Source organism: Sciurus carolinensis, chromosome 7, assembly GCF_902686445.1.
Source record: "Sciurus carolinensis chromosome 7, mSciCar1.2, whole genome shotgun sequence".
Classification (NCBI taxonomy): domain Eukaryota; kingdom Metazoa; phylum Chordata; class Mammalia; order Rodentia; family Sciuridae; genus Sciurus; species Sciurus carolinensis.
Window position 1 is genome coordinate 80,799,723 of NC_062219.1, and position 288,358 is coordinate 81,088,080.

The following is a 288,358-nucleotide window of genomic DNA, read 5'->3' on the forward strand; positions in this document are numbered from 1 at the left end:
CTCTGCCAGGCCAGTCTTCTGACTATCTATGGGAATTGACCACCTCTCCTCTCACATTTTCAATCTAAAATGTGTGATCTCTGTGCACAATCTGACACTTGAAATCACAGAGATGTGCCTGTCCCTCTGTTCATATGTGACTCCTGTGCCTTGGTGTAACCAATGTTCCATTTTCCCAAACTCTATCTGCAATAGCTTTCTTAGCAGCTGAATGACCACTTGAGCAATTTTGCTGAAGCAGAGAAAAAGTACTATTTCTAGTGGGGAGTGCTCCTGTTTGATTACAGTAAGAGCAGTACTAGACAGGGCAGTCTGAAAGCAGTCCCCATCAGAGCCCCAGGGGGACCTGTACTGCACAGTCTTCTAAAGGGAAACATGCCCACCCGCATTTTACCTTAACCTTCATCTGATAGGTTCTGGATTAAACACCTTTCTCTTGAATAGATGATAACAATAACAACAGCAATAATCACCTCTTTTCACCTGACAAGCATATTCTGATGAAGATGCCATCTTTTCCCAGTCCTCTGTATGCAGAGGCACAACCCTGTCCCAGCTGTGGATCAGGAGTGAACAACCTGACCTATACTGAGACAATTATTCCCATTCCTGGGAACTTGGAATTAGAATAAACAAATATTTGTTCAATATATGAAGCCAAATCAGAGAGGCTGCCATTTTAAAGCAGCCAAGTTCAAGGTGATGAGTGAATTGTGAAGCAGTCAGCAGAGAGACAAGATTGAAGCTGGCAACAACATAGAGGAGATACCAAAAGGCCCCAGGGAGAGGTGGAGAGGGAGGTGGAGAGAACAAATAAAGAGCTATATGATAAATTTCTAGTTCTTATAAGTACTAGCGTTCTTCCTAAAATTGGATTCCTTAGAATAAATTCTACTTTGTTTAAACTAACATTGGTAGATTTCTGGTACACACAATGAAGTGTACATGTACCAGTCCATTTCTCAGAACAAAAAATTTGGATAACTAAGTAGCAATCCATGAACCTAAAGTTCTTAGCTTTAGTCATAGCTGACATTGAATTCTAAGATTATATTTACCAACTTATTTCCTTCATTTAAATGATCATCACTATAACATAAGCACCATATATGGCACAGTTATTCATTGAGCTACTTGGTGCTTAGTGATACATAAGTCCTCTCTGCCTGGGGCTGGGGAATCAATGACATAAGCAAATAATGACAATGGTGTGTGAAAAGCCTATAACAGAGGCACAGGCTGATATTCAGGGGCTCCAGAGGCACTACCTTATTTAATTTTGACCAACTTCCAAGACACTCATGAGAATTAGTTCTTTACAAAAACAATCACACAAGACAGGTAAACATAAGTCTAATTTCGGTAATTTGCCCTTGAAGCCCAAGAGGATCTTTTGGCACATAATCGACATTTATTAAATGTGAGTCCCAATGTGTTGTTATCCCTTAGCATCTCCCATCCCCTTTTAACCATTACAAACTTAGGCACAAGAAAAGATTAGGCCATTTTTCAAGCTGTTGGAGAACACAGATTCATTTAGAGCTGACAATATGGCACTATCCTTTTTCACTCTGAGTTAAAATTTTCCTTCACAAGATTTCAAAAGAAATGTACAGTCTTCTAGTTAAACAAACCTCTCACAGAAAAACTCAGTAAGTCTCAATGATGAAGAAAACAAAGTGAACATGAGCACGTTAAAGAAAGGAGAGTAATTTCTGGGGAAGGAAGCCCCCCTTCCCGCCCTCCATGACAGGAAGGACCACAGGGGCAGGGCCGTCCATAAGAAGAGGCTGACTGGTTGCCTAAGGCCTCTGAGGCTTTCAGTTGGGCCCACAGCAGGGCTGAGGCGAGGGAAGAAAACTGGAGGATTTCCCTCTGCATGGGGACAAGCAGTCTCCCTAACCTAGGGGAAGCCAGAAGCTGCGCTTTTGGAGAAGTTGAGAGGGGCAGGCCTTGGGAACTTGAAACCAGGCTCAGAGCAAGAATGGAAAGGTGCCTTAGGCAGTTAACAAGGAATCCAATGTGACGTCCAGACCCCAGACCCAAACAGAACTGAATGAACTGGGTTACAACCCTTTACAGGCAGATTAGAGCATTTTTCTTGTGAAAAAGCCCAGAGGAAATCCTTTCACACATCAACAATTTGGGTGCCTTCTCAGTTATCAGCTTGCTGCCTAATCACCCAGAAATGAAAACCATGCCACATGCCACACACACCCCCACACATCACCCACACAGTTTTTTAAACTAGTCATTTATTGAAGTGATAATCACATAACATAAAATTTATCATCTTAAAGTGAATGCTTCATGGCATTAGTACATTCACAATGTCACCCAACCATCCGTATCTGTCTAGTTCTGAAACATTGCCATCACTCCAAAGCAAAACTCTGTTCTCATTAAGCACTTTTCCCTTATTCTCCATTCCTCCAGCCCCTGGAAAACACCAATCTTCATTCTGAGTTCATGGATTTATTTATTCTGGATTTTTCATAAGAATAGAAGCATATGCACATGACCTTTTTGAGTCTGACTGCTCTCAGCGTGTTTTGGAGACTTGTCCATGTTACAGCATGCATCCAAACTTCATTCATTTTTATGATTGAATAATATTTCACTGTATGGACGTATCACCATCTCAGTCACCTTTTAATGCCCTGGTCTTGAATAAAAATAATCAGCAATCACCATACATACCACAAAAGAGAGAAAGAAAACCAGAAAAATGGAAACTGGAGAAAACGATATAATCCAGAGAACACAATAACAACCCTCCAAAAACAAAAACAAAATTCTAATATTAAACACAAGTATATGTCTATAATTGTATCGGTTAGAAGATAAGGAAATATCCAAGAAGTCTGATAGGGCCAGAAGTTTGAGAAAACATAGAAGAGACTTGGACAAGTTTATTGAGTAGAAAATTAAACAATCCTATTCTGAGACAAAAATATTTCTTAGCCTAAAAATTTAAACTCAGATAAACTATGAATCAAGAGTTAGAGTAAGGATTTTTCTGACATGAAATGTCTCAGAGAACTTGTTTGCCATGAAGACTTTCTAAGGAATCTAGCAGAATGAGAGAAGGGAAAGCAAACAGCTCAGAAGACTCCAGAGCGGCGGCTGTGGCGGGCGGAGAGACAGCCTGTTCAGGTTTTGCAGGAAGAGTGGGACTGTCAGAGAATTTTGTGCAAAAACAGAATAGAGGCACTGCTGGAAATTTCCACCAGCAGAACACAGCTGTCCAAAGCCCAGACCTGCCCAGGAAAAGGTGACATGACCAAAAAGATCCACACTGTTCAGCAACTTCCAAACAGTAAGCTTGTAGTTAAGCAGGCATTGACCTGACAGCCTAGGATGGCCTGGATGGCTGCGGGCTATGTGCTGGTTATTTCCATTTGACACTCCAAATTCACCTCCTCCCTTCCTTGTTCTGCCTTTGCCCAGAAAGGCTGACTTCTAGGTACAGCAGTCTCTCTCGACTTCCACCTTGTAGTTGGGTTTGGCCAATGGGAAGCACTCCTATTCCTTCAGAAAGTTAAGAGAGAGAAATCAGGGTGTACACCCCTTTCCCCGGGCTGTTGCAACAGCTGTGCTCTTTCTCTGTGGCCAAATCTCCTGTCAGGAAGCCCCTCACCCCAGTCCAGGACCATGCTATTCTCGTTTCTTCAGGCTAGCAGAGGAAACGACTTCCCACAGTTGCTAGCTACTAGGTACCTCGCCCTTTTTTTCCTGAGTCCCTTATAACAGAAAGAGTCAAACTTTACATAGGCATTAGTTCTATAGAAGGTGAATTCTTTTTCTTTAATCTTCCTAACAAATTACTAGTTTGTGTGTGTGTGTGTGTGTGTGTGTGTGTGTGTGTGTGTTTTGAAAGAGTTTGAGAGGGAGAAAAAATTGTTGTACTTCATTTCAGATTCCTGAAGTAATCAGATGAACACAAAAAAGATTCTGTAGTACTTTTAGTGCTTTGGGGTAGTGTTTTAAAGAATAGGGACGTAATGCAATGCTTAATACTTGGTAGCAATTTGGTAAAGTACATAGTAAGTACTTTACTACTATGTGTAATATACATGCTAAGAGCTAAATTTTTTTATTGTGGTATAGCTCACAATCCTCATCCTAACACGGCTGTTAAATTCTCTAACCATTCCTTTGCAAGAGCCTAAGAAATAATAGTTGTAACCATAAGTAATAATAGTTGCAATCATGATATATATATGATTTTGGATCCTGATTTTTCCACTTAAAAGTATATAATGAGCATGTTCCATGCTGCTACATAATTTCCATAATCATTACTTGCAAATTCTACCTTGTATTTAATCCTATGGATGTCCCATAAATCACAAACCACTGCTGTTTCATTCTTTTCTAGGCACTTTTTCCAAAATGTACATTAAAATTTTCACTGAGCACAAAATAACATCAAATAAATCTGACAGACATGAGTTCTTTTCTTAGAAGAGCAAACCAAGTTGGGAAGCAACTGGCTCCAGGATGCATGGTGGGGTGAGGGGCAAGTTAGCCAACACCTATTTATACTGAAACACACAGCAGCCCCTTCTCAGGTTGGATAAACAACTGTATGACCAAATACGGATGAGAAGTTGGAGGAAAAGGATCACACTATTTTGGGCCCCATGGATTCCAATTGGAGGTGAGGGATTCTTCTGCTCCAGGGAAAACATAGAGATAAGCCACCACTCCACTAGCACAATGAAGAAGAGTATCAATGACAACCACACCTGCAAGCAGCTTTCAGGGGAGCTTCAGGCCAGTGTCAGCTGAAAATGACACCTGAAGCCCTGAGGTGCCCTCCAGAGTTGCTGGCAGCAGACATTTCTACAGGCAGCTAGAGCCATGGCCAGAAAGAACTGTGAACTCCTTGAGGTTATTCAAATGGACTGTGTTTGAAAGCAACCCTTAAGCAATTCCCCCAAATAATTGGAGAAACCCTTGTGTGGCTATCTAGTTTTGGGGACAGTTTTTTTTTTTTTTTTTTTTTTTAAATACTACTTGTTATACTAATAGGGTCTTAACTTCACCATAGATTAGGAAAGGTTAAGAAAGAATTGTACTTTATAATTTCTGTGCCTAGTGGAAGGTACACAGAGATTCACCAAACTGTTCTCTAACCTCTTTGAAATCTTCATTAAAAAGATGGAAAAAAGTCAGGCAGTGACACACTCCTGTAATCCCAGTGACTCAGGAGTTTCCTGTAGCAGGATCACAAGTTTAAGACCAGACTTTTTATGCACCTTAGTGAGATCCCATTGGGGAGGGGGGGACAAAAGGTGGGGAGTTAGAGCTAGGGACGTTGCTCAATGGTAAAGTGCCCTTGGGTTCAACCTCCAGGATTGAAAAAAAGGGAGTGGTGAAAACAAAGTAAACATATGCTTCAAGGGAAGGAGGGTAAATACTAGAATTTTACACAAAGTGTTTTCACAGAAAAATATACCATTAGATGACAATAGGCAAATTAAATACCTTTGAAAAAGGAAAACTTTCAAGGGCTGTTGTTCAGCTACATAGTAAAGTTTAACAGTGTTTCTAAGGTCTCATGACTGCAGTAAAAAACTTCATATGAAGGAGCTTCCAAAGAATAAGGTTTCTAAAAACCAGATGTTGTGGGACCGCTTATTTCCCTAAAAGGAGGTTTCCAGCATTCAACTTTCAGGCTAAAAATTGAAATTCACTTATTTTATCTCTAATTAACATGGTATCTGCTGCTAATTTATATGTCACAGATTAGAAAAAGTTAAACATAATACATAACTACTCCCAAAGGTGGAAGATTTCCCCCAAATGTACTTTATTAAAAACATGAACTTTTCCTTTTCAAATTTCATGTATTCTAAAGCACTGGAATGCTGAATTGGGATGCTTTTAGTTGCAAGCAACAGAAACACAGCTTGAACAAAGAAAATGGTGGTTTATTGGAAGGACCCTGTAGTGATTCCTTACAGAATGAAAGAAAGAGTGAAACACTAGAGGCTGTACCTGTTGGAAGTGAACCTGGCCTGTAGATGACTGACAGGGGCCTGGAACATGGCTGGAAGACCCCATCTTGCATTGCAACTCTCATTCATTGCAGTGTTTTCATTATTTTTCATATAATGATGGCCTTCTTCCATAGAGAAGGTGGAAGTTCCTCCAGATCTATGGGTTCAAAAGTCCTGAAGAGTCTGGGGTTGTAGCACAGTGCTAGAGCACTTGCCTAGCATGTGCAAGGCCCTGTGTTCAATGCCCAGTATCAATCAATCAAACAATATTCCTGAAGGACAGCTCTGATTGGCCCAGTTTGGCCATCTTCTGTCTCTTCAACTGTTGTGACCAATGAGCTGGTGCCTTACCACTGCCCAGTCTCCAGTCTCCAGACTGTCCACCAGAAGTCAGGGGAGATCACAGACAGGGCCAGTGGGAGGGATACTTTGCAACAGGCCAACTCTTTACTAGTGACTATAAGAATAGAAAAGATGAAGGAAATAACAAAAAAGTTACCCTCAATCTCATCACTCCTAAATTAACAGTTTTGAATGAACAGTGTAGTCTAGTTTGTCCGTATACATATACATTTTAAAATGCAGTGGTTGTCATAGACTGCTTAACCAATACATGGTTTTGAAATTCATCTGATTTCAAAGATCTATAGCACAGAAATAATATCCATCTCCTGGGGTCCATTGAAGTTTAGCTCTACGCAAAGGACTGTTTCTATTCCTGAAATTCTTTAAGAAATGAGGTACAGGTTAAATATCTCCAGCTGGAAAACCTGAAACCAGAATTGCTTCAGAATTGAACTTTCTCAGCACCAACATGACACCATGAGGGATTATTTCACACCTGATCTCACGTAATGGGTCACAGTCAAAACACAAGGTACACAGAGCACAATGTATTCAGCATTCCCAAGGGAAAGAGAGATTGTCCCAGACCCTTTCAGCTGTGAAACATCCTTCCTGTGTAAGTGCAGATTTCTCCATGAAAACACACCCTCAAGGTAATAAAATGCTTCATGAGCTGGCTGACACACCAATAGCAGGTTCCCCACAATGCCCCACATGGGTCAAAGTTTACATGCACTATCCTCTGTTTTTTGTGTTATTTTATGTTTTAGTTAGCTTTTTCACCACTGTGACCAAATGATCTAACAAGAACAATATAAAGGAGGGTAAATTTATTTGGGGCTTATGGTTTCAGAGGTCTCAGTCCATACGTGTCCCACTCCATTGCTCTGGGCCAGAGGTGAGGCAGAACATCATAGTGGAAGGGTGTGGCAGAGGAAGACAGAGAAGACATGGCCATCAGGAATCAGAGAGAGCTCAGCTCAGCAAGGACAATAGATACACCCCAAAGGCATGACCCCAGTGACCTATCTCCTCCAGCCATACCCTACCTGCCTATAGTTACTGCCCAGTTAATCCATTCAAGTGAATTTTTTTGCACTGTGTCATACATGAGCTTTTGGAGAACACCTCACCTCTAAAAACCATACATTTTGTTTGTTTTGTTTTCGTTTGTTCTCTGTTCTATGGGATAGAAATATTGATGAAAATGCCAAAGAGGGCTTCAATGCACTTATGGTTAACAATGATGAGAAAAAGAGGAAGATATATGTTTATCTACAGCACAGATATTCACACTGTTAGACAAAGTGAACAGTGGTGTTAGTGTGAAACAATGTATGGAAGAGTCTGGTCTGGGAGTGACCACTGTATCTGACCTGAAGAAACAGAAGAATGAACTGCTGAAATTCTAGGCTGAAAATGATGAACCAAAGTTCATGACAGTAGGAAAACACTCCATAAAGCTAAAGATAATCTTGATCATGTACTGAAAGAGTTATCTCTAGGTTTCATAATGCCACTCACTGAATGGTATGCTGATCATGAAACAAGCAAAGATCCATCATGATGAACTGAAAATTGAAAAGAACTGTGAATATTCAACAGGCTGGTTGCAGAAATTTAGGAAAAGACGTGCCATTAATTTTTAAAAAGTTTTGTGGCAATAATACATAGTTGATCACAAAGCAATAGAGAAATTCATTGACAAATTTGTCAAGGTCATAGTTGATGAAAATCTAATGCCAGAACAAATCTATAGTGCTGATGAAAATCTTTCTTCTGGCATTATTGCCCAGAAAGACAGACTAGAGCAGAGGAGACAGCCCATTCAGAAATGAAGGATACCACTGTAACTATGCTGGAACTTTCTAACGTTCCAAGGATTACATTAGGGCACAGCCTTGCAAAAGCTTGCATCCTCACTGTTTTAAAGAGTTGAAAGTTTTACCAGTCCATTATTATGGTAACAAAAAGCCATGGATCACCAGGAACATCTTTTCTGATTGGTTTCACAACCATTTTGTACCAGTAGCTTATGCTCACCGCAGGGAAGCTGCAGTACATGATTACCGCAAGATTTTGTTACTCCTTCACAATTTTTCTATTCAACCTCCAGCTGAAATTCTCATTGAAAGTAACATTTATGTCATTAATTTTCTCTTGAACGTGACTTCATTTGTTCAGCCTTGTGGCCAGGGTATTTTTGATCAATGAAGAGTAAATACAAAAGCACTTTATGGAACAGCATGCTAGCAGCAGGGAACAGAGACATGGGTGTGGAAGGTTTTGAAAAGGAGTTTAGCTAGAAGGATGCGATACATGCCAGTGTTTGCAACACAGTGACCCGAAGACACAATTGTGCATACCTGGACAACCAACCGCTGGTCTGCACCTGTGTTCAGTGATGTCGATGAATAAGGTAGTGACTTTGAAGGATTTCATGTTAAAATGAAAAAAACAAAACAAAACAAAAAACAAAAAGATGACTGACCTCATCTATATGTAAAATATATACCTTCAGAGTCAACCAGTAAGTAGAAAGTGGATATGGAAATTTTTTGTCAATAATGAAGCTCAAGTTGTTCATTCATTGATCAATGGTGAAACAGCCAAAATGGTTCTGCATCAAGGTGAGCATAATAACAGTGATGATGAAGGGGTGTTAACACTGCAGAGAAAGTGCGTGTGGAGAACATGGTGAGACTATGTGATGGGCTTATGGAAGGACTAGAGTAGTGGGCACTCCTAACAGAAAAAGAAATCACGTCAGTTTATAAGATCAAAGACTTCTAAGACAAAAACTGTTGCTAATGAGGCAGATGACCCTGAAGGAAACACTTAAAAAAGCCACCCCACACAATGCCTCCTCATCTCTAGAGGACCCACTTCCTGGCTTCTCAACTGTTTCTGATGTTTCTTCTCACAATAATAAAAAAATAAATAAATAAAAAAAATAAATAAAAGGAAAGAACACACACACACACACATATGCAAAAAAAAAAAAAAAAAAAAAATGAAGATATAGTGTGCCAAAAAAACCCTTTAAGCCAAACACAGCACTGCAAGAAGAGTCTGAAAGTTACCCTGTTTGCTGCTGCTGTCTAATGGCTCACACAGGGATTGTGTGACTCTGCTGTGCTGTTTGGTTACCCTGAACACATGATCTTTTCACTGCCTTAATGCTATGTCAGTAAAAAATATTACAGTAATATTAACAGTAAAAAAATATTACTGTTAAGCATTTTTGTGTGAATAAGTATAAGAAAACGACTGTTCCCTAGTAGCACATGAATTCAGAGTCCAGAAGGCAGGTGATGCCACACAACCACAGAGTCCTCATGGTGGCTGAGATAGTGGCATTTTAGCTTTCTCATGGGTCAGTGTCCACAAACTGCTTCATGCACAAAATTATTGAAAGTATTGTCTAAAATTGCCTTTGGGTTATGTGTAAAAGGTATATATGAAACATGAATTTTGTGTTTAAACTTGGGTGGCATCCATAAGATATCTTATATGCAAATATTCCAAAATTTAAAAGAAATCACAATTCAAAACATTTCTTAAGCATTTTTGATAAGAAATAATCTATACAACTCCATGAATCTGGTGGAATTAATAGGAGCTTGTATGGAATACCAAATGATCAAAATATCATTGCAAATATGCACACACTAACTGAAGGGTCCTAAAAGTGCTTCCCAGATATAAGGTAGGATTCAGGAGTAGGCCTGCATTTCCATTCCTTCTATTTATCCAGCTACACACTGAGAAACTTTGATAGTGCAAGCATTATCCTCAGCTCTGTGGAACTGGTAGTAAACAAAATAGAACCAAACCCTCTGGCCTTCTGGAAGCAACAGATCACAAAGGATGGGGTGGGGCATGAGAGAGATATGGATGAATGTTTCAAATGATCAAAAAACAATTTCTTAAGTAATTGTTCCAATTATAGCCACTGAATCTTAAGAGTGTTTGTAGTAAATAAAACACAAGTAGCCATGTAGCCCTCAAGAAGCAACTGAAGAACTTTTAGCAAATCAAGACAAAGTAATCGTTTTATTAAAATGGCGAAGTAGACCATACTAATAAAGATTTTTCTTTACCAACACCATGGGTAAACTTGCAATTTCCTCCCCCTCAAAGAAAGGACCTTTACTATAGAGCCAATAAGACAACAATGTTTATATATGCAGACACCATGTTACATAAAAACAGCTCCATTGTTAACAGAATACAAATATTATAAAGGAAAATGAAAGAAAACATTCATTTTATGAAAAAAATAACTTTCAAATTTTTATTTCTCTCTTTTGGAACTTTCTGCTTTTAGTTTTTGTTCTTCTTGTGCTTTTTTCCTCTTTTATTCTTGCTGTTTTAGATTTTTCAGTTTTCTTCTTTCAAAGATTTAAGGTTTATGAATTTACCTCTAAATAACATCTTGGTTGAAGCACATCAGTGAGCTCATGTTCTAAATATTTTGTATTTGCTTTTACATTTCCCTTTTGGGTCATAGTTACTAAGCCAGGTGCTTTTGTATTTACAAGTAGTTGTAACATTTATTTATTTGGGAGGTAGTCAGAAACATGATGGTTTTAAATACTCTTTTCTTTGGAAAGTTCACTGTAACTTTTCTGTGGCCCAAGATGTGCACAATAGTTTTAACTACTCGTGTTTATTTTGACAGTGTACATAGTCTGGTGGAGGAGGAAAAAAGTTTTTTTTTTTGTTTGTTTGTTTGTTTTTTCTTTTTGTATACAAATGGGATACATGCTGTTTCTCTATTTGTACATGGAGTCAAGGCATACCATTTGTGTAATCATAGGAAAAAAGTTTTAAATATGCATTTCTATGGACTCAACCCCATTATTCATGTGCTTAAAACAATCTATAGTCTTTCATTATGATCTTACTTCATCTATCAAATTGAAAGTTGGCTATAAAGTCATCCTCTACAACTGTTTTGTCTACATCTTCTGTATTTATAATTTTTGTTTACATGTTAATACTAAACACTTGGAACATAAAAGATTTAACTGTCAAACCTTCACTCTGATATTCCTTTTGTCAATGCTGAATGTGTTATTTCCTCCTTGTCTACTATTTTGTCTAATATGAATTCTGCTGCATTTGTTTTCTTCATTTTTTTGTATCAAGTTGCTAGGGTGTGGATTTATTTTTTTTATTAGAGCTTTATGATTATACATAATAGCTGGGTTCATCCTGACAAACTCATACGTGCAATGGAATTCCATTTCAGTTCATGATCCTCCCTCTTCCCTCTGTCGTCCTCCTCTTTCCTCTATGCTACTAGACATCCTTTCACTCATCTATTAATTTGTATTTGATTGGTTCTTTATGTAATCTATCCTTCACTCCCCCTTTCCTTTATTTTTCTCTAGCTTCTGCATGAGAGAAAACATTCAACCTTTGAGTTTCTGAGTTGGGTTAATTTTACTTAGCATGATGTCTCCATTTCCATACATGTATCAGCGAATACTGTAATTATTTCATTCTTTTTAATGACTGAGTAGAACTCCATTTACACACACACATATATATACATATATATATATCACAATTTCTTAACCCATTCATCAATATATAGGCATCTCAGTTGATTCTAAAATTTAGCTATTGTGAATTGTACTACTGTAAACATTGATGTGGCTATGTCACTGTAGTAGGTCGAGTTTAGATCTTTTGGGAAAATACCCAGAGTGTCATAGCTGGATCATATGGCTAGTATTTTTTTCATTTTCACATTTTGATCTTGATAGATCAACTTATTTGAAGACTATTAAACAGCTTTTAAGTGAATTGCTTCTTAATTCAAACTAAGTTCTTTCATATTAACTAGGAGGTTACTCTATAACATTTATCATCTTAATTGTTTTATTAGACCTTGCTTTATTCTGTTTTGTTGAGTTTTTTTGGATGGAAAGTTGTTTTGTTTTGGTTTGGGGGGGGTGTTTGTTTTCAGCTGTTTTGCTTTTGATTTTGTTTCAGGGACTATTTCTTAGCTAACTCAGTTAATGTTCCACCTAAGAATCCAACTCAGTGCCTGGTCTCTAACAGGTACCCACTAATTATGGAATTAATTGGTATTTTAAGTATTGAACTCTGTAGTGATGTGGAAAACATACACACTGCTTTTAATTCTATCAGCAGTTAACTTAATTTTTCAAAGCATTTAAACAACATTAAACTTTCAAAGTTAATAGTAGAATAGTTAGGTTATACTCCCGTTTGCTGAAAATGAAGAGTTTAGAACTTTTGAATTCTATTGGTATATGTACTACTCCAGTTATTTTGTCTACAAATGCCATGTTTATGATCACCATTTTGTTATTTTATAACATGAAATCTTTTACTTCACATACAAATTTATTAAGACAATTACATAGATATATGTCTCTTTGTTTAACTTGCTTCCATTCTCACTTCCAGTCCTTCCAGCTACAGTTTTCTCATTCTTGTTCTTATGTAATCTCTCATTTTTCTGGTAAATATCCTTAATAAGTATATTCAAGGATGAATCAGGACACTAGGTTCTCTAAAGCTTTGCCCATATATGAATATTTTCTATTGCTTTCCAAACCTGATGGTCCAGGTTTTGGATCAGGATCTCCAAACTTCACATTATCCCTAGAAATTCCAACATGACTCCTTTAAGGTCACACTCCTCACTCCTTATCTAAGAATTCCTACTAAGGAAGAGGAACCTCATCTGTGTGCCCAGTTGTTAGCATCTATCAGTTGTATACTTGGTATACTTGAACAAAGTAAAAATTTGAGAACCAGTCTTAGAATGTAACATCATTGACAAGACTGGGCGATCTAACTTTCATTACTGCATTGGGTAACCTGAATTTCTGCTTTGAAGTACCTGGCTGGGTCTGAGTCTGGGTCAGGGCCATCATTTGTGGCCAATGCTGAAAAGTACTGGGTTTGGCCCCGCCTCCAGAGAGGAGGGGGAGGAGTGGGGAGAGGAAGTTCTCTAAACAAACAGCAGTGCGGTTACTAGACAGTTGGGGGTAGGGATGCTGGGCAGCCAGAAACCATGTGTCTAGTGCACACAAGTTAAAGAGAAAGGGATTTTTTAAAAACTAAATGTGTACCTTCAGTGGGTTGTCTTCTAAAGATCCACACCAAGAGTTTCTAGATGATGGGATATAAATAATGGATTGAAATAAGTTTACTTTCTGGATCATATTCCTCATTTCTTTTTCTGATGTACATAAGGCTGTTTAGTTCACTTGGATAATGTCTATCAGTTTTATAGAACATGGATATTATAGTATATTTTTCCCAAAAGAATTGAATAATTTGAATCATAGGAAATAAAATTAACCTCTCTATCCACACTGTCACAGGGAGCAGATTTATTGTGTGGAGGCAGAGAACCATGGGAGAGTTTGGACTCAGCATTCAAGATCTTGAGTAACTTCTTGCCACTATTTTCTTATTTTCACAATATAGAACATTTGTTTTAGGTAGAAATATATATATATATATATATATATATATATATATATATATATATTTGACAATTATGTAGAAGTATGTGAATACCTTGAGTTGTAGACTGAATTTATTATTAACTATAAGTTGTGCAGCTGGGCACAGTTGTGCATACTTGTAATCCCAGCAGCTTGGGAGGCTGATGCAGGAGGATCGAGAGTTCAAAGTCAGTCTCAGCAACCCAGTGAGGCCCTCAGCAACCCAGTGAGACCCTACCTCTGAGTTAAAAATACAGAAAGGGATTGGGGATGTGGCTCAGTGGTTAAGTGCCCCTGGGTTCAATCCCAGGGATAGGAAACAAAACAAAACAACAACAACAACAACAACAAAATACTATAAGCTGTTTATTATGGATGGGAAGTGGGTAAACTGGTAGGGTTACAGGGTCAACTGGAGGTGGAAAGATGCTCTAGACTCTGGTACTTAAGTGTATAGATAATCCCGAGTTATCCTCATGTTCGCTATTTTTAAAAATAGAGTTAAATAAACTAAAATTTAAATAGCTAAGGGAAAATTCTTAAAGTAACCAATGTGTAGAAAAATTGTATTAAAAAGATTATGGCAATACAACATAATAAAGACATCCAACTGAAGTCATAAATAATGTCAACTAAAAAAAATAAGTTCAACTAAAGCCATTATGTTCAAATAGGACCCACCATAGCTCCAGGTGTGGTGATTTGCCGTGTATTTCCTGTTCTGCTAGACTGACTGGTGACTGCGGAGTCCTCTGCAGGAGGCTTTGAGCTCTTGGTGGAGAACAAAGTCCAAAGCCAAGGTCCTTACTGAGTTTTGGCATCTTAAACTCAGAATGTCCTGTACAGTGAGCCAATTGGATTCCCTAAATCTTTTCCGAACTTGCAACTGACAAACTACATCTTTTCTCTATACTGTTCAGATTTTCTATTTTAATTCAAGGTCAGGGCTTTATTTTTACCCCTAAGAAACAATCTGGATCATTATTTCAGCCCACTGCCATCCAGAGTTTATGATCAAGGGCCTTTACTTTGCCTCCAAGCTTCTGGCAACCTACATATATTACTTTCTATATCCTCCACCAATTGCTGGTGAAAAAAAACAGAATACAGTTTTTTACATTGCAGTTTAGAGGAGCATACACACTTGTAATCACAGGGAAATTCCCGTATTTTTTTAGGTTTATAAAGGAAAACATGACAACCCACTTCTCTTTTTAGGGTCAGTTCTGCTGGAGCCCTCAGAGGAAATGCTTCTGAGATGATGGGAGGGGTGGCAGGTCTGACAGCTAAGGACGGGGCCAGAGCTGAGGGGCTCTGCAGGGGGATCCTTGGGTTGTTCAGGCCTTCTAGAACTATGGTAAGGGGCAGAGGCGGCAGAGTGAGGAACAAGAGACCCTGGCAATGTCCCCAAGAAGAGGCTGCTCCTGTGGGAGCCCTTTGTTGCTGCTTATATTTTTCTTTTTCTTCTTTTTTTCTTACTAGAGCATTATACTTATACATAGTAATTAGATTCACTTTGACATAATCATGCATGCATGAAACTTAATTTCAATCCCCACCCTGCCTCCACTTTCCCTCCCCCTATTCTCCTTCCTTTACTCCACAGGTCTTTCTCTTGCTCATTTGTTTATTTTTGAATGGTACTTTTCCCTGTGGTATAGTCACATATGCATATAACATTATTTTGTTAAATTCATTCCATATTTCTTCCCCTTTCCCGTTCCTTCTCCTCCCTCGTCCTCATTTCCTCTACTCCACTGATCTTCCCTATACCTTAATGATATCCTATACCTCCCCACTGTGGCTCTGCCCCCGTCACCACCTTCTGTCCTTTATTTTTCTCTACTTTCATATATGAGACAAAATATTTAACCCTTGATTTTTCTGAGTCTGGCTTATTTCACCTAGCTTGATGTTCTCCATTTCCATCCATTTACCAGCAAATGCCATAATTTCATACTTCTTTATGGCTGAGTAAAACTTCATTGTGGTGTTTTTCTTTTCATCTATACAATAAAATAAGAAACATGGAAAAAATCTGCTTTGCAGCATCAAAGCAAAAAACAAACAAACAAAAACCAAAACACCCTACAACTACAGCTAAAGCCAGGTAATATTGTAGCAAATAGGATCAGGCTGGCTATCTCCCAGAGTGAGGGAGTGAGGTACAGGGATTATCCTCCCCCACCACAATCTGGAGAAGAGGTAGGTCCTTCCGTCAGTAACCTTGCTGAGGCAAGACAGAAAAATAGTCCAGAAGTCTTGCCAACATCCAAACATTTTAGCCATAAAGGATTAAACCACATACAATAAAGTTGAAACATCAGCATTTCTAGAGTAAATACTTGTTTTAATTCAGATTTAATTAACAAGTTAACAAACTGAAACAAAATTCCTTTTTTACTAAAGGAAGAAGAGGACAGTCACAACCTGAAGACAAACTGACTTTGATTTATTGAATACTGTGCCACACCTGATATTTACAGATGTAATTAAGCAGAATTTATTACTATTAGCATGTGGAACATTTTAAGAAGTTAATCAGAAATGCTCTAAATAGAAATCATTAATTCATTTCTGTTAATACAATAATTAATTTATAATTCTCCAATCAATTTCCATGATTGTTCATTTAATAAAAATTCTATTGTCATGAAGAGATAGGTCTAAGGAAATACAAAAATTCAGAAAAATATTTCTGTATGTAGTCATAATCTTCCCTTTTTTTCTGTAAAAGAAATCAGTAACAATTAAAAACATTCTCACTTATATGCACACATACTTTAATATTCTATTTAATTTCTAGTACAGAAAAGCTATTATTCTATCATAGTTTCAGGATAGGTTTAAACTCTTTGCTCATGTTTAAAAACAAATGTAGGGTGTAGCTTAATAGTGGAACACTTGCTTGGCATGCATGAAGCCCTGGGGTTTTATGCACATCAAAAAAAAAAAAAATTTAAAACCAGCATGTGGTTGCCACCACTACTACCTTGACTTGCCATGTGGATGGCCCAAGGAAGTGAATGACGGGGACAGTCAAAGTGAGGAAGCTCTCTCACCAGTCCTGAGTGTGGCTAACCAGCTGCTAGCCAGCTGCTTTCACAGGCAGCAGAGGACATCAGAAATACAGCACCTACACCTGCATTTCTGAGAGAATAATGGGGTGTGAGGTCTAACAGCCCCAATCTATACCCATAACAATATTCTGTAAAAAGAGATGAAAAAAAAATGTGGGGATTATAATAACTAACATAGTGGCACATGATAGTCATTATGTTCTGTATCTGTACCAATGTAAAGACATCTCTCTCTGATTTTAGGTGAACTAGCTTTATAATCCATAGACAGAATTCAAGAATTACAGCATTTCTAATCTTTAAAAAGTATGGGATGTGCTATTTTACAGAGTCCATTCTTCTGAAAAATCATGGATCTTCAAAATGTATTATTATTATTTTTTGGACAACTTACATATTAAAATGTAAAGTGTCTTATTCTACCTACTCATTCTGAAACATTTCAAAATCAGGGTGTCTGGGATAGCAACCTCTATATTAAAACCATGAAAAACTAATTTAATAATGCTTGATGTTATTTATTTCTGTTAGAATGATACTGCTGAAGGGGCTGATAAGCATGACTTCAAAAAATCATTATGAATAAATATCACCTACTATTCAAAATTTAAAAAGTATTCACTTGCCACAAAAGGATCTGGAAATAGTAGTGGTGCTAAGTTTCTCCCTGTCCCTCCCTTGGTTAAAACTTCCCTTACCCTCAATAAGGAGGTATTCTGCTTAACAAATCAATTTTTCAAATAATATAAGGGTGAATTTCAGAATGTTATAAATCATCAAATAAATAACTAGAGCCTAAGCTAATGGTGCTTGAGGGGGGTTCTTAAAAAATATTTTTCTTTAATTACAGGTGGACACAATACCTTTATTTTGTTTTCCTGTGGTGCTGAGGATGGAACCCAGGGCCTCAGGCATGCTAGGTGAGCACTCTACCACTGAGTCACAACCCTAGCCCGAGCGGGCATTTCTAAATAACAGAAATTACACCTACTCATGAATACTTTAAATAGTTTAAAAAGTATATAGAAATGAAGGTAAAGTATGAAACACAGATATGTGGCGTATTTGATTATTTAGTGTGTTAACACACTGAATAAAGCTTTGTAGAAATCACACATATATATATGCCTGACATATTAAATATGAACATACCAGTAAAGATTTATTTTATGAAATATACATTTTGTTCTGAAAGTGGCTGTTTATCAAAATGTAACACACTGATGACTACTGATCCTTGGGTAACAGTAGCATGTCAGGGGCTAATGTTAACTTTCTCAAAATGCAGGGTACCCACCTATGTAATCAATAGTTGATCATTTTTCGAAGGGCATCATAGCACTTCCATTTGTCTGGGATGTAAAATGGCTCAAAAATGTGAGGAAATGGTGTGTCGTACCCACATACTCTGGATATAGGAGCCTCTAGGTTCAAGAAACATTCTTCCTGCAGAGAAAAATTGAGATGGCCAACTTGAAAAATACATTTTTATTCACAAAAATAAAACATTTCAACTTAAAAATAACTCACTTAAAATACAATGACATCTAAGGACATTAAAAGTAATTAAGCATATTAGGTGAAAAAAAGCAGGTAACAAGTAGCATGTTGGCATGATCCCAACTTTACCTAAAATGTTTTCATATATGTACATGCATCTTATACCTTTATGCATATCTATTATCTAGCCAAACAAGGATCACGTGTTTCTTATGAATATAAATGTAAGGCATGACAAAAACAGCAAATGTTCACTGAAGTTAACTGCAGCTTGAAATTAGTGATGATGCATGATTTCTTGTTTACTATATTTTTTAATTTAAACAAAAAGCATTACTTTCATAATAAATTCCTGTAACTCCTCTATGCTCCAGCTAGACTACACTTCTATCAGATCCTTAACTGTATCCTTGTCTCTCTCATGGTCAGGACTTTGCAGATGCTGCTGGTCTCTGGCCACTCACTCCCCAAGCTCACTGTTCATTGCCTGACTGATGTGTGTCTGACTCTCAGGCATTAGCTTAAAGGTCCCCACCCTAAAGCCTGCCTCTCCGGCATCTCCCAGCCGTGCACCATAGATGAGGAAGGACTTCTGCTTGAGTTCTCACAGCACTGATCTTGGGCATGGTTCATTGCAGTGACCAAATTATCCCTCTCCAGACCATGAACTCCATGAAGCTAGAGATCTGGTTCAAACATGTGAAATCCTCATTCCAGTAGAAGAGTGTAGGAAATTATGTTTAGGGGCAAAAATATTATACAAGTAAAATATTCAAATTTGAAAATAAATTTTAAGAAATATAAACTAAAAAGAGAGAAACATGATTAAACTATTTTACAGAAAATAATGTTAATTTTGCTATTCATAGCAATTACCTAGAATAAAATTTTTGGTTTTTATTCATATATTTTATATACTGCCTTGCTTCACAAAGGATTTGAGGAGGCCTAAATTTTCTTACATGTTTTACCATTTTTAATTTTTCATTTCAGTAGATATTTTTACATGAAGAAATTCTGACATCTGAGGCTTAATTTCTAGCCACTGTGCAAAATTTTTCCTGTGACAAGTGTATCGAGGCAGAAAGGACAAGGTAACAGGACAAATTAGCTCCAGAGAGAAAAAAATGGGACATTTACAGACCTCCCTTCAGTTCTGTTAACCACTGTGACTTACAGTATCAAACACCAAATAACTGTTGTATTTCCTAGCAACAGGAAATCTCTACCAACAAGTTTAGAACGTAATGCAGATGGTTTTTAGAGTCACCTAAAAGATTCCACTACTAATAAGCTGGAATGAGATGACAGATTGGGTGAATTGTTTCTTGATTGTAACAAGTAACTTAAAAGGACTTTCAATTGTCAATTTGGGATTAACAGTTTTATTTCTTTAGCTGACACAGGCTGTTTTTTCCATCTTCCTTGAATACTGCACTGTCTGTAAACAAATTATCCATGGACACTGCAAAATACAGAAAAATCAAGGGCAAAATATTTCACAAAATGCCTTTGATTTTACACCTGTTATAAAATACTATTCTTTCAAACTAGTAACTTGGAAAGCTGGCCTACCACAAAATGACCTGTCAGTGTTTATTAAAATCACTCCTTTTAAGCATAATGACTTAACATCATCAAACTCAATTTTTTTCAAACAGCAATGCTCCTAACCCCTCAAGAATGTGAGCATCAGTCTTTCCAGGAAGACATCTATATGTCTGCACAGGCACAGAAAAACATCTGCTGCCAGGGAACATTTGAACTGTAAACAGCGGTTACCCTTTTGAGGTTGGGAGCAGCAAGGAGGTGAGAAAAGCCTCCACTTTGTACTTTGTATATACATTATTTAAGGCTTTATGAGACTATTAATTCTGTAATCAAATGACAGTGAGAGAGAAGAAAAGAGTAAAGTGAAGGATCTCTTTCATATGTGAATAAAAGTTCTATTTTATATTACATAAATGTGTGATTTTTACAGAAGAGGTTTCCTTGCTTTGGAAACAATTACTGCAAATTACATGGAATTAAATGATTATAAAGTACTACTATAAGCATATAAAATGTACTATAAAAATCATGGAAGATAATCCAAGGATGCATAACAAAAGACTATGAATGGAATATTCAGTTTTATAAGGATATATACTGACCAACTGAAACAATTTGAAATTCTAACCCTTTGTAAACCAAAATATATTAAGAGCCTTGAATTATTTTTTCCATGGACTTTCGTAAAAAATTCTTTTAAAGAAACTGCAAACAAGATGTTTGGGCCAATCAAGCAGCTGCACAGTTACTTCTGAATTTGTTCACATGCAAAGGATTTATGTGAGTGCATGTTAAATCTGTGCTATCATCAAAACGAGATGATGGGAGTGTGTGTGTGTGTGTGTGTACACTTTTTTTGTACAGAAGTTGTACAGAGAGAGGGAGGAGAGAGAGGGATGGAAAGAGAGAGAGAGAGAGAGAGAGAGACTTGAATCCCATTGGCAAGTCTGTAGATTTATGTGCAAAGTTAATCCTTCACAAAGTATCTCTATCTCTACATTATAACCACATGACACTGTAACCATAGCAGCCATTTGCCCTGAATTTTCAAGACAATCCAGATTAATCATATTGTCTGTTCCATTGGCTGCCTAAGTATACTCACATTAAAAAAATATATGTTTTTTGTTGTTTTTTTTTTTTTTGACTCAGAAACTATAAACTGCATAAAATCAGGAATACTGACCTAGCACACAGGCTGCTGGGAGGAGCACACAGACAGTCTAGAACATGGGTTGAGATGGGAGTGTCAGTGTTTGGTCCTTTTCCCCGGAGACCACGAATGTGGACTGGCCTGACCCATGTGGAACAATGACAGATGTGACGGCAAGGTTCCAAAGTGATCCCAGTGTAACAAGTAACCAGGAGCAACAGAAAAGAACTCAGACCAGCATCGAGAGAAACTTTCCTTCAGCTATTTCCAAAGTTTCAATCAGGATCCAGTGAGGTAGACTGAAAATGAACCCAAAACAACCAGGCCCTAACAACTGCATACATATTGTGGTGTGTGCTTTCACATAAATAATCGACTGCTTAAATTAAAACAGATAATCCTTTAAAACTCATGTGAAATTCTAGAAATAGTATTCAAATTTCCTCTTAAATATGCCTATCTACTTATAGGCATTTTTTTTGGAAAAAATGAGAATTTTTTCCAAAATACATGAATGATAAGAAGTGACCAGTACTTAATGGAGTGCCAGGCATGGTGCTAAACGGATTCTACTTTATCTCATTTATAGTTCATTTTAACTGAGATGGAAGCTCTTGTCCAAGATCAATTAGCCACATACTCAGCCTCCACACAGTTCATCTTCTTAGTTTTTATTCTACAAATTTCAAGGCACTACTTTTGCAAAGAGCAATAACAAGGGGAAAATTGAATTAGGAATTTAAAAAAAGGTAAAATTGAAGGCAGGCTTGGATTATCAAAGTTTTGCAACAGAGTCTTGAGAGGCACAATGGTTAACACAGCCTTAGAAGTGTGCTCCACGTGTGTAAGGGAAGTGGAGGCTGTGACCTGTAAAGAAACTGAAAGCACAAACTTGCACAATAACATGGAAAGCTATAAACAGATGGTCACGGGTACTAACGTGAGCTAGGAACCTCCTGGGCTATAATAAATAACTTAACTAAGCATAACTTAAATTGTTTGTATATTAGCCATCTGGCTTGCTAATTACTATATCCAGAAAAGGAAGCAAGCAATATGAAATAATTCTGAATCATCAAAATCATAGACACAGGCAAAATAAACTATCTCTGCCAATTTTCTGTAACAATACAAATTTTTCTTTTGTTGTTGGAAAACAAAACATTTTGTTGAAATCAGGGAAGACAGAGACTGTTAAATTTATTTGAGCAGATAAGAGGGGTTAAGTACAAATTACCAGTATTGGATCCATTATAGTTTAATACACATAAGGTATTATTGTAGTTTTTAAAGATTACATATACTGGATTTATGCCTACGTTTCAATTAACGTAACTGCCATGATCTGAATGTGTCCCCAAATGTTCACATGTTGAAAACTTGGTCCCCAAATTCACATGCTGATGGTATTTGGAGGTGGAGCTCATGGGAGGTAATTAGGACTAGATGAGGTCATGAGAATGAGCCCACATAATGGCAGTAATAGATTTTTAAGAAGAGAAAGAGAGATCCAAACTAGCATACTTGCTCAATCTCACTATGCAATGCCCTGTCATGTTATAATGCCAAAAACATGCTTTTTGCCATGCTGCTGGACTGCCCAGACTCCAGAACCAAGAGTCAAACAAATTTCCAATCTTTACTGCCCAATCTCATGCATTTTGTTACAACAACAAAAAAGAGACTAAGATATTAATATGTGTTACAGATTATGTGTATTTATGTAAAGGCATATATATTAGGACTTTCATGGCATCCCTCAAGATCTTTCAATATTTAACTTCATTTCCTCCTTGAAAATTTTAAATATCTCAACCATTAATTCTCCAGTCATAGTGTCACAGGAGTTACATCACTGAAGTCACTCTCAGGTATTCCACACGGTGGCTTCAGTCACTATCAGCAAATCTTTTTGTTGTTTTTATGGCAAGCTTACATAATACAATTGATAAAGCATGGAAACTTGGTATAACTATGACTGAACCCCTCTAAGCCACCATTTACAACTGCAAAAAGGAAGTGCTTTTAAAATCCTGATCATGCATTTCCTATTGTTTTATAACTATTTTTACCTTTTTATTGTAATTATTAATATATATTTATTTATTTAAATTTTGAGACAGGTCTTGCTACGTTGCTGAGTCTGACCTTGAACTTTCGATCCTTCTGCCTTTACCTTCCGAGTTGCTCAGATTCCAGGTGTGCACCACCAAGCCTGGCTGACTTACCAGTTTTTATAAATGAATAAGAATATGGGTTATTTGTCTTTCTGTGACTGGTTTGTTTCACTCAAATAATATTCTCTAGTTTCATCCATGTTGCTACAAATGACAAAATTTTATTATTTTTATAGCTGAGTAGTTTTCCCTTGTATAAATATACCACAGTCTCTTTATCCACTCATCCCATGAGGGGCATCAAGGTTGATTTCATATTTTGGCTATTGTAAATAGTGCTGCAATAAACATGGGTGTGTATTATCTTTTTGGTATAAATATTTCATCTCCTTTGGCAATATACCCATTAGTGGAATTGCTAGATTATATGGGAGTTCTATTTTCAGTCTTTTGAGGAAACATCATACTGTTTTCCATAATGGCTTTAATTAAGTTGTATTCTCACCAACAGCATATAAGAGTTCCCTGTCTCTGCATTCTTGCCAGCATTTGTTATTTGTTGTCTTTTTGAGGATAGCAATTCTAACTGGAGTGTAATACTATATCATTGTGGTGTTCTACCTGCATCTGTCTGATGATAGTGAATTTAGCATTTTTTCATGTATTCGTTGAACATTTGTATGTTTTCTTTCGAGAAGTGTCTGTAGTGTCATCTTGTCAATTTGCCGTTTTAGATTGTGTGGTGGAATATGAAAAGTACCTGGCTTCATGCTTGACAGGCCACAGTGCTCGATAATTGCTAGGTTGTTTGTCCCTCAAGATTTTCCAAGGTAAAGAATCCCCTGTTTCCTTGTTCACAAGGCATTTGAAATGATAAAAGAAATCACCATTGAAGGCAAGATTCAGAAACACAAAACTGTTAAACCTGAGATGTAGCACAATGCCAGCAATGCTACCACCTACTACCGAATACTTACTAAGCCCTAAAAAGTCTGGAAAAAAATACCAAGAATCCATAAGTACTGTATGAGAAGGTGGAGAACACCGAGTGGGATGCCCTAGCCAGGCTGTGTGCAGACCACAAGGCAAGGCAGGGTCCAGTGCTGCCCCCTGGTGGGGAGCTGGGAGCCTGGATACTAATCGCTAGTTCTGGAGTTGGAATAACAGATAAAACATGGTTAGCTAGGGAAGTCAAGAGCTCTGGAGATGGTTAATAAAATTCCTCCCCCCAAAAATATATTTTACACACGGTAACATGACATAAAAGTGACATTCAACCAGATTACAAAAAGTTATGAGTAAAAAAGTCCAATATGTGAAAGATGTAATCAAGGCACGGGCACACACTTTGAAAAACAGTCAAGAATCATTTGGTAGGTTATTAAAGAAATCATTTGCTTTTGGTTTGTTTTGTAGTTCAAGGCAATTCTAGCTCAGATTTCTTTCTAAGAACACCTTTGAAATAATTTTTGCTTAGTCTTGTAATGACAGAAAGTAGAATACAGTTCTTTGTGCAAGAATATATAACATCTAAGGTCTTTCCTATTTATGTTCTATTTTCTTATAGATGAAATAGGCTGATAAAACTCCTTTCCTGAAAAACTAGTAACTGATTTTTCTAAGCATTTAAAGTCAGAGAAGCGGGACAGTGTAATGAGAAATATCATAAATCAAAAGAAGCATATGTTGTCTGCAGGATTATCTGATAAATCAGGATCTTATAATTGTAAGGAGAAACACCCCTTCACAACTTAATTTCAAAGCAAAAACTCAGAAAAGTGATTTTTAAATTACTTTCTAAACAAAATGGTTCAGTTTATATCAGGTAATCATTATATCACTGTATCAATTTGAACTATAAGACTATATTTTACATCTGGGAAGGGAGTGCATTACGCTATAAATGTCATGAGCACTACATGATATAGATTATAGACTCATCATTTCTTCTCTAGGAGGAAATATTAAGAAGTATCTTTAAATGATTGTAAATGTGTTTTTTAAACCTAAGTATTAATATCATTTAGTTCCTGTTAATTACTAAATTAATAAAACAGCAGAGATTTCACTTCTAATTGTAATTAGTTGTCTAGTGGTCATAATTAGCAGTGCAAAAAGTTAAACTCTAAAAATACTATTTAGAATGAAATTTTTAGAGTTAAACTTTTATTTTTAGAGTTAAACTCTAAAAATACTACTATTCCAAAATGACATATATGTGACAGCTATAAAGTCCATGAACTTGGAAACTTACATTAGTTCTAGTTGTATAAGGTTAGACATCACCCAGCTTCCAAATATTATCACAGAATATTTGTTTTAAATCTGCCATGAAAACTTGCCCATAGTCAAAACATGAGTTTTAGCAGATGAAAAAAAAAAAAAAAAGATTCTGGTCTCTTGAATCACACTTTCTCAGCAAATGAGTCACAGAAACCTGGGAAGGCAGTGTGCCAGCAATTCCAAATTAATTTCATTACAGAATTAAATAAATACAGCTTTACTAATGTAAGATATTATTTTCATTTAAGTTAATACTTTAAACAGTATGTATTAAGGTATGCATTAAAATTTTAAAACAGAGTTTTATATATGTGTGTGTGTATAACTATGCACCAATTTTCCATATGCATGGATCTACGAAATTCATTCTTTTAAAAGCAGTTCTTAAACCCCTCAAACTAACAGGATGCTCCCCTAAATGTTAAAGGTGTGCTTGTTTTATTTTTCTAATACTGCACACGTAAGATGCATACAAGAAACACTTGTTGATATCAGGTCTCTCACTTTTAAAACAACAATTGAACCAATATAACTAAATAAGAGAGTAGATGGATAATATAATTTTATCCAGATTTGTATAAAACCTAAAATGCTATTGTCAAGCCAAACTATTTCAGCAAGGATTCTATGTGTTAAATCCACATCTTAACTAAATAGAAATCTGAGATCTCTATTACTTAACTTCACCAAAACATCATCAACATCTGCAGACTTTTTAAAAATTCCATTTCTTCTTCTTTTATGCAAATTACTGGTAATTTGGTTCAATTTTTTTCCCTAACATTTCTTTAAGCAAGTTAAAGAATAGAAGTGAATTCTACATTTGCATTTTTATCCAAATTTGGATTCTATATTTTTAAATGGAAGCTGATTTTCTGAAGTCAAAAAAAAAAATTATTTCTGATCTAAACAGGTCTCCCTGGATGTAGTCTAGCTACCTAAAACAAAGTTGGAGAATAAAATTAAAACATGCACAATGATGCTACATGGTTCAAACACAATAGTCATGTCAGAATATAAACATGTTAATATGAAACAATCTATGAATCTTGATATATTCCCTGTGAAATCAAGCAGTACAACTTTTAAAATCAAACTTTAATATTAAATCAATATTTCAAAATCTAGAGATTATTATACTGGCTATATAATAGAAACTGCTACTATTTCACAAAACTAGAATTTTATAAACTTTGCTATTTTAAAGCAAGTGAAATCAAGGAAGTAAAAATTTACTTCCGTCACTTATAATCTTATTTACAGTCACTTAAAAAAACTAACTCATTTCAATTTTCTTAAGATCTACAATAGCAACCACAAAGGTAAAAACTAGCACCTCATCTAAACCATTTTGTTTTGGTTTTTGAGGTAAAACCTTTAAGCATTTGCTACTGCTTTTGCACTTTTCCCCATACAGTCTTGAACTACGACCCTGGTCACCTACCATTTCCACCTGAAGGGCAGAATAAAAAACGATGGCTAAAAATTAATTTCTTCATTAATTCTTCCTGCAACATATTGTTTGCTGCAAACAGTCTCTAAAGATGTTCTGAGGCTTTAAAAGTTCAAAGTCAAAAGTGTAAATTCTTGTGAGATACACATTATGTGCAAGTTTTGACATTTAAAATGCACTGGGCTACGATGCTTTTGTTAAAATACTTTATATTCAAGAAAGGGGAAAAAAAGGCAATGTTCTCAAATTTCCAGACGCTGAAGCTTCTCAAATTTTATAGTTCAAATTCTTCCTATAGAAGAAAAGCATCGACAGCAACGACAGCAAGGACGTTTGAAAGTGGAATTTCCTTAGAATGTGGATGCATAATGATAAACATAAGCGACTTGCAGCACTGGGTCACCTCATGAACAAATCGCTCTCTGTAAGGTAGGATTTCTGGTGTACTTGGCACCAGGAAATTTAAAATACTCCTGAAAAGTGACTTTTGATGATCTTGCAAAGCATTCAATTTTTCTGCTTGTTTTTCCACAAAATTCTTCTTGTAGCAGTCTACCACCACCAAATGGTGTCGAGAAGGCAGAAATCAATCCTGCCTAACGCAAACTGACGATTCCTTTGTCTTGTGACAGAGAAAAACATATTGTTTTAGAATTTGGGGGACTGAAACTACACTAAAAAGATTTCTGCTAAAATTTGTCGCTGTCCCAATTTTGTTTTGAAGTTTCAAGACTAATTATAAACTGAAACTACTAGAAAAGAGTGATTGCTCTCTAAATGGTACCATCTTCTAAAAAATTTGAGAAGCTGGATTAAAAAAAAAAAGATGGCTAACATATTTGCTGTTTTGCAAATTATACTCTTAATAAAACATTAAGGTTTCTTCTTAATGTTTTTTTCCTTCTCTCTAAGCATGTTAAATTTCTACTTTGTCCTTTATGTTTAAAAGAATGTCAGAACAACTTGCTAAAATAAAAAAGGAAAGAACAATGTCCACTTTACTTCATCTGCATAATGCCAAAAGAGATATGCCAGTGTTTTTGCTGAAATTAAAGACTTTAAAAAAAATTAATCCTGGGAACCATAGCAACACAATCTTTAAAATTTGGTTTCACTGAATAAATAAATTAGACCAAGTTATTTTTCAGCAGTTTAATTCTGGTCATTAGATTACTGCAATTGCATTAATAGAGCATAGCAGAAATAAATGTTAAATGTTATCACTAATAATTAGGGAGATGTGGTCAAAAACTTGACCCCCACTGTTAATTGTTAATTGACTTTTACTAACATGGTAAATTTAACCTATTCATTAAAACAAGTCTAGAAATCATAATTATTGTTAGTATCTAATGAAAATAAATATGAGACCCAAAATATATTTTCCTTTCTACTGTATTTACATGTTTCTGCCTTTAGAATTGGTTGATATTTCTTACAAAGCAGTTTTTCAGGTTGAATGTCTGTGAATTTCCATACACATATTTTTCTATTTGAATTTGAACAATCAGGAGATTTTTCAGAATTGGGAAGAAAATATATATGCCTCAGTTTTTACTCTCATAATTGGATAAAAGGAATGCTGACAGGATGAACCCAATGCTGCACATATTCTCACAGTCTATATTGCTGGCTCAGTGCAAATTTCTAATAAATGTGTTAACCCATAGATACACTAACAAAGCATTGGTTAGTGATTAGGATCTGGTTCTGGACACCTTTATAGTTAAATGTGAAAATATAAAATTAGAAATTCCAAAAGGTACTGCTAATTAATAAATTGTAATGAGATAAGATTTGAGGTTATGAAAGGGTAATATTCATATAACTTTATTTAGATAAGCCAGAGCATTTACTCAATATTTTTTATCTACTTACTTGGGGCTGACCCATGTATTAAATCAGTTTTCCATGAAGAATTGGAGGCCAATACACCTAACAGGAATTTATATTTATCATACACCAAAGGTAATGATGTAAGTGAGTAAATGCGGACACATACAACCAATCCTGTTGTAATCAATACATCCTAGTGAATAACCAGAGAAACAACATGGAGAACTACAGAAAAAGAAATGCACACATATAAGTATTTTTTAAAAAGGAATACATGTATGCACACATGGAACAGAAGATCCAGACATTTAGTAACCGGACTTAACAGTAACCAAAGAGAGATTGTTATTTATGATAAAACTTATAACTATAGAGAGAGTCTCATCTGATCCTTTCAACAACTCTGTGTGGTAGTCTCAAGCAAGGAACTGAGACTGAGAGAGGTTAAGTGAGGTGACCAAGATCATCAAGTGTACATTTGTTGCTATTTGCTCCAGTGTTTCTGGTTAATCTTAGATGTACTGAAAAAGATGTGATTTGAGGGTGTTCAAAAAGTCCTGTTTGGATACAAGGTAAATTTTATATTTAGTGCTACTATTGCACCTGTAAAAGAGAAAATGATGGAATTATCAGTTTATTTATGTCAAGTTCAACCACAATTTTTTTTTAACTTTTTAAAGAAAGTTGCAGTTGAGTGCAACTCAACTTTTTGCAGTTGAGTTGCAGTTTGAGTTCAGCGGAGGAGGGTCCATTTGCTGGAGAACAGACAGATCTCTTTTAACTGAGTTACAGTAAGGTTGGTTTGGATTTACAGGTTGTGGAGGGGTTTTTAAGATACTTTCTGGGAAGATGAGCAAATAAGAAGGGTGTACATGAGGAGAACTTATTTCTAGTTAATTGCTAGCAGCTTGAATGCAGAGCATGAGCTGCCACTTGGGTTCTATTTGGAATTCTCAGGAAAAATTGGATATTCACAGCAGGCTGTAACTTTAAAGTTTTTCCTACAAGTTAAAAAAAACTTATAGAAGTACTTCATTAAGAAATTAAACTTGCTTCCTTTCATTTATTTCCTTATCTGTGATATAATCTAGGTGAATTTATATAACTAATTTGATTAAAATGTGGCATTGTGATAGACTGAAAAAGTATTTTAAATAAATGTAATTTTCAAGTTTTATCCTAGCCTTAACTTAAACTGGAATATGAAATTTAATCTTCCCCTCCTGGTATATATTTTATAGCTATTCTCCAAGATTAGCTCATTTAGTACAACTCTAATACTCTACAACAAAATTTCTAAAAGTATTTAAGTGTCTTTTGAGAATAAAATTAAATTCCCTTTTCACAATTAAAACAACAGACAACAGAATAAGCCACGGCAATTAAGTTAATCTTACATTTTAATGTAAAAATGAGTATAGTTCAGGGTCTCACTGTCTCAGACCACACTCACCAGCTTCAATTAGTGGTTACTGGCACAGACCCCATAGCTGTGGGCTCTCATTAGAGGTGGAAAGCTAGTTGCACACGGACAAGTGCCATCAAGAGGACATGGCCACACTCAGATAGATCAGTCCATGTGCATGGAATCGGGGATAAGCATTTCAGTCATCCCTGGGAAAGTATCACATTTAAAAGCTCATTTAAAAAAATTATATATAGATATATATCAGGGTTTGCAAAGCATTAGAATTTCACCATTTTCAATTCCCAGTCTCCCAAATTAGCATGCTTACATTTGACATAACAAATCACCAACCCACAAGGATTTTTCTTAGGTTTCCTCAAATGCTAATTATGTAGCAAATCTAATTAAGTTCATATGATTCACTTCAGCAGTAGGTACTTCAGTTACTTCAGAACTGCCAAAGGGATCCGAAGTGTCTATTCTCCCTCCAAAACAATCATGCTGCGCGCCAAACTGATAACCGTTAAACACAGCTGCAGAGCAAATGTGCGGCCTCGGTCCTGTAAATACACTGTTCACACATCAATCTGAGCTTCGAGCAATTTCAGATTCAGAACTACCGATTGCAGGTTTGCATTACTGTTATATGAGTATTACAGATGAGTATAAGTCATTTGTTTCACCCAGCATAGCTCGAGCAGATTTCTCTACATCATGAGAGTTCCCGCCACTTAAGAACACATTGAAACTATGAAAACCAAAAATATTGATAAATATATCAGACCGACATATTGAATCAGTTTGTTTTCAAACTCTACAGTTCACATGAATACGAGTAAGGGTTATTTTGTGTGGTCAAGAACATATTTATGGAATAACTAACATATATATGTTTAACTTCATTCCTGAAGAAAATTACATATACTGTCATTTATAAATACTTTTAATTATAGAATGTGAGAGTACAAACAAACCTATGACAAATCTGAGCTGCCGAAACTAAACTCCTTACTTCAGTAACTCATGATTTCCGTGGAAGAAAATCTTTTTCAGAGGGGCTCTCCAGACTGGGTGGGTTACCGGATGCTTAAGGCCATGACCACATTCCCTCCTGAGACTCAGGTTGCCATGGCAACTACCCTTCCCCTATCAATACGCAAGAGCTATAACACTAGTATTCTGCAAAACCTATTTCCTTTTCTGTATTGATAACAATATGACCTAGTTTCAGAACTGAAATATACCGCTTTTTGTGCAAAACAAAAAAAATCTTTGCCAACTGAATTATTGCTCTAGAATTCAGCTTTGTAAATAAATGCAAAATTAGTGAGCCAGTCATCGTATTCCAGTTTCAAAACAAGGCAGAATTTCTGACATTAGTCAGAGGATGTTGCAGTCAGATTGGGTGATGTGCATAGGTCCAGGCAAAAGAAAAATGGGTCTTTAGAGAGAAAGTGACTTATCAGAAACATAACTGGTAACAGGAAAACAACATATGCTTCCAAACAGCTTTTGGAGTTTCTTAAAAGAAGTATACATTTCAATAGTTATATTTCTTATCTGTGGTTGTTTTTAGATATAGAATTATTACTGTGCAGGTTAATAAGTAGATTGACATTTCCAAACTAATTCCAAAATAATTATTTTTTGTCTCCACTTGCTCAAGTATCAACAGCTAAAACTCTAAATGGTGTCTCACTTTGAGTATGCAAAACCAGCTTTGCAAATCACATGCTAATTTCAAAGCCCTTTGTTTTAGAGATACAATGCCTAACCTGGAATAGGCATGGCAAATAGGTTTTCTTTTTTGTTTCCTAAACATGTTGAATGAATGTACAAATTAAATAATTTCCACTTGTATTTATATTCTGTTTCACCTTGGAACATTAATGAGCAAAGCCACTAATGAGGCAGCCAAAAAAAAAGAAGAAGGAAAAATTTAGCGCTGCATGAAGTGGGGTAGAGAGATTTTTACTCCATAGCAATTGCTAAACACCCTCAGACTCCTCCACCAGATACCACACTGGTTGCCGCTATCATCCTGTCTCTTCCTGAGTTTAAAGGTTTCCCTAGTTTTCCAAAGTTTATTCAATATTTATCCCTATTTAAGCCCTGTTTGAGGATATATACATGATGATTTTCACTTTTTTTAACTGTCTTTACATAAGCCTCTCTCTTCTCAAATTCTCTTTTGTTTTCCTATTATGTTCACACAGTCTACCTTTCAAATTCAGCTCTACTCCCCTTTTCCAGGAAGCCTTTAGAAACTTGGTGCTGACTTTTTAAAAAATGTATTTGCTTTTTCAATCATTGTTAATCAAATATGAGTGTCCACTATATACCTATCCTCATAGAGTTTTATGTTGCAGTGGGGAAAACGTGTTTGAGGAGTGTTAGGAAGGGAGGAAGCAAGTAGGGGTGTGTGATAGAGAACCAGGAGCTCTGAGGTGTAATGTGCTCAGGGTAGGGCTTTCTATGGAGGTGTTGTTTGAGAAAGAGAAGGAAAAACCATCTCTGCTAAGAACACAGTAGGAGCATTATAGCCAGCTTGCACAACATGTGTGAAGGCACAGAGGCAGGAGGGAGCCTTGGGAGATCTGGGGACAGAAGGCCTGTGGGGGTGCAGCACAGGAAGAAGGGAGGACAGTGCTCCCCAAAGGAGGGATAGAGGTGAGTGAGTTGTGGGGAGAGAAGGGAGCAAGCACATGGCTGATAGCCAGCAGTCTAGCCTGGCAGGAAGACAGTGACAGGTGTTTTGATATTTCATGTATCTACACTTTAGACTATATCTGTGGTGCTCTTCAAGAGTCTCAGGGTTCACTTATAGGAAATCCAGAAATATCACTAGAGATGAATAATAAAGTTGCTGATAATTTGCGTGAGACACAATATAGTGATGAATGAGATTAGTAAGTCAAAGCACATAACGGAAATGAGCAGATCATATGTTTTTGTAATTTGAGGAACATTACTTCACTCATTAAAAAAAAGAGGATCAACCCTAAAATACCCAATTCTAAAAAGTTAAGAAAATGAAAACAGGGGATTTTAGAAGTGAAAGTACTTTACTATAGTTTGTGGCTAACTGGAATCCTTGCTTGGCTTATATTCAAATATGTTTTCTCTTCTAGAAATCTAATGTATTTATTTCTATAGCCAGTGCCTTAATGATAGTATCAATTTTCCATTCACTCATACTCCTGGTTTCCTCTCCTTGTTTCTTATCTTTCTCAGTGTTGTTGTTGTTGTTGTTTTTACCTTTTTTTTTTTTCTTGGTGATTATGTATTGTAAAGAAAAAGACTCAATATTAAGGAATCTAGTAACATGCACAAAGACCCTGTTTTACAAAGGTCATCTTAAGTCCCTCAGCAAGGAGGACTTTACTGTGGACAGAAACAGATTTTCACATGCCTTAGGGGCAGCAGAGTAAAGCCTTTCTCCCTCATTGACATCCTCTGTGTTCCCAGTCACCATGGCTGGTTACAATACAGCAAATTTTGAGCTGGGGACATCTCAATTTTACTAATAGCAACTGGAGGGGACTACGAGTTAGTATAAAAGTGAGGGGAAAATATAACTGAAGAGTTTTCTATGTGCCCAATTATACAGTTTAAAAGAATATGTTTGCTCTTCCTTAGCTCTTATGTTTATTCTGATTTATAAAATTTCTGACTGAAAATTCTAATTTTTGGTATCTTTTTTTTTTTATTTTATTTTTTTACATTTACATAGGGTAATGATGTTTATTTTATTTTTCCCCTCCCCCCACCCCTCCCACCCCTCTTTTCCCTCTACACAGTCCTTCTTTCCTTCATTCTTGCCGCTCTCCTTAGCCTAACTCTAAACCTAACCCTAAACCTAATGCTAGCCCCTCCCACCCCCCATTATATGTCCTCATCCGCTTATCAGCGAGATCATTCGTCCTTTAGTTTTTTGAGATTGGCTTATCTCACTTAGCATGATATTCTCCAATTTCGACCATTTGCCTACAAATGCCATAATTTTATCATTCTTCATTGCGGAGTAATATTCCATTGTATAAATATGCCACAGTTTCTTTATCCATTCATCAACTGAAGGGCATCTAGGTTGGTTCCACAATCTGGCTATGGTGAATTGAGCAGCAATGAACATTGATGTGGCTGTATCTCTGTAGTATGCTGATTTTAAGTCCTTTGGGTATAGGCCAAGGAGTGGGATAGCTGGGTCAAATGGTGTTTCCATTCCAAGCTTTCTGAGGAATCTCCACACTGCTTTCCAGAGTGGCTGCACTAATTTGCAACCCCACCAGCAATGTATGAATGTTCCTTTTTCACCACATCCTCGCCAACACCTATTGTTGCTTGTATTCTTGATAATCACCATTCTAATTGGGGTGAGATGAAATCTTAGGGTAGTTTTGATTTGCATTTCCCTTATTACTAGGGATGTTGAACATTTTTTCATATATCTGTTGATTACTTGTACATCTTCTTCTGTGAAGTGTCTGTTCATTTCCTTAGCCCATTTGTTGATTGGATTATTTGTTTTCTTGGTGTAGAGTTTTTTGAGTTCTTTATAGATTCTGGAAATTAGCGCTCTATCTGAGGTATGGTTGGCAAAGATATTCTCCCACTCTGTAGGCTCTCTCTTCACATTTCTGATAGTTTCCTTTGCTGAGAGAAAGCTTTTAAGTTTGAAACTATCCCTTGTTGATTCTTGCTTTTATTTCTTGTGCTATGGGAGTCCTGTTAAGGAAATCTGATCCTGAGCCAACAAGTTGAAGATTTGGACCTACTTTTTCTTCTATAAGATGCAGGGTCTCTGGTCTGATTCCGAGGTCCTTGATCCATTTTGAGTTGAGTTTTGTGTAGGGTGAGAGATAGGGGTTTAATTTCATTCTATTGCATATGGTTTTCCAGTTTTCCCAGCACCATTTGTTGAAGAGGCTATCTTTTCTCCACTGCATATTGTTGGAACCTTTGTCTAGTATGAGAAAATTGTATTTATTTGGGTTTGTGTCCATGTCCTCTATTCTGTACCATTGATCTACCTGTCTATTTTGGTACTAATACCATGCCGTTTTTGTTACTATTGCTTTGTAGTAGAGTTGAAGATCTGGTATTGCAATACCCCCTGCTTCGCTCTTGCTACTGAGGATTGCTTTAGCTATTCTAGGTTTTTTATTCTTCCAGATGAATTTCATAATTGCTTGCTCTATTTCTGCAAGGTACATCATTGGAATTTTAATTGGAATTGCATTGAATCTGTATAGCACTTTAGGTAGTATAGCCATTTTGACAATATTAATTCTGCCTATCCAGGAACATGGGAGATCTTTCCATCTTCTAAGGTTTTCTTGAATTTCTTTCTTAATTTTTGGTATCTTGATGTACATTCAATTCTTAGAAAATTTAATTATAATTATCTTTTTCTGTTGTGAAAAAATATATTCCCTTTGTGAAAAAGAATGAAAAAAATTTTTTTTTGACTTCTTTTGGGTTTAGGGCTAACACTCTACTAGGAAGTAGAAGACTTGAGTCCTTATCCTGCATCTGTTATCAACCAGGTAAGTGACAAGACAGTGCTGCTTCCCCTTGTCACTCATCATCCACCTGCCAGCACAAACTGACCAGCATAATGGTAAAGAAAACCCAACTGCAGTCACTGAAAGAGAAAGTCCTTCCTGGAGCCCTTTAAGAGGAATTTACCCCAGCATATGAGGTCCATTCCACAGCAGGCCTTGAGTAAGAAAGGGCATACCTGAAAAACTCCAGCTTTCACTCATTTTCTCATTTCTCAGACTGGGAGAAAGTAAAGACTTAGGATTTTTAGTCCTTCAATACCAACACCATAAGCAAAGATATTTTGTGCTTCAGTCCTGAATTCTTAATAAAGCTTAGACTCAGAAGCTTGTCAGATGCCCCTTTTAACACTAAAATGTCATTCAAAGGAAGGAAGGAAAGAGGGCTAAAATTTCATAGAAATGAGATCACAAAATACATAAAAGCTAGTCATATTTGTGAAAATAATCTTACCACCATAAGCAAGATGGGTGAGGAAAGACATCCTCACAGGGTAATGTCATTTCTTTTCAAGGAATTACAGAGAAAGTGGAGAAAACACCATTTCTTTGGTAAGAAAAACCCAGTAAGCTTGACAAAATCTTGCATACTGAAATTCAAGAGATTATTTCCAGGAGTTAAAAGGCAGGCTCCACTTCTCCATGGGAAGATCAGAATCCCTAGGAAATGGTACGATGAAACAGATTTAGTTAACACGCACACGACAGACTAAGAGCAAATATTTGCAAACCAAAAATCTGACAAAGGTCTTACATCACACAATATGTAAACAATCCTCAAAGCTCAACCATTAAAAGAAAAATTAGAAGATGGGGAAAAGACAGGAATAAACTTTTCATTAAAGAGAAGCTGTAGATGACAAATAACGTGGAAAGATTTCAATACCATGAGCTATTAGGGAAATGAAGATTAAAATCACAGTGAGACATTATTACATGGCTACTCGAACTGAGAAAGAGAGAGCATGACACCACCACACACTGGGGAGGGTGCAGAATTGGATCTTACGCTGGGGCTGGGAATATGAAATGATAGCACACTCCAACACATAGCTGAGCAGTTTCTTAAGAAACTAAACATGCACTTCCCATGTGACAGCATTCAAATTTGGGGGCATTTGTCCCAGAGAAATGAAAACTAGACAAAAATATGCACATGAATATTTACAATGTTTTCCATAATAACAAAAACTGAAAACAACCCAAAAGTCCTTCAGTGGTTAAAAAACCAGAGTGTACTCATATCATTAAAAACCAATCGGCATTAAAAAGAAATGCACTATTGAGACAACCTGGATGGAATTCAAGGGCTTTGTGCTTAGTGCAAAAAGTCAGTCTCAAAAAGTAACATAATGTATGAGTCCATTTATACAAATGTTCTTGAACTGACACAAGGGGAGATGAAGAAAAGATTAGTAGTTTATAGCAGACTGGGGATTGTGTGCATCGGGTGCAAACATAAAAGTGTAGTCTGAGAGGGTTCCTGGTGATGGAAGAGTTGTGTATCTTGCTTATGGTGGTAGCTATTCAATCTACCTATGGGATAAAATTGCACAGAAGTACACAAACGCATACACAAGTGCAGATTGAACAAATGGTGAAAACAACACCATCTGTCATCTAATTTAACACTACTGTACCAATATTGAATGTCAGTTTCCAGGTTTTGATATTCTACAGTTACATAAGATGCCACCACCTGGAGAAGTTGAGTGAAGAATACATAGGTATTATTTTTGCAACTTCCTGAATGCCTTAACATTATTTCAAAAAATTTAAAAGATTTTGTTTAAAACATTGGCAGAGGTTGAAAAGAATGTCTTGCTAAGCTGCACCCTTCCATAACAAGGGCAGTGTATGTGGTAGAAAGGTTGAGAATTGGAGTCAAGAAAGCCCCCAAGCTCTTGAGCAGTTTGTCAGCACACAGCTGGGTGGCTGGGCAAGTTACTTCATCTTTCAAGTTGCCATTTTTTCTGATTTGTGGAAATAGTAGGCTTATCTCACAAGCTTCTAAAAATGGGTGCGTTTATTTTAGTAAAACACAGTACATGTGTGGTATAAATAGTTGCTGAAAAAATGTCAGTGTCCCACCCTATACTACTACACAGCCTACACTACCATGAAACAGACAGACAAGCAGACAGACATACAAACAGGAGGTAAAATTAGGCATGAAATTGATCAGATTATGTGCATACACAAATATGACATAATGAATCCCACTATTATGTGTAATGTAATGCATGAATAAAAAACAGAAAATAAAAATATATTTAAGGTTCAAAGCACCAAATATAAGGGTTGTTCCACCCCCAGTGTCTACAGTGGGAATCCCAAAAGATGCAGGATTTCTTGCCCTAGTCAAGCAGTAACTTTAAGGCTCTGCTGCAATACCTCACAGCAGAAATACTTTCTTTAAAATAACCCCTTTTTATCTTTTTAAGGATAGTTTTGAATTTTCAGAAAAACTGTTGCAATAAAAAAGAGACTCCATAAACTCAACAAGTGGTTTCCACAATTATTGTCTTACATTATTGTGGTGCAATTGTCACAATTAATGAATCAATATTATTATTAACTGAAGTCCAGTCTTTATCCAGATCTCCCAGGTTTCCCCCAAATGTCCATTTTCCACTCCAGGATCCCATCCACAGTACATTCAGTTCTCTAGTTTTGTAGGTCCCCAAAGCTATGACAGTTTCTCAGACTGTCCTTGTTGATGACCTTGACAGTTTTGAGGAGTACCGGTCATGTATTCTGCAGAATGTCCCTCAACTGGGATTTGTCTGATGCTTCTTTCTCTCATGACTTGACTGGGGTTATGGGTTTTGGTTCAGGTATTTTTTAATCCCAAGCTCTGGTCCTAAACTGAACAGAAGTAATTGAAATCTGCCAATTCGAACTTCTAGAAACTAGACAGTGGTTTTCTGCCTCCTATCCTGTGGAGAAACTGCTCTGGGATATCAAGTATTTTTGAGAACATGATCACTCCATCAAATGCATCAACTCTAGCATGTTATTTCAACTGTACTGTGCATAACACAGCTCAAAATGGATAGCTATGAACTTCATCTTATACCATCTTTAGACCTCTGACTACTTTCTTTTATTTCAACTGCTAAAGCCATTTTGCAGGGGGGCTTTGACAGAGCTTTAAAATTCTTATCAGTATTCATTCCATTTTCTAGACAAAATCTACAGACTCTTAAAAATGATGCACCTAGGAATCACATCTTTTTATAAAATGGTAACCAGGAAAAGAATAATGTCTCACCTGCCTGAAATCCTCAGAAATGCAATGATAGAAGTCTCTGCATTCTAAATACTGCCACAATTGCAACTTGGTAAAGTAATGAGTTTTTGCAAAAAAAAAAAAGATAAGTAAGATGAGATACAGAGTTGTATACTACAGTGATTAAGTAAATAAATCCCATTTGGCATGGTACATGATAGTGTGATACATACTATATTCTACAATACCACAGAAAACTGATTTTCACCGAAACATTTACCTCTCAGAAAAATGCTAGCCCTATATAGCATTTTCTGTATGCTATTTTAAACTGTCCTCATAAAATGTACAGATATAAAATAGTTTAGTATATTAAATCACTTTGAATTCTATGTGTTCGCCAGTTCTGGCTGCCCATCCAGCACCCATTCCCAACTTCCTGTGTATTTTGGGGGAAGTTCAGACTTCCCCACCATTCGGGTGAGCCTCCACTGGGTGAGGGAGCGTACAATTTATGGTCTTAGCAGGGAGAATCTGGAACACTTCAGAATCGTTGGAGCCATGCGTGAAGGACGTCAGTCCAGTGATCAAGTATCTGGTACTCTTCCCTCTCTCTTTCAATTATGAAAGGAAGGGTGGCCACTGACAGTGGGAGGAGGTTGGCAGGACAGGGAAGACAGGATGTAGAGAGAAGAAAGGATGTAGAGAGGAGAGAAGAGAAGGAAAAGGGGGAGGGAAAGGTGTATTAATGTTACCTAGGAGCTTCTGCAAACTGTGGGTTCCTCTCCAATGCCTAAATTGTTGGTATACTGTTCAGAGGAGTGACTGAGACTCACTGCCACACATGCTCTCATGCATCTGCTAAAATGTTCTTACAGACATGAATATGCTACATTTCCTGCTATAGCTTCTGGTGTCACAAGGAGCTTCTCTCTTATACCCTGCAGGACCAAAACTTACCAAAATGATAGTCTTTATTTGCGGCCTCAGTTTCCTCCCCTCTCAAGTGTTCCTACAATTCTACCTAATTGCCCTACAACCGCCTCTCAAGAGTAGATCTCATACTTGGTTGCACTTATAATCACCCAAAGGGTTTTAAAAACTGATGCCTGGGTTCTGCCCACAGAAGCTCTGATTTAATTTTTCTGGGCTATGGTCAGGGCACAAGGTTTTTTAAAAACTCTAGGTGATTACTGTGTCCAACTATGGCAGAGAACCAGTGCACTGCTAACCAGGTGTCATAAATGGTCTTTCAATCAATGAAGTCAATGCCTTAGGCAGAAATGGTGGGGCAGGGAAAGTTACCATATAGGAGAAATATTTCTATTCTAGCAAGTCCATAATGTTGGGAAAAGAGCAGCAAAATCAGTATGAAGAAAATGAGCTCTAGGAATACTAAACTGTGTCTAATGTGTGAAATTTTTAAGGGAAAAGAAACTGAATGAGACAATATGTGTTAGGGAAATACTGACAAGAAAAGAGGAGAAATCGCTGTATAAATCCCTCTCTGCTGCAGAATAGTCTGAGTGGCTCTATTCACAAGAATATAAGGTCACTTATTAAACTTGAAAATTACTCTAAGGAATTTTAACATTTCAAAATGTATATTTTGGGAGAGATGGTATGTATGTATGTATAAGAAAATCTGAATTAACAGAATTTATCACTTTTCTGTGAAGTTTCAAAAACAAGTGATAATTCTAAAAGAAAAGTCAATTTGTATTGTGAGTTCATTAGCAACACAAGTCTTCAAAAAGCATACTAACATTAAACAAATTGACAAAATGGATTTCTGTAACCAAAGTAACACTAAGAATATTATTACAAATAGGTAACTCCTAGTGAGCACAAAAAAGGTGCCAGTATTAAACATGTGCCATTCATTAACTCATTAATCATCATATACCCATGGTGAAGGAAGAACCTCCATTATACCCATTTTAGAGATGGGGAAACTGAGGTTTAGAAAGGCAAGTGAATAGCCCAAACTATGCATTTTCATGAGGCAGAACAACATTTGAAATCAGCTCTGTCCAATTCTGGAGTCTAATTTCAGATTCATTGTACTTCATTTTTATAAATTGATCTATCAAAATTAGTTTAAACTTAAAAATACACTCTAGGCAACACTCTTTTTAAAAAAATCACTCAGCAAATTTTCAAAGAACATTTTGGGCAACCGCAGGACAGAAGAACAGAAGGCTAAAGCAAGTTTAACCTGAGGTATAAATGCAGAACCAGTCACTCTGGAGTTTCTCCATAAATGGTGATGATGTGGGAATTATGATTTCATGCTATTCTTGATACAAAAGATTTTTGGAACTTTGAAGTTTTTCCTTAGTGAATATATTTCCCCAACACTCTGCTTTTCACTTATACACAACCACAGTCACTAAGTCAACGTCTCCTCTAACTAAAGATTTATAAGTAGATGCCAATTTCTAAAGTCCTCTTGAGTTCAGAAAACACACATCACAGGCTGACTTCCATGGACTTGAAAATGTTACTTTTGTGGTAAACAAAGGAGAAACAATGGCACTCTTCTTTTTGCAAGTGCCTACTCTTTCGTGCTAAATATTTACATACATATACATATATGCTATACATACAGTGAAGATTCAAACAGGACATCTGTGCTCTCAATGAGTGCTCCTTGAAGACGAGTACCTCATTCTATTCATCATTATTCCCCTTCTGCTCGGCACATGAAGTAGACTCCAGGGAAATATGTGCTGAGCTTATTTGATGATATATATTAACCAAAATACTACAATACACATGTGAAGTGAGGAAAACACACTTGATTTGATTATGGTATTTTTCCTAATGGAATTTACAGTGAAATTGTTTACATTTTACAAAATATAATTGGGAGTAGAGAATAACAGGAAATCAGGAAAGGAGCATTTTTCTCTGAGCCAGGTACCCATCTCAACACACGCTCTAGGAAGCTCCCAACAAGAGCGAGAGCTGCATGCAAGGTGATGCTTTCTGCTTTAGATAAACTACATTGTTTAATTCAGGAATTCTTAAACTATCACCACTTTCATAATATAAATTTATCTAGGTGGCAGCAGAATTTATCCTGGGTGTACTCTCTTTCTTGGTATTCTTACTACATTTAGTATTACTAATTTGGCACATACTGGAAAGCCACAGAGGAGGGAAAATATTCTTATTTGGTGAGATATTTGAAGGTTTAATTAATCAAGTCTAAATTAAAATCTTTAAGAATATATTATATTTCTATTTACATTTCAAAAACTGATCATTGTTGCATATGTATAAATTTTGTTACAGAGTATTTGTTTATGTACATTATAAAACAAGAGCTGGAAGAAAACTATATAAGGATGTTTGCTACTATTTAAACTGTAAAAACATAAATAGCCTATCAAACAATGTAGAAAATTTTTTTCTTATTTATAATGATTTTATAAAGCTACATTCATGCTTTTTTTTTAAAAAAAAGTATATTCACTTTGCTACAACACATATTTCCTTTTGCTCATTTGAGACTAAAGTGAAAATGATCCTTTTTAGTACATTTTCAACTTAGCAGTATCACTTATGTAATGTTTCTTATTTCACTGAAGATTTATAAGCAGACATAACATGTGGTTGATGAATCAACCTTGAAAAAGAACTGATCTCAGATTTCAAGTATTAATATTTAAAAGAAGCTACTTGTAGTTACTTTTAATCAAGGTGAAAATTATTTTCTTTTAAATTATCATTCTCCAAACTATCTTAACAAATTATCAAACAATAAAAAAAATTTAAAGAACAATGTGAAATCTTAATAAAATCAATCACTAGAAATCATCTTGATAGGAAACTGACAGCTTCTACACCTGAACACACACACATCTGAAGTTGCATCCACTTGCCTTATGCAGTACAACCAGTGTGCTGAAGAGAAATACTGGTAATGCCATGTGTCCTTTTCCATGTAAAAAACTAGACAAACATAGCTTTTTCCATGAAGACTGAGTGAAAGCAGACTTATCTGGTTAGCAGGACATGTGACTGCTTCCTAATCTGAGAAGGTAACGGACCACTTTCCCTGAATCCCCCAGGGAGACCTGAGGGCTTACCTTTCATGTGCTTCCCTTACAATACACACACACTCACACACACACACACACACACACACGTACACATATAAATACATGTGCGTATATACATCATCCATCCTGTATATAGCAATGATTGTAGTGTATGTCAGTCTCCCAATTAGCCTGTGACCTTCTTGAGGTCAGGGGCCATATCTTTTTACCCAATTATCCTTACGTCTTGGTTTTAGGAGCTACAAACTGATCCTTACAGAGAAAAGCTGCAATGGGAAGGGAATAACAAGTAATGAGCTTGTGGATTATTACCTGAACATTCAACTGTTTGGCTTCCACTGCATCTCTACAGAGTATGCACCTGCACAGCTTGGTAAGGGAGTTGAAGAAAACTAGTTAAGGGAAAGCAGGAGAAACAGACAAAATCTAGGCTGTTAAATGAAAATAAGCAGTCAGTTAAGAAGCCTGATCTACAGGTGGATACACTGGGTTTTATGGTTTGAAAAGAACTATATCCTGACCCACTCACTGTGCTGAGGGGGAAGAGAGCTGGCTCTTCTCCTCCGAGACCTCAGACTAGTGGGACCTGCTAGGAAAAAAAAAAAAAAAAAAGGAAATGAGATGAAATAGGCAGAGTAGCTGCCCTGGGAATGTCCTTGTTGCTTTACATGATGAAAAGGATATTGGGGGAGTGAATAAGATTGAGGACCTTGAGATGGTAACAGCAGCCTGGGCTATGCAGGTGGGCTCAATCTGATCACAAATCCTTAAACTGGAAAAATTTTCCCCTGCTTTGGCAGGGGGCAGAAGGTGTGAGGGATAAAAGACCAGAGAGATGCAAAGCTGCTGGCTTTAAAGATGGAGGAAGAGCCAAGAACCAAGGAATGAGGGCAGTCTCTAGAAGCTAGAAGAGGCAAGGAACTGGATGATCTTCTACAGAATCGTCCAGAAAAAAGTATTTAAAAAAAGCATTTTGGCTTTAGCCCAATGAGAGGTGTACCAGACACCAGTCCTTCAAAACCATAGAACAATGAATTTGTATTGTTCTAAGTTACTACATGTGTGGCAATTTATTTCAGCCGCAATGAAAACTAACACAACGATCTTCAAATTCTAGGTTAAGACTGCCCCTTGAGGACGGAGGAGAGAAACTGCAGGGGTCCTGAGTGCCAGAAGCACAGAGAAAAAAAAACCACAGCTGATCCAGACTGCTCAACAAAGGGAGAGAAGAACTGGAATGAAAATTCTTAAAAAACTAAAGTGAGTCCAATGAGAATACCTAACGGACAAGTCGATCCAGTCAATCTTTTTCATCTTTTGAGATATGGCTGCTCTAATTCTAAACCCCACCTCAAGATTCTGTTCAGAGAAACCTGATTTGAACCAACTTAGAATGTCTAAAAACAATCAGAATAAAGCCATACTATCAAGTGCTCTTCAATGGTTTCTGCCCTCCCCTTCAATCCAAGGCAGGCAGCCTGTGCGTGGAGCAGGAGGCCATTCCCAAAGCCCTGTAACATAACCCATGGCAGGCTGCAAGGAAGCAGCAGCTAGCCACTGAGAGATTAAAATGAATGAAGTCAGTTCCCTCTCATTCCTTCCAGCACTTCTAAGGAAAGCAAGCAGAAATCACAAGACAAAAGACAATGGCATGAGGCACTTTTAAGGATTCAATGTGGGAGATAACTTCATAATTTCCTCAATTAAGTACAAAGTTAAAGTATGGATATCATGAACACATCAGCTCATATCATCCATCAAAGAGTCATCTGATACAACCATTATGGTTATTGGGAAGGAAAGTTCTGATAAAAAGGAATATATTTTTTTAATTCTCATAAAAAATTTTAAAAAGTTCATGTAAAAGAGGAAAAAAAAAAAGAGTGACACAAAATGAAGAAAAAGCCAGTTTGTATTTGAGTTTCACTGAATAATTTTTCACAAAATGAAACAAACAGAATTACCTTTTATATACAAACTAAACCATGATTTAAAGAAAATCTAAAATAATCAAAGGATGTAAGTATAACTTAAATTCTTAAGGTGATTGGACTGACAATTAAAAAATAACTCATTGAGATTTATAAATATTTTAACATCTGTTTCATGACTTAACTGTCAAACTAAATTAGGCTGAACTTGAGACTGTACTACCTACGTAAGTCTACCAGTTATTTTCAGTTTGGGAATCTTAAAATAATAGCATATGAATGAAACCTTACAAGCCAATCTCGTACAACCACTTGCCTGAGAGATATTCCTGGCAAATACTTTCACTTTTTAAAAGGTTCTAACTTAAGGGCTGGCAATGTAGCTCAGTGGAAGAGTGCTTGCCTAGCAATGTGCAAGGTCTTGGGTTCAACCCCCAGTACTGGGGTGAACAACTGTGATAATATTAATTCATAGATTAATTTTCTTTATAGACTGCTCTACAGATCAGTTTGTTCTCTACACAGGAAGAAAAAGAAAAGGAAATGGTACTTTATTCTGTGCCTACGATATGCTAGTTATTGTGGTATTTATGTAGATAACATTCTTTTCCAGTGAATGACTAAGAGCCTCATTCTATAGAAAAAATAAACAAGCTAAAATACAGGATACCAGCCAGGCGTGGTGGTGCACACCTATAATCTGAACAGCTTGAGAGGCCGAGGCAGGAGGATCACAAGTTCATGGCCAGTCTCAGAGACTCAGCAAGGCCCTGAGCAACTTAGTGGGACCCCTGTTTTAACATAAAAAATAAAGAGATGGGGATGTGGCTCAGTGGTTAAACACCCCTGGGTTTAATACACAGTACCAAAATTTAATTAATTAATTAAAAAATTAAAAATAAATAAAATACAGGACACCACTACTTATACTCCAAAACTACTAAAATTCTTTGTTACACAAGTAAATATTTCAAAGAGAAATATTTTAATAAAATCAAAAATGATACTAGAAAGTATGAGACAAAAGGGTAGACAAAGTGCATTTTGAGTACCCCCTGATATTCAAATTCACTGTCAATAATCTCTACTTTAAAAAATAGAAAAATGGTTTTTAATAAGAAATATTTTAAGCAAATAATGACAAGTACATAATATAGTATTTCATTTGGGTAAAATTATGAAAACTGTGTATATATATATGTGAAAAGCAAGCAAATTAGTGAACAATAAAATGTACCTATAGTTTTTTTCCCATTAAATCTAAATAGTACTGTTTAGCAGTCATATGTATAAGATTAAACAGTATAATGTAATGATCTGAGATGACATCAATCTGACATATATATTACAAAACATGTTTGAATGTACTTTATGTTAAAATGAAATGTTTAGTAACATCTTGCTCTTTCATCATTGAGGCTTAAAGTGGTAACTAAGCAAAGTGAACAACAGAAGAATGTTTAAGCAACTGTTATGATGAACACCTTTCAGCCATTAAGTAATATCTTTGAACAAAATTAGGATATGGAACAATATTCATGGCATATTAAGTTAAAAAAGCAGGAAACAAAACACACAATCACACAAAGCATAATCCCAAATACATAAAAATAAAAGGATACTAATAAGCACTTAAATAGAAAGAATAGCATTGCTGTATGAACATTTAGCATAGGTATTTCTGGTTGTACAATTTTGCTGATCTTAATCTGTCTAATAATTAATTTGCAGATTAGTTTTATTTCTCATTAGACTGTCAGTTCTTTGAAGTCTGTAACCACCCCTCTGTTTCACCTGTAGAATCCTTTGCAGTATTTGGAATTCAAATATTTTTGCTATATTAAAGCAAATGAAGTGCAAAATAGTTAATGATTTTTACCTTAGGAAAATTTTCTGTAGTTTTTAATAGTATTTCTACATTTGAAATTGTATTCACTGTGTCAAGTAATCCAAATACATCTCTATATAACTCCCTCTTAATGGGCTCTCTAAAGCTTCAGTAATTTTTTCTCTTTATATGGTTTATATCCTAATTAAAAAAAAAAAAAAAACTTTTCCATTGTGAAATTGTACCTCATATTCTATTGAAAAGAATGAGACAATGAGAACTAACAGTCAGTTTGTACACTTACATCACATTCTATCAAATATAAAATAGCTTAAAATAGTTTTCATATTTTCTAAAATATTTAAATTTTGTAATTCTATTAACTTTTCAGTGATGATCTTGATATTTTCCACAAGAAGATTTTTATAAACCATTAATGGACATAACTAAAGACATTTAAAATTTTTTTTAATAATAGCTTTATTTTGCTTAGTTTTGTATATGGTGCTTAGGATCGAACCCAGTGCCTCACACATGCTAAGCAAGCACTCCACCACTGAACTACAATCTCAGCCCCTAAAGACGTTTTTAAGTTTCAATTTACTGAAAATTTAAGAGAGACTCTTTAATGGGAATGTGTGTCAAAAAATATAATGGAAAATCATCAGTACTATAAAGCACAGGACATGAACAGAAGGGATGGAGGGGCTTAAAACTGGGTAAGTCCAATCTTAGAATATGAAGAAAAAGAAAATAATTCCTACATTCCTATTATTTGGCAATGTACTGGTCACTTTGCATACTCTGTCACACTGAAGTGCTTTAGGTTAGGTGGGATCATTTCCAGTTTACAGGTAAGGAACTTGAGTTGTAGGGACTGGGATGGTAGCTCAGTGAAAGCACACTTGCCTTGCACATGTGAGGCACTGGGTTCAATCCTCAGCACCACATAAAAATAAATAAGAAAGATACTTGTGTACATCTACACTAAAAAAGTACTTTTAAAAAAAACTGAGTTGTATACACAAAAATAACTCATGAAAACACAGCTATTAAGTAGTAGTTTCTAACCCTGGCATTCTGAGTAAAGAAAGCCATTTTCCCCAATGTCATTATATCTTGTGGGGAAGAAGAATTTGAAGTGAAGACTAGTTGAAGTAGTCTAGGAACAAATCTCAGACCAAGCTGCAGTTATGTAAATGACCCAGCTACAAGACTGGGATCTGATTCAGGGACCCTTTCCATGAGCTGGAGCTTGGCCTGATGAATACTCTGGAAATTGACCTTCACCTCACAGTAAACACTCGGGAAAGGGTTGAAGTTTACTGGCACCAATTACTTGTTAACAATTAGCAGTTAGCCTAAAGCCAGTGCCCAGGAGAATCAAGAGGGCATGAAGCCAACTCCCAGGAGGAAGTTAGGGTCAGGATGAAGGTGAAGGGGGCACTCAGAGCTGATGTCTAGCTCTGCAGCTAGAACTGCACATTTCAGCAGAATGTCTCATCACCTGGCTTATCTGCTTTCGGAAGTTTCTGTATCATCTGCCATTCATGAAACTAAACTCTTTACCTGTGTTTGATTGTCTTTCCATTAATACATATTCTGTTGCAAAGGTTATTAAATATCTTCTTCCTATAAATGGCTGACTTATCTGTTTATGTGCTTACTTATCTGCATTCATCAAGTCTGAAGAGAAAACACTAGATTCTTTATGAGTCTTCCGGGCTGATATTTTCAGTTTACTCAGACATCCTATCTTTATGTTTAGACTGTGTAGTTTACATATCCCATGGCACAGGTATCTCAGTCATAATGAGGTTCACTGACAAATGTCTCTCCCCTTCAACTGACTTTTTTGACCCTATAGTTCTTTAAATCTCAGTGTATACCAGATGTTCAGGCTTCACTGGTTAAAGAAATCTGCTATTCATTTTTTTAACACTTAAGGCACATATTGTTTGAACACCTACAATTTAACATGGAATTAAATACCTAAAGTTAAAAGGTAACACAAGAATGAAAGCAGTTTCAAAATAAACAGAATAATGGTGCAAAGAAATAAAAAACAATAATAGCTAATATTTACTGAGCACTGTATGCCAGGTATTCTACTAGCTTTACATGTGTTAATTCACTTAATCTTCACAATAACATCATACAAGAAGTAATATTACTTTTCTATTTTCTAAATGAGGGAACTGAAGCAAAGGAAGATTAAATAACTACCCAGGGTCATCCAGCTTTTGAATCCAGGTAGATCAGTTCTACAGTCATTGCTCTTAATGACTATCAGTCAAGGTGCCCTCTGCATTGGTGATTATTATATTCCTTTTCATTTAATCCCTGAAGGCAGTTTAATATGATAGGAGGAACAAAGGAGAAGGATAAGTCAAGTTGAACCAACTTGATTTGGGTGTCATGCCTCTACAAGTGACTGGCAGAACAGGAGGCATTCTGTCTTAGAGATGCATGATGCTTATATTATCTCCATTTGGCCTGCTCTTTCTGCTTCAATATGTAGCAGAAATTGTCCCTCATCCAATTCTTCCTCTTTGGATTACAGGTTTTTGGGTTTTTTAATTCATTTCTATAATATTTTAGAATCAACTTGTCGTACTTCAAGAAAAGACCTTGTATTTTAACTAGCTCTAGAGATCAATTAGATAACATTTTATTGTATGGAATCTTCCTATCTATGAACATAGTCTTTTTTTTTTTTTTTTTTTTTTTTGGGTGCTGGGGATCGAACCCAGGGCCTTGTGCTTACAAGGCAAGCATTCTACCGACTGAGCTATCTTCCCAGCCCTGAACATAGTCTTTTTAAAAGCCTCTTAAAATTGTTTTTAAGTGGTTTTCATTTGTCTTTTCATTTTTTCCATAAAAGTCTCAAATGATTGTTTAAAGATTATTCCTAGAGACTTTTCTACTATATTTACTATAGTTTCTGATGTTCTTAAAAATTATATTTTCAGTGTGTATTTAATGTTTAAAGCAATGCTGTTAAACTCTCCAATATTAATTAAGCTGTATATGGATGAAATAGGGTTTTCTCTGTAGAAAATCAATTTTTCTCTGTCAATAAATTACTGCTTATTTCTTTTTGCCTAAATGTTCAATTCTTTTTCTTATCTTACTGTGAAGGCTAAGACTTCTAGTACAACAATAAATATAATTACAGTGGGCTTCCAGTTATCTGATTTTAAAGCTAAGACTTCTAACATTTTACTATTAAATATAATTTTTATTGTATGTTTTTGGTAGACAATTTTATTGTGTAAAAAAGTTGCTAATTTGCTAAGAATTTGTTTCTGTATGTGTGTGTGTGTGTGTGTGTGTGTGTGTGTGTGTGAAAGAGAGAGAGAAAGAGATCTGCTTTAGCAATGCATCATTTCTTCCCTTAAATTTCTGAAAAAAGAGAGATGAGGTAGAGAAAATAAACCCAAGGAACTTGAATTAAAATTGTACACTGCATCACTTCATCACATCAAACTTTTAATTAACTTCCTCTCCATTCAATGTTTCACACTATAGAAATGTTTTTACCTTAAAGAGTCATTCAGAATCTTAGATGAAGAAAATTACTACTTGCTATGTTTTCTTAAACACCATAAGGGATTTGCAATATAAAACTTGTGTTTTCTGAAACCTCCTAAAATGTACTCATGTTAACATTTTCAGACAATAGTTGTCTTTAAAAGAAATGACATCTGTTTAACTTTAAAACCAAGATAAATTCAATCAGTGGTCACATTGTACTGCCAAAGTACAACCAAGCAACTTAATGACCAGCGCTACCACTACAAGGAATTTCAAAGTCATCTATCAAGCCCCCAGAATGATACTTAAATGGCCTACAAAATAATGATTTTTTAAGGGCGTGTGAGAAAAACAGTAAATGTCTAGAAGAAGCCGATAAGTAAGGAAAACATGATTTTAAAAGACACACAGAGAGAAAAAGATCTTTAATAGGCAGGATTGAGGAAGAACAGTAAAGGGAGAATATGTGAGTCTCAAAGGCATTCACAGATGGTGTAAAACTGCATCCAGTTTTTCTTAAGCTGTTAAGAGGCTATGTCCAATTTTCTCACTCTGACATTTGAGAAGTTCCTGCATTCTCTATCATCAATGGTTTAGACTGACAATAGGATGAGCTGATTTCTCCAAAATGCTGTTTTGCTGCATAATAATTGCCACTGCATTAATGTATATTCATGAGTATTCCGTGCATCCTAATCTTGCACCAAAGACGGTTTAATAATCAATAATTTTTAAGTAATACTGGCACAAAAAAATCTTCACATAATGGTCACAACTCATTTAGAAAAAAAAACAAAGGCACAAAATCTATGATGATTATGCAATGAGATCAACCCAGGCAAATAACCTAACCTAAGAACTATTATTTCTATACTTTGTTTCTGCTAAAATAAGTTTGATGAATTAAAAATTAAAAAGGCATAATAACAAGAAGGTTGGGACAGGAGGAAGTTAAAAATAAAGCTGACAGTAAAAGACACTTTAGGTAAGGAACTCTCCATCTTCTTCAAGACCGAGAGAGGACCATACTGTGAAACAATAACAGGGTCCTCTCTCAGGGGGTCAAGTCTCAGGTTCTGCCTGACACCCAGCAAAAATACCTATGTGTTCTCTAGGTCTGCAAATTAGCAGTCCCCAAATGCTTCAGTGCACCCTAATAAAGTCAAATACAATTTCCCTAACAGTTTCATGAATATTTCAACTCTATTCACAATTGGTTCAAATAAAATAATCACTAACTAGCACCACTAAAAACCAGGCACATAAGGAGTTCAGAGCAACCAGTTGGTGACAAGGAATGACTTGGCACAGAACAACTCGGCTCTCTTGATGCTGTTACTTTTAACTCACACAACAGAGTAACAAAAATCAAAAACATACATTCCTTCCCCAAGTGTCTATATTGTCACAATGACTTTTATCTGCCTAGAATATTTTTGTTCATATTTCTTTATAATAATAAAACAAATTTAAAGAGTTAGTATAGAATTAACTTGTCACCCCCACTGTTACATTTAATGTCAATTTTTAAATTATTTTCCAGTCCTCTAGCACATAGTAAAAGGAGAACCAAAAGGATATTAAAACATTGAAAAGATTTCTCAAGCTATGTTTCTATTTTTTCAGCCAAGGATCTAATCATCGTAATGTTGGAAAATATAAGTTGAAGAGCAAATTCAAAATCAAAACCTTCACACTCAGAACTCATAACACACGACCTCACAGTCTTCTTTGTTGTCTGTGAAGAACTGTATACCAAGAAGAGTTTGCTTGCCAAATTTCTGCTCTAATTAAAAAGTTTACTGATATTTAAATTTGGGGGTTATATACAAACTCTTAAAAATATGTAGTTTGAATTCTTTTAGTTATTGAAAAAGAACAATAATACAAAAATAGGGATATAAATAAGACCTACTTGGGTTTAAAAAAAAAAAAAAAACTGATGACAAACCAACCATTACATAATTTGATAATTCTATAACACTTGCAAAATTACCTTGCTGCTTAAACAAATTTAAAAAGGATTATTCAGTTAAAGATTAGGTAAAATATTTACTTTTCTATTAATAAAACACATCAGTCAAATATGAAAACAGAGTGAAAGCCATCGTGATCCTAAGACTTGTTCCAGAGTTCCAATCATAAACAGGCCTACAAATATTTAATAGAAATGTTTTTCAATTTTTACTAAACTTACAGATCGTTTTCTATCAGAGATAGATTTTATGGACATTCAAGTATATGGAATTACATGGCCAAGGTTCAAATCTGCTACCTATGAGCTGTGTGATTTTGGCAAAGTTGTTGGCACACTCTGTGCTCAACTGCTTCATGTATAAAGTGAAGATGACAGTGGTTCCTACTCTGAAGTATTATTTAAAGTTTTAAAATATTGAAATATATTAAATATTTAAATAAAATATTGAAATATTTTAAATTCAATAAAAGTATTGAAAATAAAATAATCCTAGTAAAGAGCTTAAAATGATGTCTGACGGAGTAAAAGTTAAATAAATACTAGCTACATGTCCTGCACTGAATTTTAACTTTTTATGTTCCCCATTTTCTTTAAATAAAATATTAACAAATCAATAACAGGTGATTAAAAAGAACTAAAGAAAAAAAGCTCTTTAAGAACACAATGTATCTCTTTCAAATTAATTCCCTAGTTTGGACTTCAAAGGCCCCATATTAGCTATAACTGAGTGCCTTGACCATTTAACCTTAGGATTTTTAAAACTTTGAAGTGCATAAGATGAAAAAAAAAAACAAAAAAAACCCTGAACATTCTTGAAACACTCTTTCTGGGGCAGGCTGTTCCTATATAATACTCTTAGAAATGCACCTAAGTGGACCTTTCAGGCTTTTAATAAAAAGCAATGACAAAATGAAGAGAAAGCTCTAAGGAACTAACATTTCTGCATGATAACAAAAAAATGTTCTATGGTTCTATCTTATGAACTGGTTCAATTTCCAAACAAAACCAAACACATTGGTGATGGACACTGGGTTGCCTTATTTGACAAGGGCATTTAAATAAAATCCAGCTACTATCATCGATTAATAAAAGTATATTTAATATGGACAAAATCGCAGAAAAAAAGAACTTACTTTCTCAAGGAAGTATATGTATATTTGAAAAGTTTCTAGTTTCACCAAATCTCTCTCTCTCTTACACACACACACACACACACACACACACACACACACACACACACAGGGCCAGGTAGGGCATGTGTTCATGCTTTTATTTTTACAAACTAAGCTTTAAAAAAGCAAAACTTTTATGGGGGTCTCTCCTCAAGAAAAGACTTTCTACGCACGTGTAGGCTGGTGTGGGCACACTAATGGGCACAGGACGAACATACAAAGGGATCAGGGGAGATCAGAGATCAGGGCAGAAGGTAAGGGCCACTGGGTTGGACATTCTCTAAGATGATGATTTTTCTTCTTTTTTTTCATTTTCAATTTCTTGTATTCTACGCTGATTTTTAGTTTCTTTTGTCTATCACCTATTTTCCCCATACTTATTCGGTCAGGGATTTAACCACTTTTGAAAGTAATTTCTTTCTCTATCTAATCTATTGGATTTATTATTACAGTGGCATTCCCTCAACACTGGTGGATATTTATATAAGATTATGTAAATCCACCTGAGACCATGTGATATAACAAAATTACCCTCTGAGTTCAGGTAATACCATGTGAAGACTTTTCTCTGTATGACTTTATTTTACTGTCTTCTTTTAATAAAATAATGTCCTATCTACATTTCTCCCTGTGCACACTGGAAATTCTGCTGCTGCTTCTTCTATTTTTAAGCATCATTATTTCATTTTAGCTCACACAGACATTTGTGAATCTCAAACACAAGCAATACTGCTGACCCACAGATCCATACTTTCCAATGAATGCTGCTTCTCTCCATATGTTCACATTGCAATGTTTATTTCACAGTACAGCTCATACTTCATTACATTATTTTGTTTTAGCAAAACCTCGTACTATTTTATCTTTTCCTTTCAACACTGTAACTAAACAAACCAATAAATACAAAACATAAATGTTAAAAACACATAAAGAACAATTAATTAGAGAACTGGTTATTGTTTCCAAGGTATGAACTGTCAAAAAGTTCAAGTTATTTTGGTATATGCTGACAAATAACAAAAGTACTTTAGTTTCATTAGAAAACACTTTTTATCACCCATTTGATAACTAGGACTTTGCTAAGAACGGCAGAATTTCAAATATCCAGTCCTCCAACATGTCTCACTTTTGATTACAGAACTAAATATTTTTCAAAATAAAAAGATGTGTAATAAGCTTTTGACATTCTCAAGATTTGTTCCAAAAATAATTTAGTATAATACTTTTAGTTATATAATTAATGCAAAATGTATTTCAAAATATGCAGATATTTTTCAACAAGAGTTTCACATTCATATTTCTGGAATGGACCACTGATGCACTGTTAATTCACTATCTAATAGAAATTCATAATTTTAAGCTGACTCAGGTTGCAAAATAATACCTACAAAATTGTATTCTAGCCAAATGTGGTGGTGCATGCCTGTAATCTTAGTGACTCAGGAGGGTGAGGCAGGAGGATTGTAAGTTCGAGGCCTGCCTCAGCAATTTAGCGAGGTTCTAACCAACTTAGTGAGACCCTGTCTCAAAGTAAAAAAATTTAAAAAGGACTGGGGATGTAGCTCAGTATTTAAACACACTTGTGTTCAATTCCTGGTACCAAAACAGCACAAAACAAAACAAAAACAGTATTATATTTTACTTTTTGCTATATTTACTTTTGCTTGAAAATTCTTTGCATTCTACAAACAAAAATTCTTTCTTGACATATTCTATTTGTTGGATACATGGGGAATGGCCATTAAAAAACAAAAAGGAGAACATTTCCTTTTCCTAACATATTATCAAAACCAGTTACACATAACTGACATTTTTTATAAAAAAAAAATTAAGAATTCTGCTTCCCAGAAGAAAAGAAGGTAAAATCTATTTTTCAGAATATCATTACTTCTCCTTTCTAAGAATGAACATTTAATTACTGAAATGCTGTTCATATCATTGCAGAGAGGGCTCTTTCATCTTACAGAAAAGCAAGAGTTCTGTTAACATTTACTTGTTTTCTATCTATTTTCAGCCTAACATAAATTGACTCACTGTAAAAATAGAGAAAATGGGTTTTGAGAATACTAAACTTGAAAAAAAAGTATGTTTTAGATTAAATACATAGAAAGGAGGAGACAGCATCATTACCAGGAAGCTTTGAGTAACACCCCATACAGGAGATCCAGTTTCTTTGAGTCCCTGAAATTCTTTTGTTGAAATCTAATCCCCAATGTGACAGTATGATGAGGTGAGGCCTTCTGGAGGTGATTATGTCAGGAAGGCAGAGCCCTCATGCATGGTGTTATGGTTTGGATACGAGGTATCCCCCAACAGCTCCCGCGGGACTATTCAGAGTTGAAATGATTAGATTGTGGGATCTGCGACCTCATCAGTCTAACATAGTTTGAATGGACTAATTGGGTGGTAACTGTGGGCAGGTGGGTCCTGGGTGGAGGAGGTAAGTCACTGGGGAAGGTGTCCTAGAAGGGTTCATCTTCCCTGCAGCCCCATCACCTCTTTCTCCACTTCCTGGCTGCCACGAATGGAGCAGCACTCCTCCACCACACCCTTCCACCATGATGTTCTCCCTCACCTTGAGCCCAGAGCAATGAATTCTGCCAACTGTGGACCAAATCTCTAGAACCATGAGCCAAAATAAATTTTTCCTTCTCTAAGTTGTGCTTGTCAGGTCCCAGCAACACAAAGCTGATTAGCACATATGGGATTAGTGCCCTCATAAATGAGAGCCCTGTGAACTTCCTGTTTCCACCATGTAAGGTTTTCAACAAGATGATTGTCTGTGAACCAGGAAGCTGACTCTGCTCAGACACCAAATCTGTCAGTGCCATGATCATGAACTTCCCAACCTTCTGAACTGTGATAAAAAAAAAAAAAAAAACAAAAACACACTTCCGTGTTTGCCATTTAAAAGCCGCCCCATTTTATGCCTCTGATAACAAATATCCCCCAAGTCTCATGTATACAGAGGTGGGGCTTTTAGGCAATAATTGGGTTGTAAGCGTTCTGACCTCATCGGTGGCTTTAATCTATTTGATGGATTAATGCATTGACAGCTGAATGAGTACTGGGAGGAAGGACCTAATTGGAGGAAGTAGGTCACAAGGACATGCCCTGGGTTTATCTTCTCCCCAGGTCCTTTTTCCTCACCCTCCCCCGCCATTCTGCCCACTCCTTCTAAATTGCCACGAACTAAGCAGCTTTCCTCTACCACTCATTTCCACCATGATGTTTCTGCCTTGGAGCCAGCCAACCATGAATTGATTCCTTTCAAACCATTGGCCAAAATAAATCATTCCTCCTCTAAATTGTTCTTCTCAGGTATTTTGGTCAGAGTGATCAAAAGCTGACTAACAAGTCCATCTATTTTATTTTGTGGCAGCTGACTGCACAGACATTACACTTCATTTGCTGGAATTAGTTATTTTGCTGTTTTCATGATACATTAAAAAAGAGTCAAGGCAGCATATGGGCTTGGTGACACAGTGGTGAAGTCTCTGGTTCTTTTACTATGCTGGCTACTTTACTATCTAGCCTTGGGCACAGTAACAATGGGCCCACCCACCAGCCTCAATTTCCCAGTCTATAAAAATGAGCATAATAGATAATTTACTAAGAGAGTGATGATTAAAGAGCATGAGTAAATTTCCCAGTGGAACAACAAGCAAACCACAGGTGTTTGAGCGCTACCTCGCCTCCCCTACCCTTCTGGGCCCTGCTCCTTGCCTGGTAGAGCACTCAGGTAAAGGAACCTCCAGTACTAAAAATTCATAGTGCTACCCTCTATCATTTTAATCCTGATACTGGTGTTTTTTGTTTTCTCTTTCCTTTCCTTGATCATTCTTGCTAGGGGATTATCAATTTTCTTCAGTTTTGTTAATTTCTACTGTCTCCATTTTATTGATGCCTGCTTTTATCATTATTATTTCCTTTCTTATAACAGATATGCTTTGCTCTTCTCTCCTTACCTTAAAACAGAGCTATTTTAAGCTTTTTCCTTTTAACTAATATGAGTATTTTATAGTTATGCATGTTTCTCTAAGTATTGCTTTAGCTGCTTTCTACATAATTTATGTTGTGTTTTCATGACCACTCAATTTATAATATTTAATAACTAATTTTGCATTTTCTTCCATGAACTATCATTGTTTAAAAGTATGTGTTTAACTTTCAAATATGTGAATATTTCCTAGCTTATTTTTATTAATATTAATGTAATTTCATTTTAGTGAGACAGCATACTATGTAAGATTTCTAACATTCATATTTTATCAAAACATATTACTGGCATCACATATGACTGAGCATTTTGTGTGCACCTGAAAAGAGTGCATGTTCTGCAGTTTTGTATAGTAGACCTGAAATACCATCTGGTGCCACTTTCTTTTAGAAAAAAGAATTCCCTTCAATTTTTTTTTTTTTTTTTTTTTTGTAGTGCAGATCTGATAGCAGGGTATATTCTCTCCCTCTCTCTCCTGCTGCTGTTTATGTGAAAATACCTTACTCTTTTTTACATTTTTTGTTTCTGGGTTGCTACTTTTCCAGTCTTTTACAAGAAGTCATTCTATTGCCTCTGACCTCCACTGTTCTGAAGAGAAGGAAGCCACTATTTGTAGTGCTGCTGTCTACATAAAGTACATACCAGAGTCTAGCTGCTGTCTTTGACTACAGATCTGCCTCTGTCTTTGTCTTTCCTACCTCTACTCCCCTGTCACATCAATTACAACATGACACTGGCAACAATATCAGTATAGTGTAATCAGAAACCTCTTTCTTCAGCATTTATTTAAATTTGAAAGAGTTTATAGCCAGTGTAGAATCATTAAAAAGAAAAAGCTAATTGTACATTGACTTTTTTGTTTTTTTTTTTTTTTTAGTTAAATGAATGCTAAGGGTTAAAATTATAGGAAAATTTAAATAAAATATCACTGAATGCAGCATTTATCTATTAAGTTAAAAATGAAATAATTTTTCATAGCTTATTTTGATAGAATCAGCTATATTCATATTGCAAGGTCTAGAGTTATTCAAAATATGGTATTATGAAAAATAAGAAACCTAAGTCACTCATCTTGGGCATTTTGGTCTTATCTGGATCAATTTCACATTTTTATCTTCTCTATATGATATCCTGAAGATATGTCAGAAGTATTTATGTCTAGACTTATATTTAATTTTTTTAAAACACAGTGATTGGCTGGAAGTGCACCTCAGTGTTAGAGCACTTGCCTAGCACATGCAAAACCTCGGATTCAACCCCCAGCAATGAGGGGGAAAAAAACAACAACAAAAAAAAGCGCAACAACAAAACACACACACACAGCTAAAACACAGTTACATTCATTCAAAGAATGAGAACAGATTTATTGCATTTGTTCTCAATGTGAGATCTATTTATACACACATAGATATGTTCTGACCCTTAAAATCGGACACTTAACTACTAATGTTCCCTGTAAGTCTACCCCTACCATAAGCTTCTCAATGGTGTGCTACTGCAACCACTCCATACATAAACAAAGACCAGGCAATGAAACTCATTCCCTTAAACCCAAGAGTAATTTGTGAAAAGGCCAGGCAGTTTCACAAGTATTTAAAGGGGAAAAAAAATAAAATTAAAATCACATGTAATATAATAAAAGTTGGTTTAAAAACCCTAAGATAAAGTACAGTCTGTGTAACACAGTACTTTTGGGAGGTTCTGTCTTGAGCAAGCAGAGAAGTAGCAGTATTTTATGAAGTGAAGACCACATGGGGGAGGGGCACCTGTGCAGTATGCGAACCCCCATCATGCTCCTTTCTGATGGAAGCAGTGTTTTCATTTGCCTTATTTTAAATACATATTTAAAGTGTATTTAACACCATATTTATTTGTTCCTAAGCACTATTTTCCCTGAGATCTTAATCTTGCCCACTGGGTTTTTCTCATCAAGGCGTTTTTCAAAAACATAAATAACTTATTATAGAATACTTTCAGGCCCTTAATAATATGATTTAATAAAAATTAAATAAAGTTTACAGGAAGAGTAAACATGACTGAAATGCTTAATGATTCTCCCCAGATCTTTAATTTTCTATTAGAGAACGATGTAATTTAGCAATTATTTTTAAAAGTCAAACATATAAACTGAAAGTTGCCACTAATAGAAAGGGTCATGGTTTTACACAGTGATTTATAAAACAGCTAAAAAGTAAAAGGCATATTAAGTCATATGATTACATTTTTATCTTCATTTTGTGCATAATACTAACAACTAAATACCCAATTCAAGAGAAAAATGTATTTTATTTTAATTACATTTAGATATTGTTGATGTTCTGAAATTACTAAGGATTATTTAATTTCAGCATAACAAACAGCAAGTCATTCAATGATTCCCAAGTAGTCTGTCACCAACTAAAAATACACTACACTAACAATGACACTTGGTTCTAAATTCTTTGACACAGACTTTTTTTTTTAATTAAAATCTTTTTTTATTTTTACAGGCTGCTTGATTCATTGTACACAAATGGGGTACAACTTTTCATTTCTATGGTTGTACACAATGTAGAGTTACACCATTCATGTAATCGTACATATATGTAGGGTAATACTGTCTGCTTCATTCTACTATCTTTCTGTCTCCCACCTCCTCCCACCCCATTTTCCTCTACACCATTCAAAGTTCCTTCATTCTTCTCTTCTTCCTGCCATCCCCTCCCCTCGTTATATAGTGTCAAGTACTTATCAGAGAAAACATTCAGCCTTTGGTTTTGGGGGCTTGGCCTATTTCACTTAGCATGATATTTTCCAACTTCATCCATTTACCAGCAAATGTCATGATTTTATTCTTCTTTATGGTTGAACAATATTCCATTGTGTATATATACCACAGTTTCTATATTCATTCATCAATTTAAGGGCAACTAAGTTGGTTCCACAATGTAGCCATTGTGAATTGAGCTGCTATGAACATTGATGTGACTGCATCACTATAGTATGCTGATTTTAAGTCCTGGGGTATAAACTGAGGAGTGGGATAGCTGGGTCAAATGGTGGGTCCATTCCAAGTTTTCTGAGAAATCTCCATACTGCTTTCCAGAGTGGCTGCACTAATTTACAACTCCACCAGCAATATATGAGTATGCCTTTTCCCACACATCCATACCAACACTTATTATTGCTTGCGTTCTTGACTTAGGGTGGTTTTAATTTGCATTTCTCTAATTACTAGGGGTGATGAGCACTTTTTCATATATTTGTTGATCACCTGTAAATCTTCTGTGAAATGTCTGCCCATTTCCTTAGCCCATTTATTGATTGGGTTCTTTGTATTTTGGGTGTAAAGTTTCCTTTAAAAAAAAAAAATCAATGAGAAAGGAACAGCACTTAAAGTTTTGTCTTTTTTTTTTTTTTTTTTAAGTTCTCGGACATAAAGAGACCTAAATTTGATTTACAGAAATTTCTATCCAGGCCTAACTCCATTATCATAAATCCTTTACTTAAAATTTAATGGTACAATGTAGTGGAAAATATTCCACACAGCATAGGCAGGTAATTATACATATGAATTTACATGGAATAGTCTGTTTTATGCTGAAAAATAGAATAAATGGTCACCATGATTCCACTACCAGTTCAGGTCCTCTCATTCTCTATAACAAGTTTCCTATTTAGGCAAAAAGAATTTAGGAGGTTGCTGAAAATAGAAACATTTTTAACAGCTGGACCAACAGAGGTGGGTTCAATTTCCCTACTGGATACCAGTTCATCTCTCCTGAGAGTGACGGGGAAGCTGAAACAATACAGTCACTTAGCGTATATTTCCAAAGGTTTTTTCTTCAGATAAATGTACCATAATATAGATGTGAGCTCTTTTTGACATATGGATGACCAAAAGCTCATAGAAAATCAATGCAAATATAATTAAATCACATTTCAAATGCCTGACTTGCATTTATCACAAAAAAATGATTATAGAAGATCATGTGCCACTTCTATGACATCAAAAAGGAATGTTTTACTAATAAAAACCTTCGCCGGTAACAAAGAACTTTAGATTTTATCTATGAAGCATTTGTCAATTTTAAAGCACTATAGATGGTAGAGAGACTGCTGGTTTCTGGTTGGAAGCAAAAAACTTTAAACAAACTAGCAGCCCAGTTATCCTCACCTGATCAGCCCAGTTATCCTCCCCACTAACTCAAGGGAAGCACACATGTACACAACACAGAATTCTGTCTTCTCAGAAAACATTATCTTAAGGCTAAGAGTTTGTTCCTGAAGAAAAATAAATTCATTAGCAGACAACAGTGAGCTAATCCTTGGTTTTAAAAGAAATTTTTTAATAGAGGTAGCACAATCATGATGTTAGAGACACTGTTGCTTTCAATAATTTACTAAATGTTTCCTATCAATGAATAAATATTTGGTCTCAATTTCAAGTCATAAGTCAAGTAGTAAAACAACAGAGTCATACAAAATGAACTTCTAAGTGCTTAGCATATTTTTTCAAATAGCATAATGAACGTTTCAAAATGAGACCTTTCTCCCACCTGTTTTTGGGGGGTGAATATCTGTTCAAAGGAAAAAAAATTAATATTTAGCTTAGTCTTAGGAGAAATTATTTTAAAATGCTTTATGGATCCCTACCTAATTTTCCCCTTATTTCAGATTTTAAGAATTTTTTTAAATTATGTGTTGAACTGACCTCTCTCACCTCCCAGTTTTAATTGTAGTGAATTGACCTCTAACAGCATCAGTAAGCCTATTATTAGCTCTGACATCCTTGGAGGAAGTTAACAGCATAGGCATGTCATGTGTTACACATTTCATGTCATTCCCATTTAATTAGACCATTTTGAAAATCATCAGTAAAAAAGCTAATTTATATATTTTTGAGGAGGAAAAGGCGACGTAGGAAGAATCAACCTCCCTTGCTACACACACACCCACACCACTCATATAACAGAAGACAGTTTAAGAATGGTTTTCAAAGGTTACATATTTTCAGAATTTAAAAAAAATGAGTATTATCTTTGGTCAACTACTTGTAAGGGGAAGATTTGCCTGTAAACAAACTCCTCCCTGAACTGGTATCCACTATCACAAGGCACTTTATTGAGAGAGCTTTCATAAGTACAAACTACCCAAAATTATGCTTCATCTACCCATGGTAAGAGCAGAATTACAGTTTTGCTGCAGGGATCCACATGTCTGCTGAGGCTGGCAAGGAGACAACTGCCAGGAAAAGCAAGGGAAAGGGAGGAAGGGGTGGGGGCAAGGCGGCAGGAGAAAGGAAGAAAGGAAGGAGAATCATCACAATTCTCGGAATGGAAAAAGGTATCCAAGGTCAGTTAATGTCCTGTTTTTGAACATAGGTAGTCAGTGTCCTATTTTCATAAAGTAGGTTGCTCTTATAGAAATGAATAAATAATTTACTAAGTAAATTACGAGCTGACCATACAACTCCAACATTTCATCATATTAGAAGACTGTTTAGTCAACATTTATGCAGTACTTCACTATTTTAATGTACCTGAACGGTTTCTGGAACTGCCACTTGCAAGCTGGTTTTAATAAAATGTGTAGGATTATGTGATGTTGGAATATGATTCACAAAATACATCCAAGTTGGTCTGCTATGCACATGCAGATAGAAATCAATGTACAGCATAAATTTAGTGTCAGGTAATGCTAAGCTTCACTTTCTTTAACTGCTAATACAGAGTTAACCATTGATATTAGAAAGGAAGTCTAGCAGAACACAAGAGACAAAAGCTGTTAGTACACTCACAAGTACTAGTTATCTTGGGGGAAAATGAGACTGATTCTTCAAGTACTCAACAATACAGACATGTGAGTACTTTATACTACCACTATTTGGAGCTCAGAATTTAAAATTGATCTGAAAAAGAAAATGCAGAATTGTAGTTATTAAGAGAGCAAACTGATTCCATCAAAAGACAGAAAATAATCAGGGCTTTTTAAAAATAATGGCATGATTACAATTGTGGATGACAAAAATGTGGATTTTGAAGTGTTAGTCATCCAAAGGCATACTTTAAAACATAAATATTTGAACCTATTTTAAAAATTGCCACAAATTATATCTTTTTTCAGCTCTTAGTTTTAGTAAAAACAAATTAGATTCTTTGTAACATCTAGAACATAAAACTATCTGAAAGAGTAAATATTAATTAGTCCTCTGAAGGATTAAATCAGAAAAGTAGAACTTTTCAAACAGATCAAGAAGTAAAAATAAAGTCCCTTCTTTCACTTGAAAGAAAATAATCAAACATTCAACACTCCCCAATCAAATGCAAAATTTCACACATTTCTGCAAATTAAAATGACATCTTGTACATTTACATTAATATTGATAGATCTGAAAAATCAAAACAATTATAAACTAGATGATTTCTGCTTATAGCTTTCATTTGCCAGCTGCTTATTTTTTTGCAGTAAGTGCTGATTGTAACTCGTCTTAATTTTCACAAGTGTTTAAATTGAAACCGGGCAGAAAATTCACTAGTAGTATTTAATCACTTTTAATGTCTATTTTAAACTTAACCATGTTTTGGTGAGTGTGAACTCATTCATGAAATCAATGATGGCCTTTACAAGAAAACACAAACTAATCTGATCTATAAGTTTAATTATACTGAATTACCAAAATAAAATGAGCTTTCAACATCATAAATATAACTGCCTACCAAAAAGCATGACAAATTAACTGAGAAATTTAATTGTATCTTCAGGAAGCAGACCCAGCCCTGTTGCTAATTACTAATACAATGTTGATAAAATTTATGCCTAACATTTCCTGGCAAATTTATTATGCTTTGTTTTTGCCTAAAATGTTATGCAAGATGGTCAAGAGGATTGGCCAGTTGTTCATAGTTATATTCTCTGCTGTCTATTGTTTATAAAATTTAACCTAACCTTGTAGTAGCTTGGTTTGGTTTGGTTTGGTTTGGTTTGGTTTGGTTTGGTACTTGGGATTTAAACCAGAGGTGCTTTACCACTGAGCCACATCCGCAGTCCTTTTTATTTTTTGTTTTGAGTCAGGGTCTCACTAAGTAGTATAGAGTCTTTGAACTTGCGGTCCTCCTGCCTCGGACTCCCCAGTCACTGGGATCACAGGCATGTGCCACTGGATCTGGCTCAGTAGTTTGAAATTTTATAAAACAGGGTTTTATATTTAAATATATATATAGAAATACGAGTAATTATTTCACACCAAATAAGGAAATAAAATATTTTAAATCAACTCTAATTTTCTTTGAGGCTACAACCAGATTTTTAAGGATCATACTACTAAATGGAAACCACAACTCTTTAGGTACTAAAACACCACAAATGATTCCAAATCATAGAAACTGCTGTGACTTTTTAACAACAACAACAACAAAAAGGAATGCTTTTCCTCAGAAAACCTATTTTACAAAGTAAATAGTCTATGAAACTTCACTGGTAAATACATAAATACAAACATCTTCCTCAGGCTCATCAGAGAATGAAGAGGAAAACAGCGTCCCAGTTTACTCTAAAGAAGTGCTTTGTGGAAAGGACATGATGTACAAATGTGAAGGACAACAGTACGTGGTATCAGTGGTCATTCTGCAGTTAACAAATACAAAAGTGAAATTTATTTTTGGTCAACAAAGGAGTGGTGGCATGTAAAGGGAAACAGTTCAATCTAGCAGTTTGGAGACTTGTTTATATACACAACACAAACCAGCAAGAACATCACTCTCCTTCAAACAAGATGCCAATGACAATGCCTGCGGGCAAACGATTTATTTAAATTATTTAGTAAGTGCCTACTTTATGCCATGCATGATTCCAGGCACCGTGCTTGCAGGAGTGAGCAAGCCAGATCCAGTCCTCAGGCTCAGAAAGCTTGCCTTCTACTGGATGTTAAACAATAAATGAGATCTTTGCGGACATTTCACAGGCTTAGGACAGTGAGAGGAAGACCTCGGAGGCGAGGGGGTGCTTTAGATGGAGTATCTGGAAGAGCCTTTCCAAAGACATACTATATCAAAACTGAGATTCTTTTAGGATCCTCATATTCTTTTAAAAAATTTGATCACCTGCTGTGAGTTCACAATCAAGGGCTACATTTAAAACATATTTGTTCAGTTGAACACATTTCCTTGCAAACATTTCAGCAGAGTTCAATTTTCCCAGTCAACTAGTAGCTCTGTCAGTCTTGACTTGTCTGTCTTGTGATGGACAGGAGTCATCTTGCAACATCACCAAAAGGACACAAAGAAGAGGGAGAAGAGGAAGAAAGCTTGGTATGAATGCACCTTTGAGCTCAAGGGGGACCATTTCTGACTGGAAAAATTCTAAGGACTGCATGGGAGAAACTGGGGCACTTATCATTAGCCAGAGAGATGAATGTGATTTTTTTTTTTAAGCTGGATAACATCCAGAAAGATTTCAAAAAGAATGACGATAGTTTGTCATAGAGCTAATGCCAAAAGAAGGGAAGAAAAATAAGCAGTGAATCAGTGAACCCAATGTTAGCATCAATTACATGCTAGTAATATTAGTCTCAATATTACTGACAGATTAACACAAGAAAATTAAATAATCTAAATACCTCAATACAATGAGTGCAACTTTCACTTTTATAGTAAAACCAATGAATCAAATATGTGTCATGCGTGTAAAAGACAGACATTAACTTGAAGAATAACTAAATCTGTGCACTGGGTCTTCATTGGTTTTAAAACTATCCCACATCACAATTCTTAGTAACCATTATCACCATAAATGTCAGTTCTCACAACTCAAATGCACATGATTAATCAAGTCACAATAAATTAAAAGCAAATGTTTAAAAATCACCTTTATGAACAAAATGGGCTATTTTATTGAAAACAAGTAAAGAATTAAAAGGCTAACCACGTCATGTGGTAAAACATCTAATTAAAATAAAGCTGTTAATTATTATAAAAGTGATTTATGTACATGGAAAATGAAGAAACAACTAAGAAGAAAACAAACCAATAAAAGCTTATTTTGCCCTAAGTTTCTATATGCCTAATGTATGTCTATATGTATTTCTTTTCACAAAAGTGAATGACTAAAATACCTATTATCAATTAATATTATAGCCATGCAAATGTGAAAATGCTGTCAACTACTCTTTAAATGATTTTAATAAATCCCTAACACTCACTGTATAGCTAAGCCATAACTTACATATTCTTGTTATTGTCATGAATATAGTTCTCAATATTTCCCAATCAAATAAACAGCATAAGAATTCACATTTTTGTGTGTAACTCGGAAGTGAGAATTGCTAAAATTCTTGAGTCAGAGTCTATACACTTGGAAAAGTCTTAATAAACATTCCCAAGCTGCTTCCCTAGACAGGTGAGTCAATTTCTACATTTACCCTGCACCATCTCAGCACAGAATATATATCACTTTTAAAGGGTAGAACTGTCATGGTTAAGAAATAAAACTGATATCTCATTTTACCCATATGTAAGTCTCTGACTTTAAATAGAAACTCTATTAATTTCCTTAGTGACATGTAAGAACACTTAATAGAGTACACATGCTATGTTCTGTCGTGTGTTCTAACATGTTCCCAGTTGTCATTCTCCTTCTAATTGGCTTTTTTTTTCTGGGGGGGGGCATATGAAATGTTTTCATTTTGTACAGATATATTGATCTGTGACAATATGATTAAACCTACTACTTTTTCAATATTTTGCTTAAAAATTTCTTATCCATTCTGTTATCTTTTATTTTCTACATTTTTATTTTAGGTTTTGTGGTTTTCTTTTCTGTTTTAAAGTTCACTTAAAATTAATTAGAAGAATGGGAAAATGAGGGCAGATTTGAGAGAGACTAAAAGTCCTACTACTGGATGGGTAGGGAGAGGTGATGAGGAAAAGAAGCTAAGGAGGCTTCCAGGGAGTGCTTCAAATTGAGAAACTGGCATTCTTCACTGTAAAAATTGCATTAAGAGATTGAGCCTATTTCAAACCACAGTAGATCCCTCTTTATCTGCAAGAAAGTGTTCTAAGTCTCCAGTAGATGTGTAAAACCATAAATAGTACCAAATCAAAATATATGGGTTGGTGGTATAGATCAGTTGGTAGGGCACTTGCTTAGCATGCATGAAGCCCTGGGTTCAATTTCCAGTAATGAAAAATAACAATAATATACTGTTTTTTCCTACACATATATATCTAGATAAATTTGATAAATTATAAATGACGTATAAATTTTACACAATGAGATTGAAAAAAATAATTAATAATAAAATAAAATAAGCTACTCAGTGAGACCCTGTCTCTAAATAAAATACAAAATAGGGTTGGGGAAGTGGTTCAGCAGTTGAGTGTCCCTAAGTTCAATCCCTAGTACCCCTCCAAAAAAAAATAATAATAAAATAAAACAATACAAATATCCTGTAATAAAGTTCCCAACATCATTACTCTAAAGTAATTATTAGGGTCATTATTATGTAAAATAAGGCTTATATAAATAAAGCACTATGATACCAGGACAGTTGACGTGATAACAGAGAGGGCTCAGCAAAGTTGACTTGATAACAGAGGCGGCTACTAACTAATGCGTAAATCGTGTGCACAAAGTAGGTAGGTACATAGGACAAAGGTTTGATTCACATTCTGGGACAGATTTCATCATGCTATTCAGAATGGCCTGCAGTATAAAAGTTATAGATTGTTTACTTTGGAATTTTCCATTTAATATTTTCAGACTGCAGTTAATCAAGGGTAAGAAACTATGGAAAGTGAAACCATAGGCAAGAGGAAGCAACTATGCTTTACTTCTCTACTTTCCTTAAAAGTCAAGTTAAAAGACATCATTTCAAGCCTTTATTTACTTCAGTTACCAATGTCTTTCAGTTGTACAGTCAAGGTACAACTACCAGTCCTTAGGTGACAAACTGTGGACACATTTAATATCTTTGACTATGTACTCCACGGTGAAACAGCCCCCGTTTATCTTCTATAATGGTGTCTCCTCGCCCTTTCCATCTCTCTAGCCATTCCATCTTATCTTCTTTCATGGCCCTTCTTCTTTTTCTCTTAAATGTTAGTATACCTTGGGGCTTCTTCTTCAGAAACTCTCTTCTTTCTGCATAATCATATCTATACTCATGAGCTCAGTCATCACCAGGAAATGATAAATCCTTAATCATTTCTTATACCTTAGAGGCTCTACTGAGCTTCAGTGACACATTTTCACCCCTGTATCAAATTCTACAAATTCATAATGCACTCATCATCACCCACAAGATAGGTTCAACCCTCTTTTCTAGTGGTATTTATCATCTAGTGAAACCACACTGCCATTAAGAAACCACCCAGCAAGGTGCTGGAGCACAAGCCTACTGTAATCCCGGCTAACTGGGAAGCTGAAGCAGGAGAACCACAAGTCGAAGGCCAGCCTCAGCAATTCAGTGAGACTCTGCCTCAAAATAAAAGGGCGAGGGAAAGTAGTTCAGGGGTAGAATGCCTGCCTAGCATGCATGGTGCCCTAGGTTCTATTCCCAGTGCAGGAAAAAAAGAAAAAGAAAGCATTCAACCAAGAAACCAAGGTATGCCTTATTCTTGACTCTGTCTGCCCCTCCATCATCCTCTTCCGTCTCTGGCCCATGCCCATCTAATCAGTCAACAAGTCTTTCCTTTAGATTCTCTTTCCTACTCTCTAAAATTCACCTTTCATGCTAACCCTACTCCCTTGTCCTTGGTTTATAATGTCTAGATTACTGAGATAGTTTTTTAATGAATCTCCAATGCTTCCTACCTCATCCCACCCTAACAAATCCTCAAGGCAACTGCCAACGAGTATTGCAAACTTGTAACTCCATCTTTGTTAATACCCTGCTTAAATTTCTTTAATAATACACCATTGCTTTAAGTAATGATAATAACTATGATCATTATTTTTTAAGGTCATACTACTTCCTTTCTGTCAGGAACTCTGCAAGGTATATATATATATATATATATATATATATATATATATATATATTTTATTTTGTTTTCAGTGCTAAGGATTAAACCAAGGTATACATTAAACTCAGGTATTATTAAAGAAGTCAGGTATATATTTTATATATATATATATATATTTTTTTTTTTTTTCAGTGCTAAGGATTAAACCCAGGGCCTTGTGCTTATGAGACAAGCACTCTACCAATTGAGCCATATCCCCAGTCCTGCAAGGTATATTTTTAAACTAGAACTTATATTCATGTGAGCTGGTTCTACTCAGTCATCACTATTTCCACCAAATAAAACAAATTATTTAACATTACATTTAAGATTCTATGGGATCTAATTCCTACCTACTTCTCAATTCTTACCCCATGCTACAGCCATGCATGCTATTCTTAAACCATACCAAAACCAAGGTGACCACCAGAAAAGCAAATACTTCATGAGTCCCCTTATTCATATTATTCCTTCTATTAAAATACCCACCCATCATCACTCCCAGGGTTATATTCTTCCTCCAAGAGTAAATTTAAGGATCTGGGAATTTTGCTCAGTGGTAGAGTGCTTGCCTAGCATGCAAGAGGACCTAGGTTCAATCACAGTATAAGGGGCGGTGGGAAAAGAAAGGGAGATAAAAGGAGTTACTTTTAAAAATGAATTTTAGTATGAGGTGACTGTATTTTGTGGGTTTGTCTCTGTGTCTTCTATTCTGTACCATTGGTCTGACTGTCTATTTTGGTGCCAATACCATGCTGTTTTTATTACTATTGCTCTGTAGTAAAGTTTAAGATCTGGTATTGTGATATCTCCTGCTTCACTCTTTCTGCTCAGGATTGTTTTGGCTATTTGTTCTCATCTTCTTCCAGATGAAGTTCATGATTGCTTTCTCTATTTCTATAAGGAATGTCATTGGGATTTTAGTGGAATTGCATCAAATCTGTATAGCACTTTTGGTAGAATGGGCATTTTGACAATATTAATTCTGCCTATCCAAGAACATGGGAGATCTTTGCATCTTCTAAGGTTTTCTTCAATTTCCTTCTTTAGTGTTCTGTAGTTTTCATTGTAGAGGTCTTTCACCTCTTTTGTTAGATTGACTCCCAAGTTTTTTTTTTTTTTTTTTTTTTGAGGCTATTGTGAATGGAGTAGTTTTCCTATTTTCTCTTTCAAAGAATTCATCACTTATGAATAGAAATGCATTAGATTTATGCATATTGATTTTATATCTTGCTACTTTGCTGAATTCATGTATTAGTTCTAGAAGTTTTCTAGTGGAGTTTTTTGAATCCTCTAAATATAGAATCATGTCATCGGCAAATAGTGACAGCTTGTGTTTTCTTCTTTTCCTATTTGTATCCCTTTAATTTCTTTGGTCTGTGTGATTGCTCTGCCTAGTGTTTCAAGGACAATGTTGAATAGAAGTGGTAAAAGAGGGCATCCCTGCCTTGTTCCAATTTTTAGAGGGAATGCTTTCAGTTTTCCTCCATTTAGAATGATGTTGGCTGTGGGCTCACCATAGATAGTCTTTACAATGTTGAGGTATGTTCCTACTATCCCTATTTTTTCAAGTTTTAAAAACAAAGGGGTGCTATAAAAATACAGTTACCTCATACTAGACACAGGAGCCAAAAACATACAATGGAGAAAAGATAGCCTATTCAGTAAATTGTAAGTTCAAAAAATGGTGCAGTTAAATGAAATTAAACCTCTCTCTCACCTAGCACAAAATTCAACTCAAAATGGATCAAGGGCTTAGGAATTAGAACAGAGACTCTACACCAAATAGAAGACAAAGTAGGTCCTGATCTTCATCATGTTCAAGACTTCCAAAGCACAAGAAATCAAAGCAAGAATCAATAAATGGGATGGATTCAAACTCAAAAGCTTTTCTCAGCCAAGGACACAAATAACAATGTGAAAAGAGAACCCACAGAGTGGGAGAAAATCTTTTCCACACACACTTCAGATAGAGTACTAATCTCCAAAATTTATAAAAAACTTACAAAACTTTACACCCAAAATACAAAGAACCCAATCAATAAATGGGCCAAGGAACTAGACAGACACTTTACAGAAGATGATATACAGGTGATTAATAAATATATAAAAAGGTGTTCAACATCTCTAGTAATTAGAGAAATGCAAATTAAAACAACTCTAAGATTTCATCTTACTCCAATTAGAATGGCTATTCTCAAGAACACAAATAATAACAGATGTTGGCATGGATGTAGGGAAAAAGGTACACTTTTACATTGTTGGTAGAGTTGCAAATTGGTGCAGTCATTCTGAAAAGCAGTGTGGAGATTCATCAGAAAACTTGGAATGGACCCACCTTTTGACCCAGTTATCCCATTCCTTGGTTTATACTCAAAGGACTTAAAATCAGCATCCTACAGTAATACAGTCACATCAATGTTTATACCAGTTCAATTCACAATAGCAAGATTGTGGAAACAACCTATATGCCCTTCAACAGATGAATGGATAAAGAAACTGTGGTATATATACACAATGGACTATTATTCAGCCATAAAGAAGAATAGTATTATGGCATTTGCAGATAAATGGATGGAACTGGAGAACATCATGCTAAGTGAAATAAGCCAATCCCAAAAACCAAAAGGCCAAATGTATACCTGGTAAGTGGATGATGATTGATAATGGGGGTGGGGGGTGAGAGAAGAATGGAGGAACTTTAGATTACATAGAGGGAAATGAAAGGGAGGAGGGGGTGGGGGATGAAAGATGGTGGAATGAGACAGACATCATTAGCCTATGTACTTGTATGATTACACATACAATGGTATGAATGGTATGAATCTACATCATGCACAACCATACAAACAAAAAGTTGTACCCCATTTGTGTACAATGAATCAAAATGCAGTCTGTAAAAATAAAAAAAATAAATAAGTAAATGGATTTTAAATAATCTCACTACAGAAAAAGATAAGTATATAAGGTGATGAATATATTAGTTTGATAGAATCATTTGACATTGTACATATGCCAAAACATCACACTGCACCCCGTGTCTACATTATTTATTAGAAATAAAATTTTTAAATTAAAAAAATTACCTTAGAATTAACTTAGTTGTCCCATTTGGGTTAGGTTATTGATCGAGTATCTTATAATCCTACAGTCCTCTAAATTTTGTATCCTAGAATGTTCCATACTACAATTAACTGTTTATTATTTATTTCTTCTAATAAATTCTAACTGTCCAAAATAATAACTCATTTCTTAGTTTGATGCGAAGATTAAGGTTGTGCCCAAAGTACTCAAAAGGAACAGTTACAAGAATGAATTATCATTCAGGAAATGGTCAGTTGGCCAGTGATATCAGCATACTGGAGTCAAAGAGGACGTAAGAAATAACACTGGAACATTGGTTTGAGCAGATCAGGATCTTGGATGCAGACACAAAGATCCTACTGCTGAGGTCAGACAAGATCCACTGGAAGTTTTCAAACAGAGAACAAATTTTGATGTGTGGTTTAAGGAAAAGAAGTGGATAGTAATGTAACGAGAGGTGAGAGGATCTCCACCTTTACTCCAAGAGAAGTAAAGAGACAGTTAAAAAGGTTCAGAAAGAACTACAGAGAAATATATCACTTTGAGGCAAGTTGAGTTCCAAAAATTGACAAATATCTCCATGCTCATTTCTCCCTGTTCTCACTGTTTTCTGATTAAATCCTTCCAAATAAAGTATTTTTTTAAATATAAATATTTGATTACCACCAAAAGCAAGAAATTGGAATTTTGAATCTAAAGCTCAACAGCAAATTAAATTGGAAGGTTTCAAGCGTGGCCTAAGCGAAGGGCTGAGACTTCCCAGGAAAGAATGGGGACGAGGAGAGGCTTGTGGTGGAAACTTGGTCCCTCTTACACTAACAAGTAAAGACAAAAGGCTCAAGAAGGAGACTAGGGCAGAGAGGAAAACCAAGAGTACACCACAGGTTTAATGACAAACAGTATGAAGTAGCCCCATCCACAACGCACGCCTGGAGGGATCTAGGCTTTGGTTCCTATCTGTGGCCACAGAAGCTGTTCACAGAATACTCAACAGGCTGCAGGGCAAAACCGCATTTTAAAAAGGCCATCCTGCATCTGAGCACAGTTTCACTGCTTTCCTGATGCTCTGGCTCCACCTTTGAGCACAAAAGTATACTTCTCCTGATTGTTTTATCTGTGGCTGTTGGCAAATGTTTTGCATCACTGCTAGTTTTTTTTTTTTTTTTTTTTAATTAAGACTACATAATTGTAGTACCTATTTATCAAATTACTGCTGTAACAGTTCTCTCTGGAAACTCTTCATTTATCAACATGGTAATCTTAAGTATTTTTAATGGTAAAGACTCAAGACTGTTGAGGACCTTTTCTCCTCTTCTTCACACTGATGTAGTTAAATACATCAATAGTGTACATTTGGTAGTAATAAGTTTATAAGAAAAAAAATTCCCTTTAAATAAAACTTTCTAACATGAACAGTGAAAAAGCAAAATTCCTTTCATTGAAAGTTATGAAACTTTCCTTTTATGCAATGATTCATATAGGACCTATAAAAATCCTTTCAAGCTATCACAATCTGATTACCTTAAGAAATATATGTCGGTATGCACAATTTGTGAGTCCTTATTCTCAGAAAAGAGACCGCACAGAAAGGATAAAACAATGGTATGGAAACTTACCATCCTCTCCAACTGGACTCTTTATTGCAGACTTATTGCTTCCATGTGTCTAAAAAAAGGCAAACCTTTAAGCCAACCACAATCCCTAAAATCTTTGGCACTCTTTTTAAGCACTGAATCCAGAAGAAAAATAAATAAGCTATTTTTTATTATCACACAATTATTATCAGAGTCAAGCTTATTTTTCATTATGGGAATGTGTCAAAAATTAATAATAAAGGTTGATTTCTACAATGCTTAAAGAAATTATGCTATTTAAAGCTGCTAAATACCACAGATTATTTGGTCTTAACATTTAAATAAATAATGCCTGTGTTGAACACTGCATTCTAGAATAGTCAATATAAATTAGTTTGAGAGAATATTAAAATGGATGAGGTTAATGCTTCCTTTGTACAGGAAAGACATTTAAAAAATCTGTGGTTGCATAAAGCAGGAATACAAGCATCACATAAAATTAATTTACGTAATTATCTGAAACAACGAAATCTTTGCTCGACCTACACAATGACAATGTCAATTAATTACCTAAACTCTGTTGTCTTTGCACTTTTCCACAAATCAGGGTGCACAAGGCATGCCTTCAAGAAACACTTCAAGTTTCTGTATGTGTCAAATGAAAGAAAGAAGGAAAAAGTTCCCTCACCCCAAAGTGAGAACAGATGCGAATGTAAAATTAGATGGGAAGAGACAGTGAAGCTTTGGATGACCGACCAAGAAATCTTTCCCAGAGGGGGGCCGAATATATCAGACCTCAGCTTGTTCTGTCTCCCACACTAAGTCCAATAGAAATGGAAATCAGTTCTTATATTAATTACCATGGTTTTTTTTATTTTTGTAAGCATTTATTTCTATAGAGAGAGTTCAAGACAAATTTTAGAAGAAACAGTTAACAAATAGACTTAAAATTCTGTCTTATCAATAGTCTAGTTGCTTTTATGAGTTTACCATTGCTTCATGCTAAGACTGTTAACATTATTTTTTTAACAATAAAATAAAGGACTATATGAAAAAGAAGCAACAGGCACAAAGATGTGGACACTGCACTCTTTGTCTGATGGAAGAGCCATCTGCTATAAATTAAAGAGTTATGTAAATAAATTATGACTACATTTTATATTCATTCTTTTCATATTTTATCTGTATTGCTAAAAATAACTAATAGTAATGCCAATAACACTGTAAAAAACGTTCCTTTAATATTTAATTTTAAGTAGCACATTGTAAATTTTCTATCTAAAAATACCAATTATACACTCAAGTGGATATTCTCTGTAGTGCTGTATTCCTGTAATATTTTTGAAATGTGGGCAGTGACTTAAATTTTGAATGAGATAATATTTTGTATTTTCAGGAATTCTCAAATTTTAATGTATTTTAAAAAATAATTTTATCATTAATAATCATTCTTTTAGAAAGTCATTTTAAGAGTAATTTTGCAGTTTTAACCAGGAGATTTTAAAAAGCTATCATATTTCTTTCACAAAATAGTGCCTGTGGAACAAAACAAAACAAAACTCAATCTTTTTACTCATTTTCACATAAAATTCAGACTCACTGATACAATAAGAGCCCAATATTTTAATCAACCATACTTGAATTTATGTATCATCTTCATCCGTGATTTCAAGTTCCTTTTCCAAGACAACAATACACATTCTCTGTGTTCGTTTTTCCTGCCATCCCAGAAAGTTAGCTTTCAACATATTAACTCTATTTTATCTTTTCTAACCTTATGAAGTATACACGACCAAAAGAAATACAGAAATATCAATCATTCCAAGTGGTGACAGCAACTGCACCTTACACTTAAGTGACTTCAGTTTAAACAACCCTAGGCACTGGTAATTTGATATGTGTCTCTTATAATACAGAACAAAGCCATAGAAAAGATGCTGCATAGAGTACACTGCATAGAGTTGTGATGTGCATTGAACAATTACTTAAAAGTAGATTTTACTATTCAGATCACTCAAAATTATATAGAAACATTACTACTGAAAAAGAGGAAAACAATTTTCACATATCTGGATTTCTTTTTTTTTTTTAATTTTTCTTATCAACAGATAAAAGTCACAAAGGCAGACATATGAGGCTCACTAGAATGTATTAAGATTCATTTCCTACACTCTCTATTTGTGCAAATAAAATCTGAATTAAACAAAAACTACTGTGTAGTTTTTCAAATTCACCCCCATATTAATAAATCAAAATTTTAATTACCCAAAATATTAAATGCAGATCTCCCTACAAATGTTACAGTATTGCCTAATTCATTTTCTGGTTCACTGGTTGAATGATTTTACCATGGAAAGCACAGCACTTTATAATGAATCCAAAATTTCTATCTTCCTCTTGGGGGACAGTGGACTTTGAATAAAGAATGCATATGTACACACTTAACATTTACTCAGGATTCTGTACTACTTCCAGATCTTTCCTGTCTTTATAAACCGGGTAAGACACAAGCACTCTGGATGATAAACACTCATCTGTAAAAGAAATCGGCGGGTTTAGATCAGTATCTTTCAAACTATAGACTACGGACATCTGAATACCTATGAAAATAATCGTGGGAGTCAAAGAGGGTTACAAAATGACTTGCTTTGGCATCTTTGTATAATATAAATATGATTATATTCTGGATAATCTCACTGAAAACTTTTACCCCCAATTATTGTCACTTAGTTTCAATATCTAATTTTGACATTGTATTTATGATTTTTGGTGTTAGCGAGCAATAGTGACTATGTTTAACTCAATACACTTTTTCTCAAACAGGGATTCACTTATATATTCTTGGGGCCTGAAAGATATTTTTCCATAAACATGAGTCTACATACTATTCAAAACCAAGAGACACTAGATTAGATCATCGTGCAAATCCTTTACAGTCTGAAAAATATATTATATTCTACTGCAGCCTACCAATAATTTATGGAGATCAAATTTTAAAAGCATACTTAGAGAAAGCAAACTCCAGGAGGAGTTATAATTTCTAATTCTAACTGCGTCCTTCTGGTTCTCCCTATACAATTATATGCAAATGAAATTTGCAATATAACAATAGGCAGTCAATGGCCAAAATCAAGCAGGGGTGTCAAAGTTTCTATTAGCAACAGTCATTATGATTTTAAATGGTTCAGTACACCATATATTAACTAAGAGTAGGAAAATCTCGTTTCTTTTTCCAGCTTTGCCTCTGGCTTAAAATAACATCTTGGTATTATAGTGATTTTATTCTTGCAACTCTTGGTTTTTACAAATTTAGTATATTAGGTTACTCAATGAATAAAGTATACAATAAATACCAATTATTTACAGCATCTCAATGATATTAAATAAATAGAAAAATACATATCTACAACACTTAAATGTTTGCTTTTCTCAATTTTGTCAGTAACTGTATGTGAATATATATATATATATATACACACTACAAAAGTAACGGTAAAATTTTTTGATTGAATGCAATTGAAGAGTATTTTGAACTAACTTTGGAAACATTTAGGCTTAAAATTTGCTTCATCTAATTTAAAAAGAAATGTAATTGTACAATTAGCACTAAAAAATATTTTACTGGTAAAAATCATGGTTAAAGGCCTAAAAATAAATTCTTAACATTACTTGTCAATCATAATTTCATATCGAGTTATTAATCTTAAAGGAATTCTCTACTTATATGTATCTTAATAATTAAAAGTGAAGTAAAATGTTTGCAAGCTGCAAAATATTCTGAATTTATAAAGCATGTACTTTATATTCAAAATAATAAGATTTTAGTTTAAAAACTAGGAAAAATAAAACTTTAAATTATGCTATGCATATCTATGATACAAATGTGAATAAAGTTTTAAGTAAAACTCCTTCAAAAAGAGGTATATAGGATATTTTTCTGATATGCAGCATCGTAAGGGAACATTTAATAAAAGGAATAAGTTTTAAACCATTTCTAAAGCATTGCTGATAACAAAACAATTTGATTATTAAACTAAAAAAAATTTCTTAATTATTTCCTGAATTTAAATTATTGACTTTTGGTGGATTCTTTTGGAAGGTGAAGGATAAGAAAATCTAAGATCAATTTCACAATCAACCCATTTCAAACAATCTTAAGCTTTATTAAAAGAGAATTATCTGTTTGAAATTTTAAAGTTTTCTTTTCCTGTTAAGTGTAATGGACGTTACTTTATTAAACTCATTTCAAACCTTCTTCTTCCGATAAAGGATTTCTCCTTTTTATTTTTTAAATTTAAAATTTATTTCCTAGAAGATACAATTATACCATTAACTAAAGGACGGCACAGTAAGAATGGAAAAATGTACATTTCTAAAAAAGGCACGTTTTTATATACTGTGATAAATAGTTCCTTTCCTTCTGGAATAAGCATGTACCACCGCAGTAATGTTAAAATCAATGCCAACAAGGTACTCTACCTGAACTGTAGAGCTGATCTCTGATGCAAAGCCTCCTGTCAAGGGAGCCTCGTGACTGATTAGCAGTCGCCCTGTTTTGATCACAGACTGAAAAAGAAAAGGAAAATCTGATGTTGAAGCAAATACATATTTCAAGTATATGATGGTAGTTTTAATTCAGCAATAAGAATAAATTTAAATTCAATAAATAATATAAAAATCAGTAAGTCAATTTCATGTCTAATGAGTTACAACTCCCTCTTGGCTGGATGGTCTTCAGATTTTCATACTGTTAAAAATTTTTCAATATAGCTTATAATTCCAGTACAAAAGAAAAATGAGATTTGTAATTCTATGTAGTATGCAATTTAAAATAATGTCTATTATAGGATATTTTTGTGTTATAAATGCAATTACTGTTCCACATGTTCATATCTTAGTATCAATCTTTTCTTCACATTACTTTAAGAATAAAAGTAATAAGTGGTGGTATATATTTGCATATAAATAACAATAGTCTTTGGATACAGAATGTGGAAAAAAACACAAAAATAGCACAAAAAAACTTGGAACAAAGGGAGAAGTCTAATAAGATACTCATGGAAACTTAGCAATAAGAAATTACTACGAAAGTAAGAAGGTTTGATTCTCTTCATTAACTTGCAGTAAAATCTGGTTAATGGCCACCGTTCCAATTTAACATAAAAAAGTTCACAGTTCCAATTTAACATAAAAAAAGGGTCACAAAAGATATATTCTTAGTTGTTCCATGTGGTTACTCACACTGTGCACGATATACTCTGTACAATAATAAATCAAAAAGTATAGCTATGATATCATAGCAGGATGCCAGCTGTTTTGTGAGGGAAACTATTAACACCAACAGAAAGTTACTGCTTAAAATACAATGAACAATTACCATGTTACCAGAGAGAAGTGGTGATTTTATCTATAGACTTCAGACAATTTGCTATCACCTTTCTTAAAATCTATATTATTATTTTGTGAATGTGAAATAAAATCTTCCAAGCAAAACTACGTAACTAAAAGAAAAGATTTCATTCATTCTAGGCAATTATAGTTTAGAATTTAGAATATGCAGCAGTTTCAGCCAGCAGATGTTAAACCTGAAGATATGGCCAGTAGCCATGACAAAAATAAGTTACCGTATCTACTAAGTAAATAGTGACTGAGGATCATAAAATTTTATGAACACCTTTAATGAATACCACCCCACCTCCAATGAAATACTAACCTTGGAGTATCAGTATTTAGCTTTTTATGATTGAATAACTACCCCATTTGCAAAAGTCACAAATTAAATCTCAACACACTTGAATAGAAATACTCCTCATCAAGAAAAAAACATGACTTCAAAGCATTCTCTAAAAGATGTTCTGCCTTTAAGATTAATCAATTAAAAAAAACAGATATGACAGTCAACTTTCTTAAATTTCTGAAACTGAGAACTCTGCCAACTGCAAAGGATGACATAGCCAACATCCATCCAAAAGTTACACCTTAAATTTCTAGCAGGTAAAAATAAGAAACTTCTATAAAAAATTCTGCTCTTATCTTAAAAGACCACACAATCAAATGGTCCTTTTTGCCTAAGCTCAGGCTTATCCAAGGTCAAATGACAATATTTAAAAAGACCCCTGAACATCAACAAGCAATAGGCCTACTGCCCACAATCTGTAGAGTAAATCAGGAGCTAAGTATAGATGCCCCAGGACAAAACTTCCTACACTTTGGGATTCATGCAACATTACATGTATGTGGATAGAATCTGGAATCTGAGTGTCCTTCAGCAGGGAAATGCCTAAGTACACCAAGACACATCAAAGCAGTGGGGTATTATGCAGTCATGAAAAAGACTGAAGAGGTGGAAAAATTCCCTTAATAAGTCAACTGGTAAAATAAGAAGTTGCAGGACAATATAATCTCATTTTGTAAAAAATTACCACAATTGTGAGGACACTAAGAAACATTTTTTTCAGTATGTATTACTGAGCCTACATGTGTAAATATCTGCAAAGTTTCATTCCATATTACTCAAAATAGCTTCTATCAAGGAAAAATAGTGACAGATGAGTGCAAAAGGGCTAATTCACTTTTTTACTTTATGTAGTTTTAGATGATTAAAAGTATTCTCAGGAGTCTAAATTTTTTTTTAAAAGTCTTAATTAATATTTAAGGCAACAAACACGTTATGTTACAGTGATGATCATATCAAAAAAAGAGAATTTTTTTTTAAATGTTCCCTTAGAATGAGTTTCAGAAACAAAGAAATCCTCATGTTCCAGATTCTAGCACTAAAAACCCAGGGAGCCAGTCTTCCCCTTCTACTCTCTGTGTGATCTGCTACATGTCAGGATCATGAAGAGCTCCCCACTGAAACCTAATGCGGAAGGACACTAGACAAAAGGACAACTCAACCACTAACTTGAGAGAAGCCCAAGCTCTGTGACACCGCAGTACATGCATCACACAGAACCAACTTGTGCCCTCAGGTGAACAGTCATGCTGGCAGATACGGAAGGAGCTCCAGAAAACTCTGAAACACCGAGAACCAAAAGGGAAGAAAAGACGCAAAGCAGACGCACTTTAACTTTTGGAAATCACCACTGTACACAAACAAGTAAAAGAGACAGTGTGTGAGAAGCATCAGAAGTGATCAGGAACAACAGTGACTGTCACAGAGACTGCTCTGTGCCCTGCTCTCAGCTCAGCAGTTTCTATTCACTGCTTCTTTTAAACTGGAAAACTCTTAAGTTTCCTTTTTTTTTTTTTAATTTCCGATATCTGAAAAGTATTAAAATATATAAAACAAACTTGGGTCAGAATTTTCAAAATGTTAAAATTTAGGAATAAAACTGGTTATTTTTAGTCATACTCTCAAATTAGCATAACTTGAACTGTCTAAATAGAGTTCTCTAATTCTATGAGGTGTAATAAAAATTCTGTTTATCATTCTTAACTTAAATTCACTAAAATTCCTAAAGATTGTTTTTCTACACTATTATGGAAATTAATTCTTTATTGAGACCATTACAAATTTATAAAACTGAAAATAATATTATTCTCTCAATTACTCTGTTTGTGATTCAATTAAATGTTCTGATTAGGTATTTCTGTCAACTATAACAGGTTTTTTAATCTTCATACCTCTATGTAAAATAACACATAACTGCCAGGAAATTTTTCTACCCAAATTTAGTATTTTGATATACTTAGTAAAAATTAATATGATGTTTTACAATGGAAATTGTTATTAACTTTTTAAAAGTAAATAACTACAGATAAAAATATGATTATGTTTTAAAGTTCACTTTCTTTCAAAGACAATAATTTTTAAAGTTTTCAGGTTTTCTTCTGAGATAAATGTATTTCTCCACTTGAAAAAGAAGTTAAAGTGTTTAAATAACTTTTCAATATGGAAGCTGAACCAATCAAAGCCAGGAAAGATCACATAAGACTGGATTTTCCAAAATCTGCTTCTCCAACTTTTTACCACTAAGAACTGCTTCTGGACTCTGGCCTACAGCAGATGGAGCACCAATGAACTAGAGGTGACAAATGGCACCAGGAAAGCTAAACCAATTAAAGATGAGGACTGTGAGTAACTGTTCTCTATGACTTCTACCCCAACACAAAAAGACTTTGTTCCCTGGAGGGGCTTTGAAGATCTGTCAAGAAAACTTTATGGTTCTGAAAGGCTAGGAGTTTCCTCAACATTTCAAGCGGTTATTTTTTCCACCAAGCCATCAGTAGCATCCTAACACAGGGAAGCAAACAAAACCCCAATGCTTGTCAACAACAGATGTGGCATGGCGGCCCCTGCTGCTGGAACATTGAAGACAGCTCCACCTCACTGGGTTACACCAGGACTTCTCCCTGTGGTCCATTCTCTACATTCCCATTTTCATAAGTGGAGGTAAATTCAAGCTGCCAGTGAAGGATGTCTAGCACAGCACCATGAGCGTGGTAGGCACTCCAGAGAGTCAATTAGAACAAAATCTACTATGCCAAAATTGTTTAACTACATTATCCATGGCATCTTTCAAATTTTATTTATGCTATTTCTTTCTTGGCAAAATCATTTTTTGTTGTTGCTGTTTGTTTTGGATTGGTTTTTGAAATTATTTTTATTTTTAGTTACAAAATATTTTTAAGATAGTGCAAGACCAGACTTTAGAACATCGCAGAATGTACTAAATTCAATTATGAAATGTACCAATTTAATTATGAAATAAGACTCCAAACTAATGACATATTAATGTAGTTTTACTGCTTTTAATTTACTTTTAACTAATAAATGAAAAGATAAAAATCATACACTTTTATGGTACTGTGTGACATTTCAATACATGTACACTAACGTAGCTTTAACAGTGAGATACCTGTGGTTATACAGAGCTAAGTTGTACTCCGTTCAAATGATTGCACAGACTTTGGCTGCCCAAATGTTGGACATATGTTTTAGTGAATGTAGCCTTTAAAGGTTTTAACACAATCCAACCAGGAAAACTATTAAGCTGTCATCTCAGGAGAAAATGATACAGACAGGCAGACCATTAGGCTTGCATATAACTGAAAATGCAAGAGTGACATTCAAAAAGCAATGTATGTATTATTTCTTACTCAAAATCTATAACAAGATTTTCTCCCTACAGACAATTTAATCTTACCATCCTGAGTTCACCAGCCTCTTCTGACTGCTGATAAGATAAAGTAAGAAAATAACACTTTGGGTAGCAATTTACAGCCCTTTTAACGTTTTCTATCTGAATATAAAGCTAATGAAAAGCAAATGAAGCATCAAAGCTGGCCTTTACCAGTTCCTTGTGTATGTAAAACATACATTTAAGCACAACAAAGGATAAAATCCTAACACACATGTTTCATTAATCAAGAACATATTAATCAGTAACGATACAATCTTGAATTATTAAGGACAGGATATTGTTGAGTTTCAAATATCAATGCAAATGAATTAGATAAAATTTTGAGGCATTTTCATGTTTAGTAGCCAAATGCATCTGACAAGTTAGCCAGAAAAACCTCATCATTAATCACAGGCTAACAAATGTGTTCATAGCTGCCCAGTAACCACTATTAACCAGCATGACCTGCACACATGACTGGACCACTGGCTCAGTCTCCACTGGAGAAATACCAGCACTCAAGAGAAGGAACAGTCATGAGCTCCAGAGAAAGTCCTGAAAAGTCCATTTTGGCAAGGATGTTAGTGATGGAGTTACAAATATTTTAATATTGTAGGAAAGTGTAAACTGAGAAAACCTAAATCCTCAGGGCTTTATCACCCATGTGGAAAAAAATACGTAAAGGAGCAAGAGAGCACAGTGAGAACCGCAAGTGAAGAGCGGAAAAACAAACAAATAACCCTGACCCCAAAAAAGGAAACGTTTGGAAAATTTTCAGACATCCTCATTTGTTGACTCTTTACTTGATAACTTGTGTATCATGGCTGAAATACTGAAGCACCTAAGAAAATTCATTTTTGCAAAGTTGAAAGTAATCATCTTTCTGAAAGCTACTTCAAAATACTTCAGACAAACATGCTCCTGCCAATCAACCTTACCTTTCCAGCTGGTGTTCTAAGAGTCCTTCTACACTCCAGACATGTCAGGTCCCTAGTTACTCTGAATATGATCCACATTTTTCCTCCCTTGACTTCCTTCCCCAAATTAGCAGATATTCTATCCCTCCCTCAAGACCATCTCATACAACCCCCTCCTTCCTACCCTCCTAGCGAGCTGGGCTTTCCCTTATTTTAAAAGCCCCCAGTACAGTTCCCTCTTTTTCTTATCAGATTCTCTACATTTCCTCATAGAATTCAAGGTAGCTGATGATGCAAGGATGTTCTATGAACCCTAAAACAGGCTACAAGGACAAGGCTCACAAAACAGAGTCAGGCAGCACACACTGCTGTACCTCTCTTAAGAGCACAAGTGATAGTGGCCAAGATACCTGTGTGAAAATGTGTTTTACTACGCCCTCCAGTCATACTCTAAATACATTAGAAGACCACGTTATATGTTTTTATTACAGAATATAGCATACAACATACATATTTAATTGAGTCAATTATACTTCTTGTTGTTTTTGGACAAGATGATACATATATTATTAAACAGTTAGCAGTTGAAAAAGGACCTAAGCTTTTTTGTTTTTGCAGTGCTGGGGACAGAACCCAGGGCCTTCTGTATGCTAGGCGAGTGCTCTACTGCTGAGCTACATCCCCATTCCTGTTCTCTTTTTGTTTGTTTCTTAGTTTTGGTGTAGTGCATAGTTGTGAATGTGGACACTTAAAAAATTTTGTTTATATTGACTGAAGAAGGAAGGATGAGGAGAAAGAAAAGAAACAAACAAAAACGGAAACAACAGCAGCAGCAGCAGTTAGACACAGTGAGTTAGGTGAACCACTCTCTAGCATCCAAGTGTCTGATGCCTTTAATCCCTTGGGGGGCACCAACAATGCTCCAAAGCACGATGAAAGGGAAGTCCTAAAATCTGAGCTCCAGTAGTTCTGAATCTGATAGAAGACCACCATGAGCTGTTTCCAACTATTTTCCCTATTCCAGATTGGTTTTTTTTTTTTCCTCCCTCTCTCCCTCCCTCCCTCCCTCCTTCCCTCCCTCCCTCCCTCCCTCCCTTCCTTCCTTCCTTCCTTCCTTCCTTCCTTTCTTTCTTTTTGGTACCAGAGATTGAACACTCAACCACTGAATCACATCCCCAGCCCTCTTTATTTTATTTTTTTAATTTTGAGAAGGGGTCTCACTAAGTTGCTTCGATCCTTGCTAAGTTGCTGAGGCTGGCTATGAACTTGAGAACCTCCTGCCTCAGTCTCCCAAATTGCTGGAATTATAAGCAGAACACAGCATGTTTCTGTTTTTAGGTACCTTTTTTTTAAATGCATGATTGTAATAAATCCATGAGCATAGGTTAGTACTGAACATAAATTTTCTTTTCCTGTTGACAAAAGGTCACCATGATTATAAAGGTTTTGTATGGGACTAATGAGCATTAATTAGATTTATAGTTAGGCATGGGTAAATATGTAAATAAATGTGTTTTTCAAGTTTTTGCTTTGTGTATCTGCCTTCTAAGCTTAAACATCAAAAAATCGCCACTTCCAGGTGACATCATCATTTTTCTCTGCCAAAACAATTTTTCAGAGATTGAAGTAGCAGCTTCTTAAGTTCTTTTTCATTCTATATTCTTAGCACTTTCCTATCATTTTTTTGGCAAGGTTTGAAAATATTTCCATAAACTCGTACCCACTCTTCACCTTTCAATCAGTCTCTTTCGATGAAGACAGGAAATTATAACATGCCATTTAGATAATAATTCTGTTGGCTCTGAAGTCAGGGAATTTTAGGAAACTGTTAATAAGGGTTATTTAAAAGGCCAAGTTGCACTTCTGAGGCACAGTCAGGGTGTTGCATCGTACCATCTTCTATTCTTAGAACCACCCAGCTTTCTGTTTTTTTCTTTGGAGTTGGTAATAGCAGGAAACATTTGGAAGTACCACATAACTGAAGCCTTACACTAAGTATGCTGCTACTCTTCTAAGAAATGAAAAAGTGGGAGTACAAGAGTCAAAAGCTACTACACAGTATTTGTTAAACTTAGAACCTGACTCAGCAATAAAGATCACTGGCAGTATCATTCCATGATGTTCATTATTCATTAATTCAGGCAATTTTATCTTATTGAAGATATGTTCCCTTTTTACCATGGTTTCACCTATGTATTGTGCTTACTTTGGCTTGGATTATGATTATAGGCTGACTAAAAATCAGCATGGATCGTTTTGTGTTTGTTTTACCATTTCAACAACTGTAACCAGTTCTGTAGCTATTGTATGACCATCCCCATTCATCTCCAGTTGATACTGTGAAGTCATTAAACAATAGCTCCTCATTCCCACTTCTTTGACCTTGTGCACAAGTGGACTTGCTCTCTTGAGGATCTTCATGTAATGGAATCATATAATACATGTCCTTTTGTGACTGGTCTAAGTGCACTTCGTATGATGTTTTCAAGGTTCATCCATGTTGCAACATTGGTTACAATTACCCCTTTTTAAGGGTGAATGATATCCTGTTGTATGTGTATATCACATTTTTGTTTACCCACTTATCTGCCCATGGGCTCTTGGGTTCCTTTTGCCTTTTGGTTATTGCAAAGAATGCTGCTACGGACATGGGTGTGCAAGTAGCTACTGGAGTCCCTGCTTTCACTGTTCTGGGTTATATATCCAGAAGTGGAATTGCTGGGTCATACCATAATCCTGTTTAATTTTTCAAGGAACATCCCTGTTTTCCACGGTGGCTGTAACTATTTTACAAACCTTTCAACAGTGCAAAAGACTTCCAATTCATCCACATTTTCCCCAACATTTGTTATTTATTGTGTTTTTGATAATAGCCATCCTAATGAATATAAAGTGTTGAACATTTCAATAATTACAGGTGTTGAACATCTTTTCAAGTGCTTACTGGTTATTTGCATATCTTCTATTAAAGTCCTTTGCCTATTTTTCTAATTAGCCTACTTGATCTTTCACTGTTGATATAGATAGTGCTTTAAAACAGTTTCATATAATGAATTTCATAAATGAGTCTCTTTGGGAGAGAAAATAAAATTCTTTCAGAATATGACTTTCCATACAGAAAAATAGATAACCAATATCTCAATTGTTCACCATGTCCTCTCTCCTTAGAAGCATCACATTCTGGTTTCTTCACCATCCCTATTTTGAAACACACAGAAGGTACATTTTCCCCAACATCATAGATCCTTTCCCAGATTAACTATCCAAGATAGCACTTCTCTCCTGAAAAATTTCCACTGGTAACTTATGAAGAGTACACCTGCAGTCCTCTGCCTGTGACAATAATGCAGTCTAACTACACAGTATGGAGCCCTCTGAGTCTCAGCTCTTTGTTCCACACATTGTCACTCATTAGGAGATAAAGAATGCCAACCAAAAAGTTTAGAACATTAGTATAAACCAGAACATCACTTTTGTCATCTTATTTTAGAATACATGCAATTTCTCAAAAAATTTTAATGTAGAAATTTCAAAGGTCACCAGTTCATATCAAAAACAATATCTTGTGCCACTCATGTGAGTTAATATTGGGGAAAAATGATGACTTAACTCAGGTCCCTAAAGAGTTATAATTTGAGTTGCCACAATGCCCTAGAGCAAAGCATTACCAAAAAAGAAAGAAAAAGACTTAGATTGTTTTTAATAATAATAATAACAAAAAGGTTAAGTGTTGGTTTTAAAAAATCAAGTTAAATGTTAAAAGTAAATTGTTACAGAATTTAAAATTTCAACTCCTTTGTTCTTTTCATAAGAAATATTGAAAAAGTAAATTTTTCTCTTCTTAAAACAAATAACAATTACTAATAACTTCTCCTTTGTAATTCATAAGTCTCCATTTGGCAAACTTTTCCCAAGTGTTGACAACAGGGGGAAACACTACGTCTGGCCTCCGGAGGAGTGCTAACGGGTAGACGCTGACATCATTCCTTGCACTCCCAGCTTAACATGAATAATAAGAAAGTGCCCCTAACTAAAACCAAGATTGTCAGCCAGTTACATTTTACACTGCTGTTTTAAGCACGTATCAAGGGTACAATTTTCCCTAAAGCCAGCTGGTTGTCTACCAAGGTAATACTTCTCCAAGGAATGATCAAAAGTATAAACACAGCTACACTTCTGTATCACCATGGATAAATGGTTTTATTTCCTAAAACCTAGTCCAATTTTGTTGGAATAAATGGATTTTTACTCCATTACAAAACAGAAATCATGTGCAGTTCATAACGCATGGGCAAGGCTAAAACCCTTTTGGGTCTTTTTTGGATGTGACTCAAAAAAATATTATAGTGAAACTCAAAGAATGTTTCAGCAAAATTCATACATTGAGTATACATAACTAAGATGGCACAGAAAGTAAGTGTATAAATTTCATAATTTCATTAAAAATAATATCAGGGAGGGAAATTATTTATATGGCAGGTGAATTCAAAGAAAAGAATCCCTACAACAGAACTAGTAATATCCACAAAACACTCCTTGACTATTTGATAAAGAAAGTGAAAGACAAAAAGACACAGAAATCTCAAGGTCAAGAATCATAGTTTCAAGGCAGGCACAGTAGCAGATGCCTGTAATACCAACAGCTCAGGAGGCTGAGGCAGGAGGATCACGAGCTCAAAGCCAGTCTCAGAAAAAGCAAGGTGCTAAGCAACTCAGTGAGACCCTATCTTTAAATAAAATACAGGAAAAGGGCTGGAGATGCGTCTTGATGGTCAAGTGCCCCTGAGTTGAATCCCTGGTAAGCCACACACACAAAAAAAGAATTATAGTATCAAATCTCATTGTTACAAGAACAGTAGTGAGAAGACACAATAGTAGTTGTCCAGAAAACTGATTCAATATTTAAATTTCAATATTTAAAAATCAATTTATATCTAGATTTAAGTTCTTTTTTTTTCCAGTGGAAAAAAGTCTGAAATGTTATTTCCTTGTAAACCAGAAGAACATCAACAGTCTATTTCTGTTTGATTTACAGTTTTTTCTTCTGCAATGCTTTTGTCTTGTTTGTTTGTTTTTGTGGTACTGGGAATAGAACCCAAGCCCTGGAGCACATCAGGGCAAATGCTTTACCCTGAGCTACATCCCCAGCCCTCTTCTACAATGTTTGTATGCACAGGGACTAAAAGAGTAAGATGATTCTGTTCATTATACCACAGAAAGTGGACTAGGGATATAGCTCAGTTGGTAGAGTGCTTGCCTCACAACCCCTAGCACAGAAAAAACAAAAAACAAAAAACAACAACAACAACAACAAAAAAAAACACAGAAAGTGAACCTAGAATTGAAAAACCAGTAATAGGTGGAATTGTGACAAAGTCTCCTTTTTTCCCTTGAGCAGCAGGTCAGAAAATTTTGCACTCATTGACTTACTTTACCATAAGAAGTCTGTTATTCAGTTATATCCTTATGAATAAAATAATTACAATAAGAGAGAAAGTACCATTGCTAATGGTATTAGCAAATGTTCTATCACTAATAATTTTGTTATAACTTATCATTATACATAGTTTATTACATAATTATTTATAATAACTTAAAATAAGAATGAAGTGGTGCTTTACCCATTAAAGTCACAAAGTAATTTAAATTTAAATTCTGGCAAAGATATAGTAAAACCTTCATTAAATTGCCACAGGTAACATGAATTGGAATAAATCTCTTGAGAAATATTATGGAAATATATTTATCCAAAGCTACTAAATGTTCAAATCCCTGGAAGAAGGAATTCCAGTTCTGAGATATATTATTCCTAGGAAAGAAACCAAAAGACACAAAATAATGGATTCCTGGCTTAAAATAGTCTTGTGTTAGTCTTTGTATGTGTTAACTGGGTTAAAAAAGGGGGGGGGGGAGTTCAAAAATTTTAATAACTTCTGTTTTAGACCCAGGGTCACCAACTGAAGATCCAAATATCATTATTGGGTCATGAGCAAATTCCATTCTGAAGGGCAAAACATTTTAGAAACATTAAATTAAACGTCTTCTAAGGCTACAATAGGTCACATACTGCTTCAATAGCTGTGTTTCAGTTGCCTAACCTCTGCAGGCCTTATGGCAAGTAGCCGTGGGAGGGCTGGGCATGAAGGAGGTCTCACCTGCAGCGCAGAGCTCCTATACTAGGGAACAGGCCCGGAGGTGCACAGTCTACCCTTCAGCTGGGAACAGGGAATAGAATCAGAGTGAACCCCCATACCTTGGCTACTGGCAAAGGAGTCTGAACAAAATGATATCACCCTGCTCAGATGAGTGAAGGAATCAAATTGGAGTAAAATGCTGAAGATTAGCCTGCTCATTCAGAGGAAAAGCAAGCCTACAAGAAAGATCTGCTAAAAATCTAAAAGTGTTAAGCAACCATTAAATAAGACCTAACCTCTAAGAAACAGGAATAAAGATTCTAAGAAAATTGTAAACCTGGGTAAGAAAGGACATAAATGAGATCTGAGAGTCTCACATGGGGGCTAAAACTTCCTACCATGTTATCTTTACACTAAACTAAAAAGCAAGATGGTGCTAGATCCATGTCTTGTAACTGTGGTAACTTCCTTATTGCTCTTGGTTAATCCTGTATATTTTTCCACAGGATTCAAAGCTGGATTTCACCAGCTTTCAAAGATATTTGCTGAATGAATGAGTGAGAATAAAATCAGTCTACGATGTAAATGTTAGAAAACTCCCAAAGTAAGAGGATTCTTTTTACCTTCCCTGGCCACAGGAGGAGGTTGGGAGGCCTTCCTCTGGTTCCCCACCAATCCTTCTGACAGTCCAGGACCACGGCTGAAGAGACATGGGCAGGCATTCCTCCTCTTCTCCTTTCATGTCCCTTTCCCAATGTCTACCTGGGGCCTGCTATTGCCACAACTGGGCCTGGAGCCAAGAGCAGCAAGAAGGAAGGAAAGGAGGTTTCTCATCCCAGTCTGACAGGACCTTGAAGGATGTGGTACACAAATTAGAGAGTGCCTGCAAACAGTTTTCACTTAGTGAGGTCACAAAACAAATGCTTCAGGGCCAGGAGAAGTAATCTAAATAACTGAGGCAAAAACAAATGTTGGGTAGTATGGACAACCAGAGAATGCAATATCTGACTTAGGGGGTCAAACTCATTTTTTTTTTACTTTGAAAGTTAAGCAAAACATGTCTCCAGGCTGGACTCTACCCAGATTTTGCAACCTACACTTTAAGGAAACATCTTTCTGGCAAAATGATTTTTTTTTTCAAATATCAAAATGCACTTTCCACCATGTTATCTTTACCCACAAAATTATACACTGAATTAGGCAGACTTCCATTCTGGTCTTCCCCAACATCTTGTGGATATTTACCAGGACAAACACCCATTTTGTTGTAAAGTTACATTTAACAGATCATACCCAGTGTTTCCAAAGACAGACATTTGAGCCAGTGCTTCACCACATTTCTAAAACCCAGAAAAACAATGAGCTATCCAAAATAATGTATAACTTGAAGTGTTCAGTAGTCCTGTTGTATGTTCCCAAATGACATCACAAGTGGACAAGTCTGTATTTAGAATTTGAAACATGCAAGAAAAAACACTCTATACTCCTGAAACTTTTCCACCAAACATACTTGGTAACATTACTGTATTTCTGAAGAACTCTTGAGTATCCTTACTAGGAGACCACCAATGTAATTACACACCAGTGAAAAGTGAAAAGCAATCTCCAGTTTCAAGATGCCCAATTATTTGTATCCCTCAGGGGAGAAATACTGCATCACAAATATTAGAAGCATTTTTATTGATTAAAAGATATCTTAATAATTTTATCAACATTTTTCCTACAAATATTACATAAAAGACAAACGTAAGAATTATTTTTTCTTTTTTTCTTTTCTTTTTTTATTTTTGGCACCAGGGGTTTGAACCCAGGGTGTTTAACCATTGAACCACATCCCAGTTCTTTTTATTTGTTATTTTGAGACAGGGTCTGGCTAAGTCACTTAGAGCCTCACTAAGCTGTTAAGGCTGGCTTTGAACTTGCAATCCTCCTGTCTCAGCCTCCTGAGCCACTGGGATGGCAAGAATTTTACAGGCAAGAATTTTCTACTACCACACACACATATACCAATTTGTAGTGAATTGCTAATTTGGGCCAGCAGTATTGAGGGGGGCCAGACCACGGGTAGGGAGAGTAATGTCTAAAGCTGATATGTCTATCTCAGCCTCAAGGTCAGGTTTGAAGAGGAAGTAAAAACATCATGGTCAATGTTTTAAAATAGAGGAAAAGAATGAAGGCAGCACCCTAAAAACAATCAGGTTAATTTCAGGAGCCACAACAAAAAGGGGCTGGAAAACCCAAAGATCCAAATCATGATGATGGAACCATAAGATTTTCTTCCCAGACTCCTGCTGTGGGCTTGGTGTGGACATCACTACCACTGTGCCATCATTCCAGGAGACACCAGCCCACACTTGACACATCTTAACTATATGCAAAAGTGAAGCTCATTTGGTTTTGGTATTTACTCATTCTTATGGCTTAGATGTGAGGCATCCCCCCCAGACGATCACATATTGTTAATGGAGGAATGTTCAGAGGTAAAATGACTGGATTGTAACCTAACTGGTTTATCCCAGCTTGAACGGACTGAGTGGTAACTGAAGGCAGGTGGGATATGGTTGGAGGAAGTGGGTCACTGGGGGCGTGCCCTGGTAGAGTGGATCTTCCCCCTTTCCCACCTTCCTGACTCTGCCATGAGTGAAGCAACTTTCATCTGCTAGAAGCTTCAAACATGATGTGCTACCTCACCCTGGACCCACAACAATGGAGTCGGGCATCTATGGACTGAAATCTCTAAAACCACAAGCCCCAAATAATCTTGTATTCCTCTGAGTTGCTCTTGTCAGGTATTTTGGTCATAGCAATGTAAAAGCTGACCCATTATAAGTTTATTTCTGTTAAGTATATAAATTGATTATTTTGAATCTATTATTTGCTGCCCCTTGAGCTCTGACAGTGAAGAATATCACAATTATTTGCAATAAATTAAAAGAAACATACCAAAGTTTTGTTATCCTTTGGCTACTTAGAATCCTTAATAAGTTACAAGAAAATTGTTCATAAATCTCTGTCTTAAAGAAAGATGATGGTTTCTCAGACCTATTATTAAAATAGCCTGGCCCACAAAGACATGTAGCTGTGTTTATAAACACACCTTTTTCACACTTGTTTAGCCACACTATTTAAAGTTCATGTACTTGAAACCACAGCTTCAAGTGTAACCAGGAAGCCTCTGTGAGGGTGGGATCTTAACATAACCTTCAATGTTATTGCTCCCCAGTCCTACCGCTCCGTGATGCGGGAGCATATCACTTTACACCAGGACAGCCAACCATAACTCCAAATCGGAATCTCACTGGCTCTGCATGACTAACACTGAAACCATAATATTGTCACTGGCCTGGAGCAGTAGCAAGTTGCCCTGCTCACTGAGCAAGGCAGTGGGGAGGAACCAGTGGCTGGAGACAAGACAATAGAGACATTAATCTTCAAATTCTCAGTAAGCTGCAGCCATCAAGAGAACTGTATCCCTCTGGAGTATGTCGAAAGTTAGTTCTTTGAACAAAATTAAACAATGAGATTGGTAATCTTAACAGACAAGTATACAACAGCATAATTCACAATATACAAGTATGGAACCAGTCTAGGTGTCCATCAAAACATGAATGGATATAGAAAATGTGGTAATACTCAAGGGAATCTTAGTCATAAAGAAGAATATAAGTATGTCATTTGCAGGAAAAGAGATGGAACTGGAGAACAGCATGATAAGTGAGATAAATCAGGTTCAGAAAGTCAAGGTTCATATTATTTTTTCATATGTGGAAGCTAGAGAGGAAAAAAGGAAGAAAGGGATCTCATGAAAATAGAACACAGACCAGTAGAAGAGAGGATGGGAATCAGGAATAGGGAGGCAGGAAGGGGAAGAACAAGTAGTGAGGAATGAAACTGACCAAACTACATTATATTAAGGATATACAAATATATCACAATGAATGCCACCACTATACATAATTACAATACACTAATAAAAGTAATAAATCTGCAATACCTTCAATACTGAACTGTTTCAGCACTATTTTTAAAAACCACATGATAAGTCAATCAGAAAACAAGATCGGGGAACCTGGCATCTAGTTTTAAATAACTTTTTAGATAAAGAACTCTAAAGAAAGTCCAATTCTCAGAGTGTTCTCTACATATATGTCCATCTTTTAAGATGTATGTATTGATTTTTAAATAAAGGCAAGACAGAGTGAAATGCACATAGCTAAAGGTGGGTGCAAAAGAACTTGAATTAAAAATAAAATCAAGTTTCTCTTTTACCAACTATGTGGCTTAAGATAAGTAAGTAAATTAACTTTTCTGGGCCTAGGTTTTCATCTGTAAAGTAGGGATAATATCACTTACTTCAAATTACTATGAGAACAACTCCTTCCACACAGGATAAGACTAGCGCCTAGAGAGCACATGCTAAGGGGTAGCCACTCACATGTTATTATCATGATCAGCATCACCATTCAAAGTGTTATAACATAAACTTAAATATTGAAAGGTTGTTTTTATTTATTTAGCTAGTTTTTATTTTATTTTATTTTTTTCTTGGCAGTGCTGAGAATCAAACCCAGAGCCTTGTGCATGCTAGGCAAACGCTCTGTCACTGCACTACATCCCAATCCTGGAAGAAAGGAAGGATGGCCCTGGAAAATAAAAACAATACAGACTTTGAGCATCAAATAAAAATTGTTATGCCTAATCAAATTTGAACCCTTTGAATTAAGCATTCACTAATATTACCTGTGGACTCTAACAGATTCTTAGCACTTAACAAAGGTTACTGAGTGCAATGTAAAACTGTCAGCTCCAAATCACCATCCAATTTGTTATAGAGCAAACTTAGCAGACCCAAAAGGGCCCCAGGAAGCAAGTGCCAAAAAAGAGAAGAGTTTGATTGATTGGGCTAGCTGTTGAAACCAGTACTTTGAAGTTATAGAAGACTTTGGCAAATGTTTTCTCAACTTGACATTAGTTTCAAAATTTTCTCCTTTCAAAAAATACTCAAAGTTAATTTATATACTTAAATATGCACAAAATAAAAGCAAAAACTCCAAATGCATATGTCATATACAACCATAAACCAAAGAAATGTCAAAGGATGTATAATGAACAAAATCAGCAAAATTCATATCAATACATTCAATTTGTCACTCCCTAAGTCTCGGTTTTTGAGGAATATGCAAAAGGAGAAAACCTTCTATACTGTGTTAATTACTGTGTTTTAATATACCCTTTATATTAAGCACTGAGAGGCAAAGAGGGTAAGGCTGCCAGAAACATGGATAGAAATAGCCTAACAGAATTTAGAGTTCTTGCTCTGTGCAGTACTGAGCATTCTTCATTTCCAGTTGCCCTGACAAGACACTACCCCACCCCAGGATATTTTATAGCAATGAACTTACATTGAGGGAAAAAAAATGCATGCTATAAAGCAAACCATAGTTAGAGGCATAACAACATCTCCTCCACTACAGCTAGGGAGAAAGAACTGGGAAGGAGTTTGGGAGAAAACTATAACCCAAGAGGCCACCACATGAAGTTGAAAAGCATTATATCTTCATGTGTTAAACTTAGGCTTCACTGATAGGAATATATGAACCCTTGTTTTCTGCTAACTCTTGTCAAGAAATAAATGTTCATTCTACCACTTGATCCTTACCAGGATGACTGTTTAATACATGAAATATTTTTACTAACTTTGAATTTTATTGACTTAAACTTATTTACTAACAGTCTGATGATCCAAAGGGAAAGAAATGTTTTCTTAATTCAGAGATAAGTATATAAAAGAACTTCAACCTTCAGGATGAAATAAACAAAGGCAAATCTCATCTCAGGACACAAATCACTTCCCTGCCGGCCAGCATGCTACCAGAAACCGGAAGTCAAATTTCTGCCCTGGCAGAAATCAGTTGTCCATAAACAACCTTAGTAACCAGCATGATACATCTGACATTTTTATACCCTTCATATTTTCTTCAGAAAGATTAAGAAATATTAAAAAAAGAAAAGAGAAGCCACTATCAATGGAAACAAAGGAATGAAATGAAAACATTTTCATGAAACATTTATTTTTGGAAAACTGTACAAGGATGTCTATTTTCAATAAATTTTGAGAAAAAAATAACAGCAATTGATACATTAATAAGATCTTCACAATGAATTACTTATGGCGTTCTCTCTGCACTGTAGTTTCTGGAGTTGCAATGTACTGTTAGCAGAAAACAGCATGGGACAAATCAACATAGACGAAACTGGGCTTCCCTCCCAGGAAGTTTACAATCCAAATTACTGAAATTTATTTTTTAAGGTATATAGAAAAAATATATAACATGCAGTGATAATGTAATCAGATTAGTTTTGAAACAGCATTGCTCTTCAAAATGTCCAAAGATGTCATTATTCTAACAATGAAGCTTTCGCCTAACAATATGGGAAATTTTCTTTTGGAATTATCTTTAAAAATTAGTTTACAAATGATTAAAAATATCACTCACATTACAATTACTTTATAATACTTAAATTAGGAAGGAAATTATTTAAAGTCTCAAAAAGAATGAGATTTAAAAGTTGTGACATGTGAAAAGAGTTGGTACATTGAAAGAGATGGGGGTGGGAATAAGATAGAATTGTAACGGATAGAAAAATACGACTCTTCTAAGTACTTAGCCTGCTCTCACACTACTCTTCAAGGTCTAATTGTTCAGGTATCCCAATTACAAATAAGATACCCCCTCCACATAGACTGCTTCTTTACCTAACTTAGCCAGAGTAAATTCTGTTGCTTACACTTAAACTTCTAATGCAGAAGTCATAAGGGAAATCCTGGACAGGGTGATGATGGAGATGAGGATGGTGCAGGCAAAAAGAAAGGATGAAGAAGGAGAAAAAGAGAAGGAAAGTGAGAGTATAATGGAATTTATAAAGAAGCCTACGTAAATGACTTTAGTTTAAATATGTGAGACTAGGATTTAAGAGTTTGATTTTATTCTTTATAGTTAACATTTGTATCACTACTTTAGTGTCTCTTAGATCTATATGTGATAATACTTTGTAAAGTTTCAATGTTAAGAAATTATATGTAGATTATTTTAAATATTATTTTAAATATCTTGTCAAGAGTACATAGCAAGTTGGGTGCAGAGGAACACGCCTAGCAACTCTGGAGTCTGAGGCAGGAGGATCACAAGTTAGAGCCTCAGTAATTCAGTAAGACCCTGTCTCAAAATTAAAAAGGGGCCGGGTGTGATGGCGCATGCCTGTAATCCCAGCGGCACAGAGAGAGGCAGGAAGATCCCAAGTTCAAAGCAAGCCTCAGCAAAAGTGAGGTGCTAAGCAACTCAGTGGGACCCTGTCTCTAAATAAAATACAAAATTAGGGCTGGGGATACAGCTCAGTGGTCAAGTGCCCCTGAGTTCAATTGCTGGTACCCACCCCCCAAAAAAAAAATTAAAAAGGGATGTAGCTCAGTGGTAATGCATCCCTGAGTTCAATCTTCAGCACCACCAAAATAACAGTAGTATTAATAATAATAAGCAGTCATTTTAGATCATGGCCATTACTGCCCTACTTTTATATAAGGTAGACACTGTTGTATCAGCTTTTCTTCATTCAGTGTTTTCAAACATAATTTAAAATTTTTCCAATTTTCTATTAACTTCAGAAAATTAAGTTTAGAAAATTCATTAAAATAGCCTATTACCAATAAAAATATGGTTTCTACAAATGAGATGTTGATGAGTGGAGAATTAGGGCACTTTAATTTGTTTATAATCATGTTTGGTTCTTGACACAGTTTTAATCCTCAAATGTTAATGAAAAAATAATCTGAATGATCTCAGCGACAACATTGTTTGGGTGTGACTTTCTCCAAAAACCACTAAATTTCCCACATCTTGACACAGACAAAAATAAACATCAGTGTAATATGAAGGAAATTTTTCTTATTTTAAAATGCAACTTCAGCATGGACTTTGGCATTGAACAGCCTGGACTCACTCCCAGCTCGCTAGTTATGTGAACACAGGCAACTCCTTAACCTGTCTGAACCTCAGTTTCTTCAAAGGATGGAGTAATAATACCCACCTAGTAGTAGTATCAGAATGTTTTAAGAGGAGTATTGCACATAGAACTCCTGACATAATGTTCACAGTGCATTCTATACGATACTAGCTATTATTTTGGCATAAAATTGAGTTTTTGTTCTGTGTTGATTCAGGTTCTCTATTTGTTTATAGTAGTTTTTAAATATTTACATGATAAAGTCCCCACTGACTTCTACTTAGCAGCAGCAAAGTCCAATAAATTAACAACTCAATCAAAACTCCATACACAGCTTATATTAAAAGCACTTTTTGAGTGTGAGATTTGAGGTTTAATAACTTCCTCTCATCTCTACCTTAAAAATTATATACTAGAGAATCAACCATCTGTTGATATTGGTTACTGCAAACACTCACAAATAAAAATACATAAAAGAAAAAAGATGGTCTTTCTGACATTAAAAGTAGTTTTCCATGGGAATATAAAGCATGAGTGATATACAAAAATTTTGGCCTGGAGTAGCAGTTACTAGCTCTTAACTGTATATAATCTCCTTGGTTTATACAATAAACATATGGCGGTAGAACTTTCTAAGCACAGAAAGAACTCATGATTTGCACTTCCCTCCCAAACAGATTGCTTGGAAATGAAGGGCACTGGTTAATAATAACATTTTAATAAATTTTACCTTTTCACATATCCCTATGACAGACTGTGCTCAGTCTATGCTCAATTATCGTAAATAAGTTATATTAGCGTCCAACCTTGACCAGGACTCTTTAAATATAATTAAATTATAAAATATCAATTAAGCAATTTGTTCTATTTGCATGTACTTATCCAAAAAACCACCACAGGATTATTTGTGAAAAGCTTAACATTTCTGTGACGGTTTAGCAGATATGTCAGAACTCAAGTTAATACAATTATTTTTAACAAAAACATACCTAGGTGGTTTATAAACAACAGAAACTCAATTTCTTGATGTTGTAGAGGTTGATACATTTTAAGTTAAAGGTGCTGGCAGATTCACCATCAAGTGACAACCGACCTTCTTGTTCATAGTTGGCTGTATTCCTGCTATAGCCTCTTATGGTGGAAGGAGCAAGGCAGCTCTCAAGGGCCTCTTTTCTAAAAAGAGCACTAAAGCCTTATAAAATGACCCAATGACCTAATCACCTACCAATGACCCCCAATATCCTAATGCCATACATCTTGGGGTTTGGGTTTCAACATAGGGACTTTGGGAGGACACAGACATTAAGACCACAGAAAGTACTGAAGTGTTGTTTATAAGTCACCAGGTCTAAGGGACTTTGTTGCTTTTATACATTTAAATGAACCAAGTTGGAAAGAGGCATGGGGTTGGAAAAATAGTAGAGTAAAATAAACATTATTACCTCATGTATATATATGACTACATGACTGCTGTGATCCTATAATATGTATAATCAGAACAATGAGAAACTATACTCCATATATCTATGATCTATCAAAATGTATAAATGTATTCTACTGTTATGTATAATAAATTAGAACAAATAATTTTTTTTAAAAAATATCTAGGTTTTAAAATAGGAAATGACTGCCCAACCTCCGCTGCAGACGGACACAGGACACAGCACCTGCCCCTCCCCTGTGCTGAATCAGCAGATCTCCCCAGCTTCCTTGGAGACTGGTGCAGGCATTTTGAATTATTCCTGAGGGTGTGGCTGCCATCATTGGAATGGCAGTTGCCTTCCTGATATACCTACAGGAGACAGGAGGCCCTTTGGCAGGTACCTCTATTTATTCACTTACATCCTACACCCTTCTCATCCTCTTCATTCACTAGAAATACTGTAAATAACAATCAAACTCATCCTGTGTATTATAATAAAGTTAAAGCCCTTATAGGAGTTATCTTGTTCAGGGCTGTATTTTCTTTGTTTGGGGTACTGCTGACATAGATCTCCCCTTCAAAGGAGAGGTACTGGAAAACTATAGGGTCACAGTAAGCCTACAGGGGGGAAACTTTAATACCTCAGATCTTCACTGCTAGAGGGGAATATACAGAAACAATATGAAAAGATAGGGGAAGAAAGTGTTCTCTAACAAACCAAGATGCTATTTTGACAGAATCCGATGACATCATAGCAGTAGAAATGACAGAAAAAGAGTTTATAATCTGCATAATTAAAATGATCTGTGAAGCAAAAGATGAGATAAAAGAGCAAATGCAGGCAATGCATGATCACTCCAATAAACAGTTAAAAGAGCAAATGCAAAAAGCAAAAGAACACTTCAATAAAGAGATAGAGATTCTGGAAAAAAAAAATACTTGAAATGAAAGAAACAATAAACCAACTTAAAAACTCAATAGAAAGCATCACCAACAGAATAGATCTCGTGGAAGACAGTATCTCAGACAATAAAGACAAAATATTTAATCTTGAAAATAAAGTTGAAAAAACTGAGAAAATGTTACAAAATCATGAACAGAACCTCCAGGAATTATGGGATATCACGAAAAGAACAAATTTAAGAATTATTGGAATTGAGAAAGACACAAACCAAAGGAATGAACAACCTGTTCAACGAAATAATATCAGAAAATTTCCCAAACCTGAAAAATGAAGTGGAAAATCAAATACAAGAGGATTACAGAACACCAGGTGCACAAAATTAAAATAATCCACACCAAGGCACATAATAATGAAAATACCTCACATATAAGATAAAGATAGGATTTTATAGGCTGCGAGAGAAAAGTGTCAGATTACTTATAAGGGGAAACCAATACAGATATCAGCAGATCTCTCAGCCTAGACCCTAAAAGCAAGAAAGGCCTGGAACAATGCATTTCAACCTCTGAAAGAACATGGATGCCAACCAAGAATCCTATACCCAGCAAAACTAACCTTCCTAGATTTCATAATGAAATAAAATCTTTCAATGATAAACAAAAATTAAAAGAATTTACAAATAGAAAGCCTGCACTAGAGAACATTCTCAGCAAAATATTTCATGAGGAGGAAGTGAAAAACAACAATACAGGTGAGCAAAGGGAGAAACTACCCTAAAAATCAAAGGAGAAACCAAGTCAAGTTAAAAACCAAAAATAAACCAAAATGACCAGGAATACAAATCATATCACAATAATAACCCTGAATATTAATGGCCTAAACTAAATAATCAAAAGACAAAGACTGGCAGATTGGATTAAAAGGAAAGACCCAAAAATATGCTGCCTTCGAGAGACTCATCTCATAGAAAAAGACATCCACAGAGTAACTAAAGGTGAAAGGATGGGGAAAACATACCACACACATGGACTCAGTAATAAAGCAGGGATCTCCATCCTCATATCAGATAAAGGGTACTTCAAACCTAAGTTAGTCAGAAGGGATACTATTTTAGGGAAGCATAAATCAGCAAGACATAATGATTTTAAATATTTATGCCCCAAACAATGGAGCATTTATGTACATCAAACAAACCTTTCTCAATTTTAAGAATCAAATGGACGAAAACACAATAATAGTGGGGGACTTTAACACACCACTCTCACCACTGGATAGATCCTCCAAACAAAAACTGAACAAAAAAACTATAGAACTAAATAATACAATCAATGATATGGACTTAATGGACATTTACAGAGTATTTCATCCATCATCAAGCAAATATACTTTCTTCTCAGCAGCTCATGGATCCTTTTCCAAAATAGACCATATTCTATGCCACAAAGAAGTCATTAGTAAATATAAAAAAAAAAAAGATAAAACACTACCTTGTATCCCATCAGACCAAAATGGAATGCAATTAGAAATCAACGATAAAATACCCCAATACCTGGAGACTAAATAATATGCTATTGAATGATGCAATGATAAAAGACACCAGGGAAGAAATAAAAAATTTCTTAGAGGTAAATGAGAACAATGACATAATATATCAAAATCTCTGGGACATTCTGAAAGCAGTACTAAGAGGAAAGTTCATTGCATTGAGCTCATAAATTAAAAAATTAAAAAGTCAACAACTAAATGACCTAACATTACATCTCAAAGTCCTAGAAAAAGAACAGATCAACACCAAAAATAGTAGAAGACAGGAAATAATTAAAATCAGAGCTGAAATCAATGAAATTGAAATAAGAGAAACAATTCAAAAAATTGACAAAACAAAAAGTTGGTTTTTTGAAAAGGTAAACAAAATTAATAAACCCTTAGTCACCCTAACGAAAAGAAGAGAGAAAACTCAAAATTACTAGAATTCGTGATGAAAAAGGAAAGATCATGACAGACACCATGGAAATACAAAACATAATTAGAAACTATTTTGAAAATCTATACTCCAACAAAATAGAAAATATCAAAGACACTGACAAATTTTTAGAGACATATGATCCTCCCAAACTGCATCAGGAAGACATACACAATTTAAACAGATCAATTTCAAGCACCAAAATAGAAGAAGCCATCAAAAGCCTACCAACCAAGAAAAGTCCAGGAACAGATGGATTCTCAGCCGAATTCTACAAGACCTTTAAAGAAGAACTAATACCAATACTCCTCAAGGTATTCCAGGAAATAGAAAAGGAGGTAACACTTAAAAACTCATTCTATGAGGCTAGTATCACTCTGAAACCAAAACCAGACAAAGACTCATCAAGGAAAGAAAACTTTAGGCCAACATCCCTGATGAGCATAGACACCAAAATCCTTAACAAAATACTGGCAAATAGCATACAAAAATATATTAAAAAGATAGTGCACCATGATCAAGTGGGGTTTATCCTAGGGATGCAAGGTTGGTTCAACATCCAGAAATCAATAAATCACATAATAGACTTAAAGTTAAGAATCATATGATTATTTCAATAGATGCTGAGAAAGCATTAGATCAAATACAGCATCCCTTCATGCTTAAAACACTAGAAAAAATAGGAGTAGTAGGAACACACCTCAACATTGTGAAGGCTAGGCCCACTGTCAACACCATTCTTTTTTTTCTTTTTTTTTTCCCCTGAGGAGCTGGGGATTTGAACAGTGGCCCTTGCGCATACTAGGAGAGCGCTCTCCAACACGAGCTATTTCTTCAGCTACCAACACCATTCTTATTGGAGAAAAACTGAAAGCATTCCCTCTAAAAACTGGAATAAGACAGGGATGCCCTCTTTTACCACTTCTATTCAACAGCATCCTTGAAACACTAGGCAGAGCAATTAGACAGACCAAAGAAATTAAAGGGATACAAATAGGAAAAGAAGAAAACTCAAGCTGTCACTATCTGCCGATGACATGATTCTATATTTAGAGGATCTAAAAAACTCCACTAGAAAACTTATAGAACTAATAAGTGAATTCAGCAAAATAGTAGAATATAAAATCAATATGCATATATCTAATGCATTTCTATTCTTAAGTGATGAATCCTCTGAAAGAGAAAATAGAAAAACCACTCCATTCATAATAGCCTAAAATAAAACTTGGGAATCAATCTAAAAAAAGAGGTGAAAGACCTCTACAATGAAAACTACAGAACACTGAAGAAAGAAATTGAAGAAAACCTTAGAAGATGCAAAGATCTCCCATGTTCTTGGATAGGCAGAATTGATATTGTCAAAATGTCCATTCTACCAAAGGCACTATACAGATTCAATGCAATTCCAACTAAAATCCCAATGACGTTCCTTATAGAAATAGAGAAAGCAATCATGGACTTCATCTGGAAGAATAAGAGACCTCAAATAGCCAAAACAATCCTGAGCAGGAAAAGTGAAGCAGGAGGTATCACAATACCAGATCTTAAACTATTCTACAGAGCAATAGTAACAAAAATGACATGGTATTGGCACCACAATAGACAGGCAGATCAATGGTACAGAATAAAAGACACAGAGACATACCCACATAAATATAGTCACCTCATACTAGACAAAGGAGCCAAAAACATACAATAGAGAAAAGATAACCTGTTCAACAAATGGTGTTGGCAAAACTGGAAATCCATATGCAGTAAAATGAAATTAAAACTCCATCTCTCATCCGGCACAAAACTCAACTCAAAATGGATCAAGGGCATAGGAATTACACCAGAGATCCTTCACCAAACAGAAGACAAAGCAGGTCCAAATCTTCATCATGTTGGCTTAGGATCAGATTTCCTCAACAAGACTCCCAAAGCACAAGATATTAAAGCAAGAATCAATAAATGGGATGGACTCAAACTAAAAAGCTTTTCTCAGCCAAGGATACAATAAATAATGTGAAAAGAGAGCCTACAGAGTGGGAGAAAATCTTTTCCACACACACTTCAGATAGAGCACTTATCTCCAAAATTTATAAAGAACTTACAAAACTTTGCATTGAAAATACAAAATGGGCCAAGAAACTGGATAAACACTTTATAGAAGAAGACATACAGGCAATTAATAAATATATGAAAAAGTGTTCAACATCTCTAGTAATTAGAGAAATGCAAATTAAAACAACTCTAAGATTTCATCTTATTCCAATTAGAATGGCTATTCTCAAGAACACATACAATAATAGATGTTGGCATGGATGTGGGGGAAGAAGCATACTTTTACATTGTTGGTGGAGTGGCAAACTGGTGCAGCCACTCTGGAAAGCAGTGTGGAGAATCCTCAGAAAACTTGGAATGGACCCCCCTTTTGACCCAGTTATCCCACGCCTTGGTTTATACCCAAAGGACTTAAAATTAGCATCCTACAGTAACACAGCCACAACAATGTTACACCAGCTCAATTCACAATAGCTAGATTGTGGAACCAACCTAGATGCCCTTCAACAGATGAATGGATAATGAAACTGTGGTATATATACACAATGGACTATTATTCAGCCATAAAGAAGAATAATATTATGGCATTTGCAGATAAATGGATAGAACTGGAGAATATCATGCTAAGTGAAATAAGTCAATCTCAAATAACCAAAGGCCGAATGTTTTCCCTTATAAGTGGATGATGATACATATTGGGGGTGGGAGGTGTGGGGATTGAAAGAAGAATGGAGGAACTTTAGATTATGTAGAAGGAAATGAGAGGGAGGGGGTATTAAAATGGTGGAATGAGACAGACATCATTACCCTATGTACATGTATGATTACACGAATGGTGTGAATCTACATCATGCACAACCAAAGAAATGAAATGATGTATCCCATTTGTGTACGATGAATCAAAATGCACTCTGTAAAAAATAAAAAACTAAAGAAATAATTAAAAAAATAAAGTAGGAAATGAAAAATACAATTTTCATGCCTAGAAAAATGAAAGAGCATCCAAATGAAAAATTTTAAAAATAAGGAATCCAGAGTCCACAAAGTTAAATGATTTAACCAAGGATGCTACCCTTAGTAGTGAAGCCAAACAAGAACCCTAATCTCCCAGAACAAACAAAAGAACAATTAAAAATTATCAATTAATTCCAGACATAATACACAATCTATACATTCTCCATTTAAACCATGATAACTGCTGTTATAACTATGGAGCACTTTTTGACTGTCACATTGAATCTTCACAACCCTAAGTGGGCTTTTCAGATGAGGAGTCAGGACCAAAGAGGTTAAGTGACTGGTCTAAGAACATGTGGAGCTTCACTAAGTGTATCATGTTCACTGCCCCTACTGGATGCTCAGTGGGTGGGATCCATACCTACAATAGTATGTTCTGTAGGAGCCTAAATAAGACCAAACCCAATTCTATCTTAAATGATAAAATGTAGATTCTGGTTCCAAAGTGGAGTCAGTCATTCTAACCAAGTGACAACAGAAGAAGTACACAGGCATGGTCCCCACCTACCTCAGTTCTCCAGAGAGACACCACTCCTCTGGCATTCAGGATTTGAAAAAAAAAAAAAAAAAAGCCCTGGAATTCTCTCCCTCTTCCTTCTTTCCCCCAAGTTTTTTTTTTTTTTTTTTTTTTTTTTTTCTGGTTATCAACGAACCTTTATTTTATTTATTTATATGTGGTTCTGAGAATCGAACCCAGTTTCTCACACATGCTAGGCAAGCACTCCACTACTGAGCTACCATCTCAGTCCCCCAGCTGTCTTAAAGAAGGGCTGTAATCAAGACATGAGAAGGCAGGCCTGGGCCTCTCACCGTGAGCTAAATACATACTGCAAAGGTTGGTTCCATTTCTTTTCCTTCCTCCATTTGACAGATGAATGTTGAAACTGCAGCTGGAACCACAGCCACAATTCCATGAAGCATAAAAATGTACAATATGACAGTTTTTTGAGAAGTGGTAGTAAAGGGCAGGTGTAAAGATTCATCGGGGAGAAGCACTACCACCATGATCTAAACTCTAGGCTTCACTCTTCCCACACCAGGCTGTAAACAGGAAGAGTATCAGGAGTGCAGTGGTCAGAGAAGAAGCAGAGCCAAACCAAAATAAGATGCTGCCACCTAGCCCGCTCACTTCACTGTGTTCCGGTAGTGGGGAAGGGTGGACATGGAGAAAATGGACAAGATCCCTGCACTGCCAGGACGTTCTAAAGGAATAATGAGTAGCATCATTCCAGAAAAATACATGTCCAAGGTGCTTTGACTTATAAATACTTCTTTAAAGCTTCAGTAATTCTTTTTTTTTTTCTTTTTTTATTGGTACAGGCTGCATTTTGATTCACTATCACAAATGGGGTACAAATTTTCATTTCAATGGTTGTACACGATGTAGCTTCACACCATTTGTGTAATCACACATGTACATAGGGTAACAATGTGTGTCTCATTCCACCATTTTTCAGTAATTCTAAGAGGAGGTTTGCAAGCTGTAATTTCATTTAGCTTCTATGGTATGTCATTAAATCACTATCTTATATTCCTTTTTAATGAACTATAAACAAAAATGCAAGTTTAATATATTAAGTACTAGCTTCTATGCTTAACACTTTACATACTCAAGTTACTATTACAAGGCTCATGTTGATCTCACTTGAAACCCACTCTACCCCAAGAGTACTATCAGGTAACTCTTTTGGACAGTCTACCATAAAGCATTGGACATGTAAAGAAAAAAAAAAAAAAAAAAAAGGCTTCAATTCCTTTGAAATGGCTGAGTCATAAACCACAAGTTATTTTATAATTTGGAGTATAGTGTTTCTCAGTCATTCCCTTTCACTTATATATGATACACACATAGAGAACAAGATTTGATTTGAAACCTGCAGTAGAGTGCTTTCATGACAGTAGATGATTTTTTTGATATTATAAAATTACTCAATTGATCCTCCAAGATGAGTAAGCTGCTTTCTAAATAGGAGTCAGGATAATTGCAGACCTGAATGTATTTTTCTGTAACAAAACACTAATGTAAATCTTCACAAATTCAAAGAGCATGTTCAGGCAGCATTATCTAGCCCACAGGACATTTAGTAATGATTTTGGGCATTTTTGGTAGCCACAATTGGGGAGAGGGATTATGGGGCAACAGGGGTCCTATTAACATCAGTGGCTAAAGACTGGGGATGCTGCTAAACATCCTACAATATGCACAGGCCAGCCTTCATAACAAAGATATCTGGTTCAAAATGTAAAAAAATAGTGCCAAAGTTGAAAAGTTTAGCTTATGATGATCATTAATTTTCAAAACTTCAATTTCTACAAGAGACTGCCAATTACACTGAGTACAAAAATCCCTCAAAATCACCACGGCTATTTCAAGACATACACCCCGAGACCCAACTAGGATACCCACTTAGGAAAACAATTATGGCAAGTGACTGTTAAACAGGGGATTCATCTCCATGTTCTGTCATTCACTTCCTTGGCTTCAATCATTATCTTTATACTAATGACACCCAGATCTGCCACCTGGAGAAAAAGCAGCCTCTCCACATATTGAACACCTCAGACTTCCCCAACATCCACAGCTAACAGCAGCCTCCAGCTCTGTCCCCATTCTCCCTCACCCATTTCCTCCAGCTCTTTCAGCCCCAGCCCTGGGAAATGGCACCACCTGGACTCCAACACCTCTGGCAGCCTGGTGTCCTCCACTCAGAGTGACCCCTCCTCAGAAGCACCACTGTTTTGCACCTAATTGGCACTTGATTCAAATGTTGAACACTGAGAAAATTAATCTTTTTTTCAAACCAATTTATAAATGATAAGAACAAACTCAGCCCAAAAAGACTAGAGGAAAATAAAACAAACCCATGCAGCACAGAATGTACTCCAACACACACACACACACACACAAAGAGCAGCATTTTTGGAAATGTGTTCCATTTTCAAAATGCAGAAACCATCAGAGACCCAAAGGAACCAAAGAAGCCCCAACACATGGCTTTAACAATGGAAAAGGCACTAAGATAACAGATGACACTCAACAGCTGGGACCCTGAAAAAAGATGATGTCATTTAAAAATTGAGCTTTACACACAGGAAGAACTCAAAGCACTGAAAAGAAAGAAAGAATATATGAAAACAGTACAGTAGGAGAATTAGTTAAAATTACTAATAACAATTACTTAACACATAAGAGTTCAAGTTTACAGTATTTGCATGTATAATTTTATTCTCTGAAAAACTCAGGCAAGTTCTTATTACTGGGCAATGATACTTGAAGGTCCCATGGACAAGATTGAAAGATTTTTTCATAGTAATTGAGTGATAGCTCTGGATCACTCTGAATGTTAAGTACTTAAAAGCATCAAAGCCACCCTGACATCATCCCTGTTAAAGTGGTCCTCATCACCCCACAGATTCCCACTTACGCAGTCATCAGCAACAATTCGAAATGGTGATTACCCAAGGAAGGACCTGCTATTTTGGAAACTGAACAGGGGTCACTTTCAGAGCCATTTCTATTCATTTTACAGCTCTGATAATAGAATTTGGCCTTCCATAGACAACAGGCTTTACTGTCAGAAGTGAGTCATTATGCCTGTTTTAGAGATAAAATGCTGGAAAGTTTACATCAATTATAAAGACTTCCAAGTGATTCAGAGGAGTCAGAATCTAAACTTTGACAGCAGTTTCCCCACCGTATGATCATTAGCTCACCTGTAACACATCTTTGAAAAACTGACAATTCTGTTTATAAATATAAATGGAAATCAGCCTGACTCATTATCACAATGTTGGGGATATAACACAAGTGCATGATAGAACAACCCAAGTCTAGGCAATAAGACTGAAAAAGCTAGTATTTGTGAAATATTATCTGATTTGTTTTTCATTCTTATTAACCTTAGTGCTCTACCCAGTAAAACTGAGGCAACTTCTACTTTGCAGGGCAGGAGATTCAGTCAAAAACAAACAAATAAAAAAAAAAACCACTATTATTCTGTTCTAACTTTCCAAATAGAATATTAAAAATGAGGTCAGTAGAAGCAATTGACTTGAAACTCACACTCTCAATTGAGAGAGAAATGGTCTTGTTCTGATGACCCAAAAGCACTTGGCTTGGAACATGTAGAATTGAGCGTTTAAATGGCAATTACTCATAGAGTATGGCAATAGCACAATAGGCGAGAGCAGTTTCCCTGGCTGAGGAAAAGAGATAAAAATTTGGTTGGCTGGCCAGAAGAAGTAAGGACCAAAGTGCTGACCTAGAGTTTTGACATCGTCTGGGTCACTGAAGGTATGGGTTTTGGGGGATGTGGGGAGTGTACCTGTGTATAAACACACGTAAGAGGGGGATGGAAAGAAGGTAGGGCAGGATCCTGATCGACTAAAGAGGCACCCACAAATGGCAGAGGCTGGGACCCAGCTTCTGGAATTCTAAGGAGGACCATTTTGATGGGTCCTACTGTATACCACTGTGGAGAAAGATATCAGAGCAGCAACGGGAAAGAAGTATGCCAGGGCAGCATGGGGCCAAGAACTCTGCACTCCCTGTCTTCCCTGACTCCAGTGGAACATCAATGAGATCCAAAACCATCACCCCGCACCACCCTCCCTTTCTAGCAAGGCCTGCGGGGCTTTTGCTGCAGTAGAGGGGTGGGCAACTGAGCATGGAGAGTTATGGGCCAACTAATGGAATGACAAGGACTCGCCATGGCTTTACCATACCCAGGATATACCGGTTGCTGACGCAGCAAAAGCAGATAACATGGAGACAAAGGCCAAAACCCAAGCAGGATGAGACACAGGAAGAGGCCAGGCAGGGCCAGGGAGTCACGAATGGGACTGACACCTCCCTTCTCTCACTGATTCCCCTCCTCTGAGGAAGTCACATTTCTGCACATCCAAAAATGCATATGCTTTATACTGTTCAACAGTTCACCAATTTCACAAGTTAGAGAATCACAGATGATTCTAACATCGAGATGATCTTAACGCGTAATTCTCACACACTGGTCTTAAAAACGTCTTCCTCTCTCTTTTGTTTTTAACCAGTTATTCCTCACAGCTCTTCTCCTTAGTTCCAATAGACTCAGCTAGACACCATAATTAACAGTGTAAATGAGAACAGAATCAGAACTTAAAATGAACTCCACCATGTTTTCACCAAGAGTCTAAAAGGACACCAGATGCAGTGTCAGGTCCAGCATGAAGGAAGCTTATATAGCTCCAGATGAATGTGCCTAGTTTCTGAGCTTTTGGAAAAAATCATTTTCCCTTCCCTACAGAAAACCATTCCTGAATTTTATACCAGAAGACTATGCCCCTAAGGTTATTTGCTCCACCTCTGTGTTCCTACAACAACCTTTCAATAAACATTTTCTTGGTATCATCAGAAAAATAATGAAATTATTGGTTGTTTACCCACTAAGAGTGTGAGCAGCTTTCAATTCCCAGTCTCTACTCCAACAGACTTTCTGTGTTAGCACTGCAAACACTGTCCTAAAGTATTTGACATACATTAAAATATTAGAATAGTAGACCCAGAATCAAACTTGTGCCGGGTGTGTTGGTGCACGCCTGTAATCCCAGCAGCACAGGAAGCAAAAGTAGAAGGATCACAAGTTCAAAGCCAGCCTCAGAAACTTAGGGAAGCCCTAATCAAGTTAGAAAGACGCTATCTCAAAACAAATAATAGTACTAATAATAAAAAGGGCTGGGGATGTGGATCAGTGGTTAAGCACTGGGTTTATTCCCAGAATGAAAAAAAAAAAAAAAAAAAAAAATCAAACTTGAACTTTTGAGCTGCAGTAGATGCTCAATAAAAGTTTGAGTTGAACCCAAGCTGTAAAATATACGATTCAGAAATCCAAATTCCTCTCTTCCAGATACTGCTTTTCATCAGCACATTTTAAACTAATATTCCATGAGAATGCAATTAAAAAAACACTGTTTCTTTAGTTTGTCTGTTGTGCTACAGACATCTTTCTTCTGCTGCCATACTCCTTCACTTTTTCCAAGATATCATTATTTTCTTGAGCCAAAAATCATTACAATATAATGACTTTTGTCAGCTTCCATAAGGCTAGTTTTTGGTAAGAGAAGAAACTAATTTATTCCATGAGTTGTTAAAAGACATTATCTGTTACTGTTATAATAGATGCACACATAGTCTGAATCACACAAACAAAAAGCCTATTGTCCATTTTCCCTCAGAACAAAGACAATTCTGTTCTCTATTTAAGTAAGAGCAAAAAGATCAAAAATTAAAAAAAAAAAAAACTCATGTCTTTGAACAATTCTTTTAACAATGATTTTAACTGAGCTATTTTTTCTTATAATTATGTCAGAGCCCTTCAAGACTTGATTTATGAGCAACCCCTTTTAGAATCTTGATGGGATATTACCTTAAGAGGAAATTTAATTTTCTAATGAATGTTTTTTGAAACCATTCATTGCCTAGTTATTACCTCTACTACAGCATATGCCATGAGTCATGCTGTTTTATGACTACACACATACAAACACACACACACACACACACATACACACCCCTCTCACTGTACTCTTCCCTCTCCACACCTTTCTTACCCTTCCCTTCCATCTGTCATCAAACACCTCAACCTTCCCCGTATATTAATACTTAACATATGTGTCCCAATCGCAGTTTCCTGGCATAAAAGAACAGTAGCCATCAAACTTTTATAGACTCAGGTTTATAGACCAGATAACAGGAAATAGTATTTTCTTAAGTACTTTGCTTACAATGTTAGCTCATAGCTTCTTATTGTCAGAATTTACTGAGTGAAAAAAAATAAGTGAGTTGTTCATTCATATTTACATAAATTATTTCTTTTTCTTTTCTTGATACACACAGATTTTATTTATTTATTTATTTATTGTGTTATTCCATAGATGTAAAACATCCAGGGTAGGCAAATAGAGACGCAGATTAGGGTTGTCAAAGGTTTGTGGGGAGGGAGGAGAATGGGAAGTAAGTTCTTTTTTTTGTGTGTGTGGTGCTGGGGATTGAACCCAGGACCTTGTGCTTACAAGGAAGGACTCTACTAACTGAGCTATATCCCCAGCCCGGGAAGTAAGTTCTTAATGGGCACAAGTTATATAAATTATTATATAAATTGTTTCTTGAAACAGTCAAACAAAAGTATAACCTTCATAATTTATTTCTTTATACTTATATCAAAACACACTTAAAGTACAATTTCTAAAAATACAGAGAACTTCAGAATACTTAAAAACTTCACTCATTAATTCTAAGTTACTTGGAAACAACACTCAAAAGATATGAGTTTAAAATATTCTAACGACCCTGAATCTTCCTATATTAGAGTTATACAGATTAAGCTTCCTATTGCCTCATCAAGGAGGAAAGTTTGGGGCTGGGGAGATAGCTCAGTCAGTAGAGTGCTTGCCTTGCAAGCATTAAGGCCCTGGGTTCGATCCCCAGCACCACAAAAAAAAAAAAAAAAAAAGGAGGAAAGTTTGTCAGGGACATGGGCTCCCACTTCTTATCCCCTTCCCCTGATGAGGATCCTCCTGCCTTTGAGTTATACCCACCAACATTTCAACCGTAATGCTGGTGCTGAAGGACCAAACATACTAAGAGCCCAGGAATGAGCTGGCTCAGTATCAACCTTCCTTCTATTATCCCTGCACTACTGCTTGGGTCTCAGTACTGGGTCATATCCCCTTCTGCTTTGCCTATTCATTCCGAGTTTTATCCAGTATTCCAGAGTTTTAGAAACTAGTTTTTTGCCATACTGACCAGTTGGGCTATGGCTGCGATGTGGTTCTAGCATCCTGAAGCTCCATGCCTGAGTCCCTTTCCCTGGCCTGTGACTGAGAGGTGGAATCCTCTGCCAGATCAAGAGATGCCAACCTTCAAGTCCTGTCAAACCATTCTCTATTCTGATCAATATCTGAATGTTCAGACTTCAAATCTGCTCTTACCCCTGATCATTTTGGGTCTCTAGAAACCTACCCAAATGTCACACTTAACCTGTTCTTTTCCATGCAGACTGACATCCCATCACCAGTGGACTTCCTCTGGACATTACACAGGTTCATGTTTATCATTGCTACTCCCTAGATGTACCAGAAGAGATGGTACTCAGTGTCCCCTGGCCTACTTACCAACCATCATCTTGCTCCTCCCCCATAATGCGTGTTTGTGAAAATACACAATCGTGTTTTGCAGCCCCTCACTACTAAGAAGAATGTGATCATATAACATACTGTGCAAACCAAGATACTTTTAGAGGAAAAGGGAGTACTACTAATAATTATTCTGAGATAATAATTATGATGGGCAAACTGGGACGTGTTGTCATCTTGCAAAGAATGGAACCAACAGTAATCACCTAATCAAAACCAAAAAGAACACAGCCAATCAGTGAGCTGGTCAGCAACTGCTCACCTGTGAAAGTAATTAGAAAGATGACTCAACCAACTACATTTACAGTTTGGAATTTAAAATATAGCAAAATTGCCAATGGGTAGCCTGTGCTCCAGTTGATAAGCTGGATTAGAGTTGAAGAAGCCAGGATGATCAAGAAGCTGGTCAGTGGAAAATGGAGAGGTGAACGAACATCAGCAACCATCCACAGCAGTCTGATGAAGGGCCCTGAGACCTGGTTGTGCTGCCCACTCCTGCTGCAGAACTCTCTCAGCTTTATGCATCATATCTAGCAATGCTGCCCAGACTCCTCCTGAGCGAGCTCACAGGGATTCCACTTCTCAAACCAAGTTGAGTAGACACATCTCCAAAGGGCACTTTTGTTCATCCACCCAATCTTAGTGAACAAAATTTTCAGTTCACTTGTTATCATTTCCTGAGGTCTTTCCTCTTCTGAGTTCATTCAGTCACCAAGTTTGACGACCCGCCTCAGACGCTGATAAAGCCTGGTTCTTGTTTTCACTGTGACTGGGGTTGCCTTGTTCAGTCCCCCACTGTGGTCTCTCCTCTTGGGAGCCTCTGCCTTGGAAACTGCCCTTTCCATTACTAATCCAGTCAACCTCCAGATGGATCAGCATTTAATGATAAATAGTGTTCCTCTGGACCAGTTATAGGAAAAGAAAATGCAATAGGAAAAAACTATATTCATCACAGCAATTAAATCTCTAAGGTATCTGGGAATAAATCTAGCCAAACATGAATGAGAAGTTTGTGGGAAAATAGAAAAAAAGATTATCAAAGAACACAAGAAGCTTTAAGTACATGGGGAGAGATAATATTTATGGAAAGGAAGAGTCAGTATTGATAAGATGTCAGAGTCCCTAAATTTTCTATAAATTCAATACAATTCTCATCAAAATCTCAATAGTGTGTGTGTGTGTGTGTGTGTGTGTGCGTGTGCATGACTTAATCTTCAACTTCCTATAGAACATAAAAGGATTAGAAGTGATTAAAGATATGTGTGAAAGGAAAGACTTCAAAACTGTTCAAAGAAATATAAAAGAATATCTTCATAATCTTATGATGAGGAAGGATTTCAGGGAGAAATAGGAAGCATGAACTAGAAATGAAAAGATGAGTAAATGTGGCCACAAGAAAAATTTAAAGCTGCATCAAAAGATTCCATTGAAGGAGTGAGAAACCAGCCATAGACTGAGAGAGAATACTTGCAATATGTAACTCATAAAGTTTTCTTATCCAGAAAATATCCAAAACTCAACAAATCCATAAGAAAAAATTTTTTTCCCAAATAGAATGGGAGAAAATGTACAGAAGAGGAACCAGAATGGCCAATATACTTCTGAAAAGATGTTCAACCTCATTAGCAATTATAGAAAGGCAGAATTCAACCCAGTAGAATACCATTTCACACAATCAGAGTGAGCACAACAGGATATCATACATACTGCCTGGTGATCCTGTAAATGGTACAACCACACTGGAGAAAAATTTCAGAGTATCTGCCAAAGTTGAAAATACAAATAATGTATGACTTAGAAGTTTCATTCCCAGGTATTCACCAGAGAAAAATAACTGCATATGTTCACATGGAAACACACACAAAAATATTCCCTGAAACATTGCATGGAACACATAAACTGAAAAACACTTTAAATATCTATTAATGAAAGAACAAATATATTTTGGAACATTTGTACAGGGAACACTAGAAGTTAGAATGAATTATGTAAAAATGAATAGGTGTATGCATTTATGAGCAAATTAATCATTAATTATGCTCTTAGTGGGCTGTTCTGATCAGGTTCTAATTTATCTCACCTATTTAATACAAATAAAAATAACAACATTCTCTTGACCCTATTCCACCACTTTAACAACCCCCTTTACTTCCCTTTGCCACAAACGTCTTGACAACTTCTATGTTAGCATTTTCTATTATTCCTCTCCTTTTATTTTCTCAAGTGCACTTCAGGTTTTGATCTCTAACATTCACTTCAGTTTTTCTCTGTTTTGACAAACCAGTTGCTCAGGTCTTCAGAGCTCATCTCCAACACTACCAGTATCACTCGGCACGGCTAACCATATCCTCCTCCCTGTTGGTTTCCAGGAGTTTATACTACCAGAGTGTTCTACCTCACTGATGGCTCCTCGGTCTTCTCTGCTGGATCTGTGAGGTGGAGTGTCCCAAGGTTGCCTCTCTGGACCTATTCTCTACCTACACTCAACTTCCTTGATGCTCTTCATCAGTCTCATGGATTAAACCATCTCTATGCTGATGACTCTCAAATGTATACTCCCAAACTTCAGACTCATAGGAGATATAGGAAACACAACACAACCAAAACTCAGTTCCTGACCTGAAGTATATCCTCGAAGTTACCCAAATTCAATTTATAGCAACTTCACCCTTCCAACAGTTCTGATCAAAAAATCTGAGTCCCTGACTCCTCTTTCCCAGTCCCTACACCTAATCTCTCAGTGAATCCTACCGGCTTTGTCTTCAGAAAACACTTAAAATCTGACCACTTCTCTCACCCTTCAACTTTATCCATGCTAACTGGTTCAAGCCACCATTATATCTCTTCTACCTGACTACAACTGGTTCCTAACTAGTCTCCTTGATTCTACTCAGTATATCACAACACAGCAACCAAATGAAGTCTTTTCCTATATGTTGCCTCACTTCACAACAGCTACATTTCACTCAGAGAAGTCAAAGAACTAACACCCTCCTCGCCAACTTCTATCCCCTCGCCTCTGACCACACTCACTGTCACTAACAGTGCTACAGTCACAAGAACCTTCCTGGTGTTTACTGTGTACACCAGGCACACCTTATGGTCCTGCACTGAGTGACCCCTCATCTGGAACATTCCCTGCACAGCTAATTCTCTCACCTACTCCAAATTCTGCACAACAGTCTTTTGAATGAGGCTTATTCTTACCAATCTCTTTAAAATTGAGACCCTCAGTCCTCCTACTCATCTAATTATTTCTAACTGCTTTACCTTAATCTACTTTGTCTCATAGTGTCTCCTTCACACATACTATACAAATTTACTTTTTAAAATGTGTATTATATGTTGACCGTCTCTTCTAGATGGAATAATAACACCAAGAAGCAATTTTTTTGTTCACTGATATGTATCCTAAGAATCTAGGACAATGTCTAGCAAAGTTTCAATTGCAAATAATGTTTAATTTCCTTAAAAAGAAATGAAGCAAACAGGTCAACATGTTATAATCTATCAATCCTGAATGTGGGAGATGTAGTATTCAAAGTATAATCTATGCTTTTTGAATTTTTGAATTACTTCCTATTTCAAGAATAAAGGAGAGGAAAAAGAAAGAAATAGTAAAGGAACATGCTGACCTCTAAATACAATTTTCTCATTGTTAATCATTCGCTTACTCCAGTTACCTAAGCATCTGAACCAACTCAGTCCAAAACATTTCACCAATCACAAGCAGCTACAAGATTTTTGAATGTAAATAAATTAAAATTCAGTGCATCAGTCACAATAGCCCACATTTCAAGTACTTGGTGGTCACATGAAACTAGGGGCTACCATATAGTGCAGTCAAAGTGTTCCATCACTGCAGAAAATTCTATTAGACACACTGGTTCAGATTCTTCATCACCTGATACACATTTAGAATATCATAAAATTGAGACTCCATTTCATTGGACATTTGACAGGCAAAGGACATAAAATGCAGAGATTAAGTACTACAAATAGACATGGTCTTTACTCAAAGAAATTCTAAATAATTCTCAAATAATTCTAAATAATCCTTAGAGCCAGGGACACCTAATTAAGATAAATGATGTCCAGAGTAATAAGAAGCACTTAATTCTTAAGGGTGGCAGGAAACTAGTGCTCCAGAAAGAAAGAATTCAGAAGGAAGCAGGATGTGCAATAATGTGGCCCTTCCCAGGTAACAAAAGAATGTAAATGTTTAGATAAAGGTCATTAATTTTAATTCCTAATTGTGAAAGATGTCAAGGAAGTTTCATTGTATATTTACAGAATTCCATTTTATAAAAGTTGATACAAAATTATTTGAGAAAGGCCACCACTGCCTTGGATACAAGTAGGTTGAAAAAATTACGGACCATCTTAATAAATGGACTGAAGTAGAAGTATAAACCTCTGAAGATAAACAAATGGAATTTTGATTTCTTTTTCCCAGAATTAAGACATTTTAGGCTTGCTATACTAATGAGATAAAAGCAAAGAGGGAACCCAAATGAAAACAATGGTTAAGTCCAAGAAAGCCCTTGGTACCTGAAAATATAAAAATATACATGTTAGCTATTATTATTGTATATTTTAGTTGGGATGCTTAGAAAGGAAAAAGAATTTGTTTAAAAAATAAATATACTGGAAAAGCATTAAATAAAAATATTAAATATTAAATTCTAATTATGATATTGCTATATATTACTATGTGAATTACACATTTGCATTGTAAAATGACCAAATGAAGACAATAGTGTGATTAAAGGATGAACCGAAAGGCAATTTCTGATTTCTATCTTGGATTTGTGGTTTTAATATGACTGGTATAAAGAAAGGAACTCTCTCTCTCTCCATACACACATACATATACACACACACACACACACACACACACACACATACATATTCCACTATAAAAATATGTACATTTGTACAATGTGTAATTTATACATAACTTGCACAGTAATAACCATATCATAGATAGAATTTAATACATGTAATATATGTTTACATATAGCATATATGTGAATATAAGTAATTAGGGGCATGCCCTTGAAATAGACATTGGGACCCTAGCCCCTTCCTGTCTTTTTTTGCCTCCCAGCTGCCGTAAAAACAGCAGCTTCACTGCCATGTGTTCCTGTCATGATGTACTGTGCCAGCATAGGCCCAAGGCAATAGGGCCAAGTGACCATGGGCTAAAACTTCTGAAACTAAAAGTCAAAACAAACCTTTCCTCCTTTAAGTTGGTTATCTCAGGTATGTTGTCACAGTGATGGAAAACTGCCTAACACATGCATATGCAATTACATGTAAATATACTATAAAGAGAACTGAAATATGTATTTATATAATAGAAAACACAAAATATTCTGTTTAAATGTGCCTGATAGTAAATTGACCTTTGAGAAATTACTGATAAACACCTAGAACAGTAAAACAGATCTATTACAGAATCACAATCAATTTATTAGCTGTAAGCAAAACCTATTTTTCTCTCTGTTGAAAGTGCAATAGAAATAGCCACCATTATGACAGGAAATCACTGTGGTTGATGCAAGGGTATAAATTACCTTTATATGTTAATAACATGGTTACTATCAATGGAAAAATATGCTTTTGAAATGAAGTAGTAGTTATGGTTCTAGTTTTATTCATTAATTTCTTGCTAAGTGTCCCAAGCACTAGAGTGCATACCATGGGTAAGCACTGTGCTGGGCACTAGAAATATTTTATTTTTATCACTGCTTTGCAATTAAATAAAAATTTTAATTGAACTAGATTGTTTACTCATATTACTCTGAAGGATTCTTTAAGTGAACGTGAAAACACAGTTTTTCCCCTTATAAATTTACCTGTTTTTGTGTTTGCTTGTTTTGATTAATGACTCCCTCACACCAGTCTGTCATAGAACAGGAACCCACATTTGCTGTGGTTACCACTGTATGCTCAACAAACAGCATGGGGCCTGGAACATGGGAAGCCCAAAATATGTATGTATGACTGATTCCTAGGACGTACTGAAACTGTAATACCTTAGAAAGCTATGAAGTCAATTAAAAGTAAACATTGTTCAGATACAGTATCATCTGCCACTTCAAAATTCTGTTATGGAGAACACAACTCATTCTGAGGGAAAATTGCCTATTTCTACCAAAAACAAAGTGCAAAGTCTATTCATGAGCTCACTCACAATACTCTTACAAAATTCCTCTCCTTTCAGGCCAACAGAATCTCAATTTGTATATAATACCAACTCCAGCTATTTTCCCAATTAGAAGTAGGGATAAAAATAGGGGTGAAAGAAAGAGATATGGTATGTTACACCTGACTGCACAGGAAAGTGACAGATGACAGTCTGCAGCACAAAAGAAAACAGACCTACAAGAAGCAGGTAGTAGGAAACATCTGAAGGCCAGGAAGTCTGTGGCAAATAATTCTGTGATCTAATTCTCAGAAAGCATTCTGGCATTTTAACCCAGACCAAGAATTTATGTTGTAATAACACTGAGTCAAGAGAAAGAGAAAATATAAATTATGTACATATATAAATACTGAGATGTTTTGGAGGAAAGCAGAGAATTATATAGTCTGTATTTCAATTGTTCTGCATGAAGATACTGATTTTTAGTTGGACAAATTAAATGTGTCAGCATCATATACAAACACAGTTAAGGATTTTGACATATTTTGAAAAACTAAAAACAAACTTTTATTTATTTGTTTTAATTTGCTTTTCTCCTAATTAATCATCATGGTCCACTTTCTAAAGCTATGGAAATAACAAACTCATTAGGGCTGGGAATGTGACTGAGCAGTAGAATACTTGCCAGCATGTATGAGATACTAGGTTTAATTCCAGCAACAACAACAACAACAACAACAATAATAACTCATTATTTTAATAACTGCATAAATTTCCCTAATAATAATATACAATTTATTCAATTATTTCCCGATTGTTGGGACACTCAAATTGTTTCTAGTCATTCAGAACTGCAAACGAAATGCAGGAATGGCAATGGACTGATCTATCTATTCATGCTTTTATTATCTACAGGTTAACAAATTAACATTAGTTGAGCGCATACTATGTACCAAGCTATTCCTGCACTCTATTATTGGATCAATTCCTCCACAACTTAAGTGGTGGGTCCTACTACCATTCCCTATTTTACAGCAGGATACAGATACTAAGCATCTTTTCCTGTACTCTCTGCCAATTTAGTTTATCTTTTCAGGAACTGTGTTTTTTTCTGTTTTTACTTGATCAACTAGACATGCTGAAATTTACGAATATTATCCTTTTTCTCTGGCACATATGTTGAAATATTTTTCAAAGACTACCATTTTTACTTCTCTGTTTATAGATACTTTTTCATTAAAAAAATTCACTATTATGTAAACATCTCTATCTTTTCTTTATAGCTTTTATATTTTGTCTTATATAAAAAAATTTTATCCAGCATCAGGTTATACAAATAGTGTAACTTTTCTCCGATTATTTTACTGTTTAGTAATCTTTATACAAACTGAGACTATTTCTATGTATAATTAAATAGGAATTGAATGTGATTTTGTTTTCATATTAATACAAATTTTTCAGCACCATTATTAAACTATCTTTTCCAAGTGATTTAAAATAAGCTTTGTCATATATTTACTATTTCTAAGCATAATTTTATTTTAACATCAACATCATCAATTGGCCAGCCAGTTAATTAGTAAATCCAGTCATGCCCACTGATTTATATATTGTCTGTGACTGCTTTAATACTAGAAGGGCAGAGTTGAGTACTCAAGACAAAAACCATAAAGCCCACAAAGCTGAAATTATCAATGTCTGGCTCTTATAGGAAAAGTTTGCTAAGCTTTTATCTATATGTCAATTCCTAGCCAAAGATTATTTACATAACAATGAACTAAGTTTAAATTTCAGCTAATCGAAAATCTTTCTTGGCTATTTTTGAGCATTTATTCTTTGAATATATAATTTAAAATATTTTTAGACAGTTAAAAAATTTCAAAACTCCTTTGGGATTCACATTGGGGTTGTATTAAATGGTGTTTATGTGATATTGCTTTGCCATCCAAGAACACGGTAAATTGAAGTCTAGTTTTATGGCCTTCCATAAGATTTTATTCTTTCATTCAAACATCAACTATCTTTCTTGTAAAATTCATTCTGAAGTACTTTATAGTTTCTTACCATTATGAACAGAATCTTTTTGTCATCGTCTCTTTCTGACTTTTTATCACAATTATTGGGGAACAGCTACATATTTTGTAAATAGTCATGACATATCAAACTTCCATTCTTTAGTAAAAATGTCTCCTAGGCTGCATATGAGTAAATCACATGCTCTAAAATACAAGTTATTTTTAATGTACCAATAAAAAGGAAAAAAATAAAATAAAATACAGGTAATTTTATCTTATTTTCCATATTATAACAACTCTTTAATACTCTAACCTTAGGTCATAATTTAGACCCTCTGGAAAAGTATAAAATGGTGAGAGCAGGCATCCCTATTTTGTTCCTGATCTGGCTGCTGATTACTTCTACAGCCCTTGCTTACTCTACTACAATTACACCCACACTTTACTACTGTTCCTGCCTCGGGCCCTTTGCACATGCTATCCATGCCTCCAACTCTTTCCTCCAGATATTTAATTATATAGCATCCTTCTTTCCTTAAGTAAAGCAGCTGTTCAGAAGACACCACTTGAGGCAGTCATCACCGGTCAACCAAGTAACACAGCACCTCCCTTCATTCTGCTCTTCCTTCCAGCTGCTTCATTTTTCTTCATAAAACTTATCATGACCTGACCTGGGATAGATATTAGTATATTAATTGATTGTCCCCCCAACAGAATCTAAAGCACCAAGAAGGCAAATATTTTCTGCTCTGTTCACTACTGCATTCTCCATTTCTACATATGGTTGTAAAAGATATTCAATGACTATCAGTGGGACAGTCACAGAATAGCCACATGAATGAGTGAAATGAATATACACTTTTAACGGCAATGCCTTCAAGAGATCCCAGTTTGGCAGGCTGTCTTCTATGGTGCTTCAGTGAGATTCATTGCTGTAGCACTGTTGGGCAGGTTCCAGGCTTCCCTGAGGAGTGCTCAGTCTCCCAGGTTCTGCTGTCTCTGGCAGTATTTGAGGTCCAGGTCCTTACACTAGATGTCTCCTCTGTTCAACTTTTAATTCCCATCTAGCAGGGAGGAGAACAAAGTTCTGAGACCTCTGCAAGCCCAGGGTGGGTAAGGAGCACACCCCAGATCTCTGCACACATGGCTCAGGTCTGGTTTAAGAGCACTGGTGGCAGAGAAGCCCAGGATAAACATAAAAGCCAAGTGAGAGCACCATGTATGCAAAGAAAACACCTTGGACAGACTCCAACTATCCCCTATGCCAACCCCTAGGTTCCTCCTCCTAAAAATCTGAAGCTGCTTTTCTAAGAGACTGGGAAGGAGCTCAGAGGCACAAGTTCAGACTTTTAAGAATCCCCCAGTAACTGGATTTCTACACTAGATGTAAAATATAATTCAACTTACAAAAATTATATCAATTACAAAACAAATTAGATCAGTTACTAAACACAGGGAAACGACCACACCTACCTGTGCACTGTCTGTTCCATGTTTTGAAAAAGTAAACATGAAAACTCAGGACAATTCCGAAAGACTTCCAGTTCACTGAAGTTGTTAGGTCTCATCTAGGCATTTTCTCAGAAATCACGAACACAGAATTAAAACGAACCATTGTATAGGCTCACCTGGAAGCGAGAAGGGAGTATGCGTGTTCCTTAACAGCCTGAGTGTTTTCTGGGTCCATCTAAGCATTTTCCAAATTTTCCTGTAGGAGTTCACTTTAAATTTACTCCTCTAACATTGAACATTACATCTGGCTGGGGGAAATGTCTTACATGCTTTATTTATTATAAGTTATTTGGAAGGCTGTTGCTGGTTACTCAGAGAGCACCCCAAAGTCATTCCGAAGAGCCTAATCACCACATATGGTATCTGGAAAAAGCAACCACTCTCTCATGCCACAATCATAAGAATATGTCTAACCCCCTACCGTGGGTTCCTTCCACGGCACATGGGAATAAAAAGCAAGGGAATTACAGTGCGTCACAGGACTCAGTCCCATGAGATACAGTTCAAACCTTAGCAGAGAACCTTGTAATTTTCAAAATATTCTCACAACAGATTTTAGCCCCACTGTTACTTCAGGCTTTAGATCCATCAACACAGGATTCCCTTTAAGGGGTTTTATGGTCGGGCACCTAAGCATGCATTGCACTATTAACTTCAGATTATAGCAGAAGTTACTGAAGTCTACAGGTTTACAGAGCCCAAATATGAACACTGGAATGTTAATGAGCTAATGGGATTGTAAAGACATTACAGACTTCTGAGACCCAAAATCTAGAATTAAGTTTATGGAAACTGGAACCCAAATACTTTTCTGGCGTGAACACAATTATCCACTACTTTTTTAAAAAACAGCAGAATTAAATTAAAAAGCAAGAGCCCTAAAGAGATGAAATAATCCTGATACAATTTAAAAATTTGGTTAACTAGATCATTTTGGGGTCCACATGAATCAACTAGACCTCCCAAAGGGAGTTTAAGGGTTTAAGTGACTAAATAATCTTTCAGTGTCCTCTGAAGTCCTCTAAGACTATATAATACAATTTACATGGACAACATAATAACTATTTTGCTTTTGCCCAAAAGAGAATGAAATGATTTATATAAATTAGACATGACTTACATCTTTTATTTAACATAGGCCATCTGGAATACATATTGAATGCATTTGGAACATTTTGTTTAATTTACTTTAGTAATCAAAAAAGTCATCCTATCTGTACATTCTCCCCCGCCATTCACCTTGTGGCTTTCGGTGGTTTCATGTACCCATGGTCAGGAGCTATCACAGCTTGGTGGTCTTCCTCTGATGTTTGTTAGAAGGTCAAAAGCAGCCGACGCTGAGTTACAATACCTATGTCACCCACCTCACTTCATCTCATCAGGCAGGCACTGTGCTATCCATGTCATTACAAGAAGGGAGCATGCAGTACAAGATATTTTAAGAGAAAGAAACCACATTCACATAACATTCGTTATGTTTTTATCACTGTTCCATTTTATTATGTCATTGTTGTTAAACCCTTTACTCTGCATAACTTATAAATTAAACTTTATCAGAGACATGTTATATCCAAAAAAAAAATCATAGCATATATAGGGTTCTGTGCTGTCTGCAACATCAGGCATCCTGTAAGGGTCTTGGAAAGAATCCCCATGGATAAGGGACTACTTATTAACTGAAGTATCCACGAAGATGCTAAACACACTCAAGAGTCAGCTAACTCACTCATTCTTGCTTACCCTTTCTTAACGACTCCAAAACTTTTTTTTTTTAATACCAGAGAGGAAAAAAAAAAGAAAGCCTCAATTTTATAAAGTGGGCAAGAAAATGGAGATGAGGTTGACTCACTCACTCATGATCATCCAGCAACTAGTGGAAAAGTTGGGCCAGAGATCCCACTCCATACCCCAGAGCTCTGTGTACTAACGGAGCACATGGCCTGCCTCTCAACCTGGGGGCTCTCAAAGCCAGGATAATACGCTTAATGGTAGCTAAAGAAGGAAGGCGCATATCAGGTTATCCTCACAAAAGGCTTGGCAGGCATCTACTACGGGGAGGAAAAAAAAAAAAAAATGACAGCTCCAGCTGGAAACCTTTCTTACCCATTCTCCAAAACAAGCAGTGATCCAACCAAATTCAGCTTCTTACTGTATATTTCTACTGAGGAACTTTGGGGAGATAATTGGTAAAATCAATAAATGGGAAACATTCATGACTCACACTCTATACTTGCTTGTCAAATGACCCACTCTACCATCCATCAAAGCCCCCACCTTCATTTTGATTCATGAGCCAAAAAGGAGAACCTATACATAAAGCCCTGGGTTCAAGACCCAGCACTGAAAAAAAGAAAAAAAAAAAAAAATAGCCATTGATCCTACTTACATAGCCCTGCCTTGATAAGATGGCTAGAGGCTTCAGTCCAAGGAGACCATGCATGCTCTCTATCAAGATTAATAGCCAGGGAAGTTTCAATGAACCTCCCTTTCCCAAGGGTAGAACTATTACAGACCACAATTTTCTTGAGAGATCCTGGTTTTTTTAATATTCTTCCCTTGTAACACAAGAACTGTCTCATCAAATATCCTTACATGCAGTGTATTACTGGGCTAAATATCTCAATACAGTCGCACTTTTAAAAACTTACCTCATGGAAAAATTTTAAAAAGACTACATACTGCAGCAGAAAGTTGTTAACATAGTTACTAAAGAATTATTTGTTCTAAAATACACCATACAAAAACTCTCTTTGCCAGAATTTGCCAAAATCTATCAGTTACGCAGCCCTAAATTTATAGTAAGATCAATATGTATTCAAAAAACTTGATTTTAGGAATAGGAATAAACTACACTGAATTTACAAAATTGTCACTGGTAAATGTCTGAGAGCATCTAGCAAAGCACAGTTTACATTCTCCTAGTAAGGAAATGGGTGCATGGTTGGTAAGGCAAAACAAGGCCAATAGCATGTAGGAAGAATTTCTTAAAAGTTCATAACAATCACAAATGCTGACGATAACAGGGTAAGTGAACAATGTGAGTAAATGTGGAGAAAATTAAAAGCTTTATCACGTTGTCATGAAGGGAATATGTTGATGGAATTTTTGTGAAACAGAAGTTCTTAATAAAAGAGTCTTTCACAGATGCAAAATACTCTTAACAAGTGTGTTCACTGAATGGTCAGAGAAAAAGAGCTCCGAAATGCCCATCTAAGAGAAGGGTCTTTAGGACATTTATTCAGGCATATCCCCAGTATTATCCACTGTAATGTGTCCTCTAGTTACTGTTGGTATGGCACACAAGAGCTCAGTGGATGCCTGAAACCATGGATGCCACTGAATCTGAATCCCATACCCATTTATACTACTGTTTTTCCTATAGGCCTTGCAGGGCATCATTACATAGTGCCTGAGTTGATCTGTCCTGCCATGTTTAAACCCCCGCGCCTCAGCTGCACCACTACAACACTCATTCGCGTCAGTGCCATTATTAAGTAAAACAAGGACTACTGAAGAAAAGCACTGCATGATATCATGACACTGCAAACCAAGATGCTACCCCGTGACTTACGGGCAGGTAGCATATACAGCATGACGATGCCAGACAAAGGGATCATTCAGGCTCGGTGGCGGGGCAGAGAGGCATGGTGTAAGATTTCATAATGCTACTCAGAATTGTGCACGATTCAAACATTAATTATTTCTGAAATTATCCACTTAATATATTGACCACGAATAACTGAAACCACACAAAAAGAAAGCAAAAACCCACAGATGGGGTGGTGGGTGAGTGGGTGGGAAAAGAACTACTGTAATTGGCCTAGAGATGAGAAGGCTATGAGGAGGCTTAAAAGTTGCCTTCAAGTATTTGCAGAGAGAGCTTGTAGAAAAAGGTATAAAGAGAATCCTACAAGAGGGAAGAAGAAAAATCACTAAATAAGAATGGCTACAGAAGCAAATTTCTAACAGCCAGAAGTGTATAAGAGAACTGTTGGCTGCATTTTATGGGTAGAATCCAGAAGGAGCTCACTGACCATGTGTCAAGGTGTCCCACTGCAGGGCCCATGGGGTGACTTCCCAAGTTTGGTCACATCTGGCTACTTTAATACTTTCCTAAAGCAGCCTAAGGAAAAGAACCAGTCTCTGACCGTCAGGGGTAATACGGTAAAGTCATAATGTTATGGTAGTATAAGAGCAGAAGAAATGTACAGATAATGAAGCGTCAGGCAGCCTGAGGCCTGTGGTAGACACCAACTGGCCTGATTAAAATGCATAAATATGGGAGGGCATGATGATGTTATTCATAATGCACATGACAGGAGGTAAACCCTGACCCTTTAGCCAGTAGAGAGGACGGAGCACAGCAGTTCCATGAACAGCACCCTGAGGGAACTGCTGTGACCTGAGAGTGGTGTACGGGTTATCCTGTATCTAACTCCCAAAGAGCAGTGTAGCCACTGGAAAGTCTGGCTCAAACTCATAGTTGTGAAACCGTTTTCAGCTGCCAAAATTTTTCAGTCACATGGAGACTGAGGTTGTCAAGCTTCCTTAAAATCCCATTCTTCAAAATAAGCCTCTCATCCCTAGAGAGACTAATTAAAAACAAAAATCCACATTTCCAACCATCTATCCTTTTGGTCAGAAATACTAATGAGAAAGTAGACTCATAGATAAAAGGCTGTTTAACAGATTAGTCAACCCCTCCACCCTTGGCACCATGAGCCCAACCTCCCCTGGAAGAGTTTAACCACACAGAGAGACATAAGAATCCTGTCTCAAGTGATTCACACCAAGGAGATTAACAGTTCCAAGCCCCAGCACAGGGACTTGTAGTACTGTGACTACACATGGACCCTGTCACACCTCAATATCTCAGTCTACAAAAATGAAGAATTAATCTTCCCCTGTTTTCCCCACCACCAATCTGGTTAAAAGAAATGTTTGGAAAAAACTAGAAGGAGTCAACACAAAATACTATCAGAATTAGTGACGTACTGAGGTTTCAACCAACTAAAACAAATAAGCAATCCCATGATAAAAATCACTGAAGGAAAAAACAATAAGAGTCGAGAAAAAGGGGCTTGTTTCAATATTTTCCAAATCTTTCAGAAGAAATTAGAAATTAATAGAAAAATGCCCAAACAGAGGATTAGTCAATGGCATTATTAGTAATGTGAATACAACCATAGGGAAATAAATGATTAGAAACAAAGCACCAGTACCCTGCAGCTTTGAGAAAGAAACCCAGCAAAATTTCATTTATCTAACACTGTGGGGGGCCAAAGTATACAGCATATTTAAGAACTCACTCCCCTCAGACCTTAAACAATATTGTATTTCAAACACACCACAGGGAGCAGAAACAAACCTTCTCATGATGAAGGATGTAATTCAGAACATCGATTACAATGCCATGCTATCTGGGGAGATGTCCACCTTCCTTCTATTTTAAATGAATACAAATGGCCATGATTTTTTAAAATATTTTTATGTACTTTTCACAGTTTTTCCTTTTCTCCATAAATTCTCTTATTTTCCAGGCCATCGATAAATCAGTTTTAACTTTATCTAACATCCCTACCTCTGTCCACATAACTTTCCCATCTCCTAATGTGTTGCTTCTAATCAAATGAGGGCTATGCAAGCAAGTCAACAAGTTTACTAGGATTCTACCTAAGTAAAGGTGGCTGGGATGTGATTCAGGGCAGAGTAGCCTTTCCTGTAGGTTTAGTGTGTGTGTGCAATTTTGTGCAGGGCTTTATATCACTTCAAGTTACTTAGAAGACTTCCTCTACCTATCTTAAGATTCTTAGCCACACTCTAGGAAACTGAGATTCTGAAAAACTTCATCTCTAATAAGAGGAAAGTGTATGTGTATATGTTATGGGACAAGAAATGAGTTTTTATTTCTTAACTACTCTATGCTGCTACACATAATAGCAACTGTGAAGGATACAGAGATAAAAGGCAGAGTAAATGAGATTGATGAGATAGGAAAAACCACAAGACCAAGAGACACCTTCTCTGACAGGGTTGGACATAACATTCCATGAGAACACTCTGAGGATGACTGCAATGCAGACCTGAAAGACAAGAGGACTACCAGGGGACAATACTGTCCATGTGCAACTATGAATACATAGCAACAAATCCCACTATTATGTATAATCACAGTGCACCAATAAAAAAATGTGGAAAAAAATACTGAAAAAAGATCCCATACTTTTCACTATATATAAAATATATCAATTTAAAAAGTTAAAATGAAAAACAAAAAAAGAAATTAGACAAAAGTAGATCAAGGAGAAGCTCCCTGGAGGAGAAAACCTATAAACTGAAGGTTGAAAGACCAGTTAGAGGGGGCTGAGTCATGGCCCAGTGACAGAGTGCTTGCCTAGCGTGTGTGAGGCACTGGGTTCAATTTGTAGCACCACATATAAATAAATAAAAATAAAGGTCCTCTGACAACTTTTTTATTTTTTTTTTAAAGACCAATTAGATACCAGATTCATCTAGGGAAAGAAGGGACAGAGGAAATGCACATACCAAGGCACTATAATAACACAGAACTGAATTTTTCAAGGAGCAGAAAGCAATTTGGCATATCTGAACTATCACACTGTATGGAGAAGAGGGCAGAAAATGCTATGAGACAGTTATGCCAGGTCAGATCATGGAAGACCAAATACATCATGAGATTTCACATTTTTTTCTGGCGGACAACCTGAGACACAGACAGATTGTAAGGAATTATACAAGTAATTCCTCAGTAAGGAGTAAGCATGGCTCAGTCTGCTATAAGCATAATACCCTGGGTGGCTCATAATCAAGATATGTATTCCTCAGTTTGGAGGCTGCAAGTCTGCAATCAGCACCAACACAGTCAGGTTCTGATGAGTCCTGATGAGTCCTGATCTGGTTCTCACATTCTCACAGGGAAGGAAGAGAGTGGGGAGCTCTGAGGTCCCTTTCATAAGGGGACCAATTTCATTCAGCAGGGCTCCACTTGAAGGCCCCACCACCTGATGCCATCCCTTGGCATGTGAGGACTTTAGCACATGAATTCTGGAGGATGCAAAATTTTGCCCTTACCCCAGGCAAAAAGGAAGAGTTTCAAAGGGCCAGGAGGACACAACATCTAGAGAGAAATTCCAAAGGCTCAAACGAGGCAATGACAATAAAAAGGAGTTGATGGTTCCAGAAGGACAATGGGTTTAAACTGGGGTAGAGGCTTGTGGGGAAGAAGGTAGAAGCAGCAGAGAAAATTTAAAAGGGCAGGTGATAAATATGTCACTAATAAGTCACTGTACAACTTGACTGATGGATATCTGCTGTACCTACAAAACTGGAAAAATAATATGGCTTTTAATTATGGTTAGAAGATGAAGCTAGCAAAAGAAAGGCCTAAGGACACCACATTTGACAGGAAACATAAAAGAAATCTTTCATAAAACATAAAAGGTAAATAGATAACTTCTTATAGTTTCTGTGTTATTTCATTATATAATATTGAAATAAATTCTTCCTATACTCCAAAAAGCCAACAGGAAGTTTTCTCTTATTTCACATAATTTTAGAAGTAGAAGAGACTGTTTTCACCATCTTCCCTAATCCTTCTCTTAACATTCTACCAAAGCATTATCAAGTCTCTTCTGTTAATGTGCAGGGAGCAGGGGTGGGGAGTGGGGGGTCTCATAACCACAAAAGGCCACTCATTTCCTTTCCCAACAGTTCCAACTGATTTAAAGTTCCATTATTGATGAAATCAAGTGACTGTCTTTACTTAGAGATAAAATCAATTCCTGCAACTTCCACCAGGCATTTCCAAATTCCATACTCAGGAGTTTCCCATTATAAATCTGTTTTAATATCAATAAGGCAATTTTTTTGTGTGCAGCACTAGGGATCAAACCCAGGGGTACTCAACCAGTGAGCTACCTCCCCAGCCCTTTTAATTTTGAGACAAGTTCTAAATTACCACAGCTGGCCTCAAACCTGTGATCTTCCTTGCCTTTGCATCCCTAGCAACTAGGATTACCAGGCCTGTGCCACAGAGCCTGGCCTTCTATAAGGAAATTCTCATGGCACCTTTAAAATAAAAATAAACCAAGTAGTTAAGTTCTCTACATGATAACCAATAACCAGATTTGTTTTAATGCAGCCAACCACGTGAGCCATATTGGCACACACTGGTATTTCCTGATCAATGATTGTTTAACCACGTCCTTACTGGCTTTAGAGTAAAGATTCATTATAACTGCCAGTTAAATGACTTGTTTTTAATTGACTTAGTGTCAAAAAATATTAATTTTGCTGCCCAAGAATGATTAACCATCCTTATAATCTAAAATTTGATAAACTCCCTTGGAAGGACTTCACTGTTTTAGAAAGCTAACTTTCCCTTCTCACCCTTCCCCAGTTCTGAATTGTGGCTTCTGATAAAATAATCATAAGAGATACCCAGTATTTGGCTATTACTGCCAAATTCCTTTGCTCTAAAACACTAAGTGTGCAGGGAATTCCGGATACTTTTCTCAATAAGACAGGAACCTATATGATGAAGTTAATACTTTCCATTTTCTACTTATTGTTCAGAAGTTCTAGCTAAATAAAAAAAAAATAAGAATATAGTTTTAAAAACACAAAATTGGCCTGACTTGCAGAATATGATTAACAACCCAGAAAATTTGATAAAATCAACACAAATTATTGGAATGAATAATATTCCGGTGAAAAAACACTATATAGACCAAAATACACAAGTCATTAAGCTTCCTGTTAAAAAAAATGAGAAAACATAACAGAGAAGGCTTCCAGTTCTAAATGACAGACTTAGCTTGTGCTTTTGTCTCACTTCTCTCCAAGACAGGAAATGAATGAAAAAGAGAAAACACCTGTAACAGCAAAGCCAACAAGGTTGGGAAGGACAGTGATTGTGAGATAAAGGGAACTGAAACAATTCTCTTGCAGATGTGTGATGAAAAAACAAGAGCAAAGGAAGCAAAAACCCAGACATGTGAGGGATAAAGTGGAAAAGGGAGCTAATCCCTGACCCCCTGAGAGGCAGGCCCCTAAGCAGGTGTGGAAGGTAGGTGAAGAATAGAAAATGATGTTACCCCATTAATATGAGTGATTTTTATGTATCTATATGCCAGTTAAAAAGTAAATTTCACTTAAAAATAAAAAGAACTGACATCGAAACAGCAGAATTAAAGAGAAACACAGCACCAACTTCGCCACTTCTCCCAAACAAAACATAGCTTTCCAACACTGGACCCAGAGACAATCCAGGAGAAGAAGCTATCTACTGATAAAATCACTCAAATTTCTTACAAAGATAAGCAGATACTGAAGTGTTGATGTCCAAGAATCAAAACTACCCCACCTGCACGACCTGCAGCACTTCTTCTGACCAGGACGGACGTCCCATCCACTCACCTCAGAGCAAAGTCTCGCCCAGGTGCACAGATCTGTGCAATTTTTTCCCATAGGACAAAGGCCTTGTGAAGAAAGAGACAAATGGGGAAACTCTCCGCTATATAGAAAAATCAATAATAGCAACTAAAGAAAAATATATATGGCCAAAACCAAAAACTACTTAGGCAACAGATAATTTCTAGAACAGACCTTTAAAAAAACCAATCTGTACAATGACAATGACTAAAGAAGTCACTACACATACACAAAGAAACACAAAAAAGAAATGGTGCTAAAAAGAACTGAATAAAGGAAAAAAACCCACTGCTGAAATTAAAATATTCAAAATAAGAATTAAAAGAATAGAGAAAATGGGCAAAAACATTGCTAAAACACAAGACCAAAACTAGGAAACACAAAGAGTCCAACCAGGGTCTATCGTACCATGGTAAGAATTTTTGGAAAAGAAGATTTTTTTTAAAAACTCAAAAAATACAATTTATTTTTTTCCCAGAGGAAAGTCATGAGGAGTGAAAGAGACTCCTGGGTAGACTCACACTTGACATTTCAGTACAGAATGGTCCAAAACAAAAAAAACAAAAAACAAAACAAAACAAACAACAAAAAAAAATCACAGAAATTACCAGAAAAAAAGAGAGAGAGATTACTTACAAAAGAAGGAGAATCAACTGGTATCAAAATTTTCTATCCCAACATGAAACAAGTATACAATGAAATACTATCTTCAAAGTACTAAGTGAAAGTTCCTATGAACCTAAAATTCTGTGTATAGTCAGATATCAATCAAGCATGAATACAAAATATAGACATTTTTCCAAATTCAAGAGTCAGAAAGCATCCCCATCCCATATACTCTTTGCTTGAAGAAGTTAATTGGGGTATGCAGACACCCCCAAAATGAGGAAGAAACAGTGACAGGGGAAGCAGCAGGACACATGAGATGGTGTCTTCTAGAGTTACCAGGAAAGCATCAGGAGGGTATCTGAGAGCAGTTTTAGAGAGGGGTGGGTCAAGAGGGAATAGACAATCAGAGAACTCTGAAAAGGCAAAAATAAACCTGCATTCAAAGAGACAGTATGGATGCATTGCAGGGACAGCAGCAGGCGGCAGTGAGGTGGGTGACGTAGAAGAGGACACCTGACGGCTTATCTTTCCTGAAGCTTGCTGTTCCAGAAAAAGCTGCTTAAGTTTGAGTTTGTGTCTTTGGACAGCCTTTGCCCAGAGATGGCTGAGAAGTTCAAGGCTCTCACCCCAAGCCTGGAGGGGCGGTTTGAAAATGAGGAACTGCAGCAAATTCTTAATGATATCCAAAATTACAGTGTTCAATATGAGCCTCCGAACTTCACTTAGCTGCTTGGGGGAATCATGTCCCCAGCACACCACCACCCTTCCAGGGACCAGGTCTGCCTGGCACAAAAACTCTACTGCAGAAGACAGTGGGGCTTCCTTTGGAGAGAACAGCTCATCTTGGTATTGGTTTAGGCTCCTGTTTCAAATGTGACTGACAGATCATAATGACCATGTAATTTTGGAGCAGCCTTGCAGTGATTGCCTAAGCATGCTGCTGGGAAGGGTTGGGGGAGTGGGTAATACATAAGCCACTCTGTTGACTATTTCATACTGTGGATTTTGGACCCCACATTACTTGTTATTCATAACATTTCATATTTTGGTTTAAACAGAGAGAAAAAGAGTATGACGGATCCTCAACATATTTTAATGGCTTGTGCTTTTTCAAATAGAAAATGGAAGTTAATTAAAAACTCTACAAAAATCCAAAAAGATATAAAAGAATGCCATGGTCCAAATATGAAGCATCTAAAATACAGCAAGACTTCCAGCAAATGCACCAGAAGAAAAGGCAAACTATTTGATCAAGACACCAGAAAAATTTCCTTTTAGGGTCAGAAGGTCAGAGACATTGAACCTGAAGTAAAAATAAAATAAACACCCCTTACCCCTCAGTCCCCCACCATCATCTCAGTGGTAAACAATATTTATTTTATCATAATAATACAAAGTGTTCACTGTTTTTCAACTTTTAGAATTAATCTATAGATAAAACCTTAGAAAATGTAGTTATTTAATTGTGAACAAAGAAAAGAATGTAATATTGCCAATCTCAGCAATGTAAAATAACTAGCTGACAGAAAATAGGAATTGGAAGGAAAGCACGACAGGTAGTAGAGGGCATTAACACCACCTTCCAACATAATGAGAAGTCAAGAGATCCTGGGAAATGTTAGTAGAACAAGATATAGAGATTGAATTCAAGAGCTTAAAATCAAAAGGTAATCGGTAGAAGAAATAAACCAAGAAAATGACAAAGTGAGAACAGCAGGTAATGCAGGCACATTAAAAGGGCAACGTGCTATAGTGTGAGTGAATATTGCTTAAAATCAAGAGTCAGAGGATGAGGACAATGATCCGCATGTGACTGTAATGGACCTCCTATTCTTGAATTACCCAAAACATTTTTACATACTCTCCACATTTTAATAGGTCCCCTAATTATTAATCCCACTTTTCCAAGACAGAATGTAAAGAAAACTGTTTTCCAGTCTCCATCATAGCCGAAAAGAAGATGGGAGCCAGTATCCGCCAATCAGCAGTGAACCTTGTGAGGGAATGGACTGGGCAAAGGAGTTCATTTTCCTGGCACAAGAGGGAAACATGCTCTTCAGTCAAAGGTGGTAGCAACTTGCCTAGCCGTGTTGGCATCCGTGCAACTTGCCCCAGAACATTACCATTTCATGCCACTGAGAAACGAAGTGAATGGTAAAGCATAGCCACAGTGCTCCTGACTCAGTCTCAGAGAAGAGTGGAATTGTGCATTTTGCCTCCTGGCCAGGGCCAGCCTGTCTGCTCTGTCTGAAAGGTGTTTATTGCATGGTCCCCCTAACTTTTGATGCAATTTGTCCTGAACTCTGCCACTCAACAGGCTCCATTCTTTCTGACTAGTTACAAACTCTTCCTTGCTCTCATCACAAAGCTGAAAAGGTTTTTAAATGGTCAGTACAACCTATTTTTTCCATAAACCAGTTAATTTTAGTCAGCATCTGTGGTGAACTCAGGACTTGGCAGAAATAACTATAAAAATATAGATATTCTTATAGCAGAAGTATCTATACAACATATCAGAGTGATATGAAAGAACAAAATACAGAAACAGCTGAAAGCGTTTAGGGAGCAAGGAAAGGAGAGAAAACATGGTTTTGCATTAGAAGCTCTGCTATATTACATATTTTGTAGTCATGTTAAAGCCTAACTTTAATTTTAAAAATCTCTTCTGATACCCTGAAAAAGAAAAAGACAATGGAAGCTAAGGAAAAACTATAAACTACTACTATCACAATATCAACAAAAATACATAAAATATTAAAAATAAACTTAAGATGTACAACAGGTAAATAAAAAACCATATAGCAATTAAAAATGTAAAAAATATACATAAACAACAGACAAACCAAGTTCCAGGAAGAAAAGCAATGAGACCGTGTTAGAGAGGATACGTATTTGGAAGGATTGACTAGCCACAGATGATAAGGGTGGCCCGAATAATGAAATAAAGAAGTAATTTTCTTTTTTAAAAGCCTTTGTGGACCATAGTTTCAATAAATATATTTAAGTGAAATTATCATAGTTAGGCCCTGCAAAACTAGGATTTTATTATAATAGCAAAAGGGGGAAAAAAACCTGATTTTCCAAGTGTAAGTTTAATGGGGAAGAGTAAATTAAATGACCATCAAGAAAAGCAGAAAAAGACAACACATTAAGATTTCTTACACTGTGCCTAACATGTTAAACTAAGAGCACAATGCATATGATCTTTTTTATCTCTGAAATGAGGTAATGCATTTTTTTCTCTTCACTATTATTCGGAACAACAAAAGCAAATAGTTTAAACAAAACAAAAATCTTCAGTCAAACTCAAATAATTTAAGTGTATAAAGGGATAGTTCAAAAACACACCAAACAGGATTAGAAACAGAAAATATAATTATACAACCTAATCTTGCTTTATTCAGAAAAAAACAAGTAACATCATATGAAAGAAAATATGTTAGTATGATTTTCAAAGTGCACATAGTATTTAGGAAAGTCTTCTACATATGTGTGTATATGTGTGTGTTTTAAGCATTATATGTATGCATGTGTGTATGTGTTTTAAGAATTATCATAAGTGGGTAAATGTGTAAGAAATCTAGACATGTTAGCAAATATGCTACAAGTTGTAATTTAGAAGTGTTTGATCAGTAAAACTCCCAAGTAATAATTTTTAAAGCATGAAATAATTTAATTGTAAAATAAATATTCTAACACGAGGCACTATTGTACTATGATAAAATGAGGTTTCAAGAATTTAAGACCTGAGATTGACTTGTAGTGCTGCCACTTATAAACTGAGTGACATAGGAAAGTTTCTCAGCTTTCTGAGTCTCAATTTCTTCTCTCTAAACAAGAATAGTAATTCTCAGCACATGGGATACCTGAAAAGGATTAAATCAGAACACACACGGTCTAATAAAAGCCTGGCACAAAATAGATATGAACTAAAAGTATTACCGCTCCCCCAAAATACACTTCTATTGCCAATATCTCTTATGCTTTCAAATTACATTCAAATCACATCACAAGTCAGGTATTTCATCAAATCTAGAAAATATTTACAAATTCTATTCAATCTTTGCTTAAGAAGTGCGTGTTATAAGAAGGAAGTGAAGGCTCTGGCACCTGGCAACAGAATAAAGCCTGCCCTGCCCCTCCCCAGCTATCAGTTACTCCACCTTCTCCAAACCTTAGCTTTCTGGACCTTCACAGAAAAAGCCCTTATCCATATAATTACAATGACATCATCAGAAGAACTTAATATGAAAGGAGATGTGCACAAGATGTACTTTTAACCTTTTCACTCACCGGGAAGTATGCTAAGTTCTGTCATATAAAGTATATTACACAAAATTAGGTCAGAAAAACCTACCTAGATCATACCAAAAATAAATCAGGTGGCAGGAATGATAGATACTCTGAGTGTACTTTCTCCTGCAGAGATTACCAGTTTAAAAACCAAAGACCACGGATTATTTTTAAAATGGAATGAGATCTCTCAACAAATCTATAATGAGCACCTACTACATTCTAGACACTTTAGTTAACTATTTGGGATCTAGCAATATACAAAATATACAAAACTCCTTACCTGCAGTGGGCCTAAGAGGAACTGGACAAAGGCCACCAGCCAGGGCAATATATGTAGTAATCTCATCCCCATACATTTAAGAGCCCAAAATGTGTTCTGATTAGTAAAACAATTAACATGCTATAATCATGACAAAGAAAATCCCATAGGAAAGATGGCTTAGCAAGTGGGACCAAGTTCCAAACTACTGGCATTCCTATTTTGGAAAAACATAGCAATCTTTTCTTATCAAACAGGAGAACAATGTCCTATCCACTTTCTTTGCAAGGTCAAACCACATCAAAAACAATTTCAAACTAAAATTGAGACTTGTTTTCCTAACTCCTAAAGAAAAAACTTAACTGTTACCCCAGGTAATAATTCTAAGACTGCTGCATTGTTTCTTAAAAGCTTTTCATATTAGAAGTTTATCCTTAGCATAAAGAAATACACACAATTTTTAACATATGACCTAAAATGTCTTTACTTAAGGTCTACCATCAAGAATATAAAATACTCAACAACTAAATAAATAATAACTTAAAACTCCAAATATTCTTATACTGTCAAAAAGACATAATTTAAACTGGTAACATTCTTTGATTACATGTTTTTACTTAAGATTTATTTAGAGAAAAGATTCCTAATTGGTTGTTTTCAGTCCAATCGATCATCAGTTATTCTGATACAAAAAATAAAGAAAACATTTAGGTCACATCATAATGCATGCTCTAGAACAAAACTCCTGGCATATTATTTATTCAGAACTATACCATAAAATATGTTTCATTTACAATGAGAGTCAAGCATCATTAGGAAAACCTAGTGGTAGTCGTAAAACCCAGCCTAAGAGAGGCCTCTAGTGGTCACTGGTGATTACTAACTTCCCTTCCCCTTCCCCTTCCTAATTTTAGCTACCAACTACCCCTGACTGAGTTCTTGTTTTCAGTCTCTCTTTTGTTCTCTCTCCTTCCCTCTCCCACCAGCACCCCCTCCCCAACCATTTGTCCCTCCTTCCCTCCACATCTCTCCCTCTCATATACACACACTCACACATACCCTCAAGCAAAATGGCTAGTAGTCAACACTGAATTATTCAATTAGCTCCAGACAACCAATTTTTAAAATGTCCATAATTGGTGGTGTTTAACCATTAAGGAGTCTCTGAAAGCAAATACTTCAGCTTTCCCATGAAACCACTTTCAAGTCATGCAATACAAAGTCCAGGCCCCACATAATTTGCTAGTATTAGCCATCTTAATTTTTTTAAATGAAATGCATCAAGGTTAAATCAACCTATGAAAAATTTAAAAACCAAACTTGAAGACTACAAAATTAGAGTTAAATCTAATTTAATCAATGGGTCTTCACTATTGGTCTTCTAAACCAATAGTGGCACACTATTCCTCTATAAATACTTACACTGATCAACCCAGAGACCAATGCAAAGACTAACACTTGGTCCTTCTGATATATAAGCAACTATACCTATCCAACCATCAGGGTTTAACTACTTCCCAGTTCCACTCTTACAATATCCCTCTCCTTTTTTGTTGAGATCTCTACTCCCAGAACCTCACTCTACCCTGCTAGCCTTAATATCTGTCTTACCTTTATCCAGTGCCCACAGTGAAGTCTTCTGTAGCAAGAATGGAAACAGTGGAGGAATGTAAGGACAGGAGGAAAGAACCTCCAATTTAGGGACCCTGAATGCACCCTCCAACTAGGGACACTCACTCATGCCATAGGAGAATGACTTTGGGCGTTAGACTGCAGCATCTCTGAGGCCTTGCCCTGCTCCTATAATAGAGTAACCCCAAAATATTCCAAAACTAGAGGTGCTCTGATAAGGTAGCCAAAGAACAACCATTCCTGTCTTCCGGCAAATCTTACTTTTTGCTGTACAACTTATGATTAAATGAGAAAGGAAAGGGTAAGAGAAAGAGCTGAAGAGAAGACCAGACAGAATAGAGAGATCTTTTCTATTTCATTTCTTGATTTTGTTAAAAATTTTTCATTAAAAAAAATATGGGCCGGGGTTATGGTTCAGTAGTAGAGCGCTCGACTTGCATGTGTGAAGCACTGGGTTCGATCCTCAGCACCACGTAAAAATAAATAAATAAAATAAAGGTATGTCCATCTAGAACTAAAAAAAATTTATTAAAAAAATATTTGCAGAGAACCTCAGGAAAGTAAGATGTTACTTTTTATGGCAGAGAGTGGAAGCAAGGAGACAAAACCACGATGTACTTGAACAGAGAAAATCCTTCACCCAAAGCTGTGCACCCTGGGCTATAAGCCTAGCCCAGGATGATCTCTTCCAGCTAAAATTCCAGGCAATGACCCACCTGTAATGCAGACAAGGAAACGGAAGGAAAAAAGCCTCTGAAAAGCACAAATTGATAAAATAAGGTTTGAACAGTAAAACAGGTGCTCTTGATTCATGACAAAACATCACAGACCTTCTCTATCAACATACATTTCTCAGTTATGGTCTTCTGGATCCAAGTATAGCTAGGTAACAAGGAGGCAACAAAAAATAAGATAAAATTTATATTTTAAAAAGGCTTAAAAACCATTAAAAAATTAAGAACAGACATTGATGAAAGAAGTAAATGACCACACACTTCAATAAATAAAAATGTCTTCACACATTATATCAATGCATGTTCATGTGAACTGATTTTTCCAAGATGAAATCACATGTATGTTTTCCTTGAGAAAAGGTAAGTTTTCAAGTTTTGGAAATATCCACATTCAAAAGAAAAGTTTTAAAAGCTGCTACATAAAATTGTAACTCTCATCCATACAGAGAATGTAATTATCCATACAAAGTCACTTCTTAGAAATTACAGATAGCTGAAGTTTACCATAAAGTCTATTTCACTTTACCTTCTAGAGATGATAAATTGGTCCTATTCTAATGAAAATTTAAATGGAAAATTTCTACATACCATTATGAAAAATAAAGCCAAACTCAGAAGGTCAAGGGTTGTATATTTTCTCTCATGCATGTGTTAGCATCTGCATATCAGAGAGATCATTCAGCCTTTGTTTTTTTGGGATCGGCTTATTTCATTCAGCATGATGGTCTCCAGATTCATCCATTTACCAGCAAAAATAATAAAGTCATTCTTCTTTATGGCTGAGTCAGTAGAATGAAGTGGACATAATTTTCCTATATTCATATGTGAATACACCACCAGTGAAACTTCACATCATGTACAGCCAAAAGAATGGGATCCTAATTAGAATAAGTTATAATTCCATGTATGTAAAATATGTCAAACTACACTCTACTGTCACCTATCTCTAAAAAGAAATTTTTAAAAAAGAAAATAAAAGGAAGATCAGTAGGGGAAAAGGACTAGCGGACAAAAGGCAAGGAGGGAGGGAGGAAATGCTAGGAATGGTATTGACCAAATCATTTGTTATGTTATGTAAATGTAAGAATATGTAATCCCAGTGACAGAAGGCTGAAGCAGGAGGATCACAAGTTCAAAGCTAGGTGCAGCAACTAGTGAGGCCCTAAGCAACTTAATGAGATCCTGTCTCTAAATAAAATACAAAAAAGGGCTGGAAATGTGGCTGAGTGGTTGAGTGCCCCTGAGTTCAATTCCCGGTACAAAAAAAAAAAAAAAAAAAAAAAAAATATATATATATATATATATATATATATATAATATATACACATACACATATACATATACATATATATACTATATATATACAAATATATATACATATACATATATATACATATATAGTATATACATATATAGATACTATATATCAACAAATCCCACCATTACGTACAACTACAATGCACCAATAAAAAAATGTGGAAAGAGAAAAAAATAAAATGTACTAATTCTAAAAAAATAAATAACATTTTGTTAGATGATTTTTTTAGTCGCTTTTTAATGGCTGTGACTAAAGGATCTAACCAGAACAATTTTAAAGAAGGAAAAGTTTATTTGAGGGCTCAGTTTCAGATGTCTTAGTCCATAGAAGACTGGCTCCATTTCTCAAGGCTCAAGGTGAGAAAGAACATCATGGAGGAAGAGAGTAGCAGAGGGAAGGAGCTCACCTCATGGCGATTAGGAAACAGAGACAGGTCTCCATTTGCCAAATACAAATATATACACCAAAGCCACACCCTAAGTCTCACCTCCAGCCACACCCCACCACTTTGGTTACCTCTGAGTTAAACCCTATCAGGGGATACTTCACTGACCAGGTTAAGACTCTCAAAATCCAATCATTTGTTTTCTGAATCTTCTTGCATTGTTTCACACGTGAGCTTTTGGGGGACACCTCACGTTCAAACCATAACAATCATGGTATGAAGAAAAAGAAAGGAAAGACAGATGGGAGTCTTGCAAAAGGAAATAAATACTAAGCAGTCATGTCAAGAAGGTCCTTAATGAGAATCAGTTTGCATAGTGACCTAACAGAGTGAACCATGATCCAGGATATATATCTGGCACAGAGAAATTCCTGAAGGGTGGATGTGCAGTGCGAGTGTGGAATGGTGAGATTACATCCTTATAGGTTTGGTAAAGCACTTGACTTTTAACAAGTTTGAAGGGAAACTATTGAGATCTTGAGACTAGAAGGGATACTGTGTGACTCATGATTACACTCTTCCTATGGCAAGGGAAGATTAGAAGCAAGAGACAGTAGTTAGGAGGGTAGGGTCAAAACTCAGGTGAGAAATTCTAGTCGTCTGCAGCAGGATCAAGGGTAACACCAGAAACAGTGATCAGATTTTGGACATACTGTGTAGCCAGCAAGATCTGCTTTGGAATTAAATGTAGGGAGGCAGGGCATGAGAGAAAGAGAGAAACAAAAGAATTTCAAGGTGTAAAGACAAACCCTTATTTAATTCAGCAATTCACACAATTTAATCTTCAGTGAATGTGTAATTATGTCCAAATAATAAGCGGTAATTTTCTCGATAAATATGGGCATCACCTACACTTTGAAAATTTTTTTCATTTTCTGTTTCTCAGTGTTGTATGTAACTGACTCTAAATTAAATGACAATATGATTATTGAAATTCTGAGTTCCTTTCAAAGCTTGTCATTCTCCTGCCAAATCAAGATCTTATTTTTCACAGACAGCTTCTCTGAATTTAAGAAAAATCTTCCCTTCCAATGTGACAGCTCCTCAAGGGCTCTCCCTGCCTGGCCACTGCTTTGTTAATGTGGCAGCTCACTTTTAACTCATTCTGAATGTGGTCTGAACCTCAGCAGGAAAATCCATTAGAGCTCACAACCTAAACCACTGTTCTCACTCCTGGGAAGACCTGGGTGAGCACAGCCCTATTTCTGAGCTCCTGTTTCACATTAGTGAGACAACAGAGCTTGGTTATAACAAGAAACTGAACAAGGATGTGGACAGAGATGCAGGACAAAAGAAACCCCTGCTGGATAAAGCACAGCAAGGCTCTCCCTTAGCTGACAGAAAGGTGCATAGTACAGACTGTGCGTTCCTTATCAGATATGCCTGGGACCAGAAATATTTCAGGTTTTAAAATATTTTGGTTATTGGAACACTTGCATAGACTTTACCTGCAAAGCATTCCTGATTTGAAAACCCACAATCTAAAATATTTTTCAGCAGTTTCATATTTTGGAGCGTTTTGGATTTAGGATTTTCAGAAAGAAATATTCAAAGAGTGATAAAAAGTAAAGAAAATTAATCAGAGGGAGAGTAATGCTTCTTTTTAATTTTAATTTACTTATCTGCATGCATTTTGTTGAAGTATAGGATATATATAAAAAGTGAAAACAGCACACTCTATCCCATAAATACATGCAATTATTACGTGTCAGTTAAAATTTTTTAAATGCACAAAACGAGTGTATTGGATTTTCAAAAACTGAATTTTAGTACTGATGTTTACTAAAATTTCTTCAACAAGTTGAAGAAATAAGTTGTTACTGAAAAGTTTCTTCAACAAGAAACTGTAACTGGCAACTGATACTACTTCCTCATGTCCCTTTCCAATTATTAACTTATCCTCATGCTAATTACTGGTCTGGAGTAATACATGTAACACCATAGTTTTACCTATTGTGAATATTATATTAAAAAAGTTATACATTACATACTTATTTGAATCTGCCTTATTTAAGTTGTGTTTGAGATGAGTACTCAGTTTCATTAGCGTTTTAGTTCATTCATTCTCACTGCCAAACAATATTCTATTTACTTATTATTTATCCATTTTCTGGTTGATGGGCATTTAAATAGTTTATAGTATAAAGTTATAAGAAAGAGTGTGCCTATGAACATTCTTGTACTTATCTTTTGTACATTTCTATTGGATGCAAATATATCATATATATATATATATATATATATATATATATATATATATGATGGGGGCGGGTAGGTATGTGGAATTGCTGGGTTACAGGGGTTAGGTGGATACTCATAATTTTCCAAATTGGTTGAACAAATTTACAGTACCATCAATAATATATGAGAGATTGGATGCTTCACATTCTTGCCAACATTTAGTATTTTAATATTTAACACACAGGTCTCTGGTCCTATTATGATTTTAATTTGCATTTCCTGATGATTATAGAAATTAACCAACTTTTATTGGTCATTTGGACATCTACCTGAGTGAACTCTCAAAAGTTTTGGCCACATTTCTCTTGAGATGTCTGCTTTTTTTTTTTTTTTAATTATCAAAGTACTTAATATTTCATGATGGAAATTTCCTTGAGTGTCTCCAAACTTCTGGATTGTCTAGTTTCTTACTAGTGTCCTTTTGATTTTTTTAATTTTAAAGAAATTATCAGCTTTTCCTTTTTAATGCTAGGGTTGTGTTAGTGCACAAGTTCATAAAGACATTCACACCAGGTACAATGGCACATGCCTGTCGGCCCCAGCTATTCAGGAGACTGAGGCAGGATCACAAGTCTGAGGCCAGCTTTGGCAATTTAGTAAGACCCCTGTCTCAAAATAAAAAATAAAAAGAGCTGAAAATGTAGCTTTGTGGTAAAGGACCCCTGCATTCAATTCTAAATACCAAAAATAAATAAATAAATTTGCCTATGCTTTTTCCCCAAGAACTTCATCCTTCTTTCTTTCACAATTAGGTCTGCAATCCATCTGAAACTGAAGGTGGTGTGGTGGGGGTTAATGAACATCATTTATTGAACAAAACAAGTTCTTCCATGGTGAATTGCAATGCCACCTTTGTCCTCAATCCAGCAGATCTCTTTCTGGACTCTGTGTACCTTTATACCAATTCAGCACTGTCATTAATGCAGCCATGACACATTTTGAGATTTGGTAACTGGGTTCTCCAATCCTTTTCTTCAAGGTTGCCTTGGCTATTCTTGGCCTGACAATCAATTAACATGGTACAAGTTTGAACATCTTGATCTGAAAACCTCAAAGCTGAAATACTATGAAATCCAAAACTTTTTGAACACCAACAAGAAGCTCAAAAGGTTTTGGATTTCACAGCACTTCAGATTTTAAATGTTTGGATTAGGGAAACTCAACTGATAATGTCCATGCAAATTTTCCAAAACTACAAACTCTAAAATCTGAAACACTTCTGGTCCCAAACATTTTGAACAAGGGGTACTCAAAATAAATAGGCTTCAGTTTGTTTGCATCTTAAATTTCCTGAATAATATTTTGGAATTTTCTGTGTAAAGTTCTGACAGGTGTATCATTATATTTTCCCTCTAGAGAATCCTGACCTCCAGGAGAAAACTACCCAATTTTCACTAGAAATTTTTATTTTTCCTACAGGATTTTATGGCTACTCTCCCTCCAACAGAATAAGAAAATTCATTTCCATTTCATGGTTGCCAAGAAATTGTAATCATGAGTGGATATTGAATTTTAATAAATGCTTTTTATTTATTGCAAGATTATTATTTATCTTGTTTTCTTTTAACTTGGGGAATTGCATCAACTGAACTGTGAATGTTTGTGAACAATATGTTCATAAGAAAAGTTTATCTATAATTTTCCTTTAATATAGGGTACTAAAGAGGTTTGATAAGAAGATTATGCTGGCATTACGAAAAGAACTTGAAAACTTCTCCTCTGGCTGAATGTGGTGACACATGCCTGCAATACCAGTGACTCAGGCCAGGAGGATCCCAAGTTCAAGGCCAGCCTCAGCAACTTAGCAAGGCCCTAAGCAACTTAGCATGATCCTCTCTCAAAGTAAAAAATAAAAAGGGCTGGGGATGTGGCTCAGGGACAAAAAAAGTTTCCCCTCTGGTTCCATTATCAATAAGAGTTTGCATAAGGACTATGTTTTAAAGAGTTTACCAGTAAAGCTATATGAGCCTGGGGTTTTCTTTGCATTTGGGTTACTGAAAATGGATTTAATGTCTTAAACAGATAAAGACAATTCAGATTTTCTAATAGGTCTTTTATCAACATTAGATGATTCTTATTTTCCCAGGAATTTGTTCTTTTAACCTATAAATCACTTAGAATATCGCTATGATTATTTAATTCAATTGTATTTAATTTAATTACTTATATTTGGGGGGAGGTTATATCATTCCTCTTACAAGCTGTTTTCTATTGCCCCACCTGTTTCTTGTACAAACCTCCTTTCTTTCTTTTGGACTAACCAAATATTTTTTATTAATTTATAGTCTTTTTAATAGTTTGTTAGGTACTCTTTCATTGTCACATTCATTACCACAGTAGGGACTGTAACATGCATTTGATTTTAGCCTAAAAAAAATTTATACTTTACTAATAATCCCAGAACACTGGAACAATTGAGTTCTTATCATCAAGTATACTTTGCTGCAAAGTTTATTTTATAACTTCCCTGGGCAACATTTAAAATCTCTGCTACTTTGTCTGTCTTCAAGCAATTATATATATATTATTATATACTTTTTATACAATTATATATATATTATTATATACTTTTTTTCCCAAACAACAAACACAGCACGGCTAAGCAAAAAGCATAAATTCTTCAACTGCCCTAGAGTCACATTGCAGTGTACCACACACTAATGTATGTGCTCAATACATCATTTTTACCTTTAATGAACTTTTTTTGAATAGGCATTCCAAAAGATGTACATTGGTATCAAGTCTAACGTGTAATGAATAGAGCTGAGGAGTCCAATTTTATCCTACTACAAAAACAACTGAAACCACTGAAAAATCATAAAAACAAATTTTGATTATTATAGAATTCATAAAGATGAAGAAGAGAAGCTTAACTCTAGTTGAACTAAAAAAAGTTATCATTTTTATTATGAATGTTTGGCTATAGGGCCCTCTTCTTTCAAGTCATTTCTAAATCTTAAGGAAAAAACTTAGTACCAAAATTTTTCTCTTTAGATATATGAAAGGAAAACAGGAGATGTACCACAATCAGCAGTGAAAAGAGTCTCAAATGGAGACCCAAGTAATCAAGAAATGACAGGCTGGCTTTCACTGTCACAACTAGAGGGTCATCGAGCAGAAAAATAATATGATGGAAGTGTTCCAATGCAAGACTAAAAAAATGAGGCTGACAGGTCCAAGGTTTGATGCATCACTGTCTCATGCAGTAGAGGATTCCAGTCTCCTCTTTCATCTTTCCCGGTAGACAGAGCCCTAAGGACACCGGGTTAACATTCCAGGACCATAAAAGATGCAACCAGTAAATTTAAGAAAGGAGGGCAAAAGTAAATGGATACAAATATAAATAATCACCACCTTCTTCCTTCCTCTCTCTTCTCTTTACTTCCATGGTTACAACCTGGGGTGTTGTTATGTTTGTGCTTTACTGTAAGCTACTACAAATCTATTTTGAATGTAGAAGGTATATAAATAAGTTTAAAAAGAGTTCTAAAAGTGCTTGCCCTGACCACAGAGCAGAACACCTCACCACTCCAGGACAAAACATCATATCCCCATGCAGAAACACCATCTACTCTGAAAACACAAAATCAAACATGTAGCAAGTTCCAATTTAACCAGAAATTGGAGCATTTGACTATTTGAGAGAAAACCCAGGGTCTGACTTGATTTGAAAATGCCTGAAAAAAGCACTGAATTATTTTCATGCGGTTATGAATAATTCAATCTTAAATACTGCTCTTAATTATGGCAACTACATACATGAGGGCTTAGGATATTGTTGAAATCATTTGTAATCCTGACAAGTGCTCTGTTGATGCCAATGAGTCTACAAAAACATTTACTGTAACAAGTCTTTAATCTTCCACTAAATTATAAACAATCTTCACCTAAAAATATCCTATGCTTTTGCAAAAGTAGTGTCTATAGATTATATTCATATAACATAAGAAATAGACTGCAAAAGCTATGAGATTGCCAAAGCTCTAAAAAAACAGGAAACACAGTAAATGGCAAATACTCTAGGTCTTAGGATCTTGCTCCAACAGTAAATCCAAAAAAAAAAGCAATTATTACCTAGACTTCAATAGATGAGACCATCACAGACAGAGCTTAATGTTTATTATGTGCCAATATGAGAACAGATACTCTTTAAATTATCTAGACATTAGTATAAAAGATAACAGTCATACACAAGTATATGAGAACTAAACAATATTCTTGACAGAGAACTATATAAATCCCATTAATAGTAAGAATAAGATCATTCTCAGCAGGCCAAAGATCAAGAGAAGCTCTAAGTCAGAGCAACTATAATCCTACAACATAATACCCAGTGATTCACAGCATTAAGGCTATTTACAGAGAGAAACTTTTTAAAAAATAATCCATCCCCATCACCTTTAGAGAGAAGATGCATGAAAATTCAGTAAAACCATTTAACGGGCTAAATTAAACCTTGCTTGCTTATTGAACATATTGAGCCATAACCAATAAGAAGTTAAAAACAGGTGACTTCAACATCCATGATAAAGTGCCTTATTTGCAACACTTCATTGCTCACACGACTCACCCCAAGCTAACTACATCAAAGGCACAGTTTTGTAATATTTAAACGAGAAAACTGTCAGAGGAAAAAGAAACTAATTTGGCTCCTTGAGCATTACGCTGATGACATGGCACTCATTCCTTTCACAATGCAAATTCAAAAGCTTTAAATCAGGTGAAAATGCTCATGCAGCTCACAATTGCAAAACAGTTCTTTGCAAATATCCAAAAAGTACAACCCAAGGTCTTGAAGCAATGATGCTCTATCAACACTATATTTATACCTTGCAAACTGTATCCACATCCCAAGGTATTATAGTCTTCAGGTCAATGATTTCACAAGATACTCCAAGTTTTTCTTGTGCCATGGAAGCCACCTCCCGGATCACGTGAACCTAAAAGGAGAAAAGTATGCAGAGAATGACTAGAAAGAGTCAAGCCTAAACATCTGTTGAATGCTGACATCATTCAGAAAGATATGGTTTACAGTCAGAGGAACTGATCTGCACAGAGAATTCACAAATTGCCTTAGCCATGTTGACTCCCACATTCCACCAAAATAATCAAGTATAGGTATCTAGAAAACAGCTAAAAAGACATTCTTTTTTTTTTGTTTGTTTGTTTGTTTTACCATTTAATCTGCTCAGAATACTCTCTTTCCTCTTTACCTCTGCATGTTGAAAAGGCATTCATAGTGAAAGGGAAAGAAGCCAATGTCAGAGATATTGATTCCAAAGGTAGTGCACAGAAGGTAAATAAAGCACAGAAATAGAACTTGTAGGAAAACCATGGAAAAGAAGAAGTAAAAGGCAAAAATCACGAAACCCTGTAGGTCACCAACATTGAAGGGAAATAGCAGAACAAGGGCTCACTAAAAATAAAACAAAAACAAACAAAAAAGCTAAAGAGATGAGGGTAGGGGTCACAGGAGACACTGCATCCCAAAAACTAAGGACAAAAAGGTTTCACAGAGAAGTAGACAGTGTCCATACCTGAGAATGGGAAAAGGGCTGGATTTAAGAGATAGATTAGAAAATTACTAAAAACAGTTTTAGTGTATTAGTGGTAACAACTTCTAAGTACAAGGACATATGGAAGGGAAAGAATTAAATACAAGTCAGTAGAAAATAGTAATTCAAGATTAGCAATGAAAGCAAGGAGGAAGATATGATGGCATTTAAGAGGAAAATCTGTTTAGAGAGTGAAGAGACACATGCCCTTCTAATAAGAGCAACATGGAAAGGAGACACTGAGGATGCAGGAGAGAGGGACTAACTAACAGGATTCAATCCCAGAGACAGTAAATGGAATAGAAAATAGACTCTGAAACAGAGTTGTAGCACTAGCTATAAAAAAATCTGATGCCTCCTCTTCAAAGACATAGGGAAGAAGGGAAAGATTAGCACTAAAGTGGTGGGTCTGATGGAGAGCAAACTGTGGAAGGTAGTATCAAACACACCCCATTAAAAAGAAAAGCAAGATCACAAGCTGGGGAATGGGAGTTACAACATGAACCAAAAGAGGCAAAAAAAGTTCAGCACAACCACCATGGGCACCATCATGTGACTCCCCACGGAGCAGTTACCCCACTGCAGATGAGCAACAAGGACTGCAGCTCTCCAGGTCAAAATCAGGTGGAGAGCAGGAAATTTGACACTGCAAATTACTTTTGTTATCATCTTTATACTATGCTGTCTTAAATTTTCTAAAGTAGTTTTTCTTTAATACAGAAAAACTATTTCTTTAAAAGAAGAGGAATGTAAGAGAAGCCAAAAACTGACATAAAAAGTTCTGAGATTCAAGGTGCCAGATGTAGTGGTATACATTTGTAGTTCTGGCCACTTGGGAGGCTGAGGCAGGAGGAACACTTGAGCCTAGGAGTTCAAGATTGTCCTGGGCAACGTAGCAAGAATACATCTCAAAAAATAAAAAAGTTAGAGGTAGAGAAATGTGACCACAAATTCTAGGTAAAGCTAAGGTGGATCAATGGAAAGGTCCCAGGAAAAGGGAAAGGCGTCGAATTCTGTGGCTGGACCACTGGGTGGGCCACATGGCCAACAAATTAATGAGCAATGACAAGAAAGGGATGAAAAAGATCATAAGTTAAGTGCAGTAACAAATGGTGGGAATATTCAAAATGTGATTCAAAGGTTTTTTAATGAATATAATTTTATAAATGATCAACGTATTTTAATGACTTCACCACATGTTTACATATTACAATATAACAGAATAAGTACCTCCATTCAGAAATCAGTAACACAAACTTTCAAACATAAGATGAGTAAATTTGAGTACTGAACATATAGCTTGATGACTATAGCTAATACTATAGTTTCCTTGAAATTGAGAGTAAATTGTGTCTCAATGCGCACACACACACACACACACACACACACACACACAAATGACATATGGTAATGAATGTGCTAATTTGATTGTCACATCATCTCACAATATGGTCACATATCAAATGATCATGCTGTATACCTTGAATAGATATAATTTTTATCTTTCAATTATACCTTAATAAAGTTGACAGGGATAGGCATCAGTAGCACCAAACAGACTTAACTTGAGATATAAAGAAAACATAATTTTCAATTCTTCATATATCAGGATTAAATATGAAGGCTTCCAAGCACAACATGGGCTTTAACAGTTGGGACTCAAGGTTACTGACCTGAGTGCCCCAGGCAACGAGAGTAACATCACTTCCCTCCTGTATGACTTCAGCCTGCGACAGGGGGATGTTGTACGGTTCTACAGGAACCTGCTCCACTAAACACATTTAGGGGAGAAACAAAAGGTTAATTATTTTTTTCTCATGTGACATTTGTGCATCAAAAAGTGTAAGGACCTCACTGTGACAAAGCTTTATTTTATTTTTTTTCCAAATTCCACACATTATTTAAAATAGAAATAGCATTTATTATATGGTTCCCTGACATTAAATCACAAGTGAACAAGTACAATATAAATGTATACGATGCAAATGTATACAATATATCAGCTATCCTGGAACGGGGAGGGGGGAAGGATTTTAGTTGTAAACTAAGGAAATCTTAATAATGCATGGGCATTAACCAATAATAATGTGTCAACATTGGTTTATTAATTGCAGCAATTTCAGCATAAGATGTTAATAATAGAGGAAATTGGGTGTGTGGGTGGATGGGAACTCTGTACTATCTCCACATTTTTTCTGTAAATCTGAAGTTGTTCTTTTTTAAAAGTTAAAAAAATGTTACCATATCTGCTAAAACTTTATTGAACTAAGTTAAATTTTCACACCAATTTTCTATCCAGCAGCAAATATATGGGGGGTAAAAAACATGAAAAAAAATTCAGAGTAGGACCAAATTTTTAAGTATATTTTATTTTTACATCTTGCCTCTATAAACAATTAACTATATTAATTGACAACACTCAATTTTCAAAGTTGAATATTGTAGACCTCAAAAATCAGCTCCGCCAACGCAAAAGGAAGAAGAAACCACTGGTATGACAGAGGTTTAAAACCATTTCATGATTTTTCTGCCCATTCAGGTACATGTGATATAGAGCTGAGTGAATCACAGGAAATTACAGAGTGACTTTTAAAATGAAATTAAGTAAGAAGTTGATGAAATTGCCTAGCTTGGAGGATTTTCTTGAGTTCTGAGAATAGTACAATAGCTTGAGGAAAAACTGTAGCTCCCTTTGTTCATGTTCTCCACAGTTCTTTTATTATATCATTATGTACAAAGAGCACAGAAAAGTAAAATGAAAGTAAAAGCCTCCCTTGCTCTCCTGTCAGTCCTTTCAGCTCCTCTGCCCAGAAGTAACCTGTGAACGATTTCCTGGTGTCTACAGTGCTCAGCTCCCTTCTTCCTGGCATTCAACTTCTGATTCCTTTCCCTGCATTTGGTGCATCCCCTATCTTATGAAGCAGGGCCCTTTGTCCACTACAGAAGGGAGTTCCACATACTTGCTTTCCCTGCTTCCCTTGCAGTTAGATCCAAAGTTCTGCCAATCAAATGCACCCATGGCAGACTCTGAATTGGAAGACAATTATACAAAAGAGCAGCAACTATCCAGAATTCACTCTAGAATGGAAACAGTGGAGGCGAATTCATCATCCAGGCTCAGTGGCATCAGTGATTCAAATTGCAGCAAGATGCCCACTGATATCTGCTGGGGCATCTCTGCACAGCAGTTACTCTGGGACTTGCTTCTAAATATATGCCCTCTATGCCTGACCCTGAGGCACTTCAGAGATTTATTATCCAGAGCTATTTATTATCCTTCGGTAAATTATCCCAACTTAAACTGAACACAGTTAATTTCATTTGCTTGAAAACCAAGTACTCAGAATTGGTATACTTTCAGATATTTATAATATGCAAGTACAAATATACATAGGCCTATTCTATTCTTTTCACAAATAGAATCACATTGTGTACACTGCTCAGAAGCCTTCTACAACTGACTTTTTTTTTTCACTTAGCAATATATCTTGGCCATGTTTTCATGTCAAAATATAGTTTTTTAAATCATGTTTACAAGCAAAACTACTACATTTAATGGTGTTATTACAGTGATATACTTTGGAATTTTATTCCTTTAACTTGTATTTCGAATCCAATAATCCAATGACATATCAATAACCAGTACCCAGGAGAATTGAGTAAACTTTAAATGATTAATGTTTAAATAAAAAAGAAAAAGAAAAATGGTAAAACCTATAAAATTATCTTTTGTAGGTAAATCTCAAAGCAGATGATAATTAAGCTAACAAACCTAAGACAGAAGCAATGGTAGAAAACATAAGCATCAAAATTTTTTTAAAAGTGTTTGTATAGCACACAAACAATACTTCCACTGTCGAATCCAAGAACAAGCAAACTACAAGTTAAATTTTTTGTAAACAACACTTCATTGGATCCCAGCCATGCCACTAATGGACACACTACCTATGGCTGTCTCACCCTAAAACAGAAAGCTAAGTAGTTAACAGAGACAAAATGCCCTATAAATCTAAAATATTTGCTCTCTGTTCCTTTACAGACAATATCTAATTCTGATTACAAACAATACTTCCAGAGATTAATTCCAACCCATTCCCTGAGAGCCTAATCCCAGTAATCCCAGTACTGGATATGTAGATGGATGGGTGGATGCTGGATGGACAGATGGATGGATAAATGGCAGTACAAACAGACAGACAAGGAGACATATTCAACTGGAGTAGCATATTCTACTTAGCAATTAACCAATGTGAGGGTCAAGAACAACACTGATGACAACTGGCCAGAGGTAACACGCAGGCTCTTTGCCATCATCAAGTTGGTTGGCAGCAAGATGTGCATGCCAGTAGACAAGGCTTGAAGCCAGCACACATTCCAGCTTGCTTGTGAATCAGTGCACCACTCAAGAGTCCTGTCTTTTCTGCCTTGTAAATCAGTTCCCAACTGGTGATTAGCAAATCCCTGGAACACAGGACTCTAAGGGCTGGCATAGCAAAAGAAATGGGTTAGCATCTTGGCCCATCTCCTTGGAAAAGCTGCCAGGGAGTGACTGTTGTCTTAAATAAATTACTCAGAAAAATAAGGCCTCATTATTTTAACAATTAATTAAGGAATAACATAGCAAACAAAGCTTTCCTTTCTACTTAAAATATGTCATGCAGAGAATTAGATTCAGGGAGAGTCTTATATTAAAAACAACCAAAAATTATCTACTTAGATTTGCATCAGTTTAATCCTGAGAGCAGGAGAGTAAGAATACAATTTTAATATGTTCACTTATTTAAACTTGGCAAACAAATCACCTGGAGAGCAAGTTGCAATTCAGAGGTACTTTGTGGCTGCACTAATTTAAACACTACTTATTCTAAAAGGAGGTTATTTCATATTAACATTCTTGCACTCCTACCCCACAGCTCTGCGCTTTTGGAAAGAGCAAGTAACAGGGGTCACAACACAGTTCTCTGGGAGCTAAAGAGTACTGTGTATGGTCATACTATTGATTCCTATATTCACAGCAGTAGCATTAACTGAGCCCACTCCATTTACCACAAGCTGATCACATTCAAATCTCAGCACTAATGAACACTCCAATCCTTCAGCTCCAAATACATAATGATGAAATATACAACTTAGAAAAATCAAAAGTATAAAACAATCAAACAGGATAGAGTTTTTTAAGTGCATTATAAAATTTCCACATATATGACTTCTTGTACATGCAATGAATTTATATGCATAGTACACATTCACTTAGAGATTCATGGCATTAATTAACTCTTTTTGACCACTTTATATCCCATCCTCCTCCTTTTTTCTTCCAATTTTCTTCTGATAAGCCACCTTGTACAGTTTTGAAAGAGAAAGGGTATGTAAATGACATATACTCCATGTACAAGATACATTTATTCATTTAATGGTGACTGTGTACCCAGTATATATAAGCAACATGTGAGATGCTGACTGAAATTGTAAAAGGCAGTCCATACAATAGAGAGGCACAGACTCAACCAGGAGTTATAAAGATGAAAAGAGATCACCAGCCAAAAATGAAAACATGATAATTGGCAATAAGAACAAGAATACAGAGGGAGACAGTGACCCATTTATAAGGACCAAGGTTTTACCAAGAGAGTACAATTGATGGAGGTCCTAAAAACAAACACCCCACATGAGAGAAAACAGGGGTCATTCAATGTAGAAAGAAAAAGTATACACAAAGAAATGGAGGTGTAAAACCAAATGTGTGCTTGCACATGTATCTAAGAAAAAAAGGTTTACATGATGTTGTAGGAAAAGATGAATACTGAAACCTATAAATTACATATGTAGGTGCATTTTACAATTCCTTCTGCCTAACTATGTTAATAACTTGTATAGAAAGCTTCTGCAAGAAAATAACCACTAACTCCTACTGCTGCAAGTTCCCCTCTGAAGCACACTATGACCATCGTGGAGATAATAGGGACATTTCTCCTTCTGGGCTCTAATATCCAAAAATGCCAGTTTCCCTACATCATACACGTTACAGCGAGAAAATACAAATGTTCTCTGTTTAAGAGGAAACAGAGTGTTTTTCCAAAAATGTTAGTTCATGCTGCCTGATTATCGCAGCGTGTTCAAAATCCCCATGCCTGAGAAAGCCTACTCTCATTTGTCAGAATTTACAGTCTAATGGGGAAGAGTGATACAGGGGGGAAGATCCAGTCAACCAGAAGCCCAGTTCCAGCCTCATCTCTTCATCTAATTAATCTGGTGGTCTCTCACAACATATTCTATTATTTTTTGCCCACCTGTAATCATGGAAACATCATAGGAACAGAATGAGGGCATATTAAGATAATCACCATGGACGTCTTTTGTGTTCTTAGAAAGAAAATTGCATGACAATTTAAAATCATTCAAGAACACAGTCATTAAGGCTATAAAGAAAGTTTCATCCTAAGAAGAGTTTTTCCTATTCCTGCTACATTTTCTATATAAAACTGATAAGAGAGGCACAGTCCTTGTGAAACAAATTCTGTTTTAGAACTGTTAGTGCAAATAAAGAAAATGAGGCTGTTAATAAGCTGTAAAAGGAGCACAGCAACACTGGGGATATTTGTGATCTGCTTATTTTCTCAGATAAATTTAATAACAGCATTCTGACTAGCCACAGAGAAGATGTGAAGACATAAATTCAGTATCTATACATGCCAGGTAGCATTTTGCTAGAGACTCCTGATCACTAAATATAAAACAATAGCCAATCAAGTTGTCTAAAAAATACAACAGCAAGTCAGGACCAGCAAATAATTTGCATGTAACCAGGAAACTTCTCACACTGCGGTACTTCTACATATAAGGTATGAATTTAAGATTGTAAATGTCTTTATAAGTGTTTTTGCTTTAGAAGGTCTTTTTTTTTTTTTTTTTTTATACTAGGGATTAAACTCAGGGATGCTCTACCACTGAGCTACATTCCCAGTCCTTTTTATTTTCTATTTTGAGACAGGGACTCACTTAAGTTGCTAGGGCTTCAATAAGTTGCTGATGATAGCAATATTATAAAGCCATTCCACATCAACACAAGGAGTTTGGAATCATCCAATAAAAAGAATTATGTTGAGAAAGAAAATGAGTATTTTAATTTTCATTTGCAATTATAAAATGTAATATTATTTTATGCATTGATAAGGAAAAAGCTACCAATTCAACTAATTCATTCTTAGAATTTTAACTTTATTCTTATTGAAAGAGAAATTTTAATAGACAGGACTTTTTATTATCATCCTGATACATGAAAACAAAATATAAGCAAAATACATTGGTTTAAGCTGTTTCCACAACTTTTTAACATCAAAAATCTAATTCTTCTCGCTCACTTTTCACTTATAATCATCAGTGTCCATGTTTCTCCACAGAACATCATTTTCTGTGTCACCAAGTACATCGATGATGCAGTCATTTTTAAATTGATTCATAAAAAAATCTAAAAATTGGTATAGCACTCTCAAGCCAGCCACTAAATAGGTACAGCCTACTTGTGACTTTTGCTTCAAAAAGTTGCTAAGCTATTATGATTCTTCATTTTCCCTGCCCTTCCTACTCACTGCAGCTATTCAGAACCTCATTGTCAAGAGTTCTCTGATATCCCTGGAATTTTTTTCTCAGATGTGGATACATATCCCATAGGTACTGGTACTCATTTTGATATTTGTGCTTGAGCAGGTAATAGCAACTATCGACCCCTGGGTAAGGTGAGTTCATGATGCTGTTTATTTTAAGCTACATTCCAATTCCAGAGTCACTGAAATGTAAGGAAGAAATGGGCAATTTACAATCAATGAATACATGCAAAACATATTTCATTGACTTCACAACACTGAAGTATTATCACAGATATTTTTCACATCATGCTTTTAGTACCTAAAGTCCCTCAGTTTCCATAATATAAAATTACCCATGAAGAACAGTAGTTTCCACTAGTCACCACACATCAACTGTGGTCTACTTACTTCCTAAATGCAGAGTAGTCAGAAAAAGTTAGCAGAGCAAATCAACAAAAGGCAATCACTTTAAGGTATGAAAAACATGAGGATCTATGATTTCTTTATTAGACTGCAAAATTCCTCAGCACATTACAGAACAGTAATTACTGATTTTATCAGCAGACAGTCAACCAAAAATCTCTCCAGAAGAATTTGATTTAATTCAGAGAATCTGTTGCAAAGACTTGAAAGAGACAGAGTAGCAAATGATGAACTAGCGCGACCTAGAGATCAGCAAGCAGGTAATACCTCTGGAACTACCATCTGCTGTGACTGAGCAGGACAGACCCCACCAAAGGCCTCTCTCCAATGCTACCACCATCGATGCTGCAGAACAAAAGTTGCTACAGCAGAGCAAACTTTCCAACGGCCACTATCTGAGGTAACTTGAAAACCTCAATGGTTTCCTACCACCTTCTAAACTCGCACAGATGCCACCCACTGACAGGCTCTAACTGAAGGAGGTGAGGGCAATACCGCTCACTAGCTTCCAACCCCAGCCTTGCAGCAGGGATTGCAGATGGGCAAATGTGAGGAAAAGAGCCAACTGAGAAATATCCAACACATCTACATTATAAACAGCACTTAAGAGAAGGAAAAAAATCAGTTTGAAGAGAAATACAGAAACCCGAATATATCAATAATAATTGAAAAGTGAATATTCATTGAAGCTTTTCTATATATTTCGCACTGTTTTAAGCACCGTAAATGTATCACCTTATATTATTCTCACACCTCAGTGTGATCAATATGAGATTTATCTCAAAGCTACAGATGAGAAAATAGGTGTGGGCATTAAGTACCTTTGTTAAAGTTATAAGATAGTGAGTGACAATTCTATAGGCCAAGTTCATAACTACTATGTTATATTGGACTGAAATCTGCCCCAAATGGGTTTCAGTAGAAATATTAAATATGACCACATATCAAGCTTGATCCTCACCATGAGCCTTAAAAATTAATAGCAACAGTTGCATATTTGAAGAAAAGGGAATGTTATACTTCCATATTTAAAAAAAAGAAAAAAACAGAAAATATAATCAGGATTAAATACATTGTTGCTGTTTTCCCTAAAACCAATCAAGTATTAAACCTAGAATTCTCTCACTGGTCTCCGGCAATTCACTTCCATTTTCACAAGCTAATTTTTCATACATTAAATAGGTTTTATACTTCATTCCAACTTATAAAAATAAGAAATCTTTCCAAGGTCAAGCTATAAAAGAAGGCAAGTATTATTTATACCTCCATATACATCATAACCCAGCATCTGCTTCTGTGTATTGTTGTACAGCATGCCTCCATTTAGAAATCAGTATTTTTTTCATTTACATAAATTCCTTCATACCAAATTATGAATTAAAACTACAAAATAATGAAGGACTCTGGGTTAACTCATATAGCCAGAAATTATAATGGGTAAACATGTAATGGGTTTACATTATTTTTAAATGAAGTCATACCAGTCATATTTTTATATACCAGTAATGACCAATTTCAACATGTAATTGGGGAGATTCTACCCACAATAGCAACCAGTACATAACAACATCTAGTCCTAATTCTAACCACAAATGGGCCAATGAATATATCTACATAATTGATTAATGAACCTAAAGAAGTGTAAGTGGAGAGGATCACATTCTTGGAAAAGAAAAATCATTACTGTAAATATACTAAGAGAAAAAATAACCCCATGTGTTCTTCTAAAGAAGGAGAAGGAAGACAAAAGACACTGCCAAGAAAATGGAAAGTCACCCAGTAGATACGGTGCATGCCTTTAATCCCAGCTGCTTGGGAGGCTGAGGCAGGAGGACAGCAAGTTCAAAACCAGCCTCAGCAATGGCGAGGAGCTAAGCAACTCAGTGAGGCCCTGCCCCTACATAAAAGACAAATTAGGGCTGGGGATGCGGCTCAGTGATCAAGTAACCCTTAGTTCAATCTCTGGTAAAATTAAAATAAAATTTAAAAAAAGGAAAGTCAAACCACAAACTGGGCAAATAAATTTACAAAAGATATACCTGATAAAGGACTGCTATCCAAAATACACAAAGAACTCTTAAAACTCCACAATAAGGAGACAATGCAATTTAAAAAAAAAGTCAAAGACCTTAATAGACGCCCCAACAAAGAAGATCAAAGATGGCAAAAATTAAGCTATGAAAAGACCTTTGCGTCATCTTATTCAGGAAATGCAAATTAAAACAACAATGAAATACCATAAAGTATCTATTGCCATGTCAAAATCTAAAACCCTAACAACATCAAATGCCAGTAAGAATGTAAAGCAAGACGAATTCTCAATCACTGCTGGTAGGAATGCAAAAAGGTACAGCCACTTTGGAAGACAGTTGACAGTTTCTTCAAAAACTAAACATACTCTTACCATATGATGTAGTAATCACTCTCCTTGGTATTTACACAAAGAAGTTGAAAACTTACATCTACACAAAAACCTAACACATGGATGTCTATAGCAGCTTTATTGATAACTTCCAAAATTTGAAAGCAAGCAAGATGTCCTTCAGCAAGTAAACAGATGAACTGTGGTACATCTAGCCAACAGAATATTGACAAATTACAACAAAGACAGGAAGAAGAGAAGGAGGAAGAGTAAGAAGAGGTGGAGGATCCAGCTGACATTTGGCAAATCTTGTAATTGCCCTTACATAGTACGTAGTAGAGCTAGTACTTCAAACCTGCTTCAAAAGAATACATTCTTTAACACTTTATGAGACTACCCTAGAAAGACAAAATGGATGCCTACAGAAAAAAGAAAAGGCTGACCTTTTCTTGATCACATAATTTGTCCAAACAAAATAAAAAAGTTCACAAAGATTTTAGCAATAGGAACATAAGAAATTGTGCAAATGAAAAGAAAATAAGAAAACATTATTAATTCCAGAAAGAAAAAAAAGAGTTGTACACCAAAAAGGAAAGAAAATAATGCATTTCTCATTGATTGTGAATCATGCCAATATGGTCATTACAGTGTAAACACTGAATTATGATCTGATCAAAAATTATATCACAACTCTGTGAAGATACTGGAAGAAGTCTGGATATGCTAAGGAGGAGGGATGTGCATGTTGGGGAAAGGAAGGTGGCTTAAGAGAGCTATATTCTGTTTTCTAAAAGGAAATTAAAATAACGCTTTAAAGATATTAAGTACTATAAGCATATTATTTATAAATACGATGACTAATTATCAGAAGAAACTGCCAAGTATTGAAAGTTGCTGCCTATAGGAAAAGCACAGATTTGATGAAGGATTAGGTGAGGAACTGCAGTTTTTTATTTTTCTTTTTAGTAATTTTTTTTAGTTGGAGATGGATACAATATCTTTATTTTATTTATTTATGTGGTGCTGAGAATTGAACCCAAGGCTTCGCATGTGTTAGACAAGTGCTCTACCAATGAGCTACAGCCTCGGCATTCATTATACTATTTTGATGCTAACTTCCTTGTAACTATTATTTCAACTGAAAAGCTAATTCAAAAATCTAACCAATGAATTAAATTTTCTCTCATTAAGGGATTCAATATAATCCTGTCAAAGATTGTACCTGGTACTAAATGTGTCAGCCTATACAGAAATAGTCTGCTTATACATAAAATACAAAATACTAATTCCTGTCTTCTATGTACACTATTTGGAAAAACATATTTTAAAACTGTTCTACCATTCGAAATCTATTTAAAATAATGATGAATCCATATATAATTAGTGTATGTGCTTCAAAAAAATCATCAATAGCATTATGACCTATTTTTGAAAGATTTTTGGACTTTACAAAAATTCTGGAAGTCAGTCTTTTAGCCTATCTCACTTATAAAAACCACAGATAAAAGTCTCATTTGCTTCCATCTCTCTGACATCCTGAATCATTAAATGAAATAAAACCAAAAGTTCAAAGACTGAATTCAGAGTATTTTTCCTCCAGATGCCTGTACTTGGTAATGTCACCTGACTCATTCTCTTTTCCAGTCTTAACCATTCTGTATACTTTTTTACATTGCCTAGATTTTTTTTCCTATCCATCATTTCTAAACACCCTCTGTGATTTCTAAAAAGATTAAATGTATTCAAATATCTTAACTATAATAAATAATAAATAAATCAAAAGATATGAAAAGGTTTCTCTTTCTACGACATTTAGAAGACAAAAAGCTTTTTTAAAAATCTATTTATGTATACTTAATGTAAGTAAAAATAAAATTCAAGAAATTATTGCATAAAGAATATATTACTTGGGTTAGGTATGTAGCTCAGTAGTAGAACATTTGCCTACCATGTGTAAGGCACTGGGTTAAATGCCCAGTACCACACACACACACAAGTGTATTACCTACCTGTTTTTATTTTTATTTTTATCTATAATAGTTCATATAGTTGACAGCTGAACTTAAAAAATATTTTCTAAATGTTGCAGACTGGACACATAAGGGAGATACCACAGCAAAAATGTCTGAATAAAGCAGAGCATATGGGCACCAGGCCCAGAAATGAGGGTATCGGAAAGGCTGAAAACAGCTGATAGGATGGTTCCACCCATTCTCCCCCAAACACATGAAGACACACTTCCCAGCTGGCCTGTCTCTGGGGACAGGGTTATAGGTCCCTTAATTATTCATGGTGCAGAGACAGGCTGCAACACCCAACCCTCACCATGTGTGCCCACATCAGACTATGATATATAGTTTTCATAACTATCAAATAAGTGAATTAATTCTATGCCAATAGAGAAACTAATACATATATACTCAAACCTCATAGTGTATGCAGTATACACTACATAGGGATATACTGCCTCAACACATGGTTATGCATAGTATTTATTTCCATTTGATTAAAAAATATATCATTTTAATTTTGCAGGAAATTTTTTAAATAGCATATTTTTTGGCAAAAAAATTGGGCCCCTAAAGGAAGTTATATTTCATGTATGCCTTCCATTCAGATAATGATTAATTAGGATGTAAAATAGAGCAATATTAGAAAGAAGATAATCTCAGAGGTCAAACATATTATTAAAACCTAACTCCATCCGGGCTCATGCCTATAATCCCAGAAACTTGAGAGGCTAAGGCAGGAGGATCACCAATGTTGAGGTCGGCCTCATCAAATTAGCAAAGCCCTAAGCAATTTAGTGAGACTCTCTCAAAAAAAAAAAAAAAAAAAAAGAAGAAGAAGAAGAAGAGGAGGAGGAGGAGGAGGAAGAGGAGGAGGAAGAGGGAAGGAGAAGGAGGAGGGGGACTGGGGATGTAGCTCAGTGGGAAAGCATCCCTGTGTTCAATCCCCAGTACCCAAATAAAATAAATAGAACCCAACTTATCACTAGAATAAGATATGTAAGCTCACCAATCATTAGTTTCCTGGTCTGTCAAAAAGTATCTAGCAGTGCTATCTCACAGGTTTTTTGAAAAGCACTTGGAACCATCTGAGCCAAGTATGTCCAATATCTGACTCTAGAGACAGATTCTGGGTTTGAATCCTGTTGTGTAACTTTGACAAGCTGTTTAACTTTCCTAATCTTCAAGTTCCTCATCTATAAAATGGTTATAATGATAAAATTTGCCTAAGATTGTTGTGAGAATTCAATTAAACAGTTCATATGTCTTCACAATATAGCACCATGTCTAGCTGTAAGTGTTCAAAAGTGCTTCAAAACCAGGCACAATGGCACATGACTGAAATCCCAGAGACTAGAGAAGCTGAGGCAGGAGGATCAAATGTTCAAGTCCAGCCTTGAGATCTTGTCTCAAAATAATATTAAATAAAAACGGCCTCAGATGTAGCTCAGAGGTAGAGAGACCCTGAGTTTAATCCCTAGTGCTGAAAAAAAAAAAAAAAAAACACTTATAAAACTTGGCAAATACAATTTGGATTATCTCACTTAATCCTCTCAGCAATCTAATATCTTATGAATAAAAAGATGAGGGTTTCTACTTCAGTTATTAGAACAAAAGTAGCATCCATATTAAATTATGAAAGATTGCAGTTTATTGTGCTAATCTGATTGGGGATATTTTCCTTTGAAAAGAGAAGCATCTTTTCTCTAACCAAGATTATATATTACATTAATCAAAATTGTCTGTTATATAATTAAGATCTATAGGAGATTGAAACTCAAAGTAGGTTCTATTTAAAATGAGATTAAATGGAAGAATCTGGTGGGAAATCATTCATAAAGGAAGATTAGAGGAATAAAAGGAATTCAGGGCCCCAGTCTCCCAGCATCCCAGGCAAACCACCTCTAGACAATGCAGTTCTGTCTCTCTTCATAGAAAATCACAGAAAAGAAGTCAGAATGGCTGGGCTTGAGCCACCTGGCTACATCCTGAGACCATGAAGTAACCTCCTAAGAACCACATGCAGTGAGGTATAAGCACTGAAGATGGGGATAATATGGTCCCAGGAAAAGAAGGGCCAGGAGATGCTGAGATTATTGAGAGAGGTATACACTACAATTCTAGGCTAAAGGCTTAAATTTACCTCTGTAATGGAATCGTTCTTGAACAGGACTTAGTAATATAAATGTTATAGATTCAGATTAAAACTGTACATTATGGGTAAGTTCGTAGATCTGACAAGTTAACATTTTTAGATGCCTAATATTTTAGCGTCCTAAGGAAATCTGCGCATAGAATTCTTAAAACAGTTTATTTATCGAATTTTGTATAGAATACTACTTCAGACTTGGGAAAATAGCTTTGCCTTACTAGTACTGCAGAAGTTTGCAAAACAATGAATTGAAAACAATGAGGTACACTTATTCATCAACAGATGAATGAATAAAGCGAGGCTGTGTGAACCATGAATAAATTGTGATACATTCATGCAATGAATAATCAAACCATGAAATGTTACTTATTCAAAAACATTTTACATGCCTCAAATTTTCAGGTGATCTTTTCCCCATAGCCAAGAAGTTATTTCCCAACTAATTCATGGACAAGGCAAACTCCAGATATTTGGTTGCAATATATTAATTCTATTTACAAGCTATCTGCATGGTCATAAGAGGTCAGCTACTTTCCTTAATAGTAACAATTGCAATACTTAGAAAAATAATGGGAATAACTGTCATTCCTTGGTAGTAAAAATAACAATAAAAATGGTTCTTTGCACAAGGAAATGGCAATGTTATTACTTACTAATCACATTCTAATATTGTACAACCATGTTCAATATTAATTGCAATAGTAATAAGCAATGAAAATACACAATGGACTGCTACTCAGCAATGAAAAGGGAATAAACTCAATTGTACAAGCAACAACATGAATGAATCTAACATTAGCTTGAGCAAAAGAAGTTGAACACACAAGAGAATATATACTGTGTGATTCCATTTCTATAATGCCCCAAAACAACTACAACTATTCTAACAGCAATCAGGAAGTGTCTTGAGTTTGGGAAAAGAAGAATGGATTTGGCAGGGAAGTAATGGGAAGGGAGTTCCAGGAATGATTAAAGTCTATTATCTTGTTTTACATAGTGATTACATGAAAGTATAGGGTAGTCAAAAACCCATCAAACTGAACACTTAATATCTATGCATTTTATTATACAAAAATGACACCACAATAAAAACATGTGGTTTTAAATTTAACTGTTCAAGGAAAAGAGTGATTTGCCAGAGTGATTTTCTTAAATTCAAAACAAAACATATTTTACACAGAACAAATCGTTTGGTATTTAAAATTTCCATTACAGCAAAGAAATAAGTAGTCACAGGTGTTTATAGAGTTATGATTCTGAGCTAATGGAGGACGACCAGCGTCTCAGTTTGCTCTAGACAGTCACCCCAATGTAAACCTGATATCACAACATAATTGCTAACAGTGCCTCCTTCGCTATCAGAAATAACCTAACTTAGAAGACGCTAATAGTCACTTTGGCTAAAGGGAAATTTGATACTATGTAGTACAATAACTCTCACTTTTCCATTCCATCCACATTTTCTAAGCACCAACATACAGCTCCTTTGTTCTTGCTACCACTTCACATTGCTTTGTTGTTTCCACAACCAAAATGTAAAATAGCTAGATGGATTTTCCCTAAACAAAAAATTTACACATATGGATGAACAAAACATAAAAGAAATCAATCAGAATGTTTCTACATGAAAAGTATAAACTCAGCTTATAAAAAAGTTAAAATTTCTTAAACTATGGAAAACAAAACATAGGGAGGTTTTCAAGACGGTAGAAAAGAGGAGGTCGCTTTCCCAGCTGCTCTGTGGAGTGAAACCAAGAAAGCAGTCAGGCATCTTCTCAGCAAGGAAGGTGGACCAAAAAAAGTAGGGGGTGGGGGTTTAGTGGAATTTAAAACTTGACATTCAAAGTAGACTGGGGACTCAGGAGGTTGGATATAATAAAATAAGGAAGAAATCCCTAGTGGCACAGCCACTGACCCTGTCAGGCCTAAAGCACTAGCCAGATCAGTCCCTCTTCAAGGAAAAGTGGAGGGATAAGGGAATTAAAGAAACCCACATTTTTAGGAGGCTGAGGCATGCCTGGGTACAGAGTGTTTAGAGACCAAGGGCACTGCCCAACTAAACTGAAAGGCACGCTGCACAATATCCTTGTGTGAAAAAGACGCTGCCATCTCTCCAGGCAGCACACCAAGGAAAAAGAACCATTTTGCAGCCACAGAGGAGGTGGGAGCTGATTCCTGGCAAACCCCAGTTTGGCCTGAAATACAGACCCAGTAAACACACACTGCACAATATAGAGTGTGCTAAAGTGGCCAGGAGAAAATCAAACATGGAGAGAGGTTTACACAGGGGACAAATGATGGTGGAAACCCACTCAGCTCTACCCCTTCCCTTCCAATCTGGATGCTTGCAGGACCTTCTAGGAGAGATTCATCTGGCCTGGAATTCAGAAGGGAGTAGGTGGGAGAGATTGAATTCGGAGACTAACCCCAAGACCAGGAAACTTGGAGTCCTTAGGAGATATAGGGAACTAAGAATTGACTCCTCCAACACACGAGTGGAACCCAGGGGAGATCCCTGGGGTACAGTTTTCCAGCATGGACCAGCAATTACTGGACTCTGGAGGTACGCTGATATAAAATCTCCAGACCAACTGGCATTCAGCAAACAGCCTGGAACCCACCTATAAACTACCTTGCCTCCAGGAATTCCACCTATGGGATTACCTCCCTCACTCCAGCAATCCAGAGGGTACGGCACCATGCTCCAGACAACCCCACTTAAAACTGCTAAGAAAAGAAGCTGAGAATCTTTTGAATTCCAAAGGAAAGAATTTTTTAACTTTTCGAGATTTTTTTTCTTTCTTTTTTCCTTTTTACCCCCCTCTACTTAATTGTGATCTTAATGGTACATGAATATTTATACATACTTATATTTGTTTTTTTTCTCATTTATAGCCTTTTTGAAGCCAGTTATTTTTCATGGATCGGTTTTTTGAGGGCTTTGATGTTTACTTTATTTTTAATTTTTCAAATTTTTTCCTTTATAAATATTTTTCTCCTGTTTTCCTTGATTCTCTTTCTCTCTTCTTCCACTAACAGTCAATCTCTAGTGTTCTCTCACTCTTTGTTTAAATTTTTTTACTTCTATCTTCTCTCTTCCTCTCTCCCCACAACCAGATCACTTCTGTTCTCTCCCTGTCCACCATTTGAAATTATAAACCCTTTTGCAAACTTGCTATTATTATTATAGGCAATAACTGATCATATTATTTCTGTTTATTGTGATAATTACCATTGTAGATGTCATAGTAGGAACTATTTGGTTTAATGCTGCATATTGTTTGCATTAGTTGTTATTATTTGTCTCCCCCTAAACAAAGAGGGACTGGAAACCGTCAGGGACACTACAAGCCCACAAGGCAGAAACTCTACTATCGCAGATCCATACTGCCAGATGGGTAGACACACAAATAACATGAAAAAACAAGGAAACAAATCACCCCAAACAAACCAAGATACTCCAATAATAGAATCTACTGACACCAGACTGGAAGAAATGTCAGAGAAGGAATTTATAATGTACACAGTCAAACTGATCTGCAAAGAAAAGGATGATGTGAGAAGTGAAATCATAAAGAAAATGCAGGAAGCAAAAGATCATGTCAATAAAGAGAGATTCTAAAAAAAAAATCAAACATAAATCCTCAAAATGAAGGAATCAAAAAAAAAAACCAAATTAAGAATTCAATGGAAAGCATCATCAACAGACTAGATCACTTGGAAGGCAGAGTATAAGGCAATTAAGACAAAATATATAACTTGAAAACAAAGTTGACAGTGGAGAAAACATGTTAAGAGACCATGAACAGAATTTCCAAGAAATATGGGATAACCTGAAATGACCAAATTTCAGATTTATCAGGACAGATGAAGGCTTGGAGATACAAACCAAAGGATGAACAATCTTTTCAATGAAATAATATCAGAAAATTTCCCAAACCTAAAGAATGAAATGGAAAATCAAATACAAGAGGCTTAAAGGACCCCAAATATACAAAATTACAACAGATACACACCAAGGCATATTATTATGAAAATACCTAACACAGAGAATGAGAATAAAATTTAAAGGCTGCCAGAGAGAAATAGCATTTAGAGAGAAAACAGTCTGGATCTCAGCTGATTTCTCCTCATAGCTAGGAGGTCTTGGAATAATATAAACCAAGCACTGAAAGAAAATGGATGTAAGTCAAGATACTATACCCAGCAAAATTAACCTTCCGAATTGACAATAAAATAAAATTCTTCCATGATAAACAAAAGTTAAAAAAATACACAACTAGAAAACCTATACTACACAACCTTCTCAATAGAATATTTCATGAAGAAGAAATGAAGAAATGAAATATAAAAGTAAAAACCTGCAAAGGGAGGAACTACACCAGAAGAATAGTCAATGAAACAAGAAATGTATTCAAACTAAAAACCAGAAATAAATCAAAATGACAAGGAATAAAAATCATTTCTCAATAACAACACTGAATGTAAATGGTCTAAACCCATCAATCAAAAGAAATATACGGCCAAATTGGATTAAAAAACAAGAACAACAATATGCTGTCTCTAAGAGACTCAACTCATCGGCAAAGACATCCACAGACTGGAGGTAAAAGGATGGGCAAAAACATAACATTCATTATGTAAAAAAGCAGGGGTTTCTATCTTCAGATCAGATAAAGTGGACTTTAAGCCAAAGTTAATCAGAAGGGACAAAGGCCTTTTCATACTGCTTAAGAGAACTACAGCTCAACAAGACGTAACAATCATAAATATTTATGCCCCAAACAATGGAGCATCTATGTACATCAAACAAACCTTTCTCAATTTCAAGAATCAAATAGACCACAACACAATAATATTGGGTAACTTTAACATGCCTCTGTCACCACAAGATAGATCCTCCAAATAAAAATCAAAGGAGTTATAGAAGTAAAAAAATATAATTGATAATTTAGACTTAGCATACATATATAGAATATTTCATCCATCAATGACTGAATACACTTTCTTCTCAGCAGCATACGTGGTGTAAGCAACCATGTATGTTAGCATGCAATTGTAATATTCCCTTAATATATTTTTAGCATCTGTAGGGTTATTTTGATAGTTCCCTTCCCACTAATAATAATTTTTGTGTTCCTGCTTTTTTCTTAGACTTGTTTGATTTTTTATCAACTTTTAGATACATTATTTCTTCTCTACTTCATATATTTCTGCTCCTACTCTTATTTTTAGCTTCCTACTACATAATTTGAAAATAATTTGATTGTTAATCTATTTCTTTCTGATACAAGTACTTTAAATTATAAATGTTCATCTGAGTACTGTTTCATCCCAGAGATTCTGATATTTTAAGCTTTTATAATCACTTAATTCAAAGCACTTTTTATTTACTTTTCTTGTGCTTTCTTCCTTGACCTGTGAGTTATTTATAAGTGTGCTATTTAATTTTGAAGTAGTTGACATGTGGGGGTGGGGTCCTTTATATATTAAGGTGACTGATTACTAATGTAATAAACCATGCAGGAAACAGTCTGCATGATTTCAATTTTTTTTTTAAAAAAGTAATGGAAATGCTTTTTATATTGATTATATTGGTTATATAAATGTTAAAACTGATCAAATTGCATACTTCAAATATGTGCATTTTATTGTACTTCAACCTTACCTCAATAAATCTATGAAAAAAAATATATATATACACAAAAGGGCTGAGGATGTAGCTCAGTGGTAGAGCACTGCTGGGTTCAATCCCCAGTATCAATAAACAAATAAATAAGACAAACAAACAAAAAATAAAGAAAAATAAAACATATAAAGATTTTCACAAATATAAAACAAACATTTACCTGCTGCTCTGTAAAGTATTTTAGGTTCAAAAAATATGCAAGGATTTTTATCCTCTATGCATGACAAAAGAAGTCCCTTGGCCTGGAAAGGGCTCCTGGGTATAACCACCTGCAAAAACAGATTTTTTTAAACACAATTTTAGTAAAAAGGTATACCAATAAATATGCTTATAAGGGAGGATACTGAAATAATCAATTTTAACTGAAAATAAAAATTGATTATTTATTTAACCTAATAAAGTAGTCTAAAATTTGCAAATTATCTAGAAAATTCCAATTATTCAACAAATATTTATAAGATGCCTTTCATGATCTGATAACTAAGATACTGTTCTTCTCTTAAGGAGCTAAACTTACCTATTTAAAAAGTGAAAAGAATCCACAGAGCATACATCAAAGCAAAAAATAAAATCATCAATATCTACCTGTACTTACCTATTAAGTAATCTCTTCTACTAATACTCTGCTGCTACATGCAAAGTGCATGTAACTCTTCTCAACTTTAACACACCAAAATCTCCTTCCTCCCCATGAAAAATTGCAGCCTTCATATCATGAGTGGAAAAGTACCACTGAATTTTATGATCGAGGCACATTATGTCCAGTTTCAGCAGAGTAAAAAGCAAAGTGTTATGCTCCACGCTTCCAGGTCACAGGAAAGGGCTCCAAGTTCTCCTTGACAGCCAGGGTGATGACTGCAGGAAAGAGCAGGTACTAATCTGCCAAGCACTATGTGGATTAATTCATCTTCTGTTCACAGCAACCTCATGAGGTAGCTAGTATTACTTTTCCCATGATAGATATAGAGACTGAGGCGTAAAGAGACATGGAGAAGCTTGCCCAAGGTCAGACTGCTTGCTAGACCAGTATTCTCTGGAGGCTACAGGCTGAGGTTTTAAATTCTATACGGTGCTGCCTTAAATCACAAATTTGTGTCTAATTCTTAGTGATCCTGAAGTAATTGTATAAAGGCAAGGATTACATAGGAAGAATTATTAAAAATAAGCCTGAATTTATTAGAAAGACTCAAATAAGACTCATTGAGTAAAGTACATGGGCTCCCAAAGTCATTTTTAATGCCCTTTTTATTAAAGGAATTTTATTTAAAAAATAAAAAGCACAAGTCTATTTCATTTTCTATAAACAGACTTCTGAACACATTAAGTAACCATATCACATAGTATCTTCATTTTATATTCCTACTTTTTAGTTTCTCTTTTTCTGCTTTCTCATGTATTTCTTTTTAGCCTTTTTTATTTTATGTACATTTTCATTTGATGTGAGAAACATAAGAAAGAGAAGCAGAAGAGGGAAAGAGGAAAGGGGAAAGACAAGTTAGGGAACTGAGAGAAAAGGTCTACTCTTTAAAACACTGGGTAATGTTACAAACAAGAAATATGAATCAATATTCAGCCCAAACAAAAAATAGCTGTTGTCTCCAATATAGCAGTAGTTTCAGACTACCATTTCTAGCTCACATTGAGCCAGCACAGAACCTTCATTCAAATAAGAAAAACCTCATAGCTTTTGTCTGGTAGAAAAAACAAACACAAATAAAACACAAACACATGTTCACAACCAAACCATATCATCAAGAACAAATATCTCCGTATTGACATATCTGTGGGTTTCTATGATTCCCTAGAAAGATGTTCGGTCAAAAAGAAATAGAAAAGACGATAGAACAAAATATTAACATAAAATAATCAAAATATTTTCATTATCAAAAAAACTAAGCTCCTGTGCAGACCAGTCACAATAGAGAGATGCTTCCAAATTAATTGTTTAAGACAGTATTACCTTACTCCTGATTAGGAAAAACACACCTAGGTAAGGGCCTTCTCCCAATCTATGAACTAATAGCAAGTACCCTATCCCTCCAACTTCAAGATAAATGTAAACTACATGGCAGAATTATTAAAATCATCTCAGAATCAGTAAGTAAAAAACACCAATTAGAAAGAAACATAAGGCTTTGAAAGAGGGGTAAGACAAACCAGTGATGTTCTCAGTTGTATTCTTTGAAGTCTATGATATTAATTAATGCCAGTGTCAAGCCAGTGTTACTTCAAAAAGAACAGTCTGTAAAACTGGGCATTGGATAACTGATTTTAAGAAAATGCCAGTTTCCCTAATTTGAGGGGTTTTATTTGTCTGCAGTACGGGGGATCGAACTCAGGAATGTTCTATCACTGAGCCAAGTCCCCAGACCTTTTTATTTTTTATTTTGAGACAGGGGCTTACTAAATTGCTAAGGCTGGACTCAAACATGCAATCCCCTTTCCTCAGCCTGGATCACAGTAGTATGCACCACCATACCAGCATCCCTTACTTAAGGGTTAAATTCACAAAAACTCCAAAATCCTCTTTGCACCCAGATGAACATATTAGTTAATATTCATAGAATCAAACAAAGGGAAATATCAAATGAGGATCAAATAAAGTACATAAATGAGTGTACCTTAATTCCTGGGCAATGAGCAAAAAAAGCTTCAGGACTCTGAGAATGATAGAGAGCCCCATGGCCAACACAGCCCCAAGGGGCCCTGATGGTGAGGCTTCCACAGTTGAAAAGATCTCCGGAGCGATAGCGATACTTGGCAGCTTCGTTAACAATCTGAGACAAAGGAGAGAAGGACATGTTGCAATGAGTCCTTCCTGCCCAATCCATCTTCTAAAATCATCTATTAGAACTTTGATTATATTCCCATTAGAAAATGATAATTGTAAAACACTAACTTAGGGTTAACAAAATGTGCTTAAGATGGACAATGGGAAGATGAATGCAATACTTCAATACTTGGTGGACTGAGCAACCTCATGAATGCTCATTTACAAAAAAATATAAAACACTTACCTGATCAAAAGCAGGGAAAATGTAATCTGCAAACTGAATTTCAGCAATAGCAGTAGCACCAGTGACTGCGATTCCAATTCCAAATCCAACAATTCCTTGCTCACACAATGGTGTATTAAAAACTCTATCTTTTCCTTTAAAAAAAAAAAATAAGAAAAGAAAATCAGACAACATGGTACATGAGAGTGATGTAATGCACATCTAAAAAAAATTAAGAAAAGAAAATCAGACAACATGGTACATGAGAGTGATGTAATAACACATCTAAAAATTCAGTAAGTTAATAACTATAAAATGGAGAACTACAGAAGATGTAGAGGAAATAGATAATAAATAGATGATGGTTGATTTAAATATAACCAGTAATTATATTAACTGTAAGTAATTTAAATGTTCCTATTAAAAGGAAGACTTTCGCAATGGAATAAAATAAAGCAAAAATCTAATCACTTAAAAGAAAATATAAAGACAAATTTTAAACAAAATGAAGGATAAATATACAAAGAAAAACCTAACCAAAAGTAAGTTCATGTCACTGTTAATAGCAGACAAAGTCAACCTTGGTGAAAGGTGTTACCAGAAATAAAAAGGCAAAGTTTGTACAGTTGAAGGGTCTGATTCACAAGAAGGACACAACAATCCTAAACCGAAATGCATCTGACAGTGGATTCCAAATAAATGGGGGAAATCAACACAACCAAAAGGAGAAATGGACAAAGTCACAACATAGTGGGGAGATGTTTAACATACTGGTTCTAGTAAGTGACATAAAAAGCATACCAAGAAAAAGGTAAAAAGTATACAAGATGTGGACATGATTAACAAACATAACCTAACTGACATACGCAGGACACTATGCTTGACACCTAGGAGTACAAATCCTTTTAAAGTAAAAACAGAGGCCATTTACAGTAACTGTCCATATACTAGGCTATAAATCCTATTTCAATAGCTTTTAAAGGATTAAAATCATACAAGGTATATTCTCTGACTATGGTGAAATTAAGCAAGAAACAAGTAACAAAAAGAAAATTTAATAATCCTGGGTGATCCTCTCTTGGGACCCCTCCTGTTTCAAAATGAAATTCTTTCTTTGCTCCCAAAAAAACAAACAAAATCCTGGGGGGGGGGGGGGGCAGGGGAGGGAAAAAAATAACAGAATGAATCAAACAACATTACCCTATGTAAATTTATGATTACACAAATGGTAAGCCTTTACGCCATGTACAGAGAATCAACATGTATCCCATTTGTTTACAATAAAAATAAATAAATAAAAATAAAATATCAAAAAAAAATTCTTTAAAAAAATAAAATAAAATAAAATAAAAATTTATATATCCCAACAAATTAAAGTTCTAAAGACAATGGCAGAGTTGCCTCTTTCAGACTAACCCTCTGGCACTTAATGGTTATAAATTCTGGGCAAAATAAAATGACTACTTACAGTCACCAGAGGGACAAAAGCAGAGAAGAACTGAGGGGAACTTGATCTTTGAAAGCAGGGCACAGAGAAGATGAGCATGGCATTTGTTGTGCCCAGAGGGACTCCAAGGCCTATTTTGGAGACAGTTAGAAGCTGCACAAGCCAACTCAATCTTGATGGGAGTCAGAGAACCCTGCCTGGGGCTGCCAGTGGCTGGAAATGGAGGACACGTAAAGCCTTAAAGAAGGCACACATGGTGGTGCCCCAAAATCTGCACACAAAGGGCTCAAACACTCAATGACCCCTGCACCTGCAGGACACTCCAAAAATCCAGCAGAAAATAACCTCTGGAAGCTTAAAGAGCTAAGCAGAAATTTCATCTGTGCCCATAAACAGGTGACAGAATGAGTCTGAGACTAAACTAGAGGAACTGGATAAATCCCTATGGCTCTCCATTCAAACTACAAGGCACAACTTTATCAACATATACTGCTCAATTGTCACTTGAAATTGTACCACCTCTCAGATAATGCTGACATTTCATGACAAATTCACTTCATGACAAATTCTAACTGGGGGGGACTGAGTGAATGCAAACAATGGCCACAGTCTGGTCAGGTAGCCAAATGTTTTGCGACAGATCTAATAGTCATGCTTCATTACTATAACCCAGCCATCAGTTCTTCTTGGTACACAGAATTCAACATCTCAATCATTCCACTTGAACATGAACCACAAATAGAGCAGGTGTGGGAAAAGCCAACTAGACACATCCTGTAGTTTGAAACTCTAAAAGCAGCTGCAAAAATCTTAAAAGTATGATTCATACTCATCATGATCTATGACAATCTTCTGAAAGTGTGACCTCAATTCCTCACCCATTTCCCATTTGACAGTAAGAAGTTTGATAATTTTTAGAAAATCTATGATTCCTTTAAATTAAGAACAATTCAGTGATAGAAAAGAACATAAATTCCAGTGACCACCAGCAGAATCCACATCCCAGGAATATCTCAATCACCTTAGCCAAATAAGCAGCATTCTTATTTATTTCTTGCTGCTTCAAGTTCACAGGATGCAGGATTTTTTATCTTGGTAAGAAAATATAGCCACTAAAAGGCAGAAAAAAGTGAACTTCCCAGAACTCTTTTGCTCCAAAGGAAGCAATCCAACAAATATCTCTACCATGTTTCCATGATAAAAAGAAAGCACTTCAACATGAAAAATCTGTTTCTATTTTCTCCCAGGAGCACTAATAAGGTGCACGATATTAATAATTTCCTTTCTCTTATAATGCAGTAAACCAATGCAAAGTTTATGCAAAGACTATCATGGTAGATAAATTAATACAGTGATTGCACTATGAGACAAGGCAGACCAGGATTTAAGTGTTACCTCCACAAATGACTAGATTCCCTCCTTTAAGGTGCTGCTCCTTATGTGTAACAGAATAATCATGATGTTGAAAAGACTAAAATAATTCAGACATTCATTTGACAAATGTTTACAAAGTATTTAACATATAAGCACTTTTTTCTGCATGTTAAGGAAAATAACAGTAAACAAAAAAAAAACAAATTTTTATCCTCATGAAGCTTATATTCATGAGGCAGTATATCATACATCCAAGGGAATAGATGTCTTGGCAGAAGGACCAGCAACAGCAAAGACCGGTAAAAGCAAGTTTAGCACATCAGAAAGCAAGCAAGGAGTCCAGACAGCACGAGAAACTGCGGCATGAGAAAAAGTCAGAGTACGGAGGATGGGAGCGGGGTGCAGCCAGATCAGCAGGGCCTATGGACCACAGTAAACACAACTTTCACTGTGGAGAATCAGTGAATCAGAAAGCAGGTGAGTGAGGAAGATAGGAAGTCATTGAGCGAAGTCCTGCCTTTCAACACCCTCTGGCTGGTATTCTGTGAATATAGCCTGTCAACAGCAAAGGAGAGCACAGTAAAGCTGATCACAGGACTCTGATATTCCCAGTGAAAGATAATGATGCATAACAGCAGAGAGGGTGGAAAGAGAAGGGGCAAAACTAGATATATTCTAAAAACAAAGCCACAAGGATGTGCTGATAAAATGAGTCAGAGAAATGCTAAAGATGATTTAAAGGCTTCTGACCTGAGTAATGGGCAGAGTTGCCAGTAACTGAGAAAAAAATAAGAAATTATGAAGAAGTGTGTTGAGATAAAAGTCCAGAGTTTAGTTTGGGAGATGTTTACTGTGATATGCCTTCAGACAGAAGGTAGAACTGTCAGTTAAGACTGCTGGATATGAGGTAGAAGTCTCCAGCATAATAAATGGGATGGAATAAGATTACTCAGTAAATTTTTTAATTTTAATGGAGACACAGGACAAAGGCGTGGTTCTGGATGCTCCAGTGTTAAGAGGACAGCAGGTGAAGAATCAGGTCCAAGAGTTAATAGGAAAACTAGAAAGTGCTGTCATAGGGGCCAAATGAACAAAGTGTTACCACTGAAGATGATCAGTGATCAACTTGTTTCATGCGCTATCAGACGGTAAGATGAGGGCTGAGAATTTTATCATTGATGACACTGTCATGACAGTTTCTACAAAGTAAGAGGAAGAGAGAAAACAAAAGCTTAACTATAGTAAATTCAAATGAGAAATTGAAGAAAACGAGCAGGTACAAGTACATGGATAAATTCTGCCATAAAGAAGAGAAGGGGGACAGTCACCAGCTGGAGGGAATGAGACGGTCAAGAGGCATATTTTAAAATGGAAGAAAAACATACTTGTAGACTAATGAGAATGATACATAGAGAAGAGGAAACTGCTGATAAAATTACTGAAATGGAGAGAAGGAACAATAACAGAAACCACATCTTTGAGAATACTGCAAAGAAGGGGTCCAAGTGCCTTATATTCATTCAGAGTCCAGGAGTCAAGGAAGCATAAAGGCACTGATGCCAGCCCATGGATATAATCAGTTTTGAGGGATGCCCAAGTGCTCTATAATGGCAGTTACTTATCTGTTTCAGTAAAATAAGAAACTAGACCATTAATGAGGAGTAAGGATGGGAAAAGCCGTCTGGAGAAAGAAAAACAGAAGACTGAATGGACCAGGAACGTGCCTGGATGGGTGGCGACATGCGTGACCTCTGGAGGTGACTAGTCTTGAACTTAGGGTGCAACCAGTTGGTGTAATGGCCTGTTTTGCTCCAGCAACATAGAGTAAAGGGAAGTTGAGTTTACCGAGAGTTGAATTTAACTAGAACTGGATTTGAAATCCAGTGGAAATCTAAGCTGGGTATAAAAGAAGAAGGGTCACTGGAGAAGAGAAAGGCAGTAATAGGATGATGAAATCCATGGCCTTAAGAATCATTAAGATCTAAAGATTGCTGTAGTAGTGGTACCAGAATAAGTGAACTTGAGAGATTCAAGGTTGCAGTCAAGAGTTAGGAATGCTCAAATTGAGATTATGGAGAGACTGCAATCATTGATAATGATAAAGGTATGACTGTAAGAATGAGAGGCTAAGGTAGGATGAAGGACAAGATCACAAAAGGAGAGAAGGACAAGACACTGAGAAGCCAGAGCATGTAGACACTGACAGGAGAACAGGGAAGGAGATAGTAAGCCAGGCTAGGAACAAAAAGGACTGGCATAGTGTCAGTAGATGACAAGGAATGGCAGTGCTAGTTGCTTATCACTTACCCGGCACAATGCAAGTATTTAACAAATGTTTATTCTAAAAGGATAAATTAGAAAATGGGAAGTAGGTTTCCTTTGGTTTAGAAATCTACTTTTTAAGTCTTTTTCTACCTTCCAAAATGACTAAGCTTGGCTTTTCAGTATTTGGAACCAAATTTTTCAAATTCCATGTTGTATGTATGTGATAATACAATGATCTTTAACCCAGGTAGTACAAGAAAATGGATATTCCTGGGCTGGGTACAATGGCACATGCCTATAATTAAAGCTACTCGGGAGGCTGAGACAAAAGGTTCACAAGTTCAAGTCCAGCCTGGACAAAATAGCAAGATCATGTCTCAAATTCTTAAGAAGATAAAAATAAAATAAAGGTCTGGGGATTAGCATGGTGGCAGAGCACTTGCCTAGCATGCACAAGACCTGACTTTAATACATAGCAAAAAAAAAGATTTCCCTGAAATATATGGTGGTTTGAAACATTCACCTGTGTGATGACTGAAATGTAGAATTAACATATGAAACCCCTATGTCTTAAAAGCAGTTGAAGTTTATAATGACACAGTAAATTTCTGAGGCTCAAAGGTGCAAAGAATCTATATCAAAGTGCTATCAATTAAGCTCAACAAATGTTTAATTAGGTGTTTTAACTTCATATGAAGGAAAATCAAGCCTCGCCCTAAGAGTTCCCGAATGCCTAACAGCTTGGATTGGGTCAGAAAAAAGTAAACACTATCTGAATTGCTTCTTTCTAAACCTTGGACAAGCTTTAATGTTTTATTCTAAAAAACTAGAGTAAAAGATATTCATAAAACATGACGTCCTCTTGCATTTTGCTAATCCTGAGTAAATTTTAAGCTACATCTTTAAGTCCATGATCCAATGAAATATGTGTAGACTGCCAGATGACTAGCTGACTACATATTTGTCTTGTCAAGTTCTCATTTGTGGAAAATCAAGCATACAATCATACCACCACTAATAGTGTTCTTTTGTAAAGGAAAGAGGATTAAGAAGTTCTACAGTACTGGCAGTGTACCCTGTTAAAGATATTGTCCACGACATGGTGCCAAACATCAAAATAAAACCAGCAGTTGATTTCTCTTGCCAAAGAATTAGAGATGGGCAAAACTGAGTCCAGCAGTGAGCCCTCTTCATTTGGTCATGGCTGAAGACCAGAAACAGTAAAGAGAGGGCAAAGAAACAACAATTAAGAAAAAGAAGGGGCCATGGGATAACCTTTTGGAGGTTAAGGAAATTATTGAGTACCTCAATCTCTTCTTTCCCTAGACATTTTTCAAAACCATAAATAATTTCATAATAATTTTTACTTGTGAATAAATGTCTTTCCAAGTTATTAAATCTATCAGTAGAATTAAATTTTTCTTTTTCCCATAAAACTTTATGGAGGGGCGATCCAAGATGGCGGCCTAGAGGGAGACTGCACCCCCAGTCGCTCCAGAACCCAGGAGTTAAGAAGGGGAGGCATTGAGAGACTCGGACTGAAGTGGAGCCACGGGTGAGTCTGCCCACTGGGTAAAGCTCGGCCCGGGTGGCAGGCCCAGATAGAGGTGGCTTATCGGAGCCGGGCAGGGCAGCTAGAGTCATCCACAGGCAGTCCTGCGCACTCCGGCGGTGGGCCCCGCCCACACAGCCAGCTTCTCCAGGTTCTCGGAACGGAACTGGCCCGCTAGTGAGAGCCTGTCTGAACAGAGCAGGCTCCGAGTCCCGGAGCCGCTGCAGTGCAGTGTACTCCTGCAAAGAACCAGCGGAGAGCCTCGATCTGCAATCAGCCTCAGGGATAAGGGCAGGGCAGCCGGAGACCTCTTCAGGCAGCTCTGCCCACTCCGGCTGCGGGCTCTCTTCACGGGGCGATCCAAGATGGCGGCCTAGAGGGAGACTGCACCCGCGGTCGCTCCACAACCCAGGAGTTAAGAAGGGGAGGCATTGAGAGACTCGGACTGAAGTGGAGCCACGGGTGAGTCTGCCCACTGGGTAAAGCTCAGCCCGGGTGGCCGGCCCAGATAGAGGTGGCTTAGCAGAACCGGGCAGGGCAGCTTGAGTCTTCCCAAGGTAGTCTTCCACACTCCGGCAGTGGGCTCTTCCCACACGGCCAGCTGCACGGTGCAGGCCCACAGTGAGAGCATTTCCGCACAGAGCCAGTTCCAAATCGTGGAACCAGTAGGGGGCTAGGGGCAGTATTCTTCGAATGAGCTGCTTTATCAGATTCCTCCAAGACAGCAGGCTACTGAAGGCTGGGAGGTGATACACTGGAAATCTACTGGGACACTATAAGCCAATAGTGGAAAACTTCAATATCTCAGGGTCCCACTGACAACTGACCATTATGAGAAAACAAGGGAAGAAAATGTCCCAAACAAACCTAGATACTACATCAATAAAACCCAATGACAGCACAGCAGAAGAAATGTCAGAAAGGGAGTTCAGAATGTACGTAATTAAAACGATCAGGGAAGCTAATGAGGAGATGAAAGAGCAAATGCAGGCATTGAAGGAGGAGATGAAAGAGCAAATGCAGGCATTAAATGATCGCACCAATCAACAGTTAAAAGACCAAATACGGGAAGCAAGAGATCATTTCAATAAAGAGTTAGAGATACTGAAAAAAAACCAAACTGAAATCCTTGAAATGAAGGAAACAATAAACCAAGTTAAAAACTCCATAGAAAGCATAACCAATAGGATAGAACACCTGGAAGACAGAACCTCAGACATTGAAGACAAAATATTTAACCTTGAAAACAAAGTGGAACAAACAGAGAAGATGGTAAGAAATCATGAACAGAATCTCCAAGAACTATGGGATATCATGAAAAGGCCAAATTTGAGAATTATTGGGATTGAGGAAGGCTTAGAGAAACAAACCAAAGGAATGAACAATCTATTCAATGAAATAATAACAGAAAATTTCCCAAATCTGAAGAATGAAATCGAAAACCAAGTACAAGAGGCTTATAGAACTCCAAACATACAAAATTACAACAGACCCACACCAAGGCACATTATTATGAAAATACCTAACATACAAAATAAAGACAGAATTTTAAAGGCCGCGAGAGAAAAGAATCAAATTACATTCAGAGGGAAACCAATAAGAATATCAGCAGATTTTTCAATCCAGACCCTAAAAGCTAGAAGGGCCTGGAACAACATATACCAAGCCCTGAAAGAAAATGGATGCCAACCAAGAATCTTATACCCAGCAAAACTTACCTTCAAATTTGACGATGAAATAAGATCCTTCCATGATAAACAAAAGCTAAAGGAATTTACAAAAAGAAAGCCAGCATTACAGAACATTCTCAGCAAAATATTCCATGAGGAAGAGATGAAAAACAACAATGCAAATCAGCAAAAGGAGGCGCTAGCCTAAAGGAATAGCCAAATAAAGGAGAAACCAAATCATGTCAAAAACAAATATGAGTCAATTGACTGGGAATACAAATCATATCACAATAATAACCCTGAATGTTAATGGCCTGAATTCATCAATCAAAAGACACAGACTGGCAGATTGGATTAAAAAGAAAAATCCAACAATATGCTGCCTGCAAGAGACTCATCTCATAGAAAGAGACACCCATAGACTAAAGGTGAAAGGATGGGGACAAACATACCATGCACACGGACACAGCAAAAAAGCTGGAGTATCCATCCTCATCTCAGATAATGTGGACTTCAAACCAAAACTAGTCAGAAGGGATAAAGAAGGACATTACATGCTGCTTAAGGGAAGCATAAATCAGCAAGACATAACAATCATAAATATCTATGCCCCGAACATTGGCTCATCCACGTACGTCAAACAAATCCTTCTCAATTCCAGAAATCAAATAGACCCCAACACAATAATACTAGGCGATTTTAACACACCTCTCTCACCACTGGATAGATTGTCCAAACAAAAATTGAATAAAGAAACTATAGATCTCAACAACACAATCAGCAATTTAGACTTAACGGACATATATAGAATATACCATCCAACAAAGAATGAATACACTTTCTTCTCAGCAGCACATGGATCCTTCTCTAAAATAGACCATATTTTATGCCACAAAGCTACTGTTAGTAAATACAAGAAGATAGAGATACTACCTTGTACTCTATCAGATCATAATGGATTGAAATTAGAAATAAATGACACAATAAAAAACAGAAACTTCTCCAATACCTGGAGACTAAATAATACACTATTATATGATGAATGGATAACAGAAGACATCAGGAGGGAAATAAAAAAATTCTTAGAAGTAAACGAGAACAAAGACACATCATATCAAAATCTCTGGGACACTATGAAAGCAGTACTTAGAGGAAGATTTATTTCATGGGGTGCATTCAAAAAAAGAAGTAGAAATCAACAAATAAACGAGTTAACACTACAGCTCAAAGCGCTAGAAAAAGAAGAGCAGACCAATACCAAAAGTAGTAGAAGACAGGAAATAGTTAAAATCAGAGCCGAAATCAACGAAATCGAAACAAAAGAAACAATCGGAAAAATTAATAAAATAAATAGTTGGTTCTTTGAAAAAATAAATAAAATTGATAAACCCTTAGCCACACTAACAAAGAGAAAGAGGGAGAAAACTCAAATTACTAAAATTCGGAATGAACAAGGAAACATCACAACAGACACGAGTGAAATACAAAACATAATTAGAAGCTATTTCGAAAATCTATACTCCAACAAAACAGAAAACCTTGAAGACATCAACAAATTTCTAGAGACATATGAACTACCTAAACTGAACGAGGAGGACATACACAACTTAAATAAACCAATTTCAAGCAATGAAACAGAAGAGGTCATCAAAAGCCTACCAACAAAGAAAAGTCCAGGACCAGATGGGTTCTCAGCCGAGTTCTACAAAACCTTTAAAGAAGAGCTCATTCCAATACTCCTCAAACTATTCCATGAAATAGAAGAGGAGGGAACCCTACCAAACTCGTTCTATGAAGCCAATATCACCCTGATACCTAAACCAGACAGAGACACATCAAGGAAAGAAAATTTCAGACCAATATCCTTAATGAACATCGACGCAAAAATTCTCAACAAAATTTTAGCAAATCGCATACAAATATATATTAAAAAGATAGTGCACCACGATCAAGTGGGTTTTATCCCAGGGATGCAAGGTTGGTTCAACATTCGGAAATCAATAAATGTCATTCACCATATCAACAGACTTAAAGTTAAGAATCACATGATTATTTCAATAGATGCAGAAAAAGCATTTGATAAAATACAGCATCCCTTCATGCTCAAAACACTAGAAAAAATTGGGGTAATGGGAACATTCCTAAACATTATAAAGGCCATCTACGCTAAGCCCATGGCTAATATCATTCTAAATGGTGAAAAACTGAAAGCGTTCCCCCTAAAAACTGGAACAAGGCAGGGATGCCCTCTTTCACCGCTTCTATTCAACATTGTCCTTGAGACTCTAGCCAGAGCAATCAGACAAACCAAAGAAATTAAAGGGATACAAATAGGAAAAGAAGAACTCAAACTATCCCTGTTCGCTGATGACATGATTATATATTTAGAGGAACCTGGAAATTCCACCAGAAAACTTTTAGAACTCATAAGTGAATTCAGTAAAGTAGCAGGTTACAAGATCAATGCTCATAAATCCAATGCATTTTTATACATAAGTGATGAATCTTCAGAAAGAGAAATTAGGAAAACTACCCCATTCACAATAGCATCGAAAAAAATAAAATACTTGGGAATCAATCTCACAAAAGAGGTGAAAGACCTCTACAATGAGAACTACAGAACACTAAAGAAAGAAATTCAAGAAAACCTTAGAAGATGGAAAGATCTCCCATGTTCCTGGATAGGCAGAATTAATATCGTCAAAATGGCTATACTACCTAAAGTTCTATACAGATTCAATGCAATTCCAATTAAAATCCCAATGATGTACCTCGCAGAAATAGAGCAAGCAATTATGAAATTCATCTGGAAGAATAAAAAACCTAGAATAGCTAAAGCAATCCTCAGTAGCAAGAGCGAAGCAGGGGGTATTGCAATACCAGATCTTCAACTCTACTACAAAGCAATAGTAACAAAAACGGCATGGTATTGGTACCAAAATAGACAGGTAGATCAATGGTACAGAATAGAGGACATGGACACAAACCCAAATAAATACAATTTTCTCATACTAGACAAAGGTTCCAACAATATGCAATGGAGAAAAGATAGCCTCTTCAACAAATGGTGCTGGGAAAACTGGAAAACCATATGCAATAGAATGAAATTAAACCCCTATCTCTCACCCTACACAAAACTCAACTCAAAATGGATCAAGGACCTCGGAATCAGACCAGAGACCCTGCATCTTATAGAAGAAAAAGTAGGTCCAAATCTTCAACTTGTTGGCTCAGGATCAGATTTCCTTAACAGGACTCCCATAGCACAAGAAATAAAAGCAAGAATCAACAACTGGGATAGATTCAAACTAAAAAGCTTTCTCTCAGCAAAGGAAACTATCAGAAATGTGAAGAGAGAGCCTACAGAGTGGGAGAATATCTTTGCCAACCATACCTCAGATAGAGCGCTAATTTCCAGAATCTATAAAGAACTCAAAAAACTCTACATGAAGAATACAAATAATCCAATCAACAAATGGGCTAAGGAAATGAACAGACACTTCACAGAAGAAGATGTACAAGTAATCAACAGATATATGAAAAAATGTTCAACATCCCTAGTAATAAGGGAAATGCAAATCAAAACTACACTAAGATTTCATCTCACCCCAATTAGAATGGCGATTATCAAGAACACAAGCAACAATAGGTGTTGGCGAGGATGTGGTGAAAAAGGAACACTCATACATTGCTGGTGGGGCTGCAAATTAGTGCAGCCACTCTGGAAAGCAGTGTGGAGATTCCTCAGAAAGCTTGGAATGGAAACACCATTTGACCCAGCTATCCCACTCCTTGGCCTATACCCAAAGGACTTAAAATCAGCATACTACAGAGATACAGCCACATCAATGTTCATTGCTGCTCAATTCACCATAGCCAGATTGTGGAACCAACCTAGATGCCCTTCAGTTGATGAATGGATAAAGAAACTGTGGCATATTTATACAATGGAATATTACTCCGCAATGAAGAATGATAAAATGATGGCATTTGTAGGCAAATGGTCGAAATTGGAGAATATCATGCTAAGTGAGATAAGCCAATCTCAAAAAACTAAAGGACGAATGATCTCGCTGATAAGCGGATGAGGACATATAATGGGGGGTGGGACGGGCTAGCATTAGGTTTAGGGTTAGGTTTAGAGTTAGGCTAAGGAGAGCAGTAAGAATGAAGGAAAGAAGGACTGTGTAGAGGGAAAAGAGGGGTGGGAGGGGTGGGAGGGGTGGGAGGGAGGGGAAAAATATAATAAACATCATTACCCTATGTAAACGTAAAAAAAAAAAAATAAAAAAATTAAAAAAAAAAAAGAAATTAATAGTAAAAAAAAAAAAAAAAAAAACTTTATGGAAAAGTAGGTTTAAAAGTACCCATTCCAAACTGGGCAGGATGGTACATCCCAGTAATCCCAGGAACTCAGGAGGCTGAGGCAGGAGGATCACAAGTTCAAGGCCAGGCTCAGCAGCTCAGTGAGACTCTCAGCAACTTAGCAAGATTGTCTCAAAATAAAAATTAAAAGGGGATGGGGATATAATTCAGTGGTAAAACACCCTTGGGTTAAAACCCAACACCAAAAACAAACAAACAAAAAAGTTAACAGATGCTAATTGAGCCTCAACAGGTAATTCTAGGCAAAAAGGACTGTCCTGGGTAAACACACTTACAGTTGCATTATTATCCAAGGTTAGTAATATTAATATTAACACCTAAATGAAAACGTAATAAATGGAAGAAAAAAAAATACTGCCCTAACTCATACCTCATCTACCACATATTAGCCTCCTACATTAGGCTACTCATTATCAAGTGCTAAGAAATGAAAAAGAAAGTTGAATAAGCAATTCAGCCATAAAGGTAGTAGTCATATTGCTGCCTAGGTCAGGCACTGTGAAGCACACAGCCAAGATCATCCATTTGTGAAGATCACTCAGCTTGTTGCTCTGGCTGCTGAGAATGCTACTGCTGACAGGTATCAGCCGTCAGCCCCTTTGGAGACTGCTTCAGCTGCAGCGAACTACCCAGCCTGAGGTCATGCTTGGCAGCCCCCACTTATCGATTAGTCAGTGTGAGAATACAAAGGCCTGGTCATTTCAACCCAGCTAGGTACAACTCAGAAGGGTCATTCTGAATGCAGAAATCCCACAGGGTTGGCCAAGGCTTTCAATGGTCCTGCATCACCTCTGGACATCTCCCTCTGTCCATTCTTTCAGTTGAGACCGGCACTATTTTTATGATTCCAGAATAGGCCAGGTTCCAAGGTTTCCAGATTAAGGGAGTTTCTTTATATTTATCTTACAGCAACATTCTTTCAAGTGTAGATTTCAGTAAGCATTGGTTAGAAAGGGCTGTTTAGAACATTGTCCTCTGTTTTGAACATATGAAACATTGTCTCATAATCATGATGGCTAACTTTCAACCATATATTCCCTATTTTAGTTTCTATTGGTTACTTATAGAGAAGTGACTTTTTCTTTAAATTCATATAAAAAATTAATTCTTCCATGATGTGACCTTCTGATATATATATAAGGTAAATAATTCATTAATAAGTGTGTAGGTAATTAGATTTTTGAAACTTTATAATCTGACCTTTTAGTTTACTGATTTTTGACTGTTGTTTCTGTTTCATATTATTTTGGTCATTTAGTCATTCATTAAACAAAGTCTTGAAAGTTCTGTGTTAAGCCAGGTTCAGTAGCTCACACCTGTAATCCTAGCAGCTCAGAAGGCTGAGACAGAAGGATTGCAAGTTCAAAGCCAGCCTCAGCAACTTAGTGAGTCCCTCAGCAATTTAGGGAGATCCTGTCTCAAAATAAGATAAATAAATAAATAAAAAGGGCTGGGGATGGGACTCAGTGGTTAAGAGCCCCTGGGTTCAAACCCTGGTACAAAAAAAAAAATCTTTGTTCAGGGTCTCTTCTGGGTATTGGAGATGATTGAATATAGTTCTCATCTGTATGCTTGGGTGAGTCTGTGGTCTGTATTCACTTTAACATTTTCACATTATTTAAATGAAAATTTTCATGTGTTATTAATTAGTCCCTACTTTTCCACTTAGGTTTTGATATCACTTACCTGTGACTAAGTTTCAGTTCAACTCCTGTATGCCTTTCTCACCTATTTATGTGGTGGGACATTACTATATCATAATTGTCACAGACATTTATGTCATTTTAGCCCCAAATAAGGGATCTTTTGAACTTGTTCTTTCAAGTAATATTGTCCAATGACTGCTAAGTTTAGTATATCTTGCTGGGTACTATTGGGTGTCCAAAGGTGAATGAGACACGGTCTGTGTTCTCAGTAGAAGAGGTAACTTGTTTAGTCATTCCTTGACTCCCTGGAACTGATTTGGGCTTTGCTGAATGTGTGCACTGGTCTTCACCCAAAATTGCAGACTCATTGATTACAAAGAGACATTTGTGTTTAATGAACATTCATTCAGTAAACATTTCCTGGTACCTGCAATTGCTCCTGATTGATTTTCTTTAGTTTTCTTCTATTACCCATTATAAATGCCCCAGATCTTTTGTGTAGGAATGTTCAAAAAAGAGGTAGACTCTATAGGACAAAAATTCATAAACAACCCTTTCTGAAATCTATACTTGAAAGAATGTCACTGTTTAAATCTGGAAACCTTGGAACCTGGCCTATTCTGGAATCATAAAAATAGTGCCGGTCTCAACTGAAAGAATGGACAGAGGGAGATGTCCAGAGGTGATGCAGGACCATTGAAAGCCTTGGCCAACCCTGTGGGATTTCTGCATTCAGAATGACCCTTCTGAGTTGTACCTAGCTGGGTTGAAATGACCAGGCCTTTGTATTCTCACACTAACTAATGGATAAGTGGGGGCTGCCAAGCATGACCTCAGGCTGGGTGGTTCGCTGCAGCTGAGGCAGTCTCCAAAGGGGCTGATGGCTGATACCTGTCGACAGCATTCTCAGCAGCCAGAGCAACAAGCTGAGTGATCTTCATAAATGGGTAATCTTGGCTACATGCATCAGTGTCTGACCTAGACAGTAAACTATGACTGCTACCTTGATGGTCGAATTGCTTTTTCTATGTAAGAATAAATTGGAAAAAAATATTCTAAAAATTAAATTACCAGTTGTGTGGTGGCACACACCTGTAATCCCAGCAATTTTTTGAGAGGCTGAGATAGGTGATGGCAAGTTCAAGATCGCCTCGGCAACTTAGGGAGACCCTGTCTCAAAATAAAAATAAAAAGGCTGGGAATATACCTCAATGGCAGAGGACCACTGGGTTGAATCCTCAGTACTGAAGGAAAAAAAAAAAAAACTGAAGAAACAAATGACCAGGTGCAGTGGCATACACTTGTAGTCCCAGCTCTAAGGGAGGTCAAGGCAATAAGATTGCAAGTTGATTCCAGCCTGGACAATTTAACAAGATACTTTCTCAAAATAAAAAAATAAGAAAGGTCTATCTAGGGATATCAATCCTGGGTTTAATCCCCAGAACCACAAAAAAATAAATAAATAAATTACCCAAGGAAGCTCTGGTAACTGTTTAAAAGCAGTGTTTTATTAGCCCCCTTAAAAAAAAAATTCTGTAAAAAACTGTGCATGATTAACTGGAGAAAAGAAAATAAGTCATTATGGGATAAATTAATCTTTCACTTGAATTCATTTCTAAATTCAAGAGACTATAGGAACATCCTACATTGTATTCATTGGAGAAAAAAATAAATTCAAGGTTAAATCTACAAAAATTCCACAGGTAAAAACACATTTTTAAGTAAATCAAAAAGAAGAAACCAAGTAGACAACCAATGAGATAACTTAGTGATCTGTAATAATTATAGTTTGACATGAAAAGATAGCAAGCAGAAAAACTAATTACAGAATTACAAAATCCTAGCACTATTAGGACCTTCCATGCAATGCCCCCACTCTTCAAATAAGGAAATCAAATCTCTGTTTAAGTGGCTTGCCCAAAGTCCACAGTCAGCAACAAGAGCAGCCTTGGTACCCTAATAAACACTTGCTCCATACACTATCTTTCCATACACTATGCTCCATACACATATCTTTCCTAGTCAGGCATGGTGGCACACACCTGTAATCCCAGTGGCTCAGGAGGCTGAGATAGGAGGATTGCGAGTTCAAAGTCAGTCTCAGCAACAGTGAGGTGCTAAGCAACTCAGTAAGACCCTGTCAGTAAATAAAATACAAGAAAGGGCTGGGGATGTGGCTCTGTGGTTCAGTGCCCCAGAGTTCCATGCCAGCTGCCAAAAAAAAAAAAAAAAAAAAAAAAGGAAAGGAAAGAAAAGTCTTTCCTAAATTTGCTATTGCAAACTATTCAACGCATAAATGCTAAAATATATCAAATTAGACCTTAATTATCTGGCACTACAGCCACAGATACAAAATCGTTTTAAACATCTAATCCGAATGTAGTTAAGTCTATGTGGACAATGTCCTCAAATTCCCTTAGATGTTTCTCCAAAAAGTTAAAGCAAATATGATAGCTAGTTTAAACTTTCACAATATGTGACCTAGTTACCAACAAAGAAATAAAATGAAAATCCTCTTTAAAAGCAAAGTGATAGAAAATTGTCAAGAAACTCTTAGTTGAGAAAATGTTTTAAAAGACCTTTTAAAAGGAATTGCTTCAAATTTTGATTCAATAATTAACTGCACATTAAGATAGCACTGTTACTCTGCAGAAATGGTGAGCTATTTTGTAGAAATGTATACATTTCTATCCCCCCAAAATAGTGAGAGTTCTAATCTTGTAGACAGAACTAAAATATTGGTGATATTTGTAAAGTTAAAATACTACTGTTAAGAAAGTATCGAATTGTTTTTATGTAATACACTTTTAAGAAAAAAGGAGTGAAGTGGAATGGAAACAACTAGATAAAAGAGAAATTTCAGGTAAAGTTCTCAAAACAGCTCAGATTCAACTGAAATCTTCAACTAAATGTATCAGTTTTATACTTCAACAAATCAGCATCATTATGATCATTATTTAAAGAAAGTTAAATTGTATTTAACATTTCCTGCTTGCTATGCTTATGAAGATAGTCATATTTTTTAAAGTTTGTACTTTTAAATAAATTATAAAAGGAATTTTAAAAGAGAAAATAAAAATAATTTGGGTACATAAAAGTTGGGTCTTCTTTTTCAAGAAATTCAATTATGATTAGCAATTATCAGATTAGAGACTACTGAAAATATGGAACACTGGAACAAAATTATTTTAAGAACAAAGTACTCAGTTTGTCACAAATTAGATAAGATCTTTAATAAATGAGCTATATCCCAAGAGGGAGAACAAACTGAGAATATAATAAGAAAGGAAGAACTCTCAAGCCTATCTTCCTAATCTTATTAGATAGACATTGCAAGGATAATGTCAAACTCCTCAAATCACCTCTTTCCACCATCAGAGTTCTGATTCTGACCAAGTAAAAAAACTATAACTTGATTTAATCTATTTTTAAGCAATAGAACACTTATACCTTATGTCATTGATCATGACTACAACTGGATGTTATAAATGATATCAAGATATACCATTTATAACCTTTATTACTATCCTCAAGCAACTTACAATGTAAATGAGATGAGAAAATGAGTCAAATGAGATGAGAAAATGATGTGAAAATAAAACACTTATTAAAGGAGAGGGGAAGGAAGAAGAGAACCTCACTTTCTATCATTTATTTGCTTATTTTTTAGAAAATTGGGTTCTCAGTATATTGCGCAGGCTGGCTTGCAACTGCTGGTCTCAAGGATCCAGAAAGAAGGGATTCTTTGGGTCTGGAGAAATCTTGCAGTTTCATGAAAGAGAAGGCACTAGAATGGGAAGAATTCTGATAGGCACATGTGGAAGAAAGACCAGTGTGACCAAAGGCACACAGAAACAAAGTGCAAATTCAGGGTTTGGAAGTAAACCAAGAAGGTTCAAGTATAAAGGGATTAGAAATAGTAGTAGGAGACAAAGGTAGAAAGTTTGGTACATAGAAGCAACTTTGTACAGCAGTTAAAGATTATGAGCTCTGGAGTCAGAATGTCTATGTTTGGTGTGGCTCCACCATTTTGTAGTTCTGTGATTATGAATCGTGCTTCAGTTTCCTCATCTATAAACTAGGATAAAATACCTAACCTGCCTATCAATCAGGGTTGATTTAAGGATCAAACAAGATAAGGCACATTACAAGTATGCTGCAAACCATAAATCACTGTTAAGAATGTACCATGTTATTATCAGGCTAATGGTAAGGAAAATTAAAAGAAGAATAAATACAGAATCACTATAGAATCAATAGAATTGAATAGTTGTTAGTTGACAGGCATGTGGAAGTTAAGAATCCCTGAAGTTGGCACTGAGACATCCTGGGGACTTTGCATGATCTTCAAGGCCCCAGACCCTCAAATGGAGGAGCACTGCATCCTTCTGGGCCCCAACCTCCAACCACCCCAGCTAGGAGGTGTCTATGGAAGTCCAAGTCACACAATAATAAGCACATCTCTCACTATGGAGATCTGGAGTGAAAGATGGGGTAGGGAAGGAAGTTCAGCCAGTGTCATGGCTGTGACAGGCAGTTCTGAACTGTGGGCCAAATTTTTATTTGTTATAGTTTAGGTCTTAAATATCCCACAAGAGTTCATGTGTTGAAGGATTGGTCACCAGTCTAAGGCACTATGGGGAGCCAGAGGCACTTTTAGGAAGTCAGACCTAGAGGAAGGAAGTTAGATCTGTGGGAGTTTGCCCCTGAAGGTGATATGAGAAGCCCAGACCTTTTCCTTCGCTTCTGCTTCCCGGACACCATGAGATAAAGTTTTCCTCTGCCAGGCTCTCCCACCGTGATATACAGTTCTGCCACAGGCCCAAAGGCAATGGAGCCAACCAACCATGGACTGAAACCTCTGAAATTATAAGCCAAAAAAACCCCAAAGAACTCTATCCTCCTCTTAAATTAATTTTCTCAGGCATCTTGTCACAGAGGCAGAAATCTGACTAACACTGTCCCACTGGCAATACCAGGAGTAAGCATGGAGGAGACTTGAGTGCACCCTCATCAACAATTCTGAGCTTTACCTCTGGTCAGACTGGGACTATAAACAAAAGGTTGGCCACTGCTAACCTGCAAAAAAGATCCCCCAGCAGTGAGAATGAAGCCATTAAGAGCAAAGGCAAACCTTCCACTGAAGAACAAATGCTGCTGCTCCTGCAGTATGTATCTACTCGGTCCTGGAAATTATGCAGACCAAAGCAAGAAGCACGGGGTGCACAAAGCCTTCCAGTACACTGCTTGGAAATGAGGGGCAGCTGATCCCAATGGACTGGTAGTCTAAGTCAAGCAAGCAATCACTTGGAAACCCTGGCTCTCTACTACTCCCCTCAAGGGTATCTAAGCAAGCCAGTGTCTGGTCCCTGTGCTATGTGCCATTTACCATAACACTTGAGTAAGGCCCTCACAGCATGGTGATCCACAAGGTAACAGCATGAGCCCAGCAGTACAAAACAAAACCAACTCAGCACTCCAGAGCCCTCTACATCTTCAGGAATTGTTCAGCACTGGCTTTGAGCAGGGTTATAGACCCACAGAAGGCATATTATAATCAGTTATAAATCAGCTGCTGGTGTTCTGACATTGTATATAAGCTGAAATTTTGTTGCTGAGCATCATCAATGTGATTTAAGGATATAAAATCCCTACTTATGAAATCACCTTATTATGAACGAAACAATGTAAACAATTGTAATCTGGAGATTTGGATTTGGGGGAACACATACCATTATAACTATTTAAGCTTAAATTAGACAGACTCTCCTTTAAGTGAAACTTGAAAAGAAAAACACAAAAATTCATTTCAGTCAAACTGATATTTACTGTGTTTTAAAAAAGAGAGAGAAGACTATAATTTTGTCATGTGAGAATAAAAACAATCTATTCGGTCCTTCTACTTTCTTTTTTTTTTTTCCCTGCAGTGCTGAGTATCACACACATGGCCTAGTGCATGCTAAGCACTTGCTTTACCACAGAGCCACATCCTTAACCCTGCTTATTTTACCTTTTTATTAAAATTAAATTGACAAGTTTGCTGATGTAATTACATAAATGTCTTAAGTAGAGCTATCTAAAACTTGTAAGAGGAGCTGGGGGGGTTGCTCAGTGGTAAAGTGCCTGCTTTACATGTGCAAAGTCCTGGGTTCAAGCCCCAGCAACACAAAAGAAAAGAGAAAACAACTTATTAAGAGATTAAAGTTGGAATTTACAGAAATACATACTAAAAATGAAATCTTTCAAAAAAACATACACATAGCTGACGCTGAGTAAAGATTCCAAACAACGAATATAGAAAGTATCTCTGAATAAACCTGTAACAACTTCATGATGATTGAATATAACCAAAGCTGTCTTTCCATAAGGCCCAAAGAAATATTTCCATCATCCTTGTGATGCCAGCTGGAATTTAAAGGCAAGCCATCTACATTTTATTTTTCATCTTCCTTCATTTATATGGAAATGAGATGTTTCCTAAAACATATCTGTACCCAGGACCTGCGTCAACAGCAAAGCTCAAAGCACACAAATTCTCCCAGCTGATTCCCGACTATAAGTGAAAACAGCAAGCCAACATCATCTAAAACCCATGTGCGTCATTCACCAAGGAGGACATTACTGAGCTGTCAATTTCCATTAACCTGCCTTGCTTTATAAATAGCCTAAACTTCCCTATCTAAATAGGTTGCTGCCCTTTTCTCAGAAGCGAAGGGAACAACATGACAAAGAAGCATGAAAAATAAATGAGCTTTCCCCTTTGCAAACAAGAGGTTGACAGTAAACCAATTCTACATCCAAACTGAACAGCTATTAATAAAATAAAGCTCAAAAGAATAAAGAATCAGTTTTAAACAGAAAATAAACAATATGCATTAAAAACATCTGCTGCTTTTAAAATATCTATCAATCTCGCTGCTATAGGAACTAACTCAAGGTCCTCATACAGGCAAAGCTAAACACAAATACACAAATTATGATCTTTAATATGATTCCAAAAGCAATATAGTACAAAAGACTCAAATGATTGATGTTTGGCCTAAAAGATAACAAACTAATTTTGAAAAGTACACTATATAATTCTATTCTAAATCTGAAATTTTTTTAACATACAGCATCATAATTTCCTAAACTAGCTCTAGACATTTATTCTTCTAAAATCAATGAAAACAAACAAACCCTACATATCATTTCTACAACTTAATGACTTGTGTATAGTCTGGTCTGCACACCAATGAATAAAAGCAGAATCAGAAAATGTATCAATGGAATTTATCAAAAAGCAGAAGTGACTAGAAGAGATTATTCATCAGCCTAGCAAATACATTAATGCATCTAATTACTATTCAGTTGGGCAGAAAGCATGGGTGGCCCATATTAATCCAAAATATGTGTGAATTCATATGTATTTAAATACACACATATACACACATCATCCAGGCAATACTTATAAAACTCAAAAAGAGCATAACATAGTGACATCTCATGTATTTTAAGGACAGGTTTCAGCTCCCAGAAATATCTAAGACACAATCAAACACCAAGAATTTAGTTAAATTGAAAGATTTGCAAGCAGTCAAAAAAAAGATGACAAAGTATACTTAAGCAAGAAAGCGTTGCCCACAGTTGTATTTTGGGAAAATTAATCTCACAGATGCACATAATATGAATGGCACTGGGAAGGAGAGTAAAAACCAAGACTTGGGATACATACTATAGTTAGTCACATCAAAAGTTACAACACCCTGAACTACAAAAGTGACAGTAGGGAGGGACAGTAGCAAGAGAAACCCCAAAGCAGAATTTCACAATTCTGAAGTTTTAAGCCTGTGTTGTTTTGAACATCCATAAGTGGGCTCCAAGAGGCAAGCAGAGTTAAAAATCACATGTAAGAAAATAAAGCAGAAAGGTTTCTATGCTGATCTGAAACCAATAAATATACTCAGACTTTAAATAAAGTGGGTATCTACCTCTCCTTAACATCAGATCCATTTTTAAACAAAAGGTCAGAAGAAAGTCAAAAAGTATCACAAGCATCTGATTTGATTCAAATCAGATGGCCACCTAAAACAACCCAAATAACCCACCTAAAATAACTCTGTACCCAAAATAACCCAGTGTTCCAAAATTAAAGAAATCTATATTTATTCGATATGGTATTACAGGATTTAGTCAAATCTCCTTGAAGCTTTAGTTTTCCAATCTATACTGACTCCACTTTTCCATGAAAATTGCTTTCATTTAGGCCAGCAAGTCTATAGCCTCCTAACTGCCACACTCAACAGACATCTCAGTCTATCTTTCTTTCAATATTTCACCCCTAACTATTGTCATAGATCCTTTCCTCTCCATTTGCATCAACCTACAAAGAATCAAATTCAGTCAATTCTCCCTGGTCAACTTCATCACTGGTCCATTCCTGGCTCTCTTCTTCCCTATGCTGCCCTACATTAGATAGAAATAGCGGTTCCCAACAATGCTCATAATTCCCACCTCTGCAAACCTGGGAAAAGTAAAAATTCTCAGGTCCTACCTCAGACCTACAACTCAGAAATCCTGGGGTGGGTTCCAGCAATCTATGACTTAGCAAACCTTCCAGATGCTTCTTATGCACACACTAAAAGTTAAATCCCCTGAACTCTATAATCCCCTCACCCCCAGTCTCCCTGCCTTCAGTCTCAGCTCCCCACACTGTGGACAGAGTTATATACTAAATTACTAATTTCATCATTTCACCCATCACCTCCTATGACAGTAGTCAGACTATATGAAACTCTTTTAAGCAGAAAAAATAGATAGCAGATATTAAATTAGCTACTTCTAATGCTACTAAGATTTGTACAAGCAAAAAGAATAGTTTTATAAAATTAAAAACAACTTTTTAAAATTATTGCGCATATATACCAGTAAAATTACTTTTTTCCAAAGAGAACACAAAGCCAATACAATGAAAAACACTTCATCAGAAATCATGTTCTGAGGGGGCTAGGGTTGTAGCTCAGTGGAACAGCATTTGACTCGCATGTGTGGGGCACTGGGTTCAATCCTCAGTACCAGGTAAAAAATAAATAAAGGTATTGTGTCCATCAAAAACTGAAAACAAAAATTAAAAAATAAATAAATCATGTTCTGAAACTCAACTACATCATCAGGTATAACCACAAAAAGGTGAGGTCTCAGTCCAAATTCTAGATGTACAATCTTAGGGAAGGTACTTAACGTCTTTATGCCTCAGTTTCTACATCTGAAGCATGGGATGCAAAGAGAATTTCACAAAATTGTGAGGATTAGGTGAGGTAATATATGCCAAGTTCTTAGAACAGTTCTGGGTACATAAAAAGCACTGTTAAGAGTTTCCTGCTACTATTGTCACCATGGTTATCAGTATTGTTATACTAATATAGTAAACACCTGGGCATGTAAGCACAGTACCAACTGCTAACTGTCTCCCAATATTTGTTCTCCCACTCTTCTACTGTGGGAAGCCACCCATGACTTGTATGAGAACCAAGCGTAGCTGGTCTTAGGAACTCTTAATTATCATAACTGATAGAGACCACCTGAGTCAAGTGGTTATCCTATGTTAGCTCACCATTGAAATTCAGGTACAATCATTGGATGTGGGAGTGACCCTCTAGAAGCAAATGGCTTGCTTACCTCCACCCTCCATCCTGTTTCTCACAGAAGCTTCTACCAATCCCTTTTGATCTGTACCAACATAAATAAAGCACGTGTGGGCGCCTTCCTTTTTTAGAGTCAGACCCTTCTGGACGGCTCAATCATTCATGACCCTTCTCTTAAGATAATTCTGTCTTCTGTCATTATTTCTGATAAATAAATTTCATAGCTTTTATTTCGCAGGCAGCCCATCCCCTCAACCAAGCAGGTCATACAGCAAGATTCTATGGTAATAGAACCCCAGAGTTTTAGCTGAGCACGGTCACACAGAACAAAACTACATTTCCCAGCCTCACTTACATCTAGATGTTGTTTATCCTTTCCATGGAAAATTAACCTCCAGGGGTTGGGGCCTAGCATGTATGAGGCCCTGGGTTCAATCCTCAGCACCGCATAAAAATAAATAAATAAAATAAAGGTATTGTGCCCACCTACAATTAAAAAAAAATTTTTTTTTATTTAACCTCCAGGACTCTGCCTGGTGGTGGAAGGAAGCTAGAGAGATGGGCGCTTCTTCAAAAGACTTTCAGTCAATTCTCCTTATTCTGGAGTCCCACTCCCCTCACCCCTTTGCCCAGAGGTATTGGTGTTGCCAGTCCTGAGCCTGTGGATAACTCTGTGATGTAAACCAGGCTGGTTCTAGGCTGTCCACCCTTGATCCTGGTTTTCCAAACCTATTAATCCCCTTACCTTCTGGCTTCCAACATTTTGTTCAGATTGTCTCCAACCCAATCCTGCTCCTGGATTTAGTCCTTTACAAGGGAAGATCCCTTGACACTCTAGTGGAGTTTAGAGAGGAAACAAAAGCAAATGCCTACGTTGAATGGTGTCTTTTCCAGAGGTCTTGGCTATCGTTTTCTATCAAAACTCTCAGTGAACAATCTTTTTTTTTTTTTTTTTCCACATAAGGGAGTTTATTAAGCACACAGACAGAGTGTCTCCCTGCAGGGTAAGAGAGAAAATGAGAGGAAAAGAGAAAGGGCGCATGCGCAGGAGTGAAATGGAGGAGACAGCAAGTCAGTGAACAATCTTAATACACTCTTTAAATTCTGGCCTAACTAAAGAAACAAAGTTTCTTGGCATTTCTTACATGGTTTTATATTGCAATTTCATTCTTATGCTATTTTACTTTCTATATAATTTTGCTTTGGCCTATCCAGTATACAGTGATTTCCCTAAAGGGAAAATATTGAAAAATTTAGCACTTTCTAGAACAGTTCTCAGTCTTGTCTGCACATTTGCATCACTCAGGGAACATTAAAAACTCTAACAACATGGTCATACTCTAAGCTAGTAACTCAGAGTCACTGAAATGAGGCCTAACTAAGCATCAGTACTGCTGCATATGGACAAGGCCAGGAAGCAGTGTGAATCATACTGGAGCTGTCTCAGAACCCATTTTGAACATTAATCCTATATATGCACACACAGAAGTGTAAAGCAACAACTTTCTTATGATGACATTGCTGACGAGCTCTTGATCCTAATAAATTCTAATAAATTCATCTTTGAAAAAGGAAAATAGCCCAAGTATGCCCAGAACATGATGAAGAACTGCATTAATCTAGACAAAGTTCAGTGACATTTTTTGTACATGTTAGACGACACCAATATTAACTAACATGCCAACTAGTCCACATGGCAATGGTTACAGTCAGTGCCAGGCCTTCTCAACCTTCTCAACTGAGATCCTCAGCCCATCGCTGGTTTGTTATTTCTTCCCTTCTTGAGAGCAAAGAAACCACATGCATGAAGGGATCAGGACAATTTTGAGTGGCAACCTTCTAATTCTGCAGAAACTATAAAACTGACCCAAATATACAACCGGTAAGAGATGCTAGGTAGTAGATGTTCCAGAATATTCACATAAGAGGATGAACCTTGGAGTCTCATTCCAGCTGGAAACTAAAGCCAGAGGGTTTGTCTTAAACCTGCATTTCTATAGCAGGTCTGTTGTTTTTATTTAGATTTGACGTATGCATTTGTTAGTTTAGGAGAACTGATGAAGATTCAAGTCCCCTCAAGCATCCCTGGTAATGTTAGCAAGGGCAGGGAGGGACCTTAGATCCATGTGTCCCTATACCATCAACTGAGGGTCTCTCATCTGTAAGTGGTGGGGGGGTTTTGATTGTCTTGGAGGGGTGTTTTGGTTGTCTTGGTGGGGGGTTTTGGGGGGGATTGTCTCTCAGAAGCCCAAAGACTGGACATCAGTCCACTTATGGCTGTGCACCCTTTTGGCAAGGGCAGGTAAGGCAAGATGCTGACAAACTGCTAAAGCCTCCACAATGCATTAGATGCTAACAACTAGACCTAATTCCTTCATAGTTCAGCATAAATTAGGCACCAAAATAAATGCAAATAACACCAGAAAAGAACCTGTCAAAATGAAGCTGAGCAAGGAATCCTGATATATTAGACTCTTCCCATAATGAAAGCCATGTCTAAGGTACAGTTCTTAAAAAAATAATACCTGTTCTCTAAGCTGGTTTGTTCTTGGAACATGGAGACTACTCCAGGGAAATGGCAAGCAGAATGTAAATAAGGAAAGCAGTGGCTCCACAGTGCTACAGGAGAATTTCAGCAGTGAAGACAGTGGGTGACTTGACTGGTGCTCCCTGAATAAAACGAACACTGAGCTAAGAGTCACTTAGGCTGGAAGACTAAAGAACAATTTTTACTGCAATTTTACTTTACTGAAATCTTTAAATAAAATGGCAGATAACATCAGATAGTGAACTGCCCTCTCCCCTGTGCTCTAACAAAGAGTGTACGCTAGATATAAGGACAAAGATAATTTTACAAGAGCCAAATGAGGAGAATGCTTTATTGAGATTGCAAGTCTCAAAATCTATTTACAAGTATGTGAGAGAAATCAGGAGAGGCCAGGGAGGCTGGAGGCTCAACAGACCCAGGTCCCATCCTGATTCACTTTCAGCAGACTGTGGAACGAACGGAGTCATTAAAGAGAACACAACTAGTGCAACTGTATGCCAAGATATTCCTTTTTATATAAAGTTATACACTATGAGCAGAGTTCTGACATTCTTTGATATATATGAACAGAATAATTAGAAGCTAAATGGTCCTTAGGCAGAAATGGTGCAGAATCTTTATTTGACAAAAGAAAAAGTACTTTCTTCAGGCAAATGACTGAGTTGCCTAACTGCACTTGTGAATTTGTTGAGAATGCTGTGAAAGTTCTCTCCTTAATGTCTATTCTCTCAGTGTTTAATTTAGACTTTAATAAATACAATGGACTTACGCCATTTAATATGCTCCATTTCTTCCTTTGATTAAAGAATGAAGATGTGCCTACAATCACTTAAAAGTTTCTATTTCTCTTTTGAGGAACTTCCTTTTAAAAATGAAATGCTCAAATTCAGTGTATACAGGATCTCGATTAATTAAGAATATAATGCTGGGTTTGTGTGTGTTCCCTTTTTGGCTTAGAAACAAGTTTCTTTGTTTCTGCTGGACACTACAACTGGCAAGGACCAGAAAAGAGAAAAAGATGGGTTAAATGAACAGCCTGCCCAGAAACTGAGAAGAAATTCCTTATTACTAAAGATGCTTGAGTTTCCAGGAGCCAAAACTACAGAATAAGGAACCTTTGGCTGATTTAGGACTGGCCATATGCCACCACTTCTGGCTGGTGGCCAGAGGACCTGTGGGGAGGTATGGCAGAATGCCACAGAGAAGGTCACGCACTCCATTGCTAATGCTGCTTTTGGGTGTAGCTGCTCACCAGGAAACTGAAAACTTTTGGTCCAAGGAGCTCCCCAAGTGATTTCTTAGCACATGACATTTGCCAACCTTTACCTAACTGATCCTTCATTCACTCTGCCAATCAAAGCAACTGAGAAATCACATCTATGTTAAGCAGGAACAGAAAACAAAGCAGTGTGCTCCAATCCTCTGTGACTTTTACACAGGCAGTCTCACACAACAAATATTTGGCTAATGATATCAATGCTATCTTCCAGGCAAGGCTGTTTTTACTGGCTACTCCTATTCTGACTAGAAAATGATTTTTCCTAGTGAATTTATTATTATTATTACTATTACTATCATGTGGTTTTATTACTGCATTAAAGGCACCAAAGAGTGAATTTCAAAATAGAATTAGAGGCACAAAGTATGTAGTTGTATAATAAAACTCACATTTAGATACAAACTTCCTAAGAGAATTAAGCAAGTGACTTCAGGTAAGTGACAACATCAACTCAATATCTGAGCACAAAGTCAAGCTGCCCAATAGCTACCACAGTCATCAGACACACAACTTCTAGAAGAGCATTCTCATGTGTAATTTAGCAAGGTAGTGGTATTTCAAGTTGAACAAAACAGAATGGAAGAATCCAGGTATTCTCAGGTACTAATGACCAATCTGAACTGTCCAACAAAAATTATGACACTGATCCTTCTCCTTCAGTCTGAAAATTCAGCTTAGAAAATTTGGCTTATTTAATGACAGTTTTACTTGCTATTTTTTGTTTAATTTTGAGGAATTTGGTAGAACTCTTAAACTGATGATCCCCAAGGACCTCTGAGAAATTGAAATCAAGTAATATGCAATGCTGACTTAAAAAAAATTATTTTTGCAACTGGTCTAATATATGGTATTCTAAGAATTATAGTGGCAGTGGGTCCATTTTTAATTCTTTCCCAGTTTGTGGCTTATCTTTGATTTAAAAAAAAAAAAAAGCTGTGATAAAAGATAAATAAATAGTTCCTAAACACATTAAAAAAACATAAAACGAAAATTTTTAACATCCTTCCCCTACCACAGCCAAAACAGAGCATGGAAATCAAAGAATTAAAGAACAAAGAGACAAAGAGAAACCATTACTACATTTCTCACATTTGTCAAAATCATAAACTGTTCAAGTGTATGAAAAGTTGTATTTCTATTCCCAATCCAGTGCTCAAAAGGGAATACTATGGCTCTCTAAAAAGTACTACCGTATCTGAAAAGGAAAACGCTAAATATGTAAGTATACTAGTTAGATTACTATATTCTAATCTACCTGTACCTACAGGTCAGTCAGACCCAAGAACAGCAGAAAATGCATGATACCTGACATGCAGCCTGAGCAACAGCAAGGAGTGTTTATGCACCATCTTTAGGACTAGTGTGATTCAGCTTTTTAGTGGACATCATTTTATGTTTAACATCTCTTAAAATTTCAACATGTATTTATATTTCATTTAATTTTTAAAGTCTAATATTTCTTATTCACTCAAAAAAATTGATATTATGTATACCCATTCCCTCATCATCTATTGCTAAATGGGAAGTTTAAAGCAAAAAGAGAGGTTAATAATTCAAAAATTACATCTGTATCAAGTAATAAGCAATTGTAAGTCCACATAAAGAAAAATCACTGGCTTCAATGTGCAAAAATGTGGGGCGATCCAAGATGGCGGCCTAGAGGGAGACTGCACCCCCAGTCGCTCCAGAACCCAGGAATTAAGAAGGGGAGGCATTGAGAGACTCGGACTGAAATAGAGCCACAGGTGAGTCTGCCCACTGGGTAAAGCTCGGTCTGGGTGGCAGGCCCAGATAGAGGTGGCTTATCGGAGCCGGGCAGGGCAGCTAGAGTCATCCACAGGCAGCCCTGCGCACTCCGGCGGTGGGCCCCGCCCACACAGCCAGCTTCTCCAGGTTCTCGGAACGGAACTGGTCCTCTAGTGAGAGCCTTTCTGACCAGAACAAGCTCTGAATCCCAGAGCCACTGCAGCGCAACGTACTCCAGCACACAAGCAGCTTCAGGGACCAGGATAGGGCAGCCAGAGACCTCCCCAAGTAGCCTGGACCCCTGCAGTGGGAGGTGCCTTTCAAGTCTAGCTTCTCAGACCAGACCGCCCAGTGAGAGATTTTCTACATAGAACCAGCCACAAGTCCCCGAACCAACGGAGAGCTTCGATCTGCAAGCAGCCTCTGGGATCAGGGCAGGGCAGCCAGAGACCTCTCCAGGCGGCTCTGCCCACTGCGGCTGCAGGCTCTCTTCACGGGGCGATCCAAGATGGCGGCCTAGAGGGTGACTGCACCCCAGTCGTTCCAGAACCCAGGAGTTAAGAAGGGGAGGCATTGAGAGACTCGGACTGAAATAGAGCCACAGGTGAGTCTGCCCACTGGGTAAAGCTCGGCCCGGGTGGCAGGCCCAGATAGAGGTGGCTTATTGGAGCCAGGCAGGGCAGCTAGAGTTTTCCCAAGGTAGCCTCCCACACTCCGGCAGTGGACTCCTCCCACACGGCCAGCTGCACGGTGCAGGCCCACAGTGAGAGCATTTCCGCACAGAACCAGTTCCAAACCATGGAACCAGTAGGGGGCTAGGGGCAGTTTTCTTCGGATGCGCTGCTTTATCAGATTCCTCCAAGACATCAGGCTACTGAAGGCTGGGAGGTGATACACTGGAAATCTACCGGGACACTATAAGCCAATAGCGGAAAACTGCAATATCTCAGGGTCCCACTGACAGCTGACCAATATGAGAAAACAAGGGAAGAAAATGTCCCAAACAAACCTAGATACTACATCAATAAAACCCAATGACAGCACAGCAGAAGAAATGTCAGAAAGGGAGTTCAGAATGTACGTAATTAAAACGATCAGGGAAGCTAATGAGGAGATGAAAGAGCAAATGCAGGCATTGAAGGAGGAGATGAAAGAGCAAATGCAGGCATTAAATGATCGCACCAATCAACAGTTAAAAGAGCAAATAGGGGAATCAAGAGATCATTTCAATAAAGAGTTAGAGATACTGAAAAAAAAACAAACTGAAATACTTGAAATGAAGGAAACAATAAACCAAGTTAAAAACTCCATAGAAAGCATAACCAATAGGATAGAACACCTGGAAGACAGAACCTCAGACATTGAAGACAAATTATTTAATCTTGAAAGCAAAGTTGGCCAAACAGAAAAGATGGTAAGAAATCATGAACAGAATCTACAAGAATTATGGGATATCATGAAAAGGCCAAATTTAAGAATTATTGGGATTGAGGAAGGCTTAGAGAAACAAACCAAAGGAATGAACAATCTATTCAATGAAATAATAACAGAAAATTTCCCAAATCTGAAGAATGAAATGGAAAACCAAGTACAAGAGGTTTATAGAACTCCAAACATACAAAATTACAACAGACCCACACCAAGGCACATTATTATGAAAATACCTAACATACAAAATAAAGACAGAATTTTAAAGGCCGCGAGAGAAAAGAATCAAATTACATTCAGAGGGAAGCCAATAAGAATATCAGCAGATTTTTCCATCCAGACCCTAAAAGCTAGAAGGGCCTGGAACAACACATACCAAGCCCTGAAAGAAAACGGATGCCAACCAAGAATCTTATACCCAGCAAAACTTACCTTCAAATTTGACGATGAAATAAGATCCTTCCATGATAAACAAAAGCTAAAGGAATTTACAAAAAGAAAGCCAGCATTACAGAACATTCTCAGCAAAATATTCCATGAGGAAGAGATGAAAAACAACAATGCAAATCAGCAACAGGAGGCGCTAGCCTAAAGGAATAGCCAAATAAAGGAGAAACCAAATCATGTCAAAAACAAATATGAGTCAATTGACTGGGAATACAAATCATATCACAATAATAACCCTGAATGTTAATGGCCTGAATTCATCAATCAAAAGACACAGACTGGCAGATTGGATTAAAAAGAAAAATCCAACAATATGCTGCCTGCAAGAGACTCACCTCGTAGAAAGAGACACCCATAGACTAAAGGTGAAAGGATGGGGAAAAACATACCATGCACACGGACACAGCAAAAAAGCTGGAGTATCCATCCTCATTTCAGATAATGTGGACTTCAAACCAAAACTAGTCAGAAGGGATAAAGAAGGACATTACATGCTGCTTAAGGGAAGCATAAATCAGCAAGACTTAACAATCATAAATATCTATGCCCCGAACATTGGCTCATCCACGTACGTCAAAAAAATCCTTCTCAATTCCAGAAATCAAATAGACCACAACACAATAATACTAGGCGATTTTAACACACCTCTCTCACCACTGGATAGATCGTCCAAACAAAAATTGAATAAAGAAACTATAGATCTCAACAACACAATCAACAATTTAGACTTAACGGACATATATAGAATATACCATCCAACAAAGAACGAATACACTTTCTTCTCAGCAGCACATGGATCCTTCTCTAAAATAGACCATATTTTATGCCACAAAGCTACTGTTAGCAAATACAAGAAGATAGAGTACTACCTTGTACTCTATCAGATCATAATGGATTGAAATTAGAAATAAATGACAGAATAAAAAACAGAAACTTCTCCAATACCTGGAGATTAAATAATACACTATTATATGATGAATGGATAACAGAAGACATCAGGAGGGAAATAAAAAAATTCTTAGAAGTAAACGAGAACAAAGACATATCATATCAAAATCTCTGGGACACTTTGAAAGCAGTACTTAGAGGAAGATTTATTTCATGGGGTGCATTCAAAAAAAGAAGTAGAAATCAACAAATAAACAACTTAACACTACAGCTCAAAGCGCTAGAAAAAGAAGAGCAGACCAATACCAAAAGTAGTAGAAGACAGGAAATAGTTAAAATCAGAGCCGAAATCAACGAAATTGAAACAAAAGAAACAATTGGAAAAATTAACAAAATAGTTGGTTCTTTGAAAAAATAAATAAAATTGATAAACCCTTAGCCACACTAACAAAGAGAAAGAGAAAACTCAAATTACTAAAATTCAGAATGAACAAGGAAACATCACAACAGACACGAGTGAAATACAAAACATAATTAGTAGCTATTTCAAAAATCTTACTCCAACAAAACAGAAAACCTCGAAGACATCAACAAATTTCTAGAGACATATGAATTACCTAAACTGAACGAGGAGGACATACACAACTTAAATAAACCAATTTCAAGCAATGAAATAGAAGAGGTCATCAAAAGCCTACCAACAAAGAAAAGTCCAGGACCAGATGGGTTCTCAGCCGAGTTCTACAAAACCTTTAAAGAAGAGCTCATTCCAATACTCCTCAAACTATTCCATGAAATAGAAGAGGAGGGAACCCTCCCAAACTCATTCTATGAAGCCAATATCACCTTGATACCTAAACCAGACAGAGACACATCGAGAAAAGAAAATTTCAGACCAATATCCTTAATGAACATCGACGCAAAAATTCTCAACAAAATTTTAGCAAATCGCATACAAATATATATTAAAAAGATAGTGCACCACGATCAAGTGGGTTTTATCCCAGGGATGTAAGGTTGGTTCAACATTCGGAAATCAATAAATGTCATTCACCATATCAACAGACTTAAAGTTAAGAATCACATGATTATTTCAATAGATGCAGAAAAAGCATTCGATAAAATACAGCATCCCTTCATGCTCAAAACACTAGAAAAAATTGGGGTAGTGGGAACATTCCTTAACATTATAAAGGCAATCTACGCTAAACCCATGGCTAATATCATTCTAAATGGTGAAAAACTGAAAGCGTTCCCCCTAAAAACTGGAACAAGGCAGGGATGCCCTCTTTCACCGCTTCTATTCAATATCGTCCCTGAAACTCTAGCCAGAGCAATTAGACAGACCAAAGAAATTAAAGGGATACGAATAGGAAAAGAAGAACTCAAACTATCCCTGTTCGCTGATGACATGATTATATATTTAGAGGAACCTGGAAATTCCACCAGAAAACTTTTAGAACTCATAAGTGAATTCAGTAAAGTAGCAGGTTACAAGATCAATGCTCATAAATCCAATGCATTTTTATACATAAGTGATGAATCTTCAGAAAGAGAAATTAGGAATACTACCCCATTCACAATAGCATCGAAAAAAATAAAATACTTGGGAATCAATCTCACAAAAGAGGTGAAAGACCTCTACAATGAGAACTACAGAACACTAAAGAAAGAAATTAAAGAAAACCTTAGAAAATGGAAAGATCTCCCATGTTCCTGGATAGGCAGAATTAATATCGTCAAAATGGCTATACTACCTAAAGTGCTATACAGATTCAATGCAATTCCAATTAAAATCCCAATGATGTACCTTGCAGAAATAGAGCAAGCAATTATGAAATTCATCTGGAAGAATAAAAAACCTAGAATAGCTAAAGCAATCCTCAGTAGCAAGAGCGAAGCAGGGGGTATTGCAATACCAGATCTTCAACTCTACTACAAAGCAAAAGTAACAAAAACGGCATGGTATTGGTACCAAAATAGACAGGTAGATCAATGGTACAGAATAGAGGACATGGACACAAACCCAAATAAATACAATTTTCTCATACTAGACCAAGGTTCCAAAAATATGCAATGGAGAAAAGATAGCCTCTTCAACAAATGGTGCTGGGAAAACTGGAAAACCATATGCAATAGAATGAAATTAAACCCCTATCTCTCACCCTACACAAAACTCAACTCAAAATGGATCAAGGACCTCGGAATCAGACCAGAGACCCTGCATCTTATAGAAGAAAAAGTAGGTCCAAATCTTCAACTTGTTGGCTTAGGATCAGACTTCCTTAACAGGACTCCCATAGCACAAGAAATAAAAGCAAGAATCAACAACTGGGATAGATTCAAACTAAAAAGCTTTCTCTCAGCAAAGGAAACTATCAGAAATGTGAAGAGAGAGCCTACGGAGTGGGAGAATATCTTTGCCAACCATACCTCAGATAGAGCGCTAATTTCCAGAATCTATAAAGAACTCAAAAAACTCTACACGAAGAATACAAATAATCCAATCAACAAATGGTCTAAGGAAATGAACAGACACTTCACAGAAGAAGATGTACAAGTAATCAACAGATATATGAAGAAATGTTCAACATCCCTAGTAATAAGGGAAATGCAAATCAAAACTACCCTAAGATATCATCTCACCCCAATTAGAATGGCGATTATCAAGAATACAAGCAACAATAGGTGTTGGCGAGGATGTGGTGAAAAAGGAACACTCATACATTGCTGGTGGGGTTGCAAATTAGTGCAGCCACTCTGGAAAGCAGTGTGGAGATTCCTCAGAAAGCTTGGAATGGAAACACCATTTGACCCAGCTATCCCACTCCTTGGCCTATACCCAAAGGACTTAAAATCAGCATACTACAGAGATACAGCCACATCAATGTTCATAGCTGCTCAATTCACCATAGCCTGATTGTGGAACCAACCTAGATGCCCTTCAGTTGATGAATGGATAAAGAAACTGTGGCATATTTATACAATGGAATATTACTCCGCAATGAAGAATGATAAAATTATGGCATTTGTAGACAAATGGACGAAATTTGAGAATATCATGCTAAGTGAGATAAGCCAATCTCAAAAAACTAAAGGACGAATGATCTCGCTGATAAGCAGATGAGGACATATAATGGGGGGTGGGAGGGGTTAGCATTAGGTTTAGGGTTAGGTTTAGGGTTAGGGATAAGGAGAGCGGTAAGAATGAAGGAAAGAAGGACTGTATAGAGGGAAAAGAGGGGTGGGAGGGGTGGGGGGGAAGGGAAAAAAAAATAAACATCATTGCCCTATGTAAACGTATGATTACACAAATGGTATGCCTTGACTCTATGTACAAATAGAGAAACAACATGTATCCCATTTGTATACAATTAAAAAAAATAAATAAATATAAAAAAAATGTGCAAAAATGTAAAAGTTAGCTGTCAAAAACAGAACAATTAAAAATAACTAGTGTACATTAAATAAATACCATTAAAGGAAAAAAAATAAGTCTGTTCCTCCTTCTATTAAGGGTAACAGAATGTAAGACAATTTTCAAAAGATTCAGTTTGTGTTTTTTTGACTTTTTGTTTGTTTTTGGTGCTAGAGATTGAACCCAGAGCCTTGCAAATGCTATCACTGAGCTATATCTCTAGCCCTTTTTATTTTGAGACAGGTTCTCCCTATACTGCCCAGGCTGGCCTCAAACTTGTCATTCTCCTTCCTCAGTCTCCCTAATAGCTAGGATTATAAGTATGTACCTCCATACCTGGCTTAGTGCCAGATTTCAGAAGCTAATTTAGCAACATCAGCCCCATGTTGATGTGTGACATACGTCATACTTAAAATGAAAATGTCAAATAAAAGCTCTTTCTTTTATTACTTATTGCTCTTAATAAAATATAGTGTCATTTTCTAACTCTTAATCATGAAGTTTAAAAAGATTATGTAAATCAATTTTGTACTATCTGACAATAATTATGAACAATTCCATTTTTCCTGGTCCACTTCAAGCACTCACATTTGAAATTTTTAAAAGCCTGACATTGTAAAGTAAGGTTTACAAAACTGTTTTTAAAGACATTATAACCTGAAAGATGCTTAAAATGTCAAAGAGAACACCTGTTGGCAGCTCTAACATTCATTATTTAATCAATTGAGGAAAAAAAATTAGCCAAGGCAGCAGCTGCTATCCAGAACAATTTAATGCTTTCAAAAAACCTAGTGCATAGGAGAATACAAAAGATTTTTTTTCAAACTTTTTAATATGGGCTTCTAACTAGCTTCTTCTTAATCCATGAATAATCAAAACACTTGAGCTTTACTTAATTAGAATTCCTTATATGTATCATATTTTTAAATGAATGAGTTGCTCACCCACTTGCCACTGGGTAACACTAACCTCTCAGAACTTCAGTTTCTACATTATGTACAGTCAGAGCAGATCAGGGCTTCTCAACCTCAGTGCCACTGACATTTCGGGCCAGACAGTTCTTTGGTGGGGGAGGGCATGATATTTAGCAGCATGCCTAGTTTCTATCCACTTGATGAGTGCCATCCCTCAGTTGTGACAACCAAAATATCTCCACACGGTGCCAAAATCACTAACAGTAGAGAACAATTAGACTAGATGTATCCTCAATTTTTCTCCAGTTCTGATATGCCACAAAATATATTAAATATCTTATTTTCTTAAATGTTGCTTGTTAAGTCACTGGTCAACAGGTCAAATATGAGAATACTCCTTTTGATTTTTTTTGAGCAATTAAAATGCAGTGACAAATTGTACCAATTCCAATTTTAGGGGATTCGAAATAAAAAATCAAAAAAGTGGGCTTGGGTTGTGGCTTAGTGGTAGAGCACTAGCCTGGCACACGTGAGACCCTGGGTTCCAACCTCAGCACCAAGTAAAAATAATAAAGATATTGTGTTCCCCACAACCAAGATAAAAATATTTTTTAAAAAATTCAAAAAAAGATCATCAAAGCAATAAATCTTAAAAACTAATATAAATGAGGTATGTGTTAATATGTTCATCCCATTTTCTAGGGTAACTCCAACAAAATTAAAGAAAAAAAAAGAGAGAAAAAAAAAAGGCATATTGGTGAATCACAAAGTAGTCCTAATTTTTGAGGAACTGCCATACTGTGTTCCAGAGAAGCTGCACTACCTTAGATCCCTACTATAAATGAACAAGAGGTTCAATTTCATCACATCTTCAACAATATTTATTTTATTTCATGTTTTTTTGATAACCGCCAATCAATAAGCATGACATACTATCCCACTACGGTTTTGATTTACATTTTCCTAATAATTACTAATGTTATATAACTTCTCATGTGCTTATTGGCCATTTGTTTATATTCTTTGGAGAACTGACTACTGAATTCCTTTGCCTGTTTTTTTAACTGGATTGTTCAGGATTTCTGTCATTGTAGTAGAGTTTTAGGCATTCTCTATGTAGTATGGATATTAATCCCTTACAAAATATATGATTTGCAAATATTTTCTTTCATTCTGTGGCCTGCCTTTTTATTCTGTTCACAGTGTCCTTCAAAACATCAGTTTTTCATTTTGATAAAGTCAAATTTGCCTATTTTTTCTTTTGTTACCTGTGCCTTTGAAGTCATATCCAAGAAAGCATTACCAAATCCAACATCATGAAGCTTTTACTCTACATTTTCTTTTGAGAGTTCTATACTCTAAGAGGTCTTTGATCCACTTTTGAGTTAAATTTTGTTATGGTGTTAGGTAAGGATTCAGCATCACTCTTTTACACGCAGATGTCCAGTTTTCCCAGACTCATCTGTCAAAAAGACTTCCTTTCCCCATTGAATTGTCTTTGCAGTTGTTTCAAAAATTATTTGACCATATATGCAAGAATTTATTTCTGAGTGTTTTATTCTATCCCATCAGACAATACCCCTGTCTTTATGCCGGTGTCATTGTTGTGATTACTGAAGCTTTGTAGTAAGTTTTGTTTATAAGGAAGTGTGACTCCTCCAAAATCTTCAGAATTGAAAATAGATACACGAAGAAATACTTGCATGCCCATGTTTATAGCAGCATCATGCACACAGCAAACAAAGGAAAGGCAACCCCAATGTCTTCCAACAGATGAACGGAAAAACAGTGTATCATATACACATAATGGCATATTATTCAGTCTTAAAAAGGAATTATTTGAGATGGGCTCTTGCCATGTTGTCCAGTCTAGACTTGAACTCATGATCCTCCCACCTCAGCCTCCCAAGCAGCTGGTATTATAGGCATGTACCACCAAGCCCAGCTAAAGGAAGGACATCAACATTCTACAACATGGAGATATTTTGAAGAAACTATGCTAAATTAAATAAATCAGTCAAAAGGAAAAATACCATACGATTCTACTCATATGAAGTACTAAGATACTTAAATTCAATAGAGATAGAAAATAAAAGGGTAGTCAAAGGCTGAGGAAAGGGGAAATGGGGAGTCACTGCTTGATAGGTGTTCCGGTTTTGCAAGATGGAAAGAGTTCTGGTGATAGATGGTGGTAACAAAAACAATAAGATGAATATATTTAATACTACTTAACTGCATGCTTAAAAGTATTAAAATGGTAAATTTTGTTATGTATATTTTACCACAAAAATTTTAATTAATTTTATAATTTATAATTCTGTTAAAAAATAATTCATTTTGACTAATACTTTTTATAATTAATAAATTTATTTATAAATTATTCCTTTTTAATTAATTTTTTAGATTATTTTTCCCTCTCTCACTGGAGGGAAAAGAAGGCACTATTAAATATGTATATCTAGTTCTACCATATATACACTTTTAAAAAAGACAGGAAATTTGAAATATCAAGAGCAACTCAAAGTGTCTGACACTCAGAAAGTAAGAATCACTTCAAGTTACTAATAATCCTTTAACAACTTTTTTTAATAATCATATTAGGAAAAAAAGGTTTATACCCACTTATTTATAGCTGTTTTCACTCCAAATTCCTGGAACAGTTAGCCATTTTACTATCTATATCTGGTATTAAATATGCTTTTAAGTCATAAGTATACTTGAATAAGAGGACCAAATCATGTATTCCATTTCCCTGAGGAATTTTTATGAATTTTATCAAGTTCTTACTTCAGTAAAATCAGTTTCAATTTGAACCGAACCCCACCTGGCAGAAAGTCACTCTTCAATGGAACCGTGACACTAAATCCAAAAATATGATTGGCACTGAAGTATCCTTTTTTCACAGCAGGAACATATAATAGAAAGTCACTATTTGGTTGAAGATGTTGATTTCATGATTCCTATAAGAGACCTGTCCAAAGATAGTGCTTGCATTCCTCAAATTTAAAACTTACCATGCTGAAAAAAGGAACTCCTTCTGACAAAATTAAGTGCCTAAGGTACCCCAAGATTCCAAGATGATACAATGATCACTACGTTCCTAAACCTCTAAATGAAAAGGGAATCAATGCATGAGGAACCTGTTCCTCTTTTTAAAAAGAAATAAAAGCATGAAGACTACCTGCATGTGTGCAGAAGGGTCCACAGGGGTCATCTGGTCCTCGACCTTCACTTCACTGATGACAACAGGGGCCCAGAGCCAATTCCCCATTATTGGCATACTATAGATTAACACTCGCCTTCTCCACACGCCTGTCCTAGTTTTCCTTCCTGACTTCGGTGTATTAAAGTATCTGGTTACACAATTTCTGTGATGTTTACATAAGGAAACAAGTAAGTGGTTATGAGTTTTCCCAAGCTGCTACAACAACCTCAATTGTGGTGCAAAGGAATGAATATAGTAATGGAAATACATCAGATCCCGGGAAAAGGCAGATGTTCAGACCTGTAGGCTTACTTGGCAAGTTCTCTACTATTCCTTTTCTCACCTAAGCTTCCTCCAACAAGTGGGCCAGATAGAGCCTAAGAACCATAGCCCAGAAGTATTCATCTCAGTGCAGAACGCTGCTAAATAAAAGTACACCTTGAACCTGACACATCAGAGTCTTACTTGAATAAAACATACATACACACACTCAGAATGAAAATGAGGACAATTCAGTAGATGCACGTGCCTTCAACATAAAATCACACATACCCTCCAAATTAACCACCCTGAACTGCTCTCTCTCATCACCTGCTTCCCAGAATTCCCCTAATTCCAACTGTTGTCCTGTCAACAGATCATGGCCTAAAGAGTTCAAAGGTGGCCAGGTATGAGGGCACACACCTGGAATCCCAGCAGCTCAGGAGGCTGAGGCAGGAGGATCACTAGTTCAAAACCAGCCACAGCAACTTAGTGAGGGACTAAGCAATTCAGCAAGACCCTGTCTCTAAATAAAATATAAAAATAAGCTAGGGATGTGGTTCAGTGGTTAAGTGACCCTGGGTTCAATCCCTAGTACAAAAAAAAAAGTTCAAAGCTACATCAGGTATACAGTGAGTTAATGAGGAAATGTTACTCTCCTTCTTTTCATTTTCAAGGCATGTATATTATTTTGTTCTATGAAAGGACAGGGAAGGAGCAAAGAAGCAGTTCAGTGGTGTTAAACCCACACTCACCTGTGTTATTGGGAATACAAAATAGCTCTGTCTCCCTTCCTTTTTCTCTTGGCATTACTTCTAATTATGCATTCAAATATTAAGTGGTATTCAGTTTTAAAAAATACTGTGTCAGTAGACCTGCAATCCTTCCACTCTACCTTCTGATGGAACATAAAATGCCTCATGACAGTTCCAGAGTACTGGTGCAATAGAGGAAGGATCTCATTACAAAGTGCAGGCTGCCACCTACTGTCGGTGATCCCCTCTCACTCAACACTCAGATTTCCCCACTAAGTGAATTGATCCCTTACCAGAAGTTTTCATTGCTAAGTCATTTAACAAAATGTATTTAATTACATCAAAATAATTTTTAGTTATTTTACATACAACATTTTAAACTAAAAAAAGAGAACACTAAGCAGACATGCTTCTGAATAGCTAAAAATTCCTGACCTATATTCTAAAGAGCAGAAATTACCAAAAAAGGATGTTTTGGGATTTTGTTGCTTTTTTTTTTTTTTTCTTTTTTTGGTGTCCTGAATGTATATGAATAGTATTTTTTTAATATGCAAGAAAAACCTATTTTAATATATATTTCTCTTCACCATTCCCTTTATCCTTCATTTCTAAAAACAGAAGTTCACTCCCTCTCATTAGTGGTGATTGTTAATCTTGATCTAATTAGAATCGTTAGAAGTTTGAAATCATAGTTCTAAAGATATTATAAAAATTCACAGCAGCTACTGACAATAAAGCTAAGAATTAATTAGCCATTAATTAGCTCAGCCCCTTGCCATGTAGACATAAATCTGCAAGTGCCCTCCAACATTACTAAACTTTTTCTCAAGAGTTAGTTTTTCCCTGTTTTAACCTTTTTATTATTTTTTTTCAGCTGGACCAAAGTAATGAAAGGAAGACAAGATAATTCCTTTCTGAAGCAGAGGACCACTGTCTTATAAACAGGTAAATTCACTCAACGAAATTCATTTAATAAATACAGCCTGACAGGATTGATTTGGTGCTAAGAATTCACGGATGGCTTAAAGATTTGTTGTCTTTGAGAAGCTGTCTGGTAGAAGATCTAATGGGGAGATGATTATAACATAACTTGCAAGATATAAGACACAAGGCTATAGCTCAGTGGTAGAGCACTCGCCTAGCACGTGCAAGGCCCTGGGTTTCATCTCTATCACTGCAAAAACAAAAACAAAAAGCAAAAAACAAAATATGTAAGAGATACAATCTAACGTGATAAAATAATGCCTGAGACTGTTTGAAGGTCAGGGGGACCTTTACAGAGGAAACCTTCTGAAGAAGAAATAGTTTGCCAGGTAATCAAATGGGGGAGAGATTCAGATAGCATGTCTGAAACAATAGAGGGCTTAGAAGACATATCAAGTAACTCAAAATTTTTAAAGAATAGAGTGGATAAGGTCAAGTAGTTAGCTAGGTAGATCTCGAAGTCTTTTGTACATCGTGCTAAGAAAAGTGCATTTTAGAATGATAACACTGGCAACAAGGTAGAGAATAGATTGAGGGAAAGTGAGACCAAAGGAAAGGTGATTACTAAGAAATGAAATTGCCTAGGCAGAGAAAATTAAAAATATGAACTACCAGGGCAGTAAAAATGGAGGGGCTGTATTGAAGACAAACTATGAAGATAAAATTTTCAGATTTGACTGGATGTAAGGAATGAGAAAGAAGGAAGATACAAGGACCTCCCAGTTTCTGGCTTGGGTAACTCAATGGATGGTAAAACCAAGATAGGAAATGCAGCAGAAGGCATGAATTTGCTGTGTGGGTGTGAAGTTTAGTTCCAGAAATGCAGCATTTTAAATGACTGTGGGACACTGCAGTGGAATAGTGAAAATATAGATTACAGTTCAGGAAAGACGTCTGGGTTAGAGACAGGAATTCAGAAGTTTGTGAGTAACAGGTACATGGATGAACTGCCCCAGATGGAATGAGTTTAGTAAGAAGAGGATCATGGGTAAGAAACGGGAGACTCACCAGCTTAAACAAAATCATGGTATGAGTCAGGCAAGACAGGAGAGTAAAGGGCAGAAATTGCTCAGCAGCATAACTACACCAAGCAGGAAAAAAAAGGCTACAAAAGTATATACGAAATGGATTGGGGTTATGGTTCAGTGGTAGAGCACTTGCCTAGGCCCTGGGTTAGATTCTCAGCACCACGTTAAGATAGATAGATAGATAGATAGATAGATAGATAGATAGATAGATAGATAGATAGATAGATAGATGATAGATAGATAAGATTAAATTATTTTTTTAAAAGTATATACAAAGTTTATAGTACAGTCCACAGTATATATTCCAGGATATGCAGTTTTCTCCAGCTTATCTCTACAAGTACATGAGCAATTTTTATTTTGTCTTTTGTGTTTTCTGTCTTTCCCAATTTTTCTACAAATGTACATGCAGTACTTTTGAAATTAAGTGTATGCAGGTTTTTGTTGTTGTTTTTGGTTTCTTCAGTTTTGGGGGTGGGGGCAGTTTGTACCAAGGATTGAACCCAGGGGCCCTTAAACACTGAACCACATTCCCAAGCCCTTTCTATTTTTAATTTTGAGACAGGGTCTCACTAAATTGCTTAGGGCCTCACTAAGTTGCTGAGTCTGGCTTTGAACTTGAGATCTTCCTGCCTCAGCCTCCCAAGAAGTGTTTACAGGTTTTTAAATGTTTCCTTAAAGATCTAAAAGTTTGTAGGAGTCTCAATGAGCAAAAAAGATCATCTTTTGCTCACTATCTCAAACTCTAAACAGCTGTTAGCTAGAAGGTAGAGAAACTGGATCCAGAAACCCAACTTGCCACAGCTAGAGAAAACAAAAAAGCTGAAAGTGCCCAATAAATAAAGTAGAACAAGTTATGGTCTTTTTGATTTAAGTACATCATAATCTCACACACAGTACAATATAGAAACAGGACAATTTTTTTTTTTTTTTTTGCATTGGGGATTGAACCCAGGTGCACTTTACCACTGAGCTACAACCACAGTCTTTTTTTGTCAGGAGAGGGTCTAGTAAGTTGCTGAGGGTCTCACTAAGTTGCTGAGGCTGGCCTCAAACTTGCAATGCTCCTGCCTGGGATTATAGGCCTAAGCCACCACACCAGGAAAGAGACAACAATTTTAAGAAAAAAAATCTTAAAGACACTCACTCCTTACTCTGTGCATACACATGAGCAGTATGGGGCAGGATAAAGGTAAGAAGAGAGGGAGATGTCAACTCCTCCTAACTCTGTGGACTTCCAGATTAGATAAGAAGAGAAATAAAATGTTAAAATCACCTGAGAGGCATCCTTAACCATCAGGGCAGAAATGCATTCTTTACACAGCAAGTCAGAGGAGTGGGAACTGACAGCTGACCAAAACAAATTCCGTCAGTTCTAAGTCTGACCCAACAGAAGTAAATAAAAGCGACAGGCAGAAATCAATCACATGCCAGGCAAAAGACAGAACAGCTGGGATGAAGTGGGCAGAAGACTGTTAATTTGATGTCAATTTGGCCAGGCCGTGGTGTCCAGTTATGTGGTCAAACACAGATCCAGAAGTTGCTGTGAAGGTATTATTTTAGATGTGATTAATTTTTAAATCAATAGCTTTGAGTAAAGCAGTTTACCCTTCACAATGTGAGTGGGCCTCATCCAATCAATTTAAGGCTTTAAGAGAAAAGACTTGAGGTTTCCCAAACAAAAAGGAATTTGGCTTCAAGACTGAAACAGAAACTCTGCCTGAATCTCCAGCCTGCCAGCTTGCCCTACAGACTTGCCAGTGCCCATAGTCATGTGAGCCAATTCCTTAAGAAATAAATCTCTCAGTCTTTCTCCCCAACAAAGGATGACATTTGTTAACAGAGACTAACAGGCAGAATCTTGAACTGGAGGAAAGGGAACTGAAGTTCCTGGCCAAGACATGCTGCAGTAAGACACCAAAGGTTCTTGAAACAGACGGGTGACAAAACATTGACAATAGTTTAGTGAAGATTACTTTGGAATCTCTCTTATGTGTAATATGAAGTAAATCAGAAGATGCTAGAGTTAGAACACATTTTGAGAACTCGAGGTCATAGAACTCCACGGGTGGCTGAAGAAATAAAAAGGAGACCACCCATGTAATAAAACTACAGAAACTTAACAAAGTATACTTAGTATTTTTAAGATCTTGAAGTAGAAGTTCTATAGGTCTCTCTGCCACTTTCTTCCACTATGTTGCTCTGCCTTACCTGGAGACCTGAGGAATAAAGCTGGCTATCTATGGATTGAGACCTCTGAAACCATGAACCCTCAAATAAACTTCCTTTAAAAAAAAAAAAATAAGAAGTTCTGCAGGAATACTATTCACACAGATATTAACTTACCATATTTGTCTCGCAGGCCAACAGTGCATCTGAAGACTCCACCAAAGGCAACATCTTCACCAAATATTACTGAGAAAAAAATGTTTAAAGAATCCATTTTATTTAGTAATCCCCAAGTAATACTAACCATGAGAAATAAGCAATTTAAAAGTTTATATTTTAAATCATTAAGCAGAAATGGACCACAGATCTAGCTCAAGGTTTCTCAACTTCAACATTATTGACATTTTGGACTGGATAAATCTTTTGTTGTGGGGGACTTCCCTGTGCCTTGTAGACATACAGCAGCATCCTGGTCTCTACCCAATGGATGATAGCTGCCCATCAAATACATAGCTGTGACAACCAAAATTATCTCCAGATACTGTTAAAGGCATGGGAAGCAGGGTTGAAAAGAACCTCCCCACAGAGACAGAACCACTGATCCTGAATCTCATCTTGTTTTACCCAGGAAGAAAATGAGGCCAGAGTAGTACAGTGACTTGCCAAGTCAGAAAGCCAGCAGCAGAGCTGTGACTCACCGTCCCAGCTCCTGGGTCTGTGGTTTTCTTAAACATAGTATACAGTAAAAGTCAGCCCTCCGAGGAGCTGAAGGAGGAGAGTTCCAAACCAAGAAGGTTCTCAAATAAAGAGACTTAGACTGTGTAAAACAGACAGGATTCAAGTATGGTAGAACACGGCAGCAGAGGAAAGAATGGGGCCGGTGGAAACTGAGAGGAGCCTTTTGGTAAGACAAGAATAAATTAGGGGGCATTCAGAGAGCCCAACTCTCGTCCCATGAATGTACCTGAGAGTTTTATGAACCTCAAGAAAATAAATCTCCCTTCTTTACATTCACTCATCTAGTTCTGTAATTCTCAGATAACATTCAAAACAAATCAAGGTCTAATCATTCTCTAACCTAGCTCTCACATCCTCCAAAAAAATAAATTATCTCTTTTTCACTTACTTAACTTTAAAACAAAGGGTTCGCAAGTGGGTCAGTTACAGTGGCACACACCTGTAATCCCAATGCGCAGATAGCAAGTTCAAGGCCAGCCTCAGCAACTTAGGGATACCTTCAGTAGCTTAATGAGACACTATCCCAACATAAAAAATAGAAAGGACTGGAGATGTAGCTCAGGGGTAAAGTCCCCTAAGTTCAATCCTTAGCATTGGAAAAAAGGATTCTCAAATGGAAGCATGCGCGCGCACGCGCGCTCGCATGCATGTGTGTGTGTGTGTGTGTGTGTGTGTGTGTGTGTGCGTGTAAAGTAAAGCCAACCAAATCTAGAAAATACAGGACAACTTTTTATATCAATCATTAATAAATAAAAATGAAATTGTTTATGAAATTATTTATAAATACTAAAATTATTATTTCTAAAAGAAAATCTTACAAGTTGAATGACATGTAAAAAGTCAAAAAATTTGGAAATTATATCTTCATTTTATAAATCAGTATCTGAATGACCTGGCATTTTCTGTGTTTTCCATATGTTAGAGAAACAGAAGTACACAGTACAACTACCAGGGTTGAACGCAGATCAAGGTTACCTGCAGTAGGATCTTTAGCCAGTGAGTTATCCAAGGCACTTGTTATAGACTGAAAAAGATTCATTTTCTGAGTTTGCCCTGTGGAAAACAAAAAATAGACTATTTTGACATTGTAAAATATGTAAAAATAACCCATTTCTTAACAGTTGACTACAACCTAATTAAAATCAAGGTACAAAGAAAGGCACAGACTATATCATATGAATTTACTGGATTATTTACAAGGATGCTAGGTCTATGGAATATAAAAAGGCAATAAAAAGCTGCAGAAGCTAGCTGATGAGGCGAAACTTACAAATATCAAGTAACTATAAACAATTTTTTAAAAATGAAAAAGAAATATAATCAAGCAACTAAATGTATGTAGACAATAAAAACTATAGAACATTAAGGTGAGAGTAAGAGCCAGAGTGTAAGCAGCTCTCACCCTAGATAGAAGTTAGGAATCCCGGTCATAAGGAATGCATGGGACCAGAGGCATGTGTTAAATATGCCATAATAACAACTACAGCCCATGAACCAATAAGGCAGGCTACACACTAATAAACTTTAGTACCCAGAACCATTAGGTGTTCAGAGAACAACATAATCCCATGTCTACACATGTCCTTCCTACTGTCTCATTGCTAATCATTAGCAGAATCTCTGCAGGTCAATGCCTGTCTCCCTGAATAGTTTTTTGGAGGAGTAAATGGAGCAATATACATAAAGCACTCAGAACAGTACCTGGCACGGTGAGTGCTGAATAAATGTTAGCTATTTATTGTTAAATTCTGGACTTGGTCCATGTCCTTCCTCTTGACATTAGCATTATTCTAAATGTATGCAAGGCTTTATCTGATAAAGTTCCAAATGTTGTAACTCAGAAACAGCATGACTTAGAGCTTTGACTGAGGCCTAGATGTCACCCAGTGCCCTAGAACTTGAGCTCAACTCCTCTCCAGAAGTACTATTCAGAGCACAGACAGACTCCTGCATGAATCTCCTGATCCATAGGCCCAGTCCTACCTTAGTGCTTGGTCTATTCAATGGTGACCACTTTGACCTGCTGCTTACCCTGACCACTGTCCAGTCTAACCTCTATGCTCTTCAGTAACCCAACCAATATGTCCCAAAAGTCAAGGCTTAATTCCTAGTGTGGGTTTTAACAGCTACAGCTGTTGCCTTCCACCCTCTGACCATGAAACACTGGTCACTTAACCTTTTCCTGGAAGCCCATCTTCGTCCCCAGCCCAGTTCCACAGCAGACTCTGACCTATAAATCCTTAGTTCTTCCATGATCCTCTGACATGTCTCTCTGATCTTTTCAAAGTGCTCAGGTCCAGGCTTCAGTCTTGGTAATCCTTTATCAGATATGTCCTGTTGCCCTCTGTTCCCAGAATAATAGCCTGTCCATACTCTTATTTCTGGTGGAGATGATAGGAATTTATTCAACAAATCACTGATGTATCATCTTTGTCAAAGAAAACACAATCACACCATGTGTCCACGATTATGTTGCAACTGATTTTTTTCATCAGGCTAAGGCTTTATCACTTAATAGACAATTTCCTCAAGTCCTTGGCTACTCTATAAATATTCCCACAGTATTTATTGGTGCTCAGCATCAGATAACAGTTTAGGGTAAACATTCCTCCTAATCACAATGACATTCCCACTCTTTCTCCTATTTCATATATTTTAAAGAGTAATATTTGTATTTGTCTGTTAGGATTTTCATAGTTAGCCAAGGGAGAATTAAAATGCCTCAACAACTAAGCTGGTATTAATTTTAAGTCTACTGATTGACTATTTAAACTAATACTGAATGCCTCCAAGAGTTCTTTTTTTTTTTTTTTTTTTTTTTCCTTTTTTGCATTGCTGGACCTCGTGCGTGCTAGGCAGTGCTACCAGTGAGTTACATTCCCACTGCCCACTAGTTCCTCTTATTGCACTGCTGCTCTACATGATTTTAGCAGAAAAAAAGCAGTATTTAATAATAAAACTCATACAAAGTAAATCTGGAAAGCACTGCTTGATATCACAAAGAATGTACTCATCTTATATGGCATAACATACAAATAAGGGTATTTAGAATTTATATTTCCATGTGAGCACACAAACTAAACTTTTGAAAATTTTTGCCAAATAGATTTAAAATTTTAGGTTTTTGGATTAATTGCTCCTCTATTCAATGCTTTATAAGTTATAAATAACAATTTTAATGCAGTAACATCAACTACACATGCCTTTTAAAGTTGCAGCATGATTTGTGGATGGGACAGGAAGAAATTACATTATTCATAGGTAAGATATTTTTAAATATGTGTTTTCCTGAGAATTATTTATTCTCTTGTAAGTTACACCAAAGACCAGCCATAGAATACACCTTTGTTTCCTCATAAGATAAGCCCACTTGTAGCACGTGCTAACCAAAGCTGTACCACTGTTGAGACTTTTATTAAAAAAAAAACACTGGGTGTGGCTCAGTGGTGAGTGCTTGCCTAGCATGTGCAAGTTCCTGTTTGATCCTCGACACTGGGAAAAAAAAAAAAAAGCACAATGCTAAGAAACTACTAAACACAACTGTTAAATTATGAATGTTAATAAATGGCTGACAAGTTTCAAAACAGACAATTCTTTTTCAAGGCAAAAAGTTATAACAAAACCCAAACAATATAGCAGCACAGTTTCTCCTAAATCAAGGATGTGACCTAATGGCTGCACACTGGTAAAACTGGGCTCTGTGGTTGGGATTAATTTATTCCCTGAAAGTATTTTAAGTAGATCATGAATAACTACGTCACCCTGGTTGCTATTAAAGTAGTATTTAGGCAGAATGTTAGGCCCAGATAGAACATAACTCCAAGAGGGAGGAGATTCTTAACAGCTTTTGATTAGAGCTGTATCTTCAGCATTTTCCACAGTGCTTGACATGTAGTAGGTGCTCAGTATATATTTGTTCAATAAATGACTGAACAAATAAGCACATGTAGCTGCTTCAATAAAGTTTTTTTTTTTTTTAATATGGAAAAAAATTGTTACCCACTTAAAGGAATTAGTGGGAAAAAAAAAAATCTACCAAAGTCAGAATTCAAAGAAAACAACAGAAGAAGTGCAGTGGGGAGAAGTGATATATAACAGCAGTCTGACGGAACAGGTGTTTGATAACTATTCCTCTGCGGAAGTGTTGAAGCAATAGAGAAGCCTCACACAGAGCAGAGGCATCAGGCACAGAGACAAATAAGTGCCAAAGGGGTAGTCTCCAGAAATAAATAAGGTCAACAGTGGGCAGGCTGTAACCTACACCCAAACAAAAATACACATCTACAATAAAGAAAAATAGGGTCTTTCAGAAAACAAAAGTCTGCCAATACATTCAGCACCGGTACTCCGCTGAACCACCTAGAGTTTGGTATAGACCTGTGCATCCACATTTCCTCCTCAGATGCTCTTAGAAACACCAACATTTAGTACAGTGTCTGACACACCCGTGTCAGCATGTTGAAGCATGACAAATGGGCGGTATCAGAGACATCACGTAGTACTAATCACACTGTTAAATGAGAAGATGTAGAGGGCTGTAGCCCGCCATTCCAGACACCAAGACTCCACAGGGCAATATGTTCTCCAGGCAGCCTCTGCGGTTCCCATCACTCCTGTGGGAACTCCCCAGCTAGGCCCAGCTTCTTCAGGCAGTGCATGGTGCTCCAAGAACTTCTAAAAGCACCTTGGTGCACAAGTTGGAGTCATCATTCAAGGTTTGCTTTGCTTCTCTCATGAGTCAGGATTATGTCAATGGCACCAATCAGGAAGCAATTCGAACAGGTATTGATCAATATATCCTGAAGTTTCTGGGTCTGGGTATTGCAAGACAGACAGAATGCTTTTTTACACAGAAAAAAAGATTGCAGTTGTCCGTCCAGAAACCAAAGTAAGTTCTTAGAGGACATCTAAGAACTAAGGAATGAATTGTAGTGGAAAGATGTGCTAGAGAAGCAGCACCTGGCAAAGCTGAAGCATTGGCAGCAGGTGCTGGAGGACATCGACATGCAGCACAAAAAGTTGGCTGAAGTCTCTCAGGGCTCCTTGGCCTACCTGGAGCAGGTATCTGCCAATATCACTGCACCTCTGAAGCAGACCTGAGGTGGGTCTGGTCCAAATGGTAGCCCCCTGCAGACAGTTTTGCCCAACTACCCTCTGTGTGGACATGCATTTTACAAGAACTACTTGCCAGGAATGAGTTGATGTTAATTTTGCTTCCACCTAAAAATTTCCCCCAATATTTATGAGCTGTTAATTACCTAAGTACTTTATAAAATGCAGATAGCTTGGTACATGGAGTGAGGTTAGGTTCTTTTTATTTTATTTATTTATTTATTTATTTATTTGTCTGAAGCAAAATTTAGACTATTAGTTTGGTGACACAGATTCCTGGTTTTCTGCTTATTTTTAATTTTTTTTTTCCAGCTGTTAATTCTAGTTTGGTTGTAGGCCTTGTATGATAACTAACCATCCATGGTAGTATAGAAAAATATGTATATTTGCTGTCTCAAGACTCTGAACTACCTCAAGAAAAATCTAATTCAACATTTGTAATGTTTCCAGAACATTACAGAGTGTAGATATTTTGTAAAAATCAGAAAAAGGGTTAAAATAAGCTAGGTTAGTGTAGTGACATTATAGCAGCTCCTTAGGTTGATGCTGCCTTTTATTTGGGTAATTTTATGTTTTGTGTGGTGTTTTAGGGAGATGTATTAGGACATGATGTGCTAGATACCTTGCATTAACGAACCAGTGTGAGTAACAAAGCAGATCCTGTCTCACTATCATGACAGCTGGGACACAAGTAAAGTGAGAGAGGTCAAAGCATGGTCTGATTATTTCTTTTGAGTTTTGCTTTGTTTACTTGTGTTTTTATTTCCTTTTGGGGGAAAAGATAGTCTTTACATAAAGGAAGATTCTTGCTCATGGACTTGATTCCAAGGATCTAGGGCCTTGGGGTCAAAGGTGACCTACAGAGCAATCCTCAGCTACTTCATCTCCACAGAGAAGAGAGCCTCCGTTAGGGAAGGTATTTTGCCCTCTTGTTGGAGGATGTTTTCCTTCCTCTGTTCTACGCACCTCTTGTTAGATTATCCTACACATCCAGCACGCACACTCCTCAGCCACAGGTCTGTGGCTGTGTCTGGTTCATTCTGTCCTCTCCATCCCTGAAGACCCCTCCCTACACACCTCGATACCCACTCATGTTCCTGGTCTTTCCTGGATGTCACCTGGTCCACAAAGCCTCCACTTCAGTCCAAGGCACAGGATTTCTTTTTGTTTCTTTTTTTTTTTTTTAATTGTAAACAAATGGGATACATGTTGTTTCTGTTTGTACATGGAGTAATAGCATACCATTTGCATAATCATACATTTACATAGGGTAATGATGTTTGATTCATTCTGTTATTTTTTCCTTCCCCCCACCACTCCCACCCCTCTTTTCCCTCTATACAGTCCCTCCTTCCTCCATTCTTGCCCCCCTAACCCCCCATTATGTGTCATTATCCGCTTATCAGCGAAATCATTCATCCTTCGGTTTTTTGAGATTGCCTTATCTCACTTAGCATGATAATCTCCAATTTCATCCATTTGTCTGCAAATGCCATAATTATTTATAGCTCAGTAATATTCCATTGTGTGTGTGTGTGTGTGTATATATATATATATATATACCCCACAGTTTCTTTATCCATTTATCAATTGAAGGACATCTAGGTTGGTTCCACAATCTGGCTATTGTGAATTGAGCAGCTATGAACATTGATGTGGCTGTATCTTTGTAGTATGCTGATTTTAAGTCCTTTGGGTATAGGCCAAGGAGTGGGATAGCTGGGTCAAATTGCGGGTCCATTCCAAGTTTTTTAAGGAATCTCCACACTGCTCTCAGGAGTGGCTGCACTAATTTGCAGCCCCACGAGCAATGTATGAGTGTACCTTTTTCCCCACATCCTCTCCAACACCTACTGTTGCTTGTATTTTTGGTAATCGCCATTCTAATTGGGGTGAGATGGAATCTTAGTGTAGTTTTGATTTGCATTTCTCTTATTACTAAAGATGTTGAACATTTTTTCATATGTTTGTTGATTGCTTGTAGATCTTCTTCTGTGAAGTGTCTGTTCATATCCTTAGCCCATTTGTTGATTGGGTTATTTGTATTCTTGATGTAGAGTTTTTTGAGTTCTTTATAGATTCTGGAAATTAATGCTCTATCTGAAGTATGAGTGGCAAAGATATTCTCCCACTCTGTAGGCTCTCTCTTCGCATTGCTGATAAGTTTCCTTTGCTGATAGAAAGCTATTTGGTTTGAATCTGTCCCAGTTATTGATTCTTGCTTTTATTTCTTGTGCTATGGGAGTCCTGTTAAGGAAGTCTGATCCTTCCTTGAAGATTTGGACCTACTTTTTCTTCTATAAGATGCAGGGTCTCTGGTCTGATTCCAAGATCCTTGATCGATTGTGAGTTGATTTTTGTGCAGGGTGAGAGATAGGGGTTTAGTTTCATTCTGTTGCATATGGATTTCCAGTTTTCCCAGCACCGTTTGTTGAAGAGGCTATTTTTTCTCCATTGCATATTTTTGGCACCTTTGTCTAGTATGAGAAAATTGTATTTATTTGGGTTTGTGTCCGTATCCTCTATTCTGTACCATTGATCTACCTGTCTATTTTGGTGCCAATACCATGCTGTTTTTGTTACTATTGCTTTGTAGTATAGTTGAAGTTCTGGTATTGCGATACCCCTGTTTCATTCTTCCTGCTAAGGATTGCTTTAGCTATTCTGGGTTTCTTATTCTTCCAGATAAATTTCATGATTGCTTGCCCTATTTCTGTAAAGTACATCATTGGGATTTTAACTGGAATTGCATTGAATCTGTATAGCACTTTTGGTAGTATGGCCATTTTGACAATATTAATTCTGCCTATCCAAGAACATGGGAGATCTTTCCATCTTCTAAGGTCTTCCTCAACTTATTTCTTCAATGTTTTGTAGTTTTCATTGTAGAGATCTTTTACCTCTTTGGTTAGACTGACTCCCAAGGATTTTTTTTTTTTTTTTTTTTTGAGGCTATTGCAAATGGAGTTGTTTTCCTCATTTCCCTTTCAGCTGTTTTGTCGTTTGTGTATAAAAATTCTTTAGATTTATGTGTGTTGATTTCATAGTCTGCTATTTTTTTTTTCATAGCCTGCTATTTTGCTGAATTCATTGATGAGGTTTAGAAATTATCTGGAGGAGTTTTTTGGATCCTCTAAATATAGAATCATGTCATCAGCAATTAGTGACAGCTTAAGTTCCTCTTTCCCTATTCGTATCCCTTTAATTTCTTTAGTCTGCCTAATTGCTCTGGCTAGAGTTTCGAGGACAATGTTGAATAGAAGTGGTGAAAGAGGACATCCCTGTCTTATTCCCGTTTTTAAAGGGTATGGTTTCAGTTTTTCTCCACTAAGAATGATGTTGGCCATGGGCTTAGCATAAATAGCCTTTACAATGTTCAGGTATGTTCCTACTATCCCTATTTTTACTACTGTTTTGAGCATGATGGGGTGTTGTATTTTGTTGAACACTTTTTCTGCATCAATTGAAATAACCATATGATTCTTATCCTTAAGTCTACTGACATGATGGATTATGTTTACTGATTTATGGATGTTAAACCATCCTTGCATTCCAGGGATGAACCCCACTTGATCGTAGTGCACAATTTTCTTAATATGTTTTTGGATACAGTTTGCCAATATTTTGTTAAGGATCTTTGCATCTATATTCATCAAGGATATTGGTCTAAAATTTTCTTTCCTTGATGTGTCCTTTCCTGGTTTGGGTATGAGGGTGATATTAGCTTCATAGAATGAGTTTGATAGGGTACCCTTCTTTTCTATTTCCTGGAATACTTTGAGAAGTATTGGAATGAGTTCTTCTTTGAAGGTCTTGTAGAACTTGGCTGAGAATCCGTCTGGTCCTGGGCTTTTCTTGGATGGTAGGTTTTTAATGGCTTCTTCTATTTCATTGCTTGATATTGATCTGTTTAAATTGTGTATGTCATCCTGGTTCAGTTTGGGAGGAGCATGTCTCTAGAAATTTGTCAATGTCTTCGGTAGTTTCTATTTTGTTGTAATACAGATTTTCAAAGTAGCTTCTCATTATGCTACGTATCTCAGTGGTGTCTGTTGTGATTTTCCTTTTTCATCACAAATTTTAGTAATTTGAGTTTTCTCTCTCCTTCTCTTTGTTAGTGTGGCTAAGGATTTGTCTATTTTGTTCACTTTCTCAAAGAACCAACTTTTTGTTTTGTCAACTTTTTGAATTGTTTCTTTTGTTTCAATTTCATTGATTTCAGCTCTAATTTGAATTATTTCCTGTCTTCTACTACTTTTGCTGTTATTCTGTTCTTCTTTTTCTAGGGTTTTAAGCTGTAATGTTAGGTCATTCAGTTGTTGACTTTTCATTCTTTTCTGGAATGCGCTCCGTGCAATGAATTTTCCTCTTAGTACCGCTTTCATAGTGTCCCAGAGATTTTGATATGTGTATCGTCGTTCTCATTGACCTCTAAGAATTTTTTTATCTCCTCCCTGATGTTTTCTGTTATCCATGTTTCATTCAATAGCATATTATTTAGTCTCCAGGTGTTGGAGTAATTTCTGGTTTTTATTTTGTCATTGATTTCTACTCTCAGTCCATTATGATCTGATAAAACACAAGGCAGTATCTCTGTTTTTTTGCATTTCCTAAGGGCTGCTTTGTGGCATAACATATGGTCTATTTTCAAGAAGGTTCCATGTGCTGCTGAGAATAAAGTGAATCTGCTCGTTGATGGATGGAATATTCTATATATGTCTATTAAGTCTAGGTTATTGATTGTGTTATTGAGTTCTATGGCTTCTTTGGTTGGATTTTGTTTGGAAGATCTATCTAGTGGTGACAGCGGTGCATTAAATTCACCCAGAATTATTGTGTTGTGGTCTATGTGATTCCTGAATTTGAGAAGGATTTGTTTGATGTACACAGATGCACCATTGTTTGGGGCATAAATATTTACTATCGTTATGTCTTCCTGATTTATGGTTCCCTTAAGCAGTATGAAATGTCTTTCTTTATCCCTTCTGACTAACTTTGGCTTGAAGTCCACTTTATCTGATATAAGGATAGAAACCCCCACTTTTTTACTGAGTCCATGTGCGTGGTAGGTTTTTTCCCATCCTTTCACCTTTAGTCTGTGGATGTCTTTTTCTGTGAGATGAGTCTCTTGCAGGCAGCATATTGTTGGGTCTTTCTTTTTAATCCATTCTGCCAGTCTGTGTGTTTTGATTGATGAGTTTAGGCCATTAACATTCAGGGTTATTATTGAGATATGATTCATATTCCCAGTCATTTGGGCTTATTTTTGGTTTTTAAGTTGGCTTGGTTTCTCCTTTGAGTGGTTTTTCTCTAAGGTAGTTCCTCCCTTTGCTGACCTACATTGTTGTTTTTCATTTCCTCCTCATGGAATATTTTGTTGAGAACATTCTGTAGCGCAGGCTTTCAATTTGTAAATTCTTTTAACTTTTGTTTATCATGGAAGGATTTTATTTCATCTTCAAATCTGAAGGTTAGTTTTGCTGGGTATAGGATTCTTGGTTGGCAACCATGTTCTTTCAGAGCTGAAATATGTTGTTCCAGGCTCTTCAAGGTTTTAGAGTCTGGAATGAGAAGTTGGCTGCTATCTGTATTGGTCTCCCCCTATATGTAATCTGATGCTTTTCTCTCGGGGCCTTCAAAATCCTATCTTTATTTTGAATGTTAGGCATTTTCATTATAATGTGCCTTGGTGTGGATCTGTTGTGATTTTGTGCATTTGGTGTTCTGTAAGCCTCTTGTATTTGATTTTCCATTTCATTCTTCAGGCTTGGGAAATTTTCTGATATTATTTCATTGAATAGGTTGTTCTTTCCTTTGGTTTGTATCTCTGTGCCTTCCTCAATCCCAATAATTCTTAAGTTTGGTCTTTTCATGAAGTCCCATAGTTCTTGGAGATTCTGTTCATGATTTCTTACCATCTTCTCTGTTTGGCCAACTTTATTTTCAAGATTAAATATTTTGTCTTCATTGTCTGAGGTTCTATCTTCCAAGTGGTCTAGTCTTTTGGTGATGCTTTCCATTGAGTTTTTTATTTGGTTTATTGTCTCCTTCATTTCAAGGATTTCCGTTTTTTGTTTTTTTTTTTTTTTTTTTTTTTTGAGAATCTCTATCTCTTTGTTGAAATGATCTTTTGCTTCCTGCAGTTGCTCTGTCAGCTTATTGGTATTATCATTCATTGCCTTCATTTGCTCTCTTATCTCATCCTTTGCATCGCGAATTATCTGAATCATGTATAATCTAAAGTCCTTTTCTGATATTTCTTCTACCATACTGTCATTGGATTCTATTAATATAGAATCTAGGTTTGTTTGGATCATTTTCTTCCCTTGTTTTTTCATGCTGTTCATGTATCTTCCCCTCTAGCAGTGCATATCTGGGGTATTGCAGATTTCCCCCTATAGGCTTATAGTGGCCCTATAGGTTTCCAAAACCTTTTCTTTAAGGGGAGATCAATATTAGCAGTGCCCAATTCAGACACTATGCAATCCCAGACCAAATAGCCCCTATGAGGACAATAACAAAATTGTCATAATAAAAAGAATGAGTTCAAATATTATCTTCAGTAAAACAAACAGATTTGCAATAAGGTCTAATGGAGGACAAAGAGGATGCAGAGGGATGTAGAATGTGGCTGTTAATGGGATAAGAAAAGAATATACAGAAGTTCTAGATAATAGAAAGGGTGAGAGTGTAATCAAAAGAAATCGGATGTTAGCATGCAAAAAAGGGAGAAAGAGACTCTGAGGGAACAGGTAAACAAAAGGAAAAGAGAGCAAGAAGAGTAAAGAAATAAAAACTTAAAACTTTTCAATAAGGAGAAAAAAAAAAAATCTACAGTATAACAGTCATATAGTAATGAAACCTCCCAGTGTTCAGTAGCCTGATGCATGAGAGGTACCTGACAATGAGCTTCAAGTCTCCAGCAGGCGTCTCAGGATGGGATTTGCCCCACCTAAAGATCGGAGCTCCGGCTTCCAGGATTATCGAATATGGCCACTCTGGTTTCCAAATGTGTTGGCAAATGGGGAGCTGCAGCTCAGAGTGTGGACGTGGTCGGCTGGAGGTCCTGGAGGCGGGGTGCAGTTGGTCAGGCAGGGGTCCTGGAGGTCAAGTGTGTTTGGTGTGGCTGCGGGATCCCGGAGGCCAGGTGCAGTCAGTCTGGGGTCCCGGTGATAGGGCGCAGTCAGTTGTTCTGGGGGTCCTGGCGGCAGGGAGCAGTCAGTTGATGTGAGGGTTCCAGAGGCAGGGAGTGATCGGTCAAGCTGAGGGATCCTGGAGATGGGGCTCAGTCAGTCTCGCCAGGGGTCCTATGGGGCCTGGCTGTTGTCTCAAAATGGCGGCAGCCACATGTAATCAAACCTGCAGGTACTGTCACAGTGAACTTCCAGGCAGCAGCAGGCAGCTGGTGCTCCACTGGCAGTTGGCGATCAGTTTGCTGACTGTTGTCGGATGATCAGGAGGTGAACCTTGTGCACTGGGTGATGGATAGGTGTAAGGCAGGCGATGGACAGGCGAGAGGCAGGCAAATGGTGGATGACAGGCAAGGATTTCTTATTCCTTCCACTATCCTTGGTAGGTTCTCCCTTATGGGTTAGTGAATGGTGTCAGTATCTGTGGTCCTTGCTGCATTGTATGACCATGGTAATTAGGCATTAACCCCCTCGAATATACAAGAACATGTATTTTATGACACTTTGTACTCACTTTGCATATATTTACTACTCATTTTATTTGTGGGCTGTATAGCTGATATTTGGCTTGTGAGCCTATGACCTATTATTACTAGCCTAAGACCAGGCAATCCCCTCAGTTGGAATATGTCAAAACCTTTTAGTTATTTTTACTCATATAAGGTTTAACCTGGTCAACTCATGCTAGTTAGAAGCTCAGATTGGTAGCTTTAGGTTTCTTGATTAAAAACCTAAATAAATTTATTAAGCTTGAGGCAGCCTTTTAATGATAAATGTGTTTTTGGGGAAAAGGTTGGAAACTGTTCTACTTGATGCATAATGAAAATGTTTTGAATTAGTGTATGTAAAAGTTATCATCATTTCTTTATATTAATTCAGAAGTTATCTGTCAAATAATTTTTTAATATTAAAAATATGGGACGATGCCTAAGAAACTGCCTGTTTTCTCCAATAAAACTCTTATAGACCTCCAGATACCCTGTTTCCTAGGACTCACTTTCTGTTTGCAAGGTATCTACTTTTATCCCATTCTAATTCTTACTAAAGTGTGTTGAAATGACTACCCTATAAAGTAAGATAGTAGGGGCTGGACTTGTGCTAAACTGTAAATGAAGGGGCTAAGGATATAGTTCAGTGGTAGAGTGCTTGTCTCGTATGCCTAAGATCTTAGGTTTAATCCCCAGCACCCAGACAAATCAAAAATGCAAATGAAGTCTCTATAAATATAATTGCCTCTTAAGGTGCCAGTATATATTGCATATCCCATGAAAGGGAAGAAAGTAGAGAGTACTTGAGGGAAACAGGGTCACCTAAGTCCAAAATTAAGAGGATTAAAGCTAGCGTCCCAGGCTTATCCCATGTCAGGACATGAAGTCATGGGACATCCCTACCTCTTGCTGGCTTGTTCTCTGCTCCATCATTAAATGGTTTATAAACTACATACATGCCAGTAACTCCCAAATGGTTATCTCTAATATGAATTTCTCCTCTGGGTTCCAGATTTCTATATCCAACAATCATCAATTCCCTACTTGGTGTCTTGGGCTTTTCTAACTCAAAGACAAAAACAAACTCTACCGCTCCCAATACCAATCTTTCCCATCTTAGCAAACAACACTAATCTCCACCCAGGTGTCCAAGCTGGTAACCTGGGGGCATCCTTAATGTCTTCACTGAGATCATCAAATCCTACTTCCAAATAAATAACTTAATCTAGCACTGTTATATCCTATGTCCAGACTCATCACCTTTTCCTCTTCCAGAAAATTGTCTCCCCACTTGTACTTCTTTCAACCCTTCAAACCATTCCCCACAGATCCTAAAAAAGAGAGTCCTAAAAAGCAAACCATATCACGTTACTTCCATGCTCAAAGCCCTACAAAGAGTTCTGACTACACTGGGATAAGCCCTATGCCTCACCATGTCCTCAAGGCCCTGCTTGATCCCATCCCTGTTCACCTTTACAGTCCCATTTTTAACCACTGTCCCCATGATGAATCCCCACTGAAGAGATCTCTCAGTTCCACCACCTAAGCTCCCTGCCACCTCAGGACCTTCACACATGCCTACCCCTCCAGCCAGCACACCCTTCACACCTCTTTGGATATGCCTTTCAGAGGAATCTGTAGAAGAAAGACTTTCCAGGTTGTTGAGTGTGGTGACAGAGGATGGGAGAGCAGTTACTGAGATCAGAGGTCTCTGATGCCCTCATGGCTGTGGCATGCCTGGTTCCTGGGAATGTTTCTGTGCAAGGGCACAGGATGCCTAACTACTGTAGCAATGCCCTGCATGAGGAGGCTCTGTGCAAGAGCCCTATCAGTTCTAACCTTGATCTCAGGAACACAACTCCCAGGAAGAAAGGAATTCTTATGCTAGACAACCACAATGTTTCACCAGCTCTGCTTCTCCAGTTCCCGCCTGCCTTACAGCAACTTTTAACAATGGATTTTCTTGAGAGCTACACCAAGCTCCTAACATTGCACTTTGCAACTGTGGATTGCAACTATGGAAAAGCTACATAGGATGTCCTAGTTTCTGTAACTTTCCTGAATACAAAGAATAATGGTTGTATAGTCTTTAACCTGATAATGAGACACATATAAAGGTTGCTGGAGTAACTATTTAGACCTGCATCTCCCATCAGAGATCAGGCTCCACCTGATCCCAGCCTAATCTTCAAGATCTGTGTCTGTGAATCTTTATTTTCCAATCTCCCTTGGCCCCTCACCAGAACCCAGAGTTTGCCCACTGGTTGTGATACCAGGTCTCTATTATTCACCTTTCTAGAGAAAATTCCTTGAACTATTTCCTTCAAATAACTTACTAAGAACATTTCCTCAGCTCATATGCTCACCCTTTCTTTCTCTCTCCCCCACCAAATATGTGCTTGCCCTCTGGCATTCACCACTTGTATCAATGATACCACCACCTTACCATCCTTCCAGTTTCTAAGGCTAAAAATACATGATACCCCTTCCCTAGGCCCCCATAGGTAAAACAGTGACAAATCTGATCATATCATCAAAACACAACCCAGTGGTATCATCCAACCACAATTACATCATCTCACATAAACAATACCCCGAAATGACTTCTCAGCCTCCTTACTTCCCACTCATTAATTGACTCTATGAACTTTCCTAATAATGTAACACAAGAACATTTCAAGTCACTTTCTTGCCTAGAAAAAAATCAACAGTCTTCCATGGCCCCAACAAAATTTGAGTCCAAATGTAAAGCACTTGTCACAATGTGGGGTACATTGGAGATAGGCAATCTGTAGGCCCCCAACCTTTAGAATGAATTTTGAAGGCTCCATTTACCCTTTAGAATTATTCCCTACTCCTTCCCTTCTCCTGCAAATAAACTTATTGCTTCCCCATTCCTCATATAAACATGATGGTTTCTAACGTCTTTACTTATGTTGTTCTGCTCCCTGTAAACTCTAATCCTGGAAAGACCTTCGTCCTCACAACACAGGGCTCGCCAGTATCCCCCTGATCTTGGAGAGACCTGTCCACCTCACCCTGCACAAGACAGCCCCACCACATGGCCTTCACAGTCACCACGACACAAGTTCAGCAGACTCGTCTTATTTCTTCCTGAAAAACACTGTTCCCTCTGGTCTTTGCAGAGATAACTCCTTGTCAAAGCTCACTGTGCAGCTTAAATGTCACCTCCTCAGAGTCCACCCTAACACCTAGTTAAGCCGTCTATTTTATATGTCAAAAGAATAATAATAAATAATAAAAGGATAAAAAGTATTTGCATCAGGCATGGTGGCACATGCCTGTAATCCTAGTAGATAGGGAGGCTGAAGCAGGAGGATAGCAAGTTCAAGGCCAGTCTCAGCAACTTAGCAAGACCCTAAGCAACTTAGTGAGACCCTACCTCAAAATAAAAAATAAAAAGGATTTGGGGATGTGGCTCAGTGGTTAAGTACCTCTGGATTCAATCTCTAGTATCAGAAAAAAAAAAAAGGATTTGCAACATATGTTAAAGACAAAAAGTTATCTTCATTAATATTTTAACTATAAAAAGTTTTAATACACAAGGCTAAAATGTAGGCTTTGGAGTCATACACACTGGGGCTCAAGCTCTGACACTGCTATTTATCAGACTTTGGAAGGTCACTAACATCTCTGAGCCTCAACTTTCTCACCTGTAAAATAAGTAAAATACTGTGTAACTCACAAAGCTATTATGAGAATTACGGACTGATGGCTACCCCAACACCTGGAGAGAGCCATTACTCAATAACGGCAGGAAAGTATTAGTATTGATAGAAAAAAAATACTCAGGGCACAATTTTTAAAATACAAAAAAGCATGGAACACTCAATTCCCAAAGAAAATAAATCTAGTGAACAAATACATGGGAAAATATTTCTGAACAGAAATGAAACAAACGGGTGGTGGGCGCCAGTCCGTTCGGTGAGGCGCACCCTTTCTTATTAGTGAGGGACCTTTCACTGCCTCGTGTTTTCTATGCTTGCCTGGGCTTTGTAGCTGGGCCACCGCGGAGCCACCGCGGAGCCACCCCGGAAGGTTTCCAGTTCCGGAGCGTGTCTTGCCCTGATACCTGCCGTTCACAGCAAGAAATTCTGAAAGGGTCGCTTGGTCATTCCTTTAAACACTGGGTCATCCGCTTGGTTTCTCTAACTAATCTGTATCTTCTCTTTCCTATCAGAATGACACCAGCAGAACGATTACCCCAAGTCCAGACAACATCGGATGCCTCCGATCATTTTCTTTTTTTTGGGGGGGAGCGGGGGGGATGGGAGGACGATGGGAATTGAATCCAGGGCTTCCATACTAACTAAACAATCTCTACCACTGAGCAATACAGTCTTTGCGATCTTTTCCAAACGCAAAATTACCTGACTTCTCTGCTGGCAATGCCCCTTTTACTTACCCACTGTACTTACTGTCCAAATTTCTTACCGTGGCCTCATAGACTTTACCGTCTTAAACTGACCTTTTGTCACCAGCTAATATTATGCAGGATTTTATCTGAAAATGGCCTTTTATGAGAATCCTAACCACACTACCTGAAATAGGACTCACCCTTATTCTCTAGTATAGAACTATTTTCCTTTATAATACTTAATCATGATTTGTAAGTGGTTTGTTTATGGTCTGTCCCCTGTACTAGGTAATAAATTTGGTCAGGGTTCATGTCTTTACTTCATTCTGGTACACTCAAGATGCAGCTAACTGCATGGCACATAATAAGAAAATACTCAATAAATATTTTATTTATTAAATGCTTATAAAAAAAAGAAATGAAACAAATGCAAATTAAAACAAAGTACAGTTAGCATAAAATATCCAAGTCTGAGTGTGTGTGTGTGTGTGTGTGTGTGTGTATACCTGTGAATTTAGCATTAACACCTAATAAACTCTTATACATCCTTATATTTGAAACAATCTAACAGTCTTATAAAGATGGGGTATAACCCAGTCATTTAAAAATCCATTAAAGTATTCATATTTTGGAAATTTCATCCCTGGGGCTCTATACTGAAGAAATAATCTCAGATACATAAAAGTCATATACAAGAAATGCTTACATTTACATTATTTGCAAAACTGTAACAACAAAAGCACAATGGTAATTACTGTTTCCATTTACTGAGTACCTCTTAGTTGTCAAATATTGTATTTTATAAACATTGTGTTACTTAGGCCTCCTAACTGCCTTATGAAGTAGATATAATTATTAACCTCTTATAAAGAAACTCATCCTTTCCCACTCCCACTACCCTGGTACTGGGATGGAACTTAGGTGCATTCTACCACTGAGTTACATCTCCAGCCATTTTTATTTTTTATTGAGATAGAGTCTCACTAATTTGCCCAGGATGGTCTCACACTAGTGATCCTCCTACTCCTGCCTCCCAAATTGCTGGGATTAAAGACATATAGCACTGCACCCAGCAAGAAACTGAGACTTAAAGGGGATAAGTGATGACTCCAAAGTCACAGGTGGCAAGGACAAAACCAAACCTAGGACAGTCTGATTCCAACTACTGAATTGTGGTATCTCTATGGTACATGTCCTCTAAATTCGGAAGAAGGGTATAACAACTATGTACTCTTATGGCAAAAACTTCTGATTAAACAATGCAAATTGTTTCTGTATTAAGACTGCAATTATGGTAAATACTACACACTGGAAGGATGCGCCCGAATGTTAGCAATATTTACTATAGTCAATGGTAAAATAACTTTTTACTTTTCTACTATGTAAATTATATGTAATGTGCTTGCACTGTTTTTACAACAACATACAAATGTGTTAGCACTAAGATTTTAATTATTTCACAATTGTGGAAAGGGGATTAAGAAGACTTATGCCCTACTTCTCAAGCATTGAGTCAGAGTTTCTGTGAAGACAGAATTGAGGTTCATCCTGTTGGTTAAAAAAAAAGAGTTGCTATTCACCTTTATGGTATCTATCAACTATTTCACAAAGCTGGGATACCCTCTTAGTAAATTATTTCTATGTGCATTTTAGTACCATGTTTACATCACCTCTGGAATCTGAATAATAAGATTCCAAAGCTGGAGCTGCCACTTGTCTGTGTAACCTTGGATAAACTACCTCAAACCTCAGTTAATGAAACTGCAAAATGGGAATAAAAATATTACCTGCCCTTTGTGTCCTAAACATCAAAAGAGATAATAAATGTAAATTTCTCAGCTCAGTGCCTTCTAGTGATAAGCACTCAATAAATACTTATTCTTCCTGAGCACAGTGATGCACACCTATAACCCCAGCAGCTCAGGAGACAGGCAGGAGGATTGCAAGTTCAAAGCCAGTCTCAGCAATCTGGCAAAGGTCCTAGGCAACTTAGCAAGACACTGTCTCAAAATAAAAATATTTTAAAAGGGGGTAGGGGTAGGAATGTGGCTCAATGGTTAAATGCCCCCGAGTTCAACCCCTGGTACCAAAACTAAAATAAAACAAAAAATTTAAAAAAAAAATGTTAATACTTACTATTCACAAGGTATACTTCCAAAAATGTCTGCCCTAGCACATAAGAAGTTATTGAACAAGAAAATGAAAAATGTTTTCTCATGCTTTCCTGATATTCTGATGACAGACACTGGATCTTTAGAAAATTACATAAAACTTTCAGAAAAAATAGTAAAAGTCCCACAACAGTCACTCTATAAGGTGTTTGCCATAAGCCCTTTCTACTGCTTCCTCCTCCCAACACCTACATCAATTACCTCTCCTTAGCCAAGTGGCAGCATGGCCCAGCACAAACTCAGCACTAGACTCAAATAGAAAGCCTACATTTTTTCTTTTTTCCTGGGAATAGGGATTAAATCTGGGACCTCGCACATACTAGAAAAGCACTCTACCACCGAGCTACATCCCACTCTTTTTAATCTTATTTTGAGACAGGGATAGTAACTTGCCCAGACTGGCCTCAAACTTGCAATCCTTCTGCCTCAGTCTCCTGAAAAGCCTGGATTCTTACCCGTCTCCAGATAAGAACCTGTTCTGCGACCTTGGGAAAGTTCAGATACACGTTCCCTCAGCTTATTCTTACCTACCAACAGCAAAAACATAGTCTTTCTTTTAAATGCTGCTGCCTAAAATGAGTGGCCCAGCCCCCAGTAAGCTGTAACAGCACCTAAGGCCTGGGCTGGGAAAGAAGGGACAGAGGACAGAAGATTCCTTGTCACCTCCTCTCCACCTCAGGCGCTTCCAGAAGGTGCCGTGCCCTCTCCCCCATCTCGAAGGTGCCCGGGGGCTGTGTCTCAAAGGCTTAGTAACAAAACCAGGGCGAGGAGTCAGACCCTGAGCCTGGGAGGTCTAGAGCGGCCGGAGTTTGGGCAGGAAAGGCAGACGACCAGGCGGCCGACACCCCATTCTCGAGAGGAAGGCGGCCCTCCTGTCCTGTCGAGCGCCCGCGGGCTTCGGGGTCTGGGGGGCGGGGCTGGCCGGGTGGCCCCCGACTCACCGTACTCACGGGACTCCGGGTCGGGCTGGAAAGTGAAGTGAGCCACCTGCCGCGTCTGGGCCGCATCCTCGCCGGCCGAGACTGGCTGCAGGAAGCTCCGCGCCAGTGCATCGCCACGCAGCCGGCGCCAGTGCCCGTCCGCCCCGGCAGCGCGGAGCCTCAGCAGCCGGCCCGCGGCCACCGCCACGACCGCCATCCCCGCTCGCCGCCGGGTGAGCCGGGTGAGCCACACGCTGCCGCGGGAGGGCGGAGACCCGAGGCGACTTGCACACTGGTCGGACCGGAGGGGCGGTCTCGAGAAACAGGCAAATCAGAGGTGGCAATTCGGGGGCGGGGAAGGCGCCCTGAGGACCGAGGCGTCCGCTCGGTGCGCGCGTGCGGAAGGGCGGCCAGGGCGGGCGGGGGGCGGGTGAGCGCCAATGAAGCGGGTCCTGGAGGCGGAGCCTTGCCGAACCGGCGGTGCAGGGCCGGAGGATGCATCTCCGTACCCTCCAACACGGTCCCTGGAATTTTTTTTTTTTAAGTGTCATTTGCAATGTCATTTTCAGGACCTTTGCATTTTAAAATTAATAATTTCTTAGGCTGGAGATGTAGCTCAGTGGTAGAGCGCTTGGCTAGCGTGTGTGAAGCCCTAGGCCCCACCCTTAGGACCTAAAAAAAAAAAAAAAAGAAAAAGTTAATACTTTCTTTAAAACGTAGCCTTTTTTATATTATTTCCTATTCTTCGTCTCTAGTATCCCAAAAGTGAGGGATGGTAAGGGTTACTGATTGGCGTTGGTTATTGGTCTTCAGTTTCAGATCACTGGTCAAAGCCTACATTCTTATGAAATACTTAATAAGCATATACAGGTTTGTTTTTTGTTTTTTGTTTTTTCAATATTGGAGATCAAACCCAGGACCTCACTGTGCAAGAGACTGGGACAAGCACTCTACCACTAAACTACAAGCTCCAGCCCTCTATGTATAGATTTTTATTGATTTTGTTTTTCCAGATTTAGATAAGAGTGAAAAGGAAAGCAGATTTCATTCTGCAAATCCAATGAATAGGAATTTGATGCATTTCAGTGCAAATGAAGTGAAAGTTGCCTCAACATCTTACTCTGAGTAGCTTTGAAACCTGAAGAATTTTAATCATTAATATACATTTGCAATCATCAACTTTGTACATTTTATTTATTAAAAATTCAAGTGTTTGTGTTCATGAATTCACAAATCACAGCAATACATAAGTTTGTCCTATTTTTGTTGAAATTTAGGGGATTTTTTTTATTAGTGTTCACTTCTGCTTTTTTAATGAGTTGGGGGTTGTTTTCATTATGTGCATGAAGGGTATTTTTATTTTAATGCAAGAGAAAGATCACAAAATGAAATTACATTTACAGAATCAAATTTTAATTTTAAAATACAAAGACCAAAGATAAAATCGAACCATGCTTTATTTTCTCAGTTTCCTGATAATCTGAGGACTTTGGTACTGAGGTGACTTAGGCCTAGGAGAAAAATAGTAAAAGGACTAGTGAGAATTTATTGAACCTCTACAGTGTACCAACCAAAGACAAGTCACAACTGAAATAAATAAGACGATACACTTTTAGGATGTCCCAATTGGCAGATAATGGAGACAGACTGCGTAGTAACAACAATCAGATATGATAGGGACAACAGGACACTGGTGCACACCTTGTTCCCATCTACTTGGGAGACTGAGGCAGAAGTTGGCAAGTTCCAAGCCTGCCAGGCCTGTCTCAAAATAAAAATTTTAAAAAGGGCTGGGGATACATCTCAATGGTAAGAGGACTAGCCCTGCATGCCCAAGACCCTGCTTTCAGTCCCAGTAGTGCAAGACAAGAACGAAAGAAATTGTGATAGGAGCCCTAGAGCAGTATGAAGAGCAACAGGCTCTGCCTTTCAAAGTCAAGAATGCTTCCAGAAGGAATGCTAAGTTGAACCTACAATATAACTAGAAGTCACCAGGCAGAACTACAAAGCAGTTCTTCCAGACAAAGAAAAGACATGTGTTGGGGGCTGTGCCATGCTCACATCGGCAGTGAGGAGGCTAATTAACATAAGCACACTCAGGCGATTTATCACTGGCCGTATTCAGTTAAGTCCACCTGCACAACACAACGTGTGCACAGGTGTTCCCAAGCGCCTGCTTGGGCCTGCTCATTTTAACCCTTGCCGTGATAGGGCAGCTGGCTCCTCGCCTGATTGCAACTGGCGTGGTCCCGCCCTCTGCCTCCTGGAGGGAATATAAGCTGGCAGTGGGCGAAGGAGCGACAGTAAGGAGCACCAGCAAGCACAGTAAGCAGCAGCAGCTAGCAGCAAGAGGCGGAGAGAAGCCACTAGCAGAAAGGAAGAAGAAGCGGCGAGCAGATAGAAGCAGCTCGCAGAGAGAAGCAGCAGGCAGGGGGGGAAGGCAGATCACAGAGCGAGAATTGAGAACACACCTCTAGATCACAGATAGGCAGATCGCAGTACGCGGGACACATCACTAAGAAGCACCTCAGATAGACGCACCCTTAGTTCACAGGATGCAGGATGCACCTTTAAGAAGAAGCAGCAGAACTAAGAAGAAATAGATCTCTGATAAGCATAGAAGCCTCTCTTTCTCTAAAACTATCTCTCTAAGCAAAGTTTCTCTTCCTGATAAGCAAAATTTCTCTTCCTCTAAGCAATTCTCTTCCTCTAAGCAAAGTTTCTCTTCCGCTAAGCAAAGCCTATCTTTCTCTCAAAGTCTCTCTTCCTCTATAAATTAGTGAATATAGGAAAATAGTTTATTTCCAGGCCCCTCCGATAAATACCTGCGCAATTGTTGCCGGCGGTGGCGACAGAAATGCACAAATGCTGGGGTTGTAGCTCAGTGGTACAGCACTTGTCCCTCACTTGTAAGGCACTGGGTTCCATCCACAGCATCACACAAAAATAAATAAAATAAAGGTATTGTGTCTGTCTACAAGTAGAAGTTTTTTTTTAAAGACATACACAAAGACTCAGAGGCATGAAAGAATAAAGGGAAATATTCAGAGTTGATGAAAAGGTAGAAAAAAACAGATGAAAGGGAGATTTTGAAGGTGTTTCTATGCTGTTCTAAGAACTTGGGACTTCCAGCAATATCCAGTTCATAATGAACTTGAGAACACCTAACAGATCTGTTGTTGTCAATACACTTTTTTTTTTTTTTTCTCTTACCTACCACACCATTTGCCTGGCAACCGTGGAAACGTTTGTGTTATTAGAACTGGACCCTCTCTCCTCCTCTGGTCACTTTGCATTTATCTTAAGTTGTGAAACCAAGTGCTTTTTTTTTCCTGAGAATTTTGGAAGTGCAATTCTAAAAGAAAGATCAGAGCTGGGCACAGTGGCACATGCCTATAATCCCAGCAACTAGGAACACTGAGGCATGAGAATCTCAAGTTCAAGGCCAGCCTCAACAATTTGGCAAGCCCCTCTCTCAAACAATAAAAAGGACCTGGGAGGTAGCTCAGTGGTAAAGCACCCTGGGTTCAATTCCCATACCAAAAAAAGGAAAAGAAAGTTCAAGCTCTCTTTCAATGCCCCTGGGAAATGCAAAAACTAGGAGAGCTAGGTAATCTGATAAACCAGAGAAAGCTAAGGTGACTACATTTGAGTTTCTGCTTCTATTTGATCCACAGGCTTAACTGCCTTCTGGTCTTGGGGTTCTATGAAACACCACAATATCTTTAAAAATGGATTCTCCTCTTTGCCTGAGCTATTTCCAATTGCCTTTCTGAACCCAGAGGTCTCATGATTACCAAACCGGAATACAAATCAAAGTTGCTGTTCACACTTCAGAATGACTCTAGAATTTCTTGGATTACTTTCTGTCCCAGGGTTTTGTTTTTTTTGGTTTTTTATTTTGTTGTGTTGTCCTGGGAGTTAAATCAAGGGGTACTTTACCACTGAGCAAGATCCTCAGTCCTTTTTATTTTTTATTTTGATACAGGGTCTTGATAAATTGTCCAGACTGACTTTGAAAATGGGATGGTCCTGTCTCAGCCTCCTGAGCAGCTGGGATTACAAGCATATGGCACTATGTCCAGCTTCTGTCACTGAGCTTTTTCTACCAATGCAGCTGCATCAGTTTACACTCATGTTTGCTTTTGAACAACCATCTATATAGCAAGACAATATCCCTATCTTGCAGCATGATATCCTTATATCCTTGCCCCTGTACCCGTTCAAACTTCAGGGAAGAGACTTCAGGGAAGGAGATAGCAAAGAAATTAAGTTTTTGCTTTTGAATTTTAAAATATATTTTAAAACTGATCCCAGAGACAATAATTCGAGGGAAGAGTTTGAGTTTTAATGACTGTTTTTGAAAATTAAAACTCACAAACACAATTGACTTAGGGCAAAAAGTTGAGGGCCAAAACAAAAAACTGTAAAAAGCATACTGATTATAAAACCAATCTCTCCCACCTTTACATCTATGGAGACAGATTCTTAGAGAGGGAAGAGCTGTAGGTATGCTTCTTGGTAGATAGGCCTGGAGGAGCATGACCAAGTCCTCAAGTTCCCCAGCACAGCTTGGCATTTAGAATAGCAGAATGCTTATTCCATATGACCAAGAGTGATGCAAATGTGACATAAAGATCCAGAGAATGTGGGGGAATCCATAGTCAAAATGGTAGGGGACTTTGTGTTCACATGATACATACAAAACTCTTAAACACTGAAAAAGACAAATTACCCAATTAAAAGAATGAGCCAAGAACTCTCATTACTTGTTGATGGGAATACAAGTTGGCACAACCATCTTAGGAGACAATTTGACATTTCTCACAAAACTAAACATACTCTTAATGTATAATCCAGCAATTTGGTTTCACGCAAATGAGTTGAAAGTTCATGTCCACATGAAAACCTATACAATGGATGTTGTATTTTGGCAAATACTTTTTCTGCATCTATTGAGATAATCATGTGATTCTTGTCTTTACCATTGATGTGATGAATTACATTTGTTGATTTCCATATGTTGAACCAACCTTGCATCACTGAGATAAATCCCACTTGATCACAGTGCACTATCTTTGTAAGGCATTTTTGTATGTGATTTGCCAGAATTTTATTAAAAATTCTTGCATCTATGTTCATCAGAGATATTGGTCTGAAATTTTATTTCCTTGATGTGTCTTTGTCTGGTTTTGGCATTAGGGTGATAGTAGCTTCATAGAATGAGTTTGCAAAGGTTCCCTCCTTTTATATTTTATGGAATAATTTGAGGAGAATTTGTTTTAGTTCTTTGAAGATCTGGCAGAACTTAGCTGAGAATCCATCTGGTCCTGAGCTTTTCTTTGCTGGTAGGCTTTTGATGGTGTCTTCAATTTTATTGCTTGAAATTGATCTGTTTTCTATGTCCTCCTGATTCAATTTGGGTAAGTCATATGTCTCTAGAAATTTGCTAATGTCATCAAGATTTTTTATTTTATTAGAGTATAAATTTTCAAAATAGTTTCTGATTATCATCTGTATTTCAGTAGTGTCCTTTGTGATATTTCCTTTTCTGTCATGAATTTTAGTAACTTGAATTTTCTTTCTCTCTTGGTTAGCTTGGCTAAGTATTTATTATTTTTATTTATTTTTTCAAAGAACCAATTTTTTGTTTCATCAAATTTTTTATTTTTTGTTTCAATTTTATTAATTTCAGCTCTGATTTTAATTACTTTCATGCACAAATGTTTATAGCAACTTTATCCCAAAACTTGCCAAAACTTGGAAACAAGAGGAACTTCAACAGTTGACTGGATAAGAAAACTGTAATACTTTAAGACAATAGAATATTATTCAGCACTAAAAAAAGAAATTAAACTATTAAACCCATGAAAAGACATGGAGGAACATTAAATGCATACTACTAAGTGGAAGGAACTGTTATAGTTTGGATGTGAGGTGTTCCCCAAAAGCTCACATGTGAGACAATGTAAGAAAGTTTAGAGGAGAAATGATTGAGTTATGACAGCATTAACCCAATCATTAAATTAATCCCTTGACAGGTTCACTCACTGAGTGGTAACTGAAAGCAGATAGGGTGTGGGTCATTGGGGGTGTGCCTTTGGGGTACATATTTTGTATCTGGCGAGTGGAGCCTCTCTCTGCTTTCTGATCATCATGCAAGCTGCTTCCCTTAGCCATACTCTTCAGCCACATGTTCTGCCCCACCTCGAGCCAGGAGGAATGGAGTCAGCTGTCTGTGGACTGAACCTCTGAAACTGTGAGCCCCTAAATAAACTTTTCCTCCTCTAATTGTTCTTGTCAGGTCTTTTTAACAGCATTGAAAAAGATGACTAGAACAGGATCCAATCTGAAAAAAACTACATAGTATATGATTCCATGTTTATGACCTTCTGGAAAATTTAAAACTATGGAGACAGAAAAAAGATCAGTAGTTTCCAGGAGTTTGGGGAAGGGAAGAATGAATAGGTAGAGCATAGAGAATTTTTAGGGCAATAAAAATATTCTTTATGATGTTAGAATGGGAAATATATATCAGTATTCATTTGTTCAAACCTATAGAATCTATAACTCCAAGATGGAACCCTGAGGTAAACTGTGGACTTTGGGTGATAACAATGCACCAATGTGGATTCTACAATGGTGACAGACATGCTACCTAGGTGGAGATGTTGATGGACAGGGAGACTGTGTGGAGAAAGGCATATGGGAACTCTGTACCACTCTCCTCAATTTTTCTGTGAATCTAAAACTGCACTAAATAGTTAAGTATATTTAAAGAAATGAGCAAAAGATTTGAATAGGTATTGCTTCAAATAATATATGCCAATAGTCAGTAAACATTTTTAAATGTTTGGAATCATTCGTCATTCAGAAAATGCATATCAAAATCACAATGCATATCATTTCATATCAACCAGAATGGCTAAAATAAAAAGACATCAATAAACAGTGTTGGTGAGGGTGTGGAACAATTGGAGCCCTTGAACATGGCTGATGGAAATGTAAAACAGTGCATCTGTAGTGGGAAACATTTTAGAAATCCTCTAAATTGTTAAATAGCTATCATATGACCCAGTAATTCCACTGTTAACATATATAAGCAAGAGAAATGAAAAACTTGTGTATACACCAAAACCTGTACACAAATGTTCATAGCAACTCGGTTCATAATAACCAAAATATGGGAACATTACAAATATGCACCAAATGTTGAATGGGGAAATAAAATGTGGTGTATCCATAAATTGAATATTATCTGGCAATTAAAAAGGAATGAAGTATTGTTACATGGATGAACCTTGAAAAAATTATGCCAAGAGATAGGAGCCAATCACAAAAGAGGTATATACCATTTCATTTATGATATAAATAAGCAAATAAACAGAAGCAGAAAGTAGATTAGTGGTTGCCAGGAGCTAGGGGAAAGGGCTAATGAAAAATGGCTGGTTATAAGTGAGAAACTTCTTTTGGAACGATGGATATGTTCTAAAATTAAACAATCATGATTGTTGCATTGTGAATATACTAAAAGATAATGAAATGTACACTTGTTATATTTAAACACTTGGTTTCAATAAGATTTGTCCCCACCAAAATTCATGTTGAGGTTTAATTCTTCAATCCACAGTGTTGGAAAATAGGGTCCTAGAGGGGGTAACCAGATTAAAACTGCTAGAGTGGGAGAATTGTTACTCTCTAGGTACTGTATTACTTACCAAGTCAGAGGACTGTTACAAAGTGGGTCCAGCTTCCTTAGATTTCTCACGCTTCCTCTCTCACCATGTGATTTCTCTGCACACACACACTTGCTCTTCCACTTTTTCACTATGAGGGAAGTAATATGCATCCCTCACCAGAAACAGCAGATGTCTGTGCCGTGCACTTAGACTCCCAGAACAGAGTCAAAATAAACCTTTTTTTCCTTTATGATATTAACCACTGTCAGGTATGTTATAGCAACAAAAAATGCACTAGGACAATGCTAATGGGGTTGAATTTAATGGCCTGTAAATGTTCTTGCAAGTCCAGATTTCTTGGTTTATAATAAAAATGTGAACTTTAAAAAAAAAACCACAATGAAAATATAAGTGTCATCCAATATCTTCATAAAAGGTCGTGCGACAAGTTGCAGGGAATCATGTCTGGAAACATATAATTGAAAAGATACTATTTGTGTTTCTATTATTTCATATTATTATTTTTTTTCTAATTTATTTTTATTGTAAACAAATGGGATACATGTTGTTTCTGTTTGTACAAGGAGTAACAGCATACCATTTGCATATTCATACATTTACATAGAGTAATGATGTTTGATTCATTCCGTTATTTTTTCCTTCCACCCCACTGCTCCCACCCCTCTTTTCCCTCTATACAGTCCCTCCTTCCTCCATTCTTGCCCCCCTCCCACCCACCATTACGTGTCATCATCCGCTTATCAGTGAGATCATTCCTCTTTTGGATTTTTGAGATTGGCTTATCTCACTTAACATGATATTCTCCAATTTCATTCATTTGCCTGCAAATGCCATTATTTTATTATTCTTTATAGCTGAGTAATATTCCATTGTGTATAAATACCACAGTTTCTTTATCCACTCATCAATTGAAGGGCATCTAGGTTGGTTCCACAATCTGGCTATGGTGAATTGAGCAGCTATGAACATTGATGTGGCTATATCTCTGTAGTATGCTGATTTTAAGTCCTTTGGGTATAGGCCAAGGAATGGGATAGCTGGGTCAAATGGTGGGTCCATTCCAAGTTTTCTAAGGAATCTCCACACTGCTTTCCAGAGTGGCTGCACTAATTTGCAGCCCCACCAGCAATGTATGAGTGTACCTTTTTCCCCACATCCTCGCCAACACCTGTTGTTGCTTGTATTCTTGATAATCACCATTCTAATTGGGGTGAGATGGAATCTTAGTGTAGTTTTGATTTGCATTTCTCTTATTACTAAAGATGTTGAACATTTTTTCATATGTTTGTTGATTGCTTGTAGATCTTCTTCTGTGAAGTGTCTGTTCATATCCTTAGCCCATTTGTTGATTGGGTTATTTGTATTCTTGGTGTAGAGTTTTTTGAGTTCTTTATATATTCTGGAAATTAGTGCTCTATCTGAAGTATGAGTGGCAAAGATATTCTCCCACTCTGTAGGCTCTCTCTTCACATTGCTGATAGTTTCCTTTGCTGAGAGAAAGCTATTTAGTTTGAATCTATCCCAGTTATTGATTCTTGCTTTTATTTCTTGTGCTATGGGAGTCCTGTTAAGGAAGTCTGATCCTAAGCCAACAAGGTGAAGATTTAGACCTACTTTTTCTTCTATAAGATGCAGGGGCTCTGGTCTGATTTCAAGGTCCTTGATCCATTGTGAGTTGATTTTTGTGCAGGGTGACAGATAGGGGTTTAGTTTCATTCTGTTGCATATGGATTTCCAGTTTTCCCAGCACCATTTGTTGAAGAGGCTATTTTTTCTCCATTGCATATTTTTGGCACCTTTGTCTAGTATGAGAAAATTGTATTTATTTGGGTTTGTGTCTGTGTCCTCTATTCTGTACCATTGATCTACCTGTCTATTTTGGTGCCAATACCATGCTGTTCTTGTTACTATTGCTTTGTAGTATAGTTGAAGTTCTGGTATTGCGATACCCCTGTTTCATTCTTCCTGCTAAGGATTGCTTTAGCTATTCTGGGTTTCTTATTCTTCCAGATGAATTTCATGATTGCTTGCTCTATTTCTGCGAGGTACATCATTGGGATTTTAATTGGAATTGCATTGAATCTGTATAGCACTTTTGGTAGTATGGCCATTTTGACAATATTAATTCTGCCTATCCAAGAACATGGGAGATCTTTCCATCTTCTAAGGTCTTCCTCAATTTATTTCTTCAATGTTTTGTAGTTTTCATTGTAGAAATCTTTTACCTCTTTGCTTACATTGATTCCCAAGTATTTTATTTTTTTTTTGAGGCTATTGAAAATGGAGTTGTTTTCCTCATTTCCCTTTCAGATGTTTTGTTGCTTGCGTATAAAAATCCTTTACATTTATGCGTGTTGATTTCATGGCCTGCTATTTTGCTGAATTCATTGATGAGGTCTAGAAGTTTTCTGGAGGAGGTTTTTCAAGCCTCTAAATATAGAATCATGTCATCAGCAATTAGTGACAGCTTAAGTTCCTCTTTTCCTATTCGTATCCCTTTAATTTCTTTAGTCTGCCTAATTGCTCTGGCTAGAGTTTCAAGGACAATGTTGAATAGAAGTGGTGAAAGAGGATATCCCTGTCTTGTTCCCATTTTTAAAGGGTATGGTTTCAGTTTTTCTCCACTAAGAATGATGTTGGCCATGGGCTTAGCATAAATAGCCTTTACAATGTTCAGGTATGTTCCTACTATCCCTATTTTTTCTAGTGTTTTGAGCATGAAGGGGTGTTGTATTTTGTCAAACGCTTTTTCTGCAACAATTGAAATAACCATATGATTCTTATCCTTAAGTCTACTGACATGATGGATTACGTTTATTGATTTACAGATGTTGAACCATCCTTGCATTCAGGGATGAACCCCACTTGATTGTGGTGCACAATTTTCTTATTATGTTTTTGGATACAGTTTGCCAATATTTTGTTAAGGATCTTTGCATCTATATTCATCAAGGATATTGGTCTAAAATTTTCTTTCCTTGATGTGTCCTTTCCTGGTTTGGGTATGAGGGTGATATTAGCTTCATAGAATGAGTTTGATAGGGTACCCTTCTTCTCTATTTCCTGGAATACTTTAAGAAGTATTGGAATGAGTTCTTCTTTGAAGGTCTTGTAGAACTTGGCTGAGAGTTCGTCTGGTCCTGGGCTTTTCTTGGATGGTAGATTTTTAATGGCTTCTTCTATTTCATTGCTTGATATTGATCTGTTTAAATTGTGTATGTCCTCCTGGTTCGGTATGGGAAGAGCATATGTCTTTAGAAATTTGTCAATGTCTTTGGTAGTTTCTATTTTGTTGGAATACAGATTTTCAAAGTAGCTTCTCATTATGTTCTGTATCTTAGTGGTGTCTGTCGTGTTCTGTATCTTAGTGGTGTCTGTCGTGATATTTCCTTTTGCATCATGTATTTTAGTAATTTGAGTCTTCTCTCTCCTTCTCTTTGTTAGTGTGGCTAAGGATTGGTCTATTTTGTTCACTTTCTCAAAGAACCAACTTTTTGTTTTGTCAGCTTTTTGAATTGTTTTTTTGTTTCAATTTCATTGATTTCAGCTCTGATTTTAATTATTTTCTGTCTTCTACTACTTTTGCTGTTATTCTGTTCTTCTTTGTCTAGGGCTTTGAGCTGTAATGTTAGGTCATTTAGTTGTTGACTTTTCATTCTTTTCTGGAATGTCCTCCATGCAATGAATTTTCCTCTTAGTACTGCTTTCATAGTGTCCCAGAGATTTTGATATGTTGTATCATCGTTCTCATTGACCTCTAAGAATTTTTTAATCTCCTCCCTGATGTTTTATGTTATCCATGATATTATTTAGTCTCCAGGTGTTGGAGTAATTTCTGGTTTTTATTTTGTCATTGATTTCTACTCTCAGTCCATTATGATCTGATAAAACACAAGGCAGTATCTCTATTTTTTTGCATTTCCTAAGGGCTGCTTTGTGGCATAACATATGGTCTATTTTCAAGAAGGTTCCATGTGCTGCTGAGAAGAAAGTGAATCTGCTCGTTGATGGATGGAATATTCTATATATGTCTATTAAGTCTAGGTTATTGATTGTGTTATTGAGTTCTATGGTTTCTTTGGTTGGATTTTGTTTGGAAGATCTATCTAGTGGTGACAGCAGTGCATTAAAGTCACCCAGAATTATTGTGTTGTGGTCTATGTGATTCCTGAATTTGAGAAGGATTTGTTTGATGTACACAGATGCACCATTGTTTGGGGCATAAATACTTACTATCGTTATGTCTTCCTGATTTATGCTTCCCTTAAGCAGTATGAAATGTCCTTCTTTATCCCTTCTGACTAACTTTGACTTGAAGTCCACTTTATCTGATATAAGGCTGGAAACCCCTGCTTTTTTTCTGAGTCCATGTGCGTGGTAGGTTTTTTCCCATCCTTTCACCTTTAGTCTGTGGATGTCTTTTTCTATGAGATGAGTCTCTTGCAGGCAGCATATTGTTGGATCTTTCTTTTTAATCCATTCTGCCAGTCTATGTCTTTTGACTGATGAATTTAGGCCATTAATGTTCAGGGTTATTATTGAGAAATGATTCATATTCCCAGTCATTTGGGCTTATTTTTGGTTTTTAAGTTGGCTTGGTTTCTCCTTTGAGTGGTTTTTCTCTAAGGTAGTTCCTCCCTTTGCTGACCTACATTGTTGTTTTTCATTTCCTCCTCATGGAATATTTTGTTGAGAACATTCTGTAGCGCAGGCTTTCAATTTGTAAATTCTTTTAACTTTTGTTTATCATGGAAGGATTTTATTTCATCTTCAAATCTGAAGGTTAGTTTTGCTGGGTATAGGATTCTTGGTTGGCATCCATGTTCTCTCAGAGAACATGTTGGTCAGGCCCTTCTAGCTTTTAGAGTCTGGGTTGAGAAGTCAGCTGCTATCTGTATTGGTCTCCCCCTATATGTAATCTGATGCTTTTCTCTCGGGGCCTTCAAAATCCTATCTTTATTTTGAATGTTAGGCATTTTCATTATAATGTGCCTTGGTGTGGATCTGTTGTGATTTTGTGCATTTGGTGTTCTGTAAGCCTCTTGTATTTGATTTTCCATTTCATTCTTCAGGTTTGGGAAATTTTCTGATATTATTTCATTGAATAGGTTGTTCTTTCCTTTGGTTTGTATCTCTGTGCCTTCCTCAATCCCAATAATTCTTAAGTTTGGTCTTTTCATGAAGTCCCATAGTTCTTGGAGATTCTGTTCATGATTTCTTACCATCTTCTCTGTTTGGGCAACTTTATTTTCAAGATTCAATATTTTGTCTTCATTGTCTGAGGTTCTGTCTTCCAAGTGGTCTAGTCTGTTTGTGATGCTTTCCATTGAGTTTTTTATTTGGTTTATTGTCTCCTTCATTTCAAGGATTTCCATTTGGTTGTTTTTGAGAATCTCTCTTTGTTGAAATGATCTTTTGCTTCCTGTAGTTGCTCTGTCAGCTTAATGGTATTATCATTCATTACCTGCATTTGCTCTCTTATCTCATCCTTTGCTTCGCAAATCATCTTAATCATGTATAATCTAAAGTCCTTTTCTGACATTTCTTCTACCATACTGTCATTGGATTCTATTAATATAGAATCTAGGTTTGTTTGGATCATTTTCTTCCCTTGTTTTTTCATGTTGTTCATGTATCTTCCCCTCTAGCAGTGCATATCTGGGGTATTGCAGATTTCCCCCTATAGGCTTATAGTGGCCCTATAGGTTTCCAAAACCCTTTCTTTAAGGGGAGATCAATATTAGCAGTGCCCAATTCAGACACTATCCAATCCTAGACCAAATAGCCCCTATGGGGACAATAACAAAATTGTCATAACAAAATGAGTTCAAATATTATCTTCGGTAAAACAAACAGGTTTGCAATAAGGTCCGCAGTTTCTAATGGAGGACAAAGAGGATGAAGAGGGATGTAAAATGTGGCTGTTAATGGGTTAAGAAAATAATATACAGTATTTCTAAAAAATAGAAAGGGTGAGAGTGTAATCAAAAGAAATCGGATGTTAGCATGCAAAAAAGGGAGAAAGAGACTCTGAGGGAACAGGTAAACAAAAGGAAAAGAGCAAGAAAAGTAAAGAAATAAAAACTTAATTTTTTTTAAAAGGGAGAAAAGAAAATCTACTGTATAACAGTCATATACTAATGATACCTCCAGTCTTCAGTAGCCTGATGCATGAGAGGTACCTGACAATGAGCTTCAAGCCTCCAGCAGGCATTGCAGGATGGAATTTGCCCCACCCAAAGATCGGAGCTACAGCTTCCAGGATTATCGAAGATGGCCATTCTGGCTTCCAAATGTGTTGGCAAATGGGGAGCTGCAGCTCAGGGTGTGGACGTGGTCGGCTGGAGGTCCTGGAGGTGGGATGTGGTTGGTCCGGCAGAGGTCCTGGAGGTCCAGTGTGTTTGGTGTGGTTGCGGGATCCTGGAGGCCGGGTGCAATAAGTTGGTCTGGGGTCCCAGTGATAGGGAGCAGTCAGTTGTTCTGGGGGTCCTAGTGGCAAGGAGCAGTCATTCGATGTAAGGGCCCCATAGGCAGGGAGTGATGGGTCGGGCTGAGGGATCCTGGAGATGGGGCTCAGTCAGTCTGGCCAGGGTCCTATGGGGCCTGGCTGTTGTCTCAAAATGGCGGCAGCCACATGTAATCAAACCTGCAGGTACTGTGACAGTGAACTTCCAGGCAGCAGCAGACAGCTGGTGCTCCACTGGCAGTTGGCGATCAGTTTGCGAACTGTTGTCGGACGATTGGGAGGTGAACCTTGTGCACTGGTTGATGGATAGGTGTAAGGCAGGCGATGGACAGGTGAGAGGCAGGCAAATGGCGGATGATAGACGCCTGACAGTGAGCTATCTGCTCTCAAAAAAGGTGTCGATATGCTGGCAGACTGCAGGTCATCACAGCAGACAAATGGGTAAACACCATAGGATCGATAAAGCAGCAAAAACTGCCTCACCGAGCAACAGATATCCTCTGCTTGAAACCGGCGTTAAGGAGCAACAAGGAACGTAGCCTCCCTCTAGTCCGCCATCTTTGATCTCCATTCATATTATTATTATTGCTAGTATTTTCTCCTTTTTCCAAATAGAATTTTACATCTTAATAATCTCTTGAGTCAGTCATTCTGTGCTACACTTGCATGTTTGCAGAATCATCTTCTTCCTGTGTTGTCTTCAAACTGTCTGCAGTACCTGAAGGAACAGATGATGCCCTCTCTACCTGGAGTGGCAGCATGATCAGCATTGTTGATTTTTCAAGGTAGATAGCATCATATTTCTGAAGTGGATGGACAAATCCAACACTAGAATTAACACAAGGTCTCATCTTTTATGTATTTCTTACTTTTCATTTTGCTTATTTATTTTTCCAGTGCTGTGGATGGAACCCAGGGCCTCAAGCTTGCTAAGCATATGTTCTAGTGGACTGGGGATGAGGCTCAGTGTACAGAACTTGCCTAGCATGTGCAAGTCCCTGTTTTCCATTCCAGCACTGCAAAAAAAGCATACATTTTACTACTGAGCTGTATACTCGGTCTAAAGATCTTCTTTCCTGAATATAAGCACATGCAGCTCTGTATTTCATCCCAAATATTTCCAAAATGTGTACAATAACAAAGCCAGCACTTCTGGAGATCCTGCATTTCCATGCACAAGAACTTTTCCTCTAGTTTATAAGCTCCCTCAATTAATCCTTTATTCATAGGGAAAAACATATTATATTTTCAACTGGGTGAACTGCAATATCCAAGACTAAATATCCAAATAGTTGTTGAAAGTTTGATTTAATAATTTTTGCCTCAGTATTTGCCTGTATGCAAACTATATGAATTATTCCATGTTTCTGTAATATAATTAGCTTGCTTTCCATAGCAGAGGAATATAAGCCTAAGAACACTCTAGGAAAACTTTTCTGAGTCTCTTGCCTCATAGGGTGGGTCCACTTCTCAACATCTGTTCTCATATGTGGGGGTGGTACTAGGGATTTAACCTAGGAGTTCTTTACCTCCAAGCTACATCTATAACCCTTTTTTTTTTTTTTTTAATCATTTTGAGACAGGGTCTTGCTAAGTTGCTGAGGCTGACCTCAAACTCACAATCCTCCTGCCCCAGCCTCTCAAGTTGCTGGAATTACAAGTGCGCGCTATGGTTCCTGGTTCTTTGCATCTTTGTTGCACTGCAGGAGGAGAGAGAACTCCAGCTTCATGTCCTCTGTGGTCCAGCCCTACCATGGCATATAAATGCTCTCTTTAAAATGTTATTGTTTAAAAATCAGATAGCTCAGTTGGTAGACCGCTTGCCTCACAAACACAAAACCCCGGGTTCAATCCCCAGCACCGCAAAAAAAAAAAAAATCAAGTTATAGGAAAATAAGTTATGTTTGTACACCTCTATATGTGGATTAAGAGATTCATTCTCCTCCAACATGCTTGACAAGTTCACAGACTTTGAACCAATTTCGTTTGAAATTGGTTTTAATTAAAGACTTGGGATACTTAAGTGGAAGAACTCCCTGATTTTCCTGAATGCACTAAATTACTACTTGGAATGAATGATATCAATAGGATCATTCCAAAAATGAAGTCTAAAATATGGTCAAAACCAGTATATTTGTAAACCCAATGGCTCAGGAGAATGAAGCAGGAAGATCATGAGTTCAAAACCAGTTTCAGCAACTTAGTGAGGCCCTAAGCAACTCAGCAAGACCCTGTCTCTAAATAAAATATAAAAAAGGGCTGGAGATGTGGCTCAGTGGTTAAGTGTTCCTGGGTTCAATCCCCGGTACCAAAACACAAAACAAAACAAAAAAGCGGTATATTAGTTTCCTAGGGTTGCTAAAACAAAATACAAATAAGCAAGATGCAGAAATGTATTGTCTCAGTTCTAGAGGCTAGACAAGGTCAAGTTGTTGGCAGGGACATGCTTCCTCTGAAATCTGAAGGAGAATTTGTCCTTGCCTCTTCCTAGTTTCTCTGGCAATCTTTGGCATGCCTTGGCTTACAGCTGTATAAATCTAGTCTGCCTCTCATCACATGGCATTCTCCCTGTGTGTCCCCACATCCTTTATATTCAATCTCTTAATAAGAAAACCAGTTATATTGGATTAGGAGCCCACCTTACTCCAGTATGACCCCCTCATCTTAACTAATTACATCTGTAATAGCACTATTTCTGAAGAGTTTAACATTCCAAGGGACTTAGGTGTAGGTACTAGGGGTCAGGCTCAAAATATATTTTAGTGGGGTGGACACAATTCAATTATAACAGTCAGAAAGTTGGTAACAGAAAAGAAGCTAAATGGATGCATGTTTTTGATAAATTATCAGAAGGATGCTTACATTGTTACAGAGGATTTATAAATTATTTAATAAATTTCTTCCAATAGAACATCCTATGATTTAGGGAATATAATAATTAAGGACACTGCAAGTATTTGGTCTAGATAAGATTTTGAAAGTGATATACTAATTCTCCTTCAATACTTGATGGGCTCTCTTGCAGAAGGGTTAAGTTTGCTGCTTAGCTCAAGCAGGAAGAAGAACAAACAGGAAAAACTAAATTCTTGGTCAATATAAAGAACTTTTCATCAAGTAGGCTATCTTGGAATGTAACAATTCTCTATCATTAAAGATAGTGAAGTAAAGGATGAATGGACACTATTGGAAGACTCTTGAGGGAATTTAGGAGTTATTTAGGTTGAATCCTAAGCTACTATTCACAAATGTGTATTGAGAGCCTTGCATGTGCCAATCACTGCATTGAATCAGCATAATTTTAAGCCAACCAGTGAATCTAAACCACCCATCCCACCCAGTATACAAGTTAATCCTCTTTCATTCTTCCTAAGCATCTTGGCAATTTCTGTCTTCTCATCCCCTGCAGAGGCCTGAGATGCACTGTGATCAGTTTTCAGGCATGTGAATCATCCCACATGGACAGCAGTCCTATGTGCAGTAACTATAGAGAGGACATCCTTCAAGTGACATTATCTTCAGTTTATGCTCAGCCTGTTGGAAGGATTTAGATACAAATGATGGCTCAGAGTCAGATACTGATATCTGTCTGTGTATATAAACAATGATTCAGAGAGGACTATTTATCTGTAACAATCCATACCATGTGGCAGTAGTGATTTTTTTTTTAATTCCAAGGATAATATTTGAGTATCGCCAGGTTTCTAAAAGCCTAATTAAAGTTATGGCTTACATAATCATAAATATTTAAACCAAAAGACACTTTTTGAGACTTATATCTTCCCTTCCCCACCTTTTTTTTTTTTTTTTTTTTCTGTCTGTTATCACTTTGATCTGGAGTTCAGTTGGTAGAGCGCTTGTCTTGCAAGCACAAGGCCCTGGGTTCAATCCCCAGCACCGCAAAAAAAAAAAAAAAAAGAAAAAGAGGCTTTGCTAGAGTATTGCAAGACAGGATAGTGAGCCAGATAGGAAGGCAGGAAAGACCACAGAGGCAGGCAAGCAGTGAACTGGTTCTTCCCACTCCTTTTAAGCCACTCGTAGGCAAAGGCAAAACAGAAGTCTGCCTGTATCATATCAGGCATTTTTTTTTTGCGGTGCTGGGGATTAAACCCAAGGCCTTTGTGCTTATGATGCAAGCACTCTACCAACTGAGCTATCTCCCCAGCCCCTGAGGCTCACTTTTTTACCTATTCAAGTTAATATGAGACTCTAAGTAGAAACAATGATTCATCCTTTCTTTCAGAGTGTAAGCCTAGACCAGTGGTACTCAATTGGTACTTCACATTAGAATAGGTTGCTAATATCCAGCTCCATGTGGTCAACATTAGTTATACAAATAGTTCTATTCCCTCTACTTTTAAGAACTCAGGAGCTGAGCAGGATAGTGCCTGCCTATAGTTTAGTGACTCCAGAGACTGAGGCATGAGGATCATAAATTCAAGGCCATTCTGGGCAAGACCCTGTCACAAAATAAAATATGGAGAGTGGTGGGGGATGCAGTTCAGGGGCAAACCCCTTCTGGATTCAACCCCTAGAACTGAAAAAAAAAAAAAAAAAAAAAAAACCTGCCCAACCCCCGCAAAAAACAACTCAAGCCGATTGCACTTCCAAACCACCTGATATTAGGCATGGTAATGTGATTTGCTTTGCCAGTCGTTGAGCAAAAATGTAGATCCCTACTTCTAAATGTAAGAATTTAAGAGCTGCTGGCCAATTCTCTGTATTCTCATCCCCTGCCTCATTAAGCACTAACACTCCAGAACTGGGCATCCATCAGTGCCCTGGAGTAACACTACATGGAGAGTCATCTGACCCTCTCCCAGCCTTGTTTGACATGGAGCTTGAGTGAAAGACAATTTCACAATGTAAAGTTGTATTATACTATTATTTTGGTTTGGGTTTCAGTTTTGGCTTTTATAGAACAAGGCTTCTAAGTACAAACCAACTACTTTTGTGTGGTGTTTGGCTATTGTAACCTATTCTAATTCTTCAAGAAAAGTTCTCAATTGAAAGTACATTTGTCTAAACATCATAGATAAATGTAGTCATACATTGTTATTGTGGATTTAAATGACTTTCAACCAGATTCTGACAACTCACAATTTTTACCAGAGACTTTGATTTTGGAGTCTAACCACCTAAATGTAGACAGATATTCCTAGGTGGAGGAATGTAGAAGTTCGTGGTCTTGACCACTAAGACTAATGCAATTCTCCTTCTTGGGGCAGTATGAAAATCCTTTGCATGCATATATCAATCTCTTAAAACAACTTGATGACCAAGATCTTACTACACTGATTTCATGGATGAGAAATCATGATGAGAAAAATTGACTGGCCTCAATGTAAGCAATTTATAGATTTTTAACCCATATTTTCATCTTTCAAAACCTGTATCCTTATGCTATGTTTCCAAAATTTATTTTGCAAAGTAATCCCTGAGGAATTTGTTCAAATTTTAGATTCTTTGGGCCTCTCACTGAGAAATCCTTAATTAGTAGGCCCAGAAGTAGAACATTTGCATTTCAAACAAGCTTTCCCAGCCAGGGTCTTTTATAAATAATCCTCATGTCATACAGATAAACCCCCTAAACACCATAAGCTGTTTAGGAGTTTAGAACACTGTGTTCTCTGTAGAGAAACAAACAACTTCCATCCTTCCCTAATCAGTCTTTTATCAATTAGGGTTATTTTGTTTCAACTACCGAAATCATTTCTGGCTAACTTAAGTAGAATAATAAGTACTTTTGAAAACATGATATGGTTCATAAAAAAAATTTTAAAGACATATTCAAAAAGAACAAAAACTAAAGCAGCCCCAGAGACACAGGTTAACAGTAGTTAATTTAAATACACACTTGTAAAGATATTAAAAGTCCTAGATCACTTAGATCCAGTTATCTTATTTATCTTTTCAAGATTCAGCACCTTGAAAAGAGAACCTGGTTGGTCCAGATAGTTCATTGCTGTCTCTTGACTACAGAAAAGAAGGATATCTTTTAGGACAAGATTGTGCACAGAGTTAAAAACAAAACAAAAAAAGATTACCAAAACATAAATCCAGGAACTGCTACCCACAAAAGGGGAACTGATTCTTGGAAGCCCAAAGAACATGTAATGACCAAACAGTCATCTGCCCAGGAGATACCTGGATGATTCCTTTCTCTTAAAAAATCCCACAATAAAAGTCTTTCCTCCTGATTCTTCAACATAAGCTAGAATCTTGTCACGAAAAGATGACTTTTATATACTTTTTTTCCTGTAGAATAATAGAGCCTGATAAATCTGAATCTCCTTACATCTTCTCCTTAAAAAAATAAAACCAGTAAAGGTGAACAAATTAAACATATATGATTTATACATATAAACATAAAAGTAGGGTTAACAGTGGTCTACAAACTACAAGTTTATGTACATGTAAAAAGTAAATTAACTTGGAAGTAGGCTCATAGAACTTGCAATTATAATAAAGCAATACAAAAAAACAAAAGTACTTCACAACCAAGGAGTTATTCATGGAATACAAGATTGATTTAATGTTTAAAAATTAATCAATGCTATTAACCATATCAACATAGTGAAAAATAAAAGCATCTGATCATTTCAATAGAAGCAGAAAAAGAATAGATCATCAAAAGCAGAGATTGTCAGATTGGATAAAAAACAATAGTTGAAACTTTAGTACTCAAGAACAAGATCCAACTAAATGTTGTCTATAAGAAACTCACTTTAGATTCAAAAATATGAAAGAAAAATAATAGAAAAAGATAACAGTCATATGCTATATAATGAAGTTTGGGTTAAGAGTAGATTACATATAGAAGAGTAGCCTGTGAGATTATAATGAAACTGGAAAATTCTTACTTTCTAATGATGCTATAGTCTTTGCAACATTGTTGCATAACACATGACTCATATTTGTGGTTATTCTGGTGTAGACAAACCTACTGTACTGCTAGTCATGTAAAAGTAAAGCATGTACAATTATGAATAGTATGTAATAACCAATAATGATAATAAAAAACTATGTATTTAGTATATTACACTTTTTCATTATTTTAATGTATGTTCCTTCCACTTTTATAAAAAAGTTTACTCTGGAACACTAAACTATGTTATACCAGCAACATACTTCTTGTTTTTACCATGTCTCTTAATTGTACCAAAGGGCCACATTGAATGATTGCCCTATGCCTTCTAGATTTGTGTAAATAACTATGATGTTCACACAAGGATGAACTTGCATAATGATGCATTTCTCAGAATGTATCCCTTTCATTAAGTGACAAATAACTGTATATTATGTATGCCATGATATGCTGGTACATGATAATTGTATAACTGTATACCATTCTACTATATGAAAGATAGAGTGGCTATACTAATATCAGAAATAAACTTCAAAGTAAAAAATTACAATAGCTAAAGAGGGACATTTTATAACAAGAAAATCAATACATCAGGAAAACATAATAAACACATATGCACTTAGCAACAGAGCACCAAAATACATATAGAAAAATTGACAGATATGAAAGTAGAAATAGATAATTAAACAACAATAGTTGAAACTTTAGTATTCAACTTTCAATAATGGATAGAACAACTAGGCAGAAAATCAACAAGGAAATAGAAGACTTGAACACACTATGAACCAATTAGACCTAACTGATGTCTATAAAATATTCTACCTAAAAATACATAAAATACTTTCTTCTCAGATGCACATGGAACAGTCTCTAAGATATACTATGTGTTTGGTCACAAAATAAGTCTTAGTACATTCAATATAATAGAAATAATACAAAGTACTCTGGTTACAATCTAAATAAAATTATAAATCAATAACAGAGAAATTTGGGAGATTCACAAGTATGTGAAATTAAAAACATACTACTAAACAATCAAGAAGTCAAAAAAGAAATCAAAATGGAAAGTAGAAAATTCATTCAGAGGAATGAAAATAAAGAAAAAATATATTTAAACTAATGAGATGCAGCTAAAGCAATATGTAGAGGGAAATTTATGGTTGTAAAATATCTAAATAAACAAAGAAGAAAGAACAACAAATGTGGCTCAGTACTCACGCCTGCCTAGCATGAGTAAGGCTCTGGGTTCAATCTCCAGTACCTGAAAAAAAAAAAAAAAAACCTTTCTGGACATAGTGGTGTATGCCTATAATCACAGCCTTGAAAAGTTGAAGCAGGAGAATTGCAAGTTCAAGTCCAGCCTTGGCAATTTAGCAAGACATTGTCTCAAAATACAAAATAAAACAGAATGAGGATGTAGCTCAGTTGTAGAGGACTTGCCTAGCAGGCACAAGGCCCTGAGTTCAATCCCCAGTACCACTAGGAAGAAAGGGAAGGAAGGAAGGAAAAGAAAAAGAAACAAGAAAGTTCTCAAGCCAATATCCTAAATTCCTACCTTAAGACACTGGAAAAGGAAGAGTAAACTAAGCCTGAAACAAGTAGAAGGAAGAAAATGATAAAGATTAGAGTAGAAATTAATGAAATGAAGAGTATGAAAAATAGAGAAAAATTAATGAAATCACAAGTTGGGTTCTTTGAAAACATCAAAAAATTTTCTTGATGAATATTTAGTTAGATTGACCAGATCTAGAAAAAAGAGAGAAAGAAGAATCAAATTTCTAAAATCTGAAATGGAAAGAGGGAAATAATATAAAACAGAAGGAAAGAATCAAAAACAGTAAATAGGTGGATAAAGTAAAAGTTATCTTTTTTATTTCTTAATGGTAAAACTCAAATGCATATTTAATAAACATTAGAACATTATATTATGGGGTTTGTAGTATATTTAGATGTAAAATATATGACAATTGTATAAAGGATAGGGCGTAAATGGAATTATACTGTACAAGGTTCTCAGTTTGCCTGACATGTGATACTAGATCTAAGTAGACAGTCATATGTTAAGAATGAATATTGAATTCCTACAGCAACCACTAAAAACCTTTTAAAGAGATACAGATAAAAAGCTATTAGAGAAATTAAGCAGATTATTCAGTTAACCCTAAAGAAAGAAACTGTATTAAGAGATTATCAATAACATTGTTACATTGAAAGGATCATCATATAAAAGAAAAAGTGCTACACAAATCAATTAGGTTAGATTAACTACCATATACCTTAGAGGCAGTGAGAGAGGTAATTGTTTTAAAGGGCAGTCCTTCCATCTCTGGCTGTGTTACCTTAGGTATATCATTTAACCTTCCTGAGTCTCCTAGGGAGAACATTAAGAATTATCTACAGAGATATCATGATAAAATCACATACTATATAAAAATTACTACTAATAACAGTTGATCAATAATTAACTTATTAACATGTAAACACTTGTCAATGATTTACATATGTCTGGCTCAGAAAAAGAAAGTCTGACAAATATTAACTACAATTATTTTTATTAAAAACTGACAATTATGTGTTGTAGTAACTTGGAAAAGACACCAGGTGGCATGAGATAATAAAAATGATTAGCCCTTTGTAATGCTCTTCAGAATATAATCATACAATAATTTTTATACAAAATTTGTGTGCTGAATTTTCTAAGTCAATGTACAAATTTCAAAGTCCCTTTTCATTAATTTACCTTCTGGCAGCAATTCCCTTTCAGTGGCTCAGTCTGTCTGCCTTTGCCTACATCAGGTAAAAAAATAGGCTAAGGCTGATACATTCATTACATGTTATTTTAGTTCATCCTCAATTCTTCTAGAAAGTAGGTATTAACTCCAGTTTATGGGTGAGAAAACTGGAGCTCAGGGCAAAAATAAAAGGATTCAACCAAGATGTGACAGAAATGTCTTCTAAAATTATTACACTTCTGTGTTACATCGTCTCCTGAATCCTAAATTCCTTTAAAGACATATGAGAAGGAAATAGCTAAAGTAACTTTTTTCAAGCAAAACATAAGAAGCAATCTCCAAATTTAGTATGCTTATAAGATTGGATGTGGATGTACAGTATTGAATTTAGCAGATACAACTGTAAAGAAATTTTGAGCAAAAGCTTAATAATGCAAAATGTTTGTATAATACCCATATTCAAAAGTCTTAAAATATGTTGTGGTTTAGAAAAACCAAGGTACATATTGGATAAGCATCAGATTTTCTGTTCACTAAGGAAAAATGGCCCATGTGGGGATGTATTCATTAATCACAGTCATTCCCTCCAAACCCACCTTGAAACGAGTTTCAGAGTATCCACGTACTTGTTTTCCTGACCAATGTACCATTTACTTATTCTCTTTTTCATTCAACAAAAATTATTGCATAATGTGTGAAAACTGATATAAGCCAGATAGAAACCATACCCTCGAAAGTCTTAATCTTTTTTGTTTTTGAGGGGGGGGCAACAGGGATTGAACTCAGGGGCACTCAACCACTGAGTCACATCCCCAGCCCTATTTTGTGTTTTATTTAGAGACAGGGTCTCACTGAGTTGCTTAGGGCCTCTCCATTGCTGAGGCTGGCTTTGAACTCTCCATCCTCCTGTCTCAGCCTCCTGAGCTGCTGGGATTACAGGAGTGTGTTACTGCACCGGGGAAAAGTTTTAATCTTGACAGTGAAGACATCATGCTGTAAAAATTTCTGGACCATTACCTCAAGACCTTCCATCATTCCACCGGCACTATGGCTGGTTCTTCTTTCCTGTCCAGATAATGTGAGGACCACCTCTGTGACTCCAGAGCAGTCACCAATATCTCTCATCCTAAGGGAGAAGCAGTTGGGGCTATGTTATTGTTAAAATCCTGCCCTGAAGTCACGATGGAAGTCTATAAAGATGGATAGTTACTATTACTTCCTTCTTTGGGTGTGTTGCACTAACAGAAATAGACTATCTTTCTAATTTAAAAAAAAAAAAAAAACTTGGGTACAAAGAAAAGTCAATTTCTTTAAAACATGTGTAAGCAAGACCAGATATATAAAAGTTGCTTCAGAGATCATTCTGCAATTCAGGGAGTGTGTAATACAAAGTAGAAAGAAATAACTTGAGGGATATGAAAGTATTTCTCAGTGTGGTCTGCCTACTGCATCATTATCAACTAAGATTCAAGTCAAGATAGGAGTCATAGACTCTGCTCCAGACCTCCTAAATTAGTAGTATCCCTTGAAATAGAGCTTGAGAATTTACACTGGGTTTTGTTGTTGTTGTTTGTTTGTTTTTTAGAGCATTAAAGTTATAAATAGTAGTTGGGTTCATCCTGACAAAATCATGAATGCATGGAATTCAATTTCAGTTCACGTTTTCCCAGATTGCATTTGTAATAGGTTGATTAGGTGACAGTGGTGTAAAGACTGGAAATTAAATAATTGGGATTCCTTTAAGCCTTGAGAAGGGAGTGGCCCTGGCAAAGGCCCTTAAATATAGGGAGATAACATTCCAGACAGGTAAACAATAACTTGAGCAAATGCAGAGCAGTAAGAACAGGTTCCTTTGGAATGGAGCAGAGGAAACATATGATAGGGAATACAGTTTTGTAAGTCTTCAGGCTCAGGATATGAAGTCTTGTCATGTTAGGACATCTGGTCTTTGCTTTAATGAGTCAGGAGATGAGTCACAGCTGGGGTCCTGATGAGAGGCAATAAACTGAGTGAGGTGTGTTAAGGCCCCACCCATGGGCTCATTTCCCATCTATACAATTCTCTCAAGCTTTGGTGAACTCAAGGCTTGTTTTACTTGAACATATCATTAAATATTGGAGCAAGAAGGGATGCATTATCTAGTGTGGTAGCTTTCAAACTAAACTCTGCAAAATCTGGTGGTATGCAGAACACCAATCAAGTACAACCCTGGTTTGCCCCCATTTGTTTAACCAGAGTAGCTTAGGATCCTCACGTTTGAAGACACTGCTTTAAATATGCTAGGCTCCAAAGGACAAGGGGTCCCAGTATCTGACATAAAGAGATGGACTCTTTCATTGTTTAATCAGTGACTCTATAAATCTTGGTCATGGAAAAAAATTTCTACATAGGATCCCAAAGACAATCTTGAAGAATGTTTCCCACACTATTCAGTATCCCAAGAGATCTTTAGCTTTGTCTAAAACCTCATTCCAAATATGTGGGAAAGAAAAGAACTAGAAAAACAACTTAAAAACCTCATTACACATAATGAATTCTTAGCCATGGAAGAGGATCCTCCCACCTTTTCCCCACAGCAGTGCAGTTAACTCAGAGCACCCTGATGATGAGAGCATGATTGAGGACCTGTCTGTTGCTGTCCATAACTGTAGTGTTAGTGTGCCTCGAGGAGCTTGAGGTGGAGTGTTCTGAAAAGCATCTGTTTCTTTAGAGTGATAAAGTCCTCAGCGGAGATAAGAAAATAAAGAAAACGGCAAGAGAAGTGATTGACTTAGATCAATGTCGTCCATATGTAAAATAATTTTTTACAAAATATAACATATAGCTAGCTATTTGTTTATGTTTTCAACTATATTGCTTTAAATATATATGTATAAAGCAATACATTCAAACCAAAGGATACAAAGTCGCCCTAGTTCTATACAGCAGGAGACTCTCAAATTGGTGATTGCTAATGTTGAACCGACCTCAGTACTTTACCTTGAATTCACAATGTTTTCTCACAAGCAATCATAGTTGGTAGATCAAGATGCACACAGGGGCAGTAAAATGAAGCCGGTCAATAAGAACAAGTAAATGGAGTTAAGTCTGAAGACACCTTTCCTCATACATGGTTGTTTTCAGCCTAGTCATACCCATAGCGTTGTCGTCTTAAAGGAAGTAGCAGGTGACATTCTAAACACTAGTCTCTCCTCCGCACTCATATTTTTGGACTGATATCAGACACTTGACACTATTGAATAATCTCTTTTTCTCCTTTAGTCTTCTCTTTCACCTAGCACTCCATTCCATCCTTCAGAGCTTCCTCTCCCTCATTTTCCCTTTCTAAATGGAAGTATGCATCAAAGCCCTTTCCTTGAACTTTCCCTGCTCTTTGTCCCCAGAGTGTTCACCTCTTCGGCCATCACTCAGGAGTCTATGGTGATAGAAGCTCTCCTTTTTGAGGGCCTATGGTGTACCAAAGTCTGAATGTATCTTTGATTTTCAGAGGAATTCCTTGGGACGATTCTTATCATTCTTCAGGTAAGTAAATCGAAGATTCAAAGAGGCTTAATGTCTTACAGACATTCATCTATAAGTGATATACCCTGGATTCAAACCCAGGTACATTTGAAGCCAATGTCTGACCATTTGTCCTGCTAATTTTCACGGGAAGTCTAATACTGGCTACAGAAAGTGGAAGTGGCAAAGATATATTCAGGCAGATCAATGCACAGAAAGAAAAGTTGAGGAACAGTTCTAGGCATATATAAGAGGTGGCGTATGAGGCAGGTAGTATTTCAAATCAGTGAGGAAAAAATATGGGCTTTCCAATTAATTATTTCTTACATATTTTTATTGATGTATTATAGTTGTAAATAATGTTGAGATTTGTTGTTACATATTCTTACCTGCACACAATGTAATGATATAATTTAACCAATATAATTCCTTAGTATTTCCCCTTTTCCTTCTCTCCTGCCCCTCATCCCTTTCCTCTACTGATCTCCCTTAAATATTCTGGATATTAATCCTTGGTCGGAAAAGTAGCTAGCAAAGATTTTCTCCCCTTCTATAGGTTCTCTCTTCCCATTTCTAATTGTTTCATTTGTTGTTAAGAAGTTTCTTAATTTGATGCCATACCATTTACTCATTCTTGCCATTATTTCCTGAGCTTTAGGGGTCCCACTGAAAAAGACATTGCCTGTGATTACATGTGGGAGTGTTGATCCACATTTTCTTCTAGAAGTTGCATAGTTTCTGGTTTGATTCCTAGGTCTTTGGTCCATTTTGAGTTGACTTTCATGCAGGGTGAAAGATACGGGTCTAGTCTCTTTCTTTTACATATGGATAACCAGTTTTCCCACCACCAATAGTTAAAAAGGTTGTCTTCTCCAATGGATGTTTTTGGCACTTTGTCAAGAATCAGATGACTATAGATGTGCAGGTTTGTCTCTGTTTCTTCTATTCTGCACCACTGGTCTCTGTTTTTATGCCAGTACCATGCAGTTTTTGTTATTATAGCTCTATAATATAATTAGAAGTCAGGAATTGTGATACCTCCAGCATTGCTTTTTTAACTTTGAATTGTTTGGGCTATTCTCAGTCTTTTATTCTTCCAAATATATTTTAGCATCTTTTTTTCCTAGATCTGTGAAGAATGTCATTGATATTTTGATGGGGATTGCATTGAATCTGTATATTGCTTTCCATAGTGGCCATTTCAACAATATTAATTCTGCCTATCCATGAATGTGGGAGGTCTTTCCATCTTATGTGTTCTTCATTTTCTTTCTTTAGTGTTCTATACTTTTCATTGTAGAGGTCATTCACCTTCCTGGTTAGATTTATTCCTTGGTTTTTATTGTTTGTTTGTTTTTGAGGCTATTGTGAGTGGGATTATTTTCCTGACTTCATTCTCAGCAGACTTATTATTGGTATATAGGACAGTTATTGTCTTTTATGTGTTGATTTTGTAACCTGATATTTGCTGAATTTGTTTATTAGCTCCAGCAGACTTTTGACAGAGAATTTTTTGGATCTCCTCCTTCTCTTCTTCCTCCTTCTTCTTCCTTCTCCTCCTCCTCCTTCTACTTGATCTTTCTTCTTCTTCTTCTCTGTTTCCTCTCTCCACATTGGATCTTCTAAGTATAGGGCCATATTGTCTGAAAACAGTGATAATTTCACTTCTTCCTTTCCTACTTTTATTCCTTTTATTTTCTTCTATTTCTTAATTTTTCTGGCTAAAATTTCTAGTACTATGTTAAATAGGAGTGATGAGAGTGGATATCCATGTCTTGTCAAGATTTTAAAGGAAATACTTTCAGTTTTCCCCCATTCATTAAGATGTTGCCTTTAGATTTTTTTTTAATTTCACAGATTTATTGACTTCTTGACTAAATGATCTTTTGAAAGGATCCACTACATGATGTATTCACTTATCATTCCTATCTACATGGTTTTTCAAAGTTTTTCAAATTTGTTCTAATTAGTTATACATGAAAAAAGAATGCATTTTGACACATCATATACAAATGGAGTACCTTTGGGGTTTTTTGTATGTAGCTTTTATGATGAGGTAGATTCCCTCTATTCTTATATTTTTGGTGCTTTTCTCATGAACAGGTGCTGAATTTTGTCAAAGGATTTTCTGCATCTATTGAAATGTTTAAGTGATTTTTGTTCTTAATTCTATTTATGTAATGAATTACATTTATTGCTTTTCATTTATTAAATCATCTTTGCATCCCTGGGGTAAAACCCACTTGGTCATGATGTATAATCTTCTTACTATGTTGTTGAATGTATTTACTATTGTTTTATTTTAAGGCTTTCTGCATCTAAGTTAATTAGGGATATCCTTATCAGGTTTTGATATGCGTGTGACACTGGTTTCATAGAATTAATTTGGAAAAGTACCATCCTTTTCTATTTCATGGAGGAGGATTTGCATTCATTGTTCTTTAAAAATCTGATAGAATTCAGCTGAAAAATCCATCCGGTCCTATGCTTCTCTTTGTTCAAAGGCTTTTTATTACTATTTCTATTTCCTTGTTAGTTATCATAAGTTTAAGTTTTCTATGTCCTCTTGATCAGTTTTGGCAGGTCATATGTGTCTAGAAATGTATCCATTTATTCTAGGTTTCCCAATTTGCTGGAATATACATTTTCAAAATAGCCTTTAAGTAGTCCTCTGGATTTCTTAATGTCTATAATTATTTCTTCTTTTTCATCTCTAATTTTATTAATTTGGGTCTTCTCTCTTTTTCTTTTAGTTAGTTTGGTGAAGGGCTTATTAATCTTGTTCATCTTTTCAAAGAATGAACTCTTTGATCTGATAGATTATATATATGTATGTAAATTGACTCATTATATATATAATAAAATTGAGATATGTATTATACTTACATATCTCAATTTCCTTGATTTTAGCTCTGATCTGATCGTAATTATTTCCTTCCATTTACTGGTTTTGGGATTGATTTGCTCTTCTTTTTTAAGGGCATTGTGATGCCAACATTAGGTTATTTGAGACCTTTCTGATTTTCTTATGTAGCTATACATTTTCCTCTTAGAACTGTTTCAGAGGTTCTTATAATTTGTATCACTATTTTCTTTTGATTTTGAATATTTTAAAATTTCTCCTCTGACTTCTATCACAAATTCATCATTCAAGAGTATATTGTTCAATATCCATGTATTTATAGAGTTTCTGAAGGGTATTTTGGTATTGATTTCTAATGTCATTTCATTATGACCTTATAAGATGCAAGAAATTGAAATAATTTTTTTTTGTTAAGAGTTGTTTTAGGGACTAAAATATGGTCTATTTTGTAGAAGGTTCTGTGAGCCACTGAGAAGAAAGTGTATTCAGCTGCTGTTGAATAAAACATTCTCTAGATGTCTCAAGTCCATTTGATTTATAATTAAATTGGTTTTAAAGATCCAGAGTCTTTACTAAGTTTATGTCTGGACAACCTATCTATTGGTCACAAATCATTCCAAGTCCTCCTGGTTAAAGAGTTTGTGCTGAGAAATCAGAAGTAATTCTGTTTGATTTACCTTTAAATGTGACCTTATATTTTTATTTCAAGGCTTTTAAAAGTCTATTCTTGGGCTGGGGAGATAGCTCAGTTGGTAGAGTGCTTGCCTTTCAAGCACAAGGCCCTGGGTTCGATCCCCAGCACCACAAAAAAAAAAAAAAAAAAAAAAAAAAGGTCTATTCTTTTTCTGTGTGTTAGGCATTTTTAATTACAATGTGTCATGGAGAGGCTCTTTGTTTGATTTTTTTCTATGTGGGGTTATGAGGGTCTCCTGCATCTGAATGTCCTTCTCAATCTCAAGGTTTGGAAATTTTTCTGTTATTATTTTCCTCATTAACCTACATCTCACAACCCTCTTCAATTCAAATGATTCTTAAATTTGATCTCTTAATGTTGTCCCAGAGTTCTCGTATATTCTGTGTGTATTAGTTAGGGTTCTCTAGAGGAACAGAATTAACAGGAAATATGATTATAAAAAGGGGATTTATTAGACTGACGTACATGACCAGAAGCTGGATAGTCCATAATGGTCATCTGCAGCTGGAGAGCTGGAAGAACCAGCAGTTGTACCATCTAAGACTCAGCACAAGAAAGATTAACAGTACTACACTAGTCTGAGACCAAGGCTTCTGGAAATTATCTGGAGAATCACTGGCAGAATTCGCTTTGGAAAAGTGAAGAAGCAAGAGTCTGATATCTTCAGATGATCAAAGCAGCAATCAAGAACCTGTTCAAGAAGAGCCGCCTTGCATCTGCATCTACTTCCTTGTTCTTCCAGTTTTTATTCCATCCTATTGAGGGTGCTACCCACCCTTAGGGAGGGTCTTCACTTTGGTTCCCATCCCACATTCCAATCATTCCTAGACACACCCTCATTGACACACCCAGAGCCTCTTAATCATTGGCATCTCTTAATCCAATCAAGTTGACAATTCAAACTGACCATTACATTCTGTTATGGTTATATATTTCCTTTTCTTTAATACTGTCTGAATGTTCAAGACTGGTCACTCAGTCTTCCAGCTCTGAAATTCTGTCTTCAGTGTGATCTACTCTATAAGAGAGACTTGGAACTGAATATTTTATCTAATTTATTGTGTCTTTCATTTACAAGATTTCTGTTTGGTTCTTTCTCAATATCTCTATCTCCTTATTGAGTTTCTCATTTGTATCCTTACTGATTTTCTTAATTCCTTAAATTGTTTTTCTTGGTTCTCTTGGAATTCACTGATCAATTTCATAATGATTATTTTGGAATCTTTATCTAATATTTCATCCACTTCAATATCTTTGGAGTTAGTTGCTAGTGAATTATAAGCTTTAAGAGATGTCATGTTACCTTGTTTTTTCTTCATATTTCTTTTATTCCTTTGTTTTTATGCATTTGTTTGGGATGAATTTCTCTTCTATTTTTATGTGTGGGCCATTTTAGTACACAGCCTTCTCTTGCCACAGTGTCCTGGAGTGATTTAGATTGAGTCCCCCTCATGGGAGTATGGTATCCACAGACTTTGCAGTAATTCTCTGTTTTTGCTATAGGAGTAGATGTCTGTAAGTGAGACCTAAGACCTCACCCTAGCTGTTTCTACTTGGAATTTGGGTTTTTGTCTCTTCTATTCTTTGTATTAAGATATACCTGAAGTTTGAGTGCCATTAGTTTGTGTGTAGAACAAGGTGTGCTGTCTTTTGACTGGGTTTAGTTCAGTTGCAGTCTCTATCCTATGAAATTGTAGCATCCCTATAGATTCCCAGAACCTTGCTGAAAAACAACTCCTGTTGCTTGAAACTTGAGTCAAAAAAAACAGGAAATGCAACCTGGAAATGCAGCCTTCCTCTAATGTAATTTCTGGGATCTCTACTAGATACTTTGTTGCAAAAATATAAGAACCTACCTCATACCATGTACCAAAATTCCAATTGGATTAAAGTTTTAATTGTAAATAATAAAACCATAAATATTTGCCTATATTTTCTATATGTACCTTTTGTGTTTACTTATATTTTCTGTATTATATTTTATCAGTACTTGTTTACATGAGGTAAAGATAGGAAAGAACTTTTAATATATGCTACAAAAGTGGAAAGAATAAATGAATCAGTAAGATAGCTACCAAAAACATATAAACTTTCACTGTTGAAAAAAAAAATCTCTTATCTCCATAGCTCTGACCCTAAACTTCCACTTCCTTGCTGCCCACACAGTTGGATTCTTATTCCTATTTATAGTTTGCTATTTTCCCAACATGTCTAATCCATAATCAAGTAGGATAAAGATCTCTGAGCTAGATTCAACACTTAACTGCAACCCTAACCTCAGGTATATCAGACTTTTAGGGACTCAGTTCCTTTTTGTAAAAGATGGTGTTCATTTCTGAGGTCTTTTCCATTCTAAAATTATCTTTTCACAACTTTTACTCCTTCTGTTTCAGTCTAAAGGGAATAATAAATAAACACCCTTTCTTCTCCTGAGTTTAGACCAATTAAGGTATAGGATAAGAGAGAGAGAGATTGGGGGGGAGGGAGAAATGGTAATCAAAACTTTTGTTTTGTTTTGTTTTGTTTTACTGATAATGTTGAGTTTGAAAATGTTACTTAGATCCATGGCTACATGAACATGAAAACATTCTCCTCCCTTACATAGAATTCAACTTACCCACCCAATCAAAACAGAGTGGCACTACCATAGGGGAAAAAAAAAAAAAGACCATGAGACCATGAGACTAAGCTACCCATTTTCATATCCTCCTTTCAACCTATCAGAGGTCCTGTACTGAATACAAAATCATGAAGCAATGAGAAAGGACCCTCTAATTCCATCATGTAATTCTTCATTCCTCTTGATAACCAGTCTAGTTCAGGAACCTTTCTTTTTCATTTAAATTTTTCATTTAAAAAATTATAAAAAATTATCTAGAATAGTCTTCCCATGTCTGACCTCCCCACCATCTCATCCTTTTTGTGCAGCACTTCCAGGTTAACCTTTCAAAATCATGTTATAATCATAGGGTAGCTGTGTGAAATCCAAACTGGGGATGAGGAAACATGGATTTTAATCCTGGTTCATTTTAGCCATATGACCATGGGAAAATCTCTTTACTTTCCTGGTTCAGAGAATAATCCATAGTATTACATGGTTAGAGTATCCCTTCCTATTCCATAGTATCAATTTCAATTTCAAATACTTTAACTAGTTCAACCATAGTATAAACCCCTTATCATGGTTTATGTGACTCTCTGCAAAATGACCAGTGAAGATTTTCAGCTTTCATATCACAGTTTCCTATTCTTTCTAGCAAAATTGATCTCTGTCACGTTCAGTGTTATATTATTTTTGTGCTATTAATTTATCTGCAGGGTTCCTCTCCATTCCCAGCACTGTGTCTCCAGAGACTGTTCATTCTAGAAGATTCAGCAAAAAACACTTTTCCTGACACTTTCTTGAATTTTTCCAGATAGAAGTGATGGCAACAATTCAGACCTAGGTTGACTTATATTTGTCATACACTCACCTGTGCCAGAGACATGCTCCCTGAATGGCCATGTCTCTCTCCCACTCTCTTTGAAGCTAAGAGGAGACTTGTAACTAGTTCTAGACAACGGACAAACGTGTAAAAGGGTTATGTCCTACTTCCGGGCCAAATGACCTTCTAGTTCTCTCCTCCTCTGATATTACAACTTGAAATCTATGTGTTTAGACGTCTGTTTCACAAGATCTTGTGACATGGACAGCTTGATTAAGCAAGTGAGATTTATTACCACCACAGAACCCAGCATAGGCTGACTTAATGTATCTCCCGAAAGAAGGGTGAGGGTCAGATGGCCAATGCTATTTCCTCAGTTGTACACAGAGATAATGACATCATCATGGTGATGAGGACCCAGTATTTATTATATATATCTATTTATAATTCATGATTATTTTAATAATCTATGAGAATAATTATTATGTATTGTGATAATATAATTTATTGTTATACATTACATATTATTTTGATACATTATTTATTATATTGTTCATAGTAAATACCAAAGTGTTTCTTTTACCTACTTTCAGTTGTTTTTTACCTAAAAATCAGTTTTAGATTCAATACTTTGGATTTAAGATCAGATTCTTTAGATTTAATGTAGTTGAATACCTGCTCTAAGGCAGAGACCCAAGTAGTTCAAATCTTTTAGAAATTGTACTACTTCTCATTGTACAATTTCATGACATTTTTATGACTTCCAAAAATATAAATGATGTTTCCAAAAAAGATGAATAAAACTGCGGCTCCAAGAGTTTAGCCCACCTACCTAAATTAATATTTACACTTTATGAAGTATAGATAAACTTAGAAAAGAAAACTTGCCAATGGAAATTATGAGCTTGGAAATGATACTTTTGCATTCTCTCCACATCACCCCCACCCTACCACTCCACCCTGAGCTGGGGATGGAACCCAGGCCTCACACATGCTGGACAAACTCTACCACAGAGCTACACCCCAACCCTTCTACACATTTTCTTAAAGGATCATCCGTCTTCATTTTCTTTTATATTTTTATTATGAAAAAATTTAAGAATATACAAAAATGTAGAACCAACAGTGTAATGAATCCCCATTTACCCATCACCCAGATTCAGCAATTATCAAGATTTTTCTAGTTGTTTATCAATTTTTTGGGTTGTTATAATTGTAGGAATATTCACCTATTTTTTTTTTTTTGGTTGTTGCTGCTAGAGTATAATAAAGCTAATATATCATTAGCTTTACATAATTCAGTATACATACCTTGAAAATACATTTTCTTATGGAACCACAATGCCATAATCACACAACAAAATTCTCAATTCCTACATTGGTTTTCTAAAATTACTATTAGTGGAAGAATGAATTTTGTTGAGTAAATTATTGTGTAATGCGACACAACATCCACTTGTGAAACACGGGGATGCCCTCAATTCAACAAAGAGAATGTTACAGCTGTTTGTTTTACCTGGTAACTTCCTGGTCAAAGGGTACTTAGAGCAGCCAGTCAGTCATCTCTTTGGAGGAATGGGAGGAAAAGTTATCTCTGCTCTTCTGTCAAAATCTCTTTCCTTGGCGACAAAGTCAGCATGCTTTGTCCCAGATATCCCCTTAGATGTGTGGGTATGGAATTGGATACAGTGTGATGTGTAGAATGGAGTGCTGAAGCTCCAGAAAGTTATATTTTCCCCAAATTGTTAGAGTATGGAGGAGCTGACTTAGTGGTCACTTATTTCTGTAAGTGTATATTGTTGTTAAAAGTTTTGATCTGTGTGAAATAGGAAGTTAGGAAATAGCACTGAATGTCAGACAGAAACTGTGAAGCCCAGGGATTTTGTGTGGTATTCATAACAGTGCTCTTGTCACATTACAGGTTGCATGTACTTTATTCAAAATGCTTTATCCAAAACTGCTTTGGATTTCAGATTTTCTTTTTTCAGATTTGAAACACTTGTGTATACATAATAAGACATCTTGAGAAATGAGACCCAAGCCTAGTCAAGCATGGTGGCCCATACCTGTGATAACAGCTACTCAAGAGGCTGAGGCAGGAGGATTGTGTGTTTGAGGGCAGCCGTGGCAACTTAGATCCTATAAAAAAAAAAAGGAAAAACTGAGAATTTAGCTCAGCATGAGGCCCTATCTTCAATCCCCATGTTTGGGAAGACTGGGGAGACCCAAGTCTAAACACAAAATTCATCTGTTTCATATATACTTTACACATACATTCTGAAGGTAATTTCAAAAAAATATTTCTAATAATTTTCCACAAGCAACAAAGTTTCACAATAAGGAATTTTCCACTTGTGAATCAGGTTGGTGTTCAAAAAAATTCACATTTTGGAGCATTACAGATTTCAGATTAGCATATTAGGGATGTTCAATCTGTATTTTTAATGTTTGCTAAATAAATTAAGCAAAATAAACTTAATAAGAACAAGTTGTGACTTACAAGATATATTGTCCTGAGACAAATCATTGAACCGTAGTTTCCTCACCCAGAAAATGGAAATACTAATATCTGTTTCACTCTAATATTAGTATTGTCAGGACTAAAGAAAATGTGCAAAAAGGGGTTCATAAATTTGTCCCATAAGGAAAGTTTGTAGGGAGTGGAATATGCTTTTAAAGAACACCAGGCTGCTGAGCACAGTGGTATAAACTGGTAATCTCAGCAACTCAGGAAATTGAGGCAGGAGGATCACAAGGTTGAGGTCAGCCTGGGAAAGTTAGTGAGATTCTATCTCAAAATCAAAAATAAAAGGTGAGGAGGGTATTAAAAATGGTGGACTGAGACAGACAACATTACCCTATGTACATGTATTATTACATAAATGATATGAATCTACATTGTGCACAACCATAGAAATGAAAAGTTGTACCCCTTTTGTGTACAATGAATCAAAATGCAGTCTGTAAAAATTTTTTAAAATAAATAAAAAAAAAAAAAACTTAAATAAATAAATAAAAGGAATTGTGGACGTAGCTCAGTAGTAATATGCTCCTTGGTTCAAGCCCCAGTACCGAAATAAGTAAATAAATAAATAAACAAGACTTCAGCAGGATTCTCCAATTTATTGGTGTGATCTAATTTTGAAGTAGATATGGATTCTGCCCACTTCTTTTCTGTCACTGAACCTAAAATTTTAGAAGGGCAGAGACAACCCCAAGCAACTCACACTAATCAGCAGGTAGGTGTATGAGTTCCACATAGAGGGAGCCTATTGGAATCTAGATAAATAGAAAAGCTAAAGTGGGACAATTTGCAAAATTTGAATGTCTATAGACTAGATAATAAATTTTTTCAATATTAAATAATTCCAGAGAGCAGGAGCTCCATTTTCACTTGAAATTCAGGATCTAAGACAGGCCTAATCACCATGCTAAAAACTTGTATGGAGTTAGAAATTGTTGAAGGGAAAGAGCTTTAAATAGCAGACACAAATCAAACATTATAAAAGAAAAACAATAATAAATTGAACTTCATAAAAAAATAAAGAGAGGGCTAGGGATATAGCTCAGTTGGTAGAGTGCTTGCCTCACAAGCACTAGGCCCTGTGTTCAATCCCCAGCACTGCCAAAAAAAATAATAAATAAAAATAAAGAGAAAAATTGTTGACATCATTCACTTGATATGGACAAATCTTTGAATTTTTTTTTTTTTTTGTTGTTGTTGTTTGTTTGTTTTTTTGTTCCCAGAAAGTTCCAACTTATTCTTGGAGTAGGGTTTGGGGCAGAAAAAGGAAAAATAGAATGAATTCCTTTTTGCCATCTGTCTACAGGGAGAAGTGGGAAAAGGAATCAAGAAAGGTTAATAGAGAAGTCCACAGGGAACATGATGTTCTTGAAGCTGGAATCCTTTCCCACTCCTGAGTCTCTGTATTAATCAGTTGCCTGAACTAGGCACAGCTTGATGTGTCCCTAGCAATGCCTCTCTGGCTGTACCAGGATACTACGTAGCAATCTGTAGATTTCATTACAACAAAATCAAGCACAATAATAGCACCAACAAAAACTATTCATAGTCGAGAATGCTTAGTATGAGCCTGAGTTCAGTTTTGCCCACGAAAGTTCCTGACAAGTAATCATCTCCTGACAATGAATTGTATTTGAGAGGGCAATGGTGTGTCGATGTGGGTTTTTCCCCTCCGAACTCAGAGAAAATGCCTCTTGTACTTTATTCTGCCTATGTAAAAGTCAATTTCTGATTTCTAGTTGAAACTTGTTTGTGGGAAAAATTAATTTTTTCTAATCATTCATGGTACAATTCTTATTGGGGTACTTTCTCAAAACAGTTACAACCCAAATACTCCCTGTTAACACAGCTTCAATTCGATCACCTATGTGATGTTAAACTTATGAAGGACAAACTTTTTTTGTTTTAAAAATTTTAAGCATTTTTTAAAAAAGTAATTTCAGATATATAGAACATTGCAAAAGCTGTATGAAGAATTTTCAAATATCCTCCACCCAGATTCTTGAAATGTTAGCATTTTACATATGTAACCACAGTACAGTGATCAAACCAGAGAATTAATATTGATAAAATTTGTTATCTACAGACATTGGAATTTTGCCAATTGTCCCACTTTTAGCTTTTTGATTATCTAGATTTCAATTAAAGATGGGATCACACCTATATTTAGTTATCATGCTGCATAGTTAATTTAGATTCTAGATCAGAGTTTGGCAAAGTTTTCTGTTAAGGGCTAGGTAGTAAATATTTATGTTGTATGAAAACTAATCAACTCAGCCAAAAGTAGCCAGAGAGGATACATAAACAGCAGGGTGTGTCTGTGTTTCAGTACAGTAGTAGTGACCCCTTTTCTGCGGTTTCACTTTTCGTAGTTTCAGTTATTGTGGTCTGAAAATAATAAATGAAAAATTCCAGAAATCAGCAATTCACAAGTTTGAAATGGCTTGCCATTTTGAGTAGCATCATAAAAGCCGGCATTGTCTCACTCCATTCTGTTGGGGACATGAATCACCCTTCCGTCGAAAGCCATCATTCTATACACTACCTGCCCATTAGTCGCTTAGCAGTCACCTCAGTTATCAGATCAACTGTGGCAGTATGGCAGTGCTTTTGTTCAACTAACCCTTATTTTACTTAATAACAGCTTCAAAAGGGCAAAAGTAGTGGTGCTGGCAATTTGGATAGGACAGAGAGAAAGTGCAAAGTGATTCATTAAGTATCATTTCATGTCATCACAAGAAGAAAGGTAAGTGCAACAAGTTATTTTGAGAGACCATAGTCACATAACTTTAACTATAGTATATTTTTTATTCTACTTTGTAGCTATTATTGTTAAGCTCTTACTGCACCTAATTCATAGACTTTATCATTGGTACATATGTATAGGGAAGAACATGGTACAGAGGGTTGGTTCTGTTCATGGTTTCAGGCTTCTACTTGGAACATATTCCTGTGAATAAGAGGATGACTGTATAGAAAAACAAGCTACCAGCTGAATTTGGCTGATGGGTCATCGCTTTGCCAATCTAGATCATTGGTTCTTAAAATGTGGGGGTCCTTGTATCCCCACTAGATATACATTATCTAGGAACTTGTTTGATATGCAACTGTTTGGGCCCCATCCCAGATCCATGAATCAGAAACAGGAAGTGGGGGACAGCATAATCTGTTTCTAACATGTCTGCCCCGATGTTTATGATGTATACTAATGTTCTGGGCAAGTTTTTGAGTCTTTCTTTGTCTTCCAAGTCCTTGACATTTTGGGATTGTACAAACCTATTGTTCTATAGCATATCCTTCAATTTGGGTCTGATGATTGTTCATGATGAAATTCAGATAATGCATTTTGGAAAGAATACCACAGAAATGATGCTGTATTCTCTTCGTGGGACTAACCAGAGGGCACAGTACCAATTTGTCCCTTCAATGTTGAAGCCAAGTTGATCACTTGATGAAAGTGGTGTCTACCAGCTTTCTCCATGGTAATGTTACTATTTTTCTGTGTAACCAATACTTTGAAATCATGTAAATAATTTTTATTAGCTCATAACTTTTATGAGCTAATTTTAGCATTCACTGACAATTCTTGGTCCTAAAACAATTATTACTATATTTATAAATAATGATTTTTCTATTTTCATCATTCTCTCTACACATATATGTAGCATTCAAGCTACTTTAATAATTTTCCTATTCCCCCGTTTACTTGTTCAATTACTTATTTATATCTACAGGGATCATAGATTCTTATTTTATTCATGTGTTATTATTCATTTCTGTCATTAATTTTGTTATTCCAATTTTCCTATACTTAGCCAAAGGGAGCCCTTTCAGTTTGGCTCCTCTTTTTGACCTTTGCCTTTTTGAGACTTGAAAATTTACATCTTGGTTGTCTTATTTCTGCATTGCACTTCCCTAGTGATGAGACTCAAGAAGTATGGACCACTTTTAGCTGTAGAAAATTTTTTTAGAAAGAGATAAACATATTCACAAGAAAAGATAAAAAATCAATACAAGATGAACTCAGCTTTCTAAAAATGTCTACAGAAGACCATCTTCCCAAAGTTTTGAATTCTTAATTTATTTGTAACTGGTTGCAAAATTTGCATTTGAGTCAGACTCCAAAATATGTAAGGAGATGACCTAGGGGCTACCAAGATGTTGTCTTTGCTAATTCTACCCCACCCACCAAGAAACTAGAGCCACCTTTCAAATTTGTAATTATAGAAGAGTTTTCACACACTGTGCTAAATTTAGATAAAATTTACCTTGATTTTTCAATCTTTGGAATTAAACGACATATATTCTCTCCAAAAACAAATAACAGCATCATTCAGGGAGGTAAGTAAATTGTGGATTCAGAAAAGACAGATGGTGGCCTGTCTATTTGGGGGTTTTAATTTTAAAATCCCTGAAGACAGAATTACCAGCCCACGTCTGCAGGTGTTAACTGGGTATATGCCTCATGCCCACAGTGATACAAGACACAGTCCCAGAGCTTTTGATCACTCCAGAAACCTCAGGCTGGTCCTCACACCTACTTTTCTGTATGGCTTATGACATAGGTTAAAGTTCAGGAAGTGTGAGAGACAAAATGCAGCACAGGTAGGAAGAGAAGAGTATGATCCTACATCACTCAGGCAGCTGGAACTGATGGCAACAACTGATTAATTTAGCTATGTATTTACTTACTGTATTTATTTATTAAACACATATTAGGTTCAAGGTTCTGAGCTTGGTCCTAGTGGGACACCAGGTTGCACCTCAAAAAGATCATTCCTGAGGAATTAAAATGTGTTGAGAAGTCTAGATAAGAGCCAGACATGGTGGTGCATGCATGTAATCCCAGTTATTTGGGAGGTTAAGGTAGGAGGATAGCAAGTTTGAGGTCAGTCTGTCTCAAAATAAAGTAAATAAAAAAAGGATTGGGTGTAGCTCAGTGGTAGAGCAGTTGCCTAGCACTTGGAAAGTTCTGTGTTCAATTCCAGTACTGGCTGGGGGAGTTGGGGGGAGAAAAAGGAGAGGTGAGGGGGAGAGGGAGGAGGTGATGGAGAGAGAGAAGAAGAAGAAGAAGAAGACAGAAAAGTCTCAATGATTAAACACTCAGAAACACTTAGGCTGGGGATATGGCTTAGTGGTAAAGCATTTGCTAGCATGCATGAAGTCTTGGCTTCAATCTCCAATACAAAACAAGCATTCCCATACATATACACACATAGACAAATAAGAATTTCTAGGTGCTTCTTCATTAGATGTTGTTCTTTTGTAATTTAGTGACCAAATAATCAAATAATTGCTTCAGAAATTTTTTAGGGAAAAGCTCAAAATATTAAAAATAAAACTGAATTGCAAAATCACTTATTAATGACATACAGTATAATTTTGTCAATATAAAGTTCTAGAATAGGCAAAGTTAATCATAAGATTTTTAAAAGTCAGAACAAAGATAGTAAAAAGTATCTCATGCTGCATGACAAATACCCCAAATATAACAGCCTAAAATAACAAACATCTATTACCAAGGAGTCTCTGTGGGCCAGAAATTTGGTAGTGGATTAGCAAAATGGTTATGAGCTAAATACAAACAGCCTACCCATCCCCCCCAATAACTAGTATTTCCAAACTTTTAATATTCTTCCCATTTTCCTCTTAGTTTGGGCAGTTTAGGCTCCTTGGACCCACTCTTTGTTTCTTTTTTTTTTTTCTTTCTTTCTTTCTTCTTCTTCTTTTTTTTTTTTTTCCCCGATGGTCCTGGGAACTGAACCCAGGGTTTTGCATGTGCTAGGTAAGCACTCTATCACTGAACTACCCCTCCAATCCTTTCTATTATAGAGACAAGTTCTCACTAAGTTGCCCAGGCTGGCCTCAAACTTGCCATCCTCTAGCCTCAGCCTCCCACATAGCTGGGATTACAGGTATATACTACCACACCTGGTTCCGCTTCCACATTTCTGTCAGTCTCTTGTCAGTCTCTTACATTCCCTTTCAGATTCTGGAACATTTGTCTTCTCCTTTTCTGTCCTGAATATCACCCATTCTGAGACTAGGAAGACAAAGAGGCAGCACCTGAAGTTCCAGTTGCCCAGACAGCACTAAAAACGAGAGCCTGTAACCACACTGCTTGAGTCAGGTGTCTTCAAAAATAAATTAATCTGTGCTTATTTTGTTTTCTTTTACTAATTTTAATTTTTTATTTATTCACTTGTTGTTCTTTGCCTACAGATTACAAGGCATAAAGGAAGGTGGAGGGCACAGAAAGAATGTAGAATATTGAGTAAAGAAATGCAAGAGAGGAGCTGTAGAGAGGTGGTTCAGCATATACTATATGTTATGAACCTCTTCCCTCAAGACTCCAGAAAGTATCAGTGCTATTAGAATGTGATTTCATGCATAAGACAGGGACCTGTCTGTTCTTAAAAAATTTATAGTCAGACTTACTCCAATTCCCTGAAATGTCTTTAAGAATTGAGGATAAAGAGCTTAAGATGCCAAAATCTAGGAGAATTAACATGTTAATATGAATCAATTTTAAAATGTACATGATGGTCTGGGGTCTTGCTTTGAATTGAGGGAGAGTCAAAAAAAAAAAAAAAAAAAAAAACTAAAAAGAAGTGAAGTGCCCAGGGCAAAGGAGAGTTTGACACTGAAAAATGGTAAACAGAAAATAGTCTACTTCCTAGTGTGTGATCAATTAAGGATGAACCAAGTTGTGGGGCCAGGGTTTACCTTGATGGCTCAGGCTGAGGAGTGGCCCAGGACCCACAGCTGTCCTCAGATGTCACACTTTGAATGTTAAAAGCAGGAAAAGTCCTTTGGCAAACCACTGGTTATGCTAACTGTACTTCATGCCTAGTATGGCTCCAAAGGAGTTCATCTTGGCTAGAAATCAGATTTCAGAGTAAGTGCCCAAGGGTATACTCTATGATCCAAAGGCATGAATCATGAGATTCTTATTTTCATTTATTGAAGCTCCTTCCTGTCTTCTTCCTGGTCCTTACTGTGAATAGGTAGAAGGCAGTTAGTTGGTCCACCAGCCCTATAAGTAATATTTTAGTCTTCAGTGAAAGGCCAATAATGGTCATATGCTCATAATGACATTTTGGTCAATGACAGACCAAATATATGAAAGTGGTCTCATAGATTGTCTCACTTAGTGATTTCAAAGCTATACTTTGTATCAGTATTTTCTGCGATTTTTCCTAACATCTTTCTTAGAATAGGTCCTGGTGGTTAAGCAGTGCATGACTGTATCCCCAAATCAGTAAATATTGTCAACTTTTATGTTATTAAAGTAATCAGTTCCTTCAGGCTTTAAAATGTTATGATTTGATTAATGATCTTAAAACTATAAAACAGATGCTGGAATTTTTTGTATAAATAAGCTAATTCTGTCACTAATTACATTTAATATTTACCTCTTGCCAACATGTACCAAGGTTTTCTTTTCTTGGCTTTTTAAAAATAAAATAAGCCCAAACTGGGGATATAGCTAACTGGTAGAAGCACTAGTTTATTGGTAGAGTGTATTCTTAGCACATGCAAGTTTCAATCTCCAGCCCCAAAATACTATCCCTACTAATAACAAAAAGACTTACAGTGGGAAGCTAGACTTTGAGATAAATAAGTTTCATTACAAGGAAAATAGAGAATAAAGGAGATCAAAGTTAAATCAAAACAAAACAACAACAACAACAAAATAAGGTGTCACTGTAATTCATGACCTAGGAGAAGAGATCTGGCCCAAGGAAGCATTCCTAACCAAGGTGTAGCTGTGTCCCAGTAAAGTCTTGTTGACCTATGTGACAACTCATTTGACATCACTTCAGCAAGAGCTTACCAAGTGTCAAAGCTAAACTAAATACCTCCTGTGAACCAAGAACTCTACTAGGCCACATCTGTGCCTGGACTACCATGAAATAGTCCTTGACTTCAGGAGTTCACAATCTGGCAGGGGAGATTTAAAACATTAACCATGGTGGAATATTCCAAATGTTATGGAGCATTGGAGAGGGGGCTTCTGCTTGAGCAATGCAACTAACAGGAGCTCACATCAAGGGATGTTTCTTAAGGGAGGTGGCATGGAGTGGGCTGTAAGGGGACCAGTGTGAGCTTCAGCAGGAATCTTCTGTATCTGTGGAATGTAAGATGCCAGATGGAAAGTGGGGAGATGGAGCTGGACAGGTAAGTGAAGAACACATGATCCAGTGTCAAATGCAATCTAAATAATTAATGGAGGACATAAGTCACAAACCCAGTATCCAAATGTAATGCACAAAACCAGACCATTCCAGATGTCTGATTTCAGTGGATGGTTCTTTTTCCATAAAGCTATAAAGAATATTGAGTTAGGGTCATGTTGATGGTTAAGTTACAAAATCTTAAATCAATGCTTTCTGTTCAGTGTTGTAGCGGTTGTCCTCTCTTCACCAGATTTTTCAAAATGCTAATTAAATCATATAGAATCAAACCTAGGGATTTTCTAATGTGGTCAGTCTCAATAGACCTAACTATTTGATCTTCCCAGGGATATATGATTTGTTTTAGTGTTGTGGTGTTTTTTTGAATTCTTATTATAATGATGTATTTCTTTATACACTTACCTCTTCTACAAATTATTAAATGTAGCCAACAGTGGCTCCAGAATAAAATAAAGGTTAAAAAAAAAAGGGTCAGAATAAAGAATTATGGCTTGGAAACAGGAAAAAAAATTAAATGTTCGAGACTAGGAGATATAGAACACAAGTATGTAGATGATATGAGAAGATGTAAATCTTTCAGAAGAGCTTCAGATATGGCTCTGAACTTCCTGGAAGTCAAAGCACACACACAAAAAAGACATGACCCAGTCAACTGTATATTCTCACAAGGAAGAAATCAAAGTATAATGGTTCCTCCAGAGACATGGGTTATGCCCCTGGCCCCTTCTCAACAAGTGACGTTGGGATAGTTACCAAGCCACATGGTGTTTCAGAGTCCTCATCTGTGAAATATGTGATAATATCTGACTTGGCCACCTTTAGGAGAATCAAATGGGATTGATACAAAAGGGCTTTCAATAATATCAAATGACATGCAAAGACGAGGTACTATTCCTAATAGAAGGCTGGAAAGGTTTTAGAAGTGTTTGATGTTTACCTACAAACTTCCTGGCTTTCAGTAATCACCCCTAACCATCATGACAATCATGTTGACATTCACAACTATTTGTCAGATTAAAAGAGTGACCTCCCATGGGAGATCTGCTTACCTGGTTTTAGTGTAATTCTTGATACGCATCAAGTCTGCCTTTTTTTTTTTTATTGTAAACAAATGAGATACATGTTGTTTCTCTGTTTGTACATGGAGTCAAGGCATACCATTTGTGTAATCATAAATTTACATAGGGTAATGTTGTTCATTCTGTTTTTTTTTTCCTTCCCCCCCACCCCTCCCACCCCTCTTTTCCCTCTATACAGTCCTTCCTTCCTCCATTCTTACCACCCTCCTTATCCCTAACCCTAAACCTAACCCTAACCCTAACGCTAACCCCTCCCACCCGCCATTACATGTCATCATCCGCTTATCAGTGAGATCATTCGTCCTTTGGTTTTTTGAGATTGCCTTATCTCACTTAGCATGATATTCTCCAATTTCATCCATTTGCCTGCAAATGCCATAATTTTATCATTCCTTATGGCGGAGTAATATTCCATTGTATATATATGCCACAGTTTCTTTATCCATTCATCAATTGAAGGACATCTAGGTTGGTTCCACAATCTGGCTATGGTGAATTGAGCAGCAATGAACATTGATGTGGCTGTATCTCTGTAGTATGCTGATTTTAAGTCCTTTGGGTATAGGCCAAGGAGTGGGATAGCTGGGTCAAATGGTGGTTCCATTCCAAGCTTTCTGAGGAATCTCCACACTGCTTTCCAGAGTGGCTACAATAATTTGCAACCCCACCAGCAATGTATGAGTGTACCTTTTTCCCCACATCCTCTCCAACACCTATTGTTGCTTGTGTTCTCGATAATCACCATTCTAATTGGGGTGAGATGGAATCTTAGGGTAGTTTTGATTTGCATTTCTCTTATTACTAAAGATGGTGAACATTTTTTCATATATCTGTTGATTGCTTGTACATCTTCTTCTGTGAAGTGTCTGTTCATTTCCTTAGCCCATTTCTTGATTGGGTTATTTGTATTCTTGGTGTAGAGTTTTTTGAGTTCTTTATATATTCTGGAGATTAGCGCTCTATCTGAAGTATGAGTGGCAAAGATATTCTCCCACTCTTTAGGCTCTCTCTTCACATTGCTGATAGTTTCCTTTGCTGAGAGAAAGCTTCCTTTTAATGGAAATGGCACTTCTGATTCATACCATCTCAAAAACATCTCTCAGTTCTCTCACTATGGATAATCCCCCCTCTTGCTATTAATTTATATACTTATTCAGAAATTCAAGTATACAGGGTTGAATTAGTCCACACAAACTCATTTTTACTGTAATAAAATAGTGATCTCAATGCTAGCTAATGCAAAATAGGAAGAGAGAATAAAGACTAATGAAGATAAAAGAAGCCAAGAGCAGTGGTATATGTCTGTGGTTTTAGCTATTCAGGAGGTTGAGACAGGAGGTTCATTTGAGGCCAGAGTTAGAGGATAGCCTGGGCAACATAGACTGTTTCAAGGAAAAGAAAGGAAGAGTGGGGAGGAGGAGGAAGGAGGGAGGAGAAGAGTAGGGAATTTCTTTTTTTTTAACAGATTTATTTATTTTTTGTTTTTTAATTTGTTCTTTTTAGATATACCTGACAATAGAGTGTATTTAGACATATTATACATACATGGAGTAAAACTTATTCTAATTAGGATCCCATTCTTCTTGTTGTACATGATGTGGGGTCTCACTGGTAGTATATTCATACATGAACATAGAAAGTTATGTCTGATTCATTCTACTGTCTTTCCTATTCCTATTCCCCTTTTTCCTTCATTCCCCTTTGTCTAATTCAGTGAGCTTCTACTCTTCCCCTCTCCACCCTTGTTGTGTGTTAGCATTTGCATATTGGAGAGAACATTCGACCTTTGGTTTTTGGGGATTGGCTTATTTCACTTAGCTTGATTGTCTCCATATCCATCCATTTACTGACAAATGCCAAAATTTCATTCTTCTTTACAGCTGAGTATTATTCCATTGTGTATATGTACCACATTTTCTTTATCTATTCATCTGTTGAAGGGTACCTAGGTTTCACATTTTAGCTATTGTGAACTGAGCTGCTATAAATATTGATGTGGCTGTGTCACTTTAGTATGCTGATTCTAAGTCTTTTGGATATATGCCTAGGAGTGGAATAAATTGGGTCAAATGGTCATTCCATTCCAAGTTTTCCAAGGAATCTCCATACTGCTTTCCAGAGTGGTTGCACCAATTTGCAGTCCCACTAGCAATGTATGAGTGTACCTTTTCCCCCACATCCTCGCCAACATTTATTGTCACTTGAATTCTTGATAATTGCCATTCTGATTGGAGTGAGGTGGAATCTCAGTGTGGTTTTAATTTGCATTTCTCTAATTGCTAGAGATGTTGAACATTTTTTCATATATTCCATATATTTCATATATGATCATTCATATTTCTTCTTCTGTGAAGTGCCTGTTCAGTTCCTTGCCCATTTATTGATTGGGTTATTTGTTTTTTGGTGTTAAGTTTTTTGAGTTCTTTTTATATCCTGGAGATTAATGTTCTTTCTGAGGTGTAGGTGGCAAAGATTTTCTCCCATTCTGTGGGCTCTCTGTTCACGTTCTTGATTATTTCCTTTGCTGTGAAAAAGCTTTTTAGTTTGATGCCATCCCATTTATTGATTCTTCATTTTACTTATTGAGTTTTGGGAGTTTTGTTGAGGAAGTCGGTTCCTAAGCCAACACAATGGAATGTCGGGTCTACATTTACTTCTTGTAGACACAGGGTCTCTGGCCTGATGCCTAGGTCCTTGATCCACTTTGAGTTTTGTCCAGGGTGAGAGACAGAGGTTATCATTCTGCTACATATGAATGGGAATGGAATTTAAATAGTTGAGTTTACAATAAAAAAAACTTTAAAACAAGGAGGATAAAAGAATATATATATTTGTATATTCATATATATATGAGGATATATACATATCCAAATATACATATATGAATGAGTCTTGAGAGTGTAAGCAGCAAAGAGTACAGGCACGACTGGCTGACTTATAAGAACTCTCAGTTTCCTTTTG

At 36.5% G+C, this 288,358-nt stretch overlaps 1 protein-coding gene, 1 long non-coding RNA gene, 1 other non-coding gene and 2 pseudogenes across 3 annotated transcripts; 3 read left to right on the top strand and 2 right to left on the bottom strand.

The window, feature by feature from the left end:
• Positions 1-18,229: 18,229 nt before the first annotated feature.
• Bckdhb (branched chain keto acid dehydrogenase E1 subunit beta) lies at positions 18,230-239,660 on the bottom strand. Its single transcript, XM_047558161.1, has 10 exons — positions 239,372-239,660; positions 220,067-220,144; positions 218,531-218,599; positions 173,342-173,475; positions 172,946-173,101; positions 170,485-170,593; positions 151,777-151,874; positions 149,378-149,488; positions 78,664-78,750; positions 18,230-18,378 (listed from the first exon to the last, which is right to left on the bottom strand). Exons 1-10 carry the CDS (start codon positions 239,565-239,567, stop codon positions 18,238-18,240), a joined length of 1,179 nt encoding a protein of 392 aa, XP_047414117.1. The 5' UTR covers positions 239,568-239,660; the 3' UTR covers positions 18,230-18,237.
• LOC124988572 (uncharacterized) lies at positions 27,286-44,444 on the top strand. Its single transcript, XR_007109444.1, has 3 exons — positions 27,286-27,418; positions 35,721-35,782; positions 44,217-44,444. It is a non-coding gene; the product is annotated as an uncharacterized LOC124988572 (long non-coding RNA).
• On the top strand, positions 222,836-224,191 carry LOC124988439 (mediator of RNA polymerase II transcription subunit 28-like; annotated as a pseudogene).
• A 14,512-nt stretch (positions 239,661-254,172) lies between the features above and the next one.
• On the bottom strand, positions 254,173-264,238 carry LOC124989256 (serine/threonine/tyrosine-interacting protein-like; annotated as a pseudogene).
• A 5,972-nt stretch (positions 264,239-270,210) lies between these two features.
• On the top strand, positions 270,211-270,284 carry Trnae-uuc (transfer RNA glutamic acid (anticodon UUC)). The gene has a single exon. It is a non-coding gene; the product is annotated as a tRNA-Glu (tRNA).
• The last annotated feature ends 18,074 nt before the right edge of the window (positions 270,285-288,358 follow it).

Bases quoted from the DNA above. Each gene is read 5' to 3' on its own strand.
- Bckdhb (XM_047558161.1), bottom strand. From the start codon at position 239,567: ATGGCGGTCGTGGCGGTGGCCGCGGGCCGGCTGCTGAGGCTCCGCGCT. The intron at 220,145-239,371 runs GTGAGTCGGGGG...TGTTTTCCACAG, and splicing joins CCCGGAGTCCCGTGAGTACG to GGCAAACTCAGAAAATGAAT. The intron at 18,379-78,663 runs GTAGAGTACCTT...TTTTCTCTGCAG, and splicing joins AGATCAGCTCTACAGTTCAG to GAAGAATGTTTCTTGAACCT.